General features: G+C 53.5%; 16 protein-coding genes, 1 long non-coding RNA gene and 1 pseudogene across 24 annotated transcripts; 8 read left to right on the plus strand and 10 right to left on the minus strand.

Moving 5' to 3' along the window:
• Nucleotides 1-1,431: 1,431 nt before the first annotated feature.
• STX1B (syntaxin 1B) lies at nucleotides 1,432-18,497 on the minus strand. 2 transcript variants are annotated; one of them, XM_004586900.2, is made up of 10 exons: nucleotides 18,192-18,497; nucleotides 9,055-9,129; nucleotides 8,732-8,831; nucleotides 8,550-8,624; nucleotides 5,918-5,991; nucleotides 5,537-5,645; nucleotides 5,371-5,444; nucleotides 2,829-2,966; nucleotides 2,599-2,709; nucleotides 1,432-2,317 (listed from the first exon to the last, which is right to left on the minus strand). In XM_004586900.2, exons 1-10 carry the CDS (start codon nucleotides 18,219-18,221, stop codon nucleotides 2,237-2,239), a joined length of 867 nt encoding a protein of 288 aa, XP_004586957.1. In that variant the 5' UTR covers nucleotides 18,222-18,497; the 3' UTR covers nucleotides 1,432-2,236. The 2 variants fall into 2 exon arrangements, with proteins under 2 accessions (XP_004586957.1, XP_058536632.1); XM_058680649.1 differs by lacking the exon at nucleotides 1,432-2,317 and having other exon boundaries at nucleotides 2,404-2,709.
• An 11,056-nt stretch (nucleotides 18,498-29,553) lies between these two features.
• Nucleotides 29,554-36,523, plus strand: STX4 (syntaxin 4). The gene is made up of 11 exons (XM_004586901.4): nucleotides 29,554-29,865; nucleotides 30,045-30,146; nucleotides 30,272-30,371; nucleotides 30,507-30,581; nucleotides 31,053-31,123; nucleotides 32,785-32,893; nucleotides 32,967-33,043; nucleotides 33,157-33,294; nucleotides 35,877-35,987; nucleotides 36,060-36,155; nucleotides 36,248-36,523. Exons 1-10 carry the CDS (start codon nucleotides 29,836-29,838, stop codon nucleotides 36,141-36,143), a joined length of 897 nt encoding a protein of 298 aa, XP_004586958.1. The 5' UTR covers nucleotides 29,554-29,835; the 3' UTR covers nucleotides 36,144-36,155; nucleotides 36,248-36,523.
• Nucleotides 36,524-54,297: 17,774 nt separating this feature from the next.
• ZNF668 (zinc finger protein 668) lies at nucleotides 54,298-66,258 on the minus strand. Its single transcript, XM_004586921.3, has 3 exons — nucleotides 65,780-66,258; nucleotides 57,410-58,087; nucleotides 54,298-56,960 (listed from the first exon to the last, which is right to left on the minus strand). The coding sequence occupies exons 2-3, from the start codon at nucleotides 58,063-58,065 to the stop codon at nucleotides 55,742-55,744; spliced, it is 1,875 nt and encodes a 624-aa protein (XP_004586978.1). The 5' UTR covers nucleotides 58,066-58,087; nucleotides 65,780-66,258; the 3' UTR covers nucleotides 54,298-55,741.
• Nucleotides 66,259-66,275: 17 nt separating this feature from the next.
• ZNF646 (zinc finger protein 646) lies at nucleotides 66,276-74,619 on the plus strand. Of its 3 annotated transcripts, none has more exons than XM_004587150.2 (3): nucleotides 66,276-66,827; nucleotides 67,778-73,092; nucleotides 74,411-74,619. In XM_004587150.2, the coding sequence occupies exons 2-3, from the start codon at nucleotides 67,860-67,862 to the stop codon at nucleotides 74,530-74,532; spliced, it is 5,355 nt and encodes a 1,784-aa protein (XP_004587207.2). In that variant the 5' UTR covers nucleotides 66,276-66,827; nucleotides 67,778-67,859; the 3' UTR covers nucleotides 74,533-74,619. The 3 variants fall into 3 exon arrangements, with proteins under 3 accessions (XP_004587207.2, XP_058537094.1, XP_058537095.1); XM_058681111.1 differs by having other exon boundaries at nucleotides 66,276-66,724; XM_058681112.1 differs by having other exon boundaries at nucleotides 67,778-73,142; nucleotides 74,411-74,427.
• Nucleotides 74,620-74,999: 380 nt separating this feature from the next.
• PRSS53 (serine protease 53) lies at nucleotides 75,000-79,449 on the minus strand. Its single transcript, XM_058680972.1, has 11 exons — nucleotides 79,379-79,449; nucleotides 78,553-78,573; nucleotides 78,311-78,473; nucleotides 77,716-77,981; nucleotides 77,421-77,575; nucleotides 77,095-77,314; nucleotides 76,346-76,496; nucleotides 76,015-76,259; nucleotides 75,784-75,929; nucleotides 75,346-75,568; nucleotides 75,000-75,142 (listed from the first exon to the last, which is right to left on the minus strand). The coding sequence occupies exons 1-11, from the start codon at nucleotides 79,434-79,436 to the stop codon at nucleotides 75,123-75,125; spliced, it is 1,668 nt and encodes a 555-aa protein (XP_058536955.1). The 5' UTR covers nucleotides 79,437-79,449; the 3' UTR covers nucleotides 75,000-75,122.
• Nucleotides 79,450-81,328: 1,879 nt separating this feature from the next.
• Nucleotides 81,329-83,419, minus strand: VKORC1 (vitamin K epoxide reductase complex subunit 1). Of its 2 annotated transcripts, XM_004586919.3 has the most exons (3): nucleotides 83,165-83,414; nucleotides 82,429-82,538; nucleotides 81,332-81,729 (listed from the first exon to the last, which is right to left on the minus strand). In XM_004586919.3, the coding sequence occupies exons 1-3, from the start codon at nucleotides 83,335-83,337 to the stop codon at nucleotides 81,521-81,523; spliced, it is 492 nt and encodes a 163-aa protein (XP_004586976.1). In that variant the 5' UTR covers nucleotides 83,338-83,414; the 3' UTR covers nucleotides 81,332-81,520. The 2 variants fall into 2 exon arrangements, with proteins under 2 accessions (XP_004586977.1, XP_004586976.1); XM_004586920.3 differs by lacking the exon at nucleotides 82,429-82,538 and having other exon boundaries at nucleotides 81,329-81,729; nucleotides 83,165-83,419.
• Nucleotides 83,420-90,708: 7,289 nt separating this feature from the next.
• On the plus strand, nucleotides 90,709-95,577 carry LOC101519037 (nicotinate-nucleotide pyrophosphorylase [carboxylating]-like; annotated as a pseudogene).
• A 2,783-nt stretch (nucleotides 95,578-98,360) lies between these two features.
• On the plus strand, nucleotides 98,361-106,708 carry ARMC5 (armadillo repeat containing 5). The gene is made up of 6 exons (XM_004587152.3): nucleotides 98,361-99,864; nucleotides 101,335-101,442; nucleotides 101,528-102,314; nucleotides 104,362-104,861; nucleotides 105,410-105,542; nucleotides 105,651-106,708. Exons 1-6 carry the CDS (start codon nucleotides 99,384-99,386, stop codon nucleotides 106,468-106,470), a joined length of 2,829 nt encoding a protein of 942 aa, XP_004587209.2. The 5' UTR covers nucleotides 98,361-99,383; the 3' UTR covers nucleotides 106,471-106,708.
• Nucleotides 106,709-108,151: 1,443 nt separating this feature from the next.
• On the plus strand, nucleotides 108,152-112,890 carry TGFB1I1 (transforming growth factor beta 1 induced transcript 1). Of its 3 annotated transcripts, none has more exons than XM_058680877.1 (11): nucleotides 108,152-108,305; nucleotides 109,472-109,587; nucleotides 109,692-109,744; nucleotides 109,925-110,001; nucleotides 110,137-110,224; nucleotides 110,345-110,450; nucleotides 110,562-110,774; nucleotides 111,450-111,623; nucleotides 111,774-111,855; nucleotides 111,994-112,142; nucleotides 112,262-112,890. In XM_058680877.1, the coding sequence occupies exons 1-11, from the start codon at nucleotides 108,188-108,190 to the stop codon at nucleotides 112,526-112,528; spliced, it is 1,443 nt and encodes a 480-aa protein (XP_058536860.1). In that variant the 5' UTR covers nucleotides 108,152-108,187; the 3' UTR covers nucleotides 112,529-112,890. The 3 variants fall into 3 exon arrangements, with proteins under 3 accessions (XP_058536860.1, XP_004586975.2, XP_058536859.1); XM_004586918.2 differs by having other exon boundaries at nucleotides 108,153-108,305; nucleotides 109,859-110,001; XM_058680876.1 differs by lacking the exon at nucleotides 108,152-108,305 and adding an exon at nucleotides 108,819-108,842 and having other exon boundaries at nucleotides 109,859-110,001.
• An 892-nt stretch (nucleotides 112,891-113,782) lies between these two features.
• On the plus strand, nucleotides 113,783-119,791 carry SLC5A2 (solute carrier family 5 member 2). Its single transcript, XM_058680688.1, is given in 14 exon segments — nucleotides 113,783-114,079; nucleotides 114,942-115,013; nucleotides 115,103-115,207; nucleotides 115,522-115,686; nucleotides 115,913-116,018; nucleotides 116,687-116,767; nucleotides 116,898-117,127; nucleotides 117,403-117,538; nucleotides 117,712-117,819; nucleotides 117,913-118,063; nucleotides 118,173-118,341; nucleotides 118,426-118,641; nucleotides 119,334-119,495; nucleotides 119,498-119,791. Coding segments are annotated over 14 exon segments (2,109 nt in total). The 5' UTR covers nucleotides 113,783-113,965.
• On the minus strand, nucleotides 118,779-132,497 carry RUSF1 (RUS family member 1). Its single transcript, XM_004586916.2, has 13 exons — nucleotides 131,894-132,497; nucleotides 131,664-131,778; nucleotides 126,720-126,765; nucleotides 125,425-125,457; nucleotides 125,233-125,338; nucleotides 123,703-123,804; nucleotides 122,287-122,357; nucleotides 122,025-122,209; nucleotides 121,887-121,944; nucleotides 121,440-121,510; nucleotides 120,729-120,872; nucleotides 120,545-120,622; nucleotides 118,779-120,195 (listed from the first exon to the last, which is right to left on the minus strand). The coding sequence occupies exons 1-13, from the start codon at nucleotides 132,191-132,193 to the stop codon at nucleotides 120,098-120,100; spliced, it is 1,407 nt and encodes a 468-aa protein (XP_004586973.2). The 5' UTR covers nucleotides 132,194-132,497; the 3' UTR covers nucleotides 118,779-120,097.
• A 3,452-nt stretch (nucleotides 132,498-135,949) lies between these two features.
• AHSP (alpha hemoglobin stabilizing protein) lies at nucleotides 135,950-136,810 on the plus strand. The gene is made up of 3 exons (XM_004587153.2): nucleotides 135,950-136,089; nucleotides 136,179-136,257; nucleotides 136,481-136,810. Exons 1-3 carry the CDS (start codon nucleotides 136,037-136,039, stop codon nucleotides 136,703-136,705), a joined length of 357 nt encoding a protein of 118 aa, XP_004587210.2. The 5' UTR covers nucleotides 135,950-136,036; the 3' UTR covers nucleotides 136,706-136,810.
• Nucleotides 136,811-149,509: 12,699 nt separating this feature from the next.
• LOC105941923 (uncharacterized) lies at nucleotides 149,510-153,866 on the minus strand. Its single transcript, XR_001168241.2, has 3 exons — nucleotides 153,742-153,866; nucleotides 152,237-152,347; nucleotides 149,510-150,577 (listed from the first exon to the last, which is right to left on the minus strand). It is a non-coding gene; the product is annotated as an uncharacterized LOC105941923 (long non-coding RNA).
• A 6,196-nt stretch (nucleotides 153,867-160,062) lies between these two features.
• Nucleotides 160,063-160,736, minus strand: LOC101519777 (cytochrome c oxidase subunit 6A2, mitochondrial). Its single transcript, XM_058680905.1, has 3 exons — nucleotides 160,576-160,736; nucleotides 160,314-160,450; nucleotides 160,063-160,207 (listed from the first exon to the last, which is right to left on the minus strand). Exons 1-3 carry the CDS (start codon nucleotides 160,646-160,648, stop codon nucleotides 160,124-160,126), a joined length of 294 nt encoding a protein of 97 aa, XP_058536888.1. The 5' UTR covers nucleotides 160,649-160,736; the 3' UTR covers nucleotides 160,063-160,123.
• Nucleotides 160,737-169,648: 8,912 nt separating this feature from the next.
• Nucleotides 169,649-170,322, plus strand: LOC131483249 (cytochrome c oxidase subunit 6A2, mitochondrial). Its single transcript, XM_058680965.1, has 3 exons — nucleotides 169,649-169,810; nucleotides 169,935-170,071; nucleotides 170,178-170,322. Exons 1-3 carry the CDS (start codon nucleotides 169,738-169,740, stop codon nucleotides 170,259-170,261), a joined length of 294 nt encoding a protein of 97 aa, XP_058536948.1. The 5' UTR covers nucleotides 169,649-169,737; the 3' UTR covers nucleotides 170,262-170,322.
• An 18,126-nt stretch (nucleotides 170,323-188,448) lies between these two features.
• On the minus strand, nucleotides 188,449-204,881 carry LOC101523366 (integrin alpha-X). The gene is made up of 30 exons (XM_004586915.2): nucleotides 204,778-204,881; nucleotides 204,187-204,292; nucleotides 203,648-203,751; nucleotides 203,216-203,286; nucleotides 202,962-203,076; nucleotides 201,861-201,991; nucleotides 201,597-201,742; nucleotides 201,215-201,368; nucleotides 200,818-200,968; nucleotides 200,281-200,354; nucleotides 200,041-200,170; nucleotides 199,810-199,952; nucleotides 199,509-199,649; nucleotides 199,218-199,427; nucleotides 197,911-198,041; nucleotides 197,624-197,781; nucleotides 197,350-197,504; nucleotides 196,620-196,751; nucleotides 196,440-196,513; nucleotides 196,163-196,304; nucleotides 193,112-193,231; nucleotides 192,949-193,028; nucleotides 192,759-192,842; nucleotides 190,783-190,861; nucleotides 190,584-190,691; nucleotides 190,382-190,465; nucleotides 190,081-190,194; nucleotides 189,885-189,986; nucleotides 189,545-189,655; nucleotides 188,449-189,030 (listed from the first exon to the last, which is right to left on the minus strand). The coding sequence occupies exons 1-30, from the start codon at nucleotides 204,812-204,814 to the stop codon at nucleotides 188,932-188,934; spliced, it is 3,486 nt and encodes a 1,161-aa protein (XP_004586972.2). The 5' UTR covers nucleotides 204,815-204,881; the 3' UTR covers nucleotides 188,449-188,931.
• A 15,015-nt stretch (nucleotides 204,882-219,896) lies between these two features.
• On the minus strand, nucleotides 219,897-247,956 carry ITGAM (integrin subunit alpha M). Of its 2 annotated transcripts, none has more exons than XM_004586914.3 (30): nucleotides 247,832-247,956; nucleotides 246,434-246,539; nucleotides 245,025-245,128; nucleotides 244,627-244,697; nucleotides 244,392-244,509; nucleotides 238,652-238,782; nucleotides 238,213-238,358; nucleotides 237,198-237,351; nucleotides 236,181-236,331; nucleotides 235,560-235,633; nucleotides 235,260-235,389; nucleotides 234,839-234,981; nucleotides 233,151-233,291; nucleotides 232,849-233,058; nucleotides 228,161-228,291; nucleotides 227,912-228,075; nucleotides 225,635-225,789; nucleotides 225,402-225,533; nucleotides 225,128-225,201; nucleotides 224,866-225,004; nucleotides 224,664-224,771; nucleotides 223,351-223,430; nucleotides 222,597-222,680; nucleotides 222,241-222,316; nucleotides 221,422-221,529; nucleotides 221,203-221,286; nucleotides 220,982-221,095; nucleotides 220,792-220,893; nucleotides 220,479-220,589; nucleotides 219,897-220,140 (listed from the first exon to the last, which is right to left on the minus strand). In XM_004586914.3, exons 1-30 carry the CDS (start codon nucleotides 247,857-247,859, stop codon nucleotides 220,069-220,071), a joined length of 3,441 nt encoding a protein of 1,146 aa, XP_004586971.3. In that variant the 5' UTR covers nucleotides 247,860-247,956; the 3' UTR covers nucleotides 219,897-220,068. The 2 variants fall into 2 exon arrangements, with proteins under 2 accessions (XP_004586971.3, XP_058536355.1); XM_058680372.1 differs by having other exon boundaries at nucleotides 232,849-233,061.
• A 19,474-nt stretch (nucleotides 247,957-267,430) lies between these two features.
• Nucleotides 267,431-275,180, minus strand: TRIM72 (tripartite motif containing 72). Its single transcript, XM_058680705.1, has 7 exons — nucleotides 274,976-275,180; nucleotides 273,669-274,065; nucleotides 270,177-270,272; nucleotides 269,859-270,089; nucleotides 269,487-269,509; nucleotides 268,727-268,845; nucleotides 267,431-268,321 (listed from the first exon to the last, which is right to left on the minus strand). Exons 2-7 carry the CDS (start codon nucleotides 274,056-274,058, stop codon nucleotides 267,747-267,749), a joined length of 1,434 nt encoding a protein of 477 aa, XP_058536688.1. The 5' UTR covers nucleotides 274,059-274,065; nucleotides 274,976-275,180; the 3' UTR covers nucleotides 267,431-267,746.
• Nucleotides 275,181-275,193: the final 13 nt, after the last annotated feature.

The following is a 275,193-nucleotide window of genomic DNA, read 5'->3' on the forward strand; positions in this document are numbered from 1 at the left end:
CAGTCGAGGAGCGGGAAGCGTTGAGTGAGCCCTGGCCAGCTCCCCTCCCAGTCACCCCAGCTGGAGGATTGTTGGTAGAGCAGAGGGGACAGGGAGCACATGCAGAAGACCCACCCCCAGGTGACACACACCCGCCCCCGCCTGCCAGGTTCCCCCAGTCCACCTAAAACTGCAGATGGGCAGCTGTGGGCCTAGTGCCATCCACACTCCAGCCATACACCACCCTGGTGTGCCACCCCACCCCAGGCTGGGCACTTCCGGGAAACACTAGGGCTGCAGGAAGGAAGGAGAGGCTGGCTGCACACTGGGGCCTGCCTGGACATTGCCAAAGAGTCCTGGGATGGGACCCAGAGGTCGCAGGCAGGCTCTGGGCTGACTTCCTGCCTTGCAGAAGGGCATTCTGGGACTGGACATGCAGGTCCCTCCTTGGGACAGCTTGGTCTGGGGCGGGTGTTACACACAGGCAACCACGCAGGCACACACATAGGTCAGGGCAGGCAGAGGGTGGCTGAGCTGGGATGGGGTGGGACAAGGATGTTGTGTTCCAGGTCACATCTCTATGGTCACTCTCACACACACAATATGGGATACATCTGAGCCCTTCATCGCAGGCACCTGGGCGCCCGACCCTAGGGCAGATCACACGTCCGTGTGTGTCCAATATGTGGCCTGGGGGACTCCCAACAGTGTCCTTCCTGTCAAGCACCTCTCACCTGCCATCACACACAGACCCCCAAACTGCACCCACTGTGGCCAGCCCCTCCTCCCCACCAGTCTCCTCAGTCTATTTCCCAACCTGGTGTGGGGAGTGGCCAGCTCCCAGCCAGCCCCTACCCTGAGTGGCAGCTGTCACCCTGGCCACTCCAGCTGGTCTATAAGAAGCAGTGCCATAAAAACCCAGTGCGAGGCCCAGGGCTTCCCATGGCACCATGAGGGCAAACACCACCGGCTTCTGACAAGTCCAAGAGCCTGCGGAAGGCAAGAAGGTGCAGGGATCTGCTTTCCAGCTGCATGGGTGCCATTCCTACCAGCATCCCTTCCAAGAAGCACGCCAGCCGGGCTCTGCCAGGCCTGGGCATTGGAAAGCATTAGAAAGCACCCCAGCTTTCACCCTCGCCCGACCTGGCCCTCACTCCCCCAGGGGCACAGGCAGAGATAAGGATCTAGGTCTGTGTACACGCAGGCCCTGAGCTCCCATGGTAGGCTGCCTGGGCCCCACAGTGTTGATGCAGTGGCAGGGAAGGGGGAGGGGTGACACCAAATCCCGCATAGCAACCCACGTGGAGGAGCAGGAGGAGGAGCAAGGGGCATCTTACAACAGAACTGCCTGGGCCCACATCCTCAGAAACATGCGTGCATGTGTGTTGGCCACACAGGGTGCAGAAAGTCTTGATACACACACACACGTGCTAACAGGCACACACACACACCTACACCTACACATCCCCAAAACACACAGGGGAAGATATGCACACCTAGGTAGCCTGAGCAAGGAGAGGTGCACACGTGTGCCACCCACACCAGGGGAATGCCACGGGCTCACCATACACACGAGCACACACACACACAAACACACACACACAGAGCAGTCCTGCATCCTGTGGGCTGGCTGGCTATCCCTGCCCGTGTGTGGAGGCCTACCTGGATCCTCTGAGATCGCAGAGCCTGCCCCAGAGGGTGGCAGACAGGGGATAGAGAGAAGGGACAGCAGGCAGTGTTGGGGTCAAACACGCAACCACAGAACAGCACGTGCACAAGTTCGTGTCCACAGAGCTGTGGTCCCGTACGCACACACACTCACAGAAGACAGAGCTGGGCGGGGTGGGCTGTTGGGTCATCCTGTGGCAGTCTCCACCACCAACAACCAAGCAAAGGAGGGGAGGCAGAGATCACACGCAGACTCAAGGCTGAGGGGGTCCAGAGGGGCAGGACCGGGGGGGTAGGCATCTACACACGTCTGCACATGGACACACACGCTGGGGCGTGCACACATCGCGAGCATGTGCCGGCGGCATGCATGTGGGTGTGCATGTGTAATCTCGCCTGCTGCTGTCTGCGTGCGATGGAGGGAGGGGCGGAGGGTGGGTGGGCCATGACAGGGTGAGGTCCAGGGACCCTGGGGGGCTGCCGTGGGGGTGACCTGGAGCAGGGGACAGAGTGAAAGGTGGTGGTGTGGGGGTATTGCTCCCAATGTGGTGGGGGAGGGGCCTGGGAGAACCAGGGTGGGAGGCAGAGCCTACAAGCCAAGCGTCCCCCCAATGGATGACGCCAAGACCACCCCCAGCACCACACAGCAAATGATGATCATGATTTTCTTCTGCAGGTAGAAAGAGCAGCCGAGATAGAGTCAGATACACACACACACACACACACACACGCACACGCACGCGCGAGCAGAACCAACAGACAGAAGGGGCCAGCCATGGGGGAGGAGGGTATGAGGGAAAGAAAGGAGAAAAAAACAGAAAATAGGAAGAGGTCAGAGCCAGAGATAAGGCCTCTCACCCGATTTCATCACTCACCTCGGCCCTGGCTGAAGCCCAGCCCCACCCGCCAGCCCCAGCCCGCTGCCCCTGGGCGCCACCTGCCCGGGCTCACCCTCCGCGCCTTGCTCTGATATTTCACAGCTTTCTTGGTGTCAGACACAGCTCGCTCCACGTAGTCCACGGAATGTTCCACATTGTACTCGATGCGGTCGATCATCTCTCCCTGTGGACAGGGGAGCAGTGTGGACGGGGCGGGGAGGAGGGCGCCTCGGGGTGCTCAGAGCGGGGAGCTGAGGTAGGAGAAGAGACGAGGAAGAGGTGCCTAGCACGGCTGGTTCCTACCTGGCTCTCCACCAGCATGGCCATGTCCACGAACATGTCATGCAGCTCGCGGATGCTGGTTTCCAGTTTGATGATCTCATTGTGCCTCGTCTCTATCTCGTTCAGCGCCTGCTTCGTCATCTGCGAATCCATTTTGATCTGGGGGAAGTGGGCAAAGCAGACTGTGATCACCCTTTGCCCACAGAAGATGCTGTAGCTGAAAAGCTGGGCTTCAAACCTGGATGTACAGGGGCCAGCGTAATGGCTTAATTGGCTAATCCTCCACCTCCAAGCACCGGGTTCTCATATGAGTGCTGGTTTGTGTCCTGGCTGTTCCACTTCCTATCCAATTTCCTGCTTGTGGCCTCAGAAAGCAGTAGAGAATGGTTGAGACCCTACACCTGCATGGGAGACCTGGAAGAAACTCCCGACCCCCTGGCTTCACATCAGCTCAGCTCTGGCCATTGCACCCATTTAGGGAATGAACCAGCGGATGGAAGGTCTTTCTCTCTTTCTCTTCTCTCTATGGGTCTGCCTTTTCGGTGGAAATAAATTTCCAAAAACAAAAAATCCTGGACACCATTAATTCTTGGTTTCCCCAGCTAGGGAGGTCATAGGATGGATACGCAACTGACTAAGGGAGAAACAGCACCATGGTGTAGCAAGTTAATCCTCAACCAGTGGTACCGGCATCCCATATGGATGCTGGTTCAAGTCCCGACTGTTTCACTTCTGATCCATTTCCCTGCTCATGGTCTGGGAAAGCAGAGAAGGGTGAATCAAGGTTTTAGAACCCTGCACTCACATGGGAGATCTTCAGGAAGCTCCTTGGCTCCTGGCTTTGGACCTGCCCAGCACTGGCCATTAAAGCTGTTTGGGGAGTGAACCAGCAGGGAGAACTCTCTCTCTCTCTGTAACTCTTTCTTTCAGATAAATAAATTAATCTCTTTTTTTAATGGAGTTACTATTCCATATGTCAGTTCTAATGCCCCCTGGCAGGTGGCACACACCAAGGAAGAGCTGTTTTCAGATCACCAGAGAAGCAGGTGCTAGACAATGTGCTCAGGCCACCCCGCCCCTGGGACACCATGTCCACACCAGTGGGCCTGGGTGCGAGGGCCACTCTGCTTCTGACTGCAGCTTCTAGGACCTGTGCCCCCAGTAGGCAGCAGGGGACAGGGTCAAGGGCTTGGGCCCCTGTCACCCTGCCTGAAGAGCTGGATGAAGATCGCAGTTCCAGCCTTCAGGCATGTGGGAAGAGAACCCACAGATGGAAGCTCTCTCCTCCCTCTCTCAAATAAAATGAAAACCTAACGCAGGAAATACCCACTGTTCAGATCATGCCTGCCAGAGCTGCCCCTGGCCTGGCCTACATGCCTGCCTGCCCTCCAGTGGTCACAGCCCAGCCTCTGCTCCTCCTGCTCATCTCCCGCCGCCAAGCCGCAGCTCCCCTCTCCATGTCCGGCATCAGCTCACTCCTGTCCCTTCTAATGCCTTTCATCCATCTCCCCATGTTCAAAAACTCCTCCTGTCTTACGATGCAGCCCAACAACACCTCCCCCAGGAAGTCTTCCCTACTCCAGCGGGAGTCACCCTCTACCACCTCAGGGTTCATATACAGTATGTGCAGCCCTTGGCCAAGGTCCCCATCACCTTGCATTGTGGTGATGGGTTTCCATGGTAACAGCTGTGGGCTGACTGCTTTGGAACAATCTACCAACCTTCCTCCGTTCTCTCTCACACACAGACAGGTGGGCCTGGACAGAGCTGTTTGGTGGTGGTGTGGGGGGCGGGGTGGGGTTTCAGGCTAATGCGCCCATAGTTCATTTGTTCAAGGCTAATGCAGCAAAGGGGCCACTGTCTGCTGCAATGTCACCACGCAGATTTAAACCCTGGTCTAGGTGCTTTGACCAGAGCCATGTAGCTGCTAGAAACAGAAAGAGAGACACGTTGGGGAGGCTGGGGCGAAACTCCATGGAGAAACAAGAACCAGGGTGTGGGAAAAGCCCTGCCCTTCCCATATTAATCGGCAAGGCAGTGCAGGGTGCAAACCCTGAACAGAACCAAAACCGAGCTCTTCAAACCAAACCTTCAGCAGGTAGGTAGATGAGAGACGCCCGCCATGGCCTGCTCTGGCAGGGAAGCACGCATGTGGGAGAACTCCAACTAGCGGGGAATGACGCCGGATGCCAACCCCACCTCTAGCACCTTCCCCCCCTCAATTCTTTGCTCTAGGGTCTGGAACAGCCATCCTGCCTCTTGAGGTCAAGGTCTTTCCTGTGTGCCCCAGGCCATCTCACTCGCTGTCACAAGGCCTGAGCAAGCGTGTGGTCTACCTACACCTGCGTCATCAGGGACTTCACACTGGCCCTGGCACATAGCTGGCTCCTGGTCACTCTTAAGGGAGGTGCCTTCCTGCCCTGCCCCCATGGAATTCCCCGGGTCCCGGGGCAGCCTGTAGAGCCTGCTGAAGCCTCCACAGCGGATACGGGCCGGTGGGGCAGCCTGAGCTGGGCCAGCCAACGCCCTGCTTCCCGACCCGCCTGCCCTGCCCAGTACTCACATCGTCCGTGAAGATGGCCAGCTTTCCACTCTCCAGCATGTCTTCCAGTTCTTCATTGGTCGTGGTCCTTCCAGCTGTGAGGGGAGGAGGACTGCTTAGCAGACCGAGGGAAGTCCACCCTCCAGACCCCCTAGCAACGGCTGGGGCCCAGGGAGGAGGTACGCACTGATTTCTAGCTGCCGCTGGATCCGGTCCTTGCAGCGGTCCCGGTACTTGGACTGGGTCGCATTATACTCAGTCATTACCTCCACAAACTTCCGGGAGAGTGTGGAGTGCTGTAGTGGGGGAAGACACATCAGAGTGAAGGGGAGGTGGTGTGCGAGCAGTGGGGCGGGAGGCCAGCTGGATGGGTTCATGATTCCCCCTCTTCAGCTCGGGCCAAGCCCTCAACCCCCCATTAAGTTCACAGTCAAAGGCTCCATACCCCTGCATCCTTAATACTATACACCCAAGCCCAGCACCCACAGGATCACACCCACCCCATGATAGTTCCGCCCAGGCCATGCCCCACGTCCTGCTCCCACCAGGGCTCCGCCCCACCTCTTACCTGGGTCTTGCGAATGCGCAGGTCGGCGGAGGAGCGGTTCAGCCCCTCTTCCTGTTCAATGCTCTGCTCGATCGCTGCAGGACAGAGGGCAGAGTGAGGGGTGAGAGATGTGGGTGCATGGAGCGGGGTATGTGGGGAGCAAGAAGGGTCGGTGCCCTGGGGCCTCTGTGTGCGGGCACTCTGCTTCGTGCAATCCTCTGGCCCTGAGCAAGAACCCACCCAGGGATTTGTTTTCTGGTGGAAGGCACTGGTGGCACTGGAGGGCAGGACCGGTTTGGGAGAGACACCTTTTCCTGGGAGAATTTCAGAGGGCACAGATGGACATCCCCACAAGAACAAGTAACATAAACTTCTAAAGGGTGTTGTGGAAAAGTGCGCACATCAACTGGGAACCCTGCCACCAGTGGCCCACGGAAGAACAGGGGGTGAGCCCGTCCCGGGGGAAGATGAGCAAACAAGGCAGGAATGAATGACCAGGCCCTCTCCCACTTTGCCACAGGGATGCTCCCGATAACATCACTTCTCTGTTCTTTGCTTGGATGGCACCCCGAGGCTCCCCTGCCAGCAAACAGCCAGCTGGCCGATGGCTCTGGTCCAGCCCGCGAGGAGCATGTGCCCAGGAATGCGGAACTCTGTGGGCCCAGACTGGTGGTCTCTAGAGCACAGCCTTGGGGCTGGGGCCAAGTCAGGAGTCCAGGGATCTTACACGACCCTGGGAGACCCAGCCTATGCAGTCTAGACCAGGGAGTTCCAAGGGCTGAGGCAGAGCCCCCAGGGTCACACCCCTAGTTGGAGGAGCGGAGAAGACTTCCTTGTCCCCTTTCTGGAGCCCTGGACTTCAGGTCTAAAGTTGTCCCTGGCTTCTTTCTCAATCCATTCCTGATCTCTCCGCCACTGAGCCCCTATGGACCATCACGGTGGTAGCGGACAAGCATGGAGGGAGTCCACGGATTCTTTTTTTTTTTTTTACTGAAAAGGCAGATTTACAGAGAGAAGGAGAGACAGAGAGGAAGATCTTCCGTCCGCTGGTTCACTCCCCAAGAGCAAGAGGCCATACGGGCCAGAGCTGAGGTGATCCAAAGCCAGGAGCCTCTTCTAGGTCTCCTACTGAGTATAGTTGGGTCAGCCTCTACTGCTTTCCCAGGCCACAAGCAGAGAGGTAGATGGGAAGTGGAGCAGCCGAGACATGAACTTGTGCTCATATGGGATGCTGGCACTTGAAGGAAGAGGATTAACCAATTGGGCCACTGCACTGGCCCCAAGCCCACGGGTTTTTAAACTGGGTATTAGCCGGAATGCTGCTGCTGAGAAGGAACCTTACGGTGGTTATGGCACCCCAGCACAGCGACAAAGGTGGCTACATGTGCTTCGGGCTGGGATTTAAAAGATTTTATGTGGTAAGGGTTGGTGCCATGGAGCAGCAGGCTAAGTCTGCAGTGCCAGCATCCCATGTGGGTGCTGCTTCATGTCCCGGCTGTTCCACTTCCCATCTAGCTCCCTGCTAATGGTCTGGCAGGGCAGTGAAGTATGGCCCAAGTCCTTGGGCCCCTGCACCCATGTGGGACACCGGTAGAAGCTCCTGGCTCCTGATTGGCTCAGCTCCAGTCATGGTGGCCATGTGGGGAGTGAATGATGAACAGAAGACTTCTTTTTCTCTCTCCTCCACTCGTGAAACTCTGCCTTTCAAGCAAAATTAAAAGTTTTTTTGGGTTTTTTGTTTGTTTTTTAATTATGTGGATAGAAAGATTTTTGCTGTTCTCCCCCATTCCCAGGCAAAATAAAGCCACTTTGGAAACTTCCACTTTCCTTCTGCACTAATGAGCAAGTTGAGAGAAGAAAACTGCTTCAGGGCCAGAGGACTGTGGAGGCCGGACGCCCTGGCACCCCTCGCGCCCCCAGCTTAGGGCATTTTCCATGCCAGCACACCCTCCTAAGTGAGCACTAAGGGCTTGTTTTTCCAAATCAGCACCAGAGGCTCTGGAACAATGGCATGCAGCTTCTGTCCTTTGCTCCTTGGACCAAGGTGGACATTCTCGGGGCCTGGTCAAGCTGCCACTACTGCTGTTTCTCCCCCAGAGGCCTGCAGGGCACCGCAGGTGCTCAGCAAGTGCTTCGTGACGCACCAGGAGCAGATCTGTTGGCCCTGCCAGGGAGCTGCGTTGCCCCTGGCCCCAGCAGACAAGGAGGTTCCCCACCCACCATGCACTGGAGGGGGGTGGTGCGTCTCAGCACCCACATCCTTCAATTAGAATGAACACAAGAGCACTTGGCAAATTCCTCCTGCGAGCCTGCCAGCCCCTGATGGCAGCCAATCTGGCCTGAGCTGAGGACACCAATTCGGAAGCATTTGCAGAGCCCACCTACGGGGTGCTACACAGGGGCGGGGAGGGAGGTGAGGTGGGGAAGACTGTGTTTTTGCCAGTGGAACCTCCGTGGATACACTGGTATCCAAACCTTCTCCCCCACCCTTACGTCTGCTATGCACTTTTGCCTCTCAGGGAATCTGGCTGGGGAGAGATACCTCCTCCCTGCTTAGGAATTTGGCGCCTAGTAGTGTGCAGACAGCCCCTGCTCCAGACGGGCCAGCTCTGTTCTGGGTTGGCCCACATTCCTGCTGTCCCGCCCTCCTCACCTTTCAACTTGGACCGGACCTTGTTGGCCGTCTTCTTGATGTCGGCTGTGAGGTCCTCCAGCTCCTGCTTGGTCTCTACCAGGCGAAGGGGTGGGGGAAAGTGAGGGAAGCAGAGAAATGTGGGTGAGACCACAGAGGGGGGCCGTCGGCCCGCCCCCAGCCCACCACAGGGCAGCGCTCACTCTCATCTGGGTTGGGTGCAGCCAGGATGGCGCTGTGCTGCTTCTTCACCTGCTCCACATCCTCCGACAGCTTCTCGATGCAGCCTCGGATCTCCTCCACCTGCCCAGCGACAGAGAGGCTGCCAGCCAGGCGGGGAAGAGCCGGCAGAACCAGCCGGCAGGGAAGTGGGCCAGAGCCAACAGCAGGGTGAGAAGAGACGGGATGCCGGGCAAAGAGAGAAGGGAGTGCAGGCCAAGCAAGTGCTGGGCTGGGCACCGGGTCAGAGGTCGAGCTAGGGGCTGGATTGGAGGCTTTGTAGAGGGGTGGGGACGGGGTCCATTACCTGTTCGAAGAATTCATCCATGAAGTGGTCCCGATCCACGTGGACCACCTCTTCCTCATCATCGCTGTCTTTTGCCTGGGAAGCAAAAGAAGGCTGAATTCAGGGGCAGTCCCTGCCTGACCCCAAGGCTAGATCCCCCAACCCCATCACACACACACACACAGACACACACAAACGAATGTTGGCTGCTCTTGGAAGGAAGGGCTGATGAGCACGCAGTGTCCATTTGAACACCTGCTGCCCAGCAGGACAAGGGCCTGACAACCCAAAGCACCCTGGTGGGGGTTGGAAGAGTGGAGAGGGAGATGGGACCAGCAAAAGGTACCATTTCAGGGTGGATGTGGCACCCTGGAAGGGGATGAGTATCAGGGTGGTTGATTTTGACGAGCCAGCATGGACATGGTTCAATATTTTTCACAACCAGTCATCTTGCAATCACTGCCTCTGGGCTACCAGGAGGGTTTTGGAAGGGAGCCTATGCCAGGAGCAGCTGGAAGGCCTGCTCGTCAATCCACAGGGCCGGGAGCCTCACTCTGCTCCTGGCCCCCCCTTCGCTTCCCCTCCTGCCTCCCACAAGACGGTTCTTCCCCTGCAAGGTCACTGCACTGCCTGCGGCAGGTGTCATCCCCACCCCACCCCCATCTCGGAGCCGCTGGCCTCCTCCCGCCCACTGCCCGCCGCCCCGCACCGCCTAGAGTGTGTGCCCGCGCTATTACCCAGCCCCTTCGCGGCTTCACCCCCGCGGGTGCCTGCCTGGATTTCCCAGCTGCTGTTCAGCCCTCCCTCCCCGGGATTCACCCACCCACAGCACCGCCGCCCCCGACAGACAAGACCCGCGACACAGACAGAAGAGCTGACAAGCAGAGTGCACACAAATAGGTCCCGACACCCACGCTGCCGCGGGGCAGCCACAAGCTGATGATTTGGCCCCGGGGCCCACGGCGAGGGCGCCCAGCGGCAGGGGCACTGCATAGAGAGGCTCCTGGTGTGCCCGGAGACATCCCAAGAGAGTCCTGCCACCAAGCCCTGAGCCTTGAGCAGCAGGTGGGGCTGGGCCCCCGGTGCCCCTGACTCCATCCCCTTCCCTGACTGGGACTCTCCGAGGTCAACCCCTGGATTCCTCACGTTTAACGTTTAACGACAACCTGCGCTCTCAAGGGCCCTAAGAGGCCTCATTCTGACTCCCAGTAAGAGCTCGGCCCAGTCCCAAGGAGATCCACACCGGCTCCACACCGGCTCCACACCGGCTCCCAGGCAGAGAAGGTAGCAAAGACAGCTGGAATGGCAAGTGCATGCCTGACGGGGCCTGAGCAGACCGCAGACAGACCCTGATGGGAACCAGACAGGCTGAGACTGGGGCCAGACAGCCCAGACAGCTCGGATCGAACCAAGACGCAGCCAGCTGCGACCCAGATGCAGTCAGGCAAGGGATAGAACCTGGGTTCAGCGGAAGCCAGATGGAGGGCAAGCACCCACCGGAGGGCAAGCACCCACCGGAGGGGCAGCCTGCAGGGTCCTGGGGAAGACTGCCCTCAGCCATCACCCTCCCCCAGGCCACCCGAGGCCCTGCCCCAGGGGGCCTCCAAGGCTGGTGGTCACAGACCAGCAGGGCAGCAAATGTGTCCAGTTCCAATATCAGTCTGAAAAAGGGTAGGCCAGAGGGTGCCTCTGCCTTGCTCCGCCCCTTCAGTTCCCGGCAGCGCACCCTGAAAGACAGGGCCCCGACAGGACATGTGGCTTCTCCCGCAATCACCTACATCCCTAAATCAGGACTTGGTCCAGGAAGGCAGGGTTCATTTTTGAGCGTGCCATGAAGTTGTCCTCAAAATCTAGCTGCCTGCCAAGGATGCTCAAAGCCCTCCCCTTCTTCCTGGCCCAGACCGGGAACCCTTCCCTGGCCCAGAAGCCTGGGAGCTCTCCCTTTCTCCCATGGTTCCCAGAGCCAGTTCCTTCAGCTTTTTCCTGGGTGTGTCCCTGGCCACCTGTTTCCTTGTCCTTGAGAGAGGGAGAAAGGCCCAGAGCCCAGAGAGCATGATGCTGTATCTCTAATCCCTGCTCACCCGCACCACCCCAGCCCTGCAAGAAAGCTTGTGAGCAAACACCAGCGCTCCAAAATCACCAACGAGAGCCCAGGAGGAGGCTTGGGGGGGAGAGAGGGGACAGTGACTTGACGAAGGGTGCCAGGGCCAGAAGCCATGGCATCCAGGACATGCTTCCCCACCCCCAGACACCATTGGTCCCCCCACCCCCAGGTCAGAGAGGGAACTGCTGTGCAACTTGGGTAAAGGCGTGTGCCCTGAAAAGCTAGCAAACGATTACCAGGACCTTCCGCCTAAATCTCATATTCTTGTGACCCCAATGCTCTTTCATGACTTCATTACAACTTTGTAAGGGGCGGGGGAGGTGACGATGTTCTGGCGGAGTGGGTTCACAGGCATTCCAGATGGGCTGGATCCAGCTTCCTGCTAATGCGCCTGGGAAATCAGGGAAGATGGCCCCTCCCACCCATGTGGGTGACCGGGAAGAAGCTCCTGGCTCTTGGCTTCGGTCTGGCCCAGTCCCAGCCATCGTAGCCATCTGGACAGTGAACCAAGGGATGGAAGATTCTTTTCTCTGTGTGTCATTCCATGTCTTTCTATAACTTTTCAAATCAATCAAAAATTTTTTTTAATACTTTGGGGACTGGCATAATAGCTCAACTGGCTAATCCTTCACCTCCAAGCACTGACTTCTCATTGGGGCACCAGTTTGTGTCCTGGCTACTCTGCTTCCCATCCAGCTCCCTGACTATGGCCTGGGAAAGCAGTAGAGGATGGCCCAAAGCCTTGGGACCCTGTATCTGCATGGGAGACTCTGAAGTAGCTCCTAGTTCAGATCAGCTCAGCTCTGGCTGTTGCAGCCATTTGGGGAGTGAACCAGCAGATAAAAGATCTTTCTTCTTTGTGTAAGTCTCCCTTTCCAATAAAAATAAATAAATCTTAAAAAAAAACGCCGCTTTGCAAGGGGGCCAGCATAGTGGGTAGTGGGCTCAGCTGCCAGTGCCCCATACAAGTACCAGCTTAAGACCCAGCTGTCTGGGCCCGGCGGCGTGGCCTAGCGGCTAAAGTCCTCGCCTTGAACGCCCCGGGATCCCATATGGGCGCCGGTTCTAATCCCGGCAGTTCCACTTCCCACCCAGCTCCCTGCTTGTGGCCTGGGAAGGCAGTGGAGGACGGCCCAATGCATTAGGACCCTGCACCCGTGCAGGAGACCTGGAAGAGTTTCCTAGTTCCCAGCTTCGGATCGGTGCACACCGGCCCGTTGCGGCTCACTTGGGGAGTGAATCATCGGACGGAGGATCTTCCTCTCTGTCTCTCCTCCTTTCTGTATATCTGACTTTGTAATGAAAATAAATAAATCTTTAAAAAAAAAAAAAAAGACCCAGCCGTCTGCTTCCCATCCGGTTCCATGCTAGTGCATCTGGGGAAGCAGTGGAGGATAGCTGGCGCTCCAGCTTCTGCCTGGCCCAGCTCAGGCTGCCACAGGTACTTGAGGAGAAAGCCGGCCACAGACAGATGCTCTCACGTGCTAGCCCCATCCCTGGCACCCCATATCGCTGACTTCAAAATAAATAATTAATTTTTAAAAATTGTTTTCAAATTCTAAGAGCCATTGGCCAACACAGTTCCAATTATGAGTCAATCAGACAGGCTTTCACAACGTTCTAGGAACCCTGCATGCGGCTGATCCATTGAATTCTCACGGCAGCTCCTTAGGGGAAGGTATTACTGCGGCCCCTTTCACAGATCCGGAGACTGAGGCAAATAGCAGCTAAGGAAGTTGCTTTGAGGCATCCTGCTCTGAGCTTTTTAATTGGTAATAGTGTCCCTGGCACCAAACAGTCATGGAGAGGCCACGAGATGGAGCAAGAAACAGGCTCAGAGAGGCTGTCTGAGACGCCCAAGGGTGCATGCAATAGCAGGTAAGACCCCGGTGGCACCTGTACCCAGGACTGCCTGGAGCTAGACCGTAGGCTCTTTCTCGTCCCAAGTGCCACTCTGTTGGATTCTCAGTACTGCTCAACCCCTGTGGCCAGCTTGGGGAACCAAAGGGGACCCCTAGCCCGGAAGCCAAACCTCCTGGCTCTGCAAGCAAGCACAGGCTGAGTTTCTCTGCAGCCTCACAGAAACAGGGCCACGGGCAAATGAGCCTGCCAGGAACCAGGAGCAACTGCATGCCCCAGTGCCCCGGCTGGTGGCTTCGAGTTACAGGTACCCAAGTCGAGCCTCAACTCCCTCACAGTAAGATGAGGGAAATGCCACCTTACAAATATCCCACACAGGACGGGGAGGGGGATCCCCCAGGGGTTCCTGGAAAGTGTAATTGAAAGGTAAGCTTATTTGGGTGCAAAAAAACAGTCTTATTTCATGCATAGCTTTTTCACAATGTTCATTTCCATGAACTTTTTGAAGACCAATCATATGCACAGCTTTCAAACTTTTTTTTTGCACCAAAAAAAAAATATTGAGATTTGAAAGGCAGCGAGAGAGAGAGAAAGAGAGAGTGAGAGTGCCCACCCATCTGCTGGTTCACCCTCTGTATGCTCACAGATAGCCAGGAGCCGGAACTTGGGTCAGGTTGCCCGTGTGGTGGCAGGGATCCAGCTACTTGAGCCATCACCTACTGCCCCCCAAGGCGTGCATAAGCAGGAAGCTGGAAAGGCCAAGGCTTGGGCACCCCAAAGAGCAGCTGAGCTATGGCACCAAACCTCCACCCCAAGTGGATCTTCTGATTCTTCCACTTTGCAAGAACTTTGGGGAACAACCTCATATATACTGAGTTGGGCCGTGTGCTTTGATGTTCACAACCTCTCCAAGCTATGGCTGTGCTGCTGTTCTTATTCCCATACACCAAGTGAGGAAACTGAGGCACAGAGAGATACAGACGCCTGACAGGGAGCTGACAGACGGGGTGGGCGTCGGTGCCACATACCTGCTCTGCCTGAGCTACTTGGGCGCATGCAGGGAGAGGTCATCTTCAGGAGGGACTCTGGCAGTGGGGACATCAGACCTCCACGCCTCCAGCTCCAGGGTCCCCTCCCGAGGGGCACCCCCCCAAGGTCCTCCATCATCAGAGACATAGAGGGCTTGGGGCTGGGCTGGGGGATGCAGGGACCAGCCAGATGGTAGGACAGTGACAAAACACACAGCCAGCCAGAAACTTCACAGAGTGTGCACACACATTTGTGCCCCTGGACACAGATTCACGTGTGTCTATTTCAACACACTCACATACAGCTACACATGTGTTTCATACATGTGAATACACACGTGTGTATGTATGGACACGTGTGTACAGTGTAATCAGATACACATGATCATACGTGCATATATACACAATACACACGTGCTCACCCAAGCACATGGATGCACACATGTGTGCACTACACACGTGGACTCACATGATCACCCATGCACATGGATACACACGTGTGTCTGTGCATACAGATGTACACATGCTCATGCACGCACACGAACACACACATGCTCCTCCGTGCTCTGTAGGGGCCATCTCTGACCGGCAGTGGCTCCCCACCCTCCTTTCTGTCCATCTGTCTGCTTGGCATGGGCCTCCCTCCCACGGTGCAGTCCGGCCGTCCCACCTCTCTCCTCCGCCTCCCCACCTACTCCCTTCCTCATCCCACCTCTGCCTTTGTGAGTCACTCATTCATCTCACAGGATCCGCTGAGCTTCGTGCCAAGTTCTCTTCTGGCGGCCGCTGGGGACGCACTAAGACAGACGGAAAGGCCCTGCCCCCAAGGAGCTGACAGTCCAAAGCGGGCAGACAGCGGAAACCCAGCAGGATTGGTTCAGACCGGGCTAGGTCGTAAGGAATGAGATAAAGAATAGGTCTGGGCAAGCCAGTACTGGTGGAGGCCTAGGGCAGGAAGAGCTTGGGAGACAGACGGAGGTGACATCTAAGCTCAGGGTCCTGCAAGAGTCAGCCTCCTGTGTCACAGTGTGGAACGACCAGCTTCCCGGATGGAGGGAACAGTGGAAAGGCCATGGGTGGGATAAGTCTGCGGTATGTGAATGGCAGAGAGAGAGCTGTGGACACAGCGCCCTGCGGCTCTGAGTCTCCCTGTTGTTCGCATCCGTACTGGGCCACTCTGGTCTTGTTATTTCAGCTCTCACCTCGGAAAGCTCCTTCCGCACCTGCCTCCCACCTGGGCAGGTCACTCGTTATTCCTGCATAGTCTTTCTCCTGTGCAATCTCAAACACAAGCACCTTCGTCCATCCAGCCTCCTCTCACCTCTCTTCCCAGGATCCCCTGTTCTGCCTTCCTACCTCGCAGGTCCACCCCCAGCGTGGTATCCATGGATCTTCCCGTGCCCCTCCCTCACTGCCCTGTTTGCCCTGTGAAGCCCCACAGCCTGAGTCCCCAGCACCCAGCTCTCTCCCCCAGCACGTCTGGGCCAGCTCAGGACCTCCCAGCTGTACTTTGAGGCAAAGCCTCTTTTTTGCCCCTTTAGCCCTCCACTGACCCCAGTACAAAGCAAGGGTCACACCCAGCCCCTCTCAGGGGGCTGTGGGGTGTGCAAAAGAAAATGAACAAGTCTTCTGGGACCCAGTCAACCACACAACCCCAGCTGCCTCAAGGACTTTCTAGACTCACAAAAGGGCCAACATCACGCAGTGCCGCATCCCAGACCCAGCTCGGTTCCCACTCCAGCTTCCTGCTGATGTGCCTCCTGGGAAGGCAGCAGGTGACGGGTCACATGCTGGGGTCCCTGCCACTCACTTGGGAGATCAGATGGGAGTTCCAGGTTTGGGCCTGACCCAGCCCTGATGGTTGTGGTCACTTAGGGAGTTTCTCTCTCTGCCCATTTCCCACGAACTTTACCTCCTGTGGACTGATTTGACTTTTTAGGACAAATCCGAGAACCAGCTTGGCCGTGACTACCAATCACACACGAGAAACCGAGTCCCAGAGAAGCGAGGTCACTAGCCCAAGGTCACAAAGGTAGTGGCTTCATCCAGTCAGCACTTTCAATCAAGACTTGTGAAGCCCTGGGGACCATCTGACCTGCACCCCCACCCTGGGGGCGGGGCTGACACCTGCTCCCATCACACCTTCCTCCCCAGGTCCACACAGCACACCCTGCTGCCCAGTCCCCTTGCACTTGCCTGCCAGTGCCTCCTCTAGGCTGGCAGGAGACCCTTGAACTCCTAGCATCTGGTAGCTTCTTTCTATTGCCCCCCTCCTGCACCCCCGCCCCCTCCCAAATCGGCAGTCTTCCCTGAGCTGTGACTAACACCACAGCCATCAGCTTTCACCCAGCCCACCCCCACACCGTCACCCCTCCCCACCACCTCCTGCCTCCTCCCATCCGCAGCCCCTAGCAAGCCCCAGCTCACAGGATGCCTCACCTCTGGGCGGGACGCGCTGCCTCCCACCCATCTAGTTCTATCTCCACTCCAGCCCCCTCACCTCCCATTTCTTGGGGTTGTACAGTCACGGGGAGCTGGCAGTGAGGTGAGTAGGGTGCACACCGGCTCCCTCCCTGGCAAGCTATGTGACCTTGGGTGGGTTGGCTGCCCACTCTGGGCCCTGGGTCCCCCACCACAATGAACTGCTGCAGACACCTGCTGGGATTCGAACCCTGCTCACCAGCTCCATGACTTCACCCAGGCCACTCCACCTCAGCCTCAGCCAACAGCAGACAATACTAGTTGCAGCCTCCCACGGCTTGCCCAGAGGACCACAGTAAGGAACTATGCATACGCCGCTGTAAACGGCACTATTATGGTCATTGCCTAACGGCCTGAGCATTTACTTGGTGCAACTTGCATAAAGAAAAGAAACCTTCAAAATTCCCTCTCTCTACTACGTGTTCTTCCTTGGTCACCAGCCTGCAAGAGGTCACCTGTCTCCAAGCCTCTCTCCCCATTTCTCTGTAACCTGAATCCCTGCTCCCACCCACTCTGAATTCAGGGAGCTCTCCCAAGACAGACCTCTTCATCCCCCGTGTTGTGGTTTCTTGGAGGCCAGCAAAGCTGAGACCCCTGTCGCTTCAACAGAAGGGACATCCAGGCTCTAGCCTAATACTTGAGCCACCTGCCCCTGCCACTTGCTTGGTGACCTTGGGCAAGTCCCTGCCCATTTCTGAACTTCACTTTCCATATCTGTCAAATGGGGCCATCACCTCTGTAGTAAGAGCCCCTGGGGAAGACTCAGTGTCCCTACTCATATACTGTCGCAGGCCCCCAGGGTCCCGGGGGGGCCCCTTCTATCCCCACCCCCAACCTCACCCTGGGGCCCTGACAGCTGCCTCCCACCCTCCGCCCGCAACCATTCCCATGAAGCTTCATTCCCTGGCCCTTCCACACAGCTGCCACCACTCAGCCTTCACCTGTCTCCTGGACACCGGTACCTCCCACCCCCCCCCAGGCCAGCCAGCCTCCTGGAGCAGGCCGCCCCCCCACCCCCCGCCAGCTTGTAGGCCCAGGGCCACGTCAACCACCCCAATTGCTCAGCATGGCCCAGTTCCCCTGGGTCTGGGCACAGCCAGGGTCACATAACCCAAATCTGTGGGCCCCTGCTGCCCCATCTCTGGGGTCACCTCGATTAGGCCCTGGGCTGTCCAGCTGCTGCCAAGGCCACGGCTTCTGTGCCCAAGTCGGCAGGGGCTTTCTCCCCTCCACAGCAACACTCGAGTGCACACACACACACACACTCATTCACTGCCAGGTGTGGGCACGTCACTCCAGACCCATGTCCTTCCCCAGAGCTGGGACCCCCCATCCTTCCAGTCTGACAGATCTGCCCGAGATGGGGGAGGACGGGGGCCCTCTAATGCCCTCCTGACATCACTCCTCTCTTCCCCACAGACAGGCTATACGCCCTAGGACTCCCCTGGGGAGGTGGGGTGTCTGTGCCCCCCCAGACTGCTCCTACTGCCTCCAGCCCCTTCCAGGCACCAGTCCTCAAATGCAGGTTCACCGGAAACATCAGGTGCCTCGAGATGGGGGGGCAGCTCCCAACCTCCGGTCTAATCCTTCGCCCCCACGTCCCAGAACCTCCCCCACTGCATACCCACGGGCTCCCCCAAAGCTGGGGTCCCGCCCCCCCACCTCCTCCCCATCCTCAAGCTCACACTCCGCAGCTCCTGAGTCCGATCCTTCATCCTGCGACGGCTCCTCCTCCTCCTCCTCCTCGTCCTCCTGCCTCCGCCGCGGCTCCTGTCTCCCACTTCGGTGCTGGAAGCCGGGAGTCGGGGGGCGCCGGGGATCACCGAGGGGGTCGCCTGCAAGCGGGGGCGGGACCGGGAGCGGTGGGCCGAGGCTCCGGGCAGGGGCAGGGGCCTGGCCGGGCTCGGCTGTGCCCGGGCTGCGGTGGCGATGCGGCTGCGGCACAGGCTGGATGGAGGGATGCGGGCGCCCGCGCGCGGGGGAGGGGGGCGGAGGGAGGCGAGGAGCCCGCGCGGGCGGGGGAGCCGCGAGGGGGCGGGGAGCAGGGGGCATGCGCAGCGCCCGGGGCTGGGGGCGCCTGGGGCTTGTAGTTCGGGGAGGGGGGCGCGCGAGGAGGGCGCGGCTGGTGGCTGTGGGGAGGGAGGGTCGAGCCGCGGAAGAGTTGGGCGAGGTGCTGCGCGAGAGCGCGTGGAGGCGCGGAGGCCCGCATCTAGGTGCCGGGTGGCCTGCGGTGCGGTGATTGGGGGTGGGGGGTGCGGAAGGGCCGGAAGAGGGGAGAAGGCGAGAACAGAGGTCGCCGCGCGGGGGGCGAGCGGCTGGGTGGGAGGGGGTCCCTTGGCCCCAGGAGCTGGGGAGTGATTTTCTGCTTGGAACCCTGGTGTCTCCGGGTGATCCTGCGTGTGACCACCTCTGGGAGCCGTGTGTCCCCGCGGGAGGCACCTTGGACGCCAGCAGTGGCCAGACGGAGGACCCTGTGTGTGGCCAAGGGCTGACCGAGGCAGGAGGCCTGCCTTGTGCGGACTCCCCAGTCCCCGAGGTGGAGATTCTTAGCCTCCAGGAAAGGGGACAGGGACAGGGTCCCCCTTAGCCACAAAGACGCCTCGGCCCATCCTTAAATGTCTCCGACTGCTGCAAATCCAATTCCCCTTTCCTGGGCGGAGACCTATGCTGTCCCTGTCCCGCCCCCCCCTCCCCGTTTGTCCTTCCCACCTCTCTTCTTCACCCCACCCCCTCCATCCCCAAAGCTCCTTGTCAGGTCCCTCTTGCCCCTGCAGCAGTGAATCCGGGGCCCCTAGCCTGCCAGGCCCTAACTCTGCCCAGGCCAATCAGCACCCAGGGGACCTCCTTGCAACCAGATCATTATCCTTGGAGCCCTGATGACCTCTTCTATGAACCCTCCCACACAGGAATCCTGCCCTTCCCAGGCACCTGCCAAGTCCCACCTTCCTCCTGCACCTGGCCAGGGTCTCCCAGATCCCTGGGCCTATCCCAGAATCTTCTTGTCCTTTCTCACATCCTTCTGCACCAGAATGCCCACAGCACCCAAGTGGCTCCTTGTAAACCAGAAACCTTCCTCCTATCACGGGCCACACTCCAAGCTGGGTGCTGTGGAGACGAAAGACGCTGTTGGGGACTGGAGGGGAACTGGACTGTCAGGAGCAAAGCCAAAGTTGATGGAACCCCAGTGACAACGGGGATGGGGTGGGGTGATGGTCTTGCCTTCTCCCCCACCCCCACCTGAGGCTCCCCCATTGGAGGTGGCTTTTGCATCTGCCCAGGCACCCAAAGCAGTCAGAGGGGGTCCTCAAATGCCCACCCTCATCCTTACAGAGTCTTCTCCCACCCACAAGATTGCAACTCAAGAATCTGAGGCTTTGAATGGACCACGAGGTGGCTATACAGGACAGGGTGGGGCTCTAGCACTGTCTCGATTGTAAACCCTTCTTGTGCAGGGTCCCCATGTCACAGCCTCCCGCTCAGCTGCCATCTCTTGGATTCTCTCCATCCACAGAAGCTCAACCAAGGAACCAAGCCCCAGCACCCCTCTCTGCCTCCCCACTCCCCATCCCGTGCTCTCCAGAAGGTTGCTAAGCCCCTGCCAGGTAGGCTTCCCAAGCTGCTCTTAGCAGTCGGAGTGGCCTCAGTAGGTGTGGGCGGAGTCTGCCTCCACATTGGCCCAGGTATGTCTCCGTCCGCCCCCACAGCGGCCAACACAAGGCCAGGCGCAAAGTAGACGCTAAGATGCAGGTCCAGGGGCATGGCCGATTCTCTCACACCTTTGCCTTGGCGTGGGAAAAGGGACTTGAACTCCACGAAGATGGTGAGTTTTGGCATGTATGCTTCATGGCTGCTTCTCTGAGGGGCATACTCAGTATGTGTTGGTGAACTGAACAAGAGTGGAAGCCAGTCCCCTGACCCCCCAATCAGGTTGCAGTGTCAGAGATAGTGCAGGTAGACAGGGTGCCGGTGCCAGGACAGTGCAAATTCTGAGACTACCACTCTGTGTCACCTAGGCCCTGAACCTGTCTCCCGCCTTTCTGAAGCATAATTTTTTGTTTGTTTTGTTTTTTTGGAAAGTCAGAGGAAGATCTTCCTCTGCTGATTCACTCCCCAAGTAGCCGCAACGATCCGAAGCCAGGAGCCAGGAGCTTCTTCCAGGTCTTCTGCATGGAGGTGGAGTCCCAAGGCTTTGGGCCATCCTCGACTGCTTTCCCAGGCCACAGGCAGGGAGCTGGAAGGGAAGCAGGGTGGCCAGGACACGATCTGGCGCCTATATGGGATCCCAGCACGGCCAAGGCAAGGACTTTAGCCGCTAGGCCACGATGCTGGGCCCTAAAGCATCACTTTTACAAAGCGAACCCCTGCTCGGAAAATTTGCCTAGCTCCACAATGCTCCTTCCAGACTTCCAAACCCAGCTGTCCTCTTTTGCCCTTCCTGTCCTTTCAGGCCTGCAATGGCCTCTACAGGTGTGGGTAGAGCCTGCCTCCCCACTAGACCCGCCTTCCATCTGCCTCCTCCCACCCCCCACAGCAGCCAACACGAGGCTCCAGTGCTAAGCCCTTGCCTGTGCTTCCCCACCCCCATGCCTTTCCTGAGGTTGTTTCTGTCCCTTTCCTTTTAAATCTCCAAGCCCAGCTCCCACTCTTCCTATGATGTATAGTCCTGGAATCTTGATCGTCTGCAAGCTGGAAGGAAAATATATTACCTATACAAATTCCCAGACCTCGCCCCTGGAAATTATTATTCATTAACTCTGACCTGAGGTTCAGGAAACTGGGTTTTTAGTGGTTATCTCTGATGATTGTCATTTATATTGGAAACCACAGTGTATTAGGTAGGATAGACAAGGTTAGGCCATGTAACAAGCATCCTCTAAGGTCTCAAGGACTTAATGTGACAAAGATCTCTCTCTTCTTTTTTTAAAGATTTCTTTATTTGTTTGAAAGTCGAAGATACAGAGAGAGGGAGAAACAGACACGACAGAGAGAAATCTTCCATCTGCTGCTTCACTCCCCAAGTGACTATGATGTCTAGAGCTGAATCAGTCCAAAGTCAGGGACCAGGATCCCCTTTTGGGTCTCCCATATGGGTGCAAGGATCCAAGCACTGGAGCCATCCTCTTCTGTCTTCCCAGGCACATTAGCAGGAAGTTGGATCAGAAATAGAGCAGACAGAACTTGAACCCTATGGATGTCAATACCACAGATGTGGCTTCACCCACTAAACCATAGCACCTTCCCAGAAGGTCTCCTTTTGTAGTAAATTTGGGTACCTGGGATACTTCTCAGAACATCTGTGGTTGACAGCCAGCTCTTCCAGGCCAGCAGAGATGTCGAGGATGTCAGAGGATGGAGAACAGAACAGGTTGGACCTCTCTCCTGGCCAAGCTTTGCCACATGTTCCTGGGCCTGCAGATGCACTAACGTGGACTTGGTCAGCCAACTTGACCATGGAAAGATTTTCTCAACCCTGGTGCAATGAAGCCCATGATGTCTCAGAACTATCAAAATCACTCAAGGAATACCCTTGGAACACATCAGGTTCTCTAAGGCATCATCAAAGGGCCATCCCCCACCCCTGGGTGCTGATATAGTTGGACAGCAAGGAGTGACCCCTGCCCTTCCCCAACTGCAGACACAAGAGAAAACAAAATTGAAACATTTATTCCACAACCCACCTTCTCCCATCTGTGGCCCTCCCCACCCTGACTGGAGACTTATATGGGCGTGCATTCCTCTCAATTATGCAAACAATATATGCAAAATGAAATAAAATTCAATAAAAAATGAATATTAAGGCAATGCTGTTAGATACATTAAAAAAAAAGAAAGACACTGCTTTGGGTGGAGAAATGTATTTTGAGCTACTTAATTTTATGCACTTGAAAAGCAGAAAGAAATCTGCTATCTGCTGGTGTACTCCGCTAACACCTACAACAGCCAGGGCTGACCAGCTAGGGGCCTGGAACTCCCATCGGGGTCCTCACGTGGGTGGACCATCATCTGCAGCCTCCCAGGATGCATTAACAGGAAGCTAGATCGGAAGTGCAGCAGCTGGGACTCCAACTAACATCTCCTATATGAGATGCAGATACATTAAGTGGCTGCTTAACTGGCTGTGCTGTAGCATTCACTGTGAGAAACTAGTTGCTTATTTATCTAATTGGAAGGTAAGTTCACTGCCTTTTAATAGATACCTGAGGCGGCCGGGGTGGGCCAGGCAGAGGCTAGGAGTCAGAAACTCAATGCAAGTTTCCCATGTGGGTGGCAGGGGCCCAAGCCCTGGTGCCACTACTGCTCCTAGGATGAGCTTAGGCAGGAAGCTCTTGAACCTGAACCGACACCCCTGAAGGAGATACAGGCTTCCTGAGTGGGCTCTTCCCTCCTCTGCCAACCCTCAACCCTTGCTGGGAGGGATGTGCACAGGGCTTGTCAGCCAGCTAAGCTCTGAATCCCTGGTCATCCAGGATCAAGCAGGATCCTGTTCGCTTCCTTGTTGGCACCTGGCACAGAACCTAATCACACCTGCCATTCTCAGGAAAGGCAGAGCAGAATGCCTGTTTGTCCCACCCATCCATTAGCCAATAAAGGTTTATTACCTTTCCGGCAGGGCCTCTGTAGCTGGTGCTGGAGACACAAGTGTGGAGCTGGGGAGTGAGAGAGGGTTTAAGAGGCAAACACCTGCCCCATCTCCAAGCTGCCGCAGAACTAACTTTTCTTTCTTTTTTTTTTTTTTTTTAAAGATTTATTTTATTTTTATTACAAAGTCAGATATACTGAGAGGAGGAGAGACAGAGAGGAAGTGGAGGCGAGGACCTTAGCCACTAGGCCACGCTGCCGAGCCCAGAACTAACTTTTCTAAGCCACACTTTCCAAGACTGTGAGATGACTTCGATAGCCAGCACGCAGGCAGGGAGTGAACGAGGCAGTTGTGACCTGTGAGCCCCACTCTTCTGCTGTGCGTCCATCCTGCTCCCCCAGCCTCACTCCAGGCTTTATTCCTGCAGCCCCTGGACGTCCTTCCTTCCCCTCACTACCTTCACTGCCCATTGTGAACCTGGAAAGTGACTATAACTTGAAACAAGCTGATAACAACAATGGCAATAACTAACTCCCATATAATGCTTATCACATACCACACTGTTGTGAACTGTTTTGGGTGGATCCACTCAATGAGTCTTCATAATCACATTCTAGTATTGCTGTTACAGTCTTCGTTTATAGATAAGGAAACTGAATCATAAAGAGCCTGAATTGGTCCAGGCAGTTGGAAATGGCAGAGCGTTAGCTCTTCTGCCTGACCGCTCCTCTGCCTTCCAGGGGACCCTTGTCAGTCCCTCTCTCTGCCACACCTGGGGCCAGCACCTTGCAGCGGAGGACTGACCCTGTGAGATGTGTCAGGGAGAACTGAGTGTTCCTATTCATATTGGTTCATTGGTTTAGGACTTATTTAAAATCCATGAATACTTTTTAAATTTTTTAAAAAGATTAATTCATTTATTTGATAGGCACAGTTACAGAAAGAAAGGGAAGAGACACAGAGAAGAGACTGCCCATCTGCCGGTTCACTTCCTAAATGGTTGAAAACAGCCACAGCTGTGCCAGGCTGAAGCCAGGAGCCTGGAGCTCCATCCTGGTCTCTCATATGGGTACAGGGGTCCAAGTACTTAGACCATCACCTGCAGCTTTCCTAGGTGCATCAGGGAGTTGGATTAGAAGTGGAGCAACTCGGGCCCGGTGTGATGGCCTAGCGCCTAAAGTGCTTGCCTTGAACTTGCTGGGATCCCATATGGGCGCCCATTCTTTTTTTTTTTTTTCATATTTTTTTCTTTATTTTTGACATTCTTTACATAGCTATTTAGGGCAAAAAGGTTCAAGGGCTACAAGAAAGTGGGTAAGACTATTATTTCCACATTGTTTTTGTCATGTATCGGGGTAAAGGGGAGGTAAAGGGAGAAGCCCCACACAGTCTCCCACCCATCCCAGGTCCCTGATGCGGGGCATGCTCCGAGGGTCTTGTTCAAGTGGTTTTAATAGTTCAACAGTTATGAATTGCTACCAATCTCGTGGGCACCCATTCTAATCCCAGCAGCTCCACTTCCCATCCAGCTCCCTGCTTGTGGCCTGGGAAAGCAGTTGAGGACGCCCAAAGGCTTGAGATCCTGCATCTGCGAGGGAGACCTGGAAGAAGTTCCTGGCTCCTGCCTTCGGATTGGCGTGGCACCAGCCATTGTGGTCACTTGGGGAGTGAGCCGGCGGACGGAAGATCTTCCTCTCTGTCTCTCCTCTCTATAGATATCTGACTTTGCAATAAAAATAAATAATTAAAAAAAAAAAGATACAGTTCCTCACCCAATAAATCTCTAAAAAAAAAAAAAAAGAAAGAAAGAAAGAAAGAAAGGGAAGGGTCAAGGAATGGGGGAAAGCGGATGAGACAATTGCTTTCAATTTTCCTTTTCTTCTATCTGGAGCAAGGAGAGAAAGAGAAGGGGAGAGACTGCTCCCAGCAGTGCAAGCGGTGGTTTTTCCCACTATGACCCAACTCTTGCATAATTTAAAAATGATAAGTACTTCCCAGGAACTTTTGAAGCCCTGTAACGCATAGATTTCAAACACTCTGGCATCATTTTTTTTAAATTGGAGAATCAGGTATACAGAGAGGAAGAGAGACAGAGAAGAAGGCCTTCTGTCCATTGATTCACTCCCCAAGCGGCCACAATGGCTGGAATTGAGCCAATCCGAAGCCAGGAGCCTGGAGCCTCTTCCGAGTCTCCCATGAGGGTACAGGGGCTCAGGCACTTGGACCATCTTCCACTCCTTTCTCATGCCATTCCCAGGGAGCTGGATCAGAACTGGAGCAGCCGGGACTCCGGCACCTCTGTGGGATGCCAGCACCACACTTGATGATTTTACTTACTACACCACAATGCCAGGGCCATCTCTTCCACTTCTTATAAAGACATAAATCCCATCACTGGGATTCCATTCTCATGACCTCACATAAGCCCAAATGCCTCCCAAAGACCCTATCTTGAAACATAATGACAAAGGCTGTTAAGGCTTCCAGAGGAATGCAAACACTGAGTCTGTTAGATGAATACCTCGATGAAGGAGCTGAGTGCATTGGTGGACAAGGGAGCTATTCACAGGCCAGGAACACCTGGGCTTGTGACTAACCTTGGAACACCAAGTGGCAGACTGAATCCTCTGGCGCTATCTCTCCTTCGTGCCTCCCTCTGGTTAAAAATAACAGAAGAGAGCGTCCCTGGCCTCAGTACTATCTTTCCTTCTAGTTTTCCTTGAGTTGTAAACAACAGACCAAAACACATACCAAGACTCTGTGTTCATGTCTTCTTCCTTATTACTTTTTTTAGGTTTTGCTAACATAAGAAAAACTATTCTAGGAATTGCTAGCTTTGCATAAGATAAGGATTAATGAAAGCTTTGGTGTGATACCTGGATTCTTTTGGAATACAAAAGTCTGTATTCTCAAAAAAGTGCGTCATGCTGAAAGCATGGATGATGACCACAGTGTAGATGAATAAAATCACCTCTCCATGAAGCATCTTCTTGTTGTCTGTTTGATTGATCCTGACACCTCTACCAAACTTTCCTTTCACAATGAGATGTGTAGGGCCACTGGGGAGAGCAGGGCTGTTGCGCCCTATATGGAACATTCCTTACCAGGGGTTGCACCCATATCCTAGCCAATGTGTGTGAGGCCACTCTTCACAACACCTGTTGTGAGACGACACCTTTTTCTCTAACTCACACAGAAGTGCAGGAGGAGTAGGCAGAGGCCTGGGCTCTGGGGAAGTTCATTGCTGTTAGAAATCACCCCCATCCAAGAATCATGAACCCGGGTGAGAAGGGTGAGGATCGAGCACCTGTTAAGAGACAGGGAATCTTTCAGACAGCCTCACCATCACTCCTGGGTTCCTGGGTTGGTTTTCTGTGGAATACACTTGCTAGAAAGATCTTCAAATAAGTTGATTTGACAAGCACAGTGAGAAGCTGTTGCCCTGATCCCCACCACCTAAATTAGTCATTAGTTAGAGAAACGATGGAGCCCAGCTTGATGGCTCAATTGGCTTGGTTAATCCTCCCTTTACAAGTGCCAGGATCCGCGGGTTCTAATCCCAGAAGCTCCACTTCCCATCCAGCTCCCTGCTTGTGGCCTGGGAAAGCAGTCGAGGACGACCCAATGCATTGGGACACTGCACTCGCGTGGGAGACCCGGAAGAGGTTTCAGGTTCCCGGCTTCGGATCGGCGTGCACCGGCCCGTTGCGGCTCACTTGGTGAGTGAATCATTGGACGAAATATCTTCCTCTCTGTCTCTCCTCCTCTGTGTACATCTGGCTGTAGTAAAATGAATAAATCTTAAAAGAAAAAAAAAAGTGCCAGGATCCCATATGAGCATTTAGTACGTGTCCCAGAAGCCCTGCTTCGCATCCAGCTCCATACTTGTGGCCTGGGAAAGCAGTCGAGGATGGTCCAAAGCCTTGGGACCCTGCACCCATGTGGGAGACCTGGAAGAAGCTCCTGGCTCCTGGCTTCAGATCGGCGCAGCACTGGCTGTTGCTGTAACTTGAGGAGTGAATCATTAGACGGAAGATCTTCCTCTCTGTCTCTCCTCCTCTCTGTATATCTGACTTTGCAATAAAAATAAATAGATCTTAAAACAAAGCAAAAAAATAAGAAGAAAGCTGGTGAGGAAGTTTCAGTAGGGGTGACCTTTGACTGCCTGAGGACCCACCCCCCCAAAAGAGGAAATCAGGAGCGGTGTATTTAGGGATCTGAAGCTCTAGGAAAAAAAATGGAAACAAAAAAAGATTTTAAAAAATAGGAAAAGAAAAGTTTGGGGTTGGAAATCTGGATTTGGAAGGATATCAGGTGTAACCACAAAAGGACTTTGAAGGGGGGAAGGCCCAGGGAATTCCAGGAAGCAGTCAATTCAGTATCAAAACAGTCATGAGGAAAGAGCCATGGGGATTCCATGTCTATGACCATCCAGAAATGGCTTGGGAGAGTGAACCAAGACCCTCAACAGTGTGTGTGTGTGTGTGTGTGTGTGTGGGGTGGGCATGCATTTGTGGTTCTTTCTGGCTCCAGAGACAAAGCACACAGCGGGAGGAGGGGTGACCCACAGTTCCGCTAGCAGGTGTCAGAAATGACCTGTGCTGGGGCAGGCCAGAGGCTCTGTTAGGCGGACTGTGGGTAGCCTCCTCCCACAGAGGAGCAACAGGTGGCAGCGAATCCCCAGGGGCAAGTGGAGCCCAGGAAACCTCCCCCCACAACCCTCCCACCCTGCCAGCTGGTACTTTCCTTGGGTCACAGTCCTGGCTCAGAGCACCCCGCTCTGGGCTCCAGGCCTGGGTCTGTGGTTTCTCTCTCTATTAATGGTGAGCAAACCATGTAACTCTGCTTCAATATCTTCCTCTAGGAGGACAGTGAGAGTACCTATCTCATCGAAGTGTGATGAGGCTTAAACAAGCTCACATTTATAAAGTATCTGGCTGGCATTGTGGCACAATAGATTAAGTTGCTGTCACCTGCAATATCAGTACATCACACGGGTACACTGACTCACTTCCAGTTTCTTCAAAGGAGCTCCATCCCCCTCCATGCCCCAGAAGGCTTCCATTCTCTTGTGACCCCAAGTCACCACCGCAAAGCCCTGTGATTCCAGTCAGAGAGCACAAATGCAACCATTAACATGGTCCCTCTGAGAAGCTGAACAGAGATGTCCACAACTCCAGATCAGCCATCGAGGGGCCGAGAGAGGAGAGAGCAGAGACATCCTGGTAACACACAATGTCTACCTTATGCAAGACGCAAGTGTTCAGATCAAGATGTCAACTAGAGAAACTGAATGAACCAGTCAAGCTCACATGCTGGCTTGGGAGACTGTACCACTCGGAGACAGAGCCCGGGGCAGGAGACAAGGGGAAGTGACGCTCCTGAAGCTCCTGGCAGTTCAGCTGCAGTAACAGGCACCAGGAGAGGGGCTATAGTGAAGCACGAGTCCTGACATGCACTCCCTGGCTGCGCCGGACTCCCTGAATGACCTTGGGCAGTGCAAATCTCACCAGCGCAGGGAAATTTTATCTTCATCCCTGAGATCTACCTGTATGCATCCTAATGGATGTCTGGAAAATCGCGGCTAGGGAAGTGTCACGGGGACAAAACCTGAAGCTTAAGGAGGGAGGATGGGGAGTCCACCGTATATCTCAGGGAGGGCTGAGCTTGCGGGAGGTACTGACTCAGGCGCTGGGGAGTCGCAGCCTGACTCCACCTGGGGACTCAGGGCCCCGGAGCCTTCTCGGCCCCGCGCCGCCCCCGGAGGCGGTGAGGGCGGTGGGACTGCAGCGACCGGGGCTGGCGCCGGCTGCCCACCTGTCAGAGGCTGCGGCGGGAGTGAGGTCACCTCCCGCCCCCAGATTCCGTGCCTCCAGATCCCCTCTCAATATCTTCGGATTTTCAAGGTCTCACGAAGCCGACAGCCCCGAATTTTCAGTCTTCCGTCTGCCCGCGCACTCAGATCCAAAGGAAAGGAAAATTCAGCCAGGGGGCTCTCGACACACTGGGGACTCAGAAGATCCCTGGCGGAGGGCATCGGCGTCCCCTCCCCACCTCACAGGGGGTCTAACTCGGATGCCGGCGACGGCGTCGTGAGGCGTGTCCCCGAGACGGCGTGGCAGACCAAACATCACGTTCTGCGGTCGGCGAGGCTGCGCCGGTCACATGACGCGGTGTGTGTGTGTGTGTGTGTGTGTGTGTGTGTGTGTGTCCGCCCGCCCGGCGGGGCGGGGGCACCTCATGGGGTGATGTGAGATGCGGGTCTCTCAGATTACGTCTCCATGACGCACCCCCACCCCTTTTGGTAGTTAGATTTCCGTTCAAAGAGGCGACGGTTCCGGAATTGGGGGCGGGCTTTCACGGCCAGGCAGCTTTCGCTTCCGTTCGGGGCAGAGCAGCTTCCGAGCTCCTCCTTTGCCTCCGGCGAAGAGGAGACGCGACTTTGTGCGCATGTCCGGAGTCATCTCCGAGGGGCGGGGCCGAGGCTAAGGGAGCGGGGCGGGGTGGGGGGGAAAGCAAAGGGAATTCCAACCTGTGGAACTTTGTGGGGGGGGTCTCCGAGATCGGCTACTTCCCATTGACTGTGGATGGTGCATGGGGCGGAGCTGCTGGCGGATCGTGGGGGTGTTGGGGTTCAGCAGGGAGAGGGCAGGGCAGTGTCTCAGGGTAAGTGGGGTGCGGGAATTCCAAACTTAGAACCCTAGAGGCCGTCTGGGGCTCCGGCGCCGGGAAGAGGCGCTCGGGCCGCCATGCGAGACAGGACCCACGAGCTAAGGCAGGTGAGGAGCCGGGGCTGCAGGGTTGGGGCTGGACAGACGGTTTGGAATGCAGGACTCCTGGGTTTTCGGAGTAGGGAGGGGTGGCTGATGGCCAGGAAGGAAAGTCCCGGAAGCCTGTGGATCTTTGGAGGCGAGAGCCGGTGCAAGGAAGTGGTGCCAATCGACTCTGGCCTTGGCAGGGGGATGACAGTTCGGATGATGAGGACAGGGAGCGGGTCGCGCTGGTGCTGCACCCGGGCACGGCACGGCTGGGGAGCCCGGACGAAGAGTTCTTCCAGAAGGTAAGGGGCTGGGGGTCCCCGTCCTGGATTGATGAAGAGTGCCGGGGGGGCACAGGAGCCCCGAGGAGCAGCGCGGTCTGGAGTGCCCCATATCTCTTTCAGCCCCTCTCGGTCGCTCTCCTCAGGTCCGGACTATTCGGCAGACTATAGTCAAGCTGGAGAATAAAGTCCGGGAGTTGGAGAAGCAGCAGGTCACCATCCTGGCCACGCCCCTTCCAGAGGAAAGTGAGTGAAAGACCCGGGTTAGGGCGCATGCTCCCCCCGGGGGATTGTGGGGATTGTAGTCCCATGCAGGTGGTGGCTGGGGTGGTTTGTGGAGGTAGGGATGCCTCCTGGAATTCATGGTCTTCTCTCAATCAGGCATGAAGCAGGACCTGCAGAACCTTCGTGAAGAGATCAAACAGCTGGGCAGGGAGATTCGCGCACAGCTCAAGGGTGAGCTCCTAGGAAGGCAGAGGGATACCTCCCCGCATCCTCCCAGGGTAAATGGGGAATATTTAGCTCAGTCAAGTGATGTATCTAGGTCACACAGCAGGCCTGGGTTTAAACTCCTTCAATGGCTTCTACTCCATATTCCATAGCACATGCCTTTTAGCTCCTTTATTTACGATGAAACTCTTTGGGCCCGTAGTTCTTGCTGGCTGCCTCGTGTGTACTCTTTGGGCCTTCTACATACCTGTGGGAATCACAGATATGATTCAAAGACAGATGAACCTTCTCCCATCAGAAGCTTGGAATCAGTCATGTTTTAATAAGCTGTATTTCCCTTGAAAGTCCAATGAAGACAGGTCCTCCTTATCGTGTGGCTGTGATACAGACCCATGATGTGTCCTGGTCCCCAGTTTTCAGAAATCACAAATCAGTGTGGCCATCCCACCCATCCACCACTCTTACATCTCCCCACAGCCATTGAGCCCACGAAGGAAGAAGCTGACGAGAACTGTAACTCGGTCAACACACGGATGAGAAAAACCCAGGTGTGTTGGTTTCTCCCAGAACTAGGCCGTTTTGGTGCGTGTTCCATAAATCATTAGGTGACAGATGTCTGAGGCAAAGGCCCTTAAAGACCTCCCAGGCCAGCCTGATGATGTTCCAGGTGGGCAAATACGTAGCAAAAAAAGATCTCACTTGAGGGCAGGGACCCAGGACTTTTAACACCCAGGCCGTTACTGGACGCTGCGTTCTCTGCTCTGTGAAGAGTGGTTGTATCAAGTGCCCAGATGTGCCCTGGGTTTGGCTATCGGAGACAGGTTTCCCAGGCACCAGGAAGGAGAGCTGCAGTTTAGCAGGAACCACAGATGGACCTCCTGTCGGAGTTGGTGGCTCCTCGGCGAAGAGGGGCAGGCAGTGCTAAAGCCTGGCAGGTTTCCTGCCTGTGCGACATATTGGGATGTCCTCAGCCATGGGCACAATTCAGGAAGAGGAAGTTCCTTAGGCTAACATCTTAGTAAGGGGTTTGGAGGTCATCTGACTGCCCCTCCCTGGTGCCCATGGAGCAACAGCTTGGGGATTTTCAGGGTCAAGGTTCAAGCAAGTCTAATCACGAGCAGCAAGGCCATAGCCCGGAGTGGAGTTGTTTGGTTATCTTGACACAGGACAGCTTTTTGCAGGAGAGCAGATGCGTCTCCCAGGCACAGACTCCAAGAGGAGAGAGCATTGTTAAGCCCTTTGAGAAGGAGCATGGTAGGACAGGAGGCCTTGGGCAGGATGTGGAAGGGGCAGCCTGTAGCGGTCAATGGTGTGAGAGGTCGTGGGCCCAGGCCCAGGTCCCGTAGAGGCTGCCTGGTGACCTGCAGACACACACCAAACGCACCTGCTGTCTTCTAACAACTGAGCTGGTGTTCTGCTATGATACATCCAGTGAATGTTGGGCGCTGGACCTTTATTTATTTTAAAAACTATTTGTTAATTTGCAAGGCAGAATTACAGAGAAAGAGAGGCAGAGAGAGATTTTCTGTCCACTGGCTTACTCCCCAAATGGCAGCAGTGGCCAGAGGCTGAGTCAATCTGAAACCAGGAGCCAGGAGCTTCTTTCGGGTTTCCCATGTGGGTGCAGCTGCCCAAGGACTTGAGCAATCCTCTGCTGCTCTCCCAGGCACATCAACACGGAACTGGATCAGAAGTGGAGCAGTCGGGGTATAAATCAGCACCCAGATGGGATTTCAGTGCTGCACGTGGCAAGTCAACCCACCACGCCACAGTGGCAGCCTCTTACCAGAACTTTTATGAGTGATTTAGGAACTGCAGTGAGCTAAAGGTCTGGCAGGGAGAATCAGTGAGAGTTTAGTTAGTATTGCGAGAAAGGGAGTGAGGGCAGAGGGAGTGCCGAGGGAGGCAGAGGGCAACTTAGACAAGGTGTGAGAAGCTTCTTTCTGAAAGTGACTTTAAAACAGAAGTTAGGGAGCACCTCACCGAGTGCTGAGGTGCAGGGGGAAAGTGATGGCGGAAGATGCAGAGAAGGACGACAGGGACAGGAGCATGTCACCAGGGGCCTTTTACTCTGATAGAAATAGGGGAGTCTGTCAAGGCCACCCCAAGCTGGTAAAGGCAGTGTACACCTCTAGCAGCTCCTGCTGTGTGCCCACTCTGGGGTCCTGGAGCCTCCTGATGGTACCCAGCCCATGTTCTCCATCCTCAGCACGGGATCCTGTCCCAGCAATTTGTGGAGCTCATCAACAAGTGCAATTCGATGCAGTCCGAGTACCGGGAGAAGAACGTGGAACGGATTCGGCGGCAGCTGAAGATCAGTGAGTCAGGGTGCTGGGCCCCCTGGCTCAGGGGATCTCAGCCCCGCTCTGAGCCTGGCCTTCTCCCTCACAGCCAATGCGGGAGCTGTGTCTGACGAGGAGCTGGAGCAGATGCTGGACAGCGGGCAGAGTGAGGTGTTTGTGTCCAATGTGAGTGGCCAGAGCCCCTTCCCCTCCGCCAATGCAGTGGGAATACACCGGCACGCCTGGGGTCACTCGGCTGCCCCCGGAGGCCTGACCTCTCGCATCGGTTCTCCTCTCAGATACTGAAGGACACGCAGGTGACACGACAGGCCCTCAATGAGATCTCGGCCCGGCACAGCGAGATCCAGCAGCTGGAACGCAGCATCCGTGAGCTTCATGAGATCTTCACCTTTCTGGCGACCGAGGTGGAGATGCAGGTGGGTGCCCCATCTCCTCCCCAGGACAGCTCCCACAAGTGACCTGGTGCTTGGAAACCCCTCCCTGCCCATCACTACTAGCCAGGCACAGTGCTGCCCTGCCAGGTGGCCCTGACTACCCCCACTCTTATAAACAGCTTCCCACCTCCCCAGCCTGAGGCCCTGCCCCATCTCCACTGCCCCCCCGGGGACAGAGGCCACTTGTCTCAGAACCCTGGAGCTTCTCCCTAAACACCTGTGCCTGTGTAGGGCAGTGGGTTCTCTCCGGCCCTGGTGGAGCTCCCAGCGCTGTCCTGGAGGGTGCCACTGTCCAGCTGGGAGGAGTGGGGTGGGGTGGCGGGGTTAGTCAGGAGACAGCCTGGAAGAATGGCTGAACTTTGGGGCCAGTGTCAACTCTATGAGGAATCAGAGGAGCAGGTGACCACACGCCACCCCTGCAATGACACAGACTCTTTATAGAATCCATGGGAAATGGATTTAAAGAAAAAGTTTCTTGAAGGTGCAAACATCTTGAAATCATGTATATGTGGGTCTTCAGAATGTTATCCGACAATGCACAGGTATGAGAAAACTGTGCTTGGATTTCCAACTTGGCAAACTTTTAACTTGCTTTACTATAGACATTTTTTGTTTAAGAAGGTCTATTCATTTTGTTTGAATGTCAAAGTTACAGAGAAGGAAAGAGAGACAAAGGGAGAGAGGTTCCCAATCCCTTGAATCACTCCACAAATAGCTGCAATGGCCATACCTTGGCCAGGCAAAAGTAGGAGCCAGGAGTCTCATCAGATCTCCCATGTGGGTGCAGGGGCCCAAAAACTTGGATCAGCATCCGTTGCTTTGCCAGGTACATTCACAGTGAGTTGGATTAGAAATGGAGCAGCCAGGACCTGAATCAGGTCCCTTACAGGATGCTGGTATCACAGCTGACAGCTTAATTCACTACCTATAATGCTGGCCCCTCCACACTTTTTTTTTTTTTTAAAGATTTATTTTATTTTGGGGCCAGCGCAATAGCAGAGAGATTAAAGTCCACGCCTTGAACGCGCCAGGATCCAATACGGGTGCCGGTTCTAATCCCAGCGGCCCCACTTCCCATCCAGCTCCCTGCTTGTGACCTGGGATAGCAGTCAAGGATGGCCCAAAGCTTTGGAACTCTGCACCCGCGTGGGAGACCCAGAAGAGGCTCCTGGCTCCTGGCTTTGGGTCGGCTGTGCAGCTCTGGCTGTTGCGGTCACTTGGGGAGCAAATCATGGAACAGAAGATCCTCCTCTCTGTCTCTCCTCCTTTCTGTATATTTGCTTTTCCAATAAAAACTGATTTATTTTGTTTTTATTGGAAAGGTAGATTTACAGGAAGAAGGAAAGAGCAGAAAGAAAGATCTTCCATCTGCTGGCTCATTCCCCAAGTGGCCTTAATGACCAGAGCTGAGCTGGTCAGAAGCCAGGAGCTCCTTTTGGGTCTCTGATGTGGGTGCAGGGTCCCAAGGCTTTGGGCCATCCTCTGCTGCTTTCTCAGGCCACAGCAGGGAGCTGGAAGCGAAGTTGGGCAACTGGGGCTCGAACTGGCACTTATATGGGATGCCAGCACATGCAAGGCAAGGATTTAGCTATCACACTGGTCCCAACCTTTTTTTTTTTATTTTTTAAAAATTATTTATTTGAAAGGCAGATATACAGAAAAAAGGAGAGAGAGAGAGAGAGATTTTTCATCTTCTGACTCACTCCACACATGCCCAAAACAGCTGGAGCTGCGCCAATCTGAAGCCAGGAGCTTGTTCCGGGTCTCCCATGAGGGTGCAGGGCCATCTGTCACCGCACTCCCAGTGCATAAGCAGGCAACTGGATTGGAAGAGGAGCAGCCAGAACTAGAGCTGGTGTCCATATGGCAAGCTGGCACTGGTAGGCAGGGGATTAGTCTGTGAGCCACTACACCGTTCCCTCCGTTCCCTTCCATAGCCTTTTTTTTTTTTTTTAAGATTTTTTTTATTTATTTACATTGCAAAGTCATGCATATATATAGAGGAGGAGAGACAGAGAGGAAGAGCTTCCGTCTGATGATTCACTTCAAAATGACCGCAACGGCCAGAGCTGTGCCGATCCTACGCTAGGAGCCAGGAGCTTCCTCTGTGTCTCCCACGTGGGTACAGAGTCCCCAGGCTTTGGGCCGTCCTCAACTGCTTTCCCAGGCTAGAAGCAGGGATCTGGATGGGAAGCTGGGCTGCTGGGATTATAGCTGGAGCCCATATGGGATCCTGGCACGTTCAAGGCGAAAACTTTAGCTGCTAGGCTGCCATGCTGGGCCCTGCACAGCCTTTCTGAAGTCAATTTAGAAAGCCGAGTGTGGGATAAGGGACCAGGAGTGTAGGAGCTCATGGGAGAAGGGATTCAGGAAACACCCCACATAGTCTGGACTTTTCTGGCATCTGCAGCTGCCTCTGTCTTTGTTGGGCCAGTTTCTGCTTTGATTTGACCGCTAGGATTGTCCGTCAGTCACTGGGGGTGGGGGTGGAGGAAAGACCAATTGCACAGGGACCCCCACGCCTAGGCCTCCCTCCCTCTTGAGCCACCTCCTTCCTCGGGCAGGGCGAGATGATCAACCGCATTGAGAAGAACATCCTGAGCTCCGCGGATTACGTGGAGCGTGGGCAGGAGCACGTGAAGGTGGCACTGGAGAACCAGAAGAAGGCGAGGAAGGTGAGAACCCCAGCCCCTGCGCCCAGCTTCTGAGCCCTAAGGGGCCTTCCCTGACCCCTTTGTCTCCCACAGAAGAAAGTCATGATTGGCATCTGTGTGTCCGTCACTGTCCTCATCCTGGTGGTCATCATTGTCATCACCGTGGTGGCCGGATAACATGCTGTCTTGGTGAGAGAGGCTGGGCCTGCCCTGCTCTGCCCGTCCCTACCCCTCAGCCCTCCTTCGTCTCCTCACACCTGCTTTGCACCCTCCTTTTGCAGACACCAGGAGCTCCAGGAACCCGGGCCTGGCCTTTGCTCCCAGCAGCTTTGGGGAGAGGTGGCATCCACACAGAGCCTCCAGAGAGGCCCTGTCTGTCCTCTGACCCCTGAGCAAGAGGCAGATGGTTCTGCGGTTGGCAGCTTCTCATTTGTGGGGATCTCCCCACCCCTTGAGGCTGCAGCGACCCCAGGACAGGGGTCAAATTGTCCTATTTGACTGGGACAAATGGTTTTGTAAAAAATTAAAAGCAAAAATAACAAGACAGCGAGCTTGGAGACCCCTGTGCACGTGTGTTCCTGGCGAGCCGGCCCAGGATCCCCGCCACCTTATCACCACTCCTGAGGGGCAGGCCCAGCCTGGCCGACTCTGGGTGCTGTGACTACAGCCAGCTGGCTGGGACTTGTGCTGTCCCACGAGAAGGGTCCAGCACAGCTGGCTCCCGGCTTTCCCCTGGGGGTGGACCGCTGAGAGCACCCAGGCTGGCAGATAGAAGCCCCACAGGCCAGACCTATGGTTAGAAAGCAGTGCGATTTTATGTAGAGAACCAGTGAGCAGGGGTCAGCGGGCCCGGTGGCACCTGCCCTGGCTTTTTTTAGGGCTGACTCATTTTCTAAAGTCTCCTGGTCCGGAAGCCTAGTGTCTGGGTGGCATGTGGCGGGACGTGGTCTCAGGATTGAGTCCTTGTGGCCTCGAGCCTGGCCCTTGCTTCTCACCACCAGGTGGCAGCACGGAGGATGTTGCCCAGCCTGGACCGCCTTGGTCCTGGGCTGGGCTGGAGAGAATGGGGTCCACCCATGGGTGGGACCAGGCCAGCTTCCGAGGTCAGTGCACGCGGCAGCCTGTGCGGCCTGTGCTGATCACCAACCCGAGACTGGGGCTGCGAGTGGGCGTGGCTGAGGCGGGGCTTGGTTGGCTCCGGAATATCATTGGTTGGCGGGCATGAAGGATTTCTGAGGAAGGCGGGATTGGCCTGTAGGGATTGGGCGGGCAGGGCCTCGGGGAATGCGCAGGCTCATCAGCAAGCAATTGGCTCCCAGAAGGCAGTGAACCTGTGGAGAGACTGGCGTGGCCGGTGAGTCAGGGGGACCTTGCAGGAAAGAGCTGCGCCTTCTCAGGCTCATGCGAACGCAGTCTAGGTGTCCACCCGATGGGGAAGCTGTGGGTCGGGCCTCTGGGCTTCCCTGATTCTCCATCTCTTTCGCACACCACCTCCCCAGTGGTGCGTCTCCTTCGGGGTCCTGGCCTGTGGGCCTTCGCTGTCTACTCTCTGTCTTCAGAGTAAAACCGCAAGATCCGCGGCCCCTGAGGGCGTTTGATGGCGGCTTTGGAGACTCACCACGCCACAGGCGTGCAGCAGAGTGTCCATATGCCACAAGTGTCACTTCAGCTGTGCTGGACAGCGCCCGCCCCCCAGGGCAGCAGCTCGAAGCTGTCCAGCAGCTGCTGGAAGCTCTCGCTGAGATGGCTCCGCGTCCACTGCCTTCCCTGTGGCCCCTGACCTCGGTTGTGCCTTGAAAGCCTGGCTTGGCGCTGTCAGCCTGACCCTCTTGGAGCAGCCTGGACTAGTGGTGACTTCTCCACATCCACCTTGCTTTGCACCTGTTGGCTGCGGCTCACCTCCCAACATTTCCCCTGCTGGGATTCCCTGGAGGAAGACCTGGTTCAGTCCACTCCCCAGGTCAGGCTACAGTGCCCTGCTTAGCAGTCGCCTACCCTTGCGTTGGACTTAACTTACCCTTGGCTGAGACGTAGGTGGGGGGTCCATGGTCAGCTGAGGCAGAACTAGGGAGGGCAGTGAAGGGGGAGCAAGCTAGTTCTGTGATCGACATCTCTGGGGCTCTGATGTTGTTTTAGATGCTTCCTGCCCTCCCTTCCCTACCGTTGTCTAAGGGGGGGGGGTAGTACTTTGAGGCCCAGGGATTGCGGTAAGCTGGGCCTGCAATGGAGGGTGGGGAGCCTTGAGACACGACCACTTCTGGGACAGCTGGAGTAGAATGACAGTCTCTCTATCTGCTCTGCTGAGGGCCCGGCAACCCCTTCTCTTTGAGCCTGGGTCCTAGATAGAGAAAGGACAGAACCCTGGGAAGTGCTGTATCATCTATGGCTTTGGCCTTGAGCTGGTGAGGAAACTTTTTTTAAAATTTCTAAATCATTCTTTATTATAATTATTTTAATAATAATTAATTTTAATTTTGATGATGTTTACATAGTTGAGAGGGTTGCATGGCCATGTGGACCAACAATTAGGGTGGAGAGGACCAAAGAATGGGGGAAAGTGGATGAGACAATTGACTCCAATCTCCTTTTTTCTTCCTGTATCTGGGGAAAGTGGAGTGAGTAGGAGAGAGGGCTGCTTCCAGCATCCCAACCGCATCAGTACCCGGAGATGTGGGACAACCACCAATGTCATCCCAGGGTCCCCAGAGTGGAGCATGTTCTGAGAGTACTACTGAAGTAATTTTGATAGTTCTGAGATGCTGTTGATTTTGTTGCTCCAAGGTTGAGGAAATCCTTTCAAAGCTTATTGGCTGATATAGTCCACCTTAGAGTCTCCATTTGCCCAGATACACCCTCTCCGACTGGCCAGGAGAGTTGTCCATTTTGTGTGGGCCACAATGAACTGGTTGTCATGTCCTCCATGAGCATCTGGGCATGCCATCCATTGCACAGGCGTCAACTAACTGTGGAGACCCAGTTCTGACACATGCACTCCACGATCCTGTGATTTTCACTGAGGTTGGAGTTCTGAGTCCAGTGATCCAGTGGAGGAGGTGGGGTTCTCCCAAGAAACTTTGCCCCAGGTGACCCCAACCTGACTCCTGTGTGTGCTTGCCAGTGCGGGGTCTGATCAGTCCATCACCCACATCCGCCTACACACACAGTGGTGGGAGTGGATTGATGTGTGCTGGTGGGCACTGCGGCTCAGACTTGCAAGGCTCACCTCACCTTGGTGTTCACCAGTTAAGTGCTGCAGCCTGACTTGGCCGAACCTGTCCCCAGTTCTAGCTCATGTGGGTGGGTACTACAGCCTAGCCCACCCAGCCAGCCTCTAGTCTCAACCCTAATGTGAACACCAGTCCTAATGGTGTGGCCCAACCTGGCCTGTCCTGGGCCCTGTCTTGATTCTCATATAGCCAGATAAGTGGGTGCTATGAACTGGTCCAGCATGACCTGCACCCAGACCTGACCCACGTGTATGCCAGCATGTACTGTATGTAACCTGGCTCAGTCTGGGCTACTCCCACCCTTGGTAATTGCGCTGCAGGGACTGTGTCCTGACAGAGGAGTTCCCTGAACAGCCCAGCCTGTCCTACACCCACTCTGGCTCTTACAAGCACCAGTGGGCGCTAGAGCCTAGCACAGTCTGCCACACCCTAGGCCCAGACCACATCCATGCCGAGGGATGCTGCAGCCATGTCCACCCAGTTTGCTGCCCCCATTCCGGCTCTCATGCTCACCAGTAGGAACCTCATCCTAGCCAGAACGTCCCCTTAGTTCCCCGACCAGGCTCATTCCCAACTGCAGATCTTGCATGTGCCAGTGGTTGCTGACCCAGCCTGGCATAACCCATCACCTAGCTTGGCCTTTGCCATCAGATGCTGCAGCCTGGCCTGGCCTGGCCTGGCCTGCCCTCAGTCCCAACTCTCGCTGGTGGGTTCTGCAGACTGGCCCTGCCAAGCCTGCCCCCATCACTGGCTTTTGTGCAAACTGGTGGGTTAGGTAGCCTAGGCTTGCCCGGCATGGTCTGCACACCAGCCTGGCTGCTATGTGTGCCAGTGTGGTATGGTTTGGCCTGGCCCTGTGTGGTTTGAACAAATCCCCCACCCACCCAGCCCCAGAGCCAACCCACATACCATACCTGCTGACAAATGAAACAGCACTGGCTGGCCTGACCAATACCCAGCCCTGACTCACATGCTCATGAGTGGTAGTAATGGTCTACCAGGGGAATTCCTCAAGTTCCACCAGGCCCACTCTCAGACCCAGATCTCATGCATGCCAGCAAGTGTTAGGCCCTTACCCAGCAGAGTCTGCTCCCAAGTGTTGACCTTTGTGTGCTAGTGGATGCTGTGGCCAGGCCTAGTCCACATCCAATTCTTGAGTGTGCCTACGGGTGTTATAGCCTGGACAAGCCCTGCCTGTTCCTAACCCCAGCACCCATGAATGTTGTTGAGCTCCATGGTCATGTCTAGCTCATTCCAGCACCACCCCTAGCCCTTGAGCAATCCAGTTGGTATGGCAGTTCCACAAGGGTGAGCCCATGAACCCCCTTCTCTCGTGAGCTGGTGAGTGTCATGGCCCAGCCTAACATGGTCCACCCCCAGCTCCAGCACTCTCAGGTGGTTACTGTGGTGAGTCCTGCCAGGCAGGTGGTCAATACCAACCAGCCCAGCCTGAAAAGATCCTTTGGTTTCCCTCCCCTAAATCACCCAGTCTCAGCCCCCTTGTTTTCCTGCAGGTGTAGTAGCCTGGTTGGTGGAAGTCCCCCAGGAGTCACGTTCTCCCTCAGCAGTCCTCCCTCCCACACATCTCCAGACTCAAGCTTTCCTGAGTAATCCACAGCCTGCTATGCGCATGAGCACACAGATCCCCAAGCCTGGCCCTCCAGTGGTGTGTTGTGCCAGCCTGGGGCCCTGCCTGCTTAACCATCCAGGGCCATGCATGCTGTCATACGGGTCCCCTGGCCCTGTCTGTTGGTGTGCAGGCACCTATCCCCCACATATTTAAAAAAAAATAGAATAGGCGACTAGGTTGGCACATTGGTATAGTTAACAAAAATTTGGCATTAGCCAGGCCCAGGATGCCTATCAGCTATTAGCTGCTTTTCTCCTGGCAGTGTAACACTTGCCTAGGTACAAGGCAATCTACGCAGTTGCCTACACCTGGATTTTTAAAAAAGATTTATTTATTTGTATTGCAAAGTCAGATATACAGAGAGGAAGATCTTTCATCTGATGATTCACTCCCCAAGTGACTGGAACAGCTGGTGCTGCACCGATCTGAAGCGAGGAGCCAGGAAATTCTTCCAGGTCTCCCACATGGGTGCAGGGTCCCAAGGCTTTGGGCCATCCTCGACTGATTTCCCAGGCCAGGGAGCTGGATGGAAGTGGAGCTGTTGGGATTAGAACCGGCGCCCATATGGGATCCTGGAGTGTTCAAGGCTATGGCTTTAGCTGCTAGGTCACCGCACCGGGCCCTTTGTGTGTGTGTTTTAAGATTTATTTATTTTTGATTGGAAAGGCAGATTTGCAGAGAGGAGAGAGATCAAGAGTGAGCTTCCAAGTGGCTGCAATGGCTAGAGTTGAGCTGATCCAAAACCAGGAGCCAGGAGTCTCTTCAGAGTCTCCCACACTAATGCAGGGTCCCAAGACCTTGGGCCGTCCTCTATCGCTTTCCCAGGCCACAAGCAGGGAGCTGGATGGGAAGTAGAACAGCTGGGACACGAACCGACACCCATATGGGATCCCAGTGTTTGCAAGGTGAGGATTTAGCCACTGAGCCATGATGTCGGGCCCAAGGAAACTGCTATTGAAAGATGGTGACTTATTCTGTGAAGTGGTTAAACCAGAAGGTGGAAACAGCTTCAGCAGAAAATGTGAATCACTGATAATGAGCTTGGGAGTTTAGGCAAACACTTTGGAAAAGAGAACACTAGCAGTTTTCTTCCACTATGATAGGGCACACTTAACAAGCTGTTATAAGAAAAAGATGACATCAAATGATTGTTCAGGGGCCAGTACTGTGACAAAGTGAGTTAAACTACAGCTGCAACACTGGCATCCGTAAGGAGCCAGTTCAGGATCTGGCTGCTCCACTTCCAGTCCAGCTCTCTGCTGATGTGTTTGGGAAAGCAGATGAAGCCGGTTCAAATCCTGGTACCCCTGCACCTACATGGGAGACTCAGAAGAAGATCCTGGCTCCCAGCTCTGGCCATCCCAGCTCTGGCCATTGCGGCCATTTGGGGAGTGAACAACTGGATGCAAGGAACGCAAGAATATGGGCTACTGCTGCCTGGTGTTCACATGAACCGGAAGCATGAATTGGAGGCCGAGGTAGGCCTCAATCCAGACACCCCTGTGAGAGATGGGGGCATCTCAAGCCCCATAGGCTGTAGTGCATCGGCTCTCCTGCCAGGAAGACTCTGAGGAGGACCCCCAGCCCTCCCTGAGAATGGAGCTGCCTGCTGGGAAGACTGCCATGTCCTTGTTCCGCCCTCAGCCTGGACCATCCTCTTCTGTTTAGTCTCCTTAGCCACAGGGGAGGTTATGTCTTGATGAGGTGGAATAGCTTTCTCGGTCTCCTTCATGCCTCTAGACAGCTGAGGAGCAGGGTCTGAGCACTCAGAGGTATCCGAGGGAGGGGTAGTGTTTCGTCTTCTGCTGGTGGACTTGAGTCCCGTCGGCTCCAAGAGCCGACAGCCACACCCGGAGCCCTTTTCTGACTCATCTCTCCTGCCTCTTCAGATGTAATGGAAGTCCGACGGAATCCACTCTCTCCCTTGGGAGAGCCACTCCCCTGTGCTCAGCCCTCTGAATCACCTTGGTTAACAGAAAAAAATAAATAAATAAAAACAAATACAAAATATGTCTTGGGAGTTGCTGTGACCAGGTTAAAGGCTTTTACAAAGCACAGAGCAGCCGCACACTTAATAAGTCCATTACCATAAAGATGAGTGTTCATTTAACTTGGTTGCTCAAGGCCCTTTTCAAGAATATCTTTCACTGGAGAAAAATAGAGTTCACTTGCTAGAGTTTCTGTATTCTTTTCCCTTGCTGCTTAAAAACTCATCCATGAAGGACCAGTGCTGTGGCAAAGGGGTTAAGTTTCCACCTGTGGTGCCAGCATCCTGTGTGGGCACCAGTTTAAGTCCTGATTACTTCTGATCCCTTGTTCCCTGTTCATGGCCTGAGGAGCAGCAGAAGAATGTGGCTTAAGTGCTTCGACACCCGTACGCATGTGAGAAATCCCAGAAGAAACTCATGGCTCCTGGTTTCTGTCTGGCCCAGCTGTGGCCATTGTGGTCACTTCCGGAGTGAATCAGCAGATGGAAAATCTTTCTCTGTGTGTTTTTCCCTTCCTCCTTCTCTGTAACTATGACTTTCAGATAATCAAACACATACATACACATATTTAAAACACCCTGGTTAATTAAGCCTAGCCTTGTATTTTTGTGTCTGTGATTTCTTTTACTTTTAATATTGCTTACATAGTTGAGAGGGATGCATGCCCATATGGGCCAGCAGATGCACAGGAGTCCCCAGAGTTCCCCTACTAGGCCTGCTCCCAGCCCCGGGACTTGTGTGTGTTGGCAGGTGCTTCATCCCAGCCTGGCATGGCCTATGAGAAGTGTCAGCTCTTGCTGGCAGGTGTTGCAGCCTAACTCAGCCTGATCTGTCCCCAGACCTGGCCCATACAAATGCTAATGAGTGCTGCGGGTTGCCTGACCCCAGCTTTGGCTCTTGTGTTCCCCAATAGGAGCTGCAGTATAGTAAGGAAGTTTTCTAATTTCTCCTACCAGGCCTGCTCCCAGCCCTGATCTCACATATGCTGGCAGGTGTCACAGCTCTGCTTGGCATGGTCTGTCCTCAGTCTTGACTTCGCATGTGCCAGCAGGTGCTGCAGACTGGCTTTGCCCGGCCTCTTCCCAGCTCCAGGCTCCTATGAGTGTCTGGTGGGTGCCTATCAGATGAGTTCGGTGGTCCTGCCTGCCTGGCTTGGCCCATCACCACCAGCTCTCCACATAGACTGGTAGGTGCTGCAGTCTCAGAGAGGTGAAGCCGTAATTCTACAGAATCTGCCCCCAGATCTGGTTCTCTTGCATTCTGGTGAGTGCTGTGGCCCAGCCTGACATGACCCACCCCTGCTCTGACACTTGCCAGATGGGTACTGCAGTTTAGCCTAGCCAGCCCTAGCTTTTGTGTTTGCCAGTGGGTAGTGGTTGATGTAATTTATGTTTTAAAAAAATATTTTTTAATAATGATGACATGGCTGATCAAGGTGGGAAGGATCGAGGTTTAGGGAAGATTGGGTGAATTCATTGTTTCCAACTTTGCTATTTCTTCTTGTTCCTGGAGGAAGGGGAGAAACAAAGGGGGAGACCACTCACAACTTTCCACATGTCCCAGTACCCAGGGATGAGGAGCCGCCACCTCATATCAACCCAGAACCTCAACGTGTACATATTCCAAGGGTTCTGTCCAGCTGCTTTGGATAGTTCTGAAATGCTGCCGATTTCACCAGGGTGATGTCATTTAGCCCAGCCCAGGTCTCCCACGTGGGCAGGTGTCCTGGCCTGTGGAAGTTCCCGGAAATCATTCCTGCTCTGTCAAACATACCCCCAGCTGCTTCCATTCCAATATGTCCCCAGACGACGCACTTCCCTGGGCAACAGTCCCCCAGTCTAGGGGTTAGGGTGGTGTGTTTTGGCCCAGAGTTCCCTGCTCTCCCCACTCAAAACAAAACAAAACAAACAAACAAAAAAGCAATGATGCTGGCACATACACTAGTACAGTTAACACAAATTTGGCATTAACCTAGCCCAGTATGCCCGCCACCTACTGGCTGCTTTTCTCCTAACAGTGTAACACCTGCCTGGGGACAAGGCAACCTTGGCAGTTGCCTACAGCTGGGTGTCAGCCTTACCTTAACTTCATGGCTGCCCACATTTCGTGCGGCCTCATCCTAGAGGAGAGCAGGGAGCAATTATGTGTTAGTTTCTGTTTGGGGCCAGCTGCATCGGACACTTCCGGCAACCAGGACTTGAGAGAGAGTGCATTTTTCTCCTATATAGAAGTCCAAGTTAGTGTGTGGATCTTCTGGGCTCAGGATTTGCTGTTTCATCTTGTTGCTGTTCCAGCTGTAGAGTCCTCCCCTCTTCCATAGCCTGGCCTTTCTGTATGTCTCTGTGTGTTTTAGGTTTCTTCTATTTATTGGAAAGGCACAGTCCCATAGAGGGAGAAGCATATGCAGAGGCACAGAGCTTCCGTCTGCTGGTTCACAAATGGCCACAATGGATAAGGCTGGGCCAGGCCAAAAGAACCATCTGCTGCTTTCCCAGGTACAGTAGCAGGGAGCTGCATGTGAAGTGGAGCAGCTGGGACTCAAACCAGTGCACATACGGGATTCTGGCTTCATAGGCAGTGGCTTTACGTGCTGTGCCACAGCCTGAACCCTTTAAAAAACAAAAAACAAGTTTATTGTATTTTTGTTTACAAATACATTATCTGCAGGGATGTCAATAACATTAAAGGAATTCTGTTTCTGAGTATGCAATGATATCTCTTCTAAGAGTTTCTAGAGTTCATGTTAACTCTTTTTCTGGAGGCTTCTTTTCTTAGCTGTTATATTCTTGAGAGCTTGTGCCATGAACAGTTTGCTTATGTTCTGGGCAATGACCTCCTTGATATCCTGCCAGTAAGTGTTAACCTGGGCTGTAATAAGCAGTGAGTCCATCCTGGCTCTTCTAAAGGAAAAAAGAAAAGGAGTGTGTGTGTGTGTGTGTTTGTGTGTGTGTGTAGGGGGCTGGGTGGAAAAGGAGACGCCATTTCTCTTGAATTGCATGACTCAGAAGTACAGATCATTTCCGTTCTCATCCTGGTAGGCAGGATGTAGTCACATGGCCACGCCAGCTGGAAGGGTAGCTGAGAAATAGAATATGCTTTTTTTCCCCCAAAGATTTATTTATTCTTACTGGAAAGAAAGATTTTACAGAAAGAGAAGGAGATACAGAAAGAAAGATCTTCAATGTGCTGGTTCACTCCTCAAATGGCTGTCATGGCCGGAGCTGAGCTGATTTAACGCCAGGAGCCAGGAACTTCTTCCGGGTCTCCTAGTTGGGTGCAGGGTCCCAATGCTTTGGGCCATCCTCTACTGTTTTCCAGGCAATAAGCAGGGAGCTGGATGAGAAGTGGAGCAGCTGGGACACAAACTGGTGCCCATGTGGGATCCCAGTGCGAGCAAGGCGAGGGTTTAACGATTGAGTCATTGCGCAGGACCAGAATATGCTTTTCAAAACTTTTTCTTTGTATTTACATGAAAGGCACAGTAACAGTGAGAGAGGGATAGAGAAAGAGATATGGCTTCCTCTCCAGATGCCTGCAGTAGCCAAGGCTGTGCCAGGCCAAAGGCAGCAGCCACAAACTCCATCCAGGTCTCCCACATGGATGCTAGGGACTCAGTCCCTGGATTGCAAACAGGGGCAGAGGCACGACTCAACCCCAGACACCCAGATATGGGATGTGAGGTCCTGAGCAACCCCTTAGCCAGCTGTGCCACAACACCTGGTCTCAATCTGTCTCAATCCTGAGAAGGTCTGTGTGCAGATAAAAATTCTACTGCTCTGGGGGTTGGTGTTGTGGCATGTGAGCTAAGCCACCACCTGTCATGTTCCAGTTTGAGTCCTGGCTGAATTTTTGTATAATATTTGTATTTATTTTACTTGAAAGTCAGAAGTGAGAGAGGGAGACAGAGAGAGATATTCTGTCCACTGGTTCACTCTCCATGACTGCCATGGGCCAGTCTGAAGCCAGGAGCCAGGAGCTGCTTCTGGATCTCCCATGTGAGTGCAGAATCGAAGGATTTGGGCCATCTTCTGCTGCTTCCCAATCCATTAACAGGGAGCTGGATCAGAAATAGAGTAGCTGGGATATGAGTCAGTACCCAAATGGGGTGCTGGCACCACAGGTAGAGCATTAATCTGCTTTGCCGCCATACCACTCCCTCCACTTTTTAAAAAAAAGATGTGTTTATTTGGGGCCTGGTGCAATAGTCCTCTCCTTGCATGCACCGGGATCCCATATGGTCAGCAGTTCTAATCCCAGCGACCCCGCTTCCCATCCAGCTCCCCACCTGTGGCCTGGGAAAGCAGTCTAGGATGGTCCAAAGCCTTGGGACCCTGCACCCACGTGGGAGACCCGGAAAGAAGTTCCTGGTTCTTGGCTTTGGATTGGCGCAGCATTGGTTGTCGCGCTCACTTGGGGAGTGAATCATCAGACGGAAGATCTTCCTCTCTGTCTCTCCTCCTCTATGTATATCTGGCTTTCCAATAAAAATAAAATAAATCTTTAAAAAGAATAAATTTTAAAAAACAAGCTCTAAACAAAACAAAACGGGCTCTACTCTGGAAGAGGGGAGAACAGATACGGGGATCCAGAAGCTAGAGCCAACATGGGGTGTGAAATTCATCCCAGCTGTATGAGTTCCTTACTTCTGTTGTGACAAATTATCACATGTGTGATGGCCTGTAATGACATTCATTCCCAAGTCAGTTTCCTGGAGCCCACGTCTGGTGTTGGCAGGGCCAGCTCCTTCTGGTGGCTCTGATGGAGAACCTCCCTTGCCATTTGTCAGCACCTAGTGGCTGTGGCCCCATCTCCCACTGGACAGCATGCCAACGCTGCCTCTGCACCCACCGCCCTTTCTGCCTCTCGCCCTGCCAGGCTCCTGGAAGGACCCATGGGATTCCACCGGGACCGTCTGGGTGACACAGGGTCACCTTCTCCAGTGTGAGCCCCTTAGCTCAATCACATTCTCCAAGTGCCTTTGGCCACTGCACAAAGGACCCCCAAAGATATATGGATCATGGAATTAAAAGAATACAAGCTAATGCTTTAGATGCCCACATGCTACCTTGGAGGGCCTGGGTTCGATTCCCAGTTCTGGCTCCTGACTCTAGCTTCCTGCTAATGCAAGGCCTGGGCAGCGGTGATGATGGCTCAACAAGTTGGGTCTCAGCCACCCACATGGAAGGCCTGGATTGAGTTCTTAGCTCCCAGCTTCTGCCCAGCTCAGCTGCAGACATTTCAGGCAAGTGGAGAGTGAGCCAGTTCACTGGAGCTCACTGTCTGTCTACCTCTACGTGCCAAAAGACAAAATGCCTGTATCAGGACCAGCACTATGGCTGTGTAAACCATATGGTTGTTTCACTTCCAATCCAGCTCTCTACTGATTCATCTGGGAGATGACCCAAGTCTTGGGATTCTACACTCATGTGATGAAGACTTGGAGTTCGGGCTGTTAGCGTTGACTTGGTCCAGCCACAGCTATTGTGGATATTTGGGGAGTTAACCAGTGGATGGAAGACACCTTCCCCTACAACCCCAGCCCAACATGTTTCCCTCTCTCCTGGTCTGTCACTCCGCCTTTCAAATAAATAACCTTAAAAACAAATCTTGAAAAAAAAAAAAAAAAAAATATATATATATATATATATATATATATATATATATATATATATATATATATATATATATATATTGGCTATGCCTCAGCCTGCACCAGCATTCCAACATAAGTCCCAGCTGTTCCACTTCTGATCTGGCTCCCTGTTTACAGCCTGGGAGAGTATCAGAGGATGACCCAAGTCTTTGGGACCCTGCACCAATAATGGGAGACTCGAAGAAGCTCCTGGCACACAGCTTCAGACCAGCCCAGCTTTGACTGCTACAGGCATCTAGGGGGGTTAACCAGCAGAGAGGATATCGTGTGTGTTTGTGTATTTCTCCTCTTTCTCTGTAACTCTGCCTTTCAAATAAAAACATCTTTAAAAAATAAACAGAACATTCTTTTCCACATTGGGATTTCTAGGATGACATCAAGAGGGCATCCTTGGGTACTGCTGCAGTTTGGCAGCTGAGAGCAGCCCCCGGCCCTCCCTTGGCCCCTGCCCTCTGTCCCAGGTATAGGAGAAAGGAAAATTGGAGGCATTTGTGCTACCCACCTTCCCCCATACCTTGACCCTCCTTCCCCTATTCAGTGGTCCTCATGGGCCTTCATGCTTGTCAACTATGTCTACATCAAAAACCAAATAAAAAATTTAAAAAATAAACAGCATTTTCCAGCAACTCACAAGGCAGAGAAAGGTGAAGCAGGAGACAGCTCAGCAGCCACTGCCAGCTGCTGAGACAGAGGAGCGCCCAGCCAAGATGTGTGGGTGGCCTTTGAGAGCTGAGCACAGCTGCTTGCTGATGGCAAGCAAAGAAACAGGGACCCTGGGGTCCTGCTGCAACCTGCTGATTGCCTGGGTGGGCCTGGAGTTGAACTACATGCTTGAGCCTCCAGATACCAGGCTGAGATACAGGCAGTATGGGCCGTGTCTGTGGCACTGTGGGACTTTGGAGCCACAGGGCTGTGAGGTTCTAAATGGGCTAGGATTGAGCACCTGCATTTGTCATAAATGACTGTGCAGAGCTAGGGCAGGGGGTTCAGGTCAAGAGCAACAGAGTGGGTATGAGACGAGGCCAAGGCCAGGGTAGGCACAGAAGGGAAAGCAGCTCCCCTCCTGCTCCCCCCGTGTTGGGGGTGGTTCCTGCTGGACGGAGGTCTGGGTGGATGGATACCCTGCTAAAGCTCACGGCCTTTCCTGACCTCTGTCACAGCCCTGGTCACCAAGCCCCAATACTCCAGTGCTTTGGCTGCCCCAGGATGACAGCTGCAATCCACTGCACAGACTCAGGTGTGGTGCCAGCGATTGTCTCAGCAGTGCCAAAGGCTTTGCATTCACTACCTAGGATGACCTGGGGAGGGGAGAAGGCAGGACAGAAGACAAGACAAGGCTGGAAAGCAAACTGCCTGGGGACTCTCCATAGAATGAAAGCAGAACAAGGGGCCAGGGTTGTGACCCAGCAAATGGAGCTGCTGTCTAGGAGGTTGACACCCTATAGGAGAACCAGGTCTAGTTCTGCCTGCTCTGCTTCTGATACAGCTCCTGCAAACATTCCTTGGAAAGCAGTTGATAGTGCCAGTACTTGCATGACTGCCACCCATGTGGGAGACTTGGCTGGAATTTCAGTTCCTGGCTTTGGCCTGGCCCTGTCCTGCTCCTTGTGGCCATTCGAGGAGTGAACCAGCAGATGGAAGGTCTGTTTCTCCTTGTCTTTCTGTAACTCTTTCAAATAAATAAAAAATTGAAGTTAAAAAAGAACAAATAAAAAGCATCTAGATGGGAAAGGGAGGGAAGCATAGTATGATCATGTATAGCAAATCCTCAGGATACACACTCTGCTGCCCATTAGAGTTGGGGCTCAATAGCTAAATCCTCACCTTACAAGGGTCAGGATCCCATGTGGGCACCAGTTTGTGTCCCAGATGCTCCACTTCCCATCCAGCTCCCTGCTTGTGGCATGGAAAAGCAATAGAGGATGGCCCAAAGCCTTGGAACCTTGCACCCACCTGGGAGGCCTGGAAGAAGCTCCTGGCTCCTGGTTTCAGCTCAGCTCAGCTCTGGCTGTTGTGGCCACTTGGGGAGTGAACCAGCAGATGAAAAATCTTCCTCTCTGTCTCTCCTTCTCTCTGTAAATCTGCCTTTCCAACAAAAGAAATCTTAAAAAACAACAACAAAAAACTGACCTCAGCCAGGCTGTGGAACACAGTCATGTGTAAAACCAATACATTGTATTTCCCATCAGTAGCAAGGAATAATCTGAAAATTTAAATAATCTACTTATACTAAGAAAGAAACAAAATATTTAGCTAAGAACTGGATGAAAGTATGGGCCCGGCGGCATGGCCTAGCGGCTAAAGTCATTGCCTTGAATGCCCCGGGATCCCATATGGGCGCCGGTTCTAATCCCAGTGGTTCCACTTCCCATCCATCTCCCTGCTTGTGGCCTGGGAAGGCAGTGGAGGACGGCCCAATGCATTGGGACCCTGCACCCGTGTGGAGATTGTAAGAGGTTCCTGGTTCCCAGCTTCGGATCGGCGCGCACCGGCCCGTTGCGGCTCACTTGGGGAGTGAATCATCGGACGGAAGATCTTCCTCTCTGTCTCTCCTCCTCTCTGTATATCTGACTTTGTAATAAAAATAAATAAATCTTAAAAAAAAACAAACGAAAGTAGTATAAGATTTTTACTCTGACAACTGAAACACTATTGAAAAAAACCCTAAAACTATCTAAATGAAAAAGCCTTCTGTGTGTCTGTGTCGGTTTAACACTGTTAGGATGGTGATCGCCCTCTAACCGATCAAAGGACTGAACACTAGAGCCGTCAAAACCTCAGCGAGCGTTCTGTGTGCATGCGGTGGGGGAGTGCAGTAAAATTTAACAATTTGATCCTCAAATTTCCACAGAAAGGCAAGGAATCCTGAAAACAACAACTTGGAGGTCCTGATTTCAAATCTTACTTCAGAGCTACAACGGAAACTGTGGTGCTGGGATCAAGACAGGCAGGAGAAGATGGAGCATGCACAGGCAGATGGTTGCTGCCCATGTCACTTTTTTTTTGGAGCCGGTGCAGTGCCTCAGTAAGGTTAATCCTCTGCCTTACAACATTGACATTCCATATGGGCACTGGTTCTAGTCCTGGCCGCTCCACTTCCACTCCAGCTCCCTGCTCATGGCCTGGAAAAGCAGTGAAGGGCAGCTCAAGTCCTTGGGCCCTGCAGCCACATGGGAGATCCAGGGGGAACTTGCTGGAACATCTTGGTTTTGGATCAACTCAGTTCCACTGTTTCTGTCATTTGGGGAGTGAACCAGTAGATGGAAGATCTCTCTAAAATCTACCTTTCAAAACAAACAAATCAATCTTAAAAGAAACAAACCATTAAAAAAAAAAGAAGAGAAGAAATTGTGAATCTAGGGATTGACGTTGTGGTGTAGTGGGTAAAGTTGCCGCCTGTGTTAACAACATTTCGTATAGGTGCTGGTTCAAGTCCAGGCTGCTTCACTTTTCATCCAGCTCCCTGTTAATGCACCTAGGAAAGCAGCATGACCCATGGCTTTAGTCCTTGCACTTGGGAGACCTGTAAGAAACTCCTGGCTCCTGGCTTCGGATTAGCTTAGCTCCAGCCATTGTAGCCATCAGGGGAGTGAACCAGCAGATGGAAGAACTTTTCTCTCTGTAACTCTGCCTTCCAAATGGATAAACATTTAACAAAAATTGAGAGTCCAGATAAAACTCCTCATATTTACAGTTTATTTTCAACAGGGGTATCAAGACAATTTAGTGTATAAAGAATAGTCTTTTCAACAAATATAGCTGGGGCAATTGAAAACCCACATGCGAGAGTGAAGTTAAACCACCCCCAGCCCTGCCGCCCACCTCAAATCATATACAAATTTTTAACTCAAAATGGATCAAAGACTTAAACATCAGAGTTTTTAGCTATATACCCTTTCATGGTTTATTAAAACTCTTGTGAGTTTGTAACTAGGTTATAAACTTTATGAATGGTCGTAGCACTTTCAGCTATGAAACTTTCAGTTGAAAATGTACACATACATCCTCATGCCTTTAAATTAGAAAATGGGTTTCTTAAATATGGCACCCCCAGCACAGGAAACAAAATAAAATAAATTGGACATCATCAGAACAAAACACTTGTTTTAAACAGCACCATCGAATAGTCAAAAGACAACTCATACAATGGCAGAAATTCTGGCAACTCATGAGGAGCCTGGAATCTGGTATATATAGACAGATCTTACCACTCAACAGCAAGAAAGAGAACCAAACTTAAAAATGGGCAAAGAACTCACAGGCATTTTTCCAAAGACCTCACACGAATGGCCAAGGAGCGCATGAAATGGTACTCCTTATCATTTGCCACCAACGAAACGTAAACCATAGCTTCAAAAGTCACACATTCTAGGATGCCTGCAGACAAACCTTAGAGGACATTCACACCCTGTTGGTGGGATGTAAGATGGTGTAGCCTGTTTGGAAAAAAACAGTCTGTTTCCCAGTTGTCTGCAATTGCCTAGCAATTCTAATCTTAAGAGCATAAATATACCAGAGAATTAAAGACGCAAGTCCACACACGTTTGTATCTGAATGTTGCTAGTAGTATACATAATAGACCAAAATGGAATCATCTCCCATGTTCACCAGCTGATGAGTAAACAAAATGGAGTGTTTTTTTTTTTTTAAGATTTATTTTTATTGCAAAGTCAGATATACAGAGAGGAGGAGAGACCTCAGAGAGGAAGATCTTCCATCCGATGATTCACTCCTCAGTGACCACAACAGCCGGTACTGCGCTGATCTGAAGCCAGGAGCCAGGAGCTCTTCCGGGTCTCTCCATGCGTCCTCCACTGCCTTCCCAGGCCACAAGCAGGGGGCTGGATGGGAAGCGGGGCTACCGGGATTAAAACCAGCGCCCATATGGGATCCCGGCATATCCAAGGCGAGGACTTTAGCTGCTAGGCCACCATGCTGGGCCCTGGAGTGTTATTTTATTATAAAAGTAACAATGTCCTGCTTAAAGCTAGCAAAATGGATGACCCTGAAAGGTAATGCCAAGTAACAGTCTAGACACAAATCACAACCTATCTGATTGCACTTACTTGAGAAGTCCACAGACAGAAGTAGAGCAGTGATTGACCCAAGCTGAGTGGTTAGGGCAGGGGAGAAACAGGGAGTGAAAATGTGCCAAAATTACATGGAGATGACTGAACTAAGGAACTGTGTGTGTTCTTCCAATGGGCTGATTGTTTTTTTTTTTTTTTAAATTCCATCAAAATAATTTTTATTCAATTTTGCACTTAAAAAGTTTCCATATACTACATTTCAATTTCCTTTCTCTTCCCAAAATGTCACACACATCCAATGGGCTGATTGTACAGGATGTGAGACGTGACCTACCAAGGAGCGTGGGTTCTCAGTGTCGACTGGGATGTGGCCTTCCTGGAATGTCCACGGAGACCAAGGGACATGTTGTCTGATCCCTTCTGAGCATCCTGCCACCTGGAGTCCTTCCCTGTAACTGGATACCAAAGGGTCTCACTGGGATCAACTTCTGCAGGATGCCTCCCTTTCCCCTAAGGCAAACCGTTTTGTTCGGAGGCCCCTCTAGTACAGTTGTTTCTTGACGCCATGAGAGGCAGGCAGGGGCTGGGGTCAGTGCTCACCCTGCTCTGAGTGTTGGGATGAGCAGGGATTCCTCTGGCTGTTCCACAGTGATCCAGCCCTTGCCACTGTGCATGGGCCTCGTCCTGCTCTGCAGAACCCGAGTGAAGACCTCTTTCAGAGCTGGTCTCTCTGGGTCTGGGTACAACCGCCCGCAGGTCCATGCCAGCCAGGGGATATCGGCTTCTGGTGCTGACCACCATGACTGGTGTGTGGGGCTGGAGGTTGATGCGTGTTGGACACTTCCTGCTACAGCCAAGCTGGTGGCTCCCACGTCTGACAGGAACAGAGATTCTGGACCTCTAACCTTCGGCTTAGTTTTGGCTTAGACAAAAGCCAAGTAGTTGGAAAATTATAGCAATTATAGCCTAGGTTCAGCTCTTGAACATTCTTCTAGAAATACCCCATAGGAACTTGAAAACTTGAGTGATTTGGTTCCAGGGGAGCTTACTAACCCACATAGCTTTGTCCCTTGTTGGCATCTTTTTCTTTTTGACATTTTCAATAGAGATAGGCCTTATTAAAAAAAGAAGCATCTGCAGAGTACACTTCACAGTGGCTGGTCTGTTTTAGTCAGTCCTTTCCTAATGGACATTATTTCTTTGTCACCCCAAGTTTGCTGCACTTGACATTATTCTGGCTTCAGCTTTGTCGAAAGGCTGCTACATGGAACGTATCATCAAGTCATCCTTCCAAGAAGCTGTGCCAATTCACACTAAGTGGAGAGCCTCAGTTTTGCTTTTTTCATTTGTGGGTCACCTTTGAAAAATCACTTAAGATAGCTGTGTAGCTTTCCAGGCAATGCTATTTCAAAAGTCTATTCTGTCCCACGGATGAAGATGACTATAGTTATCATAAGTATCCAGGGCTGTTCAGACCCCTCTCACATCGTTGGTTTGTAACACTCCTGTTTCCATGTCAAGGCATAAATGTTTGTGGACATAGGATATCAAATGAAGCATCACATCTGGTTTTAAAAATATGCATTGCATATGAACTTTGGACTTGGAGTCCTGGATCTTTAACTGACATATCTTCCAGCTCAGGTGTATGTCTCCCTTATATTTCAGGCAAGGTATCTCTGATATTCCATTTTCTTTCACATACAATTCACACATTTCTTACAAGGTGTATTCCTGCGTAGTTGTGTTCTGACTGGGAACGTTTTCCTCGGAGTATATTTTCTGGTTTCTTGCGGCAGCGTGCACGACCAGGATAAGGACAGGAGCAGAACTACTCAGTCAAGTGGTTTCCATGGTCAGCTAAGACTGGGCTATGCACAGCTAAATCAGTCTGTTCACTGCAGGGTCCCCAAGAAGGACACAAGTAATCTCCTGCACTTGGGCCATGGAACCCCTGTGCAAGACATTCTCCAGACACTGTATGTACTTTCTGCCAGTCCAGGCATCTCTTAGAAACTCACCTGATGCCCAAATTTCCCACCTGCTCACCCTCAACCGGAATACAGGAGACTAGCAGGTGTCCAGAGAAAGCTTTAATGAGTGTGGCCAGGAGAGCGCTGTGGCTGCCAGCTTCCACTAGTTCCCTCCATAGGGGCACAGGCGGGCTGGCTGCCTGGGGGCACAAAGTGGAGGCACCCAGTGGGGCCGGGCTCTTGGGAGTGTGGTAGACAAAGAGGTCCATGCGCTTCAGGCTGGCCCTTCCTCAGGCATTCCGAGCAAGGCCACCAGGGGCTCTAAGGGTGCAGGGGTCTCAGTGGGCACAGGGTGGGTGCGTTCATGCTTACGCAGGTCACTGGCACTCAGGAAGGCCTTGGGGCAGTGGGGGCAGGTGTAGGGGCGCACGGAGCTGTGTGTGCGGCTGTGCTTGCGCAGCCCAGCCCGGTCGGAGAAGCTCTTGCCGCACTGGCTGCAGGGGAAGGGCCGCAGCTCTGGGTGGGAGCGCTCGTGCCGTCGCAGCAGCGTCAGCGTCACGAAGGTCTCCTTGCACTCACGGCATGTGAATTGCGGCGGCTTCTCCTCAGCCTCCTCACCCCCTGCCTCGCAGGACCCTCCCAAGGGACCCGGGGCCTCCCCGACTCCGCCATCTGGGCATCCCACCTGCTCCAGTGTCATGCCCACCACTTGCCACTGTGTGGCCATCACACCTCCTGACTCCGGGGGCAGCTCTAGCAGCCCAGCCGGAGGCTCCCCTAGCCCTGCAGCTGTGGCAGGGGCAGCGGGGCCCTCACCCGCTACGGCCACAGGCAGTGCCAGCCCCACCACCAGCTCCTGTTGTGGTGGGGCTGCTGCTGCTGCCGCCTCGCTGCTGCGATGGGTCCGCTCGTGCTTCCTCAGGCTCGATGACACCACAAAGGACTTTCCACAGGCGTTACAGTGGAAGGGCCGCTCCCCGGAGTGCACGCGGCTGTGCTTGGTGAGGCTGGCGCGCTCGGCAAAGGCCCGCCCGCACTCCTCGCAGCGGAAGGGCCGCTGGCCTGAGTGCACCAGTGCGTGCCGCTTGAGGTCCCAAGACGCCACGAATGTCTTGTCGCACTGCAGGCACTTAAAGGGCCGGTCGCCGGTGTGTACACGCCGGTGCATGGCGAGGTCTGCAGGCTGCCGGAAGTCCTTGCCGCACTTCTCGCAGCGGTACGGCTTCACGCCCTCGTGTGCTCGCTGGTGGCGCCGGAAGCTCGAGGGGTCGGAGAACATGCGGCCACAGCGCGGGCACAGGAAGGGCTTCTCCCCCGAGTGTGTGCGCTCGTGGCTCTGGTAGGAACTGAGCTGTGTGAAGCCCTTGCCGCAGGCCGGGCAGCGGTAGGGCTTATGTGCCGCATGGATGCGCTGGTGGCAGGTGAGCGAGGATGAGCGGGAGAAGCTCTTTCCGCACTCAGAGCACAGGAACGGGCGTTCACCAGTGTGAGACCTGCGGGAGCGTGTAGGATTGGGCATGAAGGTGTCAGGCCATAACTTGACAACTGCAGCCGCTGCCGCCACTGCCAGTGTAGGGGCAGGATGTTAGAGACTCTCTGCACACCTCTAGGGGCCTCAGCTAAGGCCCCTAAGGGCCACAGGGCAAGACACCTTCCATGGGGACTCTCCATCCCCGGATAGGCCCCTCTCTGCACATCAAAGTCTAGCACGGGCCACAAGCCCTAACTGCATAGTTCGCAGGTGTCCTAGGTCCCACTTAGTCCCCTCCCCCACCCTCGGTTCCCTCTGCAGGCATCCTTGCTCCACCCCTGTGCCCACCTCTGTCCAACTAGTGGCGGCCACTCCTCACACGCCCAGCTCCTTATAGAACATTGGTGCTGCCTACCTCCCCATCGGTTACTGCGGCTCTGCTCCCCACCTCCTGCCCTAAGGACCCCTTACCTCTCGTGGTTGCGCAGGTCCTTGAGCTCGGCATAGGCTTTGCCACAGCGTTCACAGCTGTAGGGCCTCAGGCCGGCGTGTGTGCGCCGATGCTTGCGGAACACTGAGGGGTCAGCGAAGCTCTTGCCGCAGTCAGCGCAGGTGTAGGGTCTCTCGCCCGTGTGGCCGCGCTGGTGGATCTTGAGCTTGGAGAGTGCTCCATAGGCCTTGGGGCAGTGCGCACAGCGGAAGGGCAGCTCGCCAGCATGTGAGGCCAGGTGCACCCGCAGGCACACGGGCTGCATGAAGCGGCGGCCACACTCGGGGCACGGGAAGGGCTTCTCGCCTGTATGGCTACGCCCGTGGCTGCGCAGCTCAGGGGCCGTCTTATAAGCTTTAGGGCACAGTGGGCAGGCATAGGGCCGAGGCTTAGCCGCTGAGCCTGGCACCTTGTCCCCGCTGGCTTCCTCCGCCTTGGGTTCTGTCTCTGGCTTTGGCTTCACCTCGGCAGCCTCCTCTGCACCGTCTGCAGGCCCATGCGTGGCAGCATGGCGCGCTGCCCTGGGAGCATTTGGAAATGTCTTGGTGCAGGACAGGCACTTGTATCGCCGGCCTGCGCGCTTGTAGCCAGGGGTTGGAGACCGCGCCTCAGCCGCCTCTGCCGCCTCTGCCTCCATGGCCCTGGAGGGCAAGACTTCTCTGCAAAGAGAAGGAAAGTCAGCCGGAAGCCACGTCCCTGCATGCCTTCTCACTCTTTCAGGGTCACCCAGAGAACACAGCTCATCTGCAGTGCCCCTCTAGACTGCAGCTGCACCCACCACGGGCCCCACCTCCATCCTGCCTCTCCCTCCCCCACTGTGCTCATCTGATTTGTTCACCGATGAAAGCACTGGCCAGGTGACTTCAGAGGGGCTGGGGTTACCAGACTCCCCCAAGCTCTGGGACTTTTCAAAACCCGTGGCATTCCCAGAGGGCCTAGGTTCCTTCCATCTCACCATCTCACCTCGCAGGGGCCCTGCGAGGCTGCAGACGCAGAGGACTCCTAGGTGTGGGCCTCATGTGCCTGGCTCTGTCTGGAAGCCACAGGTCCCTAGCATCTAAGTGTTGACTTTCCTGTCTGTTGAGTTAGCTCTGGGAGATCCCAACTGTTCACCCAGAGTCCTGGCCTTGCGCAGCTGGGACTCCACCCCAGACAGGAATCTTGGTCCACCCTCCGCTCTGGAATCTGTTGGCCAGTTCCCATAGAGCTGGTAAAGCGGCCTGAGCCACTGCTAGCAGTTAGAGGCCTCTTTCTGGTTCCTAACCCATGGGTGTTTCCTGGTGGGGAGCAGCCTCCCAGGCAGGGTCCCCAGCTCTAGCTGAGGTACCTACTTCTTGGTCCAGAGCCCAGTACCCTCTCCCCTCAGTGACTCCCTGGGGATCATGGCCAGGGGCAATAGGATTAGCCGCAGCATTAGTCTTAACACCAGCTCATCCTCCCTAGAGGATAAAGGAAAGAGGATTAAGGCAGATCCACTTAAGGAGTGCTCATTCAGCAGCTGTGGGGAGGGGAGCCAGGTGTGCTCAGGGCCTGGGCTCCATCAGAGGCTGTAGTGGAGTCAGCGCTTGCCTGCAGGGCCGCCTCCTCACCTGCAAGTGAGGACCCTAAGGTGGGGGAGGAGGAAGGAGTGAAACTGGCAGCTGAGCCAAGGAGCGTGCTGGGAGAAACACAGAGAAAGGCTTAGGGCTCTTGCTCCAGGAAAGGGCTGCAGGAAGCAGCAGCTGACCTGGCCGACCAAGGGAGGCCCTGGGGGGGCGGGGAGGTGCAGGAGCTGCAGCCTTGGGGATGCACCTGCCCCCCACAGAACCTTCTTCCTGAAGGACCCCTAGACGTTCCCCAGCCCCTGCTCAGCAACTTTCGCTTCTACCTCTCCACCAAGTTCCCAGATCCTCCCTGGTTGCCCCACATTCTACCAAGGCTTCCTGCCAGCCCCACCTGCCTCAGGAAGCTCTTCCTGTACCCCACTTGACTTCGGGCCTTCATCTCGCCCAGCTATGTCCTACCTCAGCTGGGTATGTTTACTTTTCCCACTAAATTCTGGGACTTGAAGAAGGGGAGTTAGTAGGGGAGGGGGCCTGCACTCAGGAGCTCCCCTCCCCCTCCTCCCATGGTTTGGATCCATTTCCTGCTGTCTCCAGGAGATCCCTCACTACTTCTGGGGCAGCTCTAAGCTCTGGAGTCTGCCTAATAAAGTTCCCCCTTGGGGGGGAGTGCTTGGCCGGGTGGTGGAAACCCTGCCTGGGATGCCCGCGTTCCACCAGAGTGCCTGGGGTTCACTCTCAATGCAGCTTCCTGCGACAGCGCACCCTGGAGGCCCTGCTGCCCACATGGGAGACCTGCACCTGGCTTCAGCCTGGCCCAGCCCCAGCTGTTACAGGCATTTGGGGGAGTGAACTATGCCTCTTCTTTTTTTCTTAAAGATTTATATATTTTTATTATTAAGGCAGATACACAGAGAGAAGGAAAGATGGAGAGACAGAGACGAAGATCTTGCGTCTGCTGGTTCACTCCCTAAGTGGCTGTAATGGTCAGAGCTGAACCAACCCTAAGCCAGGAGCCAGGAGCTTCTTCTGGGTCTCCCACACGGGTGCAGGGTCCCAAGGCTTTGGGCCATCCTCGACTGCTTTCCCAGGCCACAAGCAGGGAGCTGGATGGGAAGTGGAGCAGCCGGGACTAGAACTAGAGCCTATATGGGGTCCTGCAGCGTGCAAGGCAAGGTATTAGCCACTAGGCTACCACACTAGGCCCTGAACTATTCCTCTTAAACAAACGACATCTTTTAAAGTCTCCCCTTAGTAAATGTATATTTAGTGAGCACCTGCCAACTACCAGCTCTTTCCATAGTCTAGACCCTTTGTACTAACTCATTCTTCATGTGGATACGAGGCAGGTCCTGCTATTTCCTTTCCATAGTTGTGGTCCAGAGAGACATCACAGCATGTGGTGAAGCATGAAGTCTGTGCTGCCAGACTTCCCAACTCCCCATCTTGCCCGCACCGTTTCCCAGCTGGTGTGACCTGCCGCAATGTACTGCTCTGTGTGAATCTCCGGCTCTCATCTGAAAAATGGAGATAATAATACTAGTAACACCTGGCTCACAGGGTTGGGTGAGGATCATTACTGCCCACAATGCCTGGCCGTCTCCCTGGAGCCACACTGCTGAGCAGAGAACACCTTCTGGACTGTGGGATTCTTGTTCCCATCCTACAGATGAATAAACTGGGGGCGCCCAGGAGAAGAGGGGCCTCTCCATTATCACATGCTACTAACTCATGCAGCTAAGTTGCCACAAGCTGTTGGTCCACCCAACACTGACTGGAACCCTGAGCCCAGACCACCTGTGTGCTTGCTCTCATGCCTACACAACTCCCTGGGGACCAGTGATCGGGTAGCTGGAAGAATAAATGTCTCCTAAGATATTTCCCAGGGAAAATGAAACGGAGAGCCAGGTTTGTCCCTGCAGGCATCCAGTGCCACGAGGAGAACTGAGTAGGCTGTTAAAACCCATCATTGGGGCTAGGAAAGCAGTGGAGCATGGCCCTAGTGCTTGGGCCCCTACACCCACATGGGACAGCTGAATGAAGCTCCTGGCTCCCACCTAGGCCAGCCCCAGCCTTTGTGGCAATCTGGAGACTGAACCAGTGGATGGAATCTCTGAATATTCTGCTTTCTGTCTAACCCTGCCTTTCAAATGAAATAAACCTTTAAAAAAAAAAATCATTCAATCCTCTTTAAGAGCAGGTAACACCACTGCCTGCAAGCTGGCACCCCCACGTGGATGCTGGTTTTCTGGTGCTTCACTTCCAATGCAGCCTCTGCTAATGACCGGGGAGAGTCTACGCGCTGGAGCTGCTGTCACCATGGAGAGACCCAGAGGAAGTTCTAGGTTCTTGGCCTTGGCCTCGCTCCGTGCTGGTTGTTGCACTTGTCCGAGCAGTGGATCAGCGGATAAAAGATCACCTCGATCTGCTTTTCACTCTCTATAAATCTGACTTTCAAATAAATCAATGTTAAAAACAAAAACAGAATACCTCTCTTTATGTCTACTGCACAGCCTTTCGCCAGCCCTGCCCCACCCGCCCGCAGCCCGGGGCAGGCGAGGCCCTGGAGTGTGGTCTCTGGGCTCGCTCTCTGCCACGTCCCACTTCAGACAGGGCACACACCCTTAGGTCCTGGGAGCAACAAGTGGAGATTTAGGCCCCACAAGGGGAAAGCCATGCACATGGAGCCCAGCGAGCAGCTTGCACTGGCTCGTTTTCAGCCCCTCTGCTGCCACATCTCATTGATTCCAGATTTTTTTTAAGGTTTCCTTTACGTTATTTCAAAACCAGAGTGACACAAACAAGTGGAGATACAAAGAAAGACAAAGATTTTCCATCTGTTGATTCACTCCTCAAACAGCTATAAAAGCCAGTGCCAGGCCAGGTGGGAGCCAGGAGCCAGGAGCTTCTTCCAGCTCTCACATGGATAGCCCCTTCTGCTACGTCTCTTGGGTCACCAGCAGGGAGCTCGACTGCAGTGGAGCCGCCAGGACTCAAACTGGCATCACGGCAGAGGAGCATGCCAGCTCCTCTCTCTCTCTTAAGATTTGCTTATTTCATTTGAAAGGCAGAATTAGAGAGAGTCTTCCACGCACTGGTTCACTACCCTGACGGCTGCAGGAGCCAGGGCTGAGCCAGGCTGAAATCAGAACCTTGAAACTCCATTGAAGTCCTCTACGTGGGTGGCAGGGGCCCAAACACCCGGGTCATCCTTTGCTGCCTTGCCATACTATTACTAAGGAGCTGCGTCAGAAGTAGAGCAGCTTGGGCCCGGCATGATAGTGTAACGGCTAAAGTCCTTGCCTTGAACGCGCCAGGATCCCATATGGTCGCCGGTTCTAATCCTGGCGGCCTTACTTCCCATCCAGCTCCCTGCTTGTGGCCTGGGAAAGCAGCTGAGGACAGCCCAGATCTTTGGGACCCTGCACCCGTGTGGGAGACCTGGAATAGGCTCCTGGCTTCAGACTGGCTCAGCTCCAGCCATTGCAGTCACTTGGGGAGTGAATCATCGGATGGTAGATCTTCCTCTCTGTATATCTGCCTTTCCAATAAAAATAATGAATTAAAAATACAGCAGCTGGGACTAGAACTGGTTCCTAATGGAAAGCCTGTGTTGCAGGCAGCTGCTTAACCTGTTAAACCACAGCAACAGCTCTAAAGGGGGTTTGCTCACCATTTTTTTCCTGTATTCTTTTTAAATGATTTATTTATTTATTTATTTATTGGAAAGGCAGATTTACAGAGAGGAGGAGAGACAAAGAGGAAGATCTTCCGTCCGATGGTTCAGTCCCCAAGTGAGCGCAACGGCTGGAACTGAGCCAATCTGGAGCCAGGAGCTCTTCTGGGTCTCCCATGCAGGTGCAGGGTCCCAAGGCTTTGGGCCGTCCTCGACTGCTTTCCCAGGCCACAAGCAGGGAGCTGGACAGGAAGCGGGGTTGCCAGGATGAGAACCGGCGACCATATGGGATCCTGGCGCGTGCAAGGTGAGGACTTTAACCACTACGCTATCGCGCCGGGCCCTGCTCACCACTTTTAATAAGATGTTTACTAAGGGAGCGGGGCTGCAGGGTAGCTCAACAGGCTAATCCCCTATCTGAAGCACTGGCATCCCACAGGACACGGCTTCTAGTCCTGGCTGTTCCACTTCCAATCTAGTTCCCCACTAATGACCTGGGAAAGCAGCAGAGGGTCTTGGCTTCAGGTTGGCCCAGCTCTGGCTGTTGCGGACATTTGGGGAGTGACTCAGGGATGAAGTGGGGAGGGCAGGCTAGGTCAGGCTAAGATCAGAAGACTCAACCTGGGTCTCCTGCCTGGGTCACAGGGACCTGACCACTGGAGCTGTCCCCTGCTGCCTCCCAGGGGAGCAGAGCCGGGGTGCAGGCATCCCAGGTTTGGTCCATGGGTCAGATGCTCACCCCTGCGCCACCTTACTGGATGCTATCTCCACAGCTGCTCTTGCCTCTCTGCAATGTCCCTGATGGGGTCATCCAGGAATACTTGCACGCTGCCCACGGGCCAGCGTCATTCTAAACATTCCACGCATACTACTCAGGTTAACCTCCCAGCCTAAAGGCTGAATATGGACCAAATGTTTGTGTCCTGCTGAAAGTCTTATACGACAGCCCTACGCACCATGGTGAGCGCAGCTGCAGATGCAGCCCGCTGCACGAGGTCATGAGAGGAGGGACTTGGTCACTGGCCACAGCCATGGCCAGCACGTGCGCGCCGCTGACTCCTCATCGTTGCCTCGGCAGCAGTGACACAGTCTGTGGTTTCGTTGTTGGTTCTCTGGCTCCAGCCCTGGGGCCCCAGGCAGCTGGGAAGTATGGGCAGCTTCATCTCACCCTCTACCCGCCAGGTCCCTGTGGAGTGACCCCGACTCAACACTAACTCAGCCTCCAGGAGGACTCAACTGGAACGTGGGACCATAACATCGGCTCGCCCCGCAGTAGGCGTCTGTGAGAACTAGCACCAGTCCTTCAAAAGGCTTTGGGGGGCCTGATGTTGTAGCCTAGTGGCTAAAGTCCTCACCTTGCATGTGCTGGGATGCCTTATGGGCACCGGTTCCAGCTCCCTGCTTGTGGCCTGGGAAAGCAGTAGTGGACAGCCCAAAGCCTTGGGACCCTGCACCCACGTAGAAGGTCCAGAAGAAGCTCCTGGCTTTGGATCGGCTCAGCTCCAGCAGCTGAGTGAACTAGCAGATGGAAGATCTCCCTGTCTCTCCTCCTCTCTGTAAATCTTCCAAAAAAAAAAAAAAAAGGCTTGTGGGAAGCAGGATTACTTGGGCTATTTTTTTTCTAGTGTGTATTTTCCATGGGTTTTTTCTAAAGACCCCTCGTACACACTGATTTCAAAAAATTTTTTCTTTGCCCAAAGCAAGTTTACTTAAAAAAAATTATTGGAAAAGCAAAAGAAGAGAAAGAGCAAGAGAGGGAGAGACAGACTGCCCACTGCCCATGGGCTGCACCAGCCAGAGCTGGGACAAGCCAACAGCAGGGGCTCGGCACCCCGATGGCGGTCTCCCTCACGCAAGGCTGCGGCCCAAGCCCTGGAACCACTGTCAGCTGCCTCTGTGGGGAGTGCACTGGCAGAGTGGGTCGGGAGACCACACCAGGACGTGGTGCCCCAAGCTGTGACTTGACCACTGCCTCAGATGGCAGCCCAGGCCCCAAGTCTATTTTTCATGACCTTTTGGAAGTACCTTCCTATGGACTAACTGAGTCACCCCACCGGCACACAGCAGCCCCCCACCCCATGTGTGGTGATGGAGCCTGGCTTTGCCAACGAGGGGGATGCACCCTTTCAATTCCCAAACAGCCTGGGCTAGGACCCCAGGGCCGGGATGAGCGGAGAATGGAGACCCCCTCAGCGTCCCCATGTCTGGCCAAGGAGTTGCCCGCAGGTCTCAAGGAACGTTACACTCCTGGTGACCCCACGACATGGAACCGTGCGGAGGTGGGCGCTCCTCCTTGACCTCCAGCCTGACCCCAAACGACTTTGCCAGGGTTGGCTCCAGGGCTGCGGCCCCCTCCCCACTGTAACCACAGACCACAACGCCCAGCCTTCCCCACCTCAAATCTAGGTTGTGAACTCGTCTGCCCAGAACAGCCCCTAAGAAGGCTTTTTTTTTTTTTTGCGTGTCCTTCAAACTCCCTTTCCAGCCGTCCCTGGGAATGCTCGACGGGCAGCTGAGGTGATGGGAGGGCCTCCCTGCGCTCTGCCTCTCAGTCTTCCCATCAGCTAAATGGGGCTCCCCCTGCAACTGAGGCCGTGTGAAGCAAGCTGGGGCCTGCGAGCCGGTCCCCCACCCACACCCACCGCCGGGCAGGGCCCGCTCGGGCCTCGGGAGAAGCCTGCGCAGGACAGGACCTCAAAGAACGCGGCGAAAAAAGAGCCAACCCGGAGGCGTAGAACCAATGAATGGACTGCGGGTCGAGTGCGGGACAAAGGCCTGCAAGATGGCGTTCTTTAGGACCGCGGGAGGGGCGGCCGGGGCCTCGGCCCGGGAGGGAGCCCCAGGCGCCGGGCAGCCGGGCAGCCGCGGCCGAGACAAAAGCCCGCAACCTGGCGGGCTCTAGGACCCCTCCCGGCTCCCGGCTCCGGGGCCCGCACCGCGCCGGCCGAGCCCGGGCGTCGGCCGCAGCCGGAGCGCGGCCAGCGGGGAGGGGAGGACGCCAGCCGGCGGGTTCTAGGACCTGCGGGGCCCGGAGCCCGCCCGGGACCGCCCGCCCCGCCCGCAGAGCGCTTGCGGGGACCCCGAGCCCCCCGCTCGGACCGCGTCGGCGCCAGGGCGGCCCGGGCGCTTCCTACCTGGCGGGACTCGGGCCGGCTCCGCGGCGCCGGCGCCGGCTCCTCTCTCCGACGGAGCCCGGGACGCGGCGGCAGCGAGGCCGGTGCTAGGACCCAGCGGGGCGGGGAGGCGGGGCGCCGGGCGGAAGTGGCGGGCGGCGGGGCGGGACGCGGCCCCGGCCGGGCCACTGACCGCGAGTGTCTCCCAGAAAGACGAGGCGGGAGGACAGAGAAGGGCACGCTCAAGCCATAGCGTGCCCACACCTGCTTGGGCCGCTCGACGTTTCTTTTCATGGCAAGGAGTGACTCTGACGCCGCCTCCGCCCCGGTGTGTCTCGGGACTTGGAGTCCCTCGGCGAGCCCCGCGAGAAAGTCGCCAAAGCCCGAGGGCACGCCCGTAGAACCTTTTTTTCTCCCTCTCCTGCGCTAATTCTACCAGCATCGGATTTTTTTTTGTTTTGCACTGGGCGGAAGTGTGGCTAAGGATGTGTATGTTCGGAAAAAAAAAGCTGCGCCGTGACCTTCCTGGGCGGTGCCAGAGTCGCTCTGAGCAGTTCCTAGCGCCGGAAGTGTGTCTTTAAGACGGCCTCGTGGAGGCGGAGCAGGACATGTTCCCGAAGCGGAAGTCTCGCGGGGAAGCTTTTGCACATAGGACACTTCCTGTTTCTTATTAACAATAGGAAGTGTCCACCGAGCCGGGGGTTAGACTACTGGCTTGTACGAGCGGTGCCCTCTGCCCGCTCCCTTTTCCTTCCTGCCCCTTCTTTTCCCGCTTTCCCTCTCCTTGCACCTTCTGGGAACCTTGGTTGAGCGTTCGTGTGTGGGAGCGCGAGAGTCCCGGGACAGCCACCCCTGGGGGCGCGCGCCTGCAGTTAGGGGAAGGGTCCCAGTGCGCAGGCGCGCCCCCGTTCGCGGCCCCCAACGGACGCGTCCGCGGCGGGAACGAGGAGGGGCCGCCGGTGCGAGGTAGGGGTCCCCAGGGCAACTTAGCGAGCAGAGGAGTGAGGGGAGAGGGCCTCGCTGCTGCTTGACTAGGGGAGGAGACTCTTGGTCGCAGGGGCTTTGGGAGGTGAGAATTGGGGGCGGGGGGGGGGGTCGGAGAGAGCGTTCCCCACGGGGACTGGAGTCGGAGCTGCAGGAGCTATAGGAGTGGAGGGTCATGGCTGGAGAAGGTCAAGGTGCTGGTAGGAGGTCGTTGGAGAGAGAGCAGGGGCTTGGGAGTGAAGCCCGCCTGAGTTTGCTCGTGTGGGAACTGGGATAACAAAGGCATTGCAGGGTGCTGGAAGGGCCAAGCGACAGCATGGGTACGCTTTACCCAGCACAGCGCCTGGCACAAAGTGACGACCAGGCTCAGCTGCCTGCGCTGTCAGGAGAAGACGTGAGCGAGGCCGGGGAGGATAAGGTCAGGAAGCATGGCAAGTGGAAAGGGAAAGGGTGAAATAAAATGCTGGCCTTAGAGGGGGGAGAGAGAGCCAAAGCTGGGAGATGGTTTGGGTTAAGAGGAAGTAAGTAAAAGAAGCAGGAGTGTTCTGGAAAGGCAACCTGGGACACTGAATAGGGTCAGGAGAGGTGGAGGGCCAGACCCGTCCTTTCCTGTGACAGCTCTGCGCTCGGGTCCTCAGCTGTCAACAGGAGAGAGGAGAGTGCTTCTGGAATGTTCTGTTGAGAGGAGGTGAAAAGGCTCTGGCTTCCTCCGAGATGCGCCAGGAGGCGTCTATGCTTGTTTCTGAGTTACAGAGGCTGGGAGTGAGGTCTTTTTGGATCTCGTCTTTAGTGTCCCTGGGGGTGGCCTGGAGCAGGTTTCTGCCCTCTAGGGTTGTTGTCTCTGTATCTGGAAGTGACTTGAGTCTGGGGGCACTCGTTGCCAGGCAGGCCCTAAGTGAGGGACCCTCAGAGGAGAGCTAGTGCAGAGCAGGTCGCAGGGCGCTGCTGCTGCAGGGAGCTTTGCCATGATCCCATTGAGCTGGGGTGGGGGGTGACTCGGGCCTTCCTTTTCTGACCACTGCCCCCTCTTCCTAGGGCTTGACTCCTCAAGCAGAGGAAAATGTCGCTGCTGCCTGTCCGCTCCTCCTGAGCCTTCTGGTTTCTGCTCCGTTGCCCCATGGAGGACACACCCCTGTCACTCAGTTGCTCTGACTGTCAGCGCCACTTCCCTAGCATCCCGGAGCTGTCACGCCACCGAGAACTGCTCCACCCATCTCCCAGCCAGGACAGTGAGGAGGGTGACAACATCCCTCGGCCCTACCGCTGTCAGCAGTGTGGGAGGGGTTACCGCCATCCCTGGAGCCTGGTCACCCACCGCCGGACCCATGACACTGGCCTGTCCCCTTGTGTTACCTGTGGCAAGGATTTCACCAATCCCATGGCCCTCAAGAGCCACATAAGGACCCATATGTTCGAGGGCCGCCGCAGGCACAGGCCCCCTCGACCACAGGAAGCCCCTCCACAACTCCAGGGTGAGACTGTGGCTCCCAGTTCCTGGGACGAGAGGCTTCCCCCCCGGGAAGGCTGGGCGGACACCCCGGGCTGTGAGTCTGGACTTGATCCCGGGGCAGCTGCAGGCGCCTGGGAGGATCCCCCCCCCAGAGAAAAGGAGAGCTGGGAAAGCCGGCCGGGTCCCGAGGAGGGTGCTGCGGGCTGGGGGCCTCCCAGCAGCCCTGCCCGGGCCCCACCCCTGCCCCCTGCAGCCAGCAGCATCCTCAGCAACCTGGAGCAGTATCTGGCCGAGTCAGTGGTAGACTTCACAGAGGGCCAGGTGCCCGTGCAGGGCCCCCCTGCTGAGGAGGAGCGACGGTACAAGTGTAGTCAGTGTGGCAAGACCTACAAGCATGCCGGGAGCCTCACCAACCACCGGCAGAGCCACACGCTGGGCGTCTATCCCTGTGGCATCTGCTTTAAAGAGTTCTCCAACCTCATGGCTATGAAGAACCACGCTCGACTGCATGCCCAATACCGGCCTTACCGCTGTCCCCACTGTCCCCGTGCCTTCCGGCTCTCCCAGGAGCTGCTGGAACATCAGCAGTCCCACGAGGGTGAAAGGCCGGGGCATCCCTGGGAGGAGAAAGGACTGCCCACCACAGATGGGCACGCGGATGAGAGTGGCCGGGGCCAGGTCCCTCGTGCCTCAATGCTGAATGGCTCTAGGGAGCTCGGCGTCTCTGGGGACCTGGATGACAGCAGCCTGGAGGAGTACCGTCCATTCCGCTGTGCAGACTGTGGCCGGACTTACCGCCACGCCGGAAGCCTCATTAACCATCGAAAGAGCCACCAAACAGGTGTCTACCCTTGCTCGCTCTGTTCTAAGCAGCTCTTCAATGCCGCTGCCCTTAAAAACCACATACGTGCCCATCACCGACCCCGGCAGGGAACTGGGGATGGGCAGCCATCAGTGCCACCAGCCCCCCTGCCCAAAACCGAGACCACCGTCAAAGAGGAAAAAGAGGAAGAGGTCCCCGCCACCGCCCTGGATCATCGGCCCTATAAGTGCACTGAGTGCGGTCGGGCTTACCGCCACCGGGGCAGCCTGGTGAATCACCGCCACAGCCATCGGACAGGAGAGTACCCGTGTTCCCTCTGTCCCCGCAAGTACCCCAACCTCATGGCCCTGCGCAACCACGTGCGCGTGCATTGCAAGGCTGCTCGCCGAAGCCCAGAGCTGAAGTCTGAGGGTCCCCCCAACCATCTGAAGGCAGAAGCCGCAGCTGACTCCAGGGGAGATGACCCGCACGCATGCAAGCGTGAAGAGGAGGCCTCTGACAGCCTCCCAGCGGCAGCGGACAGGAGGGCAGCACATGTTTGCAACGTCTGTGGGATGTTCTTTGGAGACCCTGAGAGCCTGGCACATCACAGCCTGAGCCATGGGATGGCGGAGAAGGGCCGCAGCAGGACTGAGACCACCACAGAGGCACCTCCTCGGACATTTGCTTGCCGGGACTGTGGCAAGAGCTATCGCCACTCAGGCAGCCTTATTAACCACAGGCAGACTCACCAGACGGGGGACTTCAGCTGTGGGGCCTGTGCTAAGCACTTCCACACCATGGCTGCCATGAAGAGCCACCTGAGACGCCACAGCCGGCGACGGGATAGGGGGCATCGGAAGCAGGCTGGCAGCGATGGCAGAGGAGCAGTGGAACTCGCGGCAAGGGAGACCTGGGCCCAGGGACTGGAAGACAATGAGGGTCTGGGTTCTTCCCAAGGACCTACAGGACAAAGCCCTGGTGGGGCCGATGGTACCTTGCAAGGTGAAGGGCACTGTTTGCCAGGTGACTCTGAAGGAGGGAAGTGTGGGCTTGGAAGAGATGAGTTGTGTGTCCAGGCTGAGCGAGAGAGTAGAGGCCTCGAGGAAGGCTTGAAGGGGAAGGAGGCCTGTGGCCTTGGTGGCCTGGACAGCCCAGGGGGTGAGGAGTGCCACAGAACTGGCTTCTGTGATGACCTCCCTGGGCAGGACGAGGATCAGAAAGCAGCCTGCTGTACTGAGGCTGTCAGCGGCTGGCAGGCCGAGGGCACGCACACCTGCCCTGACTGTGGGCGCTCTTTCCCGCATGCTGCTGGCCTGCTGGGGCACAGACCCTGCCACCCACCAGGCATCTATCAGTGCTCCCTCTGCCCGAAGGAGTTTGACTCTCTGCCTGCCTTGCGCAGCCACTTCCGGGACCATGGCACGGGGGAGGCGGCCTCAGCCCAGCCCTTCCTCTGCTCGCTCTGCGGCATGATCTTCCCTGGGCGGGCCGGCTACAGGCTTCACCAGCGCCAGGCCCACAGCGCCTCCAGCCCCACTGAGGAGGGCTCGGACGAGGATCGGGGAGACGAGGAGGAAGGAGCCGCAGAGGCCCGCTCTCCCCGTGTCCCTCCACTGCAGGTCTCCGAGGCCGAGCTGCTGAACCAGCTGCAGCGGGAGGTGGAGGCGCTAGAGGGAGCAGGGTACGGGCACATCTGTGGCTGCTGCGGTCAGACGTACGATGACCTGGGGAGCTTGGAGCGCCATCATCAAAGTCAAAGCGCCAAGGATACTGAGGACAAGCCCCCCGGCCTCCCGGAAGCTGCAGGAGATGCTGCGGAGGAGGCCCCAGACCTTGCCTTTGAGGATGCAGTGGCCTCCGGCCCGGGAGAGGGTGGAGACACCAAGTCTGAGGAGGGGGTGAGTGGCACAGGCGCAGGCAGCCCCTGCGTGCAGGGAGGTGGAGGTTCCCCGGAGGCGCAGCCTCGCCCCTTCCGCTGTGATCAGTGTGGCAAAACCTACCGGCATGGGGGCAGCCTAGTGAACCACCTCAAGATCCACCAGACCGGAGACTTCGTCTGCCCCGTCTGCTCCCGCTGCTTCCCCAACCTGGCTGCCTACCGCAACCATCTGCGGAACAACCCTCACTGCAAAGGCTCTGAGCCCCAGCTGCGGCCCAGCCCCGAGGCGGGGGGCAGTGCGGAGCCCCACGTCACCGCAGAGGCGGTGCCCGAGCAGGCGGCTGTGAGGAAGCTCCAGGAAGAACTTCAAGCCGAGCCCCTGGACAGAGCGGCAGAGGTGAAGGAGGAGGTGTGGGTGGAGACGTCCGTGAAGGAGGGGGAGCCGAGGCTGGTGAAGGCCGAGCGACCCTTCAGCTGCGAGGTGTGCGGCCGCTCTTACAAGCACGCAGGCAGCCTCATCAATCACCGGCAGAGCCACCAGACCGGCCACTTTGGCTGCCAGGCCTGCTCCAAGGGCTTCTCAAACCTCATGTCTCTCAAGAACCACCGACGCATCCACGCCGACCCCCGGCGCTTCCGCTGCGGCGAGTGCGGGAAGGCCTTCCGCCTGCGGAAACAGCTAGCCAACCATCAGAGGGTACACGCTGAACGGCGAGGGGGTGGAGGCGCCAGGAAGCTGGCCCAGGAAGACGGGCCCCTCTCGTGTGGGCAGTGTGGGCGAACCTACCGCCATGCTAGCAGCCTGCTGAACCACCGATGCAGCCACCAGCCAGGCCAGCACAGGTGCCCCAAGACCTGCTCGAACCGCATGTTCCTGAAGGACCATCAGAGGCTGCACCTGGAGAGCCGGAGGCGGCGGGTGGGCCGGACCCGGCGGGCAGCTGTGCGCTGCGCCCTCTGTGGCCGCGGCTTCCCTGGCCGGGCATCTCTAGAGCGGCACCTGCGGGAGCATGAGGAGGAAACCAAAAGAGAGCTTCCCTCTGGTCTGGCTGACCCAAACAGCACGGGCAGCAGCAGAGGGAGCCTGGCTGATAGCCAGGGACTTCAACCCACTGCCGCTGGTGCTGAGTCAGGGCCGCAGCTGGAGCAGGTTGGAGCCTTGGCGACAGGGCATCTCAGACAGGGCTCTATCCGGGCCACTGAGCCACTGTCACCCGGCTGGGGGATGGCAGAGGGACAGCAAGGAGACAGGGCCCTGGTGAATCACCACGGAGCCTGGGGCCCTCCGGGTCAGGCCCTCACCAAGCCAGAAGATGAAGCAGAGGCCAATGTTTGCAGGAGTGCTTGCCGCCTGGCTGGCAGCCAGGCCAGTGGAGCCAGTGTGCATCAGACGGAGGGCTGGGAGCCTGGAGACAGCAGCTCTCCACTCCAGCCGGGGAGTCCTTCCTGCAGCCAGTGTGGCAAAGCTGACAGCCAGTCGGACGACTCCTGGAACCACAACAGCTCCAAGACAGACTGCCACCGTTGCCTGCATTCCTCCAAGGAGGTCTTGGCTCCTGTGGCCGCTAAGAGCCATGGCCACAATCACGTAGCTGCTCAGCCCTTTGCCTGCCCTGATTGGGACAAGGCTTTCCAGTCCCATTGTGGCGGGGCCAGCCACCTGCAGCTTCGTTCCAAGGATCAGAGTCGGGTGCTGAGCACACAGCTGGAGGAGGTCACGGGTCCTGAAGCCGTGGAGGGCCAGGCGGGGCTCCCTGAGCAAAAGCAGATGCCGGAAGCCCCATCAGAACCCTCCAGGGAGAATGTGGAGGGAGTCAATAGGCGGCAGAGGATGAAGCCCACAGTGGCCGAGGACAAGGAGCGGCCCTTCTGCTGCCCCCAGTGTGGGCGTTCCTACCGCCACGCCGGCAGCCTGCTGAACCATCAGAAGGCCCACACCACAGGGCTCTATCCCTGCTCGCTCTGCCCCAAACTTCTCCCCAACCTGCTGTCTCTGAAGAACCACAGCAGGACCCACACGGACCCCAAGCGCCATCGCTGCAGCATCTGTGGCAAGGCCTTCCGGACAGCTGCCCGGCTGGAGGGCCACGGGCGGGTCCACGCACCTCGAGAGGGGCCTTTCACCTGTCCCCATTGTCCCCGCCACTTCCGCCGCCGAGTCAGCTTCCTGCAGCACCAGCAGCAGCACCAGGAGGAATGGCCGGTGGCTGGCTCTGGTACGGGGGCGTGACGGCTTGGGCAGAGGGGTGAGGAGTCCCAGGAGGAGGTGGGCTCCTGGGTCGGGCAGGGGGAGCAGGGAGTGAAGGGCATCAAGTCACTAAGAGGTGGGGCACTGCCTATGGGGCAGGAAAATTGGTTTGAGGACACTGCCTTTTTTTTTTAAAGATTGATTTATTTTTATTGGAAAGGCAGATGTACAGAGAGGAGGAGAGACAGAGAGGAAGATCTTCTGTCTGATTCACTCCCCAAGTGGCCGCAACGGCCAGTGCTGCGCTGGTCCGAAGCCAGGAGCCAGGAACTTCTTCCAGGTCTCCCAAGCGGGTGCAGGGTCCCAAGGCTTTGGGCCGTCCTCGACTGCTTTCCCAGGCCACAAGCAGGGAGCTGTATGGGAAGCTGAGCTGCCGGGATTAGAACTGGCGCCCATATGGGAAACTGGAATGTTCAAGGCGAGGACCTTAACCACTATGCTATCATGCCGGGCCCGACACTGCCTTTTGAGCAGTGGGGTTGGACCTCTTCCCCCAGCAGCCCCAGCCTACCACAGGGCGGCGGGGTGAGGTCAGGGCAGAGGCTGTTGTCTGGGCTCCCACTGCTATGCAGCAGCCAAAGAAGAGTGGTGTTTGTGTTTGGGGTAGGGAAGTGTAACTGGCCACTAGGGAAGCCTGATGAAGCTAATAATAACTCCCGGAGGGGGGGGAAAAAAGAGATTGTTGATTTGGTTTAGGTTCTTTTCTTTCCTGGAGTAGCAGCGGTGGGTCGAGCAGACTGCACTGCTGCCTAGGTCACTGGCTCCCAGTGCTTCGGCACCTTTTCACTACATCTTCTCCTCTTAGAACAACACTAACACACCAACCCTGGCCCCTGGTGTCACCCCAGGCCCTTAAGCCAACCCTTTTCTTTTCAAGGATCCGACCTTTCCACCCCCACCCCCGCTCCCTCCTTGGGCACCCTTTCAATTGGAGGCCTGAGTCACAGATAATTGTCTGTCTGAAGGCAGGCCCGGCAGAGCGGCCGGTCATTAGCCGCTATAAGCCCAGCTTGCCTGGGGCTTGCTGTCACTTCCATCCGGCCAGTGGTCACCAGGGGTGGGTGTCCCAGAGCTGTTGGGCAAAGGGAGTGGTGCATGATGGTGCGTGAGAGGGCTTACAGGGGGATGGGTGACCGAGGGCTGGGAGTCACTGGGAGCCCTAGGATCCCAGGATTCTCTTCTAGGCTTTGGGGCTACGGGCAAGGGGGGCAGGGCCCATAGGGTTTGGAGGCACAAGCAGGGGTGCTCCAGCTGCTGAGGCTGTAACCGCCTCTCTCTCTCCTCAGGAGCTCCCGTGGCACCAGCGGCCAGCAGAGGGGACTCATCATTGCCCCCTGCACCTGCCCCCACGACCCCACTCCTGGACCCTTCAGCCCAGTGGCCTGCAGACCTCGGCTGCTCCCTCTGAAGGCAGTCTCCACAGATCAGACTGTTGGGGAGTGGCTTTGCATGGGGGCCTTGCGCTCCATGTTTGCCTCAGGAGAATGGGCATCCTCAGCCCCTCCTCCCCACTCCCCCCCAGGGAGAGACTCACAGCTGGCTGCTTGCCTGGGGGAGGGGGAGGGGGAGGGGGGTATTCCTCATCCCCTCTCCCTGGGGGGGCCTTCCTGCTGGGTCACCCTTGCCAGCCAGATCCCAGCACCAGGGAAAGGAAGGAATGGTGCCCATGGAGGAAGGGGAGCCTTTTGCTACAATTTGTAATTTATTTGCTAAAGTCTATTTTGTAACAATTTATTTAAGTTTTTAAAAAGGACAATTGCTCCCTCCCCCCAAAAAAAGAAAGGACATTTTCAAAACGTGACTGATGTGATTCTGAGGGGAGTCCAGGACGGGAATCGCCGTGGGTGCCGCAGCGAAGCGCAGGGAGTGTGGGAGCATGCGCAGGTGACCTCTCTGACCTGCAGGGGAGGAGCAGGACTCCTGCTCCCGGGCCATAGGGTCTGCTCAGGACCTGGATCCGCATGTGGGTGGGGCTGGTGATGTGTCCTGGGCCACCTGTCAACAGCTGGCCGGCTGACCTGTCAGGGAGAGTGGCCGGCTCAGGATGGCTCCACCTCGGCCCCCGCAGTAGGTGAGAGCGTGGAGGCTCATGGGTTGAGAGTGCAGAGTCCCAGGGAGTCCTGGGGTCGGAAAGGGCCTTGTCCTGGATGGGGTGGGGAGGGTGAAGGGCTCTGGAGTGGGAAGGGTGTTTGGAGTTGGAGGATGGGCCCAGGTTACGCACTTGAGTTTGCTGGGCAGCTGCCGGCTGTACCCTCCGGCTCAGGCTTGGGCTCCTCGGCGAAGTACACTTGCCACTGCAGACTGCTGACCCAGTCCTCGTAGTTGGGGAGCGCCGTGAAGACAGCAGGCCTGGCATGGCCCTCACAGACGTCTCCAAAGCTGTGTAGCCCAGCCAGGAACCATGTGCCTCTCACCTCGTGTACCAGGGGTGTCCCGGACAGGCCCTGTGAAGGGGCAGGTGACACACTGTGATGTGCTCTTTTCCTCATGCAGTTGTGGGAGGGCAGTGGGCCTTGGGGCAGAGGGACCAGCTGGCAGGAAGCCGGGTTTCAGTGGAGAGGTGGGGCTGGAAACTAAGGCTGGCAGACAGGCTGCCATTGAGCCTTCGTGGAGGGGATGCGAAGGGCCTGCTGCGGCAGGTTGGAGGCCCAGGGCTCACCTCACAGTGGGGCGGCTCATCTCCAGCACTGGTACACACCGTCCCCGACTGGATGGGGGTGCCACTGTTCCCAGGGCTTGTGTGAAGTCGGCTGCAAGCCCTTGGCCCTAGAAGGGTCACGGGCACTGTCCAAGGGGAGCTGGTACCTGCAGAGCAAGGGGAAAGCTTCGGCTGCCGTGGTAGCCTTGAGGTTGGGTGAACAGAGCTGATGGCCGCTGGGTGTTAAATTACCTGCTCCTGGGCTGGGCAGCCCCAAGACCCAGCCACGTTTTCCAACAGGCAGCTGGTGATCAGCATAAGGTAGGCAGAGGGGCCGCAGGTGGGAGCCCAGTGTCACTGGCTGGGCCAATAGCAGGAAGGCCACGTCGTAGCCCCCCTCCGGATGAGTATAAGCCCCATGCAGGATGAGCTGCTTCAGGCCCCGCTCCTCTGGGCCAGCCCCCAGCCCTATACTCCATTCCTCTGGGACCTGGCGCCTGTGTGGGGGCAGCGTTGACAGCAGCTGGACAGTGGCTGCCAGCAGGGGCCAGGAGCACGCGGGAGAGGGACGTGTAGGGCTCACCCAATGAAGCAGTGAGCAGCGGTCAGCACCACGTCCTCTGCCACCAGGGCTCCGCCACAGACCAGCTGGCCCCGGTATCTCAGCCTGGCGTCCCAGGGCCATGGGGAGGGGCCTCCCGCCTGGGGACCATCACCCTTCAAGGATCCACAGGCTGAAATGGATGGTGTCATGTGACAACATGCCAAGCACTTCCCATGCGCTGACAAACCCTGACATTGTGCTTTCAAGTAGCCAGAGTTCCAGAGAAGTTACGTGGCTCCCAGTGCTGGCACTGTGGGCCAGCAGCACGCTTCAACCCTGACAGCCTGACAGGACTCAGTCCCTGTCTTGCCTGTCTGCACCCTTGCAGGCCTGGCCTGGCTCCACAAGGCCTACCCATACATACACAGCTTCCTTCCCCAGAAGTATTTTGCATGCAATTTCAATGTCAGTCACTTAACACCAGCATTTAAAGAACAGGAGCCCTGTCCTGTCCAATCTTGTTGGGTCCCTACCTGGAAGCAGGTTGCCTCCCCTCCCACCTCACTCCCCGAAACCTGAAGCCAGACCTTGCAGAGCCCAACCCGGAACATTTTGGAGCCTCTTGGCCTCAGCGCCCTTTCCACCTAGCTGTTCCTGAGAGAGCCCCTGGTTGCCCTAGGCTGGGAATGGATACTTTATGTCTGTTCTCTGTCCTGAGCTGAAGTTTACTTTAGGGCCTCTTGCACTCACTGCCTGAAGCCAGCAGGACCCATGCCCCCTGCTCGTACCCACGCAGCTGTCCTCATCGCTGGTCTCTGGGGTTCCCGGGCTCTGGGCTGGGAACACCGCCCCCTGGGCTTGAGCCTGGAGCCAGGGACTGTGAGCGGCCAAGTCAGTCAGCAGCACGGGAGTGTCCTCCTGGGCACATTTGGACGCAAAGCTGATGATCCCAACCTGAACCCAGTGTCCAGCAGGTTCACGACACAGCACGGGACCCCCAGAGTCTCCCTGGAGCAAGGCAATGGGTTTCAGGACAGACACCAGCCCACCACAGCCCTCCCAGTTGCCCAGGCTGAGGGTGGCCGCCTCCCTTTAGGCTTGTTGCCCATCAGACCTGACAGGGCCCCTGCACCCCCGGCTGGGCACCCGCACACAGCATCCCGGGCCGGGCCGGGCTGGCCAGCAGCCGCTGGTGCAATCGGTTGTACAGACAGTTGCATGTGGGGCGGCTGATGAGGCGCAGGTGCAGGTTCCGGAGGGTTCTGGGAGCTGGCAACAGAGATGGGGCTAGGCCTGGAGTCTGGGTCTGGGGTCTGGGCCCGTGAAGCAAGGGAGATGAGGAGCCAGGGCAGTTGGGAGCTGAGGCTGTAGGACCTGGGTGAGCATGGTGTTCCTGGGCTAGCACTTACCGTCCCTGGTGTCCTGGTCCCAGCCAGTGGCCCAGCAGGAGGCTCCAAAAGGAAAGCGATGGTCGGGTTGGGGCAGGCAGACAGGCGTGTGTACTGTAGGGTGGGCGAGCTGGAGCAGGGCCAGGTCTGAGCCCTGGCTGTAGTGGTAGTAGGCTCCAGGCAGCCGCAGGGCAGCCACGGCCACCTCCTCAGCACTGGGGCTCAGCCCCTCCCGACACAGGGAGCCCAGGACCACCGACCAGGAGCTCAGGTCCGTCTTTGCTTCTCTGGAAAAAGCAGGGGCAGGAGAAAGGAAGGCCCAGGCTAGTGCCCCGCCCCCACATATTGGGGTGCGGTGAGAGAGGGGGAGACTCCAGTCTGTAGCTTTAAACAAGATCTTTTCCCTCTCTCCACCATTAAATCAGAACACCGCCCGAGGCTGTTAAGATGAGCTTGATAACGTGCCCTTGACACCTGCCGTTGGCATTCCCACCAGATGGTACCTTATTACTGTTCCAGGGGCGGAGACTGGTCTTGCAGGGCTTGGGGGTCAGTCATCCACCCTCAAAGCCAGAGGCCCTGGCTGACTTCTCCCAACCCCTGCCCCAGGACTTACTCCTCAAAGCAGTGAGCTGCGGTGAGGACCCAGGTATCGGCCACCAGCGAGCCGCTGCAGATGTGGACTCCCTGCCTCCTCACACTGACCTGCCACGGCCACTCACCCGCTTCTGTGTTGCCCTCCCGGGGCTCAGGGGGCCCGGGGCCACGCTGCCCGCAGGCTGTGGAGAAGGGATGTGTTACCGCAGCCTCCCGACCTGTCCTCACCCCAGGCCAGACCCAGATGTCCCCACAGCTTACCCCGCTGGGCTGCTTGAAGACCTGGGAAGAGAGAGGGACATGGTGAGACCTGGTCGGGGGTGGCGGGGAGCGGGGCCAGCCCTGGCTCTTTGCCTGTGACTCTTAGGGCTACCTCACCGGCCCCTCCCAGAATGAAAATATTTATATGCGGTTGAGAAGCAGCTTTTATGGGGAGCTATTCAGCGCGTCCGCTCAGTAATTACTTCCTCAGCTGTGCTCAGCAATCCTGGGCCCAAGGAGCGTGCCTGGGGCTCAGCTTGGGACCAGGCCAAGCCTCCTTCAAGCTTTAGAACCCCCATCTCATGTCCCGACGCCCGCTGCTGAGTCAGGGCGGGCCCCTGTCCGCAGAGAGCATTAGCTTAATTGTCCCCCACCCCAACCACCTTCATTCCCGCAGGCCTAAAGAGGAAGAATTAGAGGCCACCATCCTGGCTGTGTGGGAGAAGTGGTCAGAAACGAAGCCTCAGCCTGGTCCCTGACTGTGGCTCCCCACCTTCCCGGGAGCTGCCAGAGATGTTAGTGGGGGACCTGCACCTGTCCCTCTCCTGCGCATGTGCGCGCACACATAAACCCACTGGACGTCCAGGTCAGGAGGGATGAGAGACAGAGTGGACAGAGGTGGCCCGGAATGTGCCTGAAGTCAGAGCGGCAGCCAGGGGCACAGAGCACACACAGCCACAGTGACAGTCCCTGAGAGTCTCACCCAGTTTGACACGAGGGTCTCCTATGGTCAAACACTGCTACATCACCACCATCACATTGTACACACACACACACACACACACACACACACACACACACACACTGCTGGGCACGGGTGGCTTACCCTGTAGAAGGACCACTGTTCCCAGAATGAGCAACGCCGGCCCCCAGCTCTGCCGCATGCTGCCAGGCCACTCCGCCGCCTGGTGCTCTGATTCTTAAAGAGCGCCTACCTGGCTACCCCAGCTCCACCTCTGCTCCGCCCCCTCTGCTTGGCGGCTAGCCAAGGCAGCCTTGCTTTTCCTGGGCTGGAAGGGAGCCAGCAGTTCCCGGCTCTGGCGCTGATGATGGCATCTTGTCTGGGCCTCAGCCATGGGGCCCGACTGCCCGGGTTCACATCCAGTTCCCGAACTGACTCCTCCTTGAGTAACCTTGAATGGTTAACCTGTCAGGGCCTCATCTTTTTTTTTTAAAGATTTGTTTTATTTTTATTGGAAATACACAGAGAAGAGACAGAGGAAGATCTTTCATCCGCTGATTCACTCCCCAAGTGGCCGCACAGCAGGAGCTGAGCCAATCCGAAGCCAGGAGCCTCTTCCAGGTCTCCCACATGGGTGCAGGGTCCCAAGGCTTTGGATTGTCCTTGACTGTCCTCCCAGGCCACAAACAGGGAGCTGGACGGGGAGCAGGGCTGCCGGGACCAGAACCAGCACCTATATGGGATCCTGGCACATGCAAGGTGAGGATTTTAGCTGCTAGGTTACCGTGTCGGGGCCAGGGCCTTATCATTTGAATACAGAAATGCTCCCAGCACGGAGGCCGCATCCTGGGCCTGATAGGGTATGATGGTTCCCACCCTGTCTTGCAGCTTCCTTGCTTTTTCCCAGGCTGATGCCAAGAAGGTTTCACAGAATTCCTCCAGGTCTGCCTTAGGGGCTATGTGGACTAGATGTCGAGGGGCCCGTGAACCCCTGAGAAAGGCCAACACTCCTCAGAGCCCACGGTCCCCACGGGAAATAGAGTTCAGTAGCAGCCATCCTTCTGACAAACACTGGAAGGCTCTCTTCCCGATTCCCGATGTGGGCCAGCCCACATAACGTAGCCCCGTCACACAGGCCGCTGTGGGCAGGCTCTACACGTAAGACTTGGAGTCGGTGCCGGTGTTGTGCAGAGTGGATTAAGCAGCCACTCAGGACACTTGCATTCCACACCGGAAGCATCCCGTATCAGAGTCCTGGTCGGAATTCCCCATCTAGCTCCCTGCTAAGGCATCTGGAAACACTTGGGCCCTCGTCTGCCACCCAGGTGGGAGACATGGATAGTTTCTGGCTCCTGGCTTCAGCCTGGTCCAGCCCTGGCTGTTGTGACCATTGGGGAAGTGAATCAAGCAAGATCTCTTTCTCTGTCACTCTGCTTTTCAAATAAATACATCTTTAAGGAAAAAAAACAAAAACAAAAAAACCAGACAGACTTGGATTCAGATCCCTAGAGCGCCCTAACTTATTTTCTGGCTCCACCTGTGTGAACGCCCCTCATCGAGATGGGGGCGGCAGCACCTGCCTCATATGAGCTCATCCATCCACGTCCTCAAACACTGATAAATGTCTTAGGAAATGCGGAACAAAATGATTTGCAATCAGCCCCGCCAGGCTGCTAACACCGCCTTCGGACAGCAGATAAGGCAGGCTGAGGGGTTACGTGTTAGAAGGTGGAAAGAGCTTCCCGTCAAGCATGCAAAGAACCTGAGGGACAGCTTGACGTCACAGGTGCATGCCTGGCCCTCCCAGGAGAGCAGGACTGACCCCCTGGGGCAGTAGGGACCAGTCACCAGCCTGTTTCCAGGAGGTGGGGGCTGACGGTGCCCTAGGTCTTGCTGACTCCACACACTGGCAATGAGGCCGACCCGTCAGCACCCTTGCAGACAGTCTGCACTCACTCCCCCTGACTCACAGCCTTCCCAGTTCCAGGGAAGGCAATGCTGGTGAAAACCCCTCCCCCTCACCCCGTCAGGGTCCCTGGCAGAGAGACAGGGCAGACGTGGCCAATGTGTATAAGAAACTTTATTGCTGAAACCAGCCCTAGAGGACAGAGCTGGGGCACTGGCTGGAAGACAGAGCGGAGCACGTTTGGTCCATTATCCTGCTGTGTGGGTCTGGGGGTGGGGGAGGCAGGGCCTTCCAAACACCTGGGAAAGGCCCCCCACGGGCAAGGCTCCCCTGTGTGCCAAGGCAAAGCGGATGAGGTCAGCCTGTGTGGGGGTGAGGACTCAGTGGCCCTTGGCCTTGACCTGGGGTTCTGGGACCTCCCGGAAGCTGAGCAACATCAGGCCCACGTTGATGGCATACGTAGTGATGCAAACGATGCAGAAATCATAGAGCACGAAAAACAGGATCCAGGCCAGGTAGACGGAACCGGCAATCGACACCAGCGAGCTCAGTACCAGCAGGATGGAGGCCCAGCGAGCCCGCAGGCAACCTGCGGAGGTGGGAAAGGGTCAGGGAGGACCTTCTGCCTCTGGCCATCTGTGGATGGCCACAGGGGGGACCACCTAGACCACAGGCGACGCCGGGAGAGGGGTCTCTAAATCAAGAGGCGGGCGGCTGGTGCTGTGGTATGTAACGCTGGCATGGTCTAGAGGCACCAGTTTGAATCCTGATTGTTCCACTTCTGATACAATTCCCTGCTGATGTATCTGGAAAAGTAGGGGAATATGGCCATGTGGGAGACCTGGAAAGAGGCTTCCGGCGTGTGGCTTTGGGCCAGGCCAGCTCTGGCCTTTGGGAAGTGAACCAACAGATGAAAGATCTCTCTAATTCTGCCTTTCAAGTAAATAAATCATAAAGGAGGTTCCATCAGGCCCCCTCCGAGTTCTGTGCTCCCCATGCACCCACTGAGCCCGGGACCCAGAGAATGAACCTCCCTGTGACCTGCAGATGACACAGCAGACAGGCAGGTCATCCCTGTGTCCCCCTCAAGTGCATCTCTAAGTCTCTGCCACAAAACTGGGGTTTCAGGAAGTCTTTCAGCACCCCTCAAGTTGGGCCAGTACTTGAACATCCCAGACACTGTCCCCTCCCTCCTTGCTGGGAGGATGTCTGGCTGCTGCCTCCCGTCCCCCCAATCCTGCAGGTCTCAAAGGGGCGAGGTCCACAGGGAAGGGGCGGGGCCACTCACCTAAGGCCAGCTGCAGCGTGTAGAAAATGCAACCGAATATACTGTTGGATTGATTGAGGATGCTATCCTGGCCCAAGACTTGCTCCACCAGCCCGAAGCCCCGGCCCCATCTGAAGGGGGTGGAGCCCCAGGTTAGCCGTGTTAACCTAATGTCTCTTGGACCCTGCTCTGGCAAGGAGCTAACTAGTGCTGGTCCTCCTTCCACAAGCCTCACCTCTCCCAATCTTAAGGATCCAAGACCTCTTGGCCTCCCACACCTTTGGTAAAGTCAGGGCTCCAGGGCACTGCGCCCTCCTCCCCTTTCCCCCCACCCCCTTGGGCTAGGCCCTTCTTTCCAGCCTAGACAGAGTTTTAGGGCTTGTCTCCACTGTAGAGCTATCAGAGACCTGAAAGCCTAAATCTCCAGCTCCCACAAGTGACTGACCCCTGGCCTTCACGCTCCCCCATTTTCCTCGGGGTTGCCCTCATTCCTGGGCATCCTCATCCACGTGTGGCCTGGCCACCCGCGGTCTGCTCCCCAGCCTCTCCTGCTGTTTCCCACGACGGGTCATCTCCGGCTGGCACGGCACCCCTCTTCCTTGCCAAGTATCCCTTTCACCCCGTGCCCCACACTGGGGAGCTCCCCGGTGACCTGGCTGCCAAGGCAGACGAGCACCCCGTGCCCCCACACTCCGGGAGCTCCCCGGTGCCCAGCCCTGGTGTCCGGGAGCCCAGGCCTCGCACTCCCCGAGCGCACCTGGACGAGAAGACGCGAGAACAGCTGATGGCGGAGCCCACGTCGCAGAGCGCGCGGTAGTCCCGGTCCCGGGCGCGCGCCGCCTTCACGTGCAGCGCGTACAGGGACAGCGCCAGGCCGGCCAGGCAGAGCGCCAGCCGCGCCCTCCCGGGGTTTCCCCAGCCGGTGCCCATATCTGCGTGTCCCCGAGGAGGCGCCCATGGGCGCGGACCCGCCACGGGGCAGGTGGTGGCCACGCCCCCGCCCCGCCCCCTCGGCCCGGTGATTGGCCCGCTCGTCTCCTACTCTCGGATCCGATTGGTTGTCCCCAGGAACTCCCACAAGCGAATTGACAAGGAACGGTTGCAGAGAGGAATGCTGGGACCTGTAAACACGGTTAAGGGATGTGGATAATTTGGGTGAAGCGCTGCTGGGCATGATGGGAGTTGTAGTCGGGGAGCTGCAAGGCATCAAGGGAAATGGAGTCTCTAGAGATTTCCACTAACTAAACGCTACTTGGCTTGTAGCGTTTAGCGTTCCAAGCATTGGAACTGCCAGGAGGCCAGCTCTAGAGAAATCTTGCATCTCTCCTGAAATGACTTCACGTCGTTCAGACTAAATCCTCCCCGGTGGCTCGGCCGTTCCCTCCTGCCTCACCAGCGCCCTCTGCCGCTCAGTTCCTTTCCCTACACTCCAGCCAGGCAGGATCCTAACCCGAGCCTGGATCCTCCTCACCCAGTCCCTGCTTTCCAGGCCTAACTTTGCTCTTCACAGGCATCCCCTCTGCTGCCGCTCCATCTCTTGCATACCTCCAAACCCACCATCCTTCCCCTCTGAATGGAAACTTCTTTCTCTTCACCATCTCAGAACAGCAAGAAACCTGGTGGTACCAGCCCCTGCACTCCCTCCCCCGTGCCCAGCTCCCGTCCCCAGGCTCATCATCTCCTGCACCGTCAACTTCTGGGGAAAATCTTCCGCGTCTTCTCTCTGCTTTCCCGCTGCCCACACCACAAGCTAGCTCCCGCCCCGCTTCCTCTGATAACTTAGTAGAAGTACCACTAGGCTATAAAATCCAATGCTCATTTTTCAGGTCTTGCTTAGTTATGGTTGAACACAACCTCCTGGCAATTGCTTCTTTCAGGCATGTGGCAGGCAGAGGAGTAGTTTCCAGAGATGCCCACCTCTTCCCTGGAGCATGTGAACATGTTAGGCTATAAAGCAAAAGAGAATTAGGGTTGCAGGTAAAATGAAGGTTGCTAATCTGATGTTGGAACAGGAAATCCTGCTGTTTGGGATGCATCCCGTATCCAGGTGCCTGGGATTGTGTCTTCACCCTACTGATGCTTCCGCTCCAGGTTCCGGAGCATTGGGAAACAGCAAATGATGGCCCAAGGCTTGGTTCCCTGACAGCGCATGGGAGACTTGGCTGGGGTTCCTGGCTCCCAGCTTCGGCTTGGACTGACTCCAGCTGCTGTGGACATTTGGGGGAGGGAACCAGCAGATCGAAGATACTTTGTGTTTTCTGTCTTTCAAATAAATGTAAATGAATAAACATAAAAGACAGTGAATACAACAAATATCAATCTTTTTATTTTCTCATACAGTTGGTTTTTTAGATTTATTCATTTTTATTAGAAAGGCAGAGTTATGAGAGAGAAGAAGAGACAGAGAGAGATCTTCCATCTGTTAGTTCACTCCCCAAATATCCGCAATGGCCAGGGCTGGGCTGGTCTGAAGCTAGAAGTTTCTTTCGGGTCTCCCCTGGGGTTTGGGGATGCCTTGGGCCGTGCTCCGCTGCTTTCCAGGAGCTGGATCAGAAATGGAGCAGTCAAGACTCAAACTGATCTAACACTTGCACCCTTAGGGGGGTGAGGCTTAGCCTATATGGGGCCATTTTGTAGGTCCCTCTCACACAGTTTGTATGGGTTAGGAAATTGGGCAGAACTGGCTCACCATGAACTTGCAGTCAGCTGGTGGTTGAAGCTGGAACAGTGAGAGCCTGAAGCAGCCGAGGGCTCACCTGGATCCGTCGGGCCATCCGTGCTGCTTCTCTGCACGAGCTGGCTTGGGCTTGCCTGGGAAAGCAGCAGAGGATGGGTTGAGTCTCTGGGCACCTGTATCCATGTGGGAGACTAGGAAGAAACTCCAGACTGGCCCAACTTTGGCTGTTGTGATCATTTGGGGAATGAACCAGCAGATGGGAGATCTCTGTGTCTGCTACTGTCTAAATAAATGTTTTTTTTTTTTTTTTTTTTTTTTTTTTTTAAAAAAAAAGGTCCGGCGTAGTAGTCTAGCGGTTAAAGTCCTTGCCCTGCACGTGCTGCGATGCCATATGGGTGCAGGTTCTAATCCCAGAGGCCCTGCTTCCCATCTAGCTCCTGCTTGTGACCTGGGAAAGCAGCCAAGGACAGCCCAAAGCCTTGGGACCCTGCACTCATGTGAGATCCGGAAGAGGCTCCTGGCTCCTGGCTTTGGATCGGCACAGCTCCAGCTGTTGTGGCTGCGTGGGGAGTGAATCAGCAGACAGAAGCTCTTCCTTTCTGTCTCTCCTTCTCTCTGTATATTGGATTTTTTAAAAAAAATCTTAAAAAAAAAAAAAAAGCCGCACCCAGTCTCCCAACTATCTCAGTACCCAGGGACGGAGAACAGTCACCCAGGGCCCCTGATGTGGAGCATGCTCTGAGGATTCCACTCAAGTAGTTTCAATGGTTTTGAAATGCTGTTGATCTCGCCAGTCCAAGGATGAACTTCTTCCAAGGCCCACTGGCTGACACAGTCCACCTTAGAGTCTCCATTCGCCCAGATACTTGCTGTCAACGCTTGGCTGGGGCAGTTGACCAATTTGTTCTGCTCGCCTTCCTCTGTTAATGGTTCCCAGTGACCTCTGCAGGCTCCAGTGGACTGCTATCACCTCCACGTGCATCTGGGCATGCCATTCACGGCTCCGTGTGAGCCACTGGTCTGGCCTGCTCCCAGTCCCATGGGGGTGAGCCCATTATATTCCCCCACAGAATCTGCTCCCAGACCTGGTTCTCTTGTGTGATGGTTAGTGTCATGGCCCAGCCTAACGTGACCCATCCCCTGTTCTGGCTCTCACTGGTGGGTACTGTGATCTAGCCCTGCCAGGTAGGCCCCCAGCCCTAGCTTTAGTGTGCACTGGAGTGTGCTGTTCTGTAATGGTCAATGCTAACTAGCCCAGTCAGGTTTCTCATGTGAGTTGGCGCATCAGTCCGACCCAGAAAGGGCCTCCAGCTTCCCCGCTCCAAACCGCTTCGTCTCAGCTCCCTTGCTTTACTACAGTACAGTGGTCTTGTTATGGAAGTCCCTCAGAAGTCATTCCTCGCCAGCAACGTACTCCCTCAGCGGTCCTCCCTCCCACACATGCCTTTGCCCCTTTCCCTGATCAACCCGCAGTCCCTGCACCCAGGAGCACATGGGTTCCCCAGCCCAACCTTCTGAAGCCTGATCTTGTGGTGAAATGTGCTGGCCTGGAACTCTGCCTGCCCGCTAGGGTCTCAAGTTCCTGGAACCTTACTCTTCCACATACCCAAGATCCAGACCCTTTCAAAGTTCCCCCAAGTCCAGTCCACGAGTATACCAGGCTCTCTGACTGGATGTGAGTCCCCCCGGCCCCGTCTCACCCCCGCTGGTGCCATCCCCCGGGGCCCCTGCAATCCCACACCCCCACGTCCTTATGAGCCTGCTTCTGCAGGCGTCCTAGGGGCAAAAGGCAAAAACTTAAAAAAAACTTAAAAAAAACTTATTCCTTCTGAAGCAGGGGTCAGGAGTTTCATCCAGGACTTCCACATGCTACGTGTGTTCACTGGGAGCTGGACTGGAAGGGGCAGCCGGGACTAGACTCAGTGCCCATGTGGATTGCTGGCATCGCGGGCAGCTGCTGAACCCACAGCACCATAGAGCTGGGCCCCGTGAACGCCGCCGTCATTAAAGTCCTCTTCCTGTCACATTCCACCCAGCCTCATGCAGAAAATTGCTTGCTGTGTGTCCTGTGACTGGACCATGGGAGGTTCTACAGAAATTCTTCCTCCAGCCAGTTACGGCAAGTTAAGAACTGCTTGGAGATCATCTTCAGTGTTTCCTCTATTAATCATGTGAAACTTCTTAGTGATTTCCACTTTATTAGCAGGTGAGACTAGCTCTACCGCTAATATAACAATTTTGTAAATTCTTGTAGTAGAACCTTTAAAAAAAAACTTGCCGATAAAGAAAAACTCGCAGATTTTCTTGAAAATAAAGTGTAAATTAACATTGGCAGATTAAATTGACAAGTTAATGACTCATTTCTTAAACATTTCAAGTTGAACAGATACAAAAAAATGTTTTAGACCTTAAAAAGTGTACTGGGGGGGGGGGAAGTACATTTCCATGACTCCTCCCCCCTTAAAACGAGAGAGAGAATTTTTATGTAAAAATAAACTGCATAAACAATGCAAACAGGGATCCCATATGGGCACCGGCTCATGTCCCGGCTGCTCCACTTGCCAACCAGCTCCCTGCCTGTCAGCTGGGAAAGTAGTGGAGGACAGCCCAAAGCCTTGGGACCCTGCACCTGTATGGGAAACCAGGAGGAGGCTCCTGGCTCCTGGCTTCGGATCAGCGAGGCTCTGTCCATTGCGGCCACTTGGAGAGTGAACTAGCAGACAGAAAATCTGTCTCTCCTCTGTGTATCTGTCTTTCCTATAAAATAGAATCAATCTTTAAATGCACTTACAAGAGGAGCTTGCTTGCATTTTGGCGGATCTCGTTCCTGTCCTGCCTGTGGGAGCCCGACAGCCGTTCCTGGCAGCGGTCGCCTCACAGTGGCTTGGGGTTGTGGTAGTGGACGAGTCCCACGCCAGCCCAGCTTCACACAAGCCTGCAGGTGGAAAGGGTGTTCACCCATCATGGCATACATTTTGATCCTGCGACAAATGCAACCGCTGTGCGTTTGAAATATTTCTCCATTTGAAAGGCAGAGAGGGAGACAGCGAGACATCTTCTACGTGCAAGTTCACTCACAATAGCGAGGGCTGGGCCGGCCAAAGTCAGGAACTGCAAACACCATTCAGGTCTCCACGTAGGGGACAGGGACCTGGCCACTGGAGCTGTCCCCTGCTGCCTCCCAGGGTGTGGAAGCTGGAATGGGGAGCAGAGCTGGGATGTGAACCTAGGCACCCCAGTAGGGGGTGTGGGCCTCCCAGTTGGCATCTTCCTTGCTATGCCAGACCCTCATGCCAAATAGCTGTCATTTGAGAACATTTTCTTTTGACTTGAAAGCCAGAGTTACAGTGTGAGGGAGAGGGAGGGAGAGAGATTCCATCTGCTGGTTCACTCCCCACATGGCTGCAATGGGTAGGTGTGAACTGATCTAAAGGCAGGAGCCATCCCTGGGTCTTCCACCTGGGGTGACAGGGACCCAAACCCCGGAGTCATCTTCCAGTGCTTTGTCGGGGCCATCAGCAGGGACGCTGGATGGGAAGTAGAGTAGCAGCGGGGACAGAAACCAGCGCTTGTACAGGCATCTCAAAACGGCAGCTTAACCTACCACACCCCAAATCCAGCCCCCAGTCAAACCATTTAAAATGATGTTCCAGGGGCAGGTGTTTGCCCCCGGTTGAGACTGTGATGAAGATGCCCGTGTCCAGCCGCCCAGGACGTACCAGTTCATAGCAGACACTGGCAGGAGCAAGAGCCCCCAAACTAAACAAATAAAACTCCTTATTTTTACTGGAAAGAAAGGCAGATTTATAGAGAGAAGGAGAGACAAAGATCTTCTGTTCGCTAGTTTATTCCACAAGTGGCTGCAACAGCTGGAGCTGAGCTGAGTTGAGCTGAAGCCAGGAGCCAGGAGATTTTTCAGGAGCTGAGCTGAGTTGAGCAGAAGCCAGATTCTTCAGGTCTCCCACTTGGGTGCAGGATCGCAAGGCTTTGGGACCATCCTCAACTGCTTTTCCAGGCCACGAGCAGGGAGGTGGATGGGAAGTGGAGCAGCAGCCGAACAGGCACCAATGTCCACATGGGCTCCTGGCTCGTGTAACGTGAGGACTTAGCCACTAGGCTACTGAGCCCGGCCCTACTTCACTTTCTTTAAAAAAATAAAGAAATAAAATAAATAAAAAAGTTCTTTTTAAAGATTTACTTGTTTATTTGAAAGTCAAGTTACACACAGAGAGAAGTTCCACCTACTGGTCCACTCCCTAGATGGCCTCAATGGCCATGCCTGCGCTAGACTGAAACCAGGAACCTGAAGTGTCACCTGCGTCCCCCTCAAGGGCCCAGATCATTGGACCGTCTTCCGCTGCTGTCCCAGAACGCTGGGAAACTTACCCTTGCTTCTTTGCCGCCAAAGTCTTCTTGGGCCGATGGGCTGGAGCCAGTTTGCTGTTGCTCACTGGGAATTGTGCATTTTCTAGAAAGTTTCTGAAACCTGGGGAGGTGGAGGACTAGGGAGGATGAGGTTTGGGGAAGAAAAACAGGACAAAGGGAAGCTCTGCCTGAGCTCCCCATCCCCTCCTGGTCCACCCGGGCTTGCTGTCCTGGCCCTGTCCTCGCTGGACCAGGCTCCCACCTCGGGGCTCCTTCAGGCTGGGGATCGCTGGGACCCTGGGCTCCGGTGTCAGGCCAGGGGCAGGTGTTCCTTTCTGGGACCCCTTCTCTTCCCGAGGCGCTCTGGCCTCCCGGGGAAGTGTGAACGCAGCCCACGCAGAGGGGGACGCGCTACCGCAGTGCGCTCCTCGGGCGGAATTCCTGCCTGCCCGGGAGCGCGTTTCTGGAACTCCAACTTGGTGTGGCCCTCGGTGCAGCCATCCCTGGAGTGCCGTCGGCCACCATGAAAGGGGCCCCGGAAGAAGCTGCTGGGGGGCAGGGAGGAGGGTCGATCACCGTAGTCTCATCTTGATGTTCTTTCACGTCCCTCCTCAGCACCACTTCAACAAAATATAAAACATAGCTCCAAAGTAGAGCCATGGGATATCCTAGCAGTCCCAGGAAGCTGTGTACGCTGGAGCGTAGGCCAGCATATCGCCAGGACATGCTTGCGTGTGGGTCGCTAAACTGGTCTGGACCACCTGGAAGAGGTGTCCATCTCAGTCGGACAATCCCACAAAGTGTCGCCAGAGCAAGGCATGCTGGGGCTTTATATAGGCAGCAGACAATGGGGTTGCTTGGAGACAGCAGGCCCAGTGTTCCGTCCTCTGCCCCTCTGAAGCCCATTGGCTCCTTGGCCCTCTTTGTGCCCCTCCCCCTCCCCAGGTGAGGCTCCCACCAGGCCTGAAAAGCCCCCAAATAAATCATCTTTTCCCCAATGTGTGCCTAAGCATCAGTATTAAAAATACAGGAGCTGGCCTTCTGGTGCCCCCAACCCACACCCCTTCTGTGTACAGTCTACCCAGGGTCAGGGCTGATGTCAGAGCCCCAGGCCATCCCTTGCTTTGCCCAGCCTGAGCCCCATGGGCTGCTGCCGCTGCCTGAAGGAGCAGCTCAATTGCCTGAAGCAGCTGGTCAGGCTGACTGTGGGCAGGCGAGTGTGCTGGGCTCGGGCAGAGTCTCTCTGGATTGTTGGCAGGATGGTGCTCCTCGGGCCCAGCAGACCCCGAGTGGGCATCAGCTATGCCCAAGGGCCAGTGGAGAATGGAGTTGGGGCTGTGCCCAGCTACAGCCTTGACACCAAGCTCTGTGAGCCCCTGGAGGACAGCCAGGTGGGCTGTAGCCTCCACATCTCTCTCTCTCTCTTTCTGTCTCTGTCTCTCTCTCTGTGTTAATATGGCTAGGGAGATTTGCAGAGAGATGGAGAAACAAAGAGAAAAGATCTTTCATCTGCTGATTCACTCCCCAAATGGCCACAATGGGGAGCTGAACCAGTCCGAAGCCCGGAGCCAGGAACTTCTTCTGGGTCTCCTACATGGGTGCAGGATCCCAAGGCTTTGGTCCATGCTCTACTGCTTTCCCAAGCCATAAGCAGAAAGCTGGATGGGAAGTGGAGCAGTGGGACATAGGGAATCCTGGCACATGCAAGGCAAGAGTTTAGCCACTGAGCCATCGTGCCGGGCCCCCACAACCAGCTTTTTGGGGCTCCTGTTGTCCATTGTTGTATCTTGAAAGAGTGTCGCCCTAGGGACTAGCAGACCCCACCCAGGCTCCCAGCCTTGGGCTAAGACTCTAACTTCTGTGCCCAGAGCTGTGCAGAGGGGACAGCACTGCCTTCCTCCCATCTCTGCCCTGCCGAGCTCCTCTGCTCCCAGCACGGCACAATGGCTGTAGGCAGCTAAACTCTTAGTTCCAAGGGTGTTCCTTGAGTGGGCTTGATTGTTCTGACAGGTTGCCAGCTCCGTTACACCAGAGGTGTGAAGCTCTTGCCAAGGCCTGTTGGACAGTCCACCTCTGTGTGCCCACAGACCCAGTGCTCGTTGTGGAGCCTGGCCTGGTGTTCAAACTTTTTCTGGAAGCTCATAGACATTGCAGATAGCGAATTTACTTGCTGGCTCCAATAGAGAAAATTTTCAAAAAAATACACTGGGATGCACCATTATGGGCACCTTGCTTGTGCCAGCATGAGTGTGTGGCATGGGGGCTCATGCTCAGGCCTGCAGAGTGGGTGTGGGATTCATGCAAAGGCTTGGATCCCAGGCAGGTGAGTAGGCATGTGGGGGGAGATGGGGACCCCAGGATGGCGTGCTGGCGTGGTGTGCTGATGTGGTCTCGATGGGAGGCCCCCTGTCGTTTCTTCCCTCTTGAACTTGACGTCTGATGCTGACCGCCTGGATGCATTGGCTCCCTGAAATGTGGGGAGGGAATGGCTCATGTCGTCGGTCAGTGCGTTGGTCCCTGTGCAAGTGCACAAGGCCCTGATTTTTCCCAAATGTACCGAGTGGTCTGGCTCATAGAAATGTCTGTCACTCCAATAAGACCCCGCACGCTTCACATTCAACCATCCCTGAGAAACCAATGAATTGTGTCTGTGAATTTTGTTTGTTTTTTTAAGTTATTTTATATTTTTATTGGAAAATCAAATATACAGAGAAAAGGAGAGACAGACAGGAAGATCTTCCGTGCGCTAGCCCACTCCCACAACAGCTGGAACTGAGCCGATCTGAAGCCAGGAGCCATGAGCTTCCCCTGGGCCTCCCACATGTGTGCAGGACCCCAAGGTTTTGGGCCATCCTCCACTGCTTTCCCAGGCCATAAACGCATGAGAAATGGATCAGCTGGGATACAAAACAGGATCCCGGGGGACACAAGGCCAGAGCCTAGCCACTAGGCTATTGTACCTCACCCATCCATTTCCCTTTTGTGAGTGCATTTCATGCCCAAAACAGTGGAATTTTCTTCCTTTGTTATAAGATATAGTTATTTGTTTGAAAGACAGGGTTACAACAAAGAGACTGAGACAGCGTCTCTCGTCCCACCACTCCTGCCTGCCATCCCTTCAGCTCCTCCTCCTTGGGAAGGCCAGGGCTGTCCACGAGGCTGCAAGTCTTCTTCTGGCCACCAGGTGGCAATGCTGTACCGCGTCGGGGTCCTGTTCGCTGTCCACTGCACTGACAGGTCCCTCAGAGCGCCCATTAGCTGCTGCTAACAAAGGAAGACCCCACCCCTACACACACACTCCATCCAAACCCTTAGTTTCCGGGGCGAAGACCCGTGGATGCCCCTGAAGAACAGGGCTGCAGTCTCATTGTCCCTGCCCTCTTCCCATGGGCAGTCTGTCCCTGTAGAAATGCCAGCTGACCTTGGCTTTGGGTTTGGGGAAGACCCCCAAGGCCAGAAAGAAGCAGAGGAACCTCCAACCCCTACCCCTAAGTTCACAGGGCCTACTCTGCCGTCAGTTTGCTGTGTGGCAACCCCGGGCCTGGCATGCCCTCTGTGGTCCTCCGCCAGCCCACCACTGGCCCTGGGTAGGTGTCTGGCTCAGGGGTTAAGCTGGGGGCACTTGGAGCCCAGACCAGAGCACCTGGGGTCAGGGGCCAGGGCCCAGGTCTGCTCTCCATGTCTTTTTCCTCTTTTAAATCTTCATTGATTTTACTTGATACAGTTACAGAGAGAGTGCTTCCATCTGCTGGTTCAGTCACAAATGGCCTAAACAGCCAGAGTTGGGCCGGTCCACATAGGTGCTAGTTCGAGTCCTGGCTGGTCCACTTCCAATCTAGTTCCCTGCTAATGGCCTAGGAAAGCAGTGGAGGATGGCCCAAGTGCTTGGGCCCCTGCACTCACATGGGAGACCAGATGGCCTTGTCCCAGCTGTTGCAGCCAATTGGGGAGTGAACCAGCAGATGGAAACTCACTCTCTCTCTCTCTCTTTCTTGTCCTGTGTCTTTAACTCTGCCTTTCAAATAAATAGGTCTTTTGGGGAAAGATTTCCATATTCAATGAATCTTTATTGGAAAATCAGATCATATTTACAGAAAGAAGGAGAGACAGAAGGAAGGATTTTGCATACACTGCTTCACTCCCCAAAAGGTCACAACAGCCAGAGCTGAGCAGACTTGAAGCCAGGAGCTGATTCGGGGTCTCTCACACAGTGCAGGGTCCCAAGGCTTTGGGCCACCCTCGACTGCTTTCCCAGGCCTCAAGCAGGGAGCTGGATAGGAAGTGGGGCTGCCAGGATTAGAATCGGTGCCCATATGGGATCCCAGCACGTTCAAGACCAGGACTTTAGCCTTTAGGCCGCTGCGCTGGGCCCTACTTTGTTTTTTAATGAAAGTTTTTCTCTCTCCCATCTGCTATCCCGGTGCATGGCTGGGCCCCATGTACCTGAGCCCCTGCTGCCCCCTGGTGTGCGCTAGCAGGCAGCTGGGCTGGGAGCCCAGTGGGTTAGAGCTCACTGCCAGGCTCAGGAGTGCAATGTTGGTGTTCCAAGCGATGGCAAGTGCTGTGCCCAATACCTGTCCGGGGTAATCCATCCTTCCATTTGCTCTGTTGGGCAACCCCATCCGGCCCCCAGAACCACCCTGGGCCCCAGTACCCGCCCCTGGAACACCCGATCTTCTTCCTGATTGGCTGTGACCAATCCACAGGTTGTCACCATGTATACTGTCCTCCCAGGCTGAGAGGCTTCTGTCTTTTGTCCCCCAGGCCTGCCACTGCTGCTGCCCGCTCTGACACTGACAGCGCTGGCCAGCAGCTGGCTGCAGGAAGACTGCCCGGGCCTCCACCTCTCAGGCCTGGTCTCGGGGGCATCGCCTGCACAGGCGGCGCTCTGGGCCAAGTCCCCTGGCGTCCTGGGTGGGCAGCCATTCTTTGAGGCCGTCTTCACCCAGCTCGGCTGCCAGGTCTCCTGGTCCCTCTCCTAAGAATCAGAGCTGGCACCTGTGACCAAGGTGGCTGAGGTCCGGGGCCCTGCGCACTGCCTGCTGCTGGGAGAATGGGTGGCTCTCAACGTGCTGGCCCGCTGCAGCGGCATTGCCAGTGCAGCCGCCACTGTGGTGTGAGTCACCAGGGCCACCAGCTGGACAGACCATGTGGCTGGCACGAAGAAGCCAACGTTGGGCTTTTGGCTGGTGGAGAAATACGGGCTGCTGGTGGGCGGGGCGGCCTGCCACCGCTACGACCTGGGAGGGCTGGTGATGGTGAAGGACAACCACATCGTGGCGGCCGGGGACGTGCAGAAGGTACGTGCACCTCCCGGGTGGCAGTGGTGGCCGGGGTGGGAGGTGTGCCCAGCACCAGCCTGGGCTCCAGGGCTGCCAGAGCCCTCCAGCCTCAACTGCTCCATGTACAGAACGGGCTACCCCTCCTGCTGTCCAACCCTGGAACAGGTCTCCAGGGGTACCCAGGGCTCATCTTCCTGTCTGGAACATCTTCCTCTGAGTCCCATGGAAGTATCAGACCCAGATATCAAATGCCATTGGTATCTAGCCTTTTTTGCATCCACAAAAGTGATCCCCGCAGGCATGATTGTACCCCAACAGAAAACATCACCTGGTGTACCTCCTGCATCAGTCCCAAGTTCTTTGCCCATTCAGAGCTTTTCCAATCGCAGCTCCAGCTGTGCCCAGTCTCAGGACCCCTTCCTATGCCTGCAGGCAGTGTGGGGTCGACCCTGAAGGTCGAGGTGGAGTGCAGCAGCCTACAGGAGACCTTGGATGCCGCCCGGGCAGGAACCAACCTGGTGCTGCTGGATAACTTCCAGCCAGAGGTGAGTCTGGGGCAGGGAGGGCTCTGTGCCCTGGGGTGGGCGCACGGAGAGGGGCTCTCACCCCCCACCTTGTGTCCTGCAGGAGCTTCATCTCACGGCCGCGGCACTGAAGGCCCAGTTCCCAAACGTGGCCGTGGAAGCCAGCGGCGGCGTCACACTGGGCAACCTGCATCAGTTCTGTGGGCCCCATGTGGATGTCATCTCCCTGGGGATGCTCACCCAGGCGGCCCCAGCCCTGGACTTCTCCCTCAAGCTGTTTGCTGAGGGGACTGCTCCTGTGCCCCATGCCCGCCGGTCCTGAAACCAAGGGAAGGAATGCCAGCAGCGGTGGGGAGGTGGTGCCCCCAGGGTGACAGTGGCCAACGGGGCATAGTCAGGGTGAGCCTGGGTCGACTCCTGCCACCGGCTGCCCACTGACCTTATTGCTGCGCATGTCAGTTTCCCAGTCTGTAAAACGGGTCTAATAAAGACTCAACCTTTTGGGTCTTTTGGGTGGTCGTGAGCACCTGGCGAACAGCCTGGTCAGGGTTAGGAAGGGCCACAGGGCCCCCTCCCAGCTGCACAGTACCTCTGCTGAGTCAGGTGTTCATTGCATCAATGGTGCTGTGTGGTCACCGTGAGCCAGGCAGCTAAGGTCACAAGAACTACAGCGGCCTGTGCAGGGAGCTCAGGGTGCATGGTAAGAACCCATAACCAATGGCCAGAAAGAACTCTCTAGCACATAAAGCGATGAGCTGGGGGCAGGCCCTGGGGAGTGGCAGAGACCCCACCCCCACGCCGCGGCAGTGGCTTGCATTGTCTGCTGGCAGCTTTGAAGCCGGGACTGGGGAAGACAGGATGGCTGGGGCACTGACCAGCTCCAGACAACAGAATGGTAGGTCCAAGACTCTGGACTCGGCTCCAGGAGCAGTTGGAGCTCGGCTGGGTGTGTGGTCAGCGTGACTGCAGCTCAGCCAGGATTTACATGGGCAGGTGGACACTTGTTCGAGTCTCTTCTGTTCCACTTTCTGTTCAGCTCCCTGCTTATGGCCTAGAAAGCAGTGGAGAATGGCCCAAGTCAGCAGGCCCCTGTGCCCTCTATTTCTATTGTACCTGGTCGCCAACATCAGGGAATACCGTATGGACCTCTGATCTGGCTCAAAGCACATGCTGTGGGACTGGGCCATCCTCTGTTGCTGTCTGTGTAAGGAGAGACAACATACTGGGATGCACACAAAACAGCTCGCCCCTGCTCCGAGTTCTTTCCCACACCAATGGTCAAACCTCTCCCGGCCTGGCCCAGCAGCACACAGACCACACAGCCCGCTAGCCCGACGCTGTGCTCTCATCGCCTCCAGATGATAAGAGGGCGCCTCTCTGCTGGACACACTCTGGGCTGCTGCCACATCTCCCTGGGAGCAGGCCAGGGCCCCAAGCATCTGGAGCCCCATGCCCAAAACACCTCCTCTGGACACAGCAGTGACAGAACAATGTCTCATGTGACCATGAAACCCACCAACACTCATGGGTACTGGGGTCGAGAACAGGCTGGGCACATCCAGGCTGCAGCACCTGCATGTGCATCCTAAAACAGGGAATGGGGTGGGGCGGGCCACAACATTCACCAGCCCATACAAAGGCTAAGATGAAGGCGCAGCCTATGTCAGGAAAGGGCCTAGCACCCACTGGCATGTATAAGATTTGGGTCTGGGAGTGGGCCAAATGGGGAAACTTGAGAAACTGCCCTAGTGGGTCACAGCTCCCACTGGTGAGCACATGGTTCAGGTGTGGGAGTTGGGCGGGCTGGGCAAAGCAGCTCTATCCGTTGACAAGTGTGTGAATTGGTTTTGAAAGGGGGTGGACCGGGCAGGGCTGAGCAAACTTTAACTCACTAGCCAGTGCAGAATCCAAGCTGGAGCGCAGGTCATGCTGGGCTAGGCTGTTTACACAAGCCTGCGGAGGGAGCAGACTGAGCAAGGCCATGTTTCGGCACCCACCAGTGAGAGTTGGGACTGGGGGCAAGCCGGGTCAGATCAGGCTACAGCATCCAAAGGCAAAGGCCAAGACAGATGAGGGACTATGTCAAGTTGGGTCAGAGCAACCACTGGCACACATGAGATCTGTAACTGGGAACAGGCCTGGTTAGGGAGCTAAGGGGACACCCTGGCTGGGTTGTGGTTCCCACTGGTGTGTGTGAGGGCCGGAGTAGGGGCTGTTATCTGGTCTGGACATGGCTGCAGTGTCCCTTGGCATGGGTATGGACTGGGTCTGGAGTGTGCCAGACTAGACCAGACTCCAGCAAACTAGTGCTTCTGAGAACCAGAGTAGGTATAGGATGGGCTGGGCTAGGTCTCTGCCCCTGATGAGCCATGTGTGAGCTGTGTCTGGGTGTGAACCAGGCTTAGTTGGGCTGTAACACCCAACAACAACAACAACAAAACCAGAATGGTCTCTGAAGAGATGAGTTCACCAACTGTCAGAGAAGTCCAACAGCTGAAGGCAACTGGGCCCATGGGGGAGAGCTCTCATGCCCAGCAGCTCTCCCTTCACCTGGAGGAAGCAGGCTCTGCAGCCACAGGGAACAAGCCTATGCCTTCTCATTTAGGGAAGCACATTGATGGCAGCAAGCACAGGCCTCTTGTATCCTGACTCTTCCAGCATGGCGTTCCTTGACTCAGTCCACGAGGCCTAAGAGAAGATGTGGAGCCCCTCCCAAATTCCACTCTCAGCCCCCAAATCAGCAGAAGGGAAGTCAGCTCCTCAGGAGTCCCTTCAGGCGAAAATCCGGACTGGAGTTGGGGGCTAAAACTAAAGCCAGGGGTATCTGCAGAGGTTAGCACCTTGATGTGTCTGCAGGTGCTGGCCAAGGGCACAGCTGTGACCAAAGGCCTCTCCACACTCCAGGCCCTCATGGTGCCGCACACTGGAGTGAGAGATGCTGTTGGATGAGGCTGGAGTTGAGGCTCAAGTGATGTCCATACGTGGGGCAAGCATACAGTCGTTTTTTGCCTGCATGCCCTTGATACTTCTTCACCAGATCTGAGCCACAGCAGAAAGTTTTGTCACAGTCTTCACAGTTGCAGGACTTGTCACCCAGGGGTTGTTTTGATGTAATAGTAATAGTTTTGATGGTAAGTATAATCACGGAGGCAGGCTGTGCTTAGTTGCCATTTCTGGCACTGGTGGGCTTTGTGAACTGCAGGACAGTTGTCCCTGGCAGGGACTTCCTCCTCCCCAAGCACAGGATCTGACCTACATAGGCACTGCAAACCCAAGAGCATTTCCCCGGCAGCTGACAGCTCTTGCCGCTCCAGGCAGGGCCACTCGGGCAGAAAAACTTCACAATCCAAGGGCAATCTGGGGCCTGCCCGCATTCCCGAGGTGACACTCCCCTGCAGCTCCGCCCCGTCCGGGTTCTCCTTCACCACCCAGGCGCCATCGACTCCACTGCCAAGGAAGAGCCCCCAGCTTCCTACCTGCCAGCTACTCAACTCACAAGCGCAGGGGGGAGAGGTACCTGTGCCACCAGCACCAGACACCTCCACCACAAAGCTTCACAGGCCCTTGTCGCTCTTGGAAGTTGGCAGCGAACATTCTCGGTACGTTTAACCCTCTGACTGCCCTGAGTGACAGCTCCCCAGCTGCCGCTGTCAGGGACTTGACACTGAGCCAAGCTCAGCGTTCCGGAAATCTGTCAGCCCGGGCTGAGCCGCGCTGGCTCGAGAACGGCGAGGCAAGCCAAGGAGGAAGGCCGGTGGCTGCCAGGGATATTTCGGGGGCGCAGCAGCACGGCACGAAGTCCCCATGGTGGGAAGGCTGGGTTCTCTGAGGCGCCGGCCAGCTCGTAGGCTTGGAGGTGTCTCCCCAATCGTGCCACGCCAAACTGGAAGCTGGTACGGACTCCACATCCCAGCATGCACTGCACGCGCTGCAGACTGGCATTTCGCGTAAAACACCGGCACTCGCGACGTGCCCAGTGCAAGGAGACCACAGCTTTCGACTGACAGGAACGCTGCGGCGTGGTTATTTAAGCGGCGTCGGCAGGCGCGACTGGCCACGCCCCTCCGCCGGGGCCGCGCTCTCAGATAAGCGGAGAGAAGCGGGGCGGAGCCTGAGGCCCGGGCCAAGATGGCGGCTGCGAAGCCAGCCCTCACGGACTCGCTCTCCATCTGCCTCGCGCAGCTCACGGCGGCGGCCGAGGAGGACCTGGGTGGGGGAAAGGACCCAGCCGCCAACGAGACACCCCTGGGCCGTGCGCTCTTAGCTCTCCGCACGCGCCACATCAAGGCAGCAGGGGGAATCGAGCGCTTCCGGGCACGCGGCGGGCTCCGCCCCCTCCTCTCGCTGCTTCGGCGAGCGGCGGCCGCCGACCCCGCCCCGCCCCCGGCAGGCCCAGGCTCCGCCCCCTCGCCGGTCGCCGCGCCTGCAGCTTCTGCTGACCCCGCCCCCTCGTCGGACCCCGCCCCCTCAGCCGTGTCATCATCGACGCCTCCGCCGCCAGTACGCCTGCGCAAGACGCTGGATTTGGCTCTCAGCATCCTAGCCAACTGCTGCACCGAAAGGGCGTGTCGGGCCGAAGTACGCAGACTCGGAGGCATTCTCTCTTTGGGTAAGGCTCCGCCTCCCTCTCCCCTTTCCTAGAAGGATGCCTCCGGCTCTTCAGCCTGGGCATAGGCGGTCCTGAGTTCTATGTGTCACAACTTGGAGGAACGTGCTCCATAATGGTCCAGCACGTCCCTGCTCTCTTGAACCAGACCCCTCCCTCGCATGTGGGCTGCTGTCAGCCAGGGGTTATTCCATGGCTTTTTGGGATAATCCCTGTCCTCCATTTAGGATACTCCGGTGCCTACTGTGTGGTCCTGTGTAGGGGTCGTAACCTCGTTTGATGAGCTAGAGGCTGGTGTCCTGGATTACAGAGTGGGTGTCTGCAGCCAACCAGACCTAGTTGCAAAATGGGATAGAAGCTAGCTACCTTGTAAAAGGAGCGGGAGAGCAATCGAATGACCAGGACAGAACGCAGACACTGAAGATAGAGGGGGGTGGGGCACTAAGGAGAGACTGGCCCGTAAGAGAAAATCCCACCAAAACAAGCTTTATGGTTTACCAACCGAGCTGACGCCTCCTAGTGGCTCTGGCAGCGACATAGTATACCCATTACTGTCTGTCCCTAATAAAATTGCGCCAGTTTTTTTTTTTTTTTGAAGTCTTCATTGTTTTGGATACAGTGAAGCATCAGTAAGTTTAAAATTTGCATACAATGCATCTTCCCTTCATGTCTTTTGAGCAAGACCTTGCCGATAAATAAAGCCAAGGCCCTATACATGACAGGTTTTGCTGTTAGCAAGTAGCCTCCGTCATTCGCTATTTTGCATTTTCACTGGTCTCCTGAACCCGCCCACTCCCTTCTAGCCGTGCTTCCGCCCTGTGCCTAGAGACTGCTGGGTCACAGGCCACTGTCCTTCCGCACCTGGCCTGTGGTGGTGGCTTCTGGTCGCTGTCCCCTCCATGTCCCTGGAGTCCGTTCTCATGATGCCCAGATTCTACCACTTCACTCCCCTGTGTCCAGTCCTTGGAGGGCTCCTAATGCCTTCACACTCAAGCCTAGATCCGTTGGCCTGACATTCAAGGCCTTTCCTGCAGTCACAGCACAGTCACCGGGCCATAACCCTGCACCTTGCCAGCATGGTGGCACAGCGCGTTAAGCTGCCAGCATCCCATACTGCAGCCCCAGTTCAAGTGCTCGCTGCTTCACTCCTGATCCAGCTCCCTGCTGATGCATCTGGAAAGCAGCAGAAGATGGTCCAAAGGTTACAGCCATTTGGCAACTGAACCAGTGAGACACTTTCTATGTCTCTTCCTCCTCTCCCCCCTTGTCACTCTGCCTTTCAAGTAAATAACATAAATCTTTAAAACACAGAAAATCCAAAGGCCACTTTCTGACCAGAAATGCCCACCATCCTTGTAGCAAAGACCTACCTGTTTAGCTGCAGTCCAGACCTGGTTCTGAGTCCACTTTCTTGAGCTCACTGAGAGAGATGATAAGGGGTCGAATGCTCGACGGGCCAAACTCTTCTTGCAGTGACCATTCTTCAGTGTGTGAAGGCAGACAGCATCCAGAACCGAACAGCCCGTGCTTTGGGGAACTTGGCCGTGGAACCCGAGAGCTGTGGAGTCATCCACTCAGCTGGTGAGAAGGCTGCGAGGGCTTGGCATGGGCGAAGGGCTTGGGTAGGCTCAGTCCTTGCTCACTGTGTGTCCTTTTCTCCCCTCAGGCGCTGTCCCGCTGCTTGTGGAGAGCCTGACAGCATGCCAGGACTCACAGTGCCTGCAAAGCGTGGTGCGTGCCCTCCGCAACCTGGCAGACTCACCCCAGCACCGCCTGGCCCTTGCCCAGCAGGGAGCAGTACGCCCACTTGCTGAGCTCCTCGCCACCTCCCCGGATCCCGCGCTGACCTCAGCCCTTGTTCGTGCACTCCTAGAACTCAGCCGAGGCTGTTCCCGGGCCTGTGCTGAGCAGCTGAGTCTGGGTGGGGCCCTGGGCCCGTTAGTCAGCCTGGCCTCCCATCCCAAACGGGCAGTGCGTGAGGCGGCCATCCTGATCCTCGCCAACCTGTGTGCCCAGGGCCTGGTGCGGCCTGCACTGGGCAATGCAGGTGGTGTCGAGGTGCTGCTCAGTGAACTGCGGAGGCGCCGGGGCCCCAGTGGGGCGAGCCCAGCCTCCCAGCAGCCCCTGGTGAGAGCCGTTTGCCTCCTCTGCCGGGAGGCCATTAACCGGGCTCGGCTGCGGGACGCTGGTGGCTTAGAGCTGTTGATGGGCTTGCTGCGGGACCCTCGTGCCAGCGCCTGGCACCCACGCATTGTGGCTGCCCTTGTGGGATTTCTCTATGATACTGGAGCCCTAAGTCGGCTCCAGGCTCTGGGGCTGGTGCCTCTCCTGGCTGGGCAGCTGTGTGGTGAGGCTGGTGATGACGAAGAGGAGGGGACAGAGGCCGCTTCCTGGGACTTCCCTGAGGAGCGGACCCCTGAGCGAGTGGCGGCTGGAAGTCTCCGAAGCCTCCGGTGAGTTCCCAGCAGAGAACCTGGGAGGTTGGCCGGGCTGTGTCTGCTCAGCGCTGTGTCCCCAGCCCCCACTGTGTCAGGGTGGTGGCGAGGGTACTGGCTTTAACTCATGACTCCTACCTTCCTGGCCTGGCCACTCCACAGTCCCTGTTCTCATAGCTCCTCTCTCCTGGGTTCATCCTTGACCTTGGCCCTCCCCCCGATGCTCCTGAACTTTGAGCCCCAAGCAAGTGCAATAGAAGGTAGAACCCAGAGGTTCTTTTTATTTTTTTTTTAAATGTATTTATTTGAAAGGCAAAGAGATGGAGAAATGTTTCAACCACCACTTTACTCCCCCAAATGGCCACCACAGTCAGATCTTGGTCAGGCAGCTGGGTCTCCCACATGAGTGGCAAAGGTCCAAGTACTTCCACTGCGTTCCTGGGGAGCCGGATCACAAGTGGAGCAGCCAGGCAGGACTCAGACCCACACTGCAGTGTAGGATGCCAACCTTGTCAACAGCTTAACTCCCTCTGCCATCACTTTCAAGCTGAGCCTCTGATTCCTGTGTGTAAAATGGGAGGAGGCAAATAAGCTCTCTCCTCCACTTCCGGGATGGCTGTGAAGTGTCAGTGACGGTACCTGGCCCCTTCCCTGACACTAAGCAGTGCTCAGGTGATGTCTGCCTTGTCCGAAACATGCCCCATTGCCCCCGCCTGTCCTTGCTGCCTCTGCACAGGGGCCCTCCTGCTGCTGTGTGAATGCACAGGATAAGTTCCAGCTCAGGGCTGAAACCACCTTCACCCGCGGATGCCAGCTTCTCTCACCTCCTCCAAGCCTTGTGCAGGTCTCATCTTCTAAGGGAGGGCTGCCACCTCCAGCACATTTAAGATCTCGTCTCTTCCCCCCTCTGTCCTTTTCTGTTACCCTGGTTTGTTGCTTCTCACCAGAATAGCAACATTGTTAGCAGCTCTCCACTCAGGGGCCTCTGAAACAGTGTAGCACTGATCAATCATTACAGAATGAGGTTTTTCCATTCACTTTGGTTTTCTGCTCCCCATCCTCCCCTTCCATGCTCCTCCTCTCCCTCGGCTTCACAGATTATTTGGAAGTGGGGGGTAGCTGCTGTGGTGGAACTGAGGGTTAAGTAGCCACCTGCGTCAGCAGCTTCTCAATTGAGTCCCAGTTGCTCCACTTCCAGTTTGGCTGTTGCTAACATGTCTGGGAAGGCAGTGGAGTGTGGTTCAAGTGCTTGAGTCCCTACCACCCACATGGGAGACCCAGATGCAATTCCTGGCTCCTGTCTTCGGCTTGGTCCAGTCTCAGAAACAGTGACCATATTGGGAATTAACTAGTGGATGGAAGATCAGTCAGTCTCTCTCTCTAACTGCCTTTCAAACAAACAAAAAATGTTTAAAGATAATTGATTTTTTAAAAATTTGATTACTTGGTTTTTTTAAGATTTATTTTATTTTTTTTATTACAAAGTCAGATATACAGAGAGGAGGAGAGACAGAGAGGAAGATCTTTCGTCCAATGATTCACTCCCCAAGTGACCGCCACGGCCGATTCTGTGCCGATCCGAAGCCGGGAACCAGAAACCTCTTCCAGGTCTCCCATGCGGGTGCAGGGTCCCAAAGCATTGGGCCACCCTCGACTGCTTTCCCAGGCCACAAGCAGGGAGCTGGATGGGAAGTGGAGCTGCCGGGACCGGAACCGGTGCCCATATGGGATCCCAGGGCATTCAAGGCGAGGACTTGAGCCGCTAGGCCACGTGGCCGGGCCTGAGAATTGATATTTTAAATCACCTATTATTTATTTGAAAGGCCATTTCCCCTAATATCCAGCAGCCATAGTTGGATCAGTTCAGGGACCCAAGTCCTGCAGCTGTTGCCTACTGTTGCCAGGAAGCTGGAATCCAGAGCAGAGCCAATTTTCCAACATGGGCACTCTGACAAGGGGTGCAGGGTTCCCACTTGGCAGGTACTGATTGCCCACCCAGCGTTGCTTCTGGCTGCCCCATCCCCTTGCTTAGAGGTTCCGTCCCTCTCCTCACTGCCCTCCTCAGGTCGTGGCTGATCTCCGAGGGCTATGCTACAGACTCTGAAGACATCTCTCCGGACTGGTCTCCTGAGCGTTGTCCCCTGCCAGAGTCAGTGGAGGCCACCAGCCCCACCCCTGGCCCAGCCTCACTACGGTTACCACGTGCGCTGCGCACCCCAACCCACAGCCCCGCTGGAGCCTCCACAGAGGAGCCTTGGGGACGTGAGGGGCCAGCGCTGCTGCTGCTGTCGCGCTTCTCCCAGGCTCCTGACCCGAGTGGAGCGCTGGTGACAGGGCCAGCACTCTGTGGCCTGCTGGCCTACGTGACAGGTGCACCAGGCCCCCCCAGCCCACGTGCTCTGCGCATCCTGGCACGTCTAACCTGCAACCCTGCCTGCCTCGAGGCCTTCGTGCGCAGCTATGGCGCAGCGCTACTGCGTGCCTGGCTGGTGCTGGGTGTGGCGCCTGATGACTGGCCTTCTGCCCGGGCCCGACCTGCTCGCCGCAGTCAGCACCGAGAGTTGGGTATGCCTATCTCCCTGCCCACATGCAGGTTCCCATCCCTTCCCTTTGTCTTCTGCAGGCTCAAAGCCTGCCTTCTAGCTTACCTGTTGCCCAAACCCTAAACGTCCAGATGAGCCCAGCTCCCAGATTGATGGGCAGGGCCATGCCACAGCACCAACACGCAGAGTTGTGCTATGTCCTGTGCCCAAGCCTTGGGTCCCAGGTTCCCATCCCCTGAGGTTTAGCCCATGACCTAGACCTTGTCTGCCTGCATTCCATCATCTCTTCTACATTGGCTTGTGCCTTGGCCTGGCTACTTCTGCTGGGCACAATGACCTGTGAGCCCCGGCCCGCTCACTGCTTCCCACGCTGTGTGGTTTTGCCCTTCTTGCAGACCACTGTACTCCCTCTGGCCCCAGATGAGCAGCCCCTGTTCTTGTCCTTGCCTTCTGGTTCCTGACAGCCATGCAGTCACCCCCAGTCTTCCGTGTCTTCATTTCTTGCCAACCCCCTCCAGTGGTGGATCCCATTTCCCAGCCTGACCAGCCTACCCACCCCCCCACGCACAGGTGAGATGCTGCTGCAGAACCTAACCGTGCAGGCCGAGTCACCCTTCGGAGTTGGTGCCCTCACCCACCTGCTGCTCTCCGGGAGCCCTGAGGACCGTGTCGCCTGTGCCCTGACCCTGCCCTTCATCTGTCGGTGAGGAAGATTGGGGGAGGTGGTGTCTGACAGAGATCAGGGAGCAAGGTGCACCCTCCCAGGCTCACCCCTTTTCTGCCTGCCTGACCCACTGCCTTCTTCCCACAGGAAGCCTTCTCTGTGGCGTCGGCTGCTCCTAGACCAGGGTGGACTCCGTGTCCTCCTCACAGCGTTGACTCGGCCAGCCCCACACCCACTCTTCCTCTTCTTTGCTGCGGACTCGCTTTCTTGCCTTCAACGTCTGATGGCTCCCTCTGTGAACACAGCCCTCCCACCTGCAACCCCCAAAGACCCAGGCCCACCCTCTCCTTGTCTCTATGAACCTCTGCTGGGTCCAGCCCCCATCCCAGCTCCTGACCTGCACTTCCTGTTGGACTCAGGCCTCCAGCTCCCTGCCCAGCGAGCTGCCTCGGCTACTGCCTCCCCTTTCTTCCGGGCCCTGCTGTCCGGCAGCTTTGCCGAAGCCCAGATGGACCTAGTGCCATTGCGAGGCCTGTCGCCCAGTGCAGCCTGGCCCGTCTTGCATCATTTGCATGGCTGCCGGGGTTGCGGGGCTGCCCTGGGACCTGTGCCCCCACCTGGCCAACCGCTACTGGGCTCAGAGGCTGAGGAGGCACTGGAGGCTGCCAGCCGCTTCCTGCTGCCTAGCCTGGAGGAGGAGCTGGAGGAGGCCGTGGGCCGCATCCACCTGGGGCCCCAAGGTGCACCTGAGTCAGTGGGTGAGGTGTTCCGCCTGGGCCGGCCCCGGCTGGCTGCCCACTGTGCACGCTGGACCCTAGGGCCTGGCCAGTGTCCGCGGAAGCGGGCCTTGGCACTAGTGAGGCTTGTGGAGGCAGCTGGTGAGGAAGCAGGGCCCCTGACTGAGGCGTTACTAGCTGTGGTGATGGGGATTGAGTCAGGGGCCAAGGGCCCTAGCGTGGATGGTTGAGGGCCCCTGGGAGGATGGGGGACCCAAGAATGAATTGTCTGCGAAGGAGGCCTCCCTCCAAGTGGCCAGGAAAGAGGCCAAGCAGAAGAGGGAGGATCTGGATCCCAGGACAATGATCTGAGATCCATGAGAAGTCAAGGCCAGGGTCTGGGCATGGGGCCTGGGAGGATAGCCCAAGGCCCTAGGCCCCTGGTCTCACCCAGGCTGCAGAGGTACAGATTAAAAATTTACAGTCTAAGCCTGTGTTATGTGGTGTTTCTGCTCCCCCTATCTCCACCCCGCCCCTTTACCACCAAGCAGGCCCTGCCCACGTCCCTGTGAGTTGACACAGGCCATCCTGGGCACACAGCATTTAGTAAGCCATTGTCCAAGGAGCTCTAGAGCCCTGGGGTGAGTTGAGTCACCAGGCTTCTCTTTAGGATGTGGTGTGAGGCCCCAAAGGAGACCTGCTCCCTGTTGAGAGGGCGTCATGGCTCAGCCAGCCATCACCAGCTGGGACCATGGCCAAGATCGGAGGGGGTGCCAGGAGTGTGTGATGTGTGCTAGAGGCCTTGGCGTTCATTTGTTGACTCTGGATCACCCATTCCCCAGTTCATTTTCATCTCCTGGACCAAGTGTCTTAATGCCACCTGCCGCCTGGATTCTTGGTAGCCCAGAGAAAGCCAGAGCCCTGGCCAACACCCAGGTGAGGGAGGGGCTCACACAGCTTCGGTGTCCATCACCTGGGCACCAGATCCTTGACCATGAGCAGCAGTGGCTTGAGGAGAGCCCTGGACCAGATCTGGCAGGGCCTGCTTCTGGGCAGTTGTGTGCGTGGACTTCCAAGTCTGTTTTCTCAGGCCACATGTGAAAACACACAGAGGCCCTTTCTCACTGCAGGTAATAAAAAGCTCCCCAAGTTGTAAAAAGCAACCCTGTTTGTAAGTAGCTCCCTGGGTTCTGATTCGGCCCTTAGCGGTGACCTACAGCAAGGTGCTGAGGTGGGCCCAATTGTGCTTGCCAGGTTCCGTCTCTGGTTGATAATTTGTTTCCACATTTTCTCACAGCCTGGTCCCTAGAGGGCGTCCTGCGCTGGGGCGGGACCCTGTCTGCTCTCATCAGTAGCTTGGGAAAGGCCCGTTTGGGAACAGGCTGGAGTAGGCACAATGTTGGGCCTGGACTTCAAGGTCTTGTGGGGGCCTGGTTGGGGTCTGGCTTCCTGGAGATGCTTTTTCCCCAAGTCTGCATGGGGTGGGGCTTGGGCCTCCAAGTGGTCTCTGACTGCCAGAAGATCCTGGCTTAGCATCGGAAGGGAGGACTTGGCGTTTGCTAGGATGGCTTTCATTACCTCTGCTCACTTGGTTTATCAGAGTCTCACGTTACAGTATTGCTTCGGCTCCCAGTTCGAAAATGCTTTCTGGCACCATCTCTCCAGAATCGTGCAAGCAGGGTGTCCCTGCGCTGTGCTAGACGACTTCTGTGCTGCCTACGGGGGGGGGGGGGGTGTCTGTGGGGAGCCTCACCAGGCTGGGGCTCTGGAGTTGGGTCTGGAAGAGCTCTGGCCGCCTGGGACTCCCTGCAGCTGAGGCCAAGGCTGGGGTGTGGCTGCTGGCGGGGCTGGTCTTGGAGGGCCGTGGCGCTCCCTGGCGTCCATGCCCCCGCCCCGGGTTCCCTCGGTTCTTCACCGCCTCCCACCCCCCCCTCCATCAGCCATCCCAGCGGGTCCCGGCTTCCTTACATGGTCACGGCCGGGCTTCCAGCTCCCGGACGTCCCCCCGCCCCCCGCCACAACCGGACACGGCCCCCGCCCTGCTCGCCCCACTCGGCTCGCCCGCGCCCCGCCATGGAGGACCTGGGTGAGTTGGGGCCCCATCCCCGGCGTCCGGGATCGCCAGCCCCTTGCCGCCGCCGCCGGGATCCGCTTCCTTAGCCAAGGACACCTCCCCAACCCCTCGCTTCTGGCCTCTGCCGGCGCAGGCTTTCCAATTCCACGTCCGCTCTTCCTGCCTCTCCCTTCCTGCCTTTCCCAGGCTGGCCGCCCCCGCCCTTCTCCCCTCACAGACTCCTGGCCTCGGGTGGGCGCTCGGACCGGGGGCTCCGGGCAGGGAGGAGTTAACGAGGCTTTGGACCTGGGACCGAGAAACCGCTGGGAGTTAGAGTGTGACAGCGTTTCGGAGGAGGAGTATGGCAGGGGTCCCGGTGGTGCTGATGGGGGTGGGGGACAGGGGGAAATAAGACAGATGATCTGGCGGAAGGGGAGGACTACGATGTGCCCACCACGATGCTCGGAGTCAGGAGTGAGCAGGACCGTTACTCCAAAGTTCTGGAAGGGAAAGAGTTCCACGGACCGGTCCGGGGTCCGGGAGGCACTTGGGGTCAGGACGGGGACCCAGGTATCTTGTCCTCCCTGTTGGCCGTGCCTGTGACTGGAAGGGCTGTGCTCTATATGAGTGCAAAGGAGGTTCCTGCACCCTGCGGTAGAGGGTGCGCCTCAGTAGGGGTAACGGGCCCAGGACTGCGGAAGCCAATCAGAAAACAAGTCTCAGCCAGCTCACCAATGAGGAGCCTTGGGAGGGACCCGGCGGGCCCTGCAAACGGGCCAGGCAGGGCGGGCCTGCCCAGGTAAGGGGAGGAATTGGTGAGTGTTGCAGATTCTCCAATCAGAAAGCTGCATGCCACGCGTGGAGCCAATGGAGCAACTTGGAGTGGCGCCCACTTTAGCTTGCGTAAAAAGACCTACATTGACTGAATCAGGGCAATGGAGAGAGAATAAGAGAATCAGGTGGTTAGGCTGTGTTTGGTTCCCAGGATGAACCATTCTGGATGTTCTGATTAGAAACTTTCATAACGTTTCGCAACATTCTTCTCTGCTGTGGTCTGGCCCAATGTTTCAGTCTGTTTCTAGACCCTCTGCTCTTGAATCCTGGCTTTTGCCTTCTTTAAATACTGCCCTCTTGGAGTTCTCATTCTCTGGCCCCTTCATGACTCCTCAGTCTCTAACCCGGAGGGCCTCTCCCTGCAGATGCCCTGCTTTCTGACCTGGAAACCACCACCTCACACATGCCGAGGTCAGGGGCTCCAAAAGAGCGCCCCCCAGAGCAGCTCACACCCCAGCCACCCTATGGCCAGCAGCCACAGGTGAGCTCAGAGGCAGCCAGAAGGGTGAGGTTTGGGGAATCTGGACCTCTCTAGAGAGCCAAGTAAGGCTTGGCATCCTACACATGCCTGTCTTCTCCCTGTAGATAGGTTCTGGGGAGTCTTCCGGGGCCTCCGGGGACAAGGACCACCTGTACAGGTGAGGGGACTGGGAACTGGGCCATGGGGGTGGAAGCACTGAGCTTGGCTGGGAATAAGGGGGTGGGGCTTGGGCACCCCCACGCTGAACCCGGGCTCCCACTTTGTTTCTCAGTACGGTATGCAAACCCCGGTCCCCAAAGCCTGCAGCCCCTGCGGCCCCTCCCTTCTCCTCTTCCAGTGGTGTCTTGGGCACTGGGCTCTGCGAGCTAGACCGGTTGCTTCAGGAACTTAATGCCACCCAGTTCAACATCACAGGTACCAGGGCTGGGGAGCTGGTACCTTGGTGGGACAGGGCGGAGCGAAGATCACAGGGGCACAGAGCCACAAACCTTTAGCTGGGAGAGTGGGTTGCTTGTGGCCCCAGGCCAGTGTGGTCTCTTCTTTCTCCAGATGAAATAATGTCTCAGTTCCCATGCAGCAAGATGTCTGCGGGAGAGCAGAAGGAAGAGCAACCTGATGATCAGAAAAGACCCAGCCTGTGAGTGTTGGCATAGGTGGTAAGACTGGGCGGGAGGTGGTACAGATCCCGGATGTGTGAATTCTTAGAAGGGCCCCTGACCTGGGAGACTCAGAGATGACACAGCCATGTTCTGCACAGCCCTCCCAGCCCTTCCCCTGCTCACCCCAAGCCTTCGGCCACGTCAGCTACTCTGGAGCTGGACAGACTGATGGCCTCCCTCTCTGATTTCCGCGTCCAGAACCACGTGAGTCAGGCCGTGTGGAGGCTGCTATCCACTGGGGTTCCCCAGTTCTTTGTGGATCCTTCCACATCTGCTGCCTTGCTGACTCAATGTTCCTGTGTGTTCCCACTGCAGCTCCCAGCCTCGACGCCTGCCCAGCCACCAGCGGGAATGACCACGGCGGCAGTGAACTCGGTAGATGAGAATTCCTCGTCCCCACCAGCACCGGCAAGCAAGGGCAGCCTGGACACCATGCTAGGCCTGCTGCAGTCTGACCTCAGCCGCCGTGGTGTCCCCACCCAAGCCAAGGGCCTCTGTGGCTCCTGCAATAAGTCCATTGCTGGGCAAGTAAGTGGGATCCAGAGGCCCCATAGAGCCAGGCTTTGTGCTGTTCCCTTTAAATGACTCCAGGAAGTTTGTGTGTGATATGCCGGAAGCTTCAGTCATGTAGCAAGCAGGTGGCAAGAGCGCAAATTCCATCCTGGCTACCGTTCATCTTGGCCCTGCTACGTGCCAGCCACACACTCCTTTACAAAATCCATCTCGGTCTCCAGCAAAGGCTTACAGGCATCTGCAAAGACCATCCTTCCTCCTTCAGAGCAGAGTGGGAGCTGCACAGGTGTGACTGGCAACAGCTGCACCCAGTGTGGGATCTATGGTCTCCTGCTGGGTCAGGTGCCTGCCTCCCATCCCAGCCAGAACTAGCAGCTCTGCAAAACCTGGACCCAAGCCACTTTCATCTTCTTGGTTCCTCGAGAATATGAAAATGTGATAGTATATATTAAATCATGTTCTTCTAATGCACTTTTTAATTTTGAAAGACAACTTTTTCATGGTTCCCCAAAAGTACATGTGGCTTGGTGGATAAATCTTGGGACTGAATCCCCATCACTTACAAGTGCCACTAACTTGAATGTTAGACAATTCATCCTGCTGAGTCAGGGATAGGAACCAAACAGCGCTGTATACATTTCTGCTCACTGGGCCTGTGGTTGCCTCCCCCTCCCCGTCGACAACCCACAGGTGGTGACAGCTTTGGGCCGTGCTTGGCACCCTGAGCACTTCACCTGTGGCAGCTGTGCCACTGCGCTGGGAGGCAGCAGTTTCTTCGAGAAGGACGGAGCCCCCTTCTGCCCCGAGTGCTACTTCGAGCGCTTCTCGCCACGTTGTGGTTTCTGCAACCAACCCATCCGACATGTGAGCCCCTCCCCTCCTCAGCCGCTGCGCCCTCAATGCACTCTCCCCCGCCACCTTCCCCCTGACTCACAAAGTCCCTGTCAGATGTGCCTCCTCCCTCAGTCACCCAGGCTCTGGCCACCCCTGAGTGTCCTCTTTGGTTCCCCGCAGAAGATGGTGACAGCCTTGGGCACTCACTGGCACCCGGAGCACTTCTGCTGCGTCAGTTGTGGGGAGCCCTTCGGAGAAGAGGGTGAGACTAAGGCACCTACTCCGGTCTGCGGGCTCCCACCCCATCCGCTGGGGACCAAACCTCCCTTGCTAGCTCTGACTGCCTCTCGGCGTCAGCCCCGCCTGCAGCTTTGATCTAAGCCTCTTCCCACACCCCTAGGTTTCCACGAGCGGGAGGGCCGCCCCTACTGCCGCCGGGACTTCTTGCAGCTGTTCGCCCCGCGCTGTCAGGGCTGCCAGGGCCCCATCCTGGACAATTACATTTCAGCGCTCAGTGCGCTCTGGCACCCCGACTGCTTTGTCTGCAGGGTGAGCGGCTGGGGGGGGGGGGGCGGGGCGGGCGGGAGGGGGATCTGGGATGCTGATGGGACGCCGATCTCTTTGGGGCGGGATGGAGGCAGCTGACAAGCCTTGCTGCCCTTCTCCAGGAATGCTTCGCACCCTTCTCCGGAGGCAGCTTCTTTGAGCACGAGGGCCGCCCGCTGTGCGAGAACCATTTCCACGCGAGACGTGGCTCCCTGTGTGCCACGTGTGGCCTTCCCGTGACTGGTCGCTGTGTGTCAGCCCTGGGTCGCCGCTTCCATCCGGACCACTTCACCTGCACCTTTTGCCTGCGCCCACTCACCAAGGGTTCCTTCCAGGAGCGTGCGGGCAAGCCCTACTGCCAGCCCTGCTTCCTTAAGCTCTTCGGCTGAGGACGCACCGGGTTCGTGGCTCCTTGTGCATGGCTCCACAGGCCCATTGCTGGCCGGATCCTCCAGCCCGCCAAGACCTAGCACCTGGAACACAGGGCTGCCCCCAGTCTCCTGGAGAGGCTCTCCCCAAGGTACTCAAGTTCGAAGCCACCCAGGTCAGAAGAAGGCCCTGCCAACCCTGCTGCCACACTCCTCCAAAGCCGGTTGGTCCGGTTGTGCCAGGAGATTCTGCTCCAGATCTTCCCCCACTCTATCCCCCAGCCTTGGGAGGAGGGGTCCTGCCAGGCTGTGCAATTGGAAGGTCCCACCCCGTCACTGCTCAGTGCACTTTTTTCTACCTACATAAACTCACATTCCACATATTGCTGTTGCAGTGTTTGTGTGCTCGTGTGGGAGGGGACCTTGGTGGGGGTGGCGGGACACGCACGTCATGTCGGATCTATCCCCGCAGCATCAAGTTCACACCACCCCGGGGGCCGCTGTGGGACCTGCAACCATAGCCCTTCAGTGCTGCAAGGGTCAGGGTCGCCCAAGGTGGGAAAGGGCAGCCACCCACTTTGGACTGCAGTCAGATGGGGAGCCAGGAAGAGAGTGCAAAGTAGAGCCCCAGCACACCTACCTGCCCACATTCCTCTTTCCTGCAAGTCCTATGTCCTTGGAATCCGAGCTCACTCTGTTCTGGCCTTTTGGTCCCCAAATGGTCTCTCAGAATGCTCAGAGGTGTGGCTCTGTCCAGAAGTGCCCATCAGGCCTGGGCCAAGGGGACGTTAGAAACCTGAAACTGATTCTTGGTCTCCCACGTGTATGGCAGGCCTGGCTGTTGTGGGTGTGTGTGGAGCAAGTCAGTGGTTGGAGGTGCTCTCTCTCTTTCTCAGTCTTTCAAGTAAACAAAATAAATAAGAAACACAAAGAAGCCTACGGCTGGATTGGAGATGATGTGGGTAGATTGTAGTGAGGAGGGAAGAAGGAAGGGGGCAGGAATGCAAGCATTTGGGCCATCATCTGCTGTCACCCAAGTGGCACTCTGACATGGAGTGCAGCTGTCCCGGGCTTTAGCTTAACCCACGGTACCACAACACAAACCCCTGGGGAGGATATCTGAATGGAGGGGTCACACTGCCAGGACTGGGTTGGAAACAGTGTCTCTGGATTGGTCAGAAACTGGGGTGCTGACTCAACCAGGCCCCCTGTCTTGAGGCTGCTGGGTCAACATTCGAAGGGGATGGCAGACGTGGTTCTGAGCCAGGAAGGAGAGAGCCCCAGAAGCAGCCTTCGGCCTTGATAGGACCTGATTCAGCTAAATAAAGCTGGGGAGGGGGGAATCGACCTTGGGGGACTTGTCGGCTCACTGCCTTCGAGGTAACCATTAATCCCTCCCTTGGGGGAATCCAGAGACTGGTCCCTTGTGGAGCAGATTGTGGGAGAAAGGAGGCAGCCATGGAGGCCAGCTCTGCACCAGCGCTGGAGGGCCAGCGGGCCCTCATCAACAATCCTGCTGACATCACTGTCATTGCTGTGTATTTCCTGCTGGTCATTGGTGTCGGCCTGTGGGTAAGAAGTTGAGGGGCTGATGCCGGAGCCTGGATTTTCTGGGGTTTGGGAGAAGAGTGTTAGGAAGATGGCAGGTGCAGCTCATGGAGGGATTTCTGCATCTCAGAGGGAGAAATGTAGGGCAGCAGGCCACAGGAGTCTTCCTACGGCCTCGGAGAAGCCCAGGCTGTTCGGTTGCGTGTCTTCCCTCCTTTGGGTTCTGCTGGTTGAGGAGTCGGTGGGTTTTCTTTATATTGTTAAAAGATTTGTTTATTTTCATTAGAAAGAGAGAGAAGGAGATACAGAGAGATCTTCCATCCACTCCTCAAGTGGCCCCAATGGCCAGAGCTAATCCAATCCGAAGCGTGGAGCCAGGAACTTCTTCCAGGTCTCCCATATGGGTGAAGGGTCCTAAGGCTTTGGCCTGTCCTCTACTGCTTTCCTAGGCCACAAGCAGGGAGTTGGAAGGAAAGTGGAGCAGGCAGGACACAAATCAGCACCCATACGGGATCCCGGTGGTTGCAAGGCAAGGATTTAGCTGCTATGCTATTGCGCCGGGCCCAGTGGGTTTTCTTTGGGGTCAGCATTCTAATGGGGTCTGTGGTTCCCTGTCTCTATCCCAGCCAATCAGCAGCCTCAGTCCAAGGCCCCCAGGAAAGCCATTCAGGATTGTGAAGCTGGACACTAGGCTCAGGACCCAGTTGGATTGGGGTGTCTGAGAGGAGGTTGGGGGTGGGGTGTGAACAATCAGGGGAGTTGAGTGCTGGTTAATCTTCAGCCTCAGAGAAGGTTGAGGAATGTGATGAGGAGGCTAATGAGGTCCAACGATGTGCCCCAAATCCCGGTCTTCCCCCCGACTTCTGTCACCCTTCCCCGCTCCCAGTCCATGTGCAGAACCAACAGAGGCACTGTCGGTGGCTACTTCCTGGCAGGACGAAGCATGGTGTGGTGGCCGGTGAGAGGGGCTGGGCCATGGGAGGAAAGGGGGCCCAGGAAGCCTGCCCTAACCCCCCAGGCTCAGCCCCACCATTCCCCCCACCCCAGATCGGGGCCTCTCTCTTTGCCAGCAACATCGGCAGTGGCCACTTTGTGGGCCTGGCAGGAACGGGTGCTGCAAGCGGCTTGGCTGTGGCTGGATTTGAGTGGAATGTGAGGCCCTCTTTTATTGATCATCACACCACCCCCAAGGGACCGTGCTTGAGCTTGAGGGCGAAGTGGGGGGCACAGGGGAACCCTCCCAGGAGGGACTGGCCAAGAGCATCAGCTGTGGAAAGGGAGGGAACAAGGAGGCCCAGGAAGGTGTCCATGCTGTCCCTGCATGCCCAAGGCCCAGGGCGGTGCTCCACAGCTCTTCTCTGAGCCCAGGTGCAGCACATCCCAGGCGCAAGTTCCAAAGGAGGCGTTGGCTCCCTGCAGGAGGGCAGGCCCCAGGGTCGCTCTCTGCGGTGGCACTCTGCCTGCAGGCGCTGTTCGTGGTGCTACTCCTCGGCTGGCTCTTCGCACCGGTGTACCTGACCGCAGGTGTCATTACCATGCCGCAGTACCTGCGCAAGCGCTTCGGCGGCCATCGCATCCGCCTCTACTTGTCCGTGCTCTCGCTTTTTCTGTACATCTTCACCAAGATCTCGGTGCGCGCGTGCGGGGGGCAAGGGCGGGATCCTCGCAGGCCAGGGCCACCTAGTGGAGGTCTGGGGGGGGGGGTGCGGGGAGAGGGGAACCCGGGGAAGGAGCCACGACCCCGTGAGTGGGAACATCAGTGAACCATGGAAGCATAGTAGGGTCAGCTGAGGATGTTGGGGCCCCTGCTCTGGTCCCAGGTTCTGACCTGTGGGCTCTCTCCTTCCTTCCTCCAAGGTGGACATGTTCTCCGGGGCCGTGTTTATTCAGCAGGCTCTGGGCTGGAACATTTACGCTTCAGTCATTGCTCTGCTGGGCATCACCATGATTTACACTGTAACAGGTGCAGGGGCCTAGAGTATGGGGACACCTGCACGCGGGAGGGGAGCTGTGGATATGGCTCACAGAAACCCCTGCAGGGGCAGAACTGTCCTAAGGCAGCCCTCTCCCTCTCTCTCCTCCCTTCGCTACGTGCCTTGAATTTGACCTGGACCTTGCACCACCCAGACCATGTTGAACCTGAGAGAAGGGACTGGGGTGGGCATGGGGAGATGCAGAATACTGAGCAGCTGTGGACTTTACAGAAGACTTGGCTAGTTTCTAGCAACCCAGACCAGCCCAGCCCAGTTCTGAGGGTCTCCAAAGTGGGGAGAGGGGGCTGAGATCAGATGGGGACCAGAATAGGAAGGGCCCAAGGGTCTGACCTGGATGGCATGGAGCTGAGAACTGGACCTTAGAAAGTCATTCCTGTCTACTGCCCAAACAAGAAACTGGGGCCCAGTGGAGGCTTGTAGGGGGGGTCCTGTACCAGCGTGTCTGGCCAGGAGGGCATCAGTAGAGTCTAACACCCATCCTGTCCCTCTACCCCGAGCCGGGCTTCCCAGTGCCCAAATGCACAGTGCGGGGGGAGACTGGCTGTTGGCTTGAAATTTGCTCTGCAGAGAGTGACACCCCTTTCCTATTTGTGAGATCACCCGTGTGGCTGTCCCTACTGAGCCAGGTCTATTGCAGGAGGGCTGGCAGCGCTGATGTACACAGACACAGTGCAGACTTTCGTCATCATCGCAGGGGCCTTCATCCTCACGGGATACGGTAAAGACCACAGCCAGCAGGGGAGGGCACCCAAGGTCATGGCTGCAAGGTCTTAACCCTAGGGCAGGGACCTCCCACCTCCCCGGCATGTGGTTTCCTAAGGAGGGCTTTGGCGCTGATGCCCACACAGCCTTCCACGAGGTGGGCGGGTATTCCGGGCTCTTCGACAAATACCTGGGAGCGATGACTTCGCTGACAACTTCAGAGGACCCAGCTGTGGGCAACATTTCCAGTTCCTGCTATCAACCCCGGCCTGACTCCTACCACCTGCTTCGGGACCCTGTGACAGGGGACCTGCCGTGGCCTGCCCTACTTGTGGGACTTACCATCGTCTCCGGCTGGTACTGGTGCAGTGACCAGGTGTGGGGTTAGAGCTTGGGTTGTAGTGGGGGGCCATGGAGCAAAGCTGAGACAGGGGTAGCCTGAACCCAACCCCAAGGGGGCAGGTAGGAACCAGGCCACAGTGACACTAAACCAGTTAGTTGAAGCCAGATCTCAGGAATCCCTGGGAATAGAGCTGAGCTGGAGGCACTGCTGAGCCATACATTGAGTTGGTGGAGTCAGGAGGCTGCAGGAAGGTGTGGAGGGGTGAGGGTGGGGACCGGCTGCTGGGAGTTGAATGCCCCTCTTCACAGGTCATAGTGCAGCGCTGCCTGGCTGGGAAGAACCTGACCCACATCAAGGCGGGATGCATCTTGTGTGGCTACCTGAAGCTCATGCCCATGTTCCTCATGGTCATGCCAGGCATGATCAGTCGTGTGCTTTACCCAGGTAGCAGTCCCACCCCTTTCTTGTGCCAGGGTCCCTGTGTGCCCATCTCCTATTCCTGCCTCCCAGGAGGGAGGTCCTTTTATCCATCCACTAGGATCCTTACTTCCCATCTCAAGGAGTCAGACTCCCAGACTAGGCCCGGTCCTAGCCACATGGTGGCCTCTTTCTGGCAGATGAGGTGGCTTGCGTAGTGCCTGAGGTGTGTAAACGCGTGTGTGGCACGGAAGTAGGCTGCTCCAACATCGCTTATCCGCGGCTGGTCGTGAAGCTCATGCCCACTGGTGAGGGCTGGTGGGCAGAGATGCCTGGCAGGGAGCACCCAGAGCCCCGGCCACCAGGCGCCCCCTCCCCCAGCCTCACTGCTCCCCTCACAGGTCTACGTGGACTCATGCTGGCAGTCATGTTGGCCGCACTCATGTCCTCCTTGGCCTCCATCTTCAATAGCAGCAGCACACTCTTCACCATGGACATCTACACGCGCCTGCGCCCCCGCGCTAGTGAGGGCGAGCTGCTGCTAGTAGGACGGTGAGGCCTGGGCTCCCCCATCCTGCCACACCTCCTACCAAAACCTGCCAGCCTGGGTGGGGGCACTGGGGCACCCAAGGTACAATCTCAGGCTGGCTATCCATGGCAGGCTCTGGGTGGTGTTCATTGTGGCCGTGTCAGTGGCCTGGCTGCCTGTGGTGCAGGTGGCACAGGGCGGGCAGCTCTTCGATTACATGCAGTCTGTCTCCAGCTACCTGGCCCCTCCCGTGTCCGCAGTCTTCATACTGGCGCTCTTCGTGCCTCGTGTTAATGAGCAGGTGCGTGCACAACAGCACGCATGGTTGGAAATCTTGGACCAGGGTTTGGTACCCCTGCACCAGCTGATACTGTCTCCCCCGCAGGGTGCCTTCTGGGGACTGATCGGGGGCCTGCTGATGGGCCTCGCACGCTTTATTCCTGAGTTCTCCTTTGGCGCGGGCAGCTGCGCGCGCCCCTCAGCTTGCCCGGCATTCCTGTGCCAGGTGCACTACCTCTACTTCGCCATTGTGCTCTTCCTCTGCTCCGGCCTCCTGATCATCATTGTCTCCTTGTGTACCCCACCCATCCCACGCAAGCATGTAAGTGGCAGCCTCTGGGTGGCACGGGTACCCCAGAGAAGCCCCTCTGTGCGCCAGGGCAACCATTGCCACTTCCAGCCCCACCCTGGGGGAGGGGGAACCTGGCCCTACTGAGGGTGTGTGGCAGCAGGCTGGAGTCCAAAGTAAGCACATTTTTATTTCACTGACACTTATTTCAAGTGGTTTAGGCGGAGGGAGCCTGAAGACTTTGTAGAGCTGGCAATTAAAGCCCCAGTCAGCCCCTTCCCAAGCCTACCTTTCTGACACAGTCTTTGGGACTCAGACTACGGGACCTGACTGGGGGCCAGGGACACAGGGCCCTCTTGAAAGCTCACAAAAGGGTCTGGTTTTGTGCAGCTGCAGGCCAAGCACCACCAGGCAGGACTGAGTGAGGCGGGCAGTGGGCCTGGGAGGAAAGCAGAACTAGAAGACCAGAGCGCAAAGTACACTTGCAGTGTAGACGGAGACTTGGGGTGATGAAGGGAGGGAGGAAAAAGGTGTGAGCAGGGATCAGAAGCTTGGGGTCAGGATTAGGTCAAGGACCAGCCGAGTTAAAGTCAAGTTTGAGCAAGCAGAGCCTGGGCTGGACAGAGGGCAGTCCCAGGGCTGGTGTGACAGCGAGAACAAGAGACCTTAGGGCCCGCGGTGCGGGAACAGGACTCCCACTCGGCCCCTGCTCCTACCCTCCCCAGCTCCACCGCCTGGTTTTCAGTCTCCGGCACAGCAAGGAGGAACGGGAAGACCTGGATGCCGATGAGCTGCAAGTCTCAGACTCGGCCCCAGTCCAGAATGGGCGCCCAGAGCACGCGGTGGATATTGAAGGTATAGCACTGCCCTCATTGGACATGGGACTGACAGGGGAGCTGGGCAGGGAGAGGCATGAATTTCCCTCAAACTGACTGTTGGGCCTCAATTTCTCCCAGAGCCACAGGCCCCGGCCCCAGGCCTATTCCACCAGTGCCTGCGGTGGTTCTGTGGAATGAACAAGGATGGGGCGGGTGGTCCTGCACCCCCAACTCAGGAAGAGGCAGCTGCAGCAACCAGGCAGCTGGAAGACGTCAGCGAGGACCCCCACTGGGCCCGTGTGGTCAACTTCAACGCCCTGCTCATGATGGCTGTGGCCATGTTCTTTTGGGGCTTTTATGCCTAGAGCCAACTGGGTTGTGCAGTGAGCCAGAGCCAGGACAAGATTTGGCCTCACAGTGAGTGGGGATGGGGGGTCTGTAGCAGTCCCTGGAAAAGGGGAAGGGACACGAGTGGGATGTGAAGGCCCGGGTTCCCCTTCTGTTAACCTGAGGCCCAGTCCATTTGATTGGCAATCACTATCATGAGGTCTCAGCGAAGCTGCCACAGCAGTTTCCCTAAGCACAAATAAAGCTGCCCTCCCCACACCGTGCTGTGGCCAGCGCCCTTGCTCCAGACTCCGGTGCTGGGCACGGGCCTCCGTCTGGAATGCTCACAAGACCTTCTTTTCTGGAGACTGGAGCCACGAGGCTCTCCATTCGTCCACCTCGAGCTGGTGCTTCTCAGTCTTCCAGCCAGCATTCTGCAGCCCTGGGGCAGAGGAGGGCATTAGGATGCTGTGAGGATGCGAGGGAGGGGGCTGCGGGCTGGCTCTGCAGGCCAACGACTTCCGACACAAAAAGGTGAAAACCTCTTCTGTTGAGCTAGCATGAGGGAAAGGCTAGCATGGAGGAGGTTATAAATCAGAGGTCAACACCGGTCCGTGGGAGCCCCTCCCCACCACTGCCAGCCGGGATCACACAGTCAGTGCCACACAGCCTCAGAGACGTTGTGTGAACAGGCCCTGAACTTTGGAACACCGAGAGAAGCCAGGTGCTTCCGTTCCCAGGTGGGCCCCTGGGGCAGAAGCAGCAGAGAGCTGGGAGCTGAAGGATGTTACCTTTTAAAAGCTTTGGGAAGAGCTGATCCAGCACCTGGTGTGTCTCCTTCACCACAACCCAGCTGTCTCTCTCAGGACCTGCAGGGCACAAGCAGCAGCTCTCTGGCCCCCGGCAGGCAGACCGTGCCCCACTCGTCCCTCTCCGGCTCTGTGCCGTCAGTGGTCACATGGATGAGGTCCTCACCTGCCTGCAGCCGGTTCCTCAGCTCCTCCAGCTCTCCCAGAAGGGGTCCATCTCCCCGCACTGCTCCAAGCACCAGCCCGTGTGTGGCAGCTCTTAGGATGGTCTCGGGGCTTGCCATCTGGCTCAGGACCACCTGTACCTGGTCTAGAGAGCCGGGGACAGACCAGTGTCAGGAAAGAACAGACATCAAACACCCCCCGCCCATCACCCTGCCTCATACCTGTCTGCCAGGCCTTGGAAGGCCATCTTCTCACCCTTTCCTCCCCTAAACAGATAGGCCCTGTTTCCCAATCCCCCAATACAGCTTCACAGCAGCTCCATGAGGCAGGCTGTCACGGCTTTTGATAATTAACCACCTTTAATCCCCAGCCCACGATGATGAGCAGACTCAAGGGCTTGATCCCGCAAGAGGCAACTCGGGAAGGCTGGAGGTCACAACGTGCATGTGTGGCAATGCGCCAAATGCCTTTCCACTTTACTGTCAGGCAAACGCTACAGGAGGTAAGGCAGGTATTGTTACTGCCATCTTACAGAGGGCTAAAGAGCAATACACTGGGCCAGGGAAGGGGGCACGGCTGTGACTTGGATGCATCTAAGTCCTAGACTGGAGCATCCTCTGGGCCACGACAGCAGCCTCCACACGGCTCAGGCTTGGGGCTCTGAGTCCACGAAGAATGAAGCTAGCCAAGGCCGGGCAAATGTGGCACTCACTTCGTGACTGGTCCCAGCGAAGCAGGTAGGGTTCCTGGTGCCCCTCAATCAGCTGCTGCAGCTCTGAGACACTGGCAGGGCCAAGGGGGCAATGAGGAAGGGGAGAATAGAGACAACTGAGTAGTTACAGCTGTCAAGCTCCCTGGCACTCTTGGAGTCCCTCACTCACTTCCCACCAATCCGTCTTTTTCCTGTCCTATCAGCTGTGCTCCCTGTCCATCCATCCTTCTCCTCCCCAACAAACACACCCGAGTGTCTCCTCTGAGTTACACACCCTGCTGCTGCCCCCTCCACTCAACTCCAGGTCTAATCAGTACAAATAAAGAACCTAGAACAGAGAGGTGGGATGTGGCCATGGTGGGGGTGGGGGCAATATGTAACCAACCCAGGAGTCCCAGGTCACTGTGGGTGGCAGTTATGAAGAGGAGGAGGCACTGGACCACTCACCTGGATATCAAACGGTGTAGGGGGACCCCCAGGGAGAGAGATGGAGATGGTGAGAAACCTGTAGGAAGCTGGAGTCAGGAACCCAGGCAGGGCGAGAGGTAGGGGATACACAGGACTCAAGAGTGAGGTGTTGGGCACCTGTCCACAGTGGTTCCATCTGGTTGGCTGATGTGGGGTCAAGCACCTCTCCCCGCTGGAGAAAGTGCTTCACGACCAGCCGGAGCCGGCCTTCATTCAAAGTCTCCATGACGAGGGCTCGGACAGCCCGGTAGTTGGCGTAGATGTGGAGGACAGTGAGGAAGAAGAAACAGCCGAGGCTGACGCTGGGGCGAGAAAGTGAAGTGGCCAGTGCGGGCAGCAGACCGGCCAACATCAACGCCCGCCCTTGCTCCTGGCTTACCTGAGGCTGCCTGACACCAGAGGGAGCATCAAGAGGCTGACGAGGAGCCCCGCCAGGTTCACCAGTGTCTCCTGAAAAATGACAGAGGGGTTGGGAGTTGGAGGGTCCTCTCTAGACCTGAGCAAACACCCCAAGTTCTCTCACTGCTTTCCTCCCTGCTGCTCTGACAGGGCTGCCAAGTACATGCTCAAGGTTTCTGGGGTGTGAGCTGTCAGTTGAAGGAAACCAGCTGCTCCCCTGCCTGGGCAGATACAGCGACTCTAACACATCTTCAATTTGCAGAGTTATCTGTGTAGCCCACACTCAAGACACGCACTACTGCATGAATAAGGAACAACTCTTACTGGTGGCTCACGCCAAGGCCCAACTTGGGCATGCATTGGGTCAGGGACCTGGGGAGCTGTCTCCTCTGCCCAAGGCGGCAGCAGTCACTCCAGCAGCCGTACAGCATGCCAACCAGGAGATCTCAGCAGCAGGTGGGGTAAAGCACCTGTCCCAATTGTCCTGTGATGTCACTGCTGCTATGCGCTGAGGAAGTCTGGAGCCTTAGGAGGGAACAGCCTGGGGGAGTTGGGAGTGCTGGGAGCCAGCAAGACAGCAGGGAAAAGCAGGCCGGGCACAGAGCCAAATGGTCCTGAAGAGCAGAGCCTGGGATGTGCGACTACCTCCTTCACCCCTGGATTTAGGGCCAGAGGAGATACAGGGGGAAGAATGGGTCCCGTCATATCCTGTGAGAAAGCACTTGACCAGGGGCACCCAGGAGGGACTGGAACACACCATGCTTGATTCTCTCAGCTGTGAGATGGCCACAGTGAGTCCTTACACAAGACCAGTGCAAGGATTTAATGAGCTCAGAGAAGCGAAACACCTGGCACATGGCTGATGCTCACCAAGTATTAGCCTGTATGAACAATGGTGAGGACAGGGCCTGGCATGGTCACATCATGTGATGCACACAGCATTTAGTAAGGAGCTAGGGGACTCCTGTGCCATAGGTTTGGTCTGAGGGGGTGTCACCAGCCAGTTGCTGGGTCAGGTGGACAGGCAGTGCTTGCTAAACTGCTGAGCGCCTGCCTCCAGCCCATGACCCCAGTGAACAGACAGAAGGAACACCTTTCAACGTTCAAAGAGTTTCACGCGTAGGCCCTCATGTGACCAGAACATCTGGCTCCCAGGTTGGAGTGGCGGCTGGGGGCTGAGTGGAGGCAAGGGATATGAGAACGGGCTGGACTCAGTGCCACCAGCACCTGTGCCCTAGTGCTGAGGCGAGGTACTGAGACTCAGAGCATGCAGCACCTAGGTTTCTGCCCCTCCTCCCCAGGGGTGCTCAGCTGCTCCCCTCCAGACACCACAGTGTGGCATGGCCTACACCCCAGCTCCGTCCCTGGCACACCCTCCCTCCACTCGACTGCTTACCTGGCTGCTGTCCTTGGCTGACACGTCGGCCATGTTGTTCCTGCGTGCCTGGTGCACAGTTAATGCGGCTCGTGTAGCTCCACCAGCCACACTGACAATGCACTGGGTAGGGAGAGGGAAGGGCTCAGGTCAGGGCAGCCACAGGCTATGTACAACACAGGTGCCTGGCTCCCACCGACCAGAGCAAACCAGGCATGGAGGCAGTGACCCCAGGGCAAACCCCAGAAGGCTGTCCTTGTCTCATGGTTCTTCTAAGCTCACCTGTCTCATTCCACGAGAAATCTAAAGTCCTTCCTGCACTCTCACCTACCAATCTGGTCCCCAGGAAATTCCTTCCCCAAGGTGGAGGCCCCAAGATCATTCCTAGCCCAGAAGTTCCCCAGCCCCCAATGCTTGCTTTGGCTGTGTCCTCTGTACTGTCCAGCAACCAGGCCTAGCCTTGCTTCCTGCATTATATGACACCCCACCTCACCTCAATTCCTCTACACTTCCTAGCCCCATAAAGCCCTGGCTAGCCTTGCAACCCAGTTCAAAACGTACACTGGTGGCCCTGACTGCCACCCCTGCTACAGGGTAGCCAAATCTCTCCCTCCAAGATCTCAAGATGGGGAAGCTCACTGGTGAGGGTCCCTGGTCCCCCTCACTCATCCTGTATCCCACCAGCCCTCTTTCAGATGCCAGAACCAACTGAGGAGCTGCAGTACCAACCAAACACGGAATCTGTCCTGGTGTAGCTTAATAGATTAATAGATAAAACCAATCAGTTACTCCATGGGTAGAGAAAGTCTATGAAAAGGCAAGATGTGGCGGAGCAGAGAGCTGATTTTGTAAGTCTTATTAAGTCTTTATCCTGAGAGAAACAGAGCAGGTGAACGTGGAATCTGAAAGCCGTGTCCAGACACCGCACATGGCTTCTTCCCTGGGACAGGCGAATGGATGCTTACAACAAGTGATGCCTGAGTGCTATTCTGGGGAATGAGTTTGGGTTTCCCTGAAGGCCCGCATCTGAAAGGCTGGGTCCTCAAAGTCTCATATTCATGGATCATAGCTAATAGGCAAGGAACGAAGGGTGGAAATGTAACCTCGCTGCAGGGTGTGAAGGCAGGAATTCTGGCAAGCACAGACTGCATTTAGTGGTCAGCCCCCCTAAGTCAGTCATGGTGGCTTTATAGAAGAGGCCACACACATGGAAGACGGACCTGCTACCTCTGCCTCCTGGCTTACCCCATGTTTCCCTCTATACACACCTGCTTTGCCATCTACATCTGCCAGCTCTCCAGACAGCTGAATTAACTTTGGGCTACATACCCCTCAAAATAAAGCTCCTTCCTTTATCAGTGGCTCATCTTGGGTATTTTGTTAGGAGAGGAAAAACTGATGAGTACATTGTCCCAGGGAAGCCGAGTGTCCTCTACCCAGTGCGTGGCTGGGTGTGAGAACCCTGTGAGCTTGCCCACTCTCCCAGGGAAGCTCATACCCAGCACTACTGAGGCAGGCCTCTTGGGCAGGGGTGCTTCCAAAGACGGCTACCTTGGCCAGGTTGCTGGTGCTGACAGTCACGGTGAAACAGATTGGGAATAGAGGAGCCATAATCTCCAGGAACATGGCTATATCGTTGAGGATGTCAGCAAAAAGCCTGGGGAAGGGGCAGAGGTCAGAGGTCAGAGGTGGGAGTCCTTCAGCATGCAGGACTTTCCCTGCTCAGTCTCAGCCCCTCCTCACCTCCACTGCTTTGCGTTACAGTCCAATTTGCTCCTGTTGGGGAAGAGAGGTTGTTGCAGTTTAGATGTAAAGAGAAAACACTTCCTGCAGGCAGAGTGGAGTGCCCTAGCCCAACAGTTAAAGTCTGATGGGCTCAGGAAAACCCAGCCAGCCAGACACTGGTCCCTACACCCTCTCCCTGCTGCCTGCCTGTCGCCGACTATGAGGCTTTCCAGTGACCCCACAGTGTTTTCTCCTTATCAAGCCACGACTCAGAGGAAAACCCTGAGTGCTTTGTGGCTGCTCCCCACTCCCCCAGCACCCTTTGAGGGAAGCTATTCATGGGCGCCCTGTTTTCCCCTCTTCTTCCTGGTTTGCCAGGAGCAGCCAGGGATGAGCCCACATGTTCTGGATTGATAGCACATGATACACGCTGCACGTCACAAGTAACACAATCCTGCTACAGGGATAATTTCCTTGGGTACATGGAGTGCAGGTGACAAAGGCCAGGAACACTCCAACACTCAGGCCCAGGGTGTTTCTACTACACAACACAGCAGGTAAGTAGCCACCTCTCTTGTTCCTGTGTCAGGATTCCCCAGCCTATGCACAAATACTTGGAGGTCCCTCTTGGAAGACCCCAGCAGCAGGAGACACTGCAGCTTTGGGGCTGGGCTTTAGGTGCATACTGCTTGGAATCCCACATTTCCCTAACCAAGTGACTGAGTTCAAGGGCCAGCTCCACCTGGGATTCCAGCTTCCCGTTAACATTAATCCTAGAGGGCAACAGGTGATAGCAGGAGACAACTGGATTAAGTTCCCAGTTCTCAGGCTTTAGGAAATAAGCCAGCAGATAGGAAATGGATTAATTTCTCTTTTAAATAAACAAACTTAAGAGCTTATAGCACAACCCGAAGCTGTAATTTGAAGTCTGGCAGGGAGGAGAGGAGGAACAGAGCACTCTTGCTTTGCGAAGCACACATAGGGCAGCTCCTGAATACCACAGCCTGGCTTAGGTTCTGCCCAGTAAAGCCGCATGCCTGACTCTGTGGCAATCTCATCACACAGCTGCAGGTCATCTGGCTGAGGCAAGTCACTTCCCTTCTCCAGATACTTCTCTGTACAACTGCACATTCAGGGTTACCCTTCCCCACAAGGTTATTCCAAGGCTTAGAGACAATAGAGTGGCTGGAGGCAATGCCAGCCAGGCAATGTGTGCCATATGTGGTGCAGATACGGCCACGACGCTGTGACCATCAACACCACTGCTGCAGGCACTGCTACCTTCCATCCCCTGGCTGGCAGGACAGACTCACCCTTTCCACCAGGCAAAGATGATGCGGCCCAGCATTCCAGTAGAATCTGGGGAGAGAAGACACCATGGGTAAGGAACACGAATGAGACCTGGGAGCTGCAGGGTCTGGTGGTCCCTGGCATGGGAACTTGGATGCCTGGCTTAATGTAGTAAATTCTAGACAGTCACAACTGCGTGTTGCAGGGCAAGAGTGCCTAGACTTGGTTCCTCGGAAGGTACTCAGAAGAACTCCGTATACAGGCATGCTGAGAGATACGGCCAATAAAGGTGCTTTGAGGCACTGTTGGTAACAGCCAGAAACTGGGGTAATGCAGGTGTTCACTGGCAGGTGACTGTGTAAATACTCTCAAACATTCACTCAAATCTCAGCAGTGAAAATCCAATGAACCACTCACAGCAACATGGATGAACACTGGTGTTGCAATGTGGTATGAAGGAGCCACATGGAATATCTCATGAAATCCACATACGGCAGAATATACTTTTCATAAAACTCTAAAACAACTCATACTACACAGTGTTATGAAGTTATCTCTACTTGGCGAAATTGTCCCCAAAAGCAGGAAATCTTAAGTGCAAAGTTCAGAAGTTGCTGCCGATCTTTTAGCTCTCGGGTCATTATGGTATTATAAATCAAGGATCTGAACTATGGGTTGGTGACATGGTGTGGTGGGGGAGGAGTGTAAAGATGTCTCAGGCTGGGAAGAATAAACAAGTCTCTAGAACTAGCTGGACCTTCAGTTGCACAACAAATGCTTCCTGGCTGCCTACCCGGTGCCAGGCACTTCATAAAGCCAGGGTCGGGGGGGGGTGGGCACAGCGACCCAGGAAGGCCTGGCTGTAGGTTCCACACCCAGCCAACAGCAGTCAGCAGGCAACAGGAAAAACACCGATTTAGACCAGTGCTCAGCAGACTGTGGGCTTCCACCCTTTCCTGCTAGTTTTACTGGAACACAGCCATGCTCCCTTGTTTACGTACTGTCGGTAGCTGTCTCGGTGACACAGAGCACAATTGGATGACAGTGACAGACACTAGGGCATGCAAAGTACAAACATTTACCATCTGGCCTTCTGCACAAAATCTTGGCTAATTCCCATCCTCCCTTACACTGGGACAGTACCCATTATGGCCAGCAGAGGGATCTTGAAAAAGAACCGGGAGGGGATTCACTGAGGGGGGAGTAGGGGATGAGACAGGCCAGAGGACCTGGGACTGTTGTCTGAGCCTGAGGGAACCCACTCTGAAGTGAAGAATGTCAGGGAAACTAGGTTATGGGAAGGGCTGGCGTCCACAAGGCAGAAAGCGGGTGAAAAGTCCCACTGCATTCACTGTGGGGGGCCTCTTTCGCTGAACAAAAAAAATGTAATGTTTGTTCATTTGTCTTGATCTATTTGAAAGGCAGGCTGAATGAGAAACAGATTTTCACCTGTTGGTTCACTCGCCAAATGCCTGCAAGTGCTTAGGGTTGGGCCAGGCCCCAGAACTCCATCTGGGTCTCCCCACTGGGCGGCAGCTGCACTTGAACCATCACGATTCCTCCCAGGGAGCTCATCAGCAGGAAGCTGGACGGGAAACAGCAGCCAGGACTGGAATCAACACTCCAGCATGGGATTTGGGAACCTCAGGAGCAGCTTCATGTGCAGTGCCATAACCGCCTCCCTGAGGCCTTCTTCGGCACAGGCTTCCCCGACTGGAGAGGCTGCCAAGCACTTGGGGGACGCCTTCAGTACCTACGGCCCGCAGTGTCCACACAAACGGCCCCTCGCTGGGGAGCCGTCACACGCCCTTTGCAGAGGCAGCGACGGAAACTCCAAGAGCTGAACAACACTGGGGTTTCTGCAAGGAAATGTGGATTTCCAGCCTCTCTGACATCCCTGCAGACATGAAAACACCAGGCCTGCCTTGCTTCTCTGCCATCACCAGCTGGGGCTGCTGGCACTACCTCACCCAGAGCAAGCGCGGGAATGGGTTTGTGTTGACCTGCTCACTTCTCCATGCCCGCCCTGTGAGACCTCGGGGTGCGACTCCTCCACATGCCTTTACAGCTGCCCCCTTCTATCACTCTCCTGCACCTATCACTTTCATTCAAGGAAAGCGAGATATACAGAAAGATCTTCCTCCACTGGTCCACTCCCCAAACGGCTGCAATGGCCACAACTGAGCTGATCTGAAGCAAGGAGCCAGGAGCTTCTGGGTCTTGCATGCAGGTACAGGGTGCCAAGGCTTTAGGCCGTCCTCGACTGCTTTCCTAGGCCACAAGCAGGGAGCTGCATGGGAAAGTAGAGCTTATGGGACACAAACTGACAACCATATGGGATCCCAGCACATGCAAAGCAAGGACTTTAGCTACGAGGCTACCACGCCAGACCCTCAAGCACATCATATTCTAAACAACATTTTTATTTTTTCATTTAAGATTCTGGTATTGGATCAGGTTAGTGATGTAAAGTACGGCAAGATTATTCCTGCTAATCAAGAGGGAACCCACTGGACCAGATACCACTTTTCTTCTCCTTGCACACTCATTTCCAACCAAGTGCATTTTCTCCTTGGGCCACTTGGCACAAAGAGGGCCCTGCCTGCCTCGTCATGGATCATTAGTGTCACTCTGCAGGACCCGTCTGAATCTGGAGCCCAGCACTGGGACGCACTGACACACAGAAAGGAAATACTGCTCACTAGCAGACCTAGTTCTCACCTGCTTTTTTTGCCTCACTTTGCCATTAATTGGGTTGTGAGTTCTGGAAAGTTCTGAGCCTTAATAAAGAATCAGCTGTCCAAAAGTTATTATCTGCCTCCACTCTGAAATCCTAACTTTGGTCATTAAAAGCTGGAATCCTGGCCCTAAATGACACTGGAAAGTGTGTCACCTCTCCGTGCGTCAGTTTCTCCCTGGGAAAAATGAATAACAGCATCCAGCTGCCACGGTGGGTGCAGAGATGAAGACCCCTGTTCACATAAATGAGCAAAGTGCCTACCCTGCAGTGGGCAGCCTCCCCACAGAGAGGTGGGCACGGCGAGCACCATGGTTCAGTAGAGACCCACCCAAGAAGTCCAAGGAGAATTCTTCTATGGCGCTCTGCACACTGAGTTTCCACGTTTGATGGAAATGCTCCTGTCCAATCCTGAGCCATTATGAGGGCTTCTGTTAACACCAATAATAGGCTCTAGAATAAATCACATACAGACCAGGCAGGACAGCAAACAGACCAGCATATTAGTGGAGACTAGGATGCTTTGAAATGACACAAAAATATCAAGTGCTGGGCCCAGCATGATAGCCTAGTGGCTAAAGTTCTTGCCTTGCAACTGCCAGGATCCCATATGGGCGCTGGTTCATATCCTAGATGCTCCACTTCCCATGCAGTTTCCTGCCTATGGCCTGGGGAAAGCAGCAGAGGATAGCCCAAAGTCTTGGGACCCTGTACCAGTGTGGGAGACTCGGAAGAAGCTCCTGGCCCTGGCTTCAGGGTTCAGATCGGCTCAGCTCTGGCCCCTGTAGCCACTTGGGGAGTGAATCAGAGGATGAAAGATCTTTCTGTCTCTCCTCTCTGTAAGCATGCCTTCCAAATAAAAATAGATAAATCTTAAAAGTACATATATATATATATATATAGTACTGTCCCAAGCTCAAATTTCATTCCCCAAACTTAGCCAACCAGAGAGCAACAGCAGAGTAAGCATTATGTGATAAAATGACCTTCACCACCCAAGTTCAAATCCAGACCTTACCACTTAGTGCCTATGTGACCTTTGAAAAGTGTTGTGCCCCGACTCTCCTCATCTGTAAAATGGGAGCAATGGCTATTTACCTGAGCTATTTGGCAGACTAAAACAATACCTACACAGACTGGCACATACTAACCATGGTTTTGGGGGGGAAGGAGCAGGTCCCATGGCAAAGTGTATTAAGCTGCCACTCGGGACCCTTGTAGTCCTGGTTCTTCTTCTCATCCAGCTTTGTGCTAACGTGCCTGGGAGGAAGCAGACGATGGCCCACATCCTTGGATTCCTGGCACCCATGTGGGAGACCCGGGGGAAGTCCCAGACTCCTGGCTTTGGCCTGGGCTAGTCTAAGCTGCTGCAGGCATGTGGGGAGTGAAGCAGCAGACGGAAGCTCTGTGTCTCCCCCTCTCTCGAGCTCTGCCTTTCAAGCACGCGCACCTGCGAACGAAAATCAAACAGCAGCGTGCATGACAAGCAGGACTAAGCACAGCTAAACGCTATGCTCTGTCAAGAGAAGCCTGCTCCTTTCTGGATAATTTGCTCAGTCCTAACTGGAAAGGCGTAAACAAGAGGCTCCCGACTTCCAGAGCAGGCTGACTCGCCAGGCCGATGCCAGGACGCAGTAAGCCTCCCTTTCAGCTCTGAGTGAACCACCATGTGCAGCAGCATGTACACCAAAGGCCGTGCACAGCACAGCCCCTCTCCACCCTGGAGGAGGCACAGCCCAGACTCCATCTCTCAGTGATTTTTTTCATAAACCAGTGGACCCTCATGAAATGATTGTTGATTTCCTTTTTTAATATAGCATCATTTAGAACCCCAGAGGCTAAATAGCACCTTTCATCCTTTCAGAATCTTCTGGAAATGACCAACTCCCCCCATACTGGGCAGTATTATTGAACAAGCTGCCTTCTCCTGCAAGTTTTCTCAAACAGCCAAGGTGTGAGGGGGGAGGCGGCAACAATGGGCCCACTGGGATCGGCTGATCTGAGAATCGAAGCTTGCGTGGGGCATGAAGTGTGGCCCTAGTTTGTTGTGTGGGATAAAGGGATTGAGGCTGTGGGTGTTAAGATTGGGGTGCAAATGGGGCACAGCACCACACACTGGAAAGGCTGGGCTCCTGCAATTGACCTCAGCAGACAGGAGCCTAGGATACAGTTCGAGGGAGAGAAGGCGCTGGAGTTTTGCAGCGGGAGTCACAGGCCGGCCCCAGCTCACCTTTCACGAGCCAGGTGGCCGTGGCGGCTGACACCGTGGCTTTTGCATTTCCCACTCCTAGGCCCAGCAAGACTGCCTGGGTGGCCAGGGAGCCAGAGAGGCTGGAAGCAAAAGCCTAGAGAAGAAAAGAAGTCAGGCGAGGTGCAGGCGCAGCGGGCCTTCCTTCCTGCGTCGCGCCGACCCTCTCCCGCCGCCATCCGTCGCCCCCTGCCCCAGACCACCGGGCTGACCTGCACAGAATCCCACAACTGGTAGGGCAGGTAGTCGGGGCTGACGCTATCAGGGAAGCCCTGCGGCAGGAACACGGCCTGCAGACCCCACAGCGGCTGGGAGGCGGCGCCCGGAGCGTCCCCCGGACCCCCGTCTCCTCCTTCGGCCTTCGCCTGGAAGACCCTGGAGAGCCCGCGCCAGCGCCACCCTCCCGGCTCCCACCGTAGGCTCCCATCGGCCGCGGCGTGGCAACCCCGCGCCGTCCCGGAGCCGAACTGCTCGGAGCACAGAGGGATCCCGCCACCCGCGTCCTCAGCCATGCCGAAGCTCGGCTCCCAGCCCGGCCTGAAGCTAGACGTGGCCAGGCTGCGTTTCCGGCTCGGCGACGGCGGCTGCGGAGGGACAGTTTTCCTTTGCGAAGGCACCCGACTCCTGCCTCGTTGTGACAGTGTCCTCGGGCTTCCCGGCCCGCCTGCGACACCCCGGGACTATCCCGGCCCCTTATCTTTGCGGCGTTTACTGTGCACCGGGAGCATTTCGGCTCCTGAAGTCCCTGTGAGCGGCAAACTCCCAGTCACGGAGAGGAGGAAAGATAGCGTCCCTAGGGACCCGGTGGTGTTTGAGGCATTTAGCTTGGGCTGTGTGACTTGAGGCAAGCCAGCGTCCCCTTCTGGGCCTCAGGCGTCCTCTGTGCTGTGGAGGGTAGAGACTGTATTTCTGTTTTCTCTATTTGGTCCCGGTATTTTGGGACCCACGTGGGTGTTTAGGAGTTCGCACGCAAGACATTCCTGAGGCCCTGTTAGGCCGCCCAGGCGCTTTGTTTTGCCTTATTTTTCTTTCTGGGAGTCTCTGGCCTCCTGAACCTGAGGGAGTTTGATTCCTGAAACCTCATCCAGGGCCGAGAAAATTCGATGACGTGTCAGAAAGCCGGAGAGGCCGGAGGAAAATTCTGGTTTGCTTACGGGGTGATGGGGGCAGAGTCCAGGAAGAAACTGGCAAAGACTGAAGATGGAGTGCTTCCCTCCCAACGCACTTTCCTCTCCTTCTCCCTCGTTCTCCTTTCCAGGGAATGCAGGGTATTTACTTTTAAGCAGACATTTGCCCAAAGTAGCCTATTTTTCATAAGAAAATAAAACTCCCCAGTTCCTTAACCAGCCTCAAAACAGTATGACAGCTACAGGAAGCTTCTTACCTTTCTGAACTGTCACCTTCCTCCTGCATATAAGCCTGGAATGCCCTTATGCCAGCTTCTCCTTATCTGACAGCAGTGCCATCTCTGAGGCCCAGATAGAAAAACCCAGGCAGCTAATTAAAAGAGAGAGAGAGAGAGAGAAAAGCAAGTTTCTTGGTAGTTTGAAAAGCTATAAGCCTTATTTATGCAACATCACATTTTCTTTTTCAAATTTTTATTTGTTTATTTGAAAGGCAGAGAGATCTCCCATTTGCTAGTTCACTCCCCAAATTCATGTAACAGCCAGAGCTGGACCAGACCAAACCGGGAGCCCTGCATTCCATCCAGGCCCTAGAATTCCATCCAGATCTCCCGCAAAGGTGGCAGGAGCTGTAGTGCCTTGGGTCATTAGCTGCTGCCTCCTAGGCTATGATATGGGGTCTCAAGTGGCTGTGTAACCACTGTGCCAATGCCCACGCCCAGGGTGCTAGATTTTCAGTGTTGCCTCTGTGAATGTGTTGAACTCTTAGGCCAGTGTCTATGAGGGAATTCCCAAGGGACTGCCTTACTTTGAATGTAGGTTACTGCCAGGGTTGTAGCTGTGAGATCTGGACAAGTTGCTTGCTTTACTCTGTCCTTCCTTTTCCTCATTTGCAGAATGGAAATCATCCCAGCACCTAGCACACGCAACTGGGATGAGGATTAAATCAGTCGTGTGTGTAAAACTCTTGAGCTAATATTTGGGGAGAGTGACAGATGTTCAAATGGGAGCTCCTTTGCTGTGCAGGAGGGAAGTCAAGTAACTGTCATGACTAGTGTTGCCGTAGAATTTGCTGTTGGAAATAGATGTTTTGAGTGTCATCCAAAGAGGCACTGTTAGGGCATACTGGTCCACATCCCATTTGGAATGTCTGGGTCTGAGTCCTAGCTCTGCCTTCAATTCCAACTTCCTACTGATGCTCGCTTTCAAAGGCAGTAGATTCCCTCTCATTCTGCCTTTCAAATAAATGATCTTTTAAAAAATCATATGAATAATTCTCATTGAACCATTGAGTTGAAGGACATGTATATTTTGTTTTGAAGTATTGTCAAGTTATCTTTTTTAAATGCTTTACCGGGCCTACCATAATAGCCTAATGACTAAATCCTCACCTTGCAACTGCCAGGATCCCATATGGGAGCCGGTTCATGTCCCAGCTGTTCCACTATCCATCCAGCTCCCTGCTTGTGACCTGGGAAAGCAGTAGAAGATGACCCAAAGCCTTGGGCTCCTGCAACCACTTGGGAGACTCAGAAGAAGTTCCTAACTCCTGGCTCTGGATTGACTCAGCTCCAGCCATTGTGGCTACTGGGGAGTGAATCAGTGGACAGAAGATCTTTCTTTTTATATCTCTCTCTCTTTGTATATCTGCCTTTCCAATAAAAAAAATCCTTTTTAAAAAAAAGCTTTGCAAATTTAGACAGTGTGTGAGAATGCCTGTCATACTCTATTTTATCACGTGTTATATATAAAACTTTTTATCTGCTTTTGCTTAGAATGTTCTTGAAATTGACTGACATTGTCTTGGAATTTCTTCCATCTATTGCTTTTTATTGCCAATGAATGTTCTATTATATCAGTAGATCACAATATGTATAGCCATTCACTGGTTTTTGGACATTTGGATTGCTTCTAGATTGGGGCTACTGTAAATGAAGTTCCTATGAACATTTACCCACCAACCCATTTTTCACAGTGGTTGTACCTTTTTATACTTCCAACAGCAATGAATGAGAATTCTAGTAGTTTCATAACCTCTCAAACTCAAACCAGGCTTTAAAATGTGAGTCAATGTAATAGACATGTAATAATATCACCTTATGTCGACATTTCCCTAATGATGAATGATACTAGGCATTTTTTCATGTGCGTCTTTGTCACCATATTAAAAAGCTGAGTCATTTTGCCTTTTTTATAATCAACCTTTTTTTTTAAAACATGTTTTCACTTTGAGAGGCAGATACAAGAAAGAAAGACAGAAAGGGATCCTTTATTCACAGATTTACTTCCCAAGTGCCTGAACCAGCTAGGGCTGGGCTATGCCATAGTCAGGAACCCAGAGCTCTGCCCAGGTCTCCAAAGTGGGCAGGAGCTACTTGAGTCATTACTCTGCTTTACAAGGTATGCTTCATCAAGAAGCTGGGGAAAAAACAGGGGAGTGGGCCTGGCGCAGTGGCCCAGCGGCTAAAGTCCTCGCCTTGAACGCGTGGGAACCCCATATGGGTGCCGGTTCTAATCCCGGCAGCCCTGCTTCTCATCCAGCTTCTTGCTTGTGGCCTGGGAAAGCAGTCAAGGACAGCCCGAAGCCCTGGAACCGTGCACACGCATGGGAGATCTGGAAGAGGCTCCGGGTTCCTGGCTTGAGATTGGTATAACTCCAGCCTTTGCAGCCACTTGGGGAGTGAACCAATGGTCGGAAGATCTTCTCTTCTGTCTCTTTTTCTCTCTATCTGCCTTTGCAATAAAAACAAATAAATCTTTAAAAAATAATAAGGAAAAATACTTAACATATATTTGAAACAGAGCCTGGCACAAATGACCAAATATGATAAAAGGTACTACTAATATGTCATCTTTGAGTTGAGCAAATGATTGCTACCTCATTGTCGTGGCAATGGGGAAATGTCCGGTCATGTGAGAGTTGGTTTCCTTAAGCATTTGGAGCCTGGGTACTGGGCAGAGGGCAAGAATGTGTCCCTGGTTTGGTTCTTGCATTCTCTAGGTCTCCAAATTCATGTGGTTCTCTAGGCCTCGCTATCTTTCAGTGTCCAGAGCAGACTCACCCACCTTCCCCTCCCCGAGCCGACCTATCACCCTCGCTCAGGATCTAGATGCAGGGCGCCTCCTTCTGATGCTGCCACTTGACTCCTGGCCTGCGTCTGGCTTAGCACAGAGGACACGCAGACCCTGAGGAGTGTGGGTGAGGCAGACACAGCACCGCAGGACTTGAAGATGGGCCCAAGTGGGGAGAAATGTGACCCCAAAGCAAAGCAGGATTTGAAAGGGTAGGGGTGGGGGAAATGAGGGGATGAGGGGGTATTCCCCAGGGGTTGTGAAAAAGGATGCTTATATTCTACCTCTTTCTCTTCGCCAGACAGATGGCACTTCTTCCAGCCAATAAGGATCTCATTTGCACAGGAAAGAAGGAATTTAATGTTCTGCTGAATCAGCAGGTAGGCAGGGGGCTGTCTGTTTCCAGGGACAGGTGTGACAGTGTGGATTGGGCGGGAGTGCTGAGTGCAGGGAAGGGAGAAACAATTCAAAGCTGGGCCGATCGTGGAGTGAAGGGAGGCGAGGGGCTACACTCAGAGACAGAGGACCGGAGTTTGCAGGGCTCCCCATCACGCTGCTGACTGCACTGTCCCCCTCCCCCCGCCCCGTGACCTTCCCCACCAGGTCCTCGGCGATCCATTTCTATCTGAGGAGGCCATGGAGATCGTCCTGGATGACTGGGTGAACCTGTACGCCAACTATTACAAGCCGCAGCTGACCGGGGAGCAGCAAGAGCAGGACAGGGCTCTGCAGGAACTTCAGCGAGAGCTGAAGGAGCTGGCCAAACCCTTCCTGCACAAATACAGGGACTTTCTCAAGTCCCAAGAGCACCAGACATCTTCCTCCTAGCCCCAGAGCCAGACTCCCCAGCTCACAGACAACCCCTCTGGCTCTGCGACCTTCCTGACTTGAGCATGTGCCTTCAGGATGTCAATAAAAACCGGTATTGGTTTCGCTGGGTCTCCTGCTTCTCCTTTTGCGGGTCCCTAGCTTGGGGAGGCAGTTGGTCCCTTTTGCTTCCAGTCCTCATTGAACATGGTCTTGGATGCCTCATTCCTCTCAAAGGAGATTAGCCACTCTAAGTGTCCTCTGGGTAGCGACCATGCAGGGGCCGGGGAGAGAGGGGGAAAGAAGGGCAGTAGAAGAGGCTTTCTGGAAATTGTGCGCCTGTGATTCAGGGCCTGGCCGCTCATCCTGCGATTCTGCGGCTCCCAGATCTCCTGCCCTGGCTCTCCCATCCCGGCTTAAACACGAATTCTAAAGTTTTCTAAACGCTGCCACACAAGGCCGCTTGGGGACCTTGTGGTGATGTAGGGTTGGATAAGAAGCTCAGTGGGTCCCTCACCCACTGGGACACATACACCCTCGGTCTTGGCGCCAGCGCCCTTCAGCCCAGCTTCCCGCGCTGGGACACACAAACCCTTCCCCAGCCTTCTCTAGTCACCTCCGGAACTAGTCCTGGGTCTCCCAGACCCGCAGGCTCCACGCATCCCCATTTTAGGACTTCGGGAGTTGGGGAGGAATGGGGAAATGGAACGGGTAGAGGGTTGGAGAGAGGAGGGCAAGCACCACAAAGCTCGCGAGGTTTTCGAGCGCGCCAGGAGAAAGGGGTGGAGCGCATCCATCACTTGCCGCTAGCAGCGCGCTCTGGGACGCAGTGGGGCGCTCACCGCGCTGGATTTGGGTCCTTCCGTAGAAAACCACTGGAGCCTGGAAGGTGTTGGCGTCGCTGCTGGCGGCAGCACGGTCTGCGACCACACCTATCTCCGACTTTTTATTTTAAGCCCGTACAGTCTGCTTCAAGGGTAAAAAGGAAACTGGCTCAGAGTCCCCTGCACCTCTTGTGTGTGGGCAGTGGCAGGCTGAACCGGGAATGACCATGCATACTATTATATATGTGGAGAGAAATATGTGATCCACTTAATTTTTACATAGCATGTTATGTGTGTGCATGCACAAAATAGGAAACTACTCGTAAAAAAACATGTGGCTGCATCTGGGAGTCACCAGATAGTGTAGAAGATATAGTAACAATCAGACATACACAGAAACAGTGCCCTCGTGCAAATGCATAGATAAATGAGTGGCTATGTGTATGTATAAAATAAGCATAACCCCATCCCCCAGTTCACCTTCCATTTTCACAGTGCTTCTATTTTTCAAATATCTTTGTGTCTCCCTTTAATTTCATGGTATAACTATCCCTAGAGCCAGGAGAGCAAGCCTGGCTTATTTTACACATAGTTATTTTCTAGAAAGACCACATTGAGGAGACACTTTGATAGCATGAGTTTGTATTTTTTATCTGAAGAAGCCTGGAGCCTCTTCTGAGTCTCCCACACAGATGCAGGGTCCTAAGGCTTTGGGCTGTCCTCTACTGCTTTCCCAGGCCACAAGCAGAGAGCTGGATGGGAAGCAGGGCCCCCGGGATTAGAACCGGCATACATATGGAATTCCAGAGTGTGCAAGGTGAGGACTTTAGCTGCTAGGCCACCACATTGGGCCCTAAAAATAAATCTTAAAGTTTTATCATTACCAACGAATGTTAGGTGGAGCTGGGGCGCCTGCGGTGGCAGAGGGGTGAAGCTTTTCCATGCCCCTCTTCCTCTCCCCAGCGCCTGGAGTTGTGGAGAGAGGCTGTTCTTTCCGCTCAGATCCTGTTTGCCTTGGAATAAGAAAGATCTTTTACAGGCACATTTTATTTTGGTCTGGTTTCTTTCTTTTTCACTACGTAGTTTCAGCCCAAATGAAAGACAGAAAGCAACAACAACAATAATGATTTTCTTATTGGTAATTATATTTGTTTACATACAACCCAGGAAAGTTCCTGAGGACTGGAAGTTCAGGGCTGCCAGCTGTTTACATTTCAAAGCCCTGGGAGGCAGCTGCTGCCCAGGAGAACCAAGAGCAGAAGGAGAAAGTGGCTCTTCCAGGACTTCTCCAACTGAGCATACAAAGAAACCCACTCACGGATTCCCAGAGGTCCTTCTGTTTTAGTCAATGTAACTTAGGATTCTAAAACTTGCAAGGCGGAGGGGGCGGGCATTTAGCCTGGTTCCAGCTCCTGAATTCAGGGTTCTAGTTAATGCAGGCCCTGGGAGGCGTCAGTGATGGTCAGATTCTTGCCTTTCGGCTGTTGCGGTCATCTGGAGAGGAAAACAGCAGCTGGGAGTTGTCACTGGCTTTCTTTCTACCTCTCAAATAAATAATACAAATTAAGAAAAAAACAAGTTCTGGGCTATTTGGGCCTATTTTCTGATCAATTTGCCTGATGAAGCACCCTTAGTGTGGCAACTGAAGTGATTACTTATATATTAAATATATACACACGCTGACATATATATGTACATAAATATACATATATATCTCCAGGTATCAAAGCTAATTGCTGGCCTTGTGACTAATCAGATCCAGGTTCAACTCAATAGACAATAACGTCTACTTAGAATTTCCAGGGACTGACTGCAGGGAAATGGTGAGGCCTCAGGCAAAGAAGGAATCTACAATCATCCAGTTTAAACCCAAAGAAACCACTGTACCGTTGCCCACCAGAGCTGGCACTACAGTTGCCCATTGCACACCACAAACCTCGGATCAGCATGACCACCGCCTGAGCAAGTTAACCTTGGGAATTTCAAGTTAACCTTGGGAATTTGCCTGACACTGTGCCCATTATCCCCCCTGCCCTCCTCCAACTCAATTTCCTTTTCCATCTCAAAAAGGATTTTGCTGGGCCTGGCATGGTAGCCTAGTTGCTAAAACCTTGCCTTGCATGCACCGGGATCCCATATGGGTGCTGATTCGTGTCCCAGCTACCCCGCTTCCCATCCAGCTCCCTGCTTGTGGCCTGGGAAGGCAGTCGAGAATGCCCGAAACCTTGGACCCTGCACCCATGTGGGAGACCCTGAGGAAGCTTTTGGTTTTGGATTGGCTCACCTCTGGCCATTGCAGCCACTTGGGGAATGAATCAGCAGCTGGAAAATCTTCCTCTCTGTCTCTCATAAAAATAAACAAATCTTAAAAAAAAATGCTTTGCTAATTGGCAAGGGGAAAAGGATTTTTTTTTTTCTGAAACAAATATGGTCGGTGCTGACCTCAGATTGCTAACCTCTTGAATAAATTTCATTGCTTTGTGTCAATTCATTGCTGTGAAACTGGCCTTCCTGCAGCCCAGGCCTAGTTCTTCCTGGGCCAGGGATATGCACACACCCAGCTGGAGTTGCCAAGTGGTGCTGACCCTCAACTCAGAATTTGGAAAGCAGAGACAAAGACAGTAGTTCCCATCTGCTGGTTCACTCCCCAAACCTCCACACCAGCTGATGAGAGAGCCTGGGCTCTCTGTCAGCATGTACACACTGAACAAGCCAGGATGCAAACCCGATGAAAGCGATATTTGCCAAGGGACAATCAAATTTAGGTCTTATTTTATTTTTTTTTAAAGATTTATTTATTTTCATTACAAAGTCAGATATACAGAGAGGAGGAGAGACAGAGAGGAAGATCCTCCGTCCGATGATTCACTCCCCAAGTGACTGCAACGGCCGGTGCTGTGCCGATCCAGAGCCAGGAGCCAGGAACTTCATCCAGGTCTCCCACACAGGTGCAGGGTTCCAAAGCTTTGGGCCATCCTCGAATGCCTTCCCAGGGCACAAGCAGGGAGCTGGATGGGAAGTGGAGCTGCTGGGACCGGAACCAGTACCCATATGGGATCCCGGCACGTCCAAGGCAAGGACTTTAGCCACTACGCCACGGCACCGGGCCCCAGATTTAGGGTATCTAATTGGAAAAGATACCATGCAGACTGCCCCTGCCTTCCCAATGGCTAATGTATAACCCCTACGTTTGCTATTTGGAGGGGATACTTTTGAAGACCCACAAATACCCCATAGACTGCAAGACTCAGCAGCTTCATCTCTCTGTTCAGCCCCTTGGTTTGCTGGGAGTGTCTTTGTTTCTTATGCAAATAACACTCCATGTCTTCCTTTGTCATTGTAGCCATTCTCATAAATTATCCTCAACACCAGGACATCAAACGAGACCCATCCCACCAGCTTCCCTGCTGCACTGAAACTTGGCCAGGCTAGTCCCAAGCAAGATGCTCAGGCCAGTCTGGGTCTTCCATGCAGCTGGCAGGATGCTTGGTTCATCACCTGCTCCTTCCCCAGGGTGTGAGGAAGGACTTGAACATCAGCCCCAAAGATTGATAAGATCCCGCCAGTTTGGACTTGGCGCCATGTTAAATCTCTGCTTCCCCAGGTCTAAGTTTCCTTAAGGTTCACGCCCTTTAGGTTCAAATTTTGCTGTCCACCAATCTGCTGTCACCTCACAACCCTGTTCTCAGCTATCCGCTGTAACCTCATGACACCGTGCCTGACAGCCACCACTCGCAGCCCCTCCTCCTAGTACCTGCTGTGTTCCCAATAGCCAGCCCCTGGCCATAAGGGCCTGCGTTCCTATGCGTACCCTCTGGCACTTCCTCTCTCTCTTCCTCTCTTTGAGCCCCCTGCTGTCACTGTGGCAGGAGAACTCTCCCTCTTCCTCTCTCTCTCTCTCAGCCTTCAACCCTTCCCTGTGCCAAACAAAGACCTCCTGCATGACTCTGGTGTTTTGCGTCTGTGATGATAAAGTGAAAAGTGCTAGCACGGAAAAGAGTTAACGCAGGTGCACAGCAATAGGACGCTCTCATCAGAAGCAGACAGGGGACTCGAACCCCGGGCTCCTTGTCCCAGACACTCGGCTATGGAGTGTGGGCACTTTAAGTGGCACCCTAATCTCAATGCCAAATGCCCATTGCCCTGAACAGTTATATCCTGACTTTTCCAGCTGGGAGACAGAAAACATATTTAAAAAATTTATTTTTTGTTGAAAAGTCAGATTTACAGAGGGGAGACAGAGAGAAAGATCTTCCATCTGATGATTCACTCCCCAAGTAAGCCGCAACGGCCGGTGCACGCTGATCCGAAGCCGGGAACCTGGAACCTCTTCCAGGTCTCCCACACGGGTGCAGGGTCCCAAAGCTTTGGGCCGTCCTCGAATGCCTTCCCAGGGCACAAGCAGGGAGCTGGATGGGAAGTGGAGCTGCCGGGAATTAGAACCGGCGCCCATATGGGATCCCGGCGTGTTCAAGGCAAGGACTCTAGCTACTAGGCTACTGCACCAGGCCCTAGCAAACATATTTTTATTCAAGTGACCATCTAGAGGTAGAAAAATCATTTTACCCAAATCTCCCTGCTATAAAAGTAAATGTGGGACCCAGCGAAGTGGCCTAGCAGCTAAACTCCTCACCTTGAACGAGCTGGGAGTTGAGGCAGTTGAGGATGGCCCAGAGCTTTGGGACCCTGAAATTGCATGGGAGACCTGGAAGAGGTTCCTGGTTTCTGGCTTTGGATCAGTGCAGTACCGGCCGTTGTGGTCACTTGGGGAGTGAGTGAATCATTGGATGGAAGATCTTCCTCTCTGTCTCTCCTCCTCTCAGTATATCTGACTTTGTAATAAAAAAAAAATCTTTTTTTTAAAAAAAGGTCAGTCTTGAATTTGTGCTCTAAGACCTTAGAAACTTTAAGCAGGCTCTAGGTGAACAGAAGTGCAAAAGAGTGCCAAGAATCAACGGCGTGCCAGGAAGTTAGATGGCAGCAGCGGGGGAGCTGGATAAGAAAAGAAATGCTTGTAAGGCTGGTCTCAGTGAGGGAGAGGAGAAATGGAGAGTGGGAAAGACCTGATGGCCAGAACCACTCCACTGTAATGGAAACTAGCTCTCAGCGTGGAAATAACAGGATGTGGCTTGGGTTTGCCCTGGCCTCAGGAGACTCTGCGACAGGAATGCATACCCGTGCAGGGTGAGGGAAATCCCACATTTACACAGCCTCTTCTGCCTGTTGCTCGTGCTGTCCCAGTCTGCGTTACCTTCTGTTACGTAAAGAAGGGTTCCCATGCAGACAGACCCACTGAGGACATATTCAGGTTAGACAGGAGGGCGATGGCACTTGGTCTGCTTAGGTCAAAGGGGGACCATCCTGGTGCTGGCATCAGGCGAGGGCTACTTGAAGCTGGCAATCAGAGACTCCCTGGGCAGCTTTGGTTCATGTTGTGGCTGGTAGATGAGAGCACCCAGGGCTCCTTCTTAATGCAAGCCCCTGTGAGTATGTGAGATGTGTGGTTTTAAATTATGTTTAACTAATATATATGCTTAAGGGGCTCGTGTTGTGGCACAGTAGATTAATCAGCTGCCTCTGATGCTGGCATTTCATATACATGTTCTCTGTCACTCTGCCTTCAAGGAGTAAATGAAATATTTAATGGATAAATAACGGCTTGGGGAAACACATTCATTTCACCGGGCTATTGCTGGGTGGCATAGACTGGCACTGAGAACTAGGAGCTGTGTGCAAGCATCATCAAGCTGCTGGCCACAGGACACATGGCCTGCAAAGGACACATGGCCTGCAAAGGACACATGGCCTGCAACCTCCTTTTAATTCTGAGCAGGCCGTCTCCTGTCTCGGAGTTTCCGGTGGACATGGCTCCAATTCAGGTCTCATTAAAGCTGCCAGATCCAACTAAATCCCTCAGAACCAGTTTCCCCATTGTTCTTGTAAAGTCTTATGGCCTGAGTACATGAGGCGGGTTGGAAAGAGTGTGTGAGAGGCAATGTTGAAGCCCCGGCGTTAATGTTTTAGGACTCTGAGGGAGGAGTTGCAGGATGCAGGGAACGTGAAAAAGGAGCAAGTGGCATCCGTGTCTATCGGGGTAGGGCAAAGGGTTCAATCTGAACACGTTTCTCCCAAAGAATTTAAAGGAAGGAGGAGAGGTGGTCTCTCCCTTCCCTGGGACCCAGCAGATTCTGTCTGTGAACTATCAAGTTAATGGGTAAAGTCAAAACAACAGCAACAACAACAATAGAATCACAGAAACTTCTAGCATTTAAAAAGTCTATTAAAAAAAACCTTTTTCCCCCTTGGACAGGCAGATTTATGGAGGGAAGAAAAGAGAAAGATTTTCCATCTGCTGATTCACTTCTCTGACGGCTGCAACAGCCAGAGTTGAACATATCCATAGCCAGGAGCCAGGAGTTTCTTACCAGTTTTACACATGGGTGCAGGGTCTCAAGGCTTTGGGCCATCCTCTGCTGCTTTCCCAGGCCACAAGCAGGGAGCTGGATGGGAAGTAGAGCAGCTGGGAGACAAACTTGTGCTTCGAGGTAGAGGATTAGCCAGTTGAGCCAACGTACCAGTCTCCTATCAGCGTCTTTTAAAACTCTGTTTATTGGTTCCAGTGCAATAAAGTAGTGGCTAAAGTTCTTGCCTTAAATGTGCGGGATCCCATATGGGCATCGATTCTGGTCCTGGCGGCTCTGCTTCCCATCCAGTTCCCTGCTTGTGGCCTGGGAAAGCAGTCAAGGACAGCCCAAAGCCTTGGAACCCTGCACCCACGTGGGAGATCCAGAAGAGGCTCCTGGCTCCTGGCTTTGGATTGGCTCAGCTCCAGCCGTTGTGGCTGCTTGGGGAGTGAGCCAGCAGATGGAAGATCTTTCTCTCTGTCTTTCCTTCCCTCTGTAAATCTGCCTTTCCAATAAAATAATAATAATGATGACTTTCAAACAAGTAAATAAATCTTTAGAAAAAAATAGGAAGACTCACCCAGTTTCACAGATTTGTGCACTATTTTGGCTCTTCACAGAAAGGTAATGGTACTTGGTTTTTACAGATTAAAGAGATTGCCTTGGTGACTGAGGTTGGGCAAGAATCATCTGAAATTAGCAACCAGCAACACCTTTGCAGCTCTCTGCTCTCATCATTGCATGTCCACTGGTCTCTGACATAAATCCCACTTACTGCATGTGTATTATATACTGTATGGTTTCTTTCTGTTTCATTTAACAAGTATATATTTTGATGTTTTTTTTTTAAAGATTTATTTTATTTTTATTACAAAGTCAGATGTACTGAGAGGAGGAGAGATAGCGAGGAAGTGGAGCTCCTGGGATTAGAACTAGCGGCCATATGGGATCAAGACGAGGACCTTAGCCACCAGGCCACACTGCCGAGCCGTATATTTTGATGTTTACATATTCATGTTTTAGTATTATGCTTTATATGTCTACAATTTACATCATTCATCCATAAAAGTCTATTTATTATATTTTTGTATGTTTATAAACACACGGACATATATATAAAGTTTTCTACACTGTCTGGCAAAGCACTTAAATCTATCAAAGCTGCATGTTTCTTTTAAAAAGTTTCTATAGCTTATGCTCATATATCCCTATGAACAGGCTCTCGTCTGTGGTGTAACTGTGCACTCTGAGCAAAGCTGAACTGACAAGATGGAGCCTGAGCATTCGCTGGCTCCAGATTCAAAATGGAGCCGAGCAGCGGTTTGCTGGTTGCTGCCTGTGCGAGTCCTCTGCTATGTTTTGCATTCCTGAATAAACCACAAGTTGGACTTGGCAGCCCTTGCCTTTCATCTTCCTACTGCAACTGCCAAGATTTAGAAAGAAAAAAAAAAGAAAAATGTTTTTAATATGCTGCAGGAGCTCAGCCAAAACATTCCAACTCAGAGTTTCCTGGGAGTGTCAACCAATCAGAGAGGTGCTCTCTGCCTGCCCCGTTTCGCCTTTGAGAGACAGCCACTTCCTTTGTTCCCAGGAGTCAATGTGTGCTTGTGGCAAGGGCTGTTCCTCTCCAACTTGTAAGCTGCTTGTTAAAATAAAGCCCCCCCTTTTTTCCCCACCAAAAAAAAAAATCCCTTTCCTGTGGATTTTTTACTGATATGCCTTGGCAGCAGCAGGAATGGACACAAATTGCCGGTTCACCCTGCACAACCCATGGCCTTGCCCAGGTGCCCAGAGCCCGTTGAGGTCAGTTGTTTGGCCAGCATTGCTGGGGCCTATGGGAGGGTAATCCACATTCTGTGTTTGTTCAAGCTAATCAGCCACCTCCTAGCCCTCCAGCCAGCTTCAGGATTAAAAATTACAGTCTGGAGAGGAGCGACAGAAATAAAACAAGCTCTGTAAAAAAGTTATTCATGAAGAGTCTGAGTAGACACAAGGCCACTGCCTTTTAATGAGCCTTGGGAAGTGTTCCAAAGCGGTGAAATTCTAGTCAGATTTCCGGAACGCTGTGATGGTGAATGTCCATAGTCATCATACAGTAAGCACACATTGGCTTTTCCCAAAAAGATGAACTCTAAGTGAGCAGGGGCAAATTTCTCACAGGCTGCAGATTGCTTGTTTTTGAACATGAGTGGTTACAAACATCTTTAGAGTCAAGAAGCTTACTGTGTCTGCAAAGAGGCAGCTGAAAGGAAAGGTACTGATGAATTTTTGAATTCCTTGTCCATTTCCATATTTCTGGGAATGGACAAAGACTGCACGAAGAACAAACGGGTTGTTCAAGGTTGAACAAGAGGGCTGAGATGAGACAGACCCTTTGTGTACAGCTCCCACGTCAAGTTGACCTGGTCGATGAGGTACACGGCTCTGTCCACTCCTCAAGCATGACTCTGAGTAGAAGCTTCTCTTGCATTGTTTGCAGGGGTTTCTTTCTTTTTTTCTTTGTAAATAATAAATTCATCTTACTTTTGATGATGTTTACATAGTTGAGAGGGATGCATGCCCGTGTGGACCACCAGCTGGGGTGGGGAAGGTGACGAAACAATTGCCTCCCGTGTCCTTTATTTTCTGGGGAAAGTGAAGAGGAGAGAGCTGCTTCCGGCAACCTAAATCATGTCAGTACCCAGCAATGGGGGAAGGCCCCCTGAAGTCATCCCAGGGACTCTGATGTGGAGCATGTTCTGAGGATACTGATTAAGTGGTTCTGATAGTTCTGAGATGCTGTTCATTTCTTTGTTCCAAGGTTGAGGAAATTCTTCCAAGGTCCATTGGCTGACACAGTCCACCCTAGAGTCTCATTTCACCCAGGTTCTTGTCAGGGGAACTGTCCAATTTATTCTGCCCTCCATGGTGCTAGATGTCCTCTGCAGGCCTAATGAACTGGTTGTCATGTCCTCCACGAGCATGTGGGCATGTCATGTACCACATAGGCCTTAGCAACCATCGAGACCCAGTTCTGACACATGTACTCCACAATCCTGTGATTTTTAACTGTGCTTGGAGTTCTGAGTCCAGTGATCCAGTTGCAGGGGGCTCCCCAAAGAAATATCGCCAGACATGACCCCAGTCCTGTCTCCTGTGTATGTCAGCCAGTGCAGGGTCCAGCTCAGTCCAGCTCAGTCCATCACCCACATCAGCCTGCACACACACACTGGTGGTTGCAGTCACCTGGTCAGTTCTGTCCCAATCCCCACATCATATGCAAACCAATAGCCCAGCCTAACCCTATCCACCATACACTGACCCTCATGCACACCAGTGGGTGCTGCAGCCTAGTTGGAGTGACCCCCAATATCCGCTACTAGGTCCATCCCCAGCCCTGGTTCTTGTGCATGCTGGTATGTGCAGCAGACTGATCTAGTCTGTCCCGCATCACATTGCGCTCTCATATACATCAACGGGCATTGAAGCCTAGTTCAACCTGACCAACCCCACTATCCAGCCCACACCCATGCTGACAGGTGCTACCACCTGTCCAGCCAGGCCTGTCCTCAGCCCTGGTTCTCATGCTCAACGGTGGGAGTTGTAGCATATTTGAGAAGTACCAGTTTGCTGCATCTCATGGGTTCTAATATTTTTATTTTCATTTCTTCAAGAGATTTTTTTTTCTTTTTAATTTCTTCAGTGACATATAGGTCATATAGTAGCATCATTTTCTTCAAGAAGTTTTTTGATTTTCTTTTTCATTTCATGAATGACACATTGGTCATTCAGTAGCATGTTATATTGTTGTAAATTTTCTAGTTTTCTTCTGTTGATTTTGTTTTGTGACTTTCCGTGCAAGGGGATGTATATTAACTGTGTAACAGAGACTATCATATCTAGATGTGAAGACACAATGCAGAGTGCATTTCTGCTTCCGAATCAAAGATGGACTCCCATTGAAATTACTAAATACATCTTGACAATAGGATGCTGAATGTCCTATATGGACAATAAGATGGCCATACCTAAAGTGTCAGGATACGCCTAAACAGCAGAATGATTGTCTTGTGACTGTTTAGGAAGGACTGGCCCTTACACACCAGCTAGAATTGCAGTCTAGTTGGGGTAATCCCCAGTAACTCCCACCAGGCCTGCCCACAGCCCTGGTTTCTGTGCATGCCAGTATGCACAACAGATTAGTCCAGTCCATGCCGCATCCCAATCGGCTCTCGTACACACCTATGGGTGTTGCAGCTTAGTTCAGCCCACCCGTACCCCATCCTGGCTCCTGCACATGCCACTGTGCTACGGTTTGGACCAGCCCTTCCTGGTCTGCCCACCGAGCCAACCCACACACTTGTTGCCAAATGGAGCAGCCTTGCTTGGCTTGACCAATACCCAGTCCTGACTCACATGCCACAGGGTAAGCCCACTATACCCCACAGAATCTGCCCTAAACCCAGCTCTCTCATGACCCTTCCTGACATGACCCAGCCCCTGTTCTGACACTCACCGGCAGGTACTGTGGTCTAGCCCTGCCAGGTGGGCCCCTAGTCCTAGCTTTAGTGTGTGCTAGTGAGTGGTGGTCAGCAGTGGTAGATGCTAACTATTCCAGCTCATGTCTCACACGTGGGCAGGTGCATCGGTCTGACCCAGAATTGTCCAGCAGCTTTCCTCCTCCAAACCGTTCGGCTTCAGTGCCCTCACTTACCTGCAAGTACAGTGGCCTGGTTGGTGGAAGTCCCCCAGAAGTCATTCCTTACCTGTAATGTACTCCTTAAGCAGTCCCCCTCCGGCCGCTACCCCCCCGCCCCCCCCCCACACACCCATACCCCCCTTCTCTGAGCAACTCACAGCCTCCATACCAATAAGCATGAGTGTGTGGGCTCCTGAGCCCAGTATTTCCCAGCCCAGTCTTCTGCTGTGGTGGTGTGCTGACCTGGAGCCCTGCCAGCCTCCCCAGGATTCAAGCACATGAACGAGTCCCCTGCTCCGGTTCCCAGCATGCCAGCATGGGACCCAACCTCTCCACCCATTTAGGACCCAAGCACATGCAACCTCAGGCCCATGTCAGTGTGCCAGCCTGGGACCCTATCCACCTGCCTGCCTGAGACCCAAGCACTAGTGTACTGCCTACCCCAACATCTGCCCAGGATCCTAGCATGTGCACGAGTCCCTAGGCCCAGTCCACTGGCACACTACATCAGCATATCAACCTTGGGTCCTACCCAGGCTTGCCCGCCAGCATGGCAGAAGCCTGGCAGTTCACCCAAGTGTGTAGTTTTCAGTGTCTAAACTCAAATATATGGGACTTGCAAATTCTTTTACTGAGAAGTGAACACTCTGCAATAGGGCTGTCCCTGCATCCCTGAGGAATTGACCCCAGACTCATTTGTTGAACGCCCGATCACCAAGCAGACTCAGAACAAGCTGTTTTTCATTTCCTGGGAAAATCTCCCACTGCATCACAAAATCCAGGATAAAGATGGAACTAGGAGACAGCGCCCTGAATAAACACCCCAGCCAATAATTCACCAGCACAAATAAAAAACTCAAACATATATAGTTATATGTGGGATCTCAAAATGTTTGTTAAAAAATGTTAAAAGACAAAATAAAATATATAAGCTTTATTTTTTCAACATAAGCTCCATCAACACTAAGATACTGATGCAAGGGGTAACAGCAACCATCTAAACGATTCCTAAAGAGCCAAGCATACTAGGAATGTAGCCATATGAATACACTTTTCTACACTTTCAACTGGAAAAAAAAATTGGGCTTTTTAATACTTAAGATTAGGAAACAAAAAAAAAAGTCAGGACAAGCAAAACTGCACTTGTTTGATAAGCAGGAGGAGCAGGGGCACTGGTGTGGAGCAAAGTGCTCTTGATGTGGCTCTCTCAGCTGTTTCTCCACTAAAGCTTTGAGCAATAACTTCAAAATACTCTCACAATTCACAAATATCGCTATTTGGCCTCCACAAAGTCAACAAGTAAAATGCCTTGAGTATTTAAAAAAAAAAAAAAAGAAAAGAAAAGCCATTGTGACTTGGGTCTTGACAGATACACTTTAACTTTGATTCCTTGTAGCCGCTGTTTTGATTGTGTTTTGTCTTCAGGATAGTACTGGTAGAGCCGTTTCATCTCCTGTCACAATTCTTCTAAGAAATGCTTCAGGATCTTGATCCCACTCATTTAAAATTTCCTTTGCCAGCTCTGCTCTTGTGTGCAGCTGATCTGGGCCCAACAATCGAGGGACCCATCGAGCAGAGAGCTTGCTCAACTTTAACTTTTCGGTCAGAATTTTATAAGCTGAGCCAATTGAGATGTCTATAGTGTTGGCTATTGCTTTTGCTGTTAGCGGTCGATCCTCTTCGATCAGGGCACGGACAAGATTAATCTTTTCCTCACAAATCGATGTGGATGGCCTGCCACTGCGAGCTTCATCCTCAACATCCTCTCGACCCTCCTTGAAACGCGTTATCCATTTGTAAACTGCAGATTTCTTGGGAGCACTGTCCCCGTAAACTTTCCGCAAAGCCTCAATGATTTCACCATTCTTCCATCCAAGCTTCATCATGAACTTGATGTTTGTTCTTGCTTCAATCTTAGCTGAATTCATGTTGCTCTGATAAGGGCTCTTCTCAAACTGAAGTTATCTTTCTTATGTCAAACTAGATTCTGTTCAGACATGTCATAATAAGTTAGTACAAGCTTATTTTTATGCTGAAATCCATGCATGTTTTTTCTCATAATACACATCTCTATGAACACATACAGTTTATCTGTCACCATGTTATGTAAAACACACATTCCACAAGTTAACACTAATCTGTTAACTTTCAAGTTTTCAACTATATAACTATTTCAATGACATAATATTTATTTCAGTGATACCCTAAGTGGTATAGTTATTCCTCAATTTAAGTCTTTATAAGTGCCCTACATATAGGACAATGGGAATAATGGGTTAAAACACTTCACAATTGGAGATCTAAAATATTTAAAGTCAGAATCGCAGTGCAGAAGGTTAGAGAAGGTATTAGACTCTGAGGATAAAATAATGAAGCCTTAACCACAAGAATAAGAAACAGGTCATGTGTGTGGGCATTTGGGAACTTAACCTGTGTTGGGAGTTTGTTCTAAGTGTACATATATACACATACACCTTAATACAGAAGCCTTCTCTCAAGGCCTAGAATAAGCACCGTTCGTTAGAAGCTTTCTGGAGCCAGTGTTACAGTGCAGCAAGCTAGGCTACCGCTTGTGATGCCAGCACCCACATCAGCACCAGTTTGAGTCTCAGCTGCTCCACTTCTGATCCAGCTCCTTGCTGACGGATCTGGGAAAGCACTAGAGAATGGGCTCGCCTAAGTATGTAGGCCCTCGTCCTGTACATGGCAGATCTGGTGGAGTCCCAGGCTCCTTGCTTTGGCTTGGACCAACACTGCTCACTGCCATTTGGGGAGTGAACAACTGGATGGAAGATGGTACTCTGTTTACTCTGCCTGTGCAGTAAGTAAATAAATAAATCTTAAGCTAAGCCAGTCTAAGGCTAGGAGCTCCATCCTTATCTCCCACATGGGCAGCAGGTGGGCAAGTACTGGCTCATCTTCTGCAGGAGGACAGATGGAAAGCAAGAACTCCAAGATTCCAATCAGCATTTTGATATGGGATGCTGGTGTCAGCAGCAGCAGCTTAACCTGTTGTACCACAACACCAGCTAACTCTACAACAGTAAAAATCTCTCCTGACACTTGGAAAGTAAAACATTCTGGCAACTCCTACAGCCTTTGGGGTTAAAATGATCACTATCAGGACGTTCAAGTCAGACTCTGTGAATTACTAAGTGACTGTGGACAAGTAGTATTTCAGTGGGTCAGCCAATGGTGACAGAGCGATCGACAGCATGAGACTACACAGTTATTAAAGATGGACACTGAGCCATCGGATTGAGTCTGCTGACAAAGTCAAGTCGCTTCCCCTTTTGTAAACCAGTTAAAATTCTTAGCTGCCTAACTGATAATTAAAAGTATCATTCTAGTGAAGCACTATGCACCTGTTAAGATGGACAGAAACTATTGGAAACTAGGATTTTGGTATGGATTTGCTCAGTGCTAAGTAGGCAAGGAAGATACTATGTTAGGTTGAAGAGAGAAATTCTGAATTAGAATAATCACATATCCTAACTTTCGGCTCACTTATCATAGTATGTGCCAAGAGACAGAGGTTTTGAATAGTTCAAATTTCTAAGAAAATATTTTACATTTGTCCCAGCTACTTCGTGGAACATAATATGCCAAGAAGTGTATTGGGCTTTGGAGAAATCAGAGAGATTACCTGGAAATTCCTGAACAGTGAGTGGTCCTTGCAGTGTAGAAGAGGAATTACGGGCAGAGCTGGGAAGATGGAGGTGAGAGAGGCCCTGGAGCCAAAGGGAGGTGAGCAGACCTGCAGGGAAGAAACAGGATGAAGAATTTGGTGCAAATTTAGGAAGCAAAGGAGAGGCGACAGATGTCTTCACAGGCCGCTTCATTCCACTGTGTAAATTGGTTTATTCCACCTGTATGAACGCCAGGTTTTTTTTTTTTCAAGTGTGCGTGTATAGCTAAAAGCATGAATGCTAACGTATGGCTGTCTCGGCAAACCTACAGGTCCTCCCTGGTGAGCTGGACTCTGGGCCAGTCAACTGCCCTCCTCGCAGCTGGAAGACCCGTGACAGCGTCCATCTGGCAGACGTGCTGTGAGGCTCGGGAAAAAACCAATCCCAGTCACAGCCCGGCACGGGGCCAACCTCAACAGCGAGCTCTCCTTTAGCGAAAAGAAGCATCTCTAGCGTTGGCACAAAACGCACTTGATGGCAAAACCTGACCTGGAGCTGCTTATACTTGCTGCTGATCTCCATTTTGAAAGAATGTTCCCTCCCACGGCTGCGCGGATGATGAATGCAGGATCTCAGGCAGTTCCATCTCCTCCATGTTACACGCTGCCTCAAATGCTAAAGAGAAAAACCCCAAGGGTTCTGAATGCCACAACATACTGGCTCCAAGGACTGCTATAACGAGGCACAGGAGGGGAGGAAGAGCACATCCCAACACACGCAGGCTCAGAAACACCAGTTGCAAGGAAAAAAAATCTCTACTCTCCCTGCCCGAAGAGCACTACCAAGCGGGGAACTTGTGGCCTATTTCCGAAGGCTACCTTGGCTTCAAAACAAGGGTGCAGGGCCGGCATTTAGCAAGGCTACACCGAGTGTATGTGTGTTCTTAAAATCTTTACCTAGTAAAAGCACTATTCTTGGTTTTCAGGATAAAGAGGAAAACAGGATAAAGCTGCCCTAATACCTAAATAATGCCCCACAAAATAAACAGCCATTACAGAACATGGCACGCATCCCAGTCTAGGGTGGGTGTCCATCTGACGATGTTGATCATTCGTGGAGCGTTAGCAAATGGCGGATCCCCCGACGAGAACATCCATCGCAGACCCTCAGGCTGATCAGACACAAACGGGCGGCGGTGGGGCCAGGGCCAGCAGGAGCTGCCGCAGCCTGGACCAGGACCGCAGGAACAAAGGGACTCGGGCTCCCCGACGCGGCCCCGCCCCACCCCGCGCCCCGCCGGGCCTCAGCGAGGAGGGACCACCGTGTCCCCCCATGCCTTACCCCGGGGAGGCGACTGCCCAGGGGAGCGCACTGGACGACCACCGCCCCAGCTGACCGCAGCGCAGGGCACCGCAGCGCAGCGCGGACGCCAACGGGAGGACCGGCCGCCCTCGGCCGCCCTCGGCCGCCCCCGGCCGCCCCCGGCCGCCCCGGCACCGCGGGCTCTGCACCAGCCCCTCACCTGAGCAGGTCCGAGCCCACGCCGGAGGATGCAAGGGAACCGAGCGCGGAGAGGGCGCGGCCACACACTGCAGCGCCGCCGACTGCGCCACCGCCCAGCCCCTCCCGCCGCCGGAACTGGAAGCCCCGGGGGGCGCCGCCCCGCCCACCGCCCCTCGCCCCGGCCGAGCGGCCAGCGCCCCCTGCAGGCCACCTGCCGCACTGCGACTCCCTCGGAGCCCGCAAGGACAGGGATGCCCTTGAGCAGGTGCGGTGCCCAGGGCATCCCAGCAGAAAACTAACAACTTGTTACCTTTTAGAACAGATTTTGGATTCCCTGTGCTCAGCTCATTTTTTTTTGCGGTAAGCCTGGACGCCGATTGGGTGGGGCTGCACACAAATTGCGGTTAGATCTAGGATTGCTGCCGAGTGCCACACAGATCACGCCAGACATCAAGCAGGCTTGTAAGGAGGAATAGTTATTAGCCATCGTAGGCGAAGGCAGCTTCTGCTACACTCCTGGAACCACTGCACCGCGTGGCTGAAGTCAGGGATTTTTAAGCTCTCATTGACACTCAGCGACCAGGGAGTTCCAATTAACTCAAGTGCTTTGTATTACAAATCCATTAACTGAAGTGGCGAATAATTCAATCAATTTATACCTTAGGCCAATCAGCTGGCAACAGGGTTTACAGAAGCAGAGAGCTGCAGTTAGCCGCACTTGAAATCGTGCTATGCCAGGGCACTGGCCCCTTCCTGTCCTTTAAAATGTCACTTCTGCTCTCCGCCATGGAGTGCCATCGTCGGCTGCACTCCGCCACGGGCTTGCGTACTCAGCCGTGGGAACTGAAGCAGAATCCGTTAAAATCCATTTTGCTTTCATCTAATACTTGTACTGTGTTACTCTCCAAGCCTTTCTTTAGAAAGGACTTATAATTCATGGAATAATAACAATTTCAGTAAATGCAGCAAAATATGGCAGTAATGACTAATGACAGAGTAACAGGTTCAATGGCAGAGTAACAGGTTCAACAACAGTCTGTTACTTCCTGGCTATATTATCTTAGGAGAGCTTTTTGATTGTCCCAGTTGTTTTAACAGAATTCCTAAAATAGAGTACTTTGTAAGAGACCTAGCTTCACCCAGAAGGGGCTAGAAAGCTCAAGATTAGGTGGCTTCTTCTGGTGAGCTTTTGGTAAGTGCTTCATGACTGAAATGCAAGCAGATGTGTGTGGAAGAGAGACAAAGGCTGGACCATAGTTAACCCACTCCGGGAGGGTCCATGGCGGGGCGGGGGCTCTTCCCACGTGACCACCTCCCAGTGACCATCCAGACTGCTGTACTGAGGTAGCAAGACATAACAGAGTTCTGTTGGTGACAAGCTATATTCAAACCATAGCACTTTATCTTCACTTTTCCTATTGGAAAATGAGGACAACCTTGCAGCCTAATTCACCCTGTGTTGTGAGCCCCAAGTGATTTAAAACATGAAAGTCATTGGCTTAGCGTTGTCACATGTTAGGGGGGCATTCAATTTAACTTTGGTTTCTGCTTGTTTTTGTGGGATTTGCTCTGGTAGGAGTGCAAGTTGTATTTTGATTTTGAATTATGGGATCCTGTTAAATATCTGCTCAATGGGACTGTTCAAGAGGTGCCCCCTGCCAAATATACACACATTATTCAACAAAGGAAAATAAAGTAAAAATTAATTTAAATTTTGTTTTTTATCTTTGCATACTACAAATCAAGGATGAAGTGGTGCCCAGGCACCCAAGCTAACATGCCACATTTCAGATGTTTTCCAAACACAATTCAGAGACATTTTAAGATTGAAATACAGGGATGCTTCCATGAAACCTCCATCCTTACTTTGCTAAACATTATCAACTTCACTTTTTAAAAATTTCTGGGCCCTGCATAATAGCTCAGTGGCTAAATCCTTGCCTTGCATGTGCCAGGGTCCCATATGGGCGCCGGTTCTAATCCCAGCTACTCCACTTCCCATCCGGCTCCCTCCAGCCTGGGAAAGCAGTCGAGGACAGCCCAATGCTTTGGGACCCTGCACCCGCGTGGGAGACCTGAAAGAGGTTCCAGGTTTCCAGCTTCGGATCGGTGCAGCACCGGCCGTTGTGCTCACTTGGGGAGTGAATCATCGGATGGAAGATCTTCCTCTCTGTCTCTTTTCCTCTCTGTATATCTGACTTTGTAATAAAAAAAAAATCTTTAAAAAAATACAGTATAGGGCTCGGCAGCGTGGCCTAGTGGCTAAGGTCCTTGCCTTGATCCCATATGGCCGCTGGTTCTAATCCCGGCAGCTCCACTTCCTCTCTATCTCTCCTCCTCTCAGTATATCTGACTTTGTAATAAAAATAAAATAAATCTTTAAAAAAATACAGTATACTTACATCAGGATCAGTTATGAAAACAGTGGCATATCAGGCCTCAAATCCTAATAGGAAGCAGACTGGAATTCTAAAGTAAATATATGGTTTTGAGTCCTAACCTCATCACATGAGTTCTAAATGTATCAAAACATTTTTTGAAGATTTATTTATTTTTATTGGAAAGGCAGACTTATAGAGAGAAGGTAAGACAGAGAGAAAGATCTCCCACCCACTGGTTCACTCCCCAAGTGGCCATAACAGCTGGAGCTGAGCTGATCTGAAGCCAGGAGCTTCTTCTGGGTCTCCCATGCAGGTGCAGGGTCCCAAGGCTTTAGGCCATCCTCTACTGTTTTCCCAGGCTACAGATAGGGAGCTGGATGGGAAATGGAGCATCCAAGAGCTGGATGGGAAATGGAGCACCGATATGGGGTGCTGGCACATGCAAGGCAGATATTTAGCCACTAGGCTGTCATGCTGGGCTCCATACCATATTTTTCTTTTAAGGGAAGAACTTTTAGTATCCATGCTTCATGAGTGATGACAAAGAGGTTTCAAAAAATCATTGCCATTGGCTGAGGTCACATGAGGGCAGTGCTCGGATTCTGACACAAGGCATGCACTTGCCACAGCTGCGTCTAACTACAAGGGTTTTCCTGAGTCCTCCGCCCTCTCACGGCCTCAGCAATTTGCAGCAACTCTCTAAGCTTCCACTGGTGCATCTTTAAAGTGTTATCTTCCCTAAAAGGTTAAAACGAAGAGGGCTGGCCTCGTAGCTTAGTGGGGAAAGCTGTGCCCTGTGACACCGGCACCTCATATATCAAGTTCCTCACTGCCTATTCCTGAACCTTTCCAGCAGTAAGTATTGGAGAGCCAGGTTTCACTGCCATGCCCCAGGCCGTTTATTTCCACAACTATGAAAGAAAGTCACGGATGGAGAGGGAGGGATAGGTGAATGGATGGGATGAATGGACAGAGGGATGGATGGAGGGATGGAGGAGTGGGTAGATGAGTGGGTTAGTGGAGAAAGGGAAGAGGGGAGGATTGAAGAATGGATGATCGAAAGGAGGAGGGATGGTTGGAAGGAAGGAAAACGTCCCACAGATTATGTGTCCAAGAGCTATCTTCCTTCATGGGTTGGGAGTAAAAAGGAATCACCCCCCCATACACACCCCGATACCCATGGAGTTTTTTTTTTTTTTTTAACACTTAAGGTTTATCACCTATTGAAAAGCAGCGCAACAGGGAGGAAGAAAGGGAGGGAGGGAAGGAGAGAGAGAGTGCTTTGATCTACTGATTGACTCCCCAAATGACTGCTCTAGCCAGGGCTGGGTTACCCTGAAGCCAGGAGCCAAGAACTCCATCCTGGTCTCCCACCTGGGCAATGGGGATCACAGTAGTTACATGATCATCTGCTGCCTTCCCCTGCCCATTAGCATGAAGCTGGCTGGGAAGCAGAGCACTGGGGACTTACACTGGCACTCGGCAATGGAACAGTGGCACACAATGTAGGTCCCACATGCAGGTGACTTCATCACAAGGCTAATGGTCCCTCGGAGTCACTGTTTCAAAGAGGAAGGCATTCAGAGCTCTGCCAGCTTTGGCAGCTTGCCCTGGGTTACTCAGGAAGCTCAGCCTGAGATGTGAACCCAGACGGTTCCCCACCAGCGCCTCTGTGTCCTGAATCATCAGGCTACCCATGGGAGGGTGGCTGCAGCCAGCAGGATTTCTGTGTGGCTGCTCTGCCTCTGTGTGCTGGGGGCTGGGAAAGGGAAGGCTCCTCAGCGCATCCTCTGGATTCTGCTGAAACTGGAGATAGTCAGCTACAGGAGCACAGGGATTGTGGCGTCACTGAGAAATGCACAGGACCAACCCAGAGGACAGAAATGATTAGTGAAGGAAGCCACGGATGGGTGGATGGATGGAGGGGGTGACAGTGGGACTGATGGACAGATGAGTAAGTGTGGGGGCAGGATGATAGGAGGCAGGTACCTTCTCCTTTCACAGCTTCTGAGTCAACCTGGACAGCCCCCAGCTACTTCCTGCATCGCCACCATAGAGGGCGCTCACGCCCTCTGCTCCTGAGCCTGCCTGGCTGTGGTCCCTGTAGTGGGTTGGGATTTGTGCTGACAGTAACCCTGCAAGCTTCCCACGCAGAAAGCAGAACACCTTTATCACAGTGGGGAATGTGGAAGTATTGTGCAGGGTAGTGTTTAGATGGGGGGTATAGAGGGAAATTCCAGAGTGGGTTTCAACACAGAAGGATTGAGGCAAGTCAAGAAAGAACCGGAGCATCAGGAAAAGGGCATAGTCTGAGGTGATTGAGGCAAGGGATGAAGCAGTGGGGTCCAGAACCTAACCCTGGGCCTTCTGCCGAGCTCCCGGCATCAGACCAGGGGCAGCCTCGGGGTGGGCTGTCACTTGTTCCTTGTCACCAGGCAGGAGGGCTCCACCAGGTTCTTGAACTTCTCAACTTCAGAAGAGAAGAACAGCAGGGAGGCTGAGCATCACTACCGTGTGAGTGCCAGGGGCTCCCCACACCCGCCCTGCATGGGGAATCAGAGTTGGAAGATGCTGGGAAGGATGCAGGGAGCAGAGGGCAATGGCTAAAAGATGCAGGATTGGGATGTGCCAGAGCCTACAAGGACCTCCTGTCTGGGTGTCTGCAGGTGAACAACCTGAGCCAGCGCGATGTGGCCCTCAGTGTGGACTTACGCTGTGGGTGCCTACGCTGCTGAACGGTGTGGCTGTGTGGGATGCGGCTGTGCAGGCCCCTTCCCAGGTGCCCACCGGCCAGCCTGTCCTCCCTGACGGGCCTCATCCCTCAGAACCTCACACCCTACTCAGGCAGCATCGATTGCTGGATGGTGAAGGTTTGTGTCTCCCTAGAGTCTCCCCTGTGTGTCAGAGATGGAGCCTCCCAGGACCTCGGACCACCAGACCCAGACATCCAGGAGCCCCCTGATGGTGAGATTCCTCCGCCCCATCTGCCCCCCTGCTTTCCCACACAAGTCTGACACCTCAGTTGTCTCCTGGGCATCATCCTACGTGACACCCATTCCCTGAGGGCACCTGCCTTCTGCTGTGAAGCCACCTCCTTGCAGCCCCCTTTGCAGCCACCTCCTGGGTGCTGAGCCATGCCCCCAACAGGGGAAGCTTGCACACTGGCCATTGCTTCAGCTCACCAATGACCGGCCATGTCCACTCGGTGGCATGTTGCGCGCATCGACGGCCCACGTGTGAATGTGGACACACGGGATGAGGACATGTGTGACACACTTGCCTTGGAAAAGCCCCAAACCAAGGACTGCATGCTGTGGTGGGAAAAATTGAGGAAGCCTACTTGTGAGTGTTGAAAAATTCTCACTTTCTAGCGCCTGGGGTCAGAGGTCACCTTTGTCTGAAGGGAGTGTGTGAAGGAAGTGTGCATGCAGGAGTGTGCACGTGTGTGGGGAGGGCTTCAGCGTGTGGGTGCGACTGTGTGTGTGTCTCCGGGTACACCTGTGCACGGGTGTGAGTGAGTAGGTGGAGGGCATTGTCCATGACTGTTGGGGGCAGTGTGTCCCAGGAGGTGGCCCAGAAGGTGCACAGCCCATTGGCTCCAATGTTGCCCTTCGATGGGCTCCCCAAAGCCAGCAGCCAGGCTCCCAGCAAGAGCTGACTTCCCAGACTAACAGGGACTCCTGCCAGAGGGGCAGAGAGAGTGACTAGAACCATCCAGCACAGGGAGTAGGACCCGAGGCCTCAGGCCTAGGCTGCAGAGCCGCTGGGTGGGATGGGGGTGCTCTGCAGAGGCAGGTTCCCAGAGGCTGTCACTCAGGTTCCCAGGCACTTGAGAGCAGCACATGGGCCTCTTGGCCCCACCGCGGGCGTGGGCGCGGGCGCGGGACCAGCACGTGGCCCTGACCACACTGTACTTCCCTTTCTCCTGCCCCACCGCAGCTCTCCAGCCCACACACCAGCTCTACCCCACACAGGCGCACTTGGAGCTTCTGCCTTTATTGATCTGGGCCACCGCAGGCTTCAGGGATGCTCATAGCCCGTGGGCAGCGGGTTGCAGCGGGGGTTGTGGAAGAGCGTGTGGTTGCCGTCCCCCCAGGAGTAGGGCTGCAGAGAGAGGGGACAGGAGGAGGTCAGTGCTGCCTGAGAGCGACCCCGCGCGCACCGCACCCTCCCCGCCGCCAGGCCTGGCGCCAGGGCCTGGGTCTCCTACCTTGGTGCGGATGCGCAGGTGGTGGTAGGGGATGAACTCGGGGCGCTCGTGGTGGCCCGCGTGGAGCCAACAGTTGAGGGTGCACAGGGCCACGCTGGGCAGCGCCAGCACGAAGGTCAGCAGGCGCCAGGTGCCGGCTGCGGGCGGGAGGGCAGGGCCAGGGCTGTGAGCAGGGCAGGCACAGGACGCTGGGCCACAGGGAAGGGTGGCCCCGCACCCAGGGGCTGGGAAGGCCCAGCATCAAGCAGGGGTCCCCACTCACCTCCAGCCCCTCCGTGCTCGCCCTTGGCTGCGCTGGCCAAGCCCCGGCTCAGGGTCCTCAGCGGCAGAGCCATGGTGCTGAGGAGCTGAGGGCACTGTTCCGCTGTGGACTTCACCAAGGCCTGGGTCACCTTCCCTCCTCTGGGACCAATCCCTGCCCAGCCTGGCGCATGGGCATCTATATTTAGAAGGAGCCCCACTGGCCTGAGGCCTCTTGGGACAGCTGCTGGGCGGAGCCTTCGAGCTATGGCAGGGGGCAGGTGCCAACTCCACAGCTGCAGGGAGCTGCTTTCCTCTGTACCCTAGTCTAGTGGGCTGACTCTGGTAGCCTTTACTGAATGTTTGCATAATTCATCATGTCCTTTTGCTTACTTATTCAAGTTTTGAATGGGAAAGGCAGAGAGTGGACAAGATGGCTATTTCATTCATTTCCCAAATGCCCACAGCAGAGGGGGCCTTAGGTGGAAGTCAGGAGCTTACTGCTGAATCCCTGTTCCAGTGTGATGGGGAGTTGTGGAGTGGGAAGGGTGGCGAAGGGTTTGTAGTGACCTGGCTGTTTGGACCATCCCTTGCTATCTGCCAGGGGCACACTGGGAGGAGAGTCTGAAACTGAATGTGGTTCCTGCCAGCCACATGGACATCGGGGCTGGAGTTCCCTGCCTCTGCCTAGACCAGCCCTGGCTATTTCAGCCATCTGAGCAGTGATGCAGTAGACAGGAGATCTCTCTTTCTTCTCTGCCTTTCATATACATGATTTTTTTTAAAGGTCAGTCACAACATGGGAGCTATTTATGTTCATGGTGCCCTAGGACAAAATATTTGAAGCATCCCACCAGAGACTCTGTGATGTCACAGGCCTTCAGTTCACAGGATGAACAGCAGAAGGAGCTGCAAATCAGGCTGTCAGGCTGCAGCGCTCCTGAGCTAAGGGCCCTAGGATGACAGCCGCTGCTCCTGGGAGGGGCTTAGGCACTTGTTCTAATGGTCGTCTATTATCATGTGCCCAGCTTCTCCGCTAAAAGATAAATGTAATCATTACAAATAATGAGCTGTGCACTAATGAAAGGTATTCAGCACTGTGCACTGTAGAAAGCTTTTGAGATTATATCTTATTCATTTTAACTTTTATTTGTTTGAAAGAGACAGAGCTATTCAATCCACTGATTGACTGGGACGCATCAAGGGTCTGACACTGGGTATGACTGGTGCTTCTGAGGTTTGAGGGCCTGCAGGCCAATGACGACAAATATGCAAACTTGAGTCAGCAATGCAGGCGACAAGGAGAAGAGAAAACAGTTGAGAAATCTTGAGGTCAGAACAAACAAGACAGGGCGTGTGATGGGCCTCCGGCTAGGGGTGTGGCACATGGTATCTGACAGACCGTGGGCTGGGGTGCAGTCCTCCCAGGGAGGAAGAGCAATTGGGCACCTGGGTTGGCAAACGGAAGGGGGATGCCAGCAAGGACCTCCTCTGCTATTCTGATTCTCACCGGGGTCACAGCACCCCCACTCTGATAGCACTGCAGGGACAATGCACACATGTGAGTTGAGAAATCCTGACTCAAAGTGCACAAGAGAAGCAATTGAAGAGTAATGCTAACCCTTGTCCAGTGATGCACCCTTGCCTACCACCAGCAAAGCAAATCCTTTGTTGACTTTAAGGTTATGGGAAGAAACCTAACTCCCAGCACTGGGGAGGTGGGTGGATGGTGTGAGTGGATCCCATGTGGAGGGTCCTCAAGACCTGGCACTGCTTCTTATCGATGTGGGCTCCATGTGGGTAAAGGAGCTGATGTTCCCTGCACTGCCTCACCTGCACTAGCCTCTGTCATGCTGTTCTGCATTGAGAGTCTGTTTGTGCTACCTGAACCCCTTCCCACAAGTCCCCCACGCATGCTGCTTTGTCCCAGTCTCCCTGAGCTATAGATAGACACTCTGACCCAGCTTGTTTAGTTTTCAGGTGTCCCAGAAGTCCTTGGGGCTCCCGGGACAAGCCAATGGCTTCTTTCAGGAGCAAATGCATGCTGGTTGGGCAGGGGCACCTGTTGATTGATGTGCCAGCTGTACTCCATGCATAGGCATTGGCTTTTCCACCAAGTGGTTCTGTCTGTGCTGGGTCAGGGAGGAGCTCTGGGTGAAGCATACCTGTGTCCTTGTGCTGGCATGGCAGGGGCATCCACTGAGCTCTCTCTGTACTCCTTGCAGATGAACCCGTCAGCCACAACTGCCTTCACCAGGGAATACGGACTCTGCAGGAGGCCCTGGGGGGAGCTGGGGAAGGAGTGAGTGATGCAGGAACAAGGGCTGATGGATGCTGAGGGGCAGATACAGGGTGCAGAGGTGAAGTCAGGGATGGGGTAAGGTAAGGAGTCCGGGACGGATGTGTGTGATCAGGAGCTGCAGCAGGAGTGGGGCAAGAGGCAGAACTGATTGGCATACTAGAGGGGCAGGATAAGGGGAGAGTGAGTGGAGCAGGGGCATGGACCAGAATGAAATGGAAGGATCGGGGGCTTCTGTTGATTTGCAGGGAGGGACAGGCTGCTGTAGCCGGAACCTTCAGTGGTGCCTGGGGCTTGAGTCAAGCATCAAAGCGCTAGAGTGTGGTTGGAGGTTGAAGCGCTTCCCATCTCACACCGACAAGGCCTCTGCCCTGGATTCAGATAGCTGTGCAGCAAGAGGGAGATTTTCCCACTACAGATCTGCCCACCGCTGGGCCAGCAGAAGGGACCTTCTGTGTGGGCTCTGGCAATGATGTGGCTTTGAGCTGTGCCCCCAAATCTTCCCACATTGGGACCATTGTGGAGGCCCAGGGGCAGGACAAGGCTGGAGCATGTGCAGAAAGGTTTGCCACAGTGGGGGCAATGAGAAGGCCCTGGTGGGCGCCGACCCTTCAGTGTTGGATAAAGGAGGCACTGCGGCGGCAGGATAGGGCTTCTGGGCAGCAGGGCTTCCAGGATGGCGGGTCTCAAAGCTGTAGGGCCTGTCACCGGGTGCAGGGGTCTGGTCCAGGGAGCTCACAGCCTGTTGAATGGTAGCAGGCAGCAGTCCTGCAGCGGTTGCCAGGAGAGTTCTCTGAGTGCCTACTCCGGGTGCTGTCATCGTGTGTCTGGTGACAGATGGCACTCATCTTCATTGTGGGGCTCTTCCTCTTGAACGCACCTGTCCAGGTTGTTCCCATTTCCCATGGGCACAAAGGGGAAAAGGCCGACTGGTGCTCAATGAAGCCCTCTGGACGGGGAGAGGAAACCATAGCAGGTAGTTCTGTCCAAACGTGAGGGAGGCTACCGGCAGCTCATATAATCAACGGATTTTGACGGACTGTTAAAAAGTTATTTTTTAAAATTAAGTTTTACTTGTTTCTTTGAAAGAGACACAGCATCTTCCACCTGTTCATTTACTCCCCCAAATTTCTACAACTACTGGGGATAGACCAGGCTGAATCCCGGAGCAAGAAAACTGCCTTTGGATCTCCCGTGCAGGTAGCAGGGATCCGAGTACCAGGACTCATCTGATGCTTCCAGCATCACTGAGAAGCTGGATCCAAGGTGGAGGCAGGACTTGATCCCAGGCACTGAGACTATGGCTGTGGGGATCCCACGTTTGCATTAACACACTGTGCCATCCCATCAGGAGGCCTGGAGGGAGGGAGCCCGGCCCCCAGTGACTGCACTGAGTACCGCCCTCTGCAGCCCTGTGCTGGGTTACCCGCTGAGAGAGAGAGGCACAATTTTATCTAAGAGTTGAAGTATTTCCCACACAGCAGTTCCCCTCACTGGTTTCAGAGCCTGAGTTATCTCTAGGAAATGTATCATCCATTTAAAGAAGTTATAGCTGGGGAGTTTGTGTTCATGTTCCAAAGCTCTTTGCCATTGATGGAAAGTGGCTTCGTAGGTAGTCTCAAAAGTCTCATTGTCACACGGTAAAATTTGGTAACACTAGGATTTCCACGGCGGGACACTCATCGTCTGTGTCAGACACTGAGTCAGCGTTTGACATGATGCTCTATAGTCACCCACACAGCCCTCCATGACGGAAGCCAGCTCGTCACCCATTTGGTGAGTGGGAAAACCAAGTCATGTTTTTGTATTTGGAATGAGCCTAAACACCACAGACTGCTCTTCCAGCTCCGTGATGCAGCACTGACTCTACCTTTGAATGCGCATGGATAGCTACAAGTGCTAAGACGGGAAAAAAATGAATGAATAAAAGGAGCAATGTGGCGTTTTTGGTTTTTGCTTGTTTTTTTTTTTTTTTTTTTTTTTTTTTTTTTTTAAGATGTATTGAAAAGCAGATTCACAGACAGAGAGATCTTCCAACCAGTGGCTCACTCCCTAATTTGGTCACAAACAGCTGGGGCTGGGCCAGGCATGCGAGCCAGGAGTCAGGAACTCCACCTGAGTCTCCCACTTGGGTGGCAGGGGCCCAAGTCTTCCCACTGCTTTATGAGGTACATTCGCAGGAACCCTAGGCCTGAATCAGAAATAGAACATCTGGAACTCCAACTATTGTCCATATAGGATGCTGGCTGACATCTCAGTGATTTAACCTGATATGTTACGACACCAGCCCTGGAGGAGGACTATAAATCTGCTTGGAAACTTGAACTTCTGTGAGTAAGAACAAAATGCAAAAGGAATTTACAGCTTTTAAAAAAAAGATTTGTTTTCTTTATTGGAAAGGCACATATATGGAGAGAATGAGATACAGAAAGATCTTCCATCCACTGGTTCATTCGCCAAGTGGCTGCAATGGCCAGAGCTGAGCTGAGCTGAAACTAGGAGTCAGGAGCTTCTTCCTCGTCTCCAATGTGGGTACAGGATTCCAAAGCTTTGGGCCATCCTCTACTGCTTTCCTAGGTTACAAGCAGGGAACTGGATGGGAAGTGGAGCAGCTGGGATATGAACCAGCACCCATGTGGGATCCTGGCACGTGCAAGGCAAGGATTTAACCAGTAGGCTATTGCGCCAGGGCCCGGGAGCTCACAGCCTTTTTTAGTTCCTTCTGTAGGAACATTTCAAACCCCATGCCTTAGCAGCATCTCTTCTCTGTTGGAGCCATCAAAGAGCCCACTGGCAATGCAGCTATGTTCATGCGTGGACAAGAGCGTGACAGGAGACTCAGTCAAAGCTGTGGTGATTCTGCACTGGATGGAGCTGCCTGGCAGGAATGCAGTGATGTGGAAGAGGTGGCAGCAGCTTGTGTTTCCATGGCTGGATTAGACCTAAACAGCGGAGAGGCCTCTGCCTTGCCCAGCTCCAGTAGCCTCGAACCCTCCCCCGGGGCAGTGGCTCATTGTTCACATACTGAGTCTATCTTCCTGCTTAAAAATATTCCTGGAAAACGCCAGCGGCGTCCCAGCTTCTGCCCAGTGCTAAATGTTTCCTGTTGAGCTCTTTGGCACACTCACCTGCAAAACACTTGACCTGAGGGATGGTAAGTGTGTCCCCTATAGCTTGTTAAGCATCAGTGGTCACATTCCCGGCACAAAGTTCTTTATCATGTACGTAGTTAAACTCTTCAGGTTTGTAGCCCACCTCAAGTTTTAAATCTGTGCCACAGCTGGCAAGGGATGTTCCTCATGCAGGGTTTTTCTTCGCATCTTCTCCACTAAAATATGATCAAGACTACTGCGTGAAACAGTGAAGTGTCGTTGAGGAAAGTGAAAGGCCAACATAAGAGGTTGTAAAGCAGTGTTTCATGTTTGCATCATCCTTGAAGCCTTCTTCTCCCTCCAAACCTACATCCAGAAAGTGGAAAGGCTTCAATAGTATAAAAAATGAGAGTGGGGCCTGACGGCATAGCCTAGCGACTAAAGTCCTCGCCTTAAATGCCCCGGGATCCCAGATGGGCACCGGTTCTAATCCCAACAGATCCACTTCCCATCCAGCTCCCTGCTTGTGGCTTGGGAAAGCAGTTTAGGATGGTCCAAAGCTTTGGGACCCTGCACACCCTTGGGAGACCCAGAAGAGGCTCCTGGTTCCTGGCTTCAAGGTTCCTCAGCTTCTAACACAAATATCAGACTCTTCATTTTCAATTTGCCAAGAAGCTGGACAGAAATACAAATGAGTGGATTTTGCATCAAGCTGGGGACATCATTTAAGGACACGTGGGTGGGAGTTCACAGCGCTTGGTTTCAACGCTGGATGTATTGGCAGTACCAGCTTGTCTGCTGCCTTCAGATGGACACAACACAAAGTCAGAATGGCATTGGGCTTGCACTGCTGTGATAAACTTGCCTCCTTTAAAGAAACTGAAAGAGCATCTCCTACAGTGACAACACAACACAGGATATGGTTGCAAAAACAGATTTTTTTTTCTCTTCAGTTTTTCAATGACATGCTGCTGACCTGACAAAATGAAAACATGCCATAACAGGGTAATCCAATAGTTTAAATTACATGGAATGACTTAAAATTGCAAATAATGTGCTTTTGGTAAGTGAAAGATGGATTATGGGGCCTGGTTAACATGTGACGTTCTAATTTGTTACATACAGGCAAGTGGATGTAGAATCAGAACTCAGTGCTGGCAGAAATGCTGAACACAAGATGTTTGTGCATTGAGTATCACCTTGCAACCAGAAATAAAAGCATTGCCTACATCCTGCACTAAACTAACCTGAAGGAGTTGGCAAATGGTGTGTGACCTGCTATTAAAGAATTGAGACATGTCCACCTTACTTAGAATCCACCTGAATTCTATTTCAAATGAACACAGGTGAAAGGAAAGAAGATAAATCTCACACTCCAACGGTGTTTTAACCATCCTTATCAAATTATTTTAACAATGGACAGTTATTAAAAAACAGCATATAACACCGTCTGATATTTACCTCTAGAAGTACGTTTTGTTTCCATGGATGTGATTTTTCTGTCTGAAGCAAAATATAATTTTCTCGACCAATCAAAACAGCGGAGCGTCGGAGTAGGAGACGAGGTGCGATGGGCCATGGACTGGCCATGGACTGGCGCGGTCAGGTAGCCTGCACTGCTGGGCTCCACTGTGCCTGCACCGAGGGAGTGTGGCCACGAGAGGTCGCACACCGGGAGAGGGCCGCGGCGTCCAGCCGGACTAGGAGGCACAGGCGCCAAGCAGGGTCCATCACCAGTGGAGCCTCACATCGCCTCTCCACACAGCACGCAGAGCCCCAGCCCCTCCTGGAGCTCGTCACCCGGGTGCCCGCTCTCCCTGGATCCGAAGTCAATGGTGATAAAAACTCTGTGAAAAGTGGTTCTCTGGTTGCACGGTAAAAGTTTCTAGGCACTGGGGCTAATGCAACACCTAAGGAGACAGGGAAGGGGGTGGGGACAGGGACAGGGGGTCAACAGAAGCACCAGGGACAATCGTTGATCTCAAACCCCAGCAAGAAAAGCTCCAGGTGTGTGCTACCACGTTGGGAAGCAGGGATGGCAATCTCTGGGGAAAACTGCCTATGACCATGGAAACTCAGAGCGAGGGAAGAAGGTTGGACCTGACTCACTTCACATCTCTCCAGGAGCCACACCTGATCCAGTGCGGTGGGGGCTTCGGGTCGGGTTGGCACTGTCTCAGCCACCCACAAGTGCAAGTGGGGGAAGGCAACTGTGGGAAAAGCTGCCTTGCACCTCAGGGCTCAGGAATAACTTAGCAACATGTGACATTTAACCAGGATCCCAAAATACAACAGCAGCAGCCTCCTGGGAGTGAGTGCTGCACATAGAACCCATGGGAGGAGCAGGTGCACAGCCTGCCGTGAGAATGCCCCGGGTCCTCCTCCTTCCATGGGCTCCTCAATCTTTGATCCTGGTTGGGGTTCCCCGGGAGGCGCTGCTCTGTTGGGCATTTCTACAGGGTTCCCCAAGGCAGAGTATCCCAAGCAGTTAGCAAATACCCTCACCTCCATTCCACCCCAGCTGCTTGCTGGGTGCTGAGGCTGTCAAGAGAGCCCACTCAGGCCTGCAGCTTCCTGGAGCCCTGCGGGGTCTGAGGTCCACGTGATGCAGCCAGACTTCACTGTCTCTGTCAGCGTCCAAAGTTCTCAGCGTGGCAGGCATGTAACAATGGTCAGGCTGGGCTACCAAGCTCCTTGTAACACTCCTGCACTGGGGGGTGTCTGTCTTGGTGTAGTTCCTGGCTTCTGGCAGTAGGAGGCAGAACTCACTCTCCCAGGTATCCTCCAAGCAGACATGGGCACCTCTGAGGGCTACACCATGCGACATGGGGGCCCCATTCATGTCCAAAGGGAAGCGTGGGGACCAGAGGCCGTCACGGCAGGGCAGCACTGAGGAAGGCTGTGGTGGTCAGTGTCTAGCCATGAGGGCCCTGGTGGCGTCCCCAAGCAGCTGACCCACACTGAGGGTTCTGGCAAAGCAGCGTACAGATGCTGTGACCGCACCTGACATGGTGAGCTCAGCCAGGCTCTCAGTTGCGTATTGATGTGACAGGGGCAGTGAGTCCTGCTCCCTGGTAACAACAGTGATGAATACACATGCTGAATGGCACCATTTGAGTCTCCCACCTGGCACAGGCCTGGGATAGACTCAGAGACACCTATAAGGGGCAGGTGTCTGGTCCAGCAGTCAGACCCTGCTTTGGGATGCCCAAGCCTGGTACCGGAGTGCCTGAGTTGGAGTCCTAGTACCACATTCAGTTTCAGACTCTCCTCCCAGTGTGCCCCTGGCAGACAGCAAGGGATGGTCCAAACAGCCAGGTCACTACAAACCCTTCGCCACCCTTCCCACTCCACAACTCCCCATCACACTGGAACAGGGATTCAGCAGTAAGCTCCTGACTTCCACCTAAGGCCCCCTCTGCTGTGGGCATTTGGGAAATGAATGAAATAGCCATCTTGTCCACTCTCTGCCTTTCCCATTCAAAACTTGAATAAGTAAGCAAAAGGACATGATGAATTATGCAAACATTCAGTAAAGGCTACCAGAGTCAGCCCACTAGACTAGGGTACAGAGGAAAGCAGCTCCCTGCAGCTGTGGAGTTGGCACCTGCCCCCTGCCATAGCTCGAAGGCTCCACCCAGCAGCTGTCCCAAGAGGCCTCAGGCCAGTGGGGCTCCTTCTAAATATAGATGCCCATGCGCCAGGCTGGGCAGGGATTGGCCCCAGAGGAGGGAAGGTGACCCAGGCCTTAGTGAAGTCCACAGCGGAACAGTGCCCTCAGCTCCTCAGCACCATGGCTCTGCCGCTGAGGACCCTGAGCCGGGGCTTGGCCAGCGCAGCCAAGGGCGAGCACGGAGGGGCTGGAGGTGAGTGGGACCCCTGCTTGATGCTGGGCCTTCCCAGCCCCTGGGTGCGGGGCCACCCTTCCCTGTGGCCCAGCGTCCTGTGCCTGCCCTGCTCACAGCCCTGGCCCTGCCCTCCCGCCCGCAGCCGGCACCTGGCGTCTGCTGACCTTCGTGCTGGCGCTGCCCAGCGTGGCCCTGTGCACCCTCAACTGTTGGCTCCACGCGGGCCACCACGAGCGCCCCGAGTTCATCCCCTACCACCACCTGCGCATCCGCACCAAGGTAGGAGACCCAGGCCCTGGCGCCAGGCCTGGCGGCGGGGAGGGTGCGGTGCGCGCGGGGTCGCTCTCAGGCAGCACTGACCTCCTCCTGTCCCCTCTCTCTGCAGCCCTACTCCTGGGGGGACGGCAACCACACGCTCTTCCACAACCCCCGCTGCAACCCGCTGCCCACGGGCTATGAGCATCCCTGAAGCCTGCGGTGGCCCAGATCAATAAAGGCAGAAGCTCCAAGTGCGCCTGTGTGGGGTAGAGCTGGTGTGTGGGCTGGAGAGCTGCGGTGGGGCAGGAGAAAGGGAAGTACAGCGTGGTCAGGGCCACGTGCTGGTCCCGCGCCCGCACCCGCGCCCACGCCCGCGGTGGGGCCAAGAGGCCCATGTGCTGCTCTCAAGTGCCTGGGAACCTGAGTGACAGCCTCTGGGAACCTGCCTCTGCAGAGCACCCCCATCCCACCCAGCGGCTCTGCAGCCTAGGCCTGAGGCCTCGGGTCCTACTCCCTGTGCTGGATGGTTCTAGTCACTCTCTCTGCCCCTCTGGCAGGAGTCCCTGTGAGTCTGGGAAGTCAGCTCTTGCTGGGAGCCTGGCTGCTGGCTTTGGGGAGCCCATCGAAGGGCAACATTGGAGCCAATGGGCTGTGCACCTTCTGGGCCACCTCCTGGGACACACTGCCCCCAACAGTCATGGACAATGCCCTCCACCTACTCACTCACACCCGTGCACATGTGTACCCAGAGACACACACACAGTCGCACCCACATGCTGAAGCCCTCCCCACACACGTGTGCACTCCTGCATGCACACTTCCTTCACACACTCCCAGGATACTACTCATTGCAACTTCAGACAAAGGTGACCTCTGACCCCAGGCGCTAGAAAGTGAGAATTTTTCAACACTCACAAGTAGGCTTCCTCAATTTTTCCCACCACAGCATGCAGTCCTTGGTTTGGGGCTTTTCCAAGGCAAGTGTGTCACACATGTCTTCATCCCGTGTGTCCACACTCACACGTGGGCCGTCGATGCGCGCAACATGCCACCGAGTGGACATGGCCGGTCATTGGTGGGCTGAAGCAATGGCCAGTGTGCAGGCTTCCCCTGTTGGGGGCATGGCTCAGCACCCAGGAGGTGGCTGCAAAGGGGGCTGCAGGGAGGTGGCTTCACAGCAGGAGGCAGGTGCCCTCAGGGAGGGAGGCAGGCAGCAGCCCCAGCTCTGAATCCCCACCGGGGGCATCCACTCCAGGGAACCCAGCCTTGTCTGTGGGCTGGTTCCCCCGCATCTCCTTGGAGTGCCACCACCTGAAGAAGCCCAGCTAGAAGGGAAGGAAACCACAGAAGCTGGGTGAGAGGGTGGGGCAGAGATGGGAGGTGGAACGGGTGGTGGTGGGAGGAGGGAAGGAACCAGGCTGGCCTCACTTCTGGCCCAGAGTCTGATGTGGACACTAAGGGTCAGAGGGAGAAGAGCACCTGGCTCCTCACTGGCTCACTCAGTCCCTGGGGAAGCATGGTAGCAGGGTAGCAGGGAAGTGGGCATTGCTGTTGCTGCAGCATCAATGGGTTGGCCCACAGAGGCCGCCCCGTGTTCCTACTTAAGCAGTGGGTGGGGAGCAGAGCCAAGCAAGGCCAGCTGGCTCCGCTGCCCACCTCTGGAAGGCTGGGGCTGCATGTGACAACACTCACCTTGTACAGCAGGGCTGAGATGAGAGCCAGCAGCAGGAGGCCACCCACACAGCTGCCTACCACTAGGGGCACGGGATTGTGTACCTGGTACTCCTCCAGCACCGTCTCCACCTGTTAGTTCAGGTCTTGTTCATCCCAAGCCCCTCCCGGCATCCCCCTCTTCCCTCCTTCCTTCCCTCACTCATTCCCAGCTCCAAGGGCAAGAGGCAGAAGCACCCTGGGCTCAGGGTCAGCTGTGCTGCTAGCCCCCTCACCCCTCCTCTCCCTCCACGCTTTCTCCCCACCCCCAGTCCCATGCAGGAGGAGCAGCCCCAGGCCACCATCCTGGCCTGGCCCTACCTGGGCTCTCATGAACACCTCCTGACCTGGATACTGTGAGTATACCCACCTGTCAAAGGCCAGCTCAGCCATGCTCACCACCGACACCTTCTTCTGTGGCATCTGCAAGAGTGTGTGTGTGAGGATGGGTGGGTGCTCAGAGTTCTTGCACCGGCCTGGCAAGAGGATGGCATAGATGGTGCAGGTGCTGCCTGGATAGGGGTTGTCAGGGCTACACACCTGGCTGAGCCAGGCAAAGCTGAGGGTGCCCTTCAATGTGAACTCAAGCTCCTCCTGGATGCTGAAGGAGGGGACATGGCAGCGGAACCTCAGACAATGGGTGACAGTGAAACTTGGGGAGAAACATTAGCCATGTTGGGGAATGGGTATCACGCAGGATGATGCCCAGGAGACAACTGAGGTGTCAGACTTGTGTGGAAAAGCGGTGGGGCAGATGGGGCGGAGGAATCTCACCATCAGGGGGCTCCTGGATGTCTGGGTCTGGATGTCTGAGTGAGGTTCTGAGGGATGAGGCCCATCAGGGAGGACAGGCTGGCCGGTGGGCACCTGGGAAGGGGCCTGCACAGCCGCATCCCACACAGCCACGCCGTTCAGCAGCGTAAGTCCACACTGAGGGCCACATCGCGCTGGCTCAGGTTGTTCACCTGCAGACACCCAGACAGGAGGTCCTTGTAGGCTCTGGCACATCCCAATCCTGCATCTTTTAGCCATTGCCCTCTGCTCCCTGCATCCTTCCCAGCATCTTCCAACTCTGATTCCCCATGCAGGGCGGGTGTGGGGAGCCCCTGGCACTCACACGGTAGTGATGCTCAGCCTCCCTGCTGTTCTTCTCTTCTGAAGTTGAGAAGTTCAAGAACCTGGTGGAGCCCTCCTGCCTGGTGACAAGGAACAAGTGACTGCCCACCCCGAGGCTGCCCCTGGTCTGATGCCGGGAGCTCGGCAGAAGGCCCAGGGTTAGGTTCTGGACCCCACTGCTTCATCCCTTGCCTCAATCACCTCAGACTATGTTTGCTCTTTTACCCTGAGACCCTGTTACCCTGAGGCTCTTTATTGACCTGGTCCAAGCCTTCTTCCTAGCATAGATTTACTCTCACTCTGGAATTGGTCTCTAAATGCCCCAGGAATTCAGGTGTCATACTTTCTCCAGTGGGTGTACCATGAGCCTCAGGGGAAGTTTGCAGGGTCTGCTGTCAGCACAAATAAGCCCCTGCAGAGTGCAGGGACCACAGCTAGGAAGGCTCAGGAGGAGATGGAGTGAGCACGCTCCCCGCTGGGGATGCAGGAAAGAGGTGGTGGTTGTCCAGGTTGACTCAGAGGCTTTGAGGGGAGGTGGCACCTGAACACCAAGCTGTGGGAGGGTTTCCTGCTTCCTGCCATCCCTCCTTCATGTTTATTCATCTGTCCACCAGTCCCACTGTTCCCCCCTTCTCTATACAACCTTCCATCCATCCATCTATCCATCCCTCCATCCATCCACCCATCCATGGCTTCCTTCACTAATCATTTCTGTCCTCTGGGTTGGTCCTGTGCATTTCTCAGTGACGCCACAATCCCTGTGCTCCTGTAGCTGACTATCTCCAGTTTCAGCAGAATCCAGAGGATGCACTGAGGAGCCTTCCCTTTCCCAGCCCCCAGCACACAGAGGCAGAGCAGCCACACAGAAATCCTGCTGGCCTCAGCCATCTGCTGGTTCACTTCCTGTGGTGGTCTGCTTTTGATGCTTTAGCGAAAATACCAGCAAGGAGCTTCTTGGGAGGGAAAAGGCTGGTGTTGGCTTTTAGTTTGGAGGTCACAGTTTAGGGCTGGCTGGCCTTGTAGACTGACGTCTGCTGGAGGCTGACTTTGGCCTGTAGCCAGGAATCTGGATCTCAACCCAAGTCTCCCATGTGGGTGGCAGGACACAAGGATTTAAACATCACCTGCTGCGTTCCACGGTACACATGAGCAGGCAGGTAGCATCACAGTGGAGCTGGCACTCGAACCCAGGCCCTGATACAAGATGCAGACATGTCAAGTGGCCTCTAAGTCACGGTGCCATGTACTGTCTCCTGCAGTGTTTCCTGAACAAGACTCGCATACATGCAAATGACAGACAGACAGAATCAACCACCAGCAAATGAAAATGTTCTGCCTATGAAAAAGATGCTATCAATAGAATGAGAAGACAAGCTACAGGCTTGGAAAAGAGAATTAATGCATGAACCCACAATGGGACCATTAGCCAGAATATGTAAGGAACCTTAAAAGTTGATCAGCCATAGGCATTCCAGTTGAAAAAAAATGAAAAATAAAAAAAGATGAGATCACACGCTTTCCAAGAGAAAACATGAAAAGTGTCTCAATGTCATCAGAAAAGTACAGAATAAACCTGCAGGAAAGGGCAGATGTTTGGCACAGTGGTTGGGATGCTACTAGAGATGCCCACACATTGTTTCAGAGTCCATGGGTTCAAGCCCTGACTCTGCTTCAGGACTGGCCAGCTTCCTGCTCAGGTGAACATTGGGGCAACAGATGTTGGCTAAGTGGTCAAATTCTTACCACTCACTTGGAAGACCCAGATTCAGTTCTCAGCTCTGGTTTTAGCCTCCAGTTACTGTGGATATCTGGGGAGCGAACCAGCAGGTGGAAAATCTGTGTGTGTGTCTCCTCTTTTTTTCAAAGAAATAAAAATAAATGTTCATAGGAAATGGAATTAAAACATATTTTTGGAAAACTGTACAGAAATACTTTTGTCATCTTATTGAGAAGAATTGAAGGTTGACAATGCCAACAGTTAGAGTAGGTGAAAAGCCACAGAATGCATAAGCTGCTGGTGATGCTATATGTAACACCTTTGAAAATGGTGTGACTTCACTTACAGAAGTTGAACATAATACATCCCTCAGACCCAGTACCTTCATGCCTCCAAAATACTATGCAGCGTGTGCCAGCATATATTCTCCGAAATGATCTTGGCCCAAATCCAGAAGCAAATCAGAGAGCTATCAACCAATGGTGCTATAATCGTACCAAGAGAAGCCCGAAGCTGGGACCTCAACCCAGGTCCCCCATAGGCATAGCAAGGACCTAACACTTCAGTCATCACCTACCACTTTCCAGGGTGTGTGTTATCAGGAAGCCAGAATGAGAAATGGAGCCAAAACTCAAACCCACACACTGCCTGTTTGCTTGACATTATTCAGGAACCTACACATATTCTCATTGTGTGTGTGTGTTTATATACAAAAGTATTTCCAAAAGTTTATGGGAAATGCAGTTAAAAGATGAATTTCTTTTGGCACAAACATTTTCTTAAATCTATGCAAGTATTTTTTTCTTGGTTCATGTTTCCTGGGGAGAGGTCCTAGACCACCTTACCCCAAAGGCACCACTTACCTGGCCTGACACCCGCCGGTAGGACAGCCCCACTGGGTAGTGAAAGGTGATTGTGGTTCCATAGAAGTCCTCCCCCTCATTCCACACAGTCACCATCATGTTGAGCTGCAGGAAGTGCCCCAACAGCAGGGTCTGCTGGCTGTGGGAGGAGAAGATCCCTTGGAGTTACCTTGAGCAACTGGCTGGCTTCGGATCAGGGGCAGGAGTAGGATTCAGGAAGCTCAGGAGCCCTGGGTTGCTCAGCTGCCAATCATAGTCTCTACTGTGAAAGGCAAGCAAAGGGCAGCCAGGGCGCCTGACCCTGCAAGGGTGGGAAATCCAGAAGGTTGGGCGTCTGCATGGGGAGGAAGGGAGCTCGCTCTGGGAAACTGAACATGACACCCAGGTCCTCAACACACTGGCGGTCTTGGCCACAGTTCTTCTCAAATGGGAGCTCAGCAAAACAGCACATTCTCCTCCCAGCCCCGGCCCTCACCCTGCAGCCCACCCAGGAGAAGCACAGTACTGAGGGTGCCTGGGCTTCTGTGGCCAGGAGGGAAGGGGCTTAGGGGTTGGAACACCGAGATGGAGGAGACAAGATCCTGGACTCTGAGAGCGCAGTCACACCCAACTCACACTGGAACTGTCATAGGGCACAGACTCTGGAGAGGTTGGGGTTGGAAAAGACGCAAACTGTAGGTGCTCGTGGGCACCCAGGGCTGCGGAGAGCCAGTAAGAATCTCAGGCAGGTGCACAGAGCAGGGGAGAGGGATGCAGGGGGAGAATTCTGCTCTTCCTAGAGGTACATAGGACAAGGGGTTCCCTGGCGAGATTCAGCACTGACAAAGGCACGCAGGAGGAGTGCAAAAAGCCAGAAAGGATGTGCAGATTGTGAACTGGAGGGTGGATGTTGGGGCACAGGAGGAAAGCAGCCAGGAGCTGAGCAGGGGTCCATGCCAGATAGAGATGCCGGGAGCCTAGGGGATGACACTGGTGTAGCTGCTGGGAGCTGCTGGGGACTGTGGGGAGCTTCTGGGAGTTGCTGGGGGCTGTGAAGCCTTCGGAGCCTCCAGGCTGTTGAGCGCTTCCTTTGGAGCCCCCAAGGAGACTCACAGAGGCTGTGAAGAGGTCCTGGGCTCCCTCAGCCAGTACAGGGCGCAGGCTCCTGGAGGAGGGGGTGGGCTGTCCAGTCAGGGAGAAGTTGAGGCACAGGATGATGGGGCTCATCACATCCTCCACACAGTCCTGGGGAAGACAGGGCAGTCAGGCCCCCAGCAGCCTGCCCCCAACTCTGCACAGCCAGCTGGGGCTGCTCCAACCATGCAGCACCCTCCACCCCACCCTGACCCAGCAGGGATGCTGGGGTCTACCCAGGCTCCCACTCCCTTCCTGAGCCCCCAAATCCTCACAGGCAAAAGCAGCCTCACAGTGTCACAGTGACACCCCAGCCCCAGAGCTTTCCTTCGGGTCAAAGTCCAGTGTCTTGTCTCCTGAAACACAGCACGAGGAGCCAGGCGGTCTGGGTCCAGTGCCAGCTCATACGTGACAGAGCTCTGGACATCACCTGCAGCGGGTTGGGAGTGGAAAACAGAAAGGTGGAAGGAACCCAGAATGTTCTCTCATCATGCATTTGTTCCTGCAATAAATGCTTGCTGATTTTTTTTTAAATTTCATGGATCATGAACTGTAGTGGGAGCTGGGATGGATGGATGTGACCTCTGCCCTCATAAAACTCCCAGCCCAGGAGAGGAGCCAGGTTGGTGAGTCTCACATCATGGTGTGTCAGGGTCAGGTTGGGATCATCTGGGGTGCTAAGGAGAACACACAAACCCAGCCTGGGTCAGGGGAGTCATCCTAGATGGGCCCAGAGGACGGGCTGGGTCTGAGTGAAGGGCATTTGATTCAGCGGTCAGAATACCATGTCCCAATGCAGAGCACCTACGAACACAAACCCTGGGAGGCAGCAGGGAGAGCCCAACACCTGGGCTTCTGTTACCCACATGGGAGATCTGGATTGAGTTGATGGCTCCAGGTTTCAGCCTCGGCCGGATGGGCATGGGCACGTGGGGAGCTATGGACTGAGCAAGACTTGTCTCCCCAAAACTTCTGCAGATGCTTAGACTGTAAGGTTTTATGTTAGGAGTCAATGGATGAAGGACAGTGAGTTAATATAATCAGGGGCTTGGATCTGATGGAAGGTCAATAGGTCACTGAGTGCGTGGCTTCTAATGGCAGCTGTGGCGAGAGCGTGGTTTGTTTAAGCAGTTTGGCCTGGCGGCTCCCCTGCTTTCTGGCCAGAGCTGACCTGCAGCCCTCTGCCCACCCCTTTCCTCCACCACCTTCCCTGAGAGCCCCACATGCAGCCCTCGTAGATCTCTTCCCCAGCACTGAAGACCCCCACTCACCTGTAAGGACAGCCACAGCCACGAGGAGCATCACAGAGTCAGGTGACAGTGAGGGAAAGTGGAAGGGGAACCGCATGCTGAAAAGCACTGGGCACCCCGGCTTGTTGGAGGGGGGTGGTGGGGTGGGCGTTAAAAGCATGACTCAGCAGGCACAGTGGGGAAGAGGGGCTGGTTAATCATAGAACAGCCGTGGGGGCAGAGGCCAGAGACAAGGCAGGAGAGGAGCAGTGAACCAGGTGGAGCACTTCACGCTCTGTACTCCCTCTAGGCACCAGCAGGCAGCTGGCCTTTCGTCCTCAAAGGACCACGCTTCCCCCAGCCGTGTCCTTTGAGCTTTGAGGGGGGTCTCTGGGCATTTTGCGGAAGTGGAAGCAGTAAAATGAAGCTGAAGAAGCCCCAGCATATACACATGGACTTGAGAAAGCACGCCTCCCCGCCCCCCTTAGCCTACTGAGGCAGGGGAGAGGACAAAGGGAGCTTGGCCAGGGTGAGGGTTACACAAGTCACCCCTGCTACCGAGAGCATAGCGGATAACCACAGTAGAGAATTCATAGAGCAGACCACCATGAGGGCAAAAACTCAACAGGCTGACAGAGCAGCAGCTGCACAGGTGAACTCCATCTCAGCTTATTCCGTTTGTAATTTTGCTTTTTAAAAGGTTATTATTTGTCTGTTTAAAGGCAAGAAGACACAGAGAGAGCCTCTAACTGTCCACACCATCCAAGGCAGCTCCAGCCAGGGGCTGGGGGCTCAGTGCAAGTCTCCCACGTGGACAGCAGGGACTTGTCCACCTGCTGCCTCCCAGGGGGCACAGTAGGAGGAAGTTGGAATGGAGAGTAGAGCCAAGGATCCACCCCTGCACCCGAGATGAGGTATGGGTGTGCCAAGCCTGTGTTAACCACTTTACCAATGTTCACCCCTCGATTTCAGCATTTGTGAAAGAAGCCAGACATCAAAATGCTAAAGTGTGATTCCTTTCCCAAGAAAGATAGAACCCAGAAGATGGAGCAGAGAGGAAGCTTTCAACATTTGTTAAATTTAGCTTTTGAGTCAGACACTCGTCGTAGGTTAACCCACCACCTGCGGTGCTTGGCTATTTGTAGAGTGAACCAGCAGATAGAAAATGCCTCTCTCTGCTGTAAACCCACCTTTCAAATAAAAATCAATATCTCTTTTCAAAAATTAGCATCTAACACTTAACATTTTAACAGTCGACAAATGAGAGGGTAGGTAAATGAATCATTACCATGTAGTCTTTGTACTCCATGTGTGTTAAAATAAATGGATTCCACAACCAACTATAAATACTTGTTTCTCAGAACTGTGCAGAAAGGGTCCTATGTAGCTGTAAGAGCCTAAGGGACCCATAGTTGGCCCACTGGTTTGACACCCACCATCCCCCACAACAAAGTATCGGGATTTAAATCCCAGCTCTGCCCCCAACTCCAGCTTTCTGCTGTCATGTACAGGTGGTTAGTTATGGAGCTGGGTTCCTGAACCCACTTGGGAGGCCAGGATAAAATTTATATAAGGAACAAACTTTGAAGACTAAAATATACAACAGAATATCTCTAGCATAGGCTATGCTGTGGATATAAATGGCAATATTTAAGGTATTTAGCATTTAGATTAGTAGCCAGCATTGTGGAGTGTTGAAGTAAGACCACTTCTGGGATGCCAGCATGCTGGGTCAGTGCTGGTTCAAGCCCCAGCTGCTTCAATTCAGATCCAGCTCCCTGCTAATGCACCTGGGAAAGCAGCAGAGGATGGCCCAAGCTTTTGGACCACTGCACTCACGCAGAGAGCTGGATGAAGCTCCTGTCTCCTGGCTTTGGCTTTCCCAGCCCTGGCTGTTGTGGCCATTCGGGCAATGAACCCGCAGATGAAAGGAGGTGGAAGGACCACCCTCCACTCCACTTCAGATAAATCCTTAAAAATAAAATCTTCAAACAATGCCAAGCATAAACATCGTAAAACTATTTGCCAGACAAATTCTTCACTTTGCTGCTTAACACACAGGAACGATGAACTCCGCTGCCCTGTTCAGAATGGGGCTGAGGGCCTTGATACTGGTGAGAGGCTGGTTTCCTTCGTTTCTTGCAAGGCTGCCGGGCCGAGCTGGGCATAGCTTTGTTGCTCTGTGCCCGGCGCCAGGACATGCAGCACCATTGTCTGTTCTGCACGTTCATGGGTGGAAGCCAAGGGTCAGACTCTCCTCAGACACCAAACAAGTTCTTGCTTCTGTGGTCCCCACCGCACTCACCCTCCAGGCTCGCTTGGACTTTCTCCCACAAACACAGCTAGAAACTAACATTTCGCTGATTTTAGCAGCTACAAAATCACCAGCTGGACGCAAGTGTTTGGTGTTCCACTGGTGTCTAGAGAAAGATAAGGATCAAATGTAATAGGAAGATCAAGGCTCACAATGTCCACCCTGTCCAGGAAGCCTCTTCCTGCAGCCAGGGAACTGAGAGTGCCAAGGGTGCCAGTCCGACCAGGCAGCGGCTATGACCCACATTCCCTGAGCTTGGGCATTGTAGGGACTTCAGATGGCTTCCCCACTGACAAAACCAACCCTTGACAAAATGGTTTCAGTTACACTTAAGAGTAAGTTGACTACACAGAGAAATTTACTGGTATTGAAAAACAGTCAGAAGAAAACCCTAACACCATGAGCATGGCTATTTATGGGGCTAGGTATTTGGCACAACTGTTCAACAGCATGCAGGGTGTTCAGGTCCCATATCAGAGTCCCAGCTCCACTTCCAACTCCAGCCTCCTGCTAATGCACCCTCTGGGAGCGAGCAGGTGATGACTCAGGGACTTGGGTCCCTGCCCATAGCTTCCTGGCTATGGTCTGACCCAGTTTTGGCTGTTACAAGAATCAGGAGGTTGTGGGGGCTGAGCCAGGGATGGAAGCTCTCTCTCTATATATCATAAAAATACAAAGTAAAACAAAATAATTTAGAACAAATTAAATAAAATAAAAATTTACATATGACAAGAAGATGCAGGGCCAGCGAGTCCATGTCCCTGAATACGCATGTGTGTATACATGTAAGTACACATGTTCATATGCACACGTACACCTTGGAGCCCCCTAAATGCTTTATGATAATTACAAAATAGAACTATTGCAGAAAGAAAAGCTAAGGGGTTTCTGAACAATTGAAGCCAGAAATATTGAATTGTGTATCAAGTTGTTGGAAAGCCACCCACAGCAGAGTGATTCTGGTGACTTTAAAGGCAGGTGAGCATATCTGAGGGTGAAGATGCCTTTGAAGCAAGGCCTGAGCTGCCGCCTGACTGCTAACAACTTTGTATTGGCTGTTTTGGAAATGTTGGAGGTATGTAGTGTGGGCGCAGTCAATCATGACATGTTTGTAACCAGGAAACAGAGCAGAACTGCAGGTATCATAACCTATTCAAATACCATTGCGGGAGGGCGTTTTCCCAGCCCTCCTCATAGTGACAGCACCCCGCCCCTGCCCCCTCAGTCATGGGCAACACAGTCCGTAGTCCCCCAGTGTAAAGACCAGAGTGTGGTGTTGTTTTCATTCTTTGCTGTTGGCACTGTGTTGTGTTTTTTAGTGATACTTGACATTGGTACCTATTTAGGATCTAATGAGAAATTTCCATACCTGGGCCTGACACAAAGGCTCAGTGGTTAAATTCTCTGCCTTCAAACGCCAGGATCCCATATAGGCACCAGTTAGTGTCCTGGCTGCTCTATTTTCCATCCAGCTCCCTGGGAAAGCAGTGGAGAATGGTCCAAAGCCTTGGGACCCTTCACCCATGTGGAGACCCAGAAAACGCTCTAAACTCCAGCCATTGTGGCCACTTGGGGAATAAACCAGAGGGTGGGAGATCTTTTTCTCTGTCTCTCCTTCTCTCTATAAATCTGACTTTCCAATAAAAAGTTTAAAAAATCTTGAGAGAGATAGAGAGAGAGAAAAGAGCAGATCCAAATCCAGGAACTTCTTCTGGGCCTCCCATGCAGGTACAGGGTCCCAAGGTTTTGGGTCATCCTCTACTGTTTTCCCAGGCTACAAGCAGGGGTTTGGAAGGGAAATGGAGCAGCCAGGATACAAACCAGCACCCTTATGGGTTCCCAGTGCATGCAAGGCAAGGACTTTAGCCTCTAGACTACTGTGCCCGGCTCAAAATAAATAAATCTTTAAAAAAATGTTTTCCGAATGTGTATACAACAGGTAATGATCAAGCCAGGGCAGTGAACATTTTCAGCCCTCAAACGGGCAGTTTCCATGTGCTGGGACCCTCTGGACCACCTGCTGTAGCTATTTGAAGATACCTGGTAAACTGGTAGCATAAACGATGATTGCCTCGCCGGGCAATGGCACACCAGGACTAACAGCTCCTGCTTCACAGGGTTGGCTGCCCATTTCTCACTTGCTTCTGTCTCCACTACCCCTCATAATCCATAGTTCATGTGCTTCTTCCATGAGATCTGTTCCTCAGCTTCCAGAAGTGAATGAGACCCTGTGACCTTTGTCTCTCTGCTGATTTCACTTAGCACAGTACTCTGCAGTTTCACCTACACCGTCACTATTCATAGGATTTTATTCTTTCATGGCTAGATAATATTCCATGGTGTGTATATACATTTCCTATTCATTCATCCATCAGTGGACACTTTGGCTGATTCTTCACCTTGGCTGTTAGGATCAGGATCAGTGTTCCAGTAAATATGAAAGGGAAAGGGCAGATAGTTCTGACACATTTCCTTTGGGTATTTACCCAGAAATGATAGTTCTATTTTTAGGGTTTTTTAATTATTAATTTGTTTGAAAGGCAGAGTTACAGAGATAAATCTTCCATTTGTTGATTCACTCCCCCAAGTACTTGCAACAGTTGGGTCTGAGCCAGGCCAAGGCCAGGAACTAAGAACTCCATTCAGGCCTCCCACATGGGCAGCAGGCACCTAAGCACTTGAGCCATCGTCTCCTGCTTGGTCAGGTGCATTTGGAGGAAGTGGGATGAGAAGTGAAGCAGCCGGGTCTTGAACCAGCATGTAACTCCAGGGAGACACATTGTCTCTCTGTGGTTCTGGTTTGGATTTCCCTGATGATGAGTGGCAGAGAAGATTTTCTATGCATGTGTTGATTATTTGTATGTCTTCTTGTGGGCAACATCTCTTTTGGTCATTTACCCATTCCTAATTTATATATTTTTTGATACAATAAGAACTTCTCAAGTGACCATTACAGGTAACCAGAATGGCAGTGTGTGTTGACAGTGTGGGTGAGAGTTCTGGATTTTCAGACGGGGAGAGAGTAAATCCCAAAGTTGTGGAGAAGCTTATCAGATAACTATCAATTTTTTCTAGTGTTAAGTCCACGAGAATTCAAATGACGAGAGAAGATCGATTGAATGTTGTCTTTCGTTGTATTTCATTATGCTTAATAGTGCATCCCTTATTACTGGTTTTCCTGATGAGAAAAATAATTAGTTTTAAGCATACACAATAGCTGTTCCTTACAGCATCAGTGTCCTATTCAGAACAATAGTCCTCATTGCTCCGATTCCAATCCAGCTCCCTGCTAATGTGCTTGGGAAAGTTTACAGTGGATGGCTCAAGTCTTTGGGTCCCTGCACCATGTGGGAGAACCAATGTCATTATGGGAGCCAGGCTTTTGCCTGGTCCGTCCCCAGCCATCTGGAGAGAAAGCCCAGGATAAAAATACTTATTTGTTACTCTGCCTTTCAAATAAATGAATATTTTTGAAAGTCACATTAATGTTTCATGAATGTTTAAAATGTGATGCTCAGGCCCTGAACAGATGAAAGACACCACTGAGATGGCGTAGCCTGAACAAACTCTGAACTGACGCTCATCACCAGGTTCTGATCAAATGGTTTGAATCTTATCAGCTATTTTTAAATTCTCTCAGTGGATTATAATGAAATACCTACATGTCAACAAAAAGGATTGAAGTATCCATGCACAGCAGTAGGAATGAATCACAAAGGAACGGTGCCAACTGAAAGCAAAACCTACTGTAAGATTCCAGTAACACAAGATCTAAAACATGCAAGTTCCTTCATGGTGTCAGGAAGTAGACCGGCAGTGGCCGGGTATGGAGGAAGAAGGAATTAGGCAGCAATTAATGGGTGAGAAAACCAGAGAACCACATACAAAAGAATGAAACTGGCCCCTTTCCCATATCATGTGCATAAATTAGCTCAAGTGGACCACAGAGCTGAAGCTGTGAGAGTTGTTCACAGACTTCATGCAGAAGGTCAATGCAGGCAGGTGTCTGGTGTAGCTGGTTGACTTCATTGTTGGCTCTGGCCTAGCCCAGTCCTAGCTGTTGACGGCATTTGAGGAGTAAAACAAAAGATGATGCTCAGGTGTAAGATACCCCTCCTTGCCTTTCTGCTAAAAATAAAGACACAAATAAAGTATTTAAAGATAAGTTTATTTTAGTATAAGAAATTAGAACCCCCTAGTTGCTTCATAATACATGTTTTCTGTGAGCATTTAAATAAATTTTATTTGAAAGACAAAGTGACACAGAAAGAAGGGAGAGACAGAGAGAAATTTTCCATTTGCTGATTCACTCCACAAATATCCACAAGAGTTGGAGCTGGACCAGGCCAAAGCTAGAAGGCTGGAAGGGGATACTGTGATGTGGGATGCACTGACCCCTTTGTGGGTATTTTGAAATATCTGCATACAACACCCTAAGTACAACATAGGGCTTCATGGCGTTGGACTGAACAAGGATTGCGTGGAGACAACACCCAAAATATAAGCAGACAGATTCAACTACCTTTAAAACTTCTGTGCATCATGGGCCCGGCGCCGTGGCCTAGTGGCTGAAGTCCTCACCTTGAGCGCCCCGGAATCCCATATGGACGCCGGTTCTAATCCCGGCAGCTCCACTTCCCATCTAGCTCCCTGATTGTGGCCTGGGAAAGCAGTTGAGGACGGCCCAAAGCCTTGGGACCCTGCACCCGTGTGGGAGACTCGGAAAGAAGTTCCTGGCTCCTGGCTTCAGATCGGCGCAGCTCCGGCCGTTGCGGCCACTTGGGGAGTGAATCTGGAGCCCTGGAATCCTTCCCCTGTATGGGTTCATAGATGTACAACGGGCCACTGTGACCTAGCATCTCCTCCTTGTCCCTTGCCATGGTGGCTACCCAGCATCCAATTTCTTTCATCCCCTTTCCCACCACCCCTCCGTCTCTTTCCTCAACCACTGAATCAGGTTGAGAGGTGTCCTCCGTCCCCTTTGAACACTGCCGAGGGGCAGCCTGCCTGGGCTGTGACTCCATGGGCAGGGAACCGACCCAGCACTCTCAGGATTAGCACTTGTTACAAACACCCAAACTTTGTTTTCTATCCCTTGCATAAAGCCTCTTCCACACTCCCACACGGATGCAGTACACAAAACCCGAGGCTGACTCAGACCTTGCACATCCATGACCTCATCCAAGGATCAGGTGACACTCTCCCACACCAAGAGTGAGTTGTTGCCATTTGTGTGGCTCCCTTCCACATTGCTCAATGTTCAAGTTGCTCCTTGATACAGGAATTCTGCCCACAGTTTTTCTCCAAGCATGTTGGTCAAGCACTGTCTGTAGTCCATCCAACCAGCAGCAGCAGCAACTCAGACAGTATCTTCCTGGCCAGAAGAGCTACTAAGCCTGCAGAATCCTCACATTCAATTTCTCAGTGCTCTAGGAGGTTAGGGGATGGAATGCGCCTCCATAACCATAGGTCTCAGGAAGTATGGGAAAATACTCTCATTTCTGGGAAAAAAATTCACCTCCTTGGTAGACAGAAGCGAAGGGAAAGTGTCCTTCTTGCCTTTGGGCATGGTAAGTCACGCAGCCCAGAGTCCTGACTGCCTTGCCACCGTGGGTGGGGGCAGGCAGGCAAAAGCATGGATGGGGGACTGAAAGTTTGGAAATAGTCTGGATCTTAATGTTGTTGCTAAGCAACAGCCTGCAGCTGGACTTACCGTTGTAGGAAGATCCCCGGCACACTCTGCTTTCTCCTGTACTTGTAGCTCCAACACAACCTGTTAATATAGACTTTGGCTTCAAGGCTGTTGTGACAGGTGTCCTGAAAAACATGGACTCTACTTGGTTTTCCTGTAAGAGCAATTCAAACATTTTAAATTTTCAGTTGTTTATTCGAGAGAGACAGCAAGTTGTTGTACATTGGTTCACTCCTCCACGTGGCTGCCATGGCCAGGACTGGACCATGCTGAAAGCTGGGAGCCAAGAACTCAATCCAGATCTCCCATATGGAAAGCAGGAAGTCAACCACCTGAGTCATCCCTGCTGCCTCCCTGGTTGTACGTTAGCAGGAAGCTGCAATTGGGAGTGAACTTGAATCCAAGCCCTCCAATGTGGGATGTAGATATCTTCACTTAACCATTAGGCCTAACTCCTGCCCCACTATAAAAACACCTTTGATTTTTTTTTTTAAGATTTATTTTATTTTCATTACAAATGTCAGATATACTGAGAGGAGGAGAGATAGAGAGGAAGTGGAGCTGCCGGGATTAGAACCAGCGGCCACTAGGCCACGCTGCCAAGCCCAACACCTTTGATTTTATGTTTAGTGTGAGATTAATCAGCTTGTAGGGGAAAGGTACATGTTGCAATTGTTCTAAGCAGGCTTTATAGCTCTGCCTGAGAGCTCATCATGCTTGGTTTGAAAAGGGTAAAAACGCTTGCAGAGCTTCAGGTTACCCTGGCCAAGTTTCAGACTGGACAACAGACTAGCAACAAGTATCACAGCATTAACTATCACGGTCCAGTTTTCAGATGGCATAATACCCTTTACGTACACTTGAGTTGTGTTGCTCACAGTCATTCATCCCAGCATTCATGCATTTCTGTATCGTATTTACACAGGAATGAAAAAAAAAATCCAAAATGGTGTGGGTGTTTTGATGAAAGTTTTATTTGAAAGGCAGACTGGCAGAAGGAGGGCCAGGTTGAATCTAGGAACCAGGAGCTTCATCTGGGTCTTTGCTGCAAAAGTGGCAGGTCCTCAGGTACCTCACCATCTCTCTGAGCTGCTTGCCATGCACACCAGCAGGATGTTGCATGGGAAGCAAAGCAGCCAGGACTCAAGTCAGTGCTCACCTGGGATGGTGAGATGCTTAGCAAACTGTGCCACGACACCAGCCCCAAGCAATTGTGTTTTGTTCAGTTTTGTTTTTAATCACGACCTTCCTGCTTCTGAGCTGTGAACCCACCTTTGTGACTTGGGGATGTGTGACACCGCACAATGGCAACCCTGTGAGGTGCAAAGGTCATGAACATTAGAAACAGCACAGGAAGGGACATGATGGGACAGCAACTCTGCAGACTGCATGTTGGACAGGTGTCTGCTTGCCGCTTTTCAGAGCATGGCTACTACAGTTGGTACAATGTCTGCGCCAATCACCGCTGGAGAATGGTCGAGATGTGGATGGGTAAAATCATTGGTGGGTCTTTTTTTCCTCTTTCAAATGTCTCCACTTAGGGCATCATGGCAGCCCCAAACTGGGGAGTCTCCTCATCAGGGACCCTGCCTGGGAACCTTGTGTTATCATGGCTCCTCCTGGGCACTCAGGAACATTACAGCCTGACAACATTTGGGATGCCACGGTGGCACCTAAAGGGAAGGTTTGGGGACCAGGTAAAGGGTCCCTTTTCAGTCAATTCTCTCCCCTCCTGCTTCTCTAATTAACACGTCCACAGGGGGCCAGTGCCTTGGGGAGGGGGGAGGAGTCAGCACTGAGATCTTCCTAAGAGAGAAAATTACTTCCCAGGTGCCATCCTGGCTCTGTGCCAGGCCCACTGTGAGCATCATGGATGTGGTATAATAATAAACTCACTGGGGACAGCTGGAGCCTGAAGGATCCTCCTGGGGGTGCTGTAATCACCAACCAGCATGTCCCAGGATTTGGAAGCAACACCTGTCATTGGGTTCCAGGGACCTTCCTGTATCAGTACCTGGCACCAGCCCTCAGCACTCCTCCCCACACCCACACAGCCATGTTCACCACCTGCACTCCGTCCTTGCCTCAGGTCTCAGGGCTGATCAGGGCCCACCATCAGAGACCCCCATGACTCCCCACATTCCTGGGCTTACATCCGTACATGACCTTCGATTTTAGCCTTCTACATAATGACCAGATCTTTCAGGGACGTGTTTTCTTTTACCAATGCAAACATTTCCAAACTCAAGTTATTTTTTTAATCATCACGTTCTTCATGGCTTAGACTTGGAACCTTGAAAATTGCAAGTGGACTGGGTCCCTTTTGACCCTAAGGCTGTTTGAGCTGCAGCAGCAGCAGAGAGACCACAGCCCCACAGAGGAGGCTCCTCCCTCCCAGCCAGCTGGGCTATCCTGTGCTGGAGGCCAGCCACACAGACCTCAGCAAGCAGACCCTCCATCCTCAGCTAGGGGTAGGAGTTAAGGAGCTGAGATCCAGTGTGGATGAAATCACACAGGAGGCAGGGGCAGCCAGGAAGCACGAAATGTCTCATGCTGAGTGCCCTGAAGCCGCTTCCTGGACAGGGAAGTGGGCTTTGGTGCCAGACTGTCAGTGAGATGAACAAGGGTGAGTGGCCTGTTCATTATTTTGTATTTTTAATTTATTTAAAAGATAGACAGAGAGATGTCCCAACCCATGGTTCACTCCCCAAATGCCTGCATTAGCCAGGGCTGAACCAAACTGAAGCCAGGAGCCCAGAAGTCCCATACGGGTGGCAGGGACCCAAATGCTTGGACCATCACCTGCTGCCTCCAAGGGTGGGCCTTAGCAGGAATACCACACTGCTGACCACGGAGGAAGGAAGGCTGATGCCTAAGGCTACACATATTTCTGGATACAACTTTCAGATTAAGGCCCTGGGGACCAGCAGGGACCCTGCCTTGACGTGACAAATGTGCTTCCCAGGCAGGATGCTCCATAAACATGCTGCATTTTCCCACGGGGAGAAAGCAGGTGGGTCCATCTCCCCAACACTTGGAGGAAGGCTTCTCCTTCTGCCCTTGCCGGCCTGATTCAGGTGGGAGCCGGGGAAGCTGGGAAACCCCTTGACAGGGGAGGAGATCATGCTCACTGGGCCACTTGGGGGTCCGGTAGCGCATTTTCTGGAACAATCTGCCCATTTGCTTCCTCCATCATTTCTTTGTACTGACGTTTGAAGAAGCCCACCTGCAGGGAGGAAGAAGACGGACGTTCAGGGCATTCAGTGGAAGAGAGGAGGATTAGGGGTGGTGTGGGGAGGGCAGCTGTGTCCAGAGCCCTGCAGGGCCCACCATCCCATGCACCAAAGGCCTGTGCAGGTGTCACTCAGACCCAGCCAGGACGCACTGAGCTGGGTGGCCATAGCTTCCTGATGACAAATCAAGATCCAGAGAGGATCCGGCTAAGGAGTAGTGAGAGGTGATGTTACTGTAAAACCCAGGGTGACTGTCTGCTATGGGGGTGGGGAGAGGCTGCAGGGAGATGGAGAAGAAAGGAAGGGAAGTGAGACAGGGCCTGCGGATCACACAGGAAGGCACAGACCGGATGGCCCTGAGAAGCCTTTGTGGGTGGGAGGAGTTCCTCACCCAAAGCAACCAAGTGAGGATGTATTGGGTCCCCACAGCCAGCCAGCCCTTCACCACATTGCAGAGCACACAGAAGCCCATGCAGAGGCAGCATGGAGAGCCAGGCCAGCGCTCACCTTGTACAGCAGGGCTGAGATGAGAGCCAGCAGCAGGAGGCCACCCACACAGCTGCCCACCACCAGGGGCACGGGATTGTGTACCTGGTACTCCTCCAGCACCGTCTCCACCTGTTGGTTCAGGTCTTGTTCATCCCAAGCCCCTCCCGGCATCCCCCTCTTCCCTCCTTCCTTCCCTCACTCATTCCCAGCTCCAAGGGCAAGAGGCAGAAGCACCCTGGGCTCAGGGTCAGCTGTGCCACAAGCATCCTCCGCCCCTCCTCCTCCCTCCATGCTCGCTCCCCCACTTCCACCCCCACAAGAAGGGGCAGCCCCAGGTGCCCTCCCAACCTGGCCCTACCTGGGCTCTCAAGAACATCTCCTGGCCTGGAAGCTGAGAGTATACAGACCTGTCGAAGGCCAGCTCAGCCATGCTCACCACCAACACCTTCTTCTGTGGCATCTGCAAGGGTAGGGGGTGCTCAGGTTTCCTGTACCAGCCTGGCAGGAGGATGGTGCAGATGCTGCCTGGAGGAGGGGTGAGTGGGGTTACACACCTGGCTGAGCCAGGCAAAGCTGAGGGTGCCATTCAGCATGAAGTCTAGCTCCTCCTGGATGCCGAAGGAGGGGACGTGGCAGCGGAACCTCAGGCAGTGGGCTGCACTGCAGTCCTGCAGACAGGAGAAGCAACATTAGGCCAAGAACAAGATGAGCCAGAGGCCACACGGCCAGCAGAAGCAACCTGGGGGAAGCAGCTGCTTAGAAGGTGTCCATGAGAGTGGGACAGGGAGACAGAAAAGCACTCCCCAGTGTGTGTATGTGGTGGGGGCTGGGGGGGACAGTCCGAAGCTCCCTCACCAGCACAGGGCTCTTCTGAATGTCTGTCCCTATGCCAGGCGCCGGGGGAGCTACTTTCTCTGAAGAGCACCGAACAGCCTGGTTCTAGAAAACACAAGAGAGAACGAGGCACTCCGTCAGAACATGGGACCTCCATGGGGGACACAGGGACCACCAGGGCACGGGAAAACGTGGGGTGGAGCCATGCCTGGCCTCTGGGTACCTGAGGCTGGGACACCTTCACCTCCGTCCACACGGCAGCCCCATTCAGCTCCACAGGCACCCAGAAGTTGATGCTGAGTGGCAGGTCCCTCTGTCCCAGGTTGTTGACCTACACACAGGGCAGTGAGGATCGGCCCAGGCCTGGGCCATGCTGCTGCTTGACTTCCCAGGCCCCTCCTCCCCAGCACTCGCCCACATGCCTGGTATCTGTGCTGGGCCACCCTGCTGCCCGCCTTCTCCGAGGCCGAGAAGTTGAAGTACCTGGTGGACTGCTCATGGCTGCAAAGAGAGAAGGCTAGGGTAGATTCGGGGGTCCATGAGGAGGCTCGGACTCGGAGTGTGGCGGCCAGGCATGACCAGTGGGGCTGTGGGTGGGCTCAGACCAGGCCCACAGCTGAGTCCAGGTTAAATGAGGATTTAAGAAGCAGAAGCCGCCTGTAGGGGGCCTGTTCAGGAAGCTGCCTGCGGGGCGGGGGGGGGGGGGGCGCCCTGGGGCCGGTGGTGGGGGGCTGCTCAGGGAGCCACCTGCAAAGGGCAGCACCCACTGCTCACCCCTCACACTTTGGTTTTCCTAGCAGCCCTTCCTGGGCATGCAGGACATGGTTAGGATTTGGGGAAACTCAGCTTTGCTGAGCAGCAGCCACCTGGGCACAACCCCTTCCCATCTCCCTCAGACCCTCGCAGGAGCCCTTCTCTTGCCTTTCCTTGGCTTTTCCCAGCCTCAGGCTTGGAAGTGAGAGGAACCAACAACTGGCTCATCACCAACTTTATTAAGTACCCTGAGGCCAACTCAGCCCTTGCCATCACGAGGTGGCTGGTCCCACACTTGAGTGTCCTCTCGGTCAGAGTCACCCCTGCAGGTGTGGCTGGACTGCAGGGACACACACCCTGCCTGTGGGTCCCCAGCAGGAGGCATCAGAACCCCAAAGTAAACAAACTGGAAAATGGTACCAGGCTTGAGAGCTCCCAGATGTGCAGGTACAAACGAGAGGTGGGTGAACAGCATGTGGGCATGTCCCACAAGAACATGCTATGTCTGCTGCCGACTACATGAACTCGGGACATTGCAAAACTTGGTTGTCAGTACACAGAAGTATGCCAGCACAGAGACCAGGACACAACAGCACTGGGAAGGCATCACCCAGACACTTGAGCTGACCTCTGCACTTCCAATGGCTCTTCTAACTGTCCCTGACCCCCAGTTCTGCAGAGGCAGGACATCTGGGTAAGGCTGGAGGGTAGAGGACAAAGACTGTTCCTCACATAGAACACCTGTCCTGTCCAAACACCAGGGGCCCCTTTGAGAGTCTCTGCTGGCCAAGGTTGTGGACCCTTCAGCACTGAGTGAAAGTGCCCCTCAAAGAAGGGCCCAGCACTACATATCCCCACGCCACTCTTCATCACACACACACACACACACACACACACACACACACACACACACACACCATAGTTGCCCTTGCTGAGAATCCTGGCTTGATTAGGTTCATGTTGCTCCCCATGAAGGCTGCAAGAACCGCCAAGTCGGGGGCTTGCCTCATCTCTCCTGGGGTACCCAAGAGATCCTGGAGCTTTTGAGGCCTGTCACCTCTCAGGCAGGATATGATGGTGCTGATGGTGGTGGTGATGATGATGATGGTGGTAGTGATAAATGATGATGGTTATGATGGTGACAGTAATGATATCACAGTCATAACGGACCCACAGTCAGTAAGCAATGTGAGCAGCAGCCCCCACGCCTGCAGAAGGGCAGCTGCTGCAACACGGATGTGGTTTGTCTCCCTAAACACTTGAGGCAAGGTGGTAAGTTCAATGTGCAAAGATGGCAATGTGCAGAGACAGATCCTCTGGACAGGGATGAGGTGTGGCTAGTGTCCTTGGGGGAGAATTCCTGTGATGGGATCAGGGTGGCCCTATAAGAGGAACAGAAGGCACACACACACACACACACACAGAGGCAGACACATGTGTCCCCATGGGCTGCCATAGGATGCATGGTGCCCCCTCACACTCCACCAGTGAGGCCAGGTGAAATCCTTAGATCTTGCCAGCCTACCTCAGGGATTCCATGGGAGGAGCAAGAAACAGACTCCAACAGGGCCATTTCACCATCCATACATTCAGGTGCTGTGGGTGAGAGCCAGGGGAACAGTGAAGAGCCCCTGGGAGGACCCACCTGCTGACAAGCATGTAGACAGCATACATCACCGGCAGCTCCAGCTGGAAAAAGCTCTTGCTGGTCCTGGGTGTGTTATTCTCACTGGACAAAGAGGAGAGGCCCAGTTGCCAAGCGCCCCAGAGGAGGACGGGGGGGAAGGGGAGCTGGGGGTCAAGGGAACCTGCCCCCCAGGCCTGGCCCAGCACACCTGCTCACATTGGCTGTCAGAAGCAGCCGGTTTCCCAGCTTGGCCCTAGGGGAGACGTCGAAGGTAGCCAAGAAGGTGATCTGAGGACGAGGCAGAAACAGGTCACAGGGGAGCAAGCCAAAGGCAGGGTGGAGGAACAGGAGTGCCTGGGAGCCAAGCCAACCTGGGTGCCCCCGCGGAAGATAAGGTGCTTGAGGCTGCAGCTGGTGCTGGTGGCATCCTGGCTCCCCAAGGGAATGATGCTGTCACATGTCATGCTCGGGGAATGTAGCTGACTCTGGGCCTGGCAAAGGTAGGTGAGAAGTTGTGAATATTCCAGTTCAATGAGGAAGTGATGCTGCTCCTGGCACCTACTTTAAGGTTATGCATTTTGTTTGTTTTGTTCAAAAATTTACCTATTTTCCTTTGAAAGACAGAGTTACAGAGGGAGGAGAGACACAGTGAGAAGCCCTCCACCCACTAGTTCACTCTCCAAATGACCACAACAGCCAGAGCTGAGCTGGCTGAAACCAGGATCCCAGAATGTTCTCTGGACATCCCGCACGAACTCATGGGCCAAAAGACCTGGGCCATCCTTCACTGCCCACCCTCACCCCTGGTACATCAGCAGGGAGCCAGTTCAGAAGTGGAGAAGCCAGGATTCAAACCAACACTCACATGGGATGCTGGCACTACAGAGGAAGGCTTAACCTTCATGATGCCAGCCCCCAAGGCTGCTTTTTAAAAAGATCCTTAGGCACTATCTTAGCAAACTTCCTACAAATGTAAAATCTCAAATTATTAATTTTCTTTTTGTATTTATTGCTGGAGATTTCTTTTAATTACAGAAATACTAGCCATTTAAAAAGCAGAGACAAAAAAACCAACTACCCATCACTTAGCTATGTGCCAACATTCTTCTGTGGTTAGATGCAGCCACCCTCCACTTATTTTCCTGAATAACTTATGGCACATTCCAGATCTACTGTGGCTATTTCATCCAACAACCCAACTCCTCAACATACCAGCAAGCCATGTTCAGTTTTCCTAGATTGTCTTGTTACAACTCCTCTGTACAGTCAATATTCATCAAGGCCTGCCATGGATTGTATAATGGCCTGGGTGTGCCTGCCAAGATTTGTGTTTAAGGTCTTGGTCTCTGGGGTGGTTCCACTGGGAGGTGGCAGCAGCCTTGGGGAGGATGTGGGTGTGGGAACGTGGTGGGAGGTCCTGAAGTCATGGAATTGCTGAGGGTGGTTATTTGGTACAGAGGTTGAAACGTCACCCGGGACACCCGTATCCCATTGTTGGGTCCTTGTCACCAACAGGGACCTGGATTGAATTCCCAGGCTCTGGCTTTGGCCTGGTCCAGTCCCAGCTATTGCAAATATTTCAGCCAGTGAAAGCTCTCTCTCTCCTTCTCTCTCTCTCTCTCTCTCTTTCTCTCTTTTTCCCTCTCCTCCCTCCGTCTTTCTTAAGATGGAACTATGGGATCCCAAGCTGTCTCCACCTTCCTGTCTGTGGATGGAAGCTCTTCCTTAAACACACACTCCCCTCTGCTGTGAAGTAATCGGAACCAGCAAGGCCCTTGCCAGAACTGCCCGATGCCAGTCAGTGGACTTGAAACATGAACTTGAACCTCCAATAATGTGGGATAAGTCAACCTTTCCTTATCAACTTAGCAATCTCGGGTATCTCACTGTAGTCACACAAAGCTGGCCACAGGACAGGCTCACCCATCTCACAGTGACAGGGCAGCCATCGCTGGCACTCTGGAGGTGGCCTTTCTTCACACAGCCATCAACGTAGGAGAATTTTCTCGCTGGGAATACTGGGCCCAGTAACCCTCACTGAGATCCTCGTGTGAATAAACCAGGGTTAATTGGTCTAGACGCCAAGACATCATTCATGTCATTGGGTCTGATGAGGACATCCCCACTGTCCGGGACTGAAGAGGGAGGCAAAATGACCCAAAGCCTGGGGCTCATCCTAAAATACTTCAGCAAAGAGGGAAGGAAACAGGGTGGAGTAAACACAGCAAATACTGTTATTCAGTAGGTTTTTGCAAAGTGTGTTAAACTTCTTTCTACTTCTGCCAATATTTAAAGTTTTTCACAGAAACATTTCAATTTTAAAAGTCTATTGTTGGGGCCAGTGTTGTGGTGCAGCAAGTGAAGCCACTGCCTGCAGTGCCAGGATCCCACCTGGGTGTCAGTTCAGGTCTCCATTGCCTTCACTTCTGATCCAGCCCCTGACACCCGGATGGGAGACCCGGATGAAGCTCCTGGCCTCAGCCTGACCCCAGCCCCAGCTACTGCAGCCTTTCAAGTAAATAGACGAATCTCTCTCTGATTACTGTGATCCTAGGTCTGTCTTTTAAGATTAATGTTGGCAAGCATCAGACCCTTCCCTGCCTTCAGGAAGCAATGCGCTTTGGATCACAGCTGTGCTCGTTCAGTGCTGTACATGGCTGCTTCCCTGCACAACAGCAGAGCCACACAGCTATGGCAGACACTGGCAAAGCACAGTGTGTTTGGTTGGCAGTGCAGCTTTGTATGGAAAACCTGGGCCAAGCCCTGAAGCAGGGCAACCAACAAGTTCAACCCCTTCTTCAATAGACAGAGCAGCATTTGAAAACACGCGAAGGATGCAGCTGGTGCCATGGTGCTGTTAGGGCTCCACCCTGGATGCTGGCAACCCATATCAGAGCACCCAGCCCTGCTCTGCTTCCAATCCAGCTCCCTGAGAAAGCAACACAAGATGGCTCGAGTGCTTCGGCCCCTCCACCCACATGAGAAGCCAAGGAGAAGCTCCAGGCTCCTGACTTCAGCCTGGCCCAGCCCCAGCCATTGTGGTCATGTGAGCAGTGAACCAGTATATGGAAGACCTCTCTTTCCCTCTCTCTCTCTGTCACTCTGCCTTCCAAATAAGTGAAGTAATTTTTTTTAAAAGACATACATGAAGGTTACGTTTTTCCTTACAGGAAGAATGTCCGTATGACATGAAGCACCAAGAACGCTGAGGCAGTACCACCTCCCAGGCACCCAGCCCTGAGGGTCAGTGTCCATGAACGCAATGTCCAGTGCAGACCTCTGCATGATCCACACCCACCCGAGCAGCGTCTTGGCCTTGGGGAAGCTGCAAGGCAGACACCACCCGGCCTGAGCTTGGAACCCCAGCACAGATCTGTGGGCATGCCCAGTCCATCATCCCCTGCAGTCCCCAGAGCAAATACCTGGATCCTTGCCACGCGCCGATAGGACACCCCAGCCGGATAGGAGAAGGTGACCGTGGTTCCATAGGAGTCCTCACCATCATTCCGTACAGTCACGTCCAGGTCCAGCTCCAGGTGGTTCCCCACGATCAGAGTCTTCAAGCTGGGGATCAGGGAGAGGAGAGGGCTCTGTGACTGCAGAGAGAAAGTCTGGGGACAACGCATGGGTGGGATGGGAGCTGGCAGAGCTGGGAGGGAGTGCCAGGACACTAGGACGGGGTTAAGGAGCACCTCTCACCCTGAGACGCTGAAGGAGATGGCGAGGTCATCCTGGCAGATGTGGTCAGCTCCACAGTTCTTCTCAAAGGGAAGCTGAGAGAAAGGCCATAGGGCAGAGCAGGGAGAGGGGTTCCCATGCCGTCCAGAGTTCCCCGCCCCCCACCCCACACAGAAACCCTCACCCCACAGCAGGACTCACAGACGCCGTGAAATATCTCTGAGCATCCACGGCCAGTATGGGCCGGAGGTGTCCAAAGGAACGGAGGGGGTTGCCCACCAGAGAGAAGTTGAGACGCAAGATGATGGGGGTCACAACATCCTCCACGCAGGCCTGGAAGACCATGAGTGGGGAAGTGAAGTCATTGGCTGCTTCGGCCTCTGCCTCGGTAACGTGGGCAGCACCTGTCCTCCACGGGCACTCAACAGTGTCCTGCCAAGCACAGCCTGGGCCCTCACTGGCCCCACCCAACCCTCTCGCTTCACTCAGCATCTTCTCCAAGTTTGCTCCCCCAAGAGGCCCCCTCGAGGATCCCCTCTGCTGTCTGGCCCAGTTCTATCTCCCTCCCCTGTCTCTACCACCACCTGATGTCTATCATCTAAAACCTGGGTTTGGTCTCCCTCCCTCACATGCCCATTTGTCTCCTGTCCTGTCTCTAGCCCAGGAGAGCTGCTGGATATATCTATGCCCAAAGAATGACTAAAAGAACGGGGCTCAGGGCTCCCATGCACATGCCTCCGAGCAGCCACATCCTCCTGCCTGCCAGTAGCTGTGAATCTCTTACCCTGGAAGACGATTTCATTCATTCAGCCATTCACTCACTCATCCACTGATGGGTGGATGATGCTTGCAGGGGGCTGGACTGAGGCTGAGCCTCAGGGAGGAGCAGACACGCCCCTTCGTTCCAGCCCCACCTCCCGAAGCCCCTCACCTGGAGGAGCAGTGGCACCGTTTCACAATGCTGCTTCAGCCCCAGGACTTGCTGTCGCCTCAGAGTCCACAGGCTTGTCTCCTTGAAGACGGCGCGGGGACTCAGTCGGCCAGGGTCCAGGGCAAGGTCAAAGTTCACAGCACTTTGGAGATCACCTGCAGGGACAAGCAGTGTGTGGAGGATCCAGGAATTGCCAAGAGGCAAAGCAGGAGACAGGAGTCCATGGCTGGGAGTGATATGGGGGCTGCAGAGGTCAGGGGAAGGGAAGACTTACCCAGCTGGGTCTTGGAATGTTCGTAAACATGAAGGCAGACGGTGGCATCCCCCAGGGCCTGCTTAGAGGCTGCCTGCTCCTGACACTCAAACACAGACCTTGCCACCTCGGTAGGTGTGAAGCCCATGTCCACCTTTACCCTGAGGATAGGTCTGGTCCTGAGGGGCAGAAGCCAGAGTTGACCATGGGTCCCTGTCCGCAGGGAGCACCGCCTGCTCTGGGCTGGGGCAGAATCCTCATCTGGACCTGGGACCCCACTGGGAATGTTCAAGGAAGCCTGGACTCACCTGAGCAGCAGCGCTTGTCCCAGGGCCCCCACGGCCAGGTCCACAAGGCCATCCCCAGTGAGGTCCTGTCCCCCGCTCAGAGACTGCCCGAAATACTGGAGCCCAGAGGACAGCTGGGAGCCTGTGATCCTCTGGGCAGAGAGGCAGGGGAGTCAGGGCAGGGCAGGGCAGACTGCTATGCATCAGGGGTAGTTTATCCTCCATGGGTCCAGGGTTGGAGGATTGTGGAGGTTGTGGGCCCTGCCAACACCAGCATCCCACATGGGCACTCCAGTATCCTGGCTGCTCCGCTTCCCATCCAGCTCCCTGCTTATGGCCCGGGAAAAGTAGCAGAAGATGGTCCAAAGCCTTGGGACCCTGCACCCACATGGGAGACCCAGAAGAAGCTCCTGGCTCCTGGCTTCATCCATCGCGGCCATTTGGGGGGTGAATTGGTGGATAAAAGAAGTTTACAAGAAAAATTTAAAAAGAGGGCGATAATGGGATACAGATGATAGCTCAACCTGCAAGTACCAGCATTCCATGTGGCGCCAGGTCATGTCCCAGCTGCTCCACGTCCCATCCAGCTCCCTATTTATGGAAAGCAGTGGTGGATGGCCTAAGGCCTTGGGACTCTGCACCCATGTGGGAGACCCAGAAGAAGCTTTGCAACCATTTGGGCAGTGAACCAGGGAATGGAAGATATTCCTCTCTACAAATCTGTCTTTCCAATAAAAACAAATATATATTCAAAAACAGAGAGAGAGAGAGAGAATGAGAGATGGAGCCTGGTGGGAGATGGCGAACCATCAGGGGCATGGCAACTCCACTTAACTTTCTGAGAATTGTTGTTCTCTGGCTTCCTGTCCTGCCAGGCCATCTCCACCTCTCACACACCCTCCGGCAAGATGTCATCTGCAGTGATGTCACACAGCCAGGGAGCCCTCACTGGGGCCAGGCCTGTGTTGCTAGGTCTTCCCACACTGAGAGCCAAATGACAACTCTCTTTTCTTTCTATAATACTCGACCTCAGCTATCTTGTTGTAGCAACTGAGCATGGACTAATAAGGAAAGGAAACGGTGGGAAATCAGAAAGAGGAACAAGCAGGTGGGGAGAAGACAGAAAGAGGGGTAGGCACTGGCAAAGGCCCCCAAGAATGGCCTCAATGGCAGAGGCGGGAGAGGGGGGTGACTGGGAGGCAAAACCTGGTGTTCCCCAGGTGCAGTCAGGCACATGGCAGAAAGCAAGGGAGTGGCCAGCTGGCTGTGGGGAGGGCTGGGCGAAGCAGGGAGGAGGTTGTGCGGTGACAGATGGTGACAGGCCTCACCTGGCTATAGGTGGGGCTGATGTCCAGCTCTGGGGTTCCATGGAACAGGTAGACTGCACCCCGATTCTCTTGCTCTCCTGGGGCCCCGATGGCCACGTCTGTCAGCTCATCTCCATTCACGTCCCCCAGCACCGTTAGAGCTGCCCCAAAGCGGCTCCAGGGTTGGCCCTGTTCCCCACGGAGAATGGCCGGGCAGTGCCACAGAGCCCGCTGCTGAATGAAACCAATGTCAAGACTGCAGCCAGGCAACCACTTTGCCTCAAACCAGGCCAGGTCCTTTCAGCCACTCACCCCCTTTGGCAAAGGACACACAGACACGCGGCCACCTCGCGTCTGCTCGTAGTAGTGGGGGGCCCCAATGAGGACCAGGTCAGTGTTGCCATCTCTGTCCACGTCCACTGAGCACAGGGAGGCCCCGAAGTAGGAGCCAACCTGGAGGGCAGAGGCTGTGGTTGTCTGCCTGTCCCCACCGCGACATCCCCTCCTCTGCCCAGGTACCAACACCCATCCCTTGCAGCCCAGGTTCCCTCACCTTCTCCCCCCGGTGCCTCCCTCCCACCCTTTTGCCCGTTCAAGCTCCCTGCACACCCACCTGGGTTCCCACAACCTCGGCCCTCGGCTCCCACTGCACGGAAGTCTGGGTGAAGAGAACGACCTTCCCGGTGTGCTGATAGCGAGGCGCCCCCAGAACCAAGTTCTGCACCCCCTTCCAAAGGGCCAGCTCACTGGAGTAACCTGAGGGGGCAGAGCTCAGTATCAGGCTGCCCTCCCGACTCTCTGGCTCCTGGCCCTTCCCTCCCATCCCACCCTGGCCTTTCCTCACCCAGGTATGAGTCCCTCATGTCCACGTTGTCCTTAGACATGTTGATGAAGGTGGGATTCCAGCCCGTGGGATACAGGAAGGCGCCCCCAGACCAGGTGAAGCTGCCCACAGCTCCCAGCACTGGGCCACCCTGTGGAAGGAGGAGAAGGGGAGGGTTCGGAGGCTGAACGGGAGTCCCTGTCCAACCCACCTTTCTGACGCTTCCCCTCCCTCCTGTCCTACCCTAGTGGCCCCACTCACAGGCATAAACAGTGCACTGAAGCCCTCCTGGGCCATCTCCTGCTCAAAGGAGCTGCTCCTGGTGGTCTCCGTCCCTGGGGAGAGGCACAAGGCTTGTGTTTGCTGGGAGAGAGATAGGCTCGGCTGCCCCTCCCGTTGGAGACCAGCCCCTGGCTGGTGCCTGTGACAGTGTTGTCTGGGCCTAATAGGAAAAGCAGTGAAGGAGTTCTCAAAAAAAAAAAAAAAAAAATTTTTTTTTTTTTCCATTTGGAAGGCATAGCAATGGAGAGAGAGAGAGATCATCCACAAACTGGTTCTCTCCCCCTAATTCCCGTGACAGTGGGGCTGAGCCAAGTCATAGGCAGGAGCTCGGGGGGACAGGGACCCCTTGGGCCACTACTCACCACCTCCTAGGGTGTGCACAAGTGGGAAGCAAGGCCGATCCCAGGTGTTCTGATGTGGGATGTTCACACCCCCAGGATTGACTTAATCCTCTGGGCCACTGTGTCTGTCCCCATGGCTACCTATTTCTGAGTGGCATCTCCACCCTGAACTCACCCTCAATGGCAAAGATCTTCTCCTTCAGCTGGTTTTGAATTTCCCTCAATGCATCAAAGTCGTCCACTCTAAATACGTGTTCTCTGGAGGGCTCCGAGGCGATGTCATCTAATTCCTTCCGGGAATAGCTGCTTTGGAAAGCAGATCCCACCTGTCCCCAGGAAACCAATCAAGTGGCTATGCCTCAGGTGTACTGGACACTCCTGTCTCCAAATAGTGCTGCAGGGTACAGACATCTCCCAGAAAAACAAAAAGGATCCTGGTCACTCAGGCCAGGGGACAGCTTTCCTCCTTGGGACAGCAGGAGTGAGAGGACTGAGGTTCCATCACAGAAAGGGGAGTTGCTCGAAGAGACAGCCCCAGGCAGAAGAAGCAGTTGCACACCCCCAAGCCCTACCCCAATTGCATAGCGAATGATGCCGGCTGCCTCAGCCAGGGGGATGACTGCTGGGTAATCCAAGGGGTCTCTATACTTCTGGCCATCGGTGATGACGATGAGGATCTTGGTGGCATCGTTGCGGGCCCCGTTGGAGGCAGTGAACACATGCTGTCTGTTGGGGAAGGACAGGATCCAGACTTGTGAGCACTGACCCCAACAGCAGTGTGGAATGAGGAGGTGCTCCTTCCTCCTGGAGACCCCAGTGCCCCTCTGGGAAATCCCCAGCTTGGCAAGATGGGCAGGGACTGGATTTCAATGCTGGCCTGGCCCTTTCTTCGAAGGCAGATGAAGCCCAAAGAAAGACCTCGTTATGACCACCCTGGGAATAGCCAGGACTCACACGACCCATTGGATGGCTGTGGCTGTGAAAGTAAGTTGCCTTAGCTGGGACACAGAATTCAACAGGCTTAGCGGGTCCGAGCTGGAGATGAAGTTGTTGAAGCTGAAGTGCATCTGGACTTGCTGGGAGAATTGTACCAGGGAGAACTAGGAGAACCACAGAGGCTGGGTCTGAAGCTGCTCTGCCAGGGCCCCAGCCCTCTCCCCAGTCAGATCCCTTAAGCCTTGGCTGGCCCCAAGCCCAGGCTCCCCACCGAGCCCGTACTTGGGTGCTGGGTCTGGAGAACTGGGTCATCACGGCCCTTACGAAGTTCAGCATGATGACAAAGTTATCGGGGGCGATGCTGCCCGAGCCGTCAATCAGGAATGCAATGTCTTGCTCCTGCCTGGGGCACTCTGCGGAAGGGGTGACACCGGCCTCTAAGGGACACTTCCAGAACATAAGACCTCAGCTTTGCGGACATCAGGGTTGGACCATGACCTGGTCCTGCTCCTGCTCAGGAGAAGGGCCCATCAGTGCCCAAAAGACCCAGAAAGAGGCCATGCCTGGGATGAGCCATAGGCCCCGGCATGGTTGCATTAACCCAGGGAAGCCAGGCCCTGTGCCTCAGCCTGTAAATGCACTCACAGGCACACACAGAGCCATATATACACATGTGCATGCACTCAACCATATATGCAGCTGGGTGAACACACAAATACGCATGTACACACGCACACATATTCACATTCACATTCACATGGGTATATACAGCCACGTACACACATGCACACACCCACATAGCCACAAACAACATGGGCACACAAAACCATATACATACATGTTCACACACATACACATACACAGATATATACATGCACGCGGTCATATATACACATGGGTGCACACATACACACACTCATATGTACACGGGCACACACAACTGTATACACATATGGGTGCCCATGCACATATACACACATGCTACTAGCTTCACCCTGACAAACTAACTGGTGAGCCCCCAGGATGCACCGGATGCTGGGGACAGCAGCTAAGGACATTAGTTGAGTCCTAACCTCCAGCTGGGCACTGTGCTAAACGCTGGCCATGGATCAGTTCACAATACTTTCAGTTCAGGGTTTGTTATCACCCGCATCTGACAGAAAAAGAAACTGAACCCCCAGAGAGAAAGGTCCCTGGTGAGGTCACAGAGCAGAAACGTGGCGGGGCTGAGTGTGACAGTGGGCGGTGGCTCACTGTGCCACCGCATGACTGTCCCAGAGTCTCTCTTCCCTCTTCCATCTGACAAGAATGCCTCCAGTCCCCCTTGTAGCCCAGAGTGGGTGTGCACGGATCCCCCAAGGATCTGGTGACCCCAACACTTACCTTGCATGGCAGCCGGGAGCCTCTGGGACAACTGGAAGGAGTGGCTCAGCAGGAAACACAGCCCAGTCAAGTATATGTTCTCCTTGCATGCATGCTGCACCGTGGGACCACAGGCCTGGGGACAAAGGGGGCTTGTAGAGGGGCTGTCCCTGTTCCCTGCCACCCTCCCAAACCAGCACCCACACCCTCCACAAGGCCCCATGCCACAGGCCTGGGTCCCCACTTCTTGTCTTAGGATCCTCCTGTGAACTCACCAGCAGCCGGGAGGGCTTCGTGGCAGCTGCCAGGGACAGGCCCAGGGACATGTTCACAGCCTCAGGGGGGACTGGGTGGCGAAGGAGGGAGAAGGACAGACATGCGCGTGGTCACCGCCAGGGTCACTGTCACTCGTGGTCACCGTCAGGGGGTGACAGCAGAGACCAGGCTTGGGTCCCCTTGGTCTCAGGGACACAGAGGTCTGACAGGTCAAGGGGCACCTGGGGGGTGGGAGAGGAGCAGCAGGCACTGGCGAGCACAGCAGGGGCATCTACAGATAGAAGCGAGGCTGAGGAGCTAACCCCCAGACCCCCACTGCTCCCCCAGAACGCAGACATGACGGGTCAGCCCAGGTGTGTTCCCTGGGGCTGTTGAGGGCTTGGGGGGGGGGGCAGTCCCAGCCCTGGGCCCCGGGCAGGTACAAAGCTCACCCTGCAGGTAGATGGGCTCACATGTGTCCGTGCCGTATTTGCATTGGTAGAGGCTACCTGTCTGGTTGGGTGCCGTTATTTCCTGGGGGGCTCCAACCACCACCCTGGTGGGAGAGAGGGACAGAAAATACTGCAGTTACAACAAGGACACGAGAGCCCAACCACTGCTCCAGGGAGTTTGGCCTTAGTCTTCCCATCTGTGAACTGGAGTTGCATGACAATTTAAACTTCCATTATTGGGCAGACTTTCTGTTTCATCCTGTGATGTATGCCCAGCTCCCGAGATGCACAGTAGGCAAATGTCTGTTGAATGACTGTTCAGCTGGTCCTACATCTTAAGACCCACTCAGGGCCCCACAGAGTGTGCCTGGCACTATGGCTGGTACACGGTAAGTACTCAATAAAAGTCAGCTGTGCTAGGATGGTGCCCACTATCCATCCCAGGGGATGGACACACCTGATAGAGCAAAGTTCGCAAAATAATAGTAGAGTGAGGGGGAAGAGGAGCTGGCCTTAGCTAGTCATCCCCGGGGCCTCACCACGAGCCGTCGTACTGGGCCACGCTGTGTCCAAAGCCAGCACTGGGCATGCGGAAAGTGCTTGGCTGCTCCGTGTCCAAATTGAAGCAGAGAACAGAAGCCACGGCTGGGAGGAGGATGCAAGAAGAGAGCTTGGAGCAGCTTCTCCTGTCTACTCCTACCCCACCACCGCACACTCAGGTCCATCCGCCCCTCCTTGATATGGCATACGGATGGCCCTCCACCACTTGCCCCAGAAAGCTTCAATTCTACATTTCTACAAAGCTCAAAAGAGGGCGCTGTCTCACTTACCCCTACAAGGGCTCCTACAAGGGAAAGGGGAGCCCTCTGGGGAGCCCCTGAGGTGCCAGGGACAGCACCCAAGCTGGACTCATTCTGCCAACTTTGGAAATCTCCAGGTGATGGAGACCCCTGACATCTCCCCCAGCATCCCTGGAAGTCTTCCCACACTGATTCTTCAATATCCTCTCCCTTCACAAACTCCAGAACCCTCCCCAGCAGGTCCTTGATCCCACCTGCTAAGACCCCCCCGGGAGGAAACCCTAGGTCGCTTGGATCCCTGAGAGCCCTCTTCCTGGGGACCCAGTTCACCTGCAGACAGCAGCAAGGCTGTGCTGGTCCTGCTCATGGCTGGAAGGTGCAGGCTGAGGCTCTTGGCTTCTGGGCAGCAGCATGAACAACTGGACCAAGGTACAGAGGAAGCAAGAGAGTAGTCAAGAGTGGTCAGGTGGCCCAAGGCGGGGAGGGAAGTGGGCAGAATGACTCAGAGGAGGAGGGCGGGGACCGTGACCGAAATGGGCAGAAGTGGGGGCCGGGGCAGCCCACACGAGATCAGGCCCAGTCTCCACTCCGAGCAGCCCCTGCTGGCCTTGCCTTGGCTGGACAGAATGTCACTCACCTTTTCCCAGTTCCCTCCTTGTAACAGCAGAAGGTTCCCCTTGACCTGGAGGTCCTAGACAGCCTGCAGAGGAGAGACAAGCAGACAGCAATGCCTGTGGACCTCCATGGAAATGCTGGTAGAAACCCCTACTGCAGACCTGGAAATCTCCATGCCCCAGGATCTGGCATCTGGCCAAAGGAGGAGTACAGAGTATGTGTGCCGGTTCATTCACTTTCTGTTCTTCAGCTCACGTAGGTGGGGCTGAACATGACAGCATCTGCCCTGTGCTGTGGGGAGCAGGCACAGACCACCAGCCCCAGCTATGGGGTCAGAGCAGGTGGCAAGAGCTAAACTAAGAGTGGCAGGCTGAGAGGGAAGTCAGAGGTCAGAGGTGTCTTCTGCTAGTGTGGTCGCTTTCCAGGGAGGCTTCCAGGAGGAGGTTTCCCTCGGGCTGGTCCTTAAAGGAAGGGAAGGTGGAGACTCCAGGGAATCAGGTTTTAGAAGAATATAGCGGCCGGTAACGACTGTGCCATCAGCCCCAAGAGCTGCAACAGAGCGGGGAGGTGGGAAGGGATGTAGACAGGGCTGTGGCAAGGAGGGGGAAGGGGAAGCAGGCTCTGGAAACCCCCTGAGGCCCTGCTTCTATCCAGGGAATGGGGGAGGACTGAGCGGTCCCTGTGTCCTTGGAGAAGGCTACAGGCCAAGCCGCTGCAGACACAGCCACCAGCGGGGAGAGGCTGGGGGCCTGCGGTGGACCTGCAGACGGGGACTGAGGCCAGCTGTCCGGAAGCAGCAGGGTGGTAGACCCTGAGCCATAGAGCTTTGGAAGACAGAGGGTCTTGGTCAGGAGACTTCGAGCTGTGGGTTTTGTGTTTTCATTGTTGTTGTTGTTGTTTGTTAGGTTTTTTTTTTTTGTCTCAAGATTTTCATTTATTTATTTGATTTCTTTGAGCAGTGGAAAGGAAAACAGAGAGATATCTTCCATCCACTGGTCCGCTTCACAAATGCCTGCAGCAGCCAGAGCTGGGCCAGACTGAAACCAGGAGCCAGGAGCTCAGTTTGAGTCTTCCATGCAAGTTGCAAGGACCCCACTACTGGAGCTATCACCTGCGGCCTCCTGCGAGAGCTGTTAGCAGGAAGCTGGCATCAAGCCAGCTGATGAAGAGCCACAGCCCTAACCAGGTACTGGGATGCGGGAGACCAGCTTAAGTATTAGGACAAATGCCACCACCACCCCCAATTTGGGGGATTATTTTCCCCCTAAGATTTATTTATTTATGTGAAAGGCAGAGAGACAAGTAAGTGAAATAGAGATATCTTCCAGCCACTGGTTTACCCCCAAATGCCCACACAGCCAGGGCTGGGCCAGGCTGAAGCCAGGAGCCAGGAGCTCCACCCAGGTTTGGCAGGTGGTTGGCAGAGCTCCAAGTACAGGGACCATCTTCCACTACCTTCCCAGGTACATTGGTAGGAAGCCGAATTAGGAGCAGAGCAGCCAGGACTAGAACTGATTCCAGCATGGGATGGCAGAACCACTTAACCTGCAGCAACACAGCAGCACAGCAGAATACAGTGTTCAGGAATGCTAGGAATAGCACATTAGGGCTTATTTTGGGGTATTACCGTTACTGCTCCATGGCTGTTACTGAGAATGCAGCAGGTGCTGGCAAGCTCCAGCAAAGGGTAGGAGGAGGTAGGTGATGAGGGGGGTCTGGCAGTTGGAGCCCGAACTTTGGAGCCTCCACAGAGGGACCAGCTGAGGCGAGAGGGAGAAGATGGGCCAAGGTCAGCAGCCTGAGGACTCCTGGGATCCCCAGGCAACAAGGGGCTGTCAGGGGCCTCTCCAGGGTTGGGGGGTGAACAGCTTCAGGGAGATACCCAGTCCAGCATGCCCTGCAAGGCGAGGCTCTGCAACGTGAGGAGGCATGCAAAAGTGGTAGACTGGTTTCCGAGAAGCAAATAGGGATACAAACCCCACTGAGAAGAAAGAAGAAGTGGTCTGGAGCCCCCCGAGGGCGGAAGCAAGCCGGAAGTGGCTGCGGCCGCTTGAGGCCGGCCGTGGTGAAGAACCAGGCAAGGACCACAGACCCCTGGCCTGTCCGCCGCTGCACCCTGTCCCCAGGGTTGGGCTGCCCTTTGTGGGGGAGGAGGCAAGAACAGGGATGGGCAGAACCCCACCCCTCCTCCCAAAGAATCCTGCAGTCACCAGGATGCTCCAGGCACCTTGCAGGTGGATCTGATTGGGGACCTGGGAGGTAAGGCGGTTTTGGGCAAGGATGTACTGGGGACACCCAAGGGCGGCGAGCAGATGGGACCTTCACTCAGCTACCCCATTTGACAGATGAGGGCTGTGCGATCCTGCCAGGCACGCCCTTAGCTCTGGTGACAGGGCTGTGCCAGCCCCAGGAGAAAGCAGCTGAGGGGATGACACAAACACAAGTCACTCACCCCCTCGGTCCCCGCCGTCTGGTACCCTGGGACCTGTGGGCAAAAGTCAAGGGGGCAGGGGCAAACAAACAGAGCTGGAGCTGCTGCATGCCCAGCCCCAGCCGAGTGGGGCCCAGTAGTTCTGGGTCTGTCTCCAGGGCCGATTGTCTTCCATGTAAAGACAGAAAAAAGACAGGAACAGAAATCAAGTGGGCAGAAGCCCCAGGATTCCACCCCAATCGGCGTGGGATTAACCTACAGCCTCTGGCCTTGCTCTTGCAGAATATACTCTCACTTCTCCATCTTGGAAGGCTGCACTCCCACATTTTCTCTTGTTCAGCGCTGTTACAAACATCCAGGTATGTGTTGGAAGGCATGACTCTCACCCACATGCCCTGATCGCTGGGTGTGAGGCATGACACCAGGATCCAGGGGGACTTGTGTCATGAAGCTTAGAGAATTGGGATCCACATGGGAGAGACGGGTACAAGGTGGTAACATCGTACTGTCTTTTACATAACTCCAAAGCCAGGAGCTTCTTCCAGGCCTCCCAAGTGGGTGCAGGGGCCCCCAAGGCCTTGGGTCATCTCCTGTTGCTTTCCAAGGCCCTAAGCAGAGAGCCGGATGAAAAGTAAAGCAGCTAGGACATATGGTGTACTGGCGCTTGCAGGTGGAAGATTAGCCTGACACACCCCTTTGCAAATGATTTTAAAAATTATGGCCTAGTGACAAAATCCTTGCCTTGCATCCACTAGAATCCCACATGGGTGCCAGTTCGTGATCCAGCTGCTCCACTTCCCTTCCAGCTCCCTGCTTGTGGCCTGGGAAAGCAGTGGAGGATGGCCCAAAGCTTTGGGACCTTGCACCCACATAGGAGACCCGGAGGAGGCTCCTGGCTCCTGGCTTCGGATCGGCTCAGCTTTGGCCATTTGCAGCCACTTGGGGAGTGAACCAGCAGATGGAAGAACTTTCTCTCTGTGACTCTCCTTCTCTCTGTATATCTGCCTTTCTAACAAAAATAGATAATAAATAAAATTAGCAGTGGTGTGTGTATTTCTGGGCTACAGAGACACATTTCAGAACGTGTGTATCGGACCTGTACTGATGAAACTCACACTGAACGTCTGACGGTACTTGTGCTTGGGGCTTGAGGCTCCTTTCTTCCATAAAACGCACGGCAGGCTGTGAACTGGTCACCACACTGTGTTGTGTTACACCAGGAGCTGTTCCTTCAATGTAACTCAAATGTGGCACCTGTCACTCAAACTTCTTCCTCCCCTCCCCGCCTCCTCCCGGCCTCTGGTTGTCATAGTTCTGTGTTCAGATTCAGTTTGGGGGCTTTTTGGTGGTGGTGGCAGTGGTGGTTTGGTTCTTTTAGATTACACATGCGAAGCAGAACTTGTGGTAGGAAAGAGGCGTCTGGCTTATTTCAATTTACGTGCTGTCCGCTGGCCCTATCCTTTTTGCTTCAAATGATTCCGGTCTTTTTTTTTTTTTTTTTACTGCTAAAAAGCACCACATTCTATTACAAAGCGCATGTTCATCTGATGCTGACTTTCTTAGTTGCTTCCGTATTGGTTCACATGAACAGTACTGCCGTGAACTTGGGGGAACAAGCATCTTTGATGATTTCACGTCTTTTGGGTCTATATCCAGTAGTGGGATTGCTGGACATATGGCAAGTCCATTTGCAGTTTTCTAAGGACTCTACACCACTTTCCATTGTAGCTGAACTAATTTACATCCCAATCAGCATCTCCACACTCTAACAGCATTTGCTACTTGCTGTCTTATGCATAACAGCCATTCTAACTGGTGTGAAGTGATATCACATGGTTTTGATTTGTATCCCATGCTGTAGTAAGAGTGAATATTTCTGAAGTTGTGATTGTTGGCTCTTTGTATTCCTTCTTTTGAGAAATATTTGTTCAGGCCCTTTGCCCATTTCTTAAATGGATTGTTTGCTTTTTGTTTCTTCTTCTCTTTTTTTTTAATGTATTTACTTAGTCAAAAGACAGAGGAAAGCGTTTGAGAGACAGAGGAAGGACGGAGAGCGAGAGACAGATTATTCATCTGCTCATCCACTCCCCACATGCTCACAGCAGCCAGGACTGGACCAAGCTAAAGCCCGGAACCACAGTGGTCTAGGTCTCCCACGTGGGCGGCAACACCAGTACTGGGCCATCCCCCAGCGCCTTCCCAGGCATGTGAGCGGGGAGCTGGGCGGGAGGAGCAAAAGCATAAACCGGGATGGACACTCTGCTTGGCGAGGCATCGCCAGCGGTAGCTTCAACCACTGTGCCAGTGGATTTGTTTGTTGCATTTTGTTGTGTTTCCTGGGTCCCTGCTATGTTCTGGATGTTAACCCTTTGTTGCTCAAGAAACTTGTAAATACTTTCTTCCCATGCTGTCAGCTGTCTTTTCGCCCTGTTGATTCGCTCCCCGGTTGTGCAGAAGCTCAGCGGCTGTCGTGAGCTCACTTCCTCCTCCTGCTTTACCCACAGCCTGCGCCCTCCACCAGTCCTCCCTTGCACTGGAGCCGCTCTCAGGGTCCAGGCTCTGCGCCCCGCCACTTGGATTCCCATAAGACCAGCTGGGAAAGCACCAAACCCTGCACCCTACCCATGAAGGGGATCACAACCCAAAAGCTTTACTAGACAGCAGTGTGGTGGGGGAGGAAGTGGTCAGCTCTGTTTTCGTGAGTCCCAGAGAGAAAGATACATTGGAGAGAAGATAACGGGGGTCTCTAGGTGGAAACATCTACACAGTTGCTTCATCAAGCTTGCACCTTGCCACATAAACCCTTGGGTTGCTCTCATCTGATGAATGCATTTGCCGGCGACACCAGAATGTCCAGGTGCCCCAAGTCACGTCGCTATTGTTCTGTGCTCTGTGCTCAGCAGCTGTATCTGTGGCTAGGAGTCTTTCCTCTTTGTATTTCATCTCTGCTTTAGTGAAATGTTTACACCCTTCCACTCCAAGCCTCATTGTGTCACAGGTGTCTTCCGCCAAATGCGAAGAGATCATTTGTGCCTTCATCGCAGACCACGGTTCTGCTTTATCAAAAGGTTCTCAGTGGTAGCCATGCTGTGCAGCAGTGGGTTAAGCCACCACCTGCAGAACCAGCATGTTACACAGATACCAGTTCAAGCCACAGCTGCTCTGCTTCTTTTTTTTTTTTTTTTAAGATTTATTATTATTGGAAAGCCGAATATACAGAGAGGAGGAGAGACAGAGAGGAAGATCTTCCATCCGATGTTTCACTCCCCAAGTGAGCCGCAATGGGCCAGTGTGCGCCGATCCGATGCCGGGAACCAGGAACCTCTTCCAGGTCTCCCACACGGGCGCAGGGTCCCAAAGCTTTGGGCCATCCTCAACTGCTCTCCCAGGCCACAAGCAGGGAGCTGGATGGGAAGTGGAGCTTCCGGGATTAGAACCGGCGCCCATATGGGATCCCGGTGCGTTCAAGGCGAGGACTTTAGCCACTAGGCCACGCCACCGGGCCCCGCTGCTCTGCTTCTGATCTAGCTCCCTGCTAACGTGCCTGGGAAGTCAGCAGAGAATGGCCCAAGCACTTGGGCCCCCGTACGTACATGAATGATCTGGAAGAAGCTCCTGGCTCCTGGCTTCTGGCTGTTCCAGCTGCAGCCATTGTAGCCATTTGGGGGTGAATCAATGGATGGGAGATCTCTCTGTAATTCACCTTTCAAATAAATTAATCTTTCAAGGAAAAAAACGGGTGAGGTCTCTTCCATTTTGGATGTGACATTTTATGTTGCAAAGTGACAGATGCGATGGCTTGACTTCTGTTCTTAATAAACAATACGGAGTAAAAAATAATGATGATGATGAAATAATCTGTGCCAGGCCCATGAAAGTCAGATAACTCTGAATTTCAAAAGGAACAAATTTTTTATTTTATCTTTTTCATTAATTTTTAATATTTAGTTGCACGGAAGAAGTCATACGCAAAAGGGTAGACCCTGTATGATTTCACTGAAATGAAGTACGGAAAAACAAAATCCTTTGGAACAGTTCTTCAAGCTGGACACCTATGAAATGGGTACTTTTCTAGATGCATACAAAAGACTTTCAAAACATTCATGAAATACATATCTTAAAATACTATGCATCGTCACCTCTTATCCCTACGGAAATAGGATGTGGGATTCCAAGAGGGGAGGTCTGAGACAGCCCACACCTGCTGAAATCTTGGCCAAGCCTTTAGGTGGGTGGCACAAGCATTGCTCACCCATTTCCTAACTGGTTAAGAGACCACCAATGGGGAACATGGTTCCTGTAGGTTCCCGCCCAACAAGGAGGGACCAGGGAAGGCTTAAAAGCCCAAGACCCTTCCTCAAACCTTTGGTGTCTCTCCCTCTCTCCTTTCGAGAGGCACCCCACCTCCCAGCTCTCTCTCTCGGGGGTACCTTTCCTTCCCTTCTCCCCGTTCACTTGATCACTTCCCAAGTAAACGTCTCTGTCTCCAAAATAAATAAATAAATAAATAAATAAATACTATGCATGAATTTCAAAGTTATTTGGCTCCAAAATACACAGTTTATTTTAAATTTTCTTTTATTTCTTTGTTTCAATTTTTTTTTCTATGATATTGCTTACCTAAGTGAGAAGGATGCATGTCCATACGGGCCTCGGCTGAGAGTGGGGAGGGTCAGGTATGGAGGAAGGTGGGTGGGACAGATGTTTCCATGTTTTTCCCTCCTGTGTCCACAGTAGGGAAAGGGGAGGGGACCACTCCTTGCTGTCAGATTACATCGCCGGGAGATGAGGAGTGGTCATGTGATGATGCCTTAGAGACCCCGTTATGCGGAACGGTGTTCCGAGGGTATTCATGGAAGACCCCACAAGTCCCTCCCCTGTCAAACATGCCCTCAACTGCTCCCACTCCAGCACGTTCCCAGACCCCTTCCCCGAGTAATGTGCCATCTGCAGTTCCCCCCCAGCCCACCCTGCCCCGCCTTGGGGCTGGGATGGCTTGTCCTGGCCCAGCATCCCCCACCTTCCCCACATATCGTCAAAAATAAAATAAACAGTATAGAGTAGGCAACTAGGCTGGCACACTGGTACAGTTAACACAGATTTTGTGTTAATCAGGCACAGAGTGTCCACCAGCTATTGACTGCTTTTCTCCCACAACACTTGCCTAGGTATAAGGCAACCCTACCTGCAGCTGGGCAAAATAAATAACTCAAAGAATTATACATAAAGATAGAGCTCTAACCTCAAAAATAGATCTCCCATCCTCTGGTTCATTCCCCAGATGTCCGCCATGTCTGGGCTGAACCACGCCAAAGCCAAAGCCAGGAGCCAGGAGCTCCATCAGGTCTGCCTGGGACCATCTGAGCCATCACCTGCTTCCTCCCAGGAGACCAGAATCAGGAGGGAATCCAGGACATGAGCCCAGGCACTCCACCATGGCGTCCCAAGAAGAATCTTAACCGCTTCACCAAACCCTGCCCTGACAGCATCTTTATCAGCAGTAAGGAGCTGATACCAAGATGAATCATACAACTAAAACCCTTATCTCCCATTGGTTTTCCTCCATATAGTTCCCAGTGCTTGCCCAAAACCCTTTTGTCCTATCACAGACTTCATTCATCCATTCAGTCTCCAGTGAATCGCTACTCTGCGCTTCAGATACCCAGTGAACAACAGCAGCCACACCCTGCCCTCAGACACCCGACACGACATCCAGGGCAAGGAAACAACATAAATTAGAACCTTTACCATGCTGCGGGCCGCCAAAGAGGCAGAGGTGAGCCCTCCAGACCTAGCTGTCGTCCTAGGTCTGGTTTGCTAGAAAGAGCCTGAGAGGAGAACATGGGAGTTGGCGGATGACTGGAAGAGGCTCTAGGGGGAAAAGCAACCGGCAATGCTGGCGCTCCATCCTGCCGCCAGGGGGCGCTGTGAACCACACTTGGTCCTCTCCGCTCCACAGGCACTGGTCATTGAAAGCTCTCCTGCCTCCCCCGCTCCAGCCATGGACGGAGGCCATTCCCACCCAGCCAAGCAAGGCAGCCAACACAGCAGCCAACAGAGAGGAATCGGCGTTAACCCAGGAGGGAGGAGCTCAGGCAGTGCACGGAGCCTTTGGTGACTCTGGAGTGGTTGCATCTTAACATCTTTCTGGGACAAAGGAAAAGAGCTAAGAAGTGGGGCACGAAGCTGAACAGACATTAGTATTTTGGCAAGGACATGCATGGGCCAGGGAGCTTGGGCCTTGGCATATGAACCGTGAGAGAGTATTCCAGAAACCGGCTGGGCAGCAGGTGCTGTGGTGGCACAGACGGTTAAGCTGCCCCCCGTAACACCAGCATCCCATATTGCGGTACTTGTTCATGTCCCAGCCGCTCCACTTCCCATCCAGTGCCCTGCTAATGTGCCTGGGAAGGCAGTGGAGGATGGCCCTAGTACTTGGGCCCCTGCAGCTCGCGTGGACTACTCAGATGAACTTCCAGCCTCATGGTTTCAGCCCGCTCCATTCTTAGCAGTTGCAGCATGTGAGCAATGAACCAACAAATGGAAGATCTCTCTCTCCCATGCTCTAATTCCACAAATAGAGAGATCTTAAGAAAAAAAAAAGGCTGGCACATCTTACTGCTTTGCTGTATCTGGAGCTTGGCTTGGTGGCAGGGTTATTCTCAACAGGCAAGTGGAGGGACAACAGAAGTTGGCGGTCAATGTGTTTAACGCCTCTTTGTTCAGCCTGGCCTGCAGATGGGGTCTGGTGCTTGAAGGGCAATGGGGATGAGAGACAGATAATGGGAATGATTTCAGTCATTGTCCTCTAAGTTCTGTGCCAAAATGAGAATGTCAGCAGCAAATGCGGAAGGGAAATTGCCGTGTGTATTTATCACGGTAGCTGAATGGACAAAGTCCAACCAAGGGAGGACCTCAAAGGCTACGTAAGTGAAGGTACTGGGGGCAGTGCCGTGGTATAGTAGGTTATGCCTCCACCTACAGCAGAATCCCATGCAGGCACCATTTCAAGTCCTGTATACTCCACTTCAGATCCATCTCTCTGCTCATGTACCTGGGAAAGCAACACACGATAGTGCGAGTCCTTGGGCCCCTATGCCCCTGTGGGAGACCCAGAGGAAGCTCCATGCTCCTGGCCTCAAACAGGCCCAGCTCCAGACATTGAAGCCATTTGGCAATGAAGCAGCAGATGGAGGACCTCTCTCCCTCTGCCTTCCCCTCTCTCTAAATCTGCCTTTCAATAAAAATAAAAAGAAATTGTTTTTAAAAGCGACTATCAGCTACCATTTCCAGTGTTAGGCAGAGACTCTGGTGAAGCAAGAAGAAAGCCATAGAGCAGACAGAAGGGAAAGCCTCCTGTGTGTGCTGACCGGTGGTGTTGGCCTAGGCAAGCTGCATCTGGGGTTCCTAGAAGCAGGGCCTTGACAGGGTTGGGTAAGGGTGGATCTAGCTCTCCCTAGTTGGCCCTAAGTGGGAACCAGAAGTAAAACTACATGGGTATGTGGCTGTAGTGCGTTTGGTGGGGACCCTCAGAACAACAAAGGAAGAGGGCGCCGTTGGTGTGGTGTAGCAGTAAAGCCTCCGCCTGCAATGCTGACACCACACCAACGGCGCCCTCTCCCTTTGTCCCATATGTTCCACTTCTGTTCCAGCCCCCTAACACCCTGGGAAAGCGGCAGAGGATGATCCAGGCACATAGGCTCCTGCACCCAGGTGGGAGACCCTGGCTGCCAGCTTTGGTCTGGTCCAGCCCTGGCCATTGTGGCCATTTGGGGAATGAACCAGTAGGTAGAAGACCAATCTCTCTCTCTCTCTCTCTCTCTCTCTCTCTCTCTCTGCCTTTCAAATAAACAAACAAACTAAATAAATAAATAAATAAATAAATAAATAAATAAAGACAAAGGTGATATGAGCACCCAGTTTTGCCCAAAACTGTAAAGTCATCTGCCTGGGAAAATCTCATAGACCTTTATAAACACACACACATGCCAGGATTCCGTATGGGCGCCGGTTCTAATCCCGGCAGCTCCACTTCCCATCCAGCTCCCTGCTTGTGGCCTGGGAAAGCAGTCGAGGACGGCCCAAGGCTTTGGGACCCTGTACCCGTGTGGGAGACCCGGAAGAGGTTCCTGGTTCCCGGCATCGGATCGGTGCACTGGCCGTTGCGGCTCGCTTGGGGAGTGAAACATCGGACAGAAGATCTTCCTCTCTGTCTCTCCTCCTCTCTCTATATCTGACTTTGTGATAAAATAAATAAATCTTTTAAAAAAATAAGCAAATCTTTTTTTAACAACAACAACAACAATAACAAAAGATCCTTTTGAGACAAATAAAACCTCAAGCTGGGTTTGGACCAAAAGCTGCCAGTTTAAAACCTCTTTTCTAATTAAGAAAAGCTCAGACTTTCCGGGGGACACATGCTTGGGGAGGTTCTCAGAAACAGACGGGAACACACAACTTTCTTCTTCTGCAGCTCAGTCAGGGTTGAATTCTCTGAGTCAGGAGCTGCAAGCCAAACCTGCGCTTCCCTAAGTAATTCTATCCGCTCACCTTGTCAGTCAAACACTTTGCCCAGCAGGTACCTCCTCTGCCCTGGGACCTGGGGTTGGTGCCCTCTGCAACCAGTCCCTGTTCCAAGCTCAGAACAAGGAAAGGCGCTCTCTCTTCCTGAGGACACAGAAGGTGCAAGGTAGAAACGCCTCACCCTCGCTTCCCACTCTTCACTCTCTCCCGCCCCCTGTCCCTGAACATGGTCCATGTGTGTCCATCATTTCCTCACCTTTTCACTTTGTATGTTGCCTTTGTGCCTATATTTAGAAGGCTTTCGGGCCCGGCGGCGTGGCCTAGCAGCTAAAGTCCTCGCCTTGAATGCCCAGGGATCCCATATGGGCACCGGTTCTAATCCCAGCTGCTCCACTTCCCATCCAGCTCCCTGCTTGTGGCCTGGGAAAGCAGTCGAGGACAGCCCAAGGCTTTGGGACCCGGACCCTGCACCCGCGTGGGAGACCTGGAAGAGGTTCCTGGTTCCCGGCATCGGATCGGCGCGCACCGGCCATTGCGGCTCACTTGGGGAGTGAATCATCGGACGGAAGATCTTCCTCTCTGTCTCTCCTCCTCTCTGTATATCTGACTTTGTAATAAAAATAAATCTTTTTTAAAAAAAAAAGAAGGCTTTCTAAGTAAGAGACAAGAGCCTGGACTCTGGATTTTAGACCCTACCTAGCCCGCCACGCCAATGGCTCCCAGCTGAGAAGGGTTGAAGGGAGAAACCTGGGAGATGCAACCACATGGGTTCAGTAGGAAGATCCTCTGCATGGGAAACTGTTCCTGCCGCTGAACACCATCCAGGATGGAGAGAGTGAGCCTTCCTGGGTGCTGGACAGATCTCTTAGGGATCAGAGGAGAAGTGAGCTGCTGGCCCTTGGATGGCCTGCAGGTCTACCATATGGGCAATTTGCATCTTTAGACAAGCAGTGGTTTGAGTTGCAGACCAGGGTCGGGGGTGGGCAGCTGCTGGCATGGGGGCTCACTGTGCTGAGCCCCCTTGCCATCTGCCCCATGCTATCCCCATCTCCTCCCTTGATGACATAAGAACAAGGAGCCCAAGGCTAGCCTGCAGAGCCGTCTCAGGCAGCCATGCACACCCCCAAGGATGCAAAGGACCATTTTCTCATAGGGCACTTTTCAGTGTCATCTTAGTGCATTTTGAATAAACAGACTCTTCCCCCACCCTCGTCTTTGGCCTCACCTGTGTCCCTCTACCTGTGCCCCAGCTTGAGGTAGACACATCTCTCCTGGAGTAAGCCTCTCCTTCCTCCTATCACGTCTGGAACAGGAACCCTTTGGAACCACAGGGTTTTTGTATTGCAATTAATATCATGCAATTATCATTTTTATCATAAACATGCATCAACCATTTCATGTGGTTCAGGCTAATCTAACAGCTGAACAATAGCCACCCTCTCCCAGCTCTGAAGTTTCCTTCTTATCTGTGCGATCTCAGGCCCCTGGCGTGCTCCGACTGAGCCTCAGCCCCCTCATCCATGAAACCCAGAAAACACTACATGAAGCAAATGGAGCTGCATAACACAAGTGAGAGCTACAAAGCATGTGATGCAAGGCCAGGGTCATGGCTGCCGTACTGACAAAGGTACAGGAGACGGGTCATGGAGGGAGAGCTGCCAGCTAACAACTATCCAAAGCCTGCCTTGGGGCAGGTGCTTGGACCAGCAGTTGAGATGCCTATGTCTGTCCCATCTCCAGGATCCTGTGTTCATTTCCCGCCTCTGCTTCCAATACCAACTTCCTGGCTATGTGTGCCCTGAGATGCAGGAGTGATGGCTCAAGATGGGAGACCTGGAGTGGGTTCCCAGTTCCCAGCTGCAAGTCTCCCCAACCCTCTCCCCATACCCAACCATCAGGAGCACTAGGAGAAGCAGCAGATGAATCAATTAACTTAAAGTTAATTAATTCACTCATCAGAAAAACTAGGGACTGGTACAATGACTCAATTGGCTAATCCTCCACCTCCAAGTTCCAGGATCCCATATGGGCACCATTTTGTATCTTGGCTACTCCACTTCCCATCCGGCTCCCTGCTGGTGGCCTGGGAAAGTAATAGAGGATGGCCCAAAGCCTTGGGACCCTGCACCCATGTGGGAGACCCGGAAGAAGCTCAGGGTTCCTGGCTTCAGATCGGCTCAGCTTTGGCCATTGCAGCCACTTGGGGAGTGAACCAGTAGATGGAAGATATTTCTGTCTCTCCTTCTCTCTGTAAATCTGATTTTCCAACAAAAATAAACTAATCTTTAAAAAAAAAAAAGAAAAACCATCTCCATACCCCTCTTGGTAGCAAGTGCTGCCCACAACACACCAGCCTATGGATTTTGCCCAAGAAGGTGCTCATCTGTCAGATTTCTTTTCTATTTTTAAAGATTTATTTATTTTTATTAGAAAGTCAGATGTACAGAGAGGAGGAGAGACAGAGAGGAAGATCTTCCACCCTATGCTGCACTCCCCAAGTAGCCATAATGGCCGAAGCTGAGCCAATCCAAAGCCAGCAGCTAGGAGATTTTTACAGGTCTCCCACACCGGTGCAGAGTCCCAAGGCTTTGGGTCATCCTCCACTGCTTTCCCAGGCCACCAGGAGAAAGCTGGACGGAAGCGGGCCACCAGGATATGAACCAGCGCCCATATGGGATCCTGGTGTGCTCAAGGTGAGGACTTTAGCCAGTAGGCTACCGCGGCGGACTCTGTCAGATTTCTGATCAGTAGTACCTGCAACTCTGCCTGCCACAGACTGCTCCACCCACGTTCCAACAGGTCAGGAGGGCCAGGCATCACCACCCACTCCCCCAGCCATCGCTCTGTGGGGTATATATGTACCCTGGTTTCTCCCCTTGGAGGGTAGCATGGAGGTGCGTGTTCTGCGTCATCTCCCAGGATTGCCCCATGGCTCTGAGCTCCAGGGACTCACACAAAAGTGCATCCATGAGAAACATACCTGTGTTGGCCATCTGTCCTTTCCCCTGCTGGTATTCCCAGGTCATGTCTCCATAAATTTCTTTCTCTCAACCCAAACTGCTAGAAATACATCCTTACACAACATCCTATACATCATCCTCATACATATGCAAAAATGACACCGAGTCGATGTGTTAATTCAGGGCTGTTTGTAATCACAAAAGCTTGAAAAGAAAAATGAAATATTCCGCGGCTGTGCACAAGAACCAGGAGGTGGTGCATGTCTTGCCAGGACACAATGCCCGAGCTCTATTCATGAAGACAGCAAGATGTAGAACAGTGTGAAGTGTGCTGTCGTGTGTGGAAAACAGACTGTGTGTGTGTGTGTGTGTGTGTGTGTGTGTGTGTGTGCATGTGCATGTGTGTGCTGGGATCTCTCTGCAGGAGATTCGAAGCTCCATGGCCTTGCCTGCCACTCTGGTCAGCACGTGAAGAGCTGGGAGGCGAGACTTCTCCCCACCCATCCCCAAGCATCCTTTGATCGCCTATGGACCAGCTTATCATTCCAAATAATAATAATAATAATAATAATAATAAATGCAATGAGGAAGCAATACAGGAGCGGGTCACAGGAGAAGGAGCAGTCCTCACTGGACAATAGCGCTAGTGTGGGTGGGTTTGGACAGGCTTCCATCGGCTGCCCAGCACCTGGCTCCACTCACGGTGTCTGCATGGATGAACCTGAATGAGGTTTCACGGTCTCCAATGTAGGGTCTGCTCTGTCTCCTTCTGCAACACCTAGAAGAGCTGCTACCTCTTCAGCCAGAGGATGGCACCACAGCAACCACCTTCCAGCTGAGCCTAGTGCTAGAAGCATCACACACCAAGGGCTTCATACACCCCATGTGTGTGCACGCACGCGCACACTCACACTCACAGACACACTCACACACATAAATGGGAGCCGGGCAGATCTTTCTAGAGGGAGACAGAACTGGCCTCATCTTCTGATGGACCTGCTTTGTCCCACAGCCTAACACCTGTGTCTGGATCTGGGCCAAGTCCAGCTTGCAGCACAGGCGACCCCTTGGTGGGAGTGGGGGAAGCAGCTGCTACTGAGGTGGCACCTCTTGGGGAGCAGCCTCGCCCATCATGTCCTTGTACTGCCGTTTGAAGAAGCCGAGCTGTTGGGGCAGAGGTATAAATAAGGGCCACTCAAGGTCAGGGAGCGGGTGGGAAGAGGAGGACCACTGGGGCAAAGACTGGCAGGAGCGGGGGGAGGTGGGTAAGCTGCATCAGTGGGGTCCAGCTGGCACACAACATGCCAAGCACAGCCTGGGTTGAGGGCATCCCCCACTGATTTGTTAGTTCCACACCAAGCAGGCTGAGGTGCCCTGGGCACCCACAGTCCCACCGCTGGCAGCAGTCCCAGGACTCAAGCTGCTGAGTGATGGGACAGCTGGGGACAGGCAGAAGGCCCGTCCAGGGCAGGATGGGGCGGGAAGGGGCAGGACTGGGCTACCTTGTAGAGGCCAGCAGTGATGAGAGCCAGCAGCACCAGGCCCCCGATGGAGCTACCCACGATGAGTGGCACAGGGTCATGGACTTTGTAGGGTTCCACCTTGGTCTCCGTCTAAGGAGAATGCATCAGGGGAGGCAGACTCTGTGTCTTGAGAAGTTTCCTCACAAGGATCTCAGATAGTCCAGGCGTAAGCCCAGAAAATGACACCCCAGCCCTCACTCCCACTCCCATTGCCCCATCCACCCTCATCTGCCTGGCATCTATGATCCCCACCTCCTCCCTGCACCTGACCCTTTGTGCCCCATCCAGGTACCTGGGCCCTCACAAAGATGTCCTGGCCAGGAAGCAAGGTGTAGGCAGACTGGTTGAAGACAATCTCTGCCGTGGTCACCACCAGGAGGTACTTGTGTGGTGTCTGTAGAAGACACCAGGGTGGCAGTGTAATTCAGGCTGCAGATCCCAGCCCTGCCCGACCATGCCTCGGGACATCCCCGCCCCCATACCTTGATGTACCAGTCGAATGAGAGGTTGCCCTGGAAGGTGACAATGATCCGCTCCAGGTGGCCAATGGCGGGGATGTCACACTGGATTCTATGGCAAGTGGCGATGGAGCAGTTCTGAGGAGGGAGGTAAGGTGGGAGGTGTCCAAGGGAGCAGGTGCAGTTGTCAGGGAATCTAAAAATGTCCCTGGGGAAGGAGAGACTGTCCCGAGCTCCACCCTCACCAGCACCGGAGCCTTCTGCAGCTGAGCCTGGATGTCGGAGAGAGGTGGGGGTTTCTCCTGGCTGTGGCACACACTGGAAAGGTTCTGCAGAAACATAACCCCGTGAAGAGATGACAGAAGCAGGTTGGGGAGGCCTGGGCAGCCCAGAAGTGGTCCCACAGCCCGAGGCAGGAGCCGGGCAGAGGAGTGAGGCAAGCTTGGGGTCAGTCAGGAACTCACCGGGGAGAAGATGGGCCAGGGGTGGTCCCACACGGTCTTCTCATTCAGCTGCACGGGCACCCAGAAGACCACACTGATGGGAACCCTCCTGTGGCCCAAGTTATTGATCTACACATGGGGGGATGGGGAGGTAAGAGTTCTGCCTTTGCCACCTCCAACCCCAAGTCCTAGGTCGGCCTTCTCCTCCCTCTATCCCAGCACACTAGAAAGAGGCCCAAAGCATCCTGCACCTTCTCTGGGTATGGGCTGGAGGGAGACAACAGAGTGGAGTCACTGAACACACATCCGACTGACAGGTGTTTGGCACACAGCTTCCGCCTGGATCATGTTGGTCACTGCAGCCATTTGCAGAACGAAGCAGAAGATAGATTTCTGTTTCTGCCTCAGTATCTCTCTGTCTCTGTCTCTCTCTATGTGTGTATGTGTTTCTCTAAGTCTCAAGTAAAAGCTTTGAAAACTAAGTAAACTTTTAAAATTAACATGAATACAAGAAACATATTATCTAAACATTAAAAGGCAGAAACACACATTCCAGAGCCAGAATGGCTGCAGGAAATCCTGGCTTCCCTGAGGCAGGTACTGCCAGTCTCCTGGGACGTCATGTCCATCTTGTGGATGGGGCAGTGCCTTGCAGAGAGATTCAGCAGGTGAAACGAGTTATGGAGTGCGTGCAGGGCTTGCACACTTGCAAGCCATGGAGGCCAAATGACAGCGAGCTGGCACCAGGGGAACAAGTCCATCTCCATCTGCACACTCCTGCCACCTGCTCCTCCCTCCCAACCTCCTGTTTTGAGGAGCCTCCGGTCCCCGGCTCCTCACCTGATACTCATGCTGTATAACATGACGGCTCTTCTCTGAGGCCGTGAAGTTGAGATATTTGGTGGAGACCTCACCACTAAAGGGAGAAGAGAGGAGAAGGAAGAGACGGCAAAATGTCACAACAGGATCCCAGGACAGGAGTCCTGGACCAAGTTGTGTAAGGAGCGCGGGGGTGACATGCAGAGCTTCACTCACCAGATGTACCAATTAGGAACACACGCACGCAATTCACACACAAAGAGACACACGTGCATAGGTCCTCAGACATATGCAGGAGCACACACAAGCACACAGCCAGGCTCCCGAACACAGTCACACAAGCGGATATGCCCAGCCCCACCGGGAAGGCACAGCACCTGGTGACCACCAAGTACACGGCATACTTGACGGGTAGCTCCACCTGGGACACAGATTTGCTGGTGCTGGGCATGTTGTTCTCGCTGAAGGGAAAGAAAGCGCTTAGCCAGCTCTGAGCATTGAGTGTCATCCATGCCTTCCTCCCTCCTCCCCGCCACTTAGCACAGAGTGCCAGAGTTCCACCATCAGCACCGCTGCTGCCCAACACTGCTCCCCAGGCGTCTGCGGCCACCTCTTCTATCCTGTGCTCTCTGGGGAGTGAGCTCACAGCCGGCGCCACCTCCAACCACCACCAGTCACCTGGTGACACACGCCCACCTGTACCTGGCCGTCACCAACCCCTGCAATCCTACATGCGGGCCAAGAACGCATACAAAGAGCATCCCGACCACCTCGTGTCCAGGCTCCTTCCAACACCTGCTACCTCCCTTCCCTCCGCATGCCACCCTCAGTCTACACCTTGGCTGAACTCACTCACAGCCCGATTGTATATCCTTCAGGCCTTTTTCCTGAGCATCGAGCTCCGAGAACACCGATCATGCAGCCCACATGGTTCAGCCATCACCAGTACCTTCATCTGCCTGAGCCACAAAGTGCTACCCCCATGAGGGCGACAAGCCCAGCTTTCCTGTCTGTCACTGTCGCATCGGCACTTGGTACAATGTGCTTAGTTAGTGCTTGTTGAATGAATGAATGAATGAGCCAAGGGGAGAATCAGCTACACCCTGGGCCAAGGGCTAAGGCACAGCACACCTGGTCACACGGGCTCTGAGGAGCAATTTGTTTCCCAGGTAGGCATCAGATTCCACGTAAAAGGTGATGTTAAAGGTGACCTGCAGGTGGAGGAATGAGACAGCAGTGAGGAGCAGAGGCAAGCCAGCTGAGTGCATGCCAGGTGATGAGGAGAGATGGGAGGTATGGTCCACCCCCATGCCACAATGGAAAGAAGGGAGCTACTGACACAGACCATCCCACAATTGATCCCTGGGATCCCCCACATGTGTGGACACAGCCAAGCAGAGAAGATCCTTTATTGTACAACTTCACTCCTGCAAACTACCGGAGTGGGCACATACACCATGTATAGTGGTGGTGCTTCGGGAGACGTGAGGCTGAGGCCACAGGCAACAAGGTGTCCTTGAGGGGTAATGAAGATGCTCACAATGGACCAGGATGACAGGAGCACAACTAAGAGCCATGGACTTGTGTGCTTCAGACAGGAGAACTGTGGGGAGCGTTGTTAAGCTGCCACCCGTAACTGTGGCATCCTATGCGCACTGGTCTGAGTCCTGGCTGCTCCATTTCTAATTCAGCTTCCTGCTAATGCACCTGGGAAAGCAGTATCCAATTCTGGCCGTTGCAATCATTTGGGGAGTGAACCAACAGATTAAAGACCTCTCTCTCTCTCTCTTCCTCTCTTTTTCTCTTTCTGTATCTTCCTCTCTCTGTAACTCTGCCTTTCAAATATTTTTTTTTTTAAATTGAACGAGAGAACTAGGGCCAGCATTACAGCATGGCAAGTAAAACTGCAGCCTATAACCCCAGCACCCCATAGGCACCAATTATAGTCCTACCACTCTACTTCCAATCTAATCCCCTGCTGATGACCTGGGAACAGTAGCAGAGGACGGCCCATGCCCTTTGGGCCCTGCCATGCAAGTAGACGGTGGAAGAAGCCCCTGGCCCCAAGCTCTAGCCTGTCTCAGTCCTGGCCTTAGTAGCCATCTAAGGAGTGAACCAGTACACGAAGGATCTATCTCTCTCTCCTCTGTAACTCTGACTTTCCAATAAACAAATAAATATTTTTAAATGATAGAATCATATGGTATGAACAGTACATACAGGGTGCTTCAAACATTTCATGGAAATAGAATTTTAAAAGCTGAATTGAGATTAGTGCACAAAAATTTCAAAGCCCCTGCCTAGCTTTTTCATAATATGTGTTTTCCATGAAGTCGTTGAAACATCTCAATAGAGCTGTTTCATAAAACAAAGGTCTCACTTTTCTAAACAAAACAGAGAGAAGGTTCTAGAAGAAGACATAGCAGCACACTGGCAGCGCTGACCTCTGACTGGCCTGGGAAGATGGGGTGGCTGATGTTGCAGGTTGTGGTCTTCAAAGTTCCAGAACCTTCAGAGGAGAGGCTTGAGTCACAGATCAGCCTCCAGGAGCACTGGTTGAGGGAGGCAGTGGTGGGGGCAAGTAAGTCACCAACCAGGGAGAGGGCAGAGGACACATGCTCCCCTCCCATTGGAAGACTCAGTTACCTGAGCGCAAAACTCCTTCCGGAAGGATAAACCAATCGGGTCGAAGATCACCTTCGTGTTGTAGGAGTCCTCCCCATCGTTTCTCACGGTGAGGGTCACATTGAAGTCCCAGGGACTGCCCACCACCAAGGTGTCCAGTCTTGGAGGGACAACAAGCCGGAGTATGAGATGCCAAGGGCTGTTCTGCTGGGAAGGGGGTGTGGGCACACGGAGAGGCACAAGCGACGGTGGGACCCCTGGGCAACCAGGGAAAGGAATTCACCTCATGGGATGGAGGGTGATGCTGAGGTCATCCTGACAAATGCTGTCATCACCACAGTTCTTCTCAAAGGGAAACTGCCAACAAACAGCAGCCGGCCAAGAGAGGAGACAGGGAGGTCACGTGCCACAGAGCCATGAAGTCAGCATTGACAAGGTGGAGTGATGCCAGCTGGGCCAGTCATGGCCTCGGGTCTCCCCGATCCACCCCACACACACCACACACTCCATACCCTTACATCACCTGCCTCATTCCCACCCCATCCTATCCCCCTCACCATGCCTGTGAAGAGCGTCTGAGCATTCGCAGCCAGCACGGGTCTGAGTTTTCCGAAGGAGGCCACCGGTATCCCCACCAGAGACAAGTTGAGGCGCAGGACAATGGGGTTCATGGAGTCATCCACGCAGCCCTGGGGGAGTGGGAGTAGGAGACAGCATGGGTCGGGGGTCCTGCTTACCCAGGCCCAGTTTTAGGAGGTCCCTCTGCAAGCCCGAGCATGCATGTGCTCACCAATAACGATAACTGCAGGGTCTCACACTTGGGGGTCAGCCCCAAGATCCGCGTGTGCCTCTCCGTGTTGTTCTTGGTGCTATTGAAGATGGCCCTGGGCTTCTGGCGCCCGGCGTCCAGAGCCAGGCTGTAGATGGCGGTGCCCTGGATCTCACCTGAGAGGGTAGGGTGGCACTGCAGTGAAGGACCAGCATTTACTCAGGCCCAGCTCCTCTGCTCCTCAGCTGTTAGGCTTTGGGACAGTGGGATGGACACCCCTGAGTCCTGGTGCTTGTCTTCAAGGTGAGGCAGTAAGTACCCCCTTGCCAGAATGCCCACAAGGCCTTAAGCACCTGCGCCTGCCCACAGTCAGTATCCAATTAGCAGATTCTACCAAATATTAGAAAATTAATGGTGCTTTCTGTTATTTTTTTTTAATTCGTTTTCTCTTTGTCATGGATCCTTTACAGTGTGATAGGATTTTGTGAATAATCTTAAAAGGGAGGGGTAAATTTATTTCTTTATTTCACAGGCAGAGTGACAGAGAGCGATGTTCCATTTGCTGGTTCACTTTCCAACTGGGCATGGGCACAAAGGCCAGGACTGGGTAGGGTCAAAGCCAGGCGCCCGGAACTCCCAACTGGGTCTCCCACGTAGGTTAAGCTGCCATTTAAGGAACCCAATCACTTAGGCCAATGCTGCTGCTTTCCCAGGCACATTAGCTGGGAGCTGGGTGGGAAGAGGGGCAGTCAGGACTTGAATCAGCGCTCCAGTAAGCAGTGCCATCATTGCAGGTGTGGTTTAACCCACTGCACCACAACACCAGCTTTCTAAAAAATCCTGATGTTTTCACGAGTTGTTGAACATGTGGGCAAATATTTCTACAAATAATCTCGCTATCTCTCTGGAATTCAATTCACACGTTTGTTAAATCTCTCATCAGTCCCCATAGGTCTCATAAATCCCTTATTTTTCTTCAGCTTCTGTTGCTGTTGATCTGGCTACTTCCAATGGACTTATCTTCAAGCTCACTAAGTTGTGATTCTGCTTCTAATATGCTCTTCAATCTACTGCTTCTTCATGTCAGTCAGAGTTGTTGATGTTGGAGTCTGAGGCCATGGATTCCAGGTCCTCACTGAAGTCCTGCCTCCTTTCCTTTCATGTTTCCTGGAGATGCTAATCGCCGAGTTTGTGGGAGGTTTTGTTTGTTTGTTTGTTGTTTGTTTTTAATCACAGCAGCTCACTCTGATTTCTTAAACACCTGTAGGAGTGTTCTGCTTGTCTGTTGTTTCTCTTGGTTGCCTCACCATTGTCTAAATGGAAAGTCTTAGGGGACTGCCAAAGCCCCTCTTACACCTCTCTGTTCCCAGCACCAAGAATCCGCTGAATTCTCTACTCAGCTCAGCAGCCTTCCAGTTGCGATTCAGTGCTAGCTTTCCCGGGCACTCTCGGCTTAAGAGTCGGCAGCAGCTGGAGAGGAATCTCCAAGAACTTGTCATGTCTTCTTTGAAATTCATTGCTCTTAGAGCCTTGGCTCTCAGTTCTGGCCCTGCTGGCTGCCCCAGTCTCCCCAGTACATGAAGACAGCTGCAGGGGAGGCGACTTGATCTCCTCCTTCAGCTTTTTTCTGGTCCTGCCATTACTGTCCTGCCCCACCCAAAAGCAGCTTTACTCTCTGAGCAGAGGAATATGATCAGGTTCCTGGATAAAATACCTATCTGAATGCTGTGTGAATCTGTGTTTCTGGATCTACTAAACCTCTTCAAATGAGCCCTCTCTTTAAAAATAAATAAATAAATAATAAGTAAAAACTAAGTAACAGTTAACATGCCACTTGGGGCCCTGCATCCTGTATCTCATCTCAGAATGTCTGGGATTGGGTCCCAACTCATGCGCCATCTTGCAGGCAGAAGGTAACTTCTCAAGAACTCGGGTCCCTGACACCCTCATGGTAGACCCAGAGGGAGGTTCTGGTTCCTAGCTTTTCGCCTGGCCCTGCCCTCGCTTTTTCCAGACATTTGGGATGTAATCTCAGAAGATGGGAGACATCTCTCATGTGCACACTCTCACTCTCTATCCGCCTTTCAAATATTCAACAAGTGCATTTTTATAGTTATTCACAGGTATGGGTCCTTGGTTCTCTGAAGAACTGAGAGGATGAGGGGCACCCTATGGTCCCTTCTCTGGTTGGGCTTCCCCACCCAGAGCCTGCTGACTGGAGCCAAGCCTGGAGCCGCTCAGAGCTTTCCTCAGCACCCCCGGGAGGCCAGGCAGACAGGGCTGAGCCCCCAGCCTCACCTTCTTGCAGCCGGTCCCGTGTGTTCTTGCGGAGCCAGAGGCAGATGCGGGCTTCCCCGGCAGGCTTTGCTTTTGCCCCCTGTTCCCGACACTCAAACACACTCCTTGCCACTTCTTTGGGCTTGAACTCCATGGATGCCTCAACTCTCAGCACTGGCTGGGACCTGCGGGGACCAAGGGAGCACATTTAGACAGCCAGGACATTCCTTAAAAGAGGACAACATGAGGTGCACTGAAAGGATTTCTCACCTGAGCAGCAGAACCTGTCCCTGGGCCCCCACAGACAGGTCCACCAGTCCATCCCTTGTGAGGTCCTGGCCTCCACTCAGTGACTGACCAAAGTACTGGATCTGGGGGTAGAGCTGGGAGCCTGCGATTCGCTGGGGGTAGAAAAGAGGAGAGGAACAGGCATTGTGGCATAGCAGGTTACATCCGCACCTGCATCGCCAGCATCCTGTATGGTCAGCGGTTAGAGACATGGCTGCTCCAGTTCTGATCTTGTTCCCTGCTAATGTGCCTAGAAAAGAAGTTAGAAAATGGTCCAAGTGATTGGGTCCCAGTGCCGTGGCCTAGCGGCTAAAGTCCTCTCCTTGAACGTGCTGGGATCCCATATGGGTGCTGTTTCTAATCCCGGCTGCTCCACTTCCCATCCAGCTCCCTGCTTGTGGCCTGGGAAAGCAGTCGAGGACGGCCCAAAGTCTTGGGATTCTGCACCCGTGTGGGAGACCTGGAGGAAGTTCCTGGCTCCTGGCTTCGGATTAGCACAGCACTGGCCGTTACGCTCACTTGGGGAGTGAATCATCGGACGGATTGTTTGTCTCTCCTCCTCTTTACATATCTGACTTTGTAATAAAAATAAATAAATCTTAAAAAAATGGTCTCCAGGCTCCTTGCTGCAGTGAGGCCCACCTCTGTCCATTGTAAACCAGCAGGTTTGTTCTCTATTCTTCATTCTTTTTCTGTAAGTTTGACTTGCAAACAAATTGGTCTTCAAAGAACAAATATACCATGGAATATTATTCAGTCCTTCTCCCAGACTGAAAAAAAAAAAGAGAGAGAAACCAATGAAACATTGGCTCTCTCATACGGCAGCAGCAAAATCATCATGCTATCCAGAGTACACAGAAATTATTGAAACAGCTGCAGAAATGCAACTGGGTCCCAGTCCTAGCTCCACTTCTGAGTCAAGCTTCCTCCTAATGAGCATCCTGGGAGGTAAGAGGTGATGGTTCAAGTGCTTGCATCCCTGCAACCATGTGGGAGACCTGGTCCTACCTTTGACCTGGCCCAGCCTGACTGTTGCAGGCATTTGGGGAAACAAACTAGCAGATGGAAGATATATTTTTTTCCCTTTCAAATAAATTTTTTAAAAATTTAAAAAGAACTTTTGGAGCAGACGCTATGGTTTAGCACATAAAAGCCACTGCCTGCAGTGAGGCATCCCATATGGGGTCTGTTCATATCCCCACTGCTCCACTTCCAAAATCCTGTTCCCTGCTAAAGTGCCCTACTTGGTCCCCTGTGCCCACTAGAGGCTCTGGGAGAAGCTCCTGGCTTCAGAATGGAATAGAGCTAGACAATGCAGCCATTTGGGGAGTGAACCAGTGCTGAAAGACTTTCTCTCTCTCTCTCTCTCTCTCTCTCTCTTTGTATGTGTGTAACTCTGCCTTGCAAATGACTAAATCTTTAAAATCACAAAAAAGTTTTTTAAGTTGGTGATGCTGTTCTATATACCAATAAGTATATGGGTTACACAGGCATATGCATTCACTAACACTCGCTGAGTAATATAAAAATTTCAGCATTTTCCATCTGTAGAGTTTAATAAATATCTAATTCTAGTTAATAATATCCATGCTGAAGAATTTAGGGGATAATGTACATGTGTTAGACAATGACACGAGGGTTGACACAGTGGCACAGCAAGCTAATCCTCTGTCTTGTGGCACTGGCATCTCATATAGACAGTGGTTCATGTCCCAGCTGTTCCACTTCTGATCCAGCTCCCTACTGTGGCCTAGGAAGCTCAGGTATTTGAGTTGCTGCACCTCCATAAGAGATCCAGAAAAAGCTCCTGGATCCTGGCTTTGGATTGGCTCAGCTCTGGCCATTGAGGCGATGTGAGGATTGAGCCAGCAGGTGGAATATCATCTCTATCTTTCCTGTCTCTGCAAAATCTACATTTCAAATAAAAGTAAACAAATCTTTTTTTAAGGTCAAAATGACAGAAATTATATCAGAAGATGGTGAAACTGGGGTTCATGCCCTTAGCCATCCAGACATTCAATTAGCAACCATCACAAGCAAGCATACCAACACCCCAGAACTCAAAAATGAGACTAAAGACACCTCCTTGGACTGCAGAACTGTGAAAAATCAGGGTACTGGGGACTCCTCCCACAAGCAGGCAACCCACCACTCAGGGAAGCTCCCCACACTCTGCCCCACCGCAGGTTCCCAGTTCCCAGTGTGTGAACAGGGAGCTGGAAGCTGGCATTCTGCTTTTCCTGTGAAGACTAGAATTTCATTCGTCCTATGGGAAATGTCGGAATCTCGGCCAGGGCTAGATCACCTGGGTCAGCTGGAAACAACGAAGAAGACCCAGGATAATAGCAACCAGCAGTTGGAGGTCTGCATGTCAGCCAAGGGGAGAATCAAGCCAACAGCACTCATTGCAGAAAGCCCAGTTCACAGACCTTCCAGGCGCAAATCCATTGCAGCTTGCACACACAGGGCACCCTACCTGATCTTCCACACACAGCTGCTGGCAGTCCCTCCACCAAACCCCAGTGTTCTGCTGAAGCATGCCTTAGGCCAGGGGAAAATTATGACCACACATGTCTGCAGAGCACAGTCTCCAGCTCTGCCCATCGCAGCTGTCCAAGCAGCAGTGTTCAGAGACAGCCCTGCCCAAATGCAGATTCTTAGCAGGAGAATCACCCAGCCAAGGATATACTGCACTGCCAACCAGTCAGAGGCAATTGCAGAGCCCAGCCAACAGCCCCAGCTGAAGGCAGAATCCAGCCAAGGGTCCAGATAGCAGTACCATTCAACCTCAGAGCATGGACAGAAACTGGAAAATCTGACATCAAAATCTGCCAACCAGAATCTCATATTAGACCCAAACAGTGAAGATCCATCACCACCCAAGAACACATGTGAAGCTAGAGAAAGTGACAACCTCAGACACATAGGACCATTGCTGAGTACTCCCAAACATTTAAAGGAGCAATATAATTCTTTTAAAACTCTTCCAAAAGTTGAAGATGTTAGCATTACTCCAATACCAAAGACAGATGAAAACATTACAAGAAATTTGTAGACCAATATCGAATCTAAAACCTCTGAATAAAATATCATTGAGCTGAATTCAGGAAAACAGAAAGAGAATTGTTCATCAAGACCTGGTAGGATTTATTCCTGGGATACACACATGATTCAACATGAACAAACTAATTAATGTGATACACCACATTGACAAAATGTGATCATTCCAATAGATGCAGACAAATTATGACAAAGTTCTACATCCTTTCATGATTAAAAAATTCTCAAAATGTTAGTGTAGATTGAATGTAGATTGACTAAAGGCCATGTATGGCTAACATCATTCTCAATGGTGAGACCTTGGAAACTTTTCCATTAAGATCAGGTACAGGGCCCAGCGGCGTGGCCTAGCGGCTAAAGTCCTCGCCTTGAACGCCCTGGGATCCCATATGGGCGTCGGTTCTAATCCTGGCAGCTCCACTTCCCATCCAGCTCCCTGCTCGTGGCCTGGGAAAGCAGTTGAGAATGGCCTAAAGCTTTGGGACCCTGCACCCACATGGGAGACCCGGAAGAGGTTCCTGGTTCCCGACTTAGGATCGGCGCACACCGGCCCGTTGTGGCTCACTTGGGGAGTGAAACATCGGACGGAAGATCTTCCTCTCTGTCTCTCCTCCTCTCTGTATATCTGGCTTTGTAATAAAAGATAAATCTTTAAAAAAAAAAAAAAAAGATCAGGTACAGCATAAGATGTCCATTCAGCTCTTCCTTTCAGCCTAGTGCTAGAAGTCCTAGAATAAATTCAAGAGGGGATAACATTGTGGTATATCGGGTTAAACCACTGCCTGTGGTGTCAACACCCTATATGGGCACCAGTTCAAATCCCGGCTTCTCCACTTCCAATACAGCTCACTACTAAAGCTTCTGGGATGGCAAATAGAATATGATATAAGTTCCTTGGTCCCCTGCACCCATGTGGGAGACATGAACGGAGTTCCTGACTCCTGGCTTTGGCCTGGTACAGCCCAGGTTGTTGTGGCTATTTGGAAAATGAGCTAGTGCATAGAAGACCTCTCTCTCAACAATACCTTTCAAATAAATAAAATAAATCTTTGGGCCCCACCTGACAGGAAACAGGAAGCCAGCCAATGAGAGGAAACCAGGACTTAGTGGGGTGATTAACCCTCAGAATGGACCCAGTGCAAATTAAAATCATGAGCCTTTGTTCAGCAATGATGGAAAACTTCAGAGTGACAATGACAGAGTGCTGCACCAAGCACAAGGCCCTTCTGAAAGGCCCCCGGATGCAGACCCTAAGGTGGGAATAACCTTCGGTTTCCTGGGATGTGGCATTTTCAGTGCCATACCTGGAAGAGCTAGAAAACCTTGATTCTCCGTCACCCCATCCAGGGCCACATCCCAGCTCACCATTTACCATCTCTGGGCCTGGGTCTACACATCTCTAACATGGGATCGTGACATCCCCATGCACCTGCTATTGTAGAAGACATTGGCATAGGATTAGAACTCTTTGAGGAGTCTCTGAAGCATGTGTTAGTGTGTTTAAAGAGGAGCATGGGTGAATTGATCTGACGGCTATGGGAATGTCGAGTTGGAAGAGAACAGATCAGCAAAGTGGGCACCACTCTAACAAGGACAGCAATAGGCCTCACCTGGCTGTGAGAGGAGCTGATGCTAAATCTTGGGACTCCATGGAACAGGTAGACAGCACCTCGGTTCTCCTGCTCTCCTGGGGCCCCGATGGCCACATCTGCCAGCTTGTCCCCATTCACATCCCCCAGCGCTGTCATGGCTGCTCCAAAGCGGCCCCAGGGGTGGCCTTGCTCCCCACGGAGAACATCCTGGCATCGCCACCGAGCCCGCTGCTTAATGAAACAAGTGTCAAGACTGCAGCCAGGCAACCACTCCACCACCAGCCCAGTCCCACTCAGACCCAATCCCGTCAACAACTCACCCCCTTGGGAATGAGGCACACAGACACCTGGCCACCTCGGGTCTGCTCATAGTAGTGGGGGGCCCCGATGAGGACCAGGTCAGTGTTGCCATCTCTATCCACGTCCACAGAGCAAAGGGAGGCCCCGAAGTAGGAACCAATCTGGAAGAGAAGGGACCAAGGTCACACAAGGTCACAGGTTTCTCAGTCATCAAGGTTGTGTGCCTCATCTCCGTGCTTGCTGGGCCAGCCCTTCGCAGGGGACATGTCACTCTGCATGACACATGACACAACGTACTGCCACAGCGGCACAGGACAGGGCAGTGGGTGAGGGTTTACTGCAAAGAGTCTTCCAAGGGATATTATTGTGAAAAACATCTGGCAGAACAAATAGGAAACCCTTTCTACACATCAGAAGTCTTTAGAGAGGGTAAGAAGGCAAGAAATTCAAAGGAATCAAATAGCTTGGATTAGAAATAACTGTTGCTAGGGCAGTGCTATGGTGCACCAGGTAAAGCCTCTAGCTGTGATCGCCAGCATCCCACATGGACACCGGTTTGAGTCCCAGCTGCTCCACTCCACTGAGAAAACAGTGAAGGGGGTTCCCTCCCAGGACCCAACCCAGGCTGTTGCAGCCATCTGAGGAATGAACCAGTAGATGAAACATCTCTCTTTCTCTGGCTCTCTCTCTATAACTCTGACTTTCAAACAAATAAATAAGTATTCTTTTTTTTAAAAAAGTAACACTTGTTATCCAAAAAGTTTCTTGTGATATTAGGAAATAATGGATGGACATCTGATGGCGTGACAATGCCCACATTCCAATCCCTTCTCCACTTCCAGTTACAGCTTCCTACTCCTAGGCACCCTCAAGCAGCTGGGAATCGAGTTACTGGGTTCTCACTTCAGCCTAGTACAGCCTGAATGTGTCAACATTGGGGAAGTGATCTACTAAATGGAAATCAGTCTCTCATCTTTCTCCCTGCTCTTCAGGCAAATAATGTTTTTAAAGATTTTTTTTAACTTGAAAAACAGAGTATAAAGAGAAGGAAAAACAGAGAGAATCTTCCATCTGCTAATTCACTCTCCAAATGGCTACAATGGCCAGAGCTAAAATGATCCAAAGCCAGGAGCTAAGAGAACCCTCCGGATCTCCAACATGGGTTCAGGGGCTGAAGGACTTGGGCTATCCTCCACCACTTTCCCAGACCATAAACAGGGAGCTGGATTAGAAGCGGAGCAGTCGGGACTCAAGCCAGCACCCATATGGGATGCCAGTGATTCACCATGGCACTGGCCCCTCAAGTAAATATTTTCTTTTTATAAAAATGTAGCATCAACACACCAGGGAAACTATTTTTAAAAATACGTTCAACATCATTATGTAGAGTTTGTTTATAGGATTCATTCAGTTCATCATCCATTCTTCTAATTCATTCAAGAAATAAGGGCCTATTATTGGCTGAGCACAAGGCTGGGGGTGGAGACACAGCACCTACCAGAGCTATTAGTGTAGTAGAGTGGGAGAAAGAGTCATAAACAGATAACAGGAAGGTACAGACGCAAGGATACAAGAGTCTCAAAGGCCAGGCTGGTCCCAGGACTTTCCAGCATCGGTCCCTAAAGGCCCCTCCTACAAGACAGCAGCATGCGCAGCATCTGGCAGTGCCTCTGCTTAAGACGTCATGCTCCACCCACTCAGCACATACCTGGCTGCCTTGGACTTCACCGCTGACCTCCCAAACGCGACCATCCTTTTTGAATATCACCACCAGACCAATGTGCTGATAGCGAGGAGCTCCCAGGACCAGGCTCTGCACCCGGTTCCGCAAGATGACTGCAGAGGCGTAACCTGCAAATGGTGGTCTCACAGGCTAGGTGTTCTCCCCTGCAGATCCTGGCCCCTGTCCAACATGCAAGCTCAACCCCCAAAAGACAGGCAAAGTGATGGTCCCGTGTTTGTTGAGTCACGGTAACTGAGCTTTATACTCCATTCTCCTTTGTGAAGGGAATTAAAATTCCATCTTGAACGTTCTATCTTTCAACCTATCCCAAGGGCCAACACCTTGGGCAGTAGCTAAATGAGGCCACATCCTGGCCCCCAAGGAACCCAGAACTCCCCCCACTTACCCAAGTAAGCATCATTCATTTTTGAATCCACCCTTGTCTTGTTGATGAAGGTGACGTCATTCTTGGATGTATATAAAAAGGCGCCCCCAGCCCAGTCAAAGCTGCCCACAGAGCCCAGTAACAAGTCATTCTGGGGAAGGGGGCAGAACAGAAATGAGCAGGAAGGAGGAGGTGACCAGCTTTGCCCACGGAGGAGGCACTTCCCACCCAGAGCCTGTCACAGAGAGGAGCCCGGCACCCTCACCTCTGCCCCCCGCCCCTAGGCTCCTTTTCTCCCTCCCCTGACTGAGAACAACTTACAGGGGTGAGGGCAGCACTGAAGCCTTCCTGAGACATCTCATGCTCGAAGGAGCTGCTGCTGCCTGACTGAGTACCTGGAAGAAAGCAGAGAGGCCTCAGACAAACCCCGGGCGCTCACGGGTCCAGGCAAAGCAGCTGGAAAGTTCTCAGCCCTCTTAGAGGGAGGGCAGCCACTCAGCCCCAGCTGTTGTTGCCAAGTGGGAAGACACGTCAACAAAAACACAGATGCCATGAATCCAGATTGGATGTGAAATTCCCCAGTTTCCAACTTCTTTTTTTTAGTAAAATTTACTGAGCATCTTCTGTATACAAGCACAATTCTATATTAAGGGGACACAACAGTGACCAAAGGTTGGCAATCCCCCCCAAATTGAGGGGGAAATGCTGTGAGGCTCTCTCCCTCAGTCCAATTCCTCAGCCTGCGGCCGAGACGGTCAACATCACAGCGGCAGGTCTATACTCCTTCATTTCCAGGGAGTTGGGCCATTGAGTCCACGTTGTCTGGGAGAGCACGTGCGAGGCAGGCTAACAAAGGTTAGCAGCAAATTGTTCTTAGAAGGAAAAAGGTTCTGAGGGGCAGAGGAATAGGGCAGGAGCAGAATCGAGGAACCCCCTGCTCACCCTCAACTGCAAAGATCTTCTCCTGCAGCTGATTCTGAATGGTGTTCAGGGCTTCGAAGTTGTTCACACGGAACACATGCTCATGGGCTGGCTTGGATGCGATGGTATTCAGTTCTTGGAACTGTTGGATGCTCTTAAAGGCATCTCCCACCTGTGACTCAGGACCAGAGGACACATCAGACACTGTCTGCGGGGGGCCACATCATCTAGAGCAAGCAAATCCCGCGGCACAAGAATCTTCGCCGTGATTCCTCAGGTGACAGTACCAGCTGGCACACAGCTGGCACGTGTGGCAGGGCAGGCTGCCACACAGGGTGTTCTGCCAAGGGGCCATGTGGGAACAAGATGCCAGCCTCTGACCGTCTCTCTGGGCTATGCTTTCTAGGCCTGGGGCTGGCCCGCCCCAGAGGAAAGAAGCCCTTTTCTTTAAATTGCAGATTTCTTCCTTGCCACGCCATTCACCTAGGTTGACAGCATCCCTAGGTCACCACAATACGCTCCTAATCCTACTTCTTTCTGTATCCAACAAACCAAGGCTGTGTCTTCCTCCTCTGTGGTGCCCTTCACTGTCTCTGAGTTCAGTCATGGGTCTTGCCTTAGCCAAAGTATGTTTTCAAACGCGAGACAAAGGAAAGCTTGAAGCTTGAAGACACACTTGTTCTCTTGCTCCTCTGCCTTTGCCCTGTCTGAACCCAGGCTAGCTCTCTGGAGAATGAGACCCACAGAACAAAACAGCCAGGCCACCCCAGCGGATCCAGCCCTTCTATCCCGCAGACCAACAGAGCTGACAACCCTGACACAGCGAGCAGGTGCTGCCCCACAGCTCACTACAGACTAACCTTTGGGGATCGCGTGTCCCATAATATCGTGTCATGGCAAGTGACTAATATTGGCACACATGGCCTACAGCTAAGCCAGGCCCCACCTTGATCCTAGTGCTGTCTGCAGACTGAAGGGAGCACTTAGCAAAGCACCAAAACCACACAGAAACACCAGGCCCACAGCCACATCTCCTACCCCAATGACGTAGCGAACGATCCCCTGCTCCTCTGCCTTCGGGATGACATCGTCATACTCCAAGCTGTCACCGTACTTTTCTCCATCCGTGATCACCACGAGGATCTTCAGGGCGTTTGGCCTGGCTCCACTGCTGCTGACAAACAGATCGTTCCTGTGCCGGGAGGAGGAGAGACAAAGGAATATGCAGTGGGCAGGGCAGCCACGTGACACCGAGGAGGAGCCGGGCTCCAGGCGTCCTGGCTCCCGAGACCCAACACTGGGCAGCCGCCAGCCCAAGTCCAGGGCAGCAGCAAGCCCAGGGCAGCAGGCAGAAGGGACCCCCACTGTTTTCACGAACCTTGACCGAGTTTACTGCCCAACTTGCATAGTCTCACTTTCAAGTGTGAAAATATTTTAAAGAAATAAATCTAACCAGGGCTTCCTCATATTTCTCAACATTGCATCCACTCTGTAAATCATCTTGCTGCACTTCTGTCCCAACCTCCGCTTCGCCTGCACACACTCATACACCCACCCTCACCCATACTCATTCACATCCACATACTCACCCAAATACACACTCTCACCTTCACCCACACACACATGCTCACACTCAACCTACACACTACTCATACTCGCCTACACACACGCGCACACACTCTCACATCCACATTTATTCACATATACATTCCCATCGCCCACCCTCACACCCACGTTCACATCCAGTCACCTGCATACACACCCACACCCCCACACACACACACACATTCACTGAGGGCTCCTCACTCTGCACAATCTCCAGGGGATCCCGCAGGCTTCGAGTAGCCTCGCCTGGATTTTCCCAGCCTCCCTCAGCCTCCTTCCCTCCCCTTCACCCTTACTCCCTTTCCACAGTCCAAGATAGCCTGCTCTTCCACACACATACCCCCTCCCTGGCTGGAGCTACCCTTCTCCCCTCTCCTCCCCTTCCCTCCCAGCCTCAGCAGCACCCTGACCCCCCAGGATTCATGTCTCTGGCTCCTCTGGTGCTCACATGACTCTGAGGATCCCCGTGGCCGTGTGTGTCGTGCCCTCCAGCTGTCTTATTGACTTCACATGGTCAATGGGGTTGGGGTTTCTCTTGAAATCATCGAAGGTGAAGTGAATCCGGAAGCTATCCGAGTACTGCATCAAGGAGAACTGGAGCCCAGTACACCTTGCCGTGAGCCTGGGGAAGGCAAGCCAGGCCCGGCCAGCCAGGCCCCTCCAGCTCCCGCCTCACAACCCGAGATGGCTGGCCGGGTCCCTTTCACCCCTGTCACTTAGAGCCACCCGCTCTATAAGGGACAGAGAGAATGCTGGCTGCATCCAAGCAGAGCAGGAGGGAAAACCAGAGAAGAGATGAGCAGCAGCTGACCAGTCCCAGCGCCAGCCATCTGAGTGGGTTGTCAGCCCCACGTGGGCTCTTGGCTAACCCAGCCTTCTGCCCTCACCAAGGTTTTGGAGTCTCTGAATTTCTCCATCACGGTCCAGACAAACTCTTTCATCCGCCCAAAGTCGATTCTGTTGATGCTACCAGAACCATCAATCAAGAAAGCAATGTCACTTTCCTGCTGAGGACACTCTAGGGATGGGGGGAAGAGAACAGGGCAATGAAAGAGGAGCTTGGTGAACACTCTACAGATGGGTTCTCTCTGTGGGGCCTGAGGAGGAAAAAGCAAGGCAAGCTGCCGCCAGCTCCCTGCTGAGCAAAAACAGACAGGTGTGTTGGACCTCAGCAAAAGATGAAGACTCTTCTATTTCTTTTAAGATTTATTTATTTTTACTAGAAAGGCAGATGCACAGAGAGAAGGAAAAATCGGGAGAGAAGATCTTTCATCTGCTGGTTCACTCCGTAAAAGGCTGCAATGGCAGCAGCTGAACCAATTCAAAGCTGGGAGCTAAGACCTTCTTCTGGGTCCCCCACATGGACACAGGGTCCAAGGACTTAGGCCATCCTCTTCTGCTTTCCCAGTCCATAATCAGAGAGCTGAGTCAGAAGTAAGACAGCCGGGACCCAAACTGGTGCCCATGTGGGCTGTTGGTGCCACAAGGTGGAAGATTAACATGTTGAGTCACAATGCTGGTCCCCCAGCTGGAAACTCTTGGCCATCCCACATGCAGACAAATCCACCAGCTTCCACATTTTCATTTGCAATAGTAAAGACTCTTGGTCTTCGACCGATGGGCAAGAAGTAACTAGGGGGGCATTTGGCATAGCCTTTAAGATGCCATCTGGAATACCCACAACCTGTATCAGGGTGCCTGGGTTCAAGTTCTAGGTCTGCTCCCAGCTGAGGCTTCTGAAAACAAATGTGCACCCAGGAAGGAAGGATGAGAGGGAGGGAGGAAAGAAGGTAGAAAAGAAGGAAGAAAGGGGAAAGGAAGGAAGGGAGGGAGGGAGGGAGGAAGGAAGGAAAGAAGGAAGAAAGGAAGAAAAGAGAAGAAAAGAAACAAAAGAAAAGGAAGAAGGAAGCAAGGAATTTGGGGTGGGCATTTGGTATTCTGGCTAACACCACCACACCCCATATCAAACTGTCTGGGTTTGAGTCTTGGCTCTTCCCTTGATTCCAGAAATCAAACGTCATTGACCATGAGAAAATGCATCCTGAGGAGAGATAGCTTATGAGTGCAATCTATGTGGCAACCCCTTCATGCAGAAGAACAATCGCATTCAGCATAAAACACTCATCCTGGGAAGAAATTCTTTGAATGTGCTGCACATGGGAGAGCCTCTTGTCAGAAGTTGAACCTTCGCAGCCATCAGAAAACTCATGGTGGAGAAAGAATCTATCCACATAATGAAAGTGGGAAATCCTTCAGCTAGAAACTAAGCCCCAGTTTGCATTAAAAAAAAAAAAAAAAGCATAGTGGACAAAAAAACTTGTGAATGTTGCCAGTGTGGGAAAGCTTTTTTGCTGACAAGTCATATCTTGTGTGACACCAGAAAAGAATTCTCAGCAGAGAAGAATCCCACGCCCTGTAAACATTTGAGAATGCCTTCATGTATTGGGTGACCTGGAATATTCCCCAGGAATTTACACAGAAATGGTTTATAATTTGAAGGCTGTTTCTAAAGCAGTGAAGACTTAAGTGGAATATCCTTTGAAGATGTATTCATTCATCAAGTTTCAAGTGTCCTTTGTAAAGGAATCTTTTTAAACACCAAATATGTAGCAAGAAACTACGTTCCTCCAATAAAAATACTTGGCATAAAATATGCATACCTCAACATGGTCAGATGTGACAAACTCACGGCTACCAACATACCAAATAAGGAAAAATTTTCCTCCTAGATCTAGAAAAAGATGCCTGCCTTGATCACTCTTACTAAGCATAGTACTGGAAGTCCACACTAGAGACATTCGACAAGAGAAATCAAGACATTCAAATAGCGAAGGAGGAAGTCAAAACATCCTACTTACAGATCCTATGCTTAGAAAATCCCACCCCAAAAGCTCCAGCAGAAAGCTACCACAATAAATGATGAACATTGTGGGATACAAAATCAACATGCAAAAATTAGTAGTTTTTATATGTTCTCTGAAAAACAATCAAGAAAATATTCTATTTATAATAGCTAACCCCCCTCAAAAAAAAAAAAAAAAGACCCTAGGGATAAATTGAATCAAGGAGTTTTGAATGATCTCTACAATGAAAATTGTGAAACACTGGTCAAAGAAATTGAATGGGGCCACAAAATAAATGAAAACCCATCCTGTAGTCACAGATTGGAAAAATTAATACTGTCAGGACCAGTGTCACAGCACATTAAGCTGGGTCCCGATTGCCTCCTGGGAAAGCAGCCAGAGGAGGAGAAGTGCTCCCGAAAGCGCTTCAGTACTTTCAGATTTTGAACTCAGTATGTATGTATATTATATTGTATGATTGTTTAGGATTTATCATTAATTTGAAAGGGCACAGTGGCAGAGAAAGAAAAGGATAAAGAAAGAACAAGCTGGTTCACTCCCAAATATCCACAACAGCCAGGGCTGGGACAGGCCAAAGCCAGGAGCCTGGAACTCCATCAAGGTCTTCCAGGTAGGTGGCAAGTGCCCAAGCACTTGGGCCTCCCAGTTGTATCAGCAGGACGATGGATCAAAAATGGAGCCACTGGGACTGGAACTGGCATTCAAACACGGCATGTAGGCATCACAAGTAGCAGCTTAATCTACTGTTCTATGTTTTTAAGTAGATGCAAAAAAAAAAAAAACCCCTTTAAATTACTTGAAATGCAGAGTTAAGAGAGAGATCATCCATCCACTGGTTCACTCCCCAAATGGTTACAACAGCCAGAGCTGGCCAGTCCACAGCTAGAACCCAGGAACTTCTCCTGGGTCTTCCACGTGGATACAGGGACCCAAGGACTTGAGCCATCCTCTTTGACTTTCCCAGGCTCATTAGCAGGAAGCTGGATCAGAAGTGGAGCAGCGGGATTAGAACTAGCACCTATATGAGATGCCAATGCCACAGACAGCAACTTTATCACTAAATCACAGCACTGGCCTTGAAGAAGAATATTTAAAGAAAGTAGTTCTGAGAGTGAAGACAAAGACAGAGATGTTGAAGCAGCTGCTGAAGCCACAGAACCAGAAGAGGAGCTGGTGTCCGGTGCCCACAGATGAACCAAGAGGGTAGAGGAAGGCAGGATGTGACTGACTGAGGAAGCCGTTGGCAGAGGGTGCAGCTGAGGGTGGCGTATCTGAGACCACAGAGCCTGCAGAAGGAAGAGGTGACTGGCAGGTCACACTAGAGAGATCAGCAATGTAGTACTGCGGGTTAAGTCACGGCTTGCAACCCCAGGATCCAGTGTGAGCGTTGTTCCAGTCTGAGCTGCTCCATTTTCAATCCAGTTCCCTGCTAATGTTCCTGGGAAGGCGAAGCAGATGACGCAAGCACTTGGGTCCCTGCAAGTCTCCTGGGGGACCCAGATGAAGTTCCTAGCTCCTGGCTTTAGCCTCATCTTGGCCATTACAGCCATTTGGGGAGCGAACCAGTGGGTGAATGATTTTTCTGTGTGTATGTATGTGTGTGTGTGTGTGTGTGTGTGTGTGTGTGAGAGAGAGAGAGAGAGAGAGAATCTATCATTCATTTAAAATAAATAAATGAATAAACATTAGGAGGAGGAGAAAGAAAAAGGATGGTCACTGCACACAAACATGGACAGCATTTGACATTTGCAAAGCAAGATCTGTGCAAGGGTAGCCAGAAGGCAGACAGCACAGGAGAGGAGCTGTGGAGTGGGGCAGGATTAGACTCCTCTCAGGATGCTGGGGGTAAGGGGAAACAGGTGGCCAAGGAGAGGGAGAAGTGCTGTCCTAGCTGCCCATTTCTGTGGCTTACTGCTCACTGGAGCCAAGGGCACACACATGTTTCATTCAGCGAAGGGGGAGACCCCAAAGCTCCTGGGGGGAATGAATGCCAGAAGCTGTGGATCCTTCAATAGTCAAGATGGGAGAATCAGCCTCAAGAAGAAGAGGGACAAACCTCCTACAACTTGCTGCCAAGTTGGCACTGTCGCAGAGCCCCGGGCAAGGAGGTGGTGCAGCGGAAGCTGCCTAGGCCAGAGGAGCAGAACGTAGGGGGCCCAGTGCAGTAGCCTAGCGGCCAAAATTCTGTCCTTGCACACCCGGGATCCCATATGAGCGCCAGTCCGTGTCCCGGAGGCCCCGCTTCCCATCCAGCTCCCTGCTGGTGGCCTGAGAGAGCAGTCGAGGAGGGCCCAAAGCCTTGGGATCCTGCACCCACGTGGGAGACCCAGAAGAGGCTCTTGGTTCCTGGCTTCAGATCGGCTCAGCTCTGACCATTCCAGTCACTTGGGGACTGAATCAGCAGACAGAAGATCTTCCTCTCTGTCTCTCCTCTTCTCTATATATCTGCCTTTCCAATATAAGTAAATAAATTAAAAAAAAAAAAGAACTTATGAAAGCAAAGCTATAAAGGGTATGGCAGGGCAGGGCATAGGAGGTGAGAGGGAGAATGGTATCTGGTTCCAGAAACAGCTTGAAGCCAAAGATGAAGATGACCACGCAGCTGAACCAAGCAACTTGGAGAAAGCAACTGGGGAGACTCACTCACTTACTCAATCAGCAAACATTTGGGGAGCAGGGGTAAGGCAAGCAGCCAGGCGGATGGTCCCCAAGATGCCCACCTCCTCGCATGACCCACTCCATTTGAGTGGGAGCTGTGCTTGGCAATTGACCTCCAAAGTCTAGAATACAGTAGAAGGCATAAGAGGCTTCGTCTCATTCCAGGATGTGGACTGTGGCTTCCATCCGAGGTGTCCCCGCTCTCTCTCATTCACTATTTTACAAGCTGCTCCATGCAGAGGCTCAATGGCAAACTGAAGGAGACCCCAGTCAACAGCCAGCGAGGAGTGGAAGCCACAGCCAACAACCACATGAGTGTGTGGGGAAGGAGACCTTCCCCCAAGTCAAGCCTTCGGGTGAAACCAAAGCCCCAGCTGGACAACTGGAGATGCTGAGGCAGAGGCTAAGTTGGACCCAGCTTCCTGATGTAACCAAGATGTTGCGTTAGTGAATGCTGCTGATGTTAAGCCATTAACATCAAGGGTGACAGGCTACGCAGCCATAGACACAAGGACATCTAGCAGTGAGCATGCCATCAATGTCCCTGCTGTCTGCATTGCAAGATGGACAGGTGAGAACCAAGTACAAGGCCAATACACAGCTAAAAAGATGCTGAAGTAGAGCAAGGTGACAGGAAGTGATGGTGGAAATGATTAGGAATTCCACACAGGAAAGGCCTCTTTAAGGAGATGACATTTGGGCTTAGCAATAATGGGGTGTCAGCAGACCACTAGGGAAGAGCAGTGCCAAGGCCCTGGAGCCGGGACAGCTGGGCAGGGATCCTGGAGTGTGAGACAGTGACTAGGGTAAAAGGGCTGGAGGAAGGGAGGATATGAAGGTGACCAGGGGCCACACCACACAACCTCAAAGACCATGGTTGGGAGACCCAGGCCCCTCTCCCAACAACATCTCGTTGCCAGGAGCCACAGGCAACCTCATGGCTCCATCAGCACTTCCCTGAGAGGGCAGGACCCCAATGCCCTTCTCTGATGGAACCTGGTTCGGCCATCCTTACCCCCAGATCACAGCCACCCCTCAGTTCAGCCCCACCCCCACCCCATGGTCTCTTACTGTCTGTATCTCCCTTCTGGTGAAGGCCACCTACCTCTGAGGGTCTTTGGGAACCTCTGGGGTGACTGCAGCAGGTTGGTTCCAAACAGGAAGCAGAAGCCATTCACGTATGTGTTCTCCTTGCAAAACTGGTGCACGGTAGGACCGCAGGCCTGGGCACAGGGGCACGGAAGGAGCTGCCCCTGCTGCCTTCACCAGGCCCCCAGTCCCACAAGTCCAGATGCCCCCTTACCCTAAACCCCCCATCACCAGGACCCAGGACCACTCACCAGCAGCCGGGAGGGATTGGTGGCAGCTGCCAGGGACAGGCCCAGGGACATGTTCACAGCCTCAGGGGGCACTGGGTGAGGGAGGAGACAGACATGCGCGTGGTCACCCACAGGGAATAACCATAGGTACCAGGCAGGGGTCCCCTTGGCCTGTGGGGACACAGGGGTCTGACAGGTCAAGGGGCACCTGGGGGGTGGGAGAGGAGCAGCAGGCGCTGCCGAGCACAGCAGAGGCGTCTACAGACAGAAGAGAGGCTGAGGAGCTAACCCCCAGACCCCCACTGCTCCCCCAGAATGCCGGCATGCTGGGTCAGCCCAGCCCAGGCCAGAAGTGTTCCCAGGGCCTTTGCAAGGGGCCATCCCAGCCTGGTGGGGTGCCAAGCAGGTGCAGAGCTTACCCTGCAGGTAGATGGGCTCACACTTTCGCATGCTGTGGTCGCACTGGTAGAGGCTGCCTGTCTGGTTGGGCGCTGTTATCTCCTGGGGGGCTCCAACTACCACCCTGAGTTGGGGGGTAGGCGAGGAACAGATATGAGAGAAGACCAGGGGAGAAGCCCTCTGCCCAGGAAAAAGTGGAGACCCACACCCCAATTCCTAAACTTCCAAAAACAAAAAGAACAAACACAGGATAAAATGAAAAAAAGATTAACTCACAAAGTGGAAAGGACTTTGCTAAGAACGACACAAACCTCAGAGGCTATTTGAAAGTAAGTAAAGCCAATCGCTTGGCTGTTTAAAACCTATTTATTTACTTACTTGAAAGAGAGTTACAGGAGAAAGGGAGAGCCAGAAAGAGAGATATCTTCCACCCACTAGCTTATTTCCCAGATAGCTGCAACAGACAGGGCTGGACCAGGCAGACCTGAGGAGCCAAGAGCCACGAGCTTCCTCCAGGTGGGTAGTAGGGAACACAGAAGGCAAGACAGCCAGCTCACCTAAGCCAATGGAAGACTTGAGTACCTTATGAAAAGGTGGAAAGTTGGAACAGAGCCAGGCTGTACTACAAGCACCCAGGTCTGTGGGTACACGGAGGCAGACTGGACAGCCAACAGGCCTGACAGTTTCACAAGTCTTGTGTAACAAAGTCAGCAACCTCTCAGAAATGTCAGATCACTCAAGCAACATTCTCGAAACATTCCTCCCACACCGGCCGCATCCCTGGACACCGATGTAGGGCGATGGCGAGAGCTGTGTGCTTCCTTCTCCCTCCGTATACTGGCCCCACTGCCCACCTCAGTAGGGAAAACTGAAACATTTATCTCAACCACCTTCCCCCTTACTTCTCCATTCTGATCAGAATCGGACGCCCACATGGCTCTGTAATGCCTTCACCTTTACAATGAATATTAAATTTAAAAAAAAACACAGATTTTATCTCTTTTCCTGTCACTCTGCCTTTCAAAATAAGTGAATGAATTTTTAAAATTTTATTTATTTTATTGGGAAGGCAGATATACAGAGAGAAGGAGATACAGAAATATCTTCCATCTGATGGCTCACTCCCCAAGTGACTGCAAAGGCTGGAGCTGAGTCAGTCCGAAGCCAGGAGCCCGGAGCCTCATCTGTCCCCTTGCAGGTGCTTTCCCAGGCCACTAACAGAGAGCTGGATGGGAACTAGAGCATCCAGGACATGAACCAGCACCCATATGGGATCCCAGGCATACAAACTGAGCACTTTGGCCACTACTACGCCAAGCCCCATGAATTTTTTTTTTTGATTGCCATCTTTTTTTTTTTTTCCCTCCAGGAATTTAAGTCTTGGAGAGAAAGTGAATGAGACAAAGAACTGTGTGTGTGAAATGCTTACCGAGAACCTTCAAACTGGACCACACTTTGCCCAAAGCCCTTCTCGGTCCCTTGCAAGATCAGTGGGTTTTCAGTATCCAGGTTGAAGCCGTGACACAAGGCCATGACTGGAGGGAAAAGAAGCATGAAGGTCAATCAGAGGAAAGGAGGCTGAGAGAGCAGCACTCCTGCCTACTTGGGGCACCTCTTGACCAGGGTCACCTCACCCGGCTTAGGACACCTGCCTGGCAGCTCCTGTGCCAGCAGCCTGCAGCAAGCGCAAGCAGGGCCAGGTGCTCACGAAGCCCCCACTTTCTCTGTAGAGGACCACAGAGTAAACACTGCAGCCTTGATGCAGGCCAAGAGGTAAAAAGAACATGTTACATACTGACTCCTCGGGAAGCTCATAAGGAGAAAAAACTATCATGAATTTCAAACCATTTTTTTACACACACATACAAGCTAATCATTCCATTTTCCCATGGACTTTTTCAGGTATCCTTATGATTTTTGTTAGGAAAATTCCAAAATGTGATCCCTGAGGACAATTCTTTGGTAACATAGGTTTGTTAATGAGATGAAAGGGGTGCAGGGGCAGCGGAGAGGAGCGCATGACTCGGGCCTGGGATTCCAGGCTGGCATTCTCCATCATCAGGTGGATGACACTCATTCACCTGCAACCCTGACTCATGGGGGGCACGTGTGGCCCCACTCTGTAGCTTGCTGACCCCTGGCCTCCCGAGAGCATCGTGGGGTGAGCCCAACCACTCTCCAAGCCCCACCCTGCTCTCTGGTCACACAAAAAGGGCTCTTGCCCAGTGGCACCACCCCGGGGCTCTTGCCCAAACCTCAAGTTCCTACAGGTTCTCCATTGGATAATTTCCTTCCTCCACAGTTCTCAATCGCTTCCTTCCCTTTGTGGCTCATTCCCCACAAAATATGGGCATGAAAGGAAACAAACTTGAACCTGTTAGATTCATGTGTCACTCAACAAACACCCACACCTGGATCCTTGGAAAACTAGGATTGATGGGTGGGACGAGGGAGAGGGAGGAGAGGGACAGGTACATGGTAGAATCCAAAAGGAAACACTGTGGGGGAGAGATCAGCACCTGCTATGCACCCTTGGGCAGGTCGTGTCACCTTTCTAGACCTTAGTATCCTGCTGTGAGAACTGAAGGAACCAACCAGATGGTCTGGCACAGCATATGAATGCAACCATTCACACCAGCCTCCTGCCCATCATATCTTGGTCCAGCTCCTTCCCCCAGGTCATCCTCCCCCAATCCCCCTTGCCTCCACTCACCACCACCACCACCACCACTGGGTCCCGTCCTCGACATCTCTTTCCCAGCACCCACAAACCCCAAGGTCTCCTCTTCCACCCGAGAGCGCCACCCCTACCAAGCCCCTGGTGTACCTGTTAGCAGAAGGATTCTGCGAGTCATGATCAAAAGGCGCGGGGGCCAGGAAGGATAGTGAGTTGTTGGGTTGCAGGCACCACTGAGCTACTTCAGCGAAGCCACCAAAGCCAGGCAGGACAAAAAAGGAGAAGTAGGAAGCAGAAGTCTGCAAAGGCCCAAAGGAGGAAGGCGGGGGCTCCGTGAGCGCCTGGCCCTGCTTGCTGTCACTCCTGCACATAGCCTGCTTGCCCTCCTGACCCAGCTTCCTGACCCAAACCACTGAGATCTCTATCCAAAAGGTGCCATCTGTCACCTTGACCTGCTTCTGGGGTGGGCCGTAGACAGCCAAGGCAAGACCCTGATGTACCTGATGAGATCTTTCTCTTTCCTGTCTGTCCTCCTCTTTCTTTAAAAAAAAAAAAAATCTATTCAAAAACTTGCAATTTACAAAAGAAGACTTGGATTGTGATTTTTGGTTAATATCAACCCTTAGCACTGAAGCAGTTACCAATCCCGCCATTCCCCATGGTAGGCAGTTGCCATGTGTGCCAGGAAGAGCTTCATAAAGTTTCCAGGAGTCAGAATGGGTAACAAGGAGGTACCCTCCAAATACTGGCACTCCAGGCTGGACCTCCAGGTTGGTTCACAGTTTCTGCAGCCAGAGGGGTAGCATTTGTCAGAGCACATCCTCAGGGCTACAAGCCCTTCTCCCTGCAGTGGAAGCAAGTTCCAGAAGCCACCTTCATTATTCTCCTTTTCCCTTTCTAACAGCCATTCAAAAGCCACCACATGCACGGAGGTTTTTGCAAAGATTTATTTCATTTGAAGGGCAGAATTATAGAGAGAGAGAGGAGGAGACCAAGAGAGAGGTATGTTCCATCTGCTGGTTCACTCCTACATACCTACAATGACCATGGGTGAGCCAAACTGAACCCAGGAGCCAGGAACTTCTTCTAGAGGTCCCATGTGAGTGCAGGGGCCCAAAGTCTTAGCCCATCCTCTGCTGTTTTCCCAGGCATATTAGCAGAGAGCTGGATGGGAAGTAGAGCAGCTGGACTTGAACTAGTGTGCCTGTGGGATGCCAGAGCAGGCAGCAGCTTTGCCCACTATGACACAGGGTAACCCCGTGCAGATTTAGAAAGCTACCACACAGCCCCAGCACAATGGGATTCCATATGGGTGCCAGTTAGTGTCTCGGCTGCTCCACTTCCCATCCAGCTCCCTGCCTGTGGCCTGGGAAAGCAGTGGAGGATAGCTCAAAGCCCTGGGCCTCTGCACCTGTGTGGGAGACCTGGAGGAAGCTCCTAGCTCCTGGCTCCAGATCAGCTCAGTTCCAGCCATTGCGGCCACTTGGGGAGTAAACCAGCAAATGGAAGATCTTTTTCTCTGTCTCTCCTCCTCTCTGTAAACCTACCTTTTCCAGGAAAAGTAAATGTTTAAAAAAAAGAAAGGAAAGAAAGCTACTACACATGCCCCTGGAAATGCACACGTTCAGAAAAGCAAAGACCCGAAGTTTCCACCTCAGGCTGATCCCCAGCACAGACAAATAACAGCAATCAAACACCATAACACAACAAAATCAAAAAATAGTAAGAAACCCTGGGAAAGTGGGAGAATCTAACATCCAGAGTTCCTACATTATAAGATGCAAACATCCAGTTTTCGAACAAAAAAAGAGAAAGAGGGGGGCATACAAATAAGGAAAATCCAAATGAAAAAAGATAAACCTACAGAAATCACCCAGAAAAAAGGCAAAGAGCAGACTTACTGGACAAAGACTTTAAGATAATTGCTTTAAAGATGCTTAAAGAACTAAAGATGTAGAGAAAGTCAAGAAAACAATATACGAACCAAATAGAAATAAAGAGATTAGGGCTGGTTGTAATGTAGTCAATTAAGTTACCAGATCCAATATAAGCACCAGTTCGAGTCCCAGCACTTCTACTTCTGATGCAGCTACCTCTTAATTCACCTAGGAAAGCAGCAAATAATGGACCAAGTGTTTGGATTTCTTCCACCCTTATGGGAGACCTGGGTGAAGTTTTAGGCTCCTAACTTCAACAAGGCCCAGTCATTTTATTTTTTAAGTAGCAGATTAAAGATCAGTAGGCTGATTGATTGATTTGAAAGGTAAAGTCGCAACTAGAAGGAGTTCTTCCATCCACTGGTTTGTTCCCCAACTGGCTACAACAGCCAGACTGGGTCACAATGAAAACAGGTACCAGAAACTCTATCCTGGTCTCCCACATGGATGGTTGAAGTTCTTGGACAATTTTCTGCTACCCTGAGGAACACTAGCAGGAAGCTAGATGGGAAATGGAGTAGCCAGGACTCAAAGTAGCATTCTGATACAGAGCACAGTTTTGCAAGCAGTGGCTGAACCCATTGCTCCAAAATGTCAACCCCAAGGAGCCTCACTTTAGATCCAAGGACATAAGTAGAAGAAAGTGAAAGGATGGAAAAAGATATCCATGCAAATCACAACCGAAGAGAAGAGGAGGGGGCTCACTAACAGACAAAACAGACTTTATGCATTTTTTTAGAGATATTTATTTATTGAAAACTCAGATTTTATTGAGAGAAGGAGAGACTGGGAGAAAGATCTTCCATCCACCGGTTCACTCCCCAAGTGGCTGCAGCCAGAGTTGAGCCAATCCGAAACCAGGAGCTTCCAAAACAGATCATAGACCATATATGAAGTCTTGATAGATGTTAAAGAGTTGAGCTTTTGCAGCAATGCCTGGGACTCTGGGATATCTCCATCTTCTGTCCGATTGCCCTGGTTTGCTTCCTTGCTCTTTTTCCAATTTCAGCCTCCTGCAAGTGTGCAGCCTGAGAAATGATGGCACAAGGACTTGGGTCCCTGCCACTCACAACAGAGAGTGAAATCAACTTCTAGGTTCCTGGCTTCTGCATGGCCCTGTTGCTGCAGGCATTGGAAGGTGGATGGAGGTGACCCAGCAGATGGAAGAGGTCTCTATACCTGTCTCCGCTTTACATTTTAAATAAATACAAGCAAATAAATCTGTGAGTGTGTGAAGATTTGTAAAAGACATATATGACACAAAAAAGTGTCATCTCTAATCACAAATGGGAAAATTTACAAACCTGTAGAAATTCAACATATTCTTAAACAGCAAATGGATCAAAGCAGAAATCACCAGAGAAATTAGAAGATACTTCGGAGTGAAAATGAAACACAGCACACCAAAATTAGTGAAATGCAGCAAAATCAATGGCAAAGGGAAGAATTATTGCTATAAGCACATTAGGAAATCAGAAAGATCTCAAATCAACAACCTAACACTGCAACTTAAAGAGCCAGAATAATAAGAAGAAAAACCAAAGCCAGAAAAGGAAGGAAGGAAGTAATAAGATTGGGGGAGAGATAAATAGAAAAATATCAGAACAAGTAAACTGAGAAAAAAGAGAATACCTAAACTTCTTAAATTGGAAATTAAAATGGAGACATTACTATTGATTCTATAAAGAAAAAAGGATTACCAAAAAAAATTATAAAAATGGTATGTCCACAAATTGAATAACCAAGGTAACCTGAATAGATTACTAGCAACAACAAACCTGCTAAGACTAAACCTCTAAGAAGTGAAAAATCTTAATAGACCTACAACTTACAACTAGAACAGATGGATTCCATCATCAATAATCTCCCAGGAGGGCAAGTGTATGGCCCAGCAGTCAAGATGTCTGGCTGGAGTTAGGAGTGGAGCCAGTGCCAAACGCAGCTGCTCTGCTAGGGACCAGGCATTTGTGACAGCAGCTGAGAGTTTAAGTCGTCAGGTTCCTGCCACCCATGTGGGAGACTGGGATTCCTTTCTGCCTCCTAACTGAGCCCAGAATCCACTGTCTCCCTCTCCCTCCCTCAAATAAGTTTTTTAAAGACAGGTTCCAGATTAAAAAAAAAAAAAAAGCTGTATCTGATTACCTCAGTGTACTTTCTACCAGACATTTAGAACGTGAACACCAATCCTGAAATCCTTCTGGAAAACTCGAGAGGAAAGAGCCCTTAACTCATTCTACAAAGCCAGCATTACCCTGATACCAGAACCAGACAACAATACAATAAGAAAAGGATGAGGCCTGTGCTGTGGTGGAGCATGTTCAGCAGACATCTGCAATGCCAGCCTCCCACACGGTGCCAACTCGAGTCCCCATCTTTCCACTTCCAATTCAGCTCCTTGATAATGAGCCAGGGAAAGTACCAGAGGACGGCCCAAGTGCTTGAGCCCTTGCACCCAAATGGGAGACCCAGATGAAGCTCCTGGCTTTGAGCTATCCCATCCCTTTGTGATTATTTGAGGAATGAACCTGTGCAACTCCAATGCATTACAAATAAATTAATCTCTTTAAATAAAAACTACAAACCCCTTACCCTTATGAACGTTATTTGCAAACTCATCATCTCAATTAATGCAGAAAAAGCACTTGACAAAAGTCAGCATTTTGTTCGGCAGGAACAACAGGAAACCAACTCAACATGACAAAATCGACATATAAATACCTCACACCAAACATCATGCTCATTAGTGAATGGTCGGAAACTCTTAAAATGAGGAACAGGGCAAGAATGCCCATGTTTGTCACTATTAATCACCAGTAAGTCAAGGGCAAGTTCAGTCATCCGAACTGAAAAGGAAGAAGAAAAAGGATCCTTGTTCAAAAACAACATGATCTTCCATGTAGAAAAGCCTAAGGATTCACAAAAAGGCAGCTTCTAGAACTGATAAGTGAACTCATCAAAATGGCAAAAGGCAAGATCAACACCCTACCGATGGTTTCCTTTCTGTGTGTTAAGAATGAACAATACGAACAAAAAAAAAATCTTTTAATCTATTTGAAGCTGTTGTAAAAAAAAAAAAAAAGGATAAAAGTAATTGGGATTAACCAAGGATATGAGAGGGTGACAACAAAAACTAAAGAGCATTTCTTTTTTTAAAGATAATTATTTTTATTTTGGATGATTTTTACATAGTTGATTCGAGTGATAAGGGTCAAGGGCTACAGGAAGGTGGGTGAGACCATTATTTACACATTCTTTTTTTTTTTCCTTCCTATATCTGGGGGAAAGAGGAAGATAAGGGGAGAAGCCACACCCAGCCTCCCAAAGGCCTTTGCACCCTGGGATGGAGGACAGCCGCCAGCCGCCATCCCAAGGTCCCCGCTGTGGGGCATGCTCCAAGGGTCCTACTCAAGAGGTTTTGATAGTTCAGCAGTTCTGAAGTACTGCCAATCTCGCCACTCTGAGCATGATGAAATCTCTCCAGAATCCACTAGTTGATATTCACTGGGGTAGTTGATCAATTTGTCCTCTGTCCTGTGTTATGGTACTAGGTGTCCCCTGCAGACTCCAATGAACTGTCATATCCCCCATGTGCTCCTGGATATGCTGTGCACTGCTCCATCTCAGCCACTGAGGAGGTCTAGCTTAAGGAGCATTTCTTAAAGACTTTCAGAAGTCGAACTCTCACCTAACAGCATCTATAAAAAATGAACTTAAGAAGGATCAGACACTCAAACGTAGTAGTTAAAACAACTGGACTCTTGGAAGAAAAGTTTAAGAGTGTTGGACTTGGTGATGATTTCATGAATAAGACATCAAAGGCATAGGCAACCAAAGAAAAAAATAGAAAGTTGTACTTAATAAAACTTACAAGTCTTCGTTCTCGATAAGCACAAACTATAGAGTCAAAAAGCAACCCACAGAATGGAAGATAATCATATGTCAAATCATATCATATATCTGACAAGGATTGATATCAGCAATATACTGAAGATGTCTAAAACCCCAAAATAAGAAAAGATAAGCAGCCTAATTCAAAAAGTGAGCAAAAGACTTGAATAGATATTTCTGCAAATATATATAAATGGCCGAAGAGCACATGAAAAAATGTTCAATATCACCCAACATTAAATAATGCAAATCAAAACCACATTACCCCACACCCACAAGGGTGTGAAATTCTACAGAACAGTAGTTCAAAAAAAAAGAAGAAGACATAACTGCTAGCAAGAATGTGGAAAAATTAGAACTCTCATGTACTGGTGGCGGGAACGTAAAATGACGCAGCTTCTCAGGAAAAAAAATTAAGTGCATCAAAAATAAGTCAGCATGTGATCCAGCAATCACACATCAATACTTGAAAGCATAGCCTCAAAGAGATATTTTCATCCCTTGTTCATAGCTGTATAATTTACAATAGCCAGCTGTAGCAACCGTCCAAGTGTCTGCTAATGAATGAGTGAATGAGCAAGTTGTGGTATACGCAAGGACACAGGACAGACTGTTCACCTCGGAGTAAGGAGCCAGCCTTGGCACAGTGTCTAAGATGCTGCTTCAAGAGGCCCGCATCCCACAGGGCTGGGCTTTGAGTCTCAGCGTTGCTCCAGGTTCCAGCATTCTGCTAACGCACCTGGGGAAGCAATAGCAGATGGCTTACTTACTTTTTCCACCTCTGCCTCCCCTCAACCCACCCCATCCCAACAGAGCAAAATAATACTCTAGAAGGATCTGGTTCTCTTGTGTCAGCCAACATGACTAACTCGCTTTGTGTGCTATTTCAAGAAAAATAGTGGTTTTCTTCCCTGAGCTGATCAGGTCAAGCCCTGAGCTGCTTCTGCTTTCACCCCTTGAACCACCTTAAGGATGACTAAATGATTATTGCCAAGCTGCAAGTGACCTGCCCCTATCGTGACAGCAGTGGAAACCCTGAGACTCCCACAAAGCGAAGCCTGTGGTAGGACTATTTCTCTGACCTACACCATGGCTGGTTCTCTGCCTGGTCACCTGAGGAAACAGGTGAACAAGTCGCAAATGCTTCCAACAGAGCTGTAAGCCCAGGCCACAAGCAGGGAGCTGGATGGGAAGTGGGGCTGCCAGGATTAGAACCGGCGCCCATATGGGATCCCGGCACGCTCAAGGTGAGAACCTCAACCACTTTCACTATCAAGCTGGGTCCGGATCCTGCAGTCTTTGACATCTTGTTTGTTGCATCAATCTCAAGGAGTGATGTCCATAACCCACTCTCCAGTTGACGGCAGAGAGGCTCAGAGAGTAACCTGACACAAGGTCACATCCTTAGAGCTAGGATCTTAATCCCCAGCTGACCCCAGAGGCTGGGGATAGCTTTCTGATGGAACCTTTCTTGGCAAATTGGCACAATGGAAAACTGAGGTATTATTCTTTGTACTTCCCAGGGACTTGCCAGGAGGGTGGATCCTTGTGTGGCAAGTTTCTTTGAGAATGATAAGTGAAGCAAATTTCAAGCATCCCATGGGCTGGAGACATCTGCCCCTAGGCTGCAGAAGGCTAGAAGGCTGGTCTGGCCCAGCCAAGGCGAGCCCAGGCAGGACTTGCAATTCAGTAAATCTATAAGATAGGCTAATCCTTAGGTTGATAATTTTGTATAGCCCATGCTTGATATTATAAATATACAAATGGCTCTTGGCAGAACAAGTTTCCCCACCAGTGGTAGACAGCAGTACAGCAGTCATTGATCTGTGTAGGTGAAGGTAAGAAATGGAGATTCTGTTGGGAAGAGAGAAGGCATAGCCCTGGGTCCCAAGTGGAACAACAGGCATCTCATGTGATCACTGGTTTCAGTTATGGCCACTCCACTTTCCATCAGCTCCCTACTAATGGCCTGGGAAAACAATGGCAGATGGCCCAAGGGGCAAGACTCCTGGCACCCACATGGGAGACCTGAATGGAACTCTTGGCTCCCGGCTTCAGCCTAGCCTGGTCTTGGCTTTTGAGGACATTCAGTGAGCTACGAGATGGGAGATCTCTATGGACCTATAGTTATTCTTATGTATATAGCTATAGATAGCTCCCTGGCTTAAACACTTATTTTAGAGTAGGAAAAGACAAAATAGACCACCGTGCAGTTATGTGGAGGACAAGGAGCCAGCAAACAAGGGTAGGGAGGGAGACCTGACAGGACAGGTGCAGGCACGAGGGGACTGAGAGGCAGAGAGAAGGAAGGGAGCAAGGAGCGCCCAGAGGGCGAGAGGGGGAGGGGCACAACCATGCAGTGGGCGGGGAAACATGGCAGCAGTTTGCACACCTGGGCCTTCCCCTACCCTGCAACAGGGACTTCCTCAGTGGATACTTAGACAACTGGACCCCTTCTGCAGGTTATCTACTTAGGGTAGTCTTTCCCCCCTCCGCATCAAGGTCATCCTTTGGGACTGGCACGGTAGCCTAGCGGCTAAAGTCCTCACCTTCCCATATGGGTTCTAACACCTGCAGCTCCACTTCCCATCCAGCTCCCTGCTTGTGGCCTGGGAAAGCAATCAAGGATGGCCCAGAGCCTTGGGACCCTGCACCCGCATGGGAGACCTGGAGGAAGTTCCTGGCTCCTGGCTTTGGCTCGGAGGAGCACCGGCTGTTGTGGCCCTCTCTATGTCTTTTAATTAAAATGGAAGGGAAAGACAGAGACCCATCGCAACCAAGAACAAGAGTAACAATGCAGCCCAAAGCTCAGTGTCAAAGCTGAAGCAAGGGAGGGAAAGAGGCTGGCCCTTGCGTCTAGAATGGGGAACATCTGGGTTTGACATTTCCTGTGCACAGAGCAAGAGGAAGTGTGGCTTCATGAGGGATCATGGGGATCCCAGGCACCTCAGCTTGGAGACCTCTGGCCACAAGCTTGAGAATGAAAGCTGTTTAGGGGGAGAGTGGGCAGGAAGGTTTCAGAGGTAAGGCATGGAGTCCAGAAACAAATCAGAATTTGAGAAGAGGAAAGAATACTGCCAGTGAGCACCAGGAGGGGTGGGGAGGACCTAGATCTTGAAAATATCTAGAAAGCTGTGGCTCAGTTTTGGTTATGAAGATAGGAATGAGTGGAACTGATAAGGTAGCATTACTAGAGGTATGTTGACAACTAACTCTCAGAAACAGAATATAGCTCTTTAAGCACAAAAGTGCCTTTGACAAAAACCACAGCACAAAAGGGGCAGAAAGGACGTACACTGTTCTCTGACTGAGACATGTTCGGGGAGAAAAGAAAATCTGGAGACAATGGCTGCAAATGGCCAAGTTCTTCTCATCAAAAAACCTCAAGGAGAAAGCATCAATCTCAAGACACAGCACCCGGTACGCAGGGTTGTAAGGTACCAGAGACGAAATGCTCATAACTGGCATTCAGAATGTACTCTCCAGCTTGGGCTACGCACCGTGGTGATCCCAGCCCGAACATTGGCCAGCGCATCCTGTGACAACAACCAGAGCAGCGGGCGACTCCGGGCCGGACAAGGCGGAAGCCTGGCGGCATGATGAAGGCTCCTCCCATGGATTTCACAGCAGGCTGAGCTGAATCATGAAGTTCCCCTTTCCTGATCTCGCTTTCTCCTCACTTCCCCTTTGCCACCTGAAAATGAAGCCCTCTTATCAAGAAAAATGATCTCCTCTAGAGACGGATCACTGCGGCTGATTCAATCCCTTGCTGGACCGTTTCTGTTGAATGAACAAAGTCCTCACTCATTTGTTCAAAGTCTTCAGTGCATTCATTCTTTAAAGAGTGTGTATGCAGCATATCAGGCACTGGAAATCTAGAAACAAAGCACCCTGGCACCTTCTCTCCCCACCTCGCCCCACTGCTAGATAGCTGCTCTCCCTGCAGGCCAGAGGGCCAACACCGCAGAGCTGTGAATATCAAACCCACAGCCAGAAGCAGCTCACAATCACTTTCTTTAAAAAAAAAAAAAAAAAAAAAGCTTTATTTTTATTGGAAAGACAGGTTTGCAGAGAGAAGGAGAGACTGCGAGAAAAATCTTCCATCTACTGGTTCACTCTCCAAATGTCCACATAGCCAGAGCTAAACCAATCTGAAGCCAGGAGCCAGGATCTTCTTCCAGGTCTCCCACACAGGTGCAGGGGGCCCAAGGATTTGGGCGGTCCTCTACAGCTTTCCCAGGCCACAAACAGAGAGCTGGATGGGAAGTGTAACAGCTGGGACAGGAACAGGTGTCCATATGGAATTCAAGCATTTATAATGGGAGGATTAGCAAATTGAGCCATCACGCCAGGCCCAATAAACATCTTTTTAAAAAGAAATAATTATTGAAAGGCAGAGTGACAAAGAGGAAGAAACAGAAAAAGAGATCTTCTATCGTCTGTTTCATTCCCCCAAATGGTCGCAATGGCCAGAGCTGAGCCAGGAGCTTCTTCAGGGTCTCCCACGCTGGTGCAGGGATGCAAAGCTTTGGGCCGTCCTCAGCTGCTTTCCCAGGCCACAAGCAGGGAGCTGGATGGGAAGTGGGGCTGCCAGGATTAGAACCGGCGCCCATATGGGATCCCGGCACGCTCAAGGTGAGAACCTCAACCACTTTCACTATCAAGCTGGGTCCGGATCCTGCAGTCTTTGACATCTTGTTTGTTGCATCAATCTCAAGGAGTGATGTCCATAACCCACTCTCCAGTTGACGGCAGAGAGGCTCAGAGAGTAACCTGACACAAGGTCACATCCTTAGAGCTAGGATCTTAATCCCCAGCTGACCCCAGAGGCTGGGGATAGCTTTCTGATGGAACCTTTCTTGGCAAATTGGCACAATGGAAAACTGAGGTATTATTCTTTGTACTTCCCAGGGACTTGCCAGGAGGGTGGATCCTTGTGTGGCAAGTTTCTTTGAGAATGATAAGTGAAGCAAATTTCAAGCATCCCATGGGCTGGAGACATCTGCCCCTAGGCTGCAGAAGGCTAGAAGGCTGGTCTGGCCCAGCCAAGGCGAGCCCAGGCAGGACTTGCAATTCAGTAAATCTATAAGATAGGCTAATCCTTAGGTTGATAATTTTGTATAGCCCATGCTTGATATTATAAATATACAAATGGCTCTTGGCAGAACAAGTTTCCCCACCAGTGGTAGACAGCAGTACAGCAGTCATTGATCTGTGTAGGTGAAGGTAAGAAATGGAGATTCTGTTGGGAAGAGAGAAGGCATAGCCCTGGGTCCCAAGTGGAACAACAGGCATCTCATGTGATCACTGGTTTCAGTTATGGCCACTCCACTTTCCATCAGCTCCCTACTAATGGCCTGGGAAAACAATGGCAGATGGCCCAAGGGGCAAGACTCCTGGCACCCACATGGGAGACCTGAATGGAACTCTTGGCTCCCGGCTTCAGCCTAGCCTGGTCTTGGCTTTTGAGGACATTCAGTGAGCTACGAGATGGGAGATCTCTATGGACCTATAGTTATTCTTATGTATATAGCTATAGATAGCTCCCTGGCTTAAACACTTATTTTAGAGTAGGAAAAGACAAAATAGACCACCGTGCAGTTATGTGGAGGACAAGGAGCCAGCAAACAAGGGTAGGGAGGGAGACCTGACAGGACAGGTGCAGGCACGAGGGGACTGAGAGGCAGAGAGAAGGAAGGGAGCAAGGAGCGCCCAGAGGGCGAGAGGGGGAGGGGCACAACCATGCAGTGGGCGGGGAAACATGGCAGCAGTTTGCACACCTGGGCCTTCCCCTACCCTGCAACAGGGACTTCCTCAGTGGATACTTAGACAACTGGACCCCTTCTGCAGGTTATCTACTTAGGGTAGTCTTTCCCCCCTCCGCATCAAGGTCATCCTTTGGGACTGGCACGGTAGCCTAGCGGCTAAAGTCCTCACCTTCCCATATGGGTTCTAACACCTGCAGCTCCACTTCCCATCCAGCTCCCTGCTTGTGGCCTGGGAAAGCAATCAAGGATGGCCCAGAGCCTTGGGACCCTGCACCCGCATGGGAGACCTGGAGGAAGTTCCTGGCTCCTGGCTTTGGCTCGGAGGAGCACCGGCTGTTGTGGCCCTCTCTATGTCTTTTAATTAAAATGGAAGGGAAAGACAGAGACCCATCGCAACCAAGAACAAGAGTAACAATGCAGCCCAAAGCTCAGTGTCAAAGCTGAAGCAAGGGAGGGAAAGAGGCTGGCCCTTGCGTCTAGAATGGGGAACATCTGGGTTTGACATTTCCTGTGCACAGAGCAAGAGGAAGTGTGGCTTCATGAGGGATCATGGGGATCCCAGGCACCTCAGCTTGGAGACCTCTGGCCACAAGCTTGAGAATGAAAGCTGTTTAGGGGGAGAGTGGGCAGGAAGGTTTCAGAGGTAAGGCATGGAGTCCAGAAACAAATCAGAATTTGAGAAGAGGAAAGAATACTGCCAGTGAGCACCAGGAGGGGTGGGGAGGACCTAGATCTTGAAAATATCTAGAAAGCTGTGGCTCAGTTTTGGTTATGAAGATAGGAATGAGTGGAACTGATAAGGTAGCATTACTAGAGGTATGTTGACAACTAACTCTCAGAAACAGAATATAGCTCTTTAAGCACAAAAGTGCCTTTGACAAAAACCACAGCACAAAAGGGGCAGAAAGGACGTACACTGTTCTCTGACTGAGACATGTTCGGGGAGAAAAGAAAATCTGGAGACAATGGCTGCAAATGGCCAAGTTCTTCTCATCAAAAAACCTCAAGGAGAAAGCATCAATCTCAAGACACAGCACCCGGTACGCAGGGTTGTAAGGTACCAGAGACGAAATGCTCATAACTGGCATTCAGAATGTACTCTCCAGCTTGGGCTACGCACCGTGGTGATCCCAGCCCGAACATTGGCCAGCGCATCCTGTGACAACAACCAGAGCAGCGGGCGACTCCGGGCCGGACAAGGCGGAAGCCTGGCGGCATGATGAAGGCTCCTCCCATGGATTTCACAGCAGGCTGAGCTGAATCATGAAGTTCCCCTTTCCTGATCTCGCTTTCTCCTCACTTCCCCTTTGCCACCTGAAAATGAAGCCCTCTTATCAAGAAAAATGATCTCCTCTAGAGACGGATCACTGCGGCTGATTCAATCCCTTGCTGGACCGTTTCTGTTGAATGAACAAAGTCCTCACTCATTTGTTCAAAGTCTTCAGTGCATTCATTCTTTAAAGAGTGTGTATGCAGCATATCAGGCACTGGAAATCTAGAAACAAAGCACCCTGGCACCTTCTCTCCCCACCTCGCCCCACTGCTAGATAGCTGCTCTCCCTGCAGGCCAGAGGGCCAACACCGCAGAGCTGTGAATATCAAACCCACAGCCAGAAGCAGCTCACAATCACTTTCTTTAAAAAAAAAAAAAAAAAAAAAGCTTTATTTTTATTGGAAAGACAGGTTTGCAGAGAGAAGGAGAGACTGCGAGAAAAATCTTCCATCTACTGGTTCACTCTCCAAATGTCCACATAGCCAGAGCTAAACCAATCTGAAGCCAGGAGCCAGGATCTTCTTCCAGGTCTCCCACACAGGTGCAGGGGGCCCAAGGATTTGGGCGGTCCTCTACAGCTTTCCCAGGCCACAAACAGAGAGCTGGATGGGAAGTGTAACAGCTGGGACAGGAACAGGTGTCCATATGGAATTCAAGCATTTATAATGGGAGGATTAGCAAATTGAGCCATCACGCCAGGCCCAATAAACATCTTTTTAAAAAGAAATAATTATTGAAAGGCAGAGTGACAAAGAGGAAGAAACAGAAAAAGAGATCTTCTATCGTCTGTTTCATTCCCCCAAATGGTCGCAATGGCCAGAGCTGAGCCAGGAGCTTCTTCAGGGTCTCCCACGCTGGTGCAGGGATGCAAAGCTTTGGGCCGTCCTCAGCTGCTTTCCCAGGCCACAAGCAGGGAGCCAGATGGGAAGTGGATCGGTGAGAACTCAGGCACTGTGATGTGTCAGCATTGCAGGTGGCGATAACCAGCTGGACCACACTCCTTTTTCAAGTGTTTCCATGGGAATTCCCCAGCTGCCTCTCACACACCTGGGTTGAGTTCATTTCAAGGTCTGTGATCTTCATCACTTCCCAGAGATGTGTAAGGTCCTGTCAGCGCCAGCTGCCTCCACAGTGCACCTTCACTGGGTGTCCCCCATCCCTGGCATCGCTCAAATGTGCTGAACCTCCCAAACAAACTACTTGAACCCAAATCTTTGCCTCAGCTACCCTAAATCTAGACAACCAAGGAGGCTACAAGGACCCTCAAGAGTGAGAAAACCACTCCGGCTCCCCATGAGTTCAAGGTCGGCCACAGAGGTGCTGTGGGGAAGTTCAAATGAGAGCAAACTAAGCATGCATCAGAAGGATGACAGAAGGATGATGTTGAAATGTGCTGTCAGTGTGACTCAGCCCCAGCCCGGGACACCACAGAGCCCCTGCTTTGAGGCACCAGGGTCTTGCAAGAGCTGAAAAAGTGTGCCAACCGCGTGGGACAGCCGAGAGGGTTGGACCCACCCAAAGGGGGTGGAGACAGCTGGAATGCAACAGTGAGGCGGAAACAGTTACTAGCAACAGAGCTGAAACACAGTTACTAACAATAGAGAAGGCGGAACATTACACAGGAAGAAAAGAAATCAGAATAAGTCCTTCCAAAATGGAAAGCTGGTGGTTTTTGTTTTTTTATTTGTCTTTATTTGAAAGGCAAAGTTCAGCAAGGAAGGGAAGAGAGAGAAATCAGGCTCGGCACAGTAGCCTAGCGGCTGAAGTCCTCGACTTGCATGTGCCGGAATCTCATATGGGCGCTGGTTCATATCCTGGCGGCCCCGTTTCCCATCCAGCTCCCTGCTTGTGGCCTGGGAAAGCAGTTGAGGATGGCCCAAAGCCTTGGGACCCTGCACCCGTGTGGGAGACCCAGAAGAAGCTCCTGGCTTCAGTTCAGCTCTGGCTGTTGCAGCCATTTGGGAAGTGAATCTACAGATGGAAGATCTTTCTCTCTTTCTTTCTCTCTGTAAATCTTTCTAACAAAAATATGTAAATCTTTTAAAAATGCATCGACAGACCCAGCACAGTAGCCTAGTGACTAAAGTCCTCACCTTGCACGTGCTGGAATCCCACATGAAAGCCAGTTCTAATCCCAGCAGCCCCGCTTTCCATCCAGCTCCCTGCTTGTAACCTGGAAAAGCAGTCAAGGACGGCCCAAAAACCTTGGAACCTTGCACCTGCATGGGAGACCCGGAAGAGACTCCTGGCTTCAGATCAGCGCAGCTCCAGCCGTTGCAGCCACTTGGGGAGTGAATCATCAGACAGTTTTTTCTCTCTGTCTCTCCTCCTCTCTGCATATATGACTTTCCAATAAAAATAAAATAAATCTTTTGAAAAATGCATCGACAGATCCAGCAGATAATAAACTATTTTACATAAGTACTTGGGAGCCCATGGACTAAACCCAATAATTACCAGGTTAAGACCCCAGGATTGGGGCCCGGCGGCGTGGCCTAATGGCTAAAGTCCTCGTCTTGAGCACCCCCGGGATCCCATATGGGCGCCGGTTCTAATCCCAGCAGCTCCACTTCCTATCCAGCTCCCTGCTTGTGGCCTGGGAAAGCAGTTGAGGGCGGCCCAAAGCTTTGGGACCCTGCACCCGTGTGGGAGACCTGGAAGAGGTTCCTGGTTCCCGGCATCGGATCGGCGCGCACCTGCCCGTTGCGGCTCACTTGGGGAGTGAATCATCGGACGGAAGATCTTGCTCTCTGCTCTCCTCCTCTCTCTGTATAGCTGACTTTGCAATAAAAATAAATAAATCTTTAAAAAAAAAAAAAGACCCCAGGATTGGATGATATTTAGGTATAATTGTTGTAGCCACATCATCAGCATCCCATATGGACACTGGTTCAAGTCCTGGCTGTTCCACTTCTAATTTAGCTCCCTGGTAATGCACTCGGGAGAGCATAGAGAATGTTCCAAACATTTGGGCCCCTGCACTCATGTAGGAGAGCGGCAAGAAACTTCTGGCTCCTGGCTTTGTACCAGCTCAGCCTTAGCCATTGCAGCTATTTGGAAAGTGAGTCACTGAATAGAAAAGCTTGCTCACTAGCTCTCTCTCCCTCTCTCTCTCTCCTTTTAAATAAATACAATACAATTTTTAAAAGAAATTATTGTTGATATGATCATGATCCTAGTATAGTGGTTATGGAAGAAGACAGCAATATTCTTTAGAGATGAGTACCAAGAATTGCACCAGTAACTGCAACAATGAAGAATATCAAGGACCTTCTTGAAAACATGGTATGACTTGGGCCCAGCACAGTGGCCTACTGGCTAAAATCCTCGCCTTAAAAGTGCCGGGATCCCATATGGGCACCGGTTCTAATCCCGGCAGCTCCACTTCCCATCCTGCTTCCTGCTTGTGGCCTGGGAAAGCAGTCGAGGATGGCCCAAAGCCTTGGGACCCTGCTCTCGTGTGGGAGACCTGGAGGAAGTTCCTGGCTGCTGGCTTCAGACTGGCATAGCAATGGCCGTTGCAGTCACTTGGGGAGTGAATCATCGGACGGAAGATCTTCCTGTCTGTCTTTCCTTCTCTCTGTATATCTGACTTTGTAATAAAAATAAATAAATCTTAAAAAAAGAAAAACATGGTATGACTTATGAGTCATTGTAGTATTTAATGAAAAAAACAAACTGCTTTGAAGAAATGAAAATAAAAACAAAAACATCAAAATCCATGAGATACAGATTCTGTTGATCTTTGTTGGTTCAATATGTTTCCTGCAGGCAACAGATAGATGAATTTTGTATTTTTGATCCAGATACTAATTTATGCCATTGGATTAATGGGTTTAAGCCATTTACGTTCAGGGTAAATATGAATAGGTGGTATTTTGGCCCTGTCGTTTTAGGGTTGTTCATTGTTTGACTTAGTCTTCTGTTGTTATTTTACTGAGGTGATCTTCATATTTGCCTTTGGTTTTAGTGAGTGTTATTATTTTCTCTTTCATTATTATTATTATATTTGTATTTAGCAGTGTATAGTATTCAAGCAAGTTTTTACAGAATGTCATGCATTTTAGGATAATCGAGACTGATTTATATTTCTAACAAGTCATATATTAACAACTGAGGAGTTGAAATGTCTTAGATGGGTACACAGAGAAATCTCCAACTTCCTAGCTAGTGCAGGATAACTGAACCCTGCTTCCTATCTAGTTAGGGTTCTAAGAAAGGCCAAGTCAGGAGCCTGACCGGTAAGGTACAGGCTGAGTAATTATAGGCCAGTTGACTTTCTCCTATCTGTTCAAATCTTTCCATATTAGTCTCTCTCTCTATTTGAGCTAATTATGGGGCTCCTGAGTGACCCTGATGGTCATTGCCAGAGGGTATGGGGAGCCAAGGTTGGAACTAACTAAAGACCAGAGAAAGCTCCTCTCCTGAGTCCAGAAGGAAATTTACAATTCTTCTGTCTCTGAGGACCTCCCAGGGCTCCTCTCTGTTGTTCCAATGTCATCAGACCCTATGTGGAGGGCTCTGGGCTACTTCAGTCCCACATGGGCGATCCGATAGGAACTGGCTGACCTCAGAGTTCTCAGCCTGCGAGGGCGTTCAAATTCCCTGTGATCTCCTTGGTAGTTGGGATATGGTCCTTGGTGCCCGTACTGACAATCCTTGATGACATATCCACTGCTTCTGTGGCAAAAACACTTGGGAGGTTTCTGGTATCTCCGGGACTGGGATATCGACCTCTTCTTATCCTCTTGTTCCGCTCTGGTGTCCCCTTCTACTCTGTGCACATGACCTCCTGTTAAGAGGCTGTCAGGATCACTCTTGTGTCCTACCTTTGTCTCTATATTTTGTGAATGTCTAATGCGGTTTAGAATCTGTTATTTATAAGTCACCTGTTACTATCTTGATAGATTATACTTAACGTCTTTCTCTCACACTCTAAGAAGGTGGAAGATTTCTCTGCCCTCCCGACCTAGCGTGGAATAAAAAGCATATTTTTTTAAGATTTATTTTATTTTTATTACAAAGTCAGATATATAGAGAGGAGGAGAGATAGAGAGGAAGATCTTCCATCCAATGATTCACTCCCCAAGTGAGCGCAACGGCCAGTGATGCACCGATCCAAAGCCAGGAGCCAGGAACTTCCTCCAGGTTTCCCACATGGGTGCAGGGTCCCAAGGCCGTCCTCGACTGCTTTACCAGGCCACAAGCAGGGAGCTGGATGGGAAGTGGAGCTGCCGGGATTAGAACCGGCGCCCATATGGGATCCCAGTGCCTTCAAGGCAAGGACTTTAGCCATTAGGCCACGGCGTCAGGCCCACATGAAATAAAAAGCATATTAACAGCATATCAGGTTTTTCAGGTCTTTGATGTAGTTCTTCTGGGGATTCTATCTTCTCCAGGAGCTGCATTGTATTTGAGGCGGTTGTTGCACCTCTGGGGTCAGAGGAGTCATAGCAAAACCCACAGTTAATAATAAATTTTAAAAGGAAAAAAAAAAAGCCTTGTTCCCTGACTCCTATATCAGCACCTGCAGCTCCCAGCATACCAACTTCCTGGGGCTCCTGGACTCTGCCACCTGCTTCTAACGCCCATGACCTACATGCCAGGTGTGGGCAGCTCAGTGACACAAGATGAACATCACGTGCCTGCCGGTCTAGAGCAGAGAGCAACCACCAGCTCTCTTGTGAGGCCTAGAAGGGCAAAAGAGAAGTGGCTGGGGGAGGCGGCATTCAGGAAAAACCTGAAGGAAAAGGGGGAGGCAGAGGGCCCAGGCAGGCAGAGCTGTGTGAGCACAGGAGCAGCAAGTCAGGATGCAGAGACCTCACAGCACAGGTGCCTGGCAGGCCAAGCCCAAACGCCAAGGCCTCCTTCTGTAGAGCTTCGGGATGTTGCTGAACATGGCCAGTGGCTGCGAGTCAGTTTGGTCTAGACTGAAGGTTAAAGGGACAAGAGGCCACTGCTGGCAACTGGGCGCTTGTCCCCCCAGGCCGACTTAAACACGAAGGAGTCCAGATACAATCATTTTTATTCACGGTTATTGATCACCATCTATTCTCATACAACACTGCTTGATTTCCTAGCACAAAGAAGATTCTACAATGAAGCGGCTCTAATGGGGGTTCTCTCAGGGACCTTCACTCCTTAGCTGGATTTTCAGGTCCTTCAAGTCCCCAACTTTCTTTCACCTGGTTAAGCCCAGGTGAAACAGCCCCCACCCAGAAAAATCCCACATTAATACCAGCTAGCAGGGGTCCCCAGTGCTTCCCCATGCTGGTGTGGCCTCAGCAGGTGCAGCAGCCCCAGCACCAGGCATCAACCTCCCGCAGGTGGGAAGGTTAGCAGCCCCCACTGTCACCCCCTGAGTCTCTAAAGGCCTCTCCTGCAAGGAAGGAGGACTCTGGCACTGGGCATCAGTGGTGCCTCCAGGGTTCAACACATGGGTCTCAAGTGAAAAACAGAAGACGGGGCAGCGGGAGTGTCCTCCACCTGCCAAAGCAGCAGGACCCAAAGCACAGTTAGCTTCAGGCACCTGCTCTTGACTGGAAAGTTGGGGACTTCCTAACCTCCAAGAACCCGTGGCAAACAGTCCAGAGGCAAAGGTGGGGGAGTGGCTCTGGGTCCACAGCTGTGTCTGCCTAAGCAGCAAGGGGAGGAGGGGAGGGGCAGACAGCAGTCTGTGGATGCCCCAACGTGGCCCTGCTTCAGCCAGTGGCCTTCCAGGCACCTGGAAACACACTGGGTGCCAACGTTCACAAACTGTGTAGCGTAACTGGAACTGAAATGCTCAGGTTGGAGAACTTATAAAGGGGAAAACCTTTTGAAGCACCGGCCTGGACTCTGGCCCCAAGACTCAAAGGGGGAAGAGGGAGGAGAGCGGGGGAGGGGGAGAGAGAGATGAGAAGGTGAGGTTGAATTACCACCCTCAATCCTTCCCCAACCTGGTTCCTTCTCCCTACCTCCCTCACCTTGAGCTTCTGGAACCCTTATGCCTCCTCCATCCCTGACCTTGACCTCTCTTACCTACCAAGTGACCCCAACACCCCCACACACACCCTGTCTTCTGCCCCATACCAACACCCACCCTTCTCAGAACTGTCCCGAAGCCCCTTCGGGCTCTGTGTTCAACCCCAGCCAACCTCCCCACACCCCACCCGGGATCCAACCCAATCCTGGGCACTGCCCTCTTCCCGCCGGCTGCCTCAGGCTTCCTGGCCTTCGCGCCCCACGAGCAGCAGCGGCTGCGCATTCTTGCCCTTGTCGTGCCAGCACACATCGAAGAAGGGGTACACGGGCCCCGGCAGGCGCTCGTGAAAGGCAAAGAGCAGCTCGAGCGCGTCGGCGTTGCTGGCGTCGTAGAAGGCGAGGACGCCGTCGGCGAAGCTGAGGTAGAGGCCCAGACGCGTGGGCCGCCGCTCCGGGGCGCGCAGCGCGCGCGGCTCCTTGGCCTCCACGTGCGCCTCCAGGGTCTTGCCGTCGCGCAGCCCCAGCAGCCACAGACCCTGCGAGGGCACGGCGTGCAGGCGGCCCCGGCGGCTGGCCTCGGCGGCCATCACGCCCAGTGCCCAGCGCGGCTTGTCGCCCACCTCCACCTCCCAATAGTGCTCGCCTTCCGCCAGCAGCTGCTGCGCCACGACGGCCACCGCCTTGTCGAACTGGCGTGGGTCCTCCGCGGCGGGCGGCGCCTTCTGCTCCGAACACTCCACCCGGCGACCACAGGGTGACACCACTAAGCTCGGGTGCGCCGAGCTTTGGTCGAAAGTCAGCTCCTCCAATTCTGCCAAGGACAAACGGTCAGGGCCTGCGCCTTCCAAGAGCTCCTCTCCCAACCAACCGCTCCCCGCTGCCGGGGGTCTCAAAAGCATCCCAGGGTGAGCCCCTGGCTGCTTAGTACCCACTCCTCTCTGAGCTTTTGGGTACAAATGGAGGAGCAGGAGGGCTGTGGGCAGGACTTGACCAGGGGTCACACAACGGGTCAGCAGCTCAGATCCATGTCCTTGCCCCCCACCTGCTAAGGGGACTCTATCCCCTATTGCACATGCTCAGAGACCCTTCCCAGCACAGAGTAAAGGAGTCACCAGGGAAAACAGGCAGTGGGACCTTCATCCTTCCCAACTGGGATCAGGGGGCCTCATGCAGACAAGGACACACAGGCCCATCCTGAGCCAATCCCTCCCAGTACCTGGCATCAGAGCTCGGAACATCTTCTTCCACACCTGGAACTTGAAGTCATCCGAAATGATAGGCAGCTGGATGTCCAGTCGGGCAGGCAGGGGTGATTCTGCCATGGTCTTTTGTAGCCTGAGGGAGGGGATGGAAGGGAGGTGTCTGTGAACAGGGAGGAAGGACCCTCCCGCACGATGGGAGGATGAGGGGCTCAGTCCAGGATGTGCCTGCATCACACTAGGGTTTTATGTTTGGGAAGATGGGACAGCTCTGGTCAGATGGAGGAGGTGGTCACCAAAGTCCCCTTCTTAGAAATAGGAGCTTCTCTCCCTGCTTCTATGTCTCTCAAATATCAAATGGATACATTTAATTACCACCCTAATCAAGAAGAAGAAACTGCACGATTCCCTTCTGCCAGGCCCAACTTCTCACCCACTTGCCTGTCTTAGCACCTGCTGACCCCGCCCTGGCTCCTTCTTGGCCATTCCTCCACGGTCCAGTTCAAATGCCCACTGCTCCAGGCAGCCTCGCCTGGCTTCCCTCCCTCTCCAGCAGCACCAGACACACAATTACACCCTCATCCCTGCCCACATCAGCCTCACAGAACAAGTCTGGGAGGTCCCAGAGGGTAGAGCCCAGGTCTACCTCATTTCTACAGTGATGGTCAAGTGTAGGGATATGGTGGCAGGCTACGTGGGAGCCCCTAAGGGTGTACCAGCTGTGTCCCTAGGAGACTGGGGCAGAATGGGCAAAAGGACAGGGCCAGTTGCTCTTACCTGCTGGTCACCAGGCAGTATTTCTGCAGAGAGAGAGAGAGAAGGAAGGTAAGACAAGCCAGGGACCCCTCAAGACTTCTGACGGGGTGGATGATCAGACATCCGAAAGTCAAGGTTAGCACTTTCCCTTTGCTTTCCTGTTACAAGGTTGTCCTGACAAACATAGGCTCCTTCCATATCTGATAGGAGCAGTGCCTGCTGTGGCTGCTTTGGGCAGTAACCAAACCAAAATAGCACAACACTCTGAGGCCTGCCCTCGTGACCATGAGTCTGGGTGGCAGGGCCCCTGTGTGACATTGGGATGAGGCCCCCCTGCCTCAAGGGGCCTGAACTGTGGTGAGGTGCCGGGAGGCCAAGTCATCACTCACTCACCATGAGGAACTCAGTCTGCGGCTTGTCGGCCACCTCCTCCAGCACCTTCTCCATCTGCCGCAGCTGCTCCAGGTATGCGTTCAGGCCACCCAGCTCCCGCCGCAAGGCCAGCCCAGCCTCGGCCCGCACACGCTCCGCCTCGCGCTCCAGTGAGCTCTCCAGGGCTGCCAGGAACAGCCGCATCTTGCCTAGCTGCTCCCCCACGGCTCCCCGGAACTGCCGCACTGTTTCCTAGGCAGAGGAGAGAGGAAAAATGGGAAAAGCATTTGGCTTGGGGTGACAGGTGCACCTTGGGATCGGCCCCTCCAAGCCCCTTACCTCCACCTCTGCGAGCTGGTGCTCCAGCGTGGCCACGCTCTTCTCCTTGCGCATGCATGCCTCCTGCAGCTGCAGCTTCTGCTGGGGGAGCTGCGACTGGGAGTGGGACATACAGAAGTGATGGGGAGACCCCACCACAAAGCCACGCCTCTGCCCCCACCCAGCTCTGCCTTGGTGCCAGCTCCTCCAGCCATCTGCCCATTCCCAAACCAACTAGCCCACCCACCCCACCAAGGGTCCTAGTCAAGACTGGTTCTACGGTTAGCGGTGCCTTCCCTTCCCAGTATCTGACTGAACACATCCATGGCCCTCGCTTGTTCTGGTCACTGCTGCTCAGCAGTTAGCCCAGGTCTTAGGGAGGAAGACTCACACTGTGTGCACTGCTTTCCCAAATATCTCACACAGCTGGGCACACAGCAGGTGTATAGGAGTGAAGGAAGGATGTTGGATGGAAGAAATGCCACCTCCAGGCCTGGCGCCATTGCCCAGTGGCTAAAATCCTCGCCTTGAAAGCACCAGGATCCCATATGGGTGCCGGTTCTAATCCCAGCAGCCCCACTTCCATGCAGCTTCCTGCTTGTGGCCTGGGAGGATGGCCCAAAGCCTAGGGACCCTGCACCCACGTGGGAGACCTGGAAGAGGTTCCTGGACCCTGGCTTTGGATTGACTCAGCTCCAGCTGTTACGGCCACTTGGGGAGTGAATCATCGGATGGAAGATCTTCCTCTCTGTCTCTCCTCCTCTCTGTATATCTGACTGTGAGATAAAATTAAAATCTTTCAAAAAAGAAAAGAAAAATGCCACCTTCCCAAGTCTTGTGCAAAACTAAGGCTCCAGGGCCCAGTGCAGTAGCCTGCTGACTAAAGTCCTCTCTGTGCATGCTCCAGGATCTCATATGGGTACCTGTTCATGTCCCAGCTGCTCCACTTCCCATCCAGCTCCCTGCTTGTGGAACCCTGCACCTGTGTGGGAGACCCAGAGGAGGCTCCTGGCTGCTGGCTTCAGATCGGCTCAGCTCTGGCCATTGTAGCCACTTGGGGAGTGAGCCAGTGGATGGAAGATCTTTCTCTGTCTCTCCTTCTTTTTGTAAATCTGACTTTCAAATAAATAAATAAATAAATAAATAAATAAATAAATAAATCTTAAAGAAAAAAAAAAAAAAAAAAACAGGGCTCCAGCCTCAACCTGAGCCCGGGCAGGCTCCCAGCATGCTCCTGGGCGCTGGAGACAGGCAACGCAGGGGCCCCTGCACCCATCAATCAAACCTTCCTGTGGACTGGATCCTAACTGAGACCTTTGAGTCTGTGGTTCCTCAAATACAGGCATAGGGGAGCCCCTTATGGTTCTTCAGGGGAAGTGCCTGGCCCTGGAATCGGTTCCAGTCCTACTCCGTTAGTCCCCTACCTCAACAGAGGACAGAACAAATTGATCAACTACTCCAACCAAGCGTTGGCAATGAATATCTGGGAAGACAGAGACTCTAAGTTGGACCATGGCAGCCAGTGGATTCTGGAGAGATTTCATCACGATTGGAGTGGTGGGATCAACTGTAACAGTACAGGATTGCTGAATTGTCAAAACCTCTTGAGAACTTCATGGCGTAAATTTCTATTTTTCTTCCTGTTGTTGATTTTGTATTGTGGCTTTTCATTTAAGGGGACGTATGGTAACTGTGTAATGGAGATTATCATATCCAGATGTGAGGATACAATGCAGTATGCATCTGTGCTTCCAGACAAAGATGGACTCCCAATGAAACCATTAACTATGTCTTGACAATAGGATGCAGGACTCTCTGCCATTGTCCATGTCCGTAATGGTGGACGTATGACTGTTTATAAAGAATAATATTATAGTAATAATATAGGGGAACTCAGTGGGGGGAGGGGAATTGGGTTAGGGGCAAGGGAAATCCCAAGGCCTATGGAACTGTATCGTAAAATGATAATAATAATTTTAAAAAAACTTCCCTACCTCAGTTCACTGTTCCACACAATGGCTCCACCACCTCCCAGCAGGAGGATGGCACCCCCTGCCATTGACCATGGCAGGCTGGTGGCTCCAGGCTTGGGGTGGGGGCTCCTGGAAACGTAGGGGTGGCAGGAGTCAAGCTACGGGGAAGAAATGGGGCGCCATCCTAGAGACACTGGAAGACTTGGCCCCGGGAGCTCAGAAGTTCAAGCTGAAGCTGTGGGCAGCAGTCTGTACCTCAGCTTCCAGAATGTTTCATGGTTAGAGGGTAGAGGCCACTGAAGACCATGGACCTCACAGGCAGGTTAATCACCTACCACTGCAAGCACAGGAAGAGGGAGGAAGAGGCACCGTTTCCGGGGCCATGCGAGTCCCCATCGCCCAAGAGACCCCCTTGTACCCCTGGAGTCAGGTACATGGGCTCCAGATCCAACTCCTCCTCCTTTCTTCCTCTTTCTCATCCATTCCTTTTCCTTCTCCTCCTCCTAGCCCTCCTTTCCTCCTTTCTCATCCTCTTCTTCCTCCTCCTCCTCCACATTGAGGCCCCAGGTCCTCCCCACTTCTTGGCGCACCTTCCTGAGGTCCCACTGGGACCCAGGGCAGGGCAGGGTGAACAGTACCCAGCCTGGTCCCCAGAGTCCCCTTGGCCACAGGCACTGTTCCAAGTCACAAATAAAAGCAGATAAAGGCAGATAAAGGTGGGCAATATTGGGAGTCCTAAGGTCACCAGGCTGGGCTTGGAGGGCTCCTGGGTGGAATAGGCTCCTGCCTGGGGCCAACTTGAGTGAGGCGGGATGGGAGAGAGCCCTGGTGAAGCCTGGAGGCTTGGATGGGGGCCTGAGGGCACTGTTTGCCCCCTCTGGGAGAGCCGGGGTGACACCAGTCATAGGAGTTGGTGATGGCCTCTCCCCAGCGAGGACCCCTCTGCGTCTCCTGCTTTCGTCCCTGCATCGTAGTTTTATTCTTCCGCAGCCCAAGACAAACCTTGGGGCCTGTGTAGGCACACACTCTCTGGGAGCCACAAGCACTCGCCAAGTGTCTCGATTTGCCACTGTATGGGTGGCTGCTGGGCGGGCCCTCCTATGTGTGGGCTCCCAGGGCGGTCAGAGCTTCAGGCCCCAATCAGAAAAATCAGCCTGCACCTCCCACCTCCCTCTCTTTCGCTTTGTTCGATTCTGGGAGCTGTCAGACAAACGTCGGTTGGGCAGCTTCGGAGCTGCGTGCGCCCCCGCCGAGCACTTGCTAACGATTGGGCGGCTCCTGGAGCTCAATGCCCTTCATCGTCCCAGACGAGCCGGCCGGGCGGCATGGCCAGGCGGGTCCGCCAAACCGTGCGTGGGCCGCGGGCGCCGACTCCGCCGGGGATCCGGCTTTGCGCAGCGCCCACCAAGCGCGGGGCGGTGACGAGCCCTGGCCGTTTCCGCCCTCAAGACCCGGGAACCGCGCCGAGCCGCCCAGACTCCACTCCCCCTCGGACCTCGACAATCACCCCCCCCCATCCCCCACGACCAGGGGTCCGCACCTTGAGGCGCGAGTGGGCCTCGGCAGCGGGCAGCAGGCGGTGGCCACGGTGCGACCCGAGCGAGGCGCACACGCCGCACACGAGCACACGGTCCTGCTCGCAGTAGATGCTCAGCGGGTCCAGGTGCTCCTCGCAGTGGCCCTGCGGCACCTGCGCCAGTCCCTCCACCAAGCGTGCCAGCTGCAGGTTGGTGCTGAGCGCCTGCGGCCGCGTGGGCGCCTGGCAGCAGGGGCAGTTCACGGTGCCGTCAGCCGCCGGCTCCCCGGCCACACGGGTCAGGCAGGAGCGACAGAAGCTGTGTCCGCACTCGGCCGTCACGGGCGCATCGAACAGCTGCAGGCACAGCGGGCAGGACAGCTCCTGGTGCAGGAGGCCGGGCGCGGCCGACATGGCGGGCCTGGTGGGGAGGAAGGGGACCGTCAGAGCGGGGCTGCGCCATAGCAGGGTGGGGAGCAGTGGTCGCACAGGTACTAGCAGTGAAGAACCCAGATGTTTTCTGCTTTTGTGAGTCCTGCCTTCATTGCTTGGCTGGGGGCTGTGTGAACTCCAGGCCGGACAGTCTATGTGACACCCGGCAGGACACCTGGCAGGTCACATAGGCGGGTCAGGAAGGAGGTCCCTGGAGTTAGATAAGATTCACCGCCCTATAACTCATCCGTTTGTGCCTTTTGAAAGTTGCTTGCTTCAAACCCACCAATAGAAGCCTGCCAACTTGCTCTTTTTGAAAATTAACAGTTAAAACTGACCAATCAAGACTGTACAATTATATGGAATTGTGCTGAAATGTAGAAGAACACTGTGCTGTTCAACCTCGGCCCTCCTCTTCTCCCCACCCCCGCCCTGCCGATCCTGCTGCAGCTGCCCCTCCCCCGCCGAGCCCTGCTGGGCTGGGGCAGGTGCCTGGGAGACCTGGGCTAACCTGAATAAACTGCCCTTTAAGACTTAGCATCAACTTAAGACTCGACGATTTTCTGGGGATCTAAACATCCGGCACAACAGCAGTAGCAGCGTTACGCCCGGTATTGGGAGGGACTCTGGTTTTAGCCAAGGCAGCTTCCACCGCAGGTCTCAAACGGAGTCCATCAGGCCCTGTCTACCCCAGTTCCTAAACAACACTCAGGTTCCACCCTCCCACTCACTGCCCTGACCGCTCCCCAGGAGGAGACCTTTCACCCAAGGCCTGGGCCTCAGCTCCAGCCTGGAGTGCTCCAAAGGCCCCATTCCCAGCTCTCCAACAACCCCAGCCCTCCCCTCTCTCCCCTTCCCTTCCCCTCCCCCACCTCCATGCCCAGGCCCAGGAGACTCACAGCTCTGGTCGGATATCTGGGACCAAAAGGGACAGCGGAGAAGAGCAGTTAGGGTCAGGCCTAACTGTGGTGTGGGCAACGCTGTGTCCAACAAGCAACAAGACAGGTTCAGCGCAGGCACAGGAGCCTCACCGGGCTGCTGGCAGTGGACAGCATGGGTGATGGCAGGCAGCAACCGGGACAGACCCTCTGCTCTTGAGCCAAAGCCCCCAAGGCTA

Source organism: Ochotona princeps, chromosome 24, assembly GCF_030435755.1.
Source record: "Ochotona princeps isolate mOchPri1 chromosome 24, mOchPri1.hap1, whole genome shotgun sequence".
NCBI lineage: Eukaryota > Metazoa > Chordata > Mammalia > Lagomorpha > Ochotonidae > Ochotona > Ochotona princeps.

Coding starts and splice junctions, on each gene's coding strand:
- LOC101519777 (XM_058680905.1), bottom strand. CDS start 160,648: ATGGCTCTGCCGCTGAGGACCCTGAGCCGGGGCTTGGCCAGCGCAGCC. Junction 160,451..160,575: donor CGAGCACGGAGGGGCTGGAG/GTGAGTGGGGAC, acceptor TCCCGCCCGCAG/CCGGCACCTGGCGCCTGCTG. Junction 160,208..160,313: donor ACCTGCGCATCCGCACCAAG/GTAGGAGACCCA, acceptor CTCTCTCTGCAG/CCCTACTCCTGGGGGGACGG.
- ZNF646 (XM_004587150.2), top strand. CDS start 67,860: ATGGAGGACACACCCCTGTCACTCAGTTGCTCTGACTGTCAGCGCCAC. Junction 73,093..74,410: donor ATGGCCGGTGGCTGGCTCTG/GTACGGGGGCGT, acceptor CTCTCTCCTCAG/GAGCTCCCGTGGCACCAGCG.
- VKORC1 (XM_004586919.3), bottom strand. CDS start 83,337: ATGGGCACCGGCTGGGGAAACCCCGGGAGGGCGCGGCTGGCGCTCTGC. Junction 82,539..83,164: donor TCTCGCGTCTTCTCGTCCAG/GTGCGCTCGGGG, acceptor CACCCCCTTCAG/ATGGGGCCGGGGCTTCGGGC. Junction 81,730..82,428: donor CACGCTGCAGCTGGCCTTAG/GTGAGTGGCCCC, acceptor CCACCTCCGCAG/GTTGCCTGCGGGCTCGCTGG.
- PRSS53 (XM_058680972.1), bottom strand. CDS start 79,436: ATGCGGCAGAGCTGGGGGCCGGCGTTGCTCATTCTGGGAACAGTGGTC. Junction 78,474..78,552: donor TCTTCAAGCAGCCCAGCGGG/GTAAGCTGTGGG, acceptor CCTTCTCCACAG/CCTGCGGGCAGCGTGGCCCC. Junction 77,982..78,310: donor GCAGCTCACTGCTTTGAGGA/GTAAGTCCTGGG, acceptor TGCTTTTTCCAG/AGAAGCAAAGACGGACCTGA.
- TRIM72 (XM_058680705.1), bottom strand. CDS start 274,058: ATGTCGGCCGCGCCCGGCCTCCTGCACCAGGAGCTGTCCTGCCCGCTG. Junction 269,510..269,858: donor CGCAGACTGAGTTCCTCATG/GTGAGTGAGTGA, acceptor CTCTCTCTGCAG/AAATACTGCCTGGTGACCAG. Junction 268,322..268,726: donor GTTCCGAGCTCTGATGCCAG/GTACTGGGAGGG, acceptor TGTCCTTGGCAG/AATTGGAGGAGCTGACTTTC.
- ARMC5 (XM_004587152.3), top strand. CDS start 99,384: ATGGCGGCTGCGAAGCCAGCCCTCACGGACTCGCTCTCCATCTGCCTC. Junction 99,865..101,334: donor CGGAGGCATTCTCTCTTTGG/GTAAGGCTCCGC, acceptor CTCTTCTTGCAG/TGACCATTCTTCAGTGTGTG. Junction 105,543..105,650: donor ACCCTGCCCTTCATCTGTCG/GTGAGGAAGATT, acceptor TTCTTCCCACAG/GAAGCCTTCTCTGTGGCGTC.
- LOC131483249 (XM_058680965.1), top strand. CDS start 169,738: ATGGCTCTGCCGCTGAGGACCCTGAGCCGGGGCTTGGCCAGCGCAGCC. Junction 169,811..169,934: donor CGAGCACGGAGGGGCTGGAG/GTGAGTGGGACC, acceptor TCCCGCCCGCAG/CCGGCACCTGGCGTCTGCTG. Junction 170,072..170,177: donor ACCTGCGCATCCGCACCAAG/GTAGGAGACCCA, acceptor CTCTCTCTGCAG/CCCTACTCCTGGGGGGACGG.
- TGFB1I1 (XM_004586918.2), top strand. CDS start 108,188: ATGGTCACGGCCGGGCTTCCAGCTCCCGGACGTCCCCCCGCCCCCCGC. Junction 110,451..110,561: donor ATTTCCGCGTCCAGAACCAC/GTGAGTCAGGCC, acceptor TTCCCACTGCAG/CTCCCAGCCTCGACGCCTGC. Junction 112,143..112,261: donor CCGACTGCTTTGTCTGCAGG/GTGAGCGGCTGG, acceptor GCCCTTCTCCAG/GAATGCTTCGCACCCTTCTC.
- ZNF668 (XM_004586921.3), bottom strand. CDS start 58,065: ATGGAGGCAGAGGCGGCAGAGGCGGCTGAGGCGCGGTCTCCAACCCCT. Junction 56,961..57,409: donor GACCTGCGCAACCACGAGAG/GTAAGGGGTCCT, acceptor ACGCTCCCGCAG/GTCTCACACTGGTGAACGCC.
- STX1B (XM_058680649.1), bottom strand. CDS start 18,221: ATGAAGGATCGGACTCAGGAGCTGCGGAGT. Junction 5,992..8,549: donor GGTCCGGTCCAAGTTGAAAG/GTGAGGAGGGCG, acceptor TCTGTCCTGCAG/CGATCGAGCAGAGCATTGAA. Junction 2,710..2,828: donor CCATGCTGGTGGAGAGCCAG/GTAGGAACCAGC, acceptor CCCTGTCCACAG/GGAGAGATGATCGACCGCAT.
- RUSF1 (XM_004586916.2), bottom strand. CDS start 132,193: ATGGCTGAGGACGCGGGTGGCGGGATCCCTCTGTGCTCCGAGCAGTTC. Junction 122,210..122,286: donor CTGGTGTCAGGCAGCCTCAG/GTAAGCCAGGAG, acceptor TTCTCGCCCCAG/CGTCAGCCTCGGCTGTTTCT. Junction 120,196..120,544: donor CTTCCCAAAGCTTTTAAAAG/GTAACATCCTTC, acceptor CCTCTGCCCCAG/GGCTGCAGAATGCTGGCTGG.
- ITGAM (XM_058680372.1), bottom strand. CDS start 247,859: ATGACTCGCAGAATCCTTCTGCTAACAG. Junction 223,431..224,663: donor TCTTCCCAGGCCAGTCAGAG/GTCAGCGCTGCC, acceptor CTCCACCTGCAG/GTCACCTTTAACATCACCTT. Junction 220,894..220,981: donor CATTCGACTGGTACATCAAG/GTATGGGGGCGG, acceptor TGTCTTCTACAG/ACACCACACAAGTACCTCCT.
- STX4 (XM_004586901.4), top strand. CDS start 29,836: ATGCGAGACAGGACCCACGAGCTAAGGCAG. Junction 30,582..31,052: donor GATTCGCGCACAGCTCAAGG/GTGAGCTCCTAG, acceptor ATCTCCCCACAG/CCATTGAGCCCACGAAGGAA. Junction 33,295..35,876: donor CGACCGAGGTGGAGATGCAG/GTGGGTGCCCCA, acceptor TTCCTCGGGCAG/GGCGAGATGATCAACCGCAT.
- LOC101523366 (XM_004586915.2), bottom strand. CDS start 204,814: ATGAGCAGGACCAGCACAGCCTTGCTGCTGTCTGCAG. Junction 199,953..200,040: donor CATGAGGGACTCATACCTGG/GTGAGGAAAGGC, acceptor CTGCCCCCTCAG/GTTACTCCAGTGAGCTGGCC. Junction 196,514..196,619: donor AGAGATATTTCACGGCGTCT/GTGAGTCCTGCT, acceptor CCTTTCTCTCAG/CTTCCCTTTGAGAAGAACTG.
- AHSP (XM_004587153.2), top strand. CDS start 136,037: ATGGGCCCAAGTGGGGAGAAATGTGACCCCAAAGCAAAGCAGGATTTG. Junction 136,090..136,178: donor GCAAAGCAGGATTTGAAAGG/GTAGGGGTGGGG, acceptor TCTCTTCGCCAG/ACAGATGGCACTTCTTCCAG. Junction 136,258..136,480: donor ATGTTCTGCTGAATCAGCAG/GTAGGCAGGGGG, acceptor CTTCCCCACCAG/GTCCTCGGCGATCCATTTCT.